General features: G+C 45.0%; 1 protein-coding gene and 1 long non-coding RNA gene across 6 annotated transcripts; one reads left to right on the forward strand and one right to left on the reverse strand.

Moving 5' to 3' along the window:
- The first annotated feature begins 1,541 nt into the window (after positions 1-1,541).
- On the forward strand, positions 1,542-132,964 carry MAF (MAF bZIP transcription factor). Of its 5 annotated transcripts, XR_015716028.1 has the most exons (4): positions 1,542-1,757; positions 17,165-17,241; positions 37,676-37,842; positions 38,695-41,710. XR_015716028.1 is itself a non-coding variant. In XM_087827171.1 (2 exons), exons 1-2 carry the CDS (start codon positions 127,024-127,026, stop codon positions 132,373-132,375), a joined length of 1,233 nt encoding a protein of 410 aa, XP_087683297.1. In that variant the 5' UTR covers positions 126,896-127,023; the 3' UTR covers positions 132,376-132,964. The 5 variants fall into 5 exon arrangements, 2 of the variants coding, with proteins under 2 accessions (XP_087683297.1, XP_016052961.2); XR_015716030.1 differs by lacking the exons at positions 37,676-37,842; positions 38,695-41,710 and adding an exon at positions 132,270-132,321; XR_015716029.1 differs by lacking the exons at positions 37,676-37,842; positions 38,695-41,710 and adding an exon at positions 101,638-101,844.
- On the reverse strand, positions 121,544-124,913 carry LOC107525647 (uncharacterized). The gene is made up of 3 exons (XR_001602081.2): positions 124,541-124,913; positions 121,848-121,914; positions 121,544-121,627 (listed from the first exon to the last, which is right to left on the reverse strand). It is a non-coding gene; the product is annotated as an uncharacterized LOC107525647 (long non-coding RNA).
- Positions 132,965-288,358: the final 155,394 nt, after the last annotated feature.

A 288,358-nucleotide genomic window follows, 5' to 3' on the forward strand; every position in this document is an offset into this window, starting at 1 on the left:
TAGCGATGCACTGATAATCTCTTCACTCAGAGAGTAAAGTCAACACAATCCAGAGAACTAAAAACAAGGCCTCCCTTTTCCAGGAAAGAAGACTCGGATTTGGGGGTTAAACAGATGCACGAATATGTGGGGGCTTTTCTGCCAGGCTCGCTGGACAGTGTATTCAAGGCTTGTCTCCTCCTAGGGGACCCAGCACCGCCTCAACCTCACTCTCACACAGACCAGCGTTTACGGCCACTCCAAACCTCCCAAGTATGTATTTCATAAAAGCAGGACCTGGTTCAAATCCCCTGTAACGTCTCCAAAGGGAAAGAACAGGGTGGATAATCAGGGCTGCGTCTGTGTGTTGTAAATTCCCCAATCCCCTATGCCCTCTCCTGCTAGCACGCACAGGCGCACGCACACACACATAAACACAGCCATAAATATATACACTCCCATTTAATAGACTGGGGATTCAAATTACAGTTACAGTGTCATAAAACTGACTAATCCTCAGGGTGTGTGCAGAAGTCTTTGTGTGTGTGTGTGAGAGAGAGAGAGAGAGAGAAAGAGAGGGAGAGAGAGAGACTTACAAGCCTTCTTTACTTGAGGTCTTAAGTTCCCAAAATATGCATTCTTCTGGGGCATTTTAATAAGCTGTCCTCATAATTGTCCTAGAAGCCTCATACCTGGATGCAGGGCTGGCTAGATAATTTGCAGGCCCAGTGCAACATAAAAACACAGGGCCTCTTCTTCAAAACATATTAGGAATTGCAAAACAGCAACAGCAGAGCAAGAAACCTAGTGTGAGATTTTCTACACGCAAGGCCTGCCCGGTGTGCTTGCGCGGGTCACACTCCAGGAAGCCATCCGGCTAGGCAACTCATAGTGAGCCTGGATCCGTGTCTTGCAGCTTATAGGATATATCACCCCGGGATGTGCTGTGAACGTGGGTGGCATCGTGGAAACCAAGGGGTCTGTAAGATCAGACCAGCCTGGTTTGAATCCTGCTGGACCGCATACTACTAAACAGAGTCACTTTGGACACTTCCATGGGTCATTCTGAATTTCAACTTCCCATCTAGTAAATGGTGACAGGGCGACCCACTTCCCAGAATTACAAGTAATATTAAATGCAATCAGACATCTAAACCCTTGGGGGCCCCCAACAGGTGCTCACACTGCCCTTCCTTTGGGCACAGGTCTGCAAATCTGTTCCAACAAACAAAACACACACATAGGATATTCAAAGTGAAGCCCTTGTCATTGGGGTTTGCAGATGGTCACCGGTTCAGGGGAGAGCGAAGACAAGTTGCAAAGGGAAAGGGGGGAGGGGAGAGAGAAAGAGAAAGAAGAAACACTTAGCAGCGGGAAGTTTGAAGAGCCCCGGCTTTGCTTTCTTGGCAGGGACGGGGAACTTTCTGGCAGCCCGGTTCCCGGAGCCTGCCGGCGGCTCCGCGCCTCCTATTGGTCCGCCCGCCGCTGTTGCTACGCGGACGGACCAATGGTGAGCGAGCGAGGGGCGGCGGGCTCCTCCCCTTCCCCGGCTCCGTTGCGGCTGCAGCGCGCCTCTGCCCGGTTTTTGGGTTTTGTTTTTTTTGTTGTTGTTGTTCTGTTTTGTTTTCCAACGAGGGGCCGGGACGGAGTTGGGGGCGCCGCCTGAGCCGGACCCACACCTCCTGCGCCTCGCCCGAGGCCGGGCGCCTGCGGAGTTGCACCTGTCAGACTAGTTCTCCGCTCCCGGCTCGGCCCCGCTGGCTTTGCACAGCCCGAAGGTACAGGGCGGGGCGCGCGGGCGGCTCTATTAGGATTTCTCCTTCCTGCTCCCTGTGTGCGGTTCAGGTTTTAATAACTCTGTCAACTCGGTGAACTTGGGCGAGAGCACCCGCAGCTTCTCCGGCCTCCGTTCTTCGCCCCTGACCAATAACCAGCCTCTGAGTCACTTGCAAAAGCAGCAGCCCTCCTACCTCCTACACCCCCCAGCCCACAGGCTGGAGCATTTGCATGGAAGAAGCAGGGCCTCCGTTTAGAGCCTGGAAAAGCGCCCAGGAGGGAAAGTTTCTGCGAGACAGAGAAGTGAGATGTATGCGGCATTGGGTACTTTGGATTAATCAAAACTATTGTACATACAGTCACATTGATAATAATATCATCTGCCCTACCAGACACTGTGCTGAGCAATTGCCATGCTGTATTCTATTTCAAGCTTGTTACGCATGGGTAAACCGAGGCACAGAGCAGTGAGTGACATGCTTGCTGCAGGTCTACAGGCAGAAGCAGGACTTGAACCTGAGTATGCCTCTGGCTCCAGAACCCTTGGTTCTCTCCATATCCCTGTGTTGTTGCACAACTCTAAGATAGCCCATGTGTTCGTAGGTCCCCCATCTGTGCACGTGTCTCAGTGGAGTTCATGCCCCCCACCGGGCTGTACCCTGTCCCAGCACAGCTCCCAATGGGCGTGTTTATGACCCCAGGCTTCTCCTAGCCCATCACTAGTTTTAACACTTGCTTGTTATGTGGATCTTCCTTCGGATTCATCTTGTTTACGGCTTCACCACTATGGTGGTCAATATGGCAGCAAAATTAACCCTGTTTATAGGTGGGGACAATTAGGCGCAGAGAAGCGGTGCACCTGGCCCAAAGTCACAGTAGCAGAGTGGCAGACCCAAGATTTGCCTCCTCCCTAGCTAGCTTCCCTGCTCTCCAAGAATGCCCGTTGCCTATACATTATGAATTTAAAACAACAAAATGTAGGGTTTGGGAAGCCCAGAAGCAAAAAAAGAAAGAAAAGTCAGTGAGAAATGAAATGTATTCTACTTTTTGTTTGGAGACTTCCTGAGAAGTGGCCCCTGAGCTGGGAGCAGGGTTGACTGGTAGAGGAGCATCTGCTGGCAAGGCTGGTTTCTACTTGGCAGAGGGCTGCCTACCATCCTAGCCCTTGTTCTGAACCTGGCACCAGAGGGAAGCGTGTCTGTACTCAATCTGCTGTTGCCTAATAGGCTCAGCAGAAAGGCCCCAACTAGCCTTCTCTCTTCGCTTTGCAGAGGACCTGGGCATACGTACATCTTTCATAACAAAGAAGAAGCCTAAGGGATGTTTCTTTTTCTGATGACTTAAAGGAGATGCCTTTGAACTCCATAACCAGTATTACCCAGCTGGTGAGAGTCTTTCTAGCTCCACCCATCCCTAGAGACTCCCTCTGTCCCAGAAAGATAGTACTGTCTCCTTCCTTAAATCCCCCTAGCTTAAAAAGCCTAGCTGAAACCCTGCTTATAATCTTTCACCATAAAGTTTATTTTCTACAACTTTTCTTTAAAACCTATGGAAAAGAAAAATCGGGATTGGAGCAAATCAGATTATTGTTTGTAGAGGCTGATAAAATGAATAGTTGTTGCCTCCAGTGTCTTACTATCTTTTTTAGGCAGCCCTGGCTTTTGAGAATGTTTGCAAAGTAGCTTTCTTCCTGAACACTAACCTAAACCCCTCCTGTTTCAACCTCTACTCCCTGCCAAGCTTTGTCCATTCGGTGAGACACCGACCTACCTGCACAATGCTTTGTCTCTCCTTTCGGTATTCTTTTTAGCCAAGAACCCTGCAAGCTCCTTTCTCTCTTCCACAGTAATTCCCTTGGAGTATGCTCTGCCTCTGTGCTAGACACTGGGTATTCCCCCCACCCCATTGCAATCAAGTGGGAGAAACATTATTACCCAAACCCCATCCAGCTATCAGACTTACTGTTATCCATGTTACAAAGGAGACGTGGATGCATGACATAATCACAGAGCGTGACAAAGGGACTGAAAATCGTTTGGAGCCATCAAAACAGGCTTCATGGATGATGTGATGCTTGAGCTGAGGTTACATGGATGGACATAGTGTTGGGGATGAGAGCCGACAGGAAGAAGAACCAGCATGGGCAAATGTCCTCTGTTGGGTCTGACGTCCACGTGTCCACTGAGTACAATTAGCAGAGACTGCTATAGTTCAATCCACTTTTTATAGATGGGAAGTTACTTTTTATTGAGGCTGGTGAAAATCACCTTCTCCAAAAACCTTGATCTTTCCCCTAAGACAAGAAATTGGGACCATATGTTTAGGCCTGGTCTTGCTAGGTGGGTGTACAGCTCACCAAAGGGATAAAATCAACACATTTTTCACTGCTTCCATAATCAGGGAGTGGGAACATTGGAGCCCTACTGATTTCTGCCTTCTCCCAGTGTAGCTTATATTATTAAGAAATGTTAAACTTTCAGTGTCTGTGAACTGAAGAGTTCAGATTCAAATGCCACCAAGATTTATTACATGCTGAGTAGAAGCCTGGTATTTCCTAAGTATTACCCCTGAGAACCCTTACAACAATTCTGGGAGATAGAACTTTTCAACCCCTTTCTGCAAATGAGAAAATCAAGGCCCAGAAAACCCTTGGATCCTGACTCCAAGTGTGTGTCATGGATGCAGACTACGATAAAGTATTCTTTGACAGCACACAGAATGAATGTTTTATGTCACTGGCTCACAAAAGATCAGGTTTGATTAGTATTTCAGAGCAACTATCTTTTTTTGTTAATTCTTACACAGTGTTTGATCTGGAACACCCCTGATATATCCACCCTCAACTTGAATTTCTTCCCTAATAGGAAATTCACTGCTTTTTGGATGAAGCCAGGTTGAATTTCAGATCTGGATTATCCTAAAAAGCTTTCACCTTCAAGACTTCCAATTGGCCCAAACAGAAAACATTACCTTTTTAGGAAAGATACTGATTCAGTGTTTAAACAAAGGCAGTAGGCATAAACAGAATCAGGTGTAATAACAGCAAAGCTCCTGACTTAGAGGTGGTATCAGCCCTGCACATAAAGGAAGAACCCAGAATAACTTCATAATGAAGATCATAATCTAAGTGTCCAAAAGTCCTTGAGGGCTGTGCTCCCATTGCTCCCTGCAATCTCTCCTATGTTCACAGGAGCCTGAATTATGACATTAATTGAGTCATCCATTCTACTCAGTGGTCTTCCATTGGAAACTCTTCTTGACTTAATACTATCAAAATGAGGCTGTCAGGTTCACCTTTACAGGCTTTAATGCCTGGGTTGGTGATGAAGGGATATGGAGTTGCCATTTTTCAGAGCATCTGGAGTCAGCTTTCCAACTCCAGGCATCCTATATTCTTGTTGCCCTTCCTCTTGGGTGCTTCCCTGATGGACACCAATTAGCTTGCACCTATCATAAATGTCAATCACAGCAGCTTCCTCAAAATCTTTCTTAGTTTGTCCATCTGTCCATCCATCCATCCATCCATCCATCCATCCATCCATCCATCCATCCTTCCACTCATCTATTCAACAACTATTTATTGAGCTCCTACTATGGGAACACTGGGAGGATGTTCACACAGCAGTTCTGTTCCTGCTTTCATGACATTTACAGTCTAGTGGAGGGAAAAAGACAATGTTTAAAGGACCAGTAATGAAATGTCAAGTCCCCATGATTATGCATGATTACATCTCCCCTTCAAAATATTCCCTCTGGCTCCTGGCTCCTGTGAATGGAATGGGAAATGGAGATGAGGACATTGTCTCCGTCAGTTGCTCACACCGCTAACATTTAATCACCCTTCCCTGTTAATTTCCTGTAAGTACTGCTCAGGCCCTGAAAGTGCTGCTGGCTTTTGTTTTTTTAATTCTTTACCAGTTGATGATCTGCCTTTACTCCACTAGAAAGAAAGCTCTGTGAAGGGAGGAACTTTCTCTCAGTTGCTCCCCTCTAAACCCCAGGCACCACAAGAATTCCTGGAAGGAAGTGAGAGCCCTGTCATATTTGTTGGGCCAATGAATTGACTCTTTTTTCAAACCTGAGTGAGGCAGGAATGCTAGAAGCACCCGAGAGAAAGTGAGCAGAAGTTACAAGGGGCAGTTAGAGCCACCTGTGCCTATTGGGAATGTCCATCCCTTGGCTTGTATTATTGTCACTCAAAGAGGCTCCAGCCTGCTCCTTGGGAATCCTTTGGAGATTTGGACAGAAGACTCTTCTTTGTTTTAATAATTTAATTACTGGTTAACAATTAAATCCAAGTTCAGAGATAACGTCTTGAATTTGCAACTGAAGAGCTTTTTTTTTCTTCTTGTTTCTTCTACTCCCTAACCACCCACCCCTCTCTCTTCCGAGAAATTGGTGCCAAACATAAAACCCACATACTTAGCAGTTGGCTGTGGAAGCACATGATGATCTCTCACCTTGAACAAGGAAGGGAGAAATGGAAAACTTGATCCCCAGGTGGCTTTATAGGAACCAAAAAAAAAATAAAAAAAAATGGAGATGCTGGCATTGTCCACTGCTTATAGTATTTTCCTTTTTTAAAACAATCATTATGTTTGTGCTTGCAGCATGCTTGGTAATCACTTCTGACCCTCATTTTCTACATCAGCACAACGTTTTATCCATTTTGAGGAAGCTGCAGTTGAGGTCAAGAGTGGGTGAGGGCCTCTTTCTTGAGTGAGGCACAGCACAGACAGCTCAAGCCCTGATATGGATCGACTCCAGAAGAGCCTTTTTTGTCCTTGCTAATATTTCCTCCAGAAGTTAAATTTCCCACATGACGAATCGCAAAAGGGGATGTCCACATTTGAATGGGTTTTACCCACAAAGAAAGAAGCAGCATCTCCAAGGAAGTAGTTGTCAGGCCTGGAAGGGAGGGCTGTGCTCGGAGTACCAGCATCCACCCCCTCTTCGTGGCATGGCACTAGCAATTAGGGATGTCATCTCTCATCCCCTAATCGCAGACAAGGAGCGGGGCAGTTGGATGTCACTGGAGGAGACAGAAGATGGATAGCCCTGAGAGGTTCCTCTGTCCTATTGACTCAGACACACCCGTCTCGCTGTCTCACTGCCTGTATCACCTTCAATTTGGCCGGATGGACATCATGGGGGAGATTTCGTCTGGACCAGGAATCTTAAAACACTAGCAAAAAGAGCTGGCCCTTGGGAGAAATGAGGACGGGGCCATTAGAAGTTGGGAGCTGGGGCCATTAGAAGTTGGGAGGTGGGGCCATTAGGAAGCAGCCGGGCTCTGTTATGCACGGGGGATTTGTGCTCGATAATGGGAAATGTGAACACAGGTTAGTGCGGTGATTACAGCATCCTGGAGGGGGGCCCTGAGAGGCCAGGAATAGATTAAAACTCATCAAGCAAAGACTGGGGGAAGGGATGAAGGTCACCCCTTCAGATTCTGGGGAAGGTATCCATGTGGTCAGAGACACTGTACTCTACTGTATAGACAGGGAGGGTCCTTTTAGAATGTCACACTGGGGAGTGGCACATACATAGTCCCAGACCTGGGAGAACTGGGCCCTCAAGATGGGGGCAAATGAAATGCAAACCCAGAACAGAACTCTTTATGGAGCTTAGTATACCCTGGGGGATAAGATGGCCGAGTCTCCACCCTGCTTCAGGGACAATTTAGCATCTCCTTCAAGAAAACATTAAAAAACACACACATTTTTGCTAAATATATATATATATATATATATATATGAATGATACCCATGCAAAGATTTATAGGTAAGAATGAGCATCAGTGTCATATTTATATTGGTGAAAAATGGGAAATAATCTAAATGACCAAGGACAGAGGAAATAGCTAAATCAATTGTGCATTCCTACAATGGCACTTAGCAAACCTTTAAATATAAAATCATGTTAATGACATGGGAGAATTATTGTGGCATGTTGAGGGGGGAAAAAAAAGCAGGTTACACTAAGAAAGTGGATAGGATCTGATCCCAATTCAATACACAGAAAAAAGTTTGAAAGAAAATAGGACAGACTTTTAACAGTGGTTATCTCTATGTAATAGGAGTATGGGTGATATTTTATATTCTTTTCACTGTGTTCAGTGGTTTCAAAAGTATGTACACATTAATATGTACGTATATGTATAACTAACGCATAGATTAGTTACTTTCCCCTCTTTATTTTTCTTACCTGGCTTTATTCTGCTGCACGCCAATGTTCACTGTCTGACACCCTACGGATTTAGTTGTTTATTTGCTATGTGTCACTGTCGCTGCGTCCTCTAAAGTACACGCTTCCCGAAGGCAGGGACTGTGCTGTGTTCAGTGCCAAACCCCACTCCCCTCCTCTACCTAACACACAGCCTTAGATAGAACTCAATAAATATTCTCTGCATAAACTGATATGCTCTTTTTATATTCATAAAAATAAATATTATTAAAATATAAAAAGGAGAAATTATAATTGCAGAGAATGTTGCCCCCCCCCCCCCCATTAACAAGCCATAGGAGCCTGTGAAAATAGGCAGATTAACATGCAGAGTCTCTGGCCCCATTGGACTTCTGAGTCACAGTGTCTAAGAATGAATCTGAGAACCTACAGGTTCCAAGGGTCTCCAGGTGATTCTTATGCACATGTAAATTTTAGATCCATTGCATTTCTAAAACAAGTAGAGGAACCTGTAGCCTTTTTTTGGGGGGGTGGGGGGAATGTGTATGTGTCTTTATTGATTTCAGAGAGAGGAAGGGAGAGAGAGAGAGAGAAACATCAATGATGAGAGAGTCATTGATCGGCTGCCTCCTGCACGCCCCCTCCTGGCAATCGAGTCCGCAACCCGGGCATGTGCCCTGATGGGAATTGAACCACGATCTCCTGGATCCTAGGTCGATGCTCAACTGCTGAGCCACACCAGCTGGGCAACCTGCAGCCTTTTTTAAGTCAAGGCCAAAACTTTGCATTCTTCTTCCTCTCCCAATCCATGATTTTCCTTTTGACCAGGGTGACGTCCGAGAGTGTGGCCTTGTGGAAGAATACAGACATTTACCATGTAATATCTAAGCTCCCTCCAAATACTGTCAGTGACAAAGCCTTGACATGCCAAGACTGTCTTGGAGGGCTGTGGTTAACCACTGAATAGTCCTGAATGACCACTTCTCAAAATGGATTCATGCATGTGCCTCTTTAATTTACACAAATGACTTAACGGAAATCTAAATTATAGAAAGAAAAGATCTGTCCCTAATTTTACACCTCCCCACAAATTAATCTTTTCCCCTTTTTCTCCATATTTCTCCCAGCCCTTGAATACTTACATTTTACAAATTCATAATCATTACATTGATATGTTTTCAAGATATAGTTCTTTTAATTCCATGATCAATATCTGTCCCACTTTCCCTTTTCCGCTTTCCCTCCCACACTGTAGAATTTCTTTCTTTGTAATAATTAATTCTTAACCTTTCTGTGAGGCTTCGCAGCTCTAAAAGTATTTTCATGCCCACTATCTTATTAACAGAACCAGATTCATGTATTTAGATGAGAGCTTTGTTCTTTCTTGTGTAAACTATCTCAGCAGGGATTTATCTAGCAAAATGCTTGGGAGCATGGGCTATGTAACTGGAGAGACCCAAGTTCAGTTCCTGCCACTTAATAACAGTGAATCAAGACAAATAATGGAACCTCCCATAGCCTGTTTCTCTTGTCCATACAATGTCGATATAATCACAGTACCTAGTCCGTGAGGATAAAATGAGATAATCACTTATGAAATGCTCGGCACAGCGCTGGTATAGAATAAGGGTTCCACTTGGTGTCAGTTATTGTCATTATCATTGTTATTAAATATATTAGATAAAGGCTTTTAATGACCTAAGTTAGGGGAAGCCAACTCCATTTGACCTAACCCCCAAATCTAACTCAGTCCAACCCACAGTTTTCAACCTAGAATAGAAAAGAGAAAACCATATTTTGGGCAACGCCCTTCACTGTTTCTGTCTAATGGAGAAATTACAATTCTGTATTATTAGATATCTTCTTCTGGGACAGAAAGATAATTTTTGAGATCTCACCCCCCTGAAACCCAAAATACCTATGGTTTATAAATGTTTGGAACCTACTTTTCTTTAGATGGGATATTTTTAGGCTGGAGTGGAGATGGGGATTTGGGGAGGGGGGGGTTCTCATTGCCAAACTCCTCATGGGGAAACAAGTTCTTACAGGACTCAGCAAACTCAGTTGTTTCCAAGAGTTCAGTCTCAGGTAAGCTTTGGACAAGCACCTGAGGCTCTGAGAGGCTTAATTGAAATGAGCCTGAACTTAATGTTTTATGAGGTACGCCCATCGATAACTTTCATGGCCAAGTTTTAGTGGGCCTTGTTGTGACTACCCTCCTGTTGGCACCTTAGAGGCTCAAGTCTTCACTGTGGAAACTTGGTTGGGTTTGACCTCACCAGATCTCCGAGAGCTGTAGACTACTCTTGCACGTCAATGCACACAGCATGAACACACTGCGATCTGCAGCCTCCTTTCATTTCAGCGTGGCAGCCTTTTCTCCTTGGTACAACTTGCTTGAAGTTCCAGAAAAGCCAGACCTCACCTTCCCCTTAGCCAAGTCCTCCAGGCTGGTACCAAATTCTCTCTCACACATAAAGTCTAATGAACAAGAGAACACCTAATCTGAGCACCTTGCCAAGCTCCCATGTGAATTGGGAGGAACACAGAACCTGTCCTGGGAAAGGAGATATAAAGTACCCTGGCTGGATGGAGCACATGGGGAGATCTGAGAGAGAAGCCAATTAGTCTACTGAGATTTGCCATCTCTTTTGGTTTGAACGAGGTCTGCCCACCCAAGTTCAGAATCATCTGAAAACTTTTCCTCAGCTATCCCCCCAACCTCCAGACTGTAAATCCCTCAGGGTCTTCTTTATTTTCTGTTCATATCAAGAATTATTGCACACATATATCAAAAATATTATTAGACAACTCCTACCCTGAAAGCTTGAGTGGAATAATATCTAAGCCTATGTAATTTTTAGAATGCTCTTTGGGATGACGGAAAATGAGCTGAAAAGGCACAAGTCAGATAACAGCCCCACATTTATGTTACCCTTTGGAATGTTCTGGATCAGTCACACCCCAATCAGAAGAGGCAAAGCCAGGGAGCTCGATGGCAAACATTAATATAGGGCACCATATCGTGGAGGTGTTGATGAAAGGCGAATGGGGTATGAGGAAGCAAACATGACATGAGCAATGGCTGAGATCTATCACCAACTAAAAACTGAAATGTCAGAAAGCTGCAATTATTTTAGTGCAAACACCTACATTTTTACACGCGTTATCCCGTGTCATCTCTATACTCCCAATTGCATGTTACTGTAGATACTTTATTTTCATACTGTTAATATCTAGCGCATGTCGTAAAGCCTCCACGGGTGTTTTTGATTCGAAAAAGAAAGCAGCCCAGATCTATCAAGAGCACGTTTTTTAACTAAAAGGAAGGGTGGCTGGAGCATAGGTGGGGGGCAGAGTCCTTCCCTGGGCTGATGTAAGGGTTCCATGAGACATTAGGTTGGACTTTGCCTTGTAAGTGTCAGGCCCAGACAAACACGTGCATTGTCAGTTTTCTTTGTGCTGTGTGTGCCAATAAAACAATCCAACATCTTTTTTTCGGGGTAATGTTGACACATGTCAAAGGCATTAACATTCCTATTGGAATGACTCATTTGGAGGGAATAGTCAAGTCTGAAGGATGAGACAAGGGCAATGGGAGAAGCCTTTTACAAGAGTTTAAGTTCTTAGGACCAGCACGTCCTTCGTGGTATCTGTTTTGAAGAGAGCAGTCGTGGTATTCCTGCTGTCATGTTATTAGATATCGCCGGCGTGGTTGTTGCTGTAATTTGTATGGTGCATTAGCTTCACCAGCTTAGAAGCCTGGTGAGGTCACCGAGCCAGGGAGCGGACATGCGTGGGGCCTCCGCTGCTGGCTGCGTCGCAGGGGCGCTGGCCCGAGCCCTCAGCATCCGCCTGGCCGCTGCTCATCTCCCTTCTCTTGTGCTTCCCCAAGACCTCTGTTCACCCTCCTTGGGCGGGGCTGATCCCACGCTCCGGCTGCCCTCCCTTCCCACGGAGTCTCCTATCTACACAGTTAGAACGTTGCCGTTGTTATTGCTGTTGCTTGTTTTTGCTCTGTTCTCTTTGGGGGAAGATGTGACTGTAGTTTTGGCTGTAAGCGAAATGCAGCAAGACTGTCTCGATGGAAACGGACTGTGGCCCTGCTTAGAGCCGCAGGCCCAGACCCTTCCTCATGACGCCTGCACAGAGCTGCCTGGACGTTTCCCTCTGGGGAAGGACAGCAGGCGTGTCTCGCTCCCCGTGTCCATGCCTCACCACCATGGGACCCAGACCAAGCTTCCGTCTCTGTCCTAGTGCTGACCTCATCCCAGCACGATGGATACTTTCAGTTCACTTCCAAAGCACGCACCCCCGGCCCCATCCTCCCACCCTCGCCCGCTCCTCACCTCAAATAATAGATCGCAAAGCAGTGGTCTGCCGCCCAGACAGTGCTCCAAGCCCGACCACTGAATATTCAAGAGCTTGCCTGCAGCTTATCAACATAACGGTCTCGGCCGGTCTTTGCCCAGGATGGCCATGCACCTGTCCTCATCTGTTTCATACCCTTTAACAAAAATACACTTAGATCAATAAGGACAAGCCATGCTCATCAGCACAGCTCAGACTGAGCTTCAGTGGAAACAAGAAGTACTTCAGCCCCTCAACAAAAATACTAACAATAGAAGCAGAACTACGGCTCAACCAAACATTCCGTTTGAAGTTACCAAATTTTTCTTTCTAAATCTGACTTCAGCTTCCTGGTTCTTCACAAGATTTCCTCAGGAACACTGGTGGTACTTGTTTAATTTATGTACCACTGAAGGGTCCCTCCAGGTAATTTTTCTCAGGCAAGATAATAGTATCCAATGGAGTAGCCATGTATTTATCAGAATAAAATGCTTACAGATTTGAAGTGATAGATTTTCCAGCTTTGATAAATCCCTCAAAGCATTTCAAAGGCAAAGCTTTAGTTCTGACACGAATGACACTATGATTGTTCATGTTTGGTGGCTTTTTCAGCCCATGCGGGTCTTGCTCTGGAGTGAGGCCCCATGGCCATATGCCTTCTCTCCGCTTGGTGCCACCACCCATGTCATCTCCCCAAGTCCCAACCATATGCACGCACATTGCAAGGAAGGCCTCTGCAGGCGAGGATGAACTCAGACCAGTTGTCTTCTCTCTGTTGCTCCAGATCAACATCCTCTGGAACATCCAATTGCCCACGTGAGCAGAAGTTACAAATCAACCTCTCAAGACACTAACATTCCCTCTTGTGCCATTGATATGGCTTTCGAGTGCACTGGGCTTTTCGATGATGTTGCTTTTTTCCCCCAGTTTACAGCATCACCTATTGTTATGGCATCTCTCTCAACAAGAGGTCACAAGGACTTTCCCTTGATCTTCAGTTTCAGCTAATGTGGGGATAACTGTCTACTTCTTGGGAACCACTGCAACCCCATTGAAATCTATACAACTTATATGAGAAGTCAAGCCATCCCAAGGAAATCCCAAGGCAGAGTTTTGAATTCTACCATTAGTACATTCAGGAAGGCAGCCCAGAGCAGACAGCTTCAAACAAACTCCCTCCCTCCCTCCCTCCCTCCCTCTTGATTGACTCAGAAACTCCACTCACTCATTACGTGAGCATTTGGTTACACTTTATTTAAAGTTGGGGAGGGTGCTGGGCATGGCGGGAGCTCGGTGTGTAAGCCCCCACCTTCCTATCTTACTGGTGTTGCCCCTACTTCCAGCCCCTCCCTCTGGCTTATCTCCCCTCCTCTCCTGAGCAGCAATAAACACATTCCCCTCCCTGCCCCCTGCAGAGCCTCGCTGATCCTATCAAGGCCTGTGAAGGCCTCGGCTTATATCCCAAGCACTTGCCAAGGAAGTTTTCTAAATAAATATCTCGTTCTACAGGAAAGTCTGATGAATACATTTTTTTCCGTGTAATTAAACCTAACTACCTAACTGCATTGGATTTAATTGTCCTTATCTTGATTCTCCCTGACATGTGGAGAAAAGTAAACTTTGGCAGAAAATATGGGAGAAAACAAGAAGAGATGAAATCACAAAAGAAATGAAACACATGGGACGGGAAGCGAAGAAGAGAGGGGAGAAAAATAAAGAAGGGAGGAGCCCTTGGCACCAGAGTTTGAGATGTTAACCCTCCTGAACAGTGGTTTAAAAACTTTCCTGTGAGTGGGTGTTCCCGGGAGTGCTGTCAAAGGGTTAGATTTGCGGAGTCTCACCCCCAAAGGCCTTGACCTGTTAAGATCTACGTGACCACACTTTGAACCCTTCTAGAACATGCTTCAGCTTAAGGAAGATGATATAAAGCTAAATGTAGCTAGACTGGGGAGGATTATTGTTATTTTTCTGTTTACCCCTTTATTTGGGCTATGCAGAGGTCATTCTGTCAGCCTGGACATCTCATTTTGGCCTGAGAATCTGAAGTCATCTGATGTGGCACGAATATTGAACACAGCATTACACCATCCTGGTCATTTCCAAATCCAACTTTAGCTTAAACAATGTGCACATTAGCCTTCCCCAGTACCTTTGCAGACAGATACAAAGTCCGGTCATCCAGGACAATGCTGGTCAAATTGCTGGGACATTTGCTGAGCTTCTTTCAAAGAACATGTCAGGAAAGTAATAAAATAATACTTGGAAAATGCCTAGTACTTTGCCTGGAACCAAGTGTTACTCTGATGAAAAGGGCAGTGCTTTGCCTGTTGGAGACAGAATGACCAGCTCCCCACCATGTGTTATCCAAGGTACTTAGTCAATGTCTTAACTATGAAGAATGTGCCTAAAGCATGTGGTGAGCCAAAAGGTGAGGCCCCAAAACAAGGTGACATGGACAGAGCCAACTTTATCTGTTTTAAAGCTGCCATCACAGCTTAAACGCCAGCAACAGAAGATGATGCCCTCGGTCTTATGGTCTTAGCACGTTCGGGATGCTATAACCAAAATACCATAAGTGGGACGACTTAAACAACAAATATTTATTTCTCACAGTTCTGGGGCAAGAAGTCCAAGAGCAAGGAGCCGTTGGGTTTGGTATCTGGTGAATATCCACTTCCTAGTTCGCATACAGCCAGCCGTCTTCTTGCTATGTCCTCATATTGCAGAAAGGGCAAGAGAGCTCTCTGGGGTCTCTTTCACAAGGGCACTAATCCCTTTCATAAGGTCTACACCTCCCAAAGCCCCCACCCCCTAATACCATCACATTGGGGATTAGGTTTCCACATAGAAATTTTAGGGGGACACAAACATTCAGTCCACAGCACCCTTAAAACTCAAAGAACTCGTACGTGGGCTTCAGAACAGGACCGAGAAAAGAAAACCAACCACGGAGGACCTGTATGAAATTAGTTCAATGTACATTGTAGACATCTTCAAGAACCCTCTTCAAGGTGACAGTCCCTGGCCTTCCATCTCACAGTCTGATTCTGATCAGAGCCCCCATTTGATGTATGTTTCACAAATTCTGCTGTCTTGGTTTCCCCATCTTGCTTTCTACTTAGAGATGATGCTACCCCATATTCTTCTACTAATGTACCCATAAAGGAGAAGAATTTGTGCCCCTCAGCCAGAAAACTGCATTCTCTTTTCAGGAAAATCCAAAGAACTCTATAGCACTGTGAAAGGTTTCCCATTGTGCTTTCTTCTCCGCATCTCCATCAAGGTCCCTGCAGGCCAATCGCCTTCATTCCCCAGGAATTAGCCTCATGAGGCCTTCGTGAGGGTCCTCAGCCTCCATTCTCATAGGTATGAAAGAGATGAGAGGCTTTTGCCTTTTTTAATTTAATAAAGGCAGCCGTTGTTTTTCATGTAAAGAAGCTGAGTATTTTGAGGACAACCAGTGACTTCATGAGATCACGCCTGGGTGGACAGTTCTGTAAAGGACCGTGATCCACTCTTGCTCTCCTGATACTGAAAACAAGTTTGGGAAAGAGCTCCTTCACAGAAATCTTGCCAATTCAGAGGCCACTGGGCTGATGACTTCATCATCTTCCATGCAGATATTAACTTTCAAAATATTAAGCAGTAGTATGAGGATACTTACTTTGAGTTCCCTAATTCATTGTATAGACATTGGTAATCACAGGAGGAAACAAAATTACTTCCAGTGTGAACCTAGCGTGGTGTGTTTCAAGCACTGTCTGAGTCATGGGGGTTACATGAAACACATGGCAATAGAATGATGTACTTTTCAGAGGGACAGACCTACTGGGTTGCTCTATAGCTAGTTTATGAATGTAATTTAACCTGTTTCAGCATTTTTGAGGTCGGATTGGGAGGGCTCAAAATCGACATATCCTTATGATATGGACCTTCCCCTTGGCCAAGGACACGGAAAACACACAGCAGTCTCCATAATCATGTTTCACTACCCTCCATACTAGTGGTTGTCTAACGTGACATATCTGCAATGAAAGGGTGATGTCAGTTGATACAATGCCACCAAGGCCAGTTAAACATTGTTCCTCAGGAAATAAGAGCAGGATTCAATCCTGAAAACATTGGTAGTGGTCCAGGGACTGAGTCATTTGGCTCCCTCGAAGCGTCTAAGCTCGCCCGAACATGTCGAGGTGGGCAAGCTCCCTTCACACCATGGAAGCAAGAGAGCAAGAAGCAGGGAAATGTAATTTGAAAATAATGCAGTACTCCAGGGATCAACTATTTCCCTCATGATTTAGATCTACTCTTATTCATGGATATTAACCCCTTGCACCGCAGCTCACCGACTCTGCTGGGTGGGAAAACAAGAGGGGCGCATCTATATTATTTTGACATTCAACACATTTTTAGGTACTTGAATATTCCTTTTTTTCTCCTTTGCTTCTTGCAAAAGAGCTGGGAATTGAAAGATTACATCTAATGTAATTTATGGGCACCTCCCATTTTGATAGAAATACTTGGAATGTAATATAGACTTGTTTTTTAAACAAATGCCTTCATGAAAACCCAAAAAAACGTACCCAAGTGACTCGTATACTCATGTTTGCACAATTGAATTTCATACAAAAGTAAAACTCTCTAGTGGAGAAGAGAGAGACAATAGGGCTGCCCCTTTAGAAGAGAGAAGATAGTTATATTTCTTCATTAGTTTCCTATGCTGCTGTAACAGAATTGGTGTCTTAACACAAATTCATCACCTTCCAGTTCTGTAAATCAGAATTTTGATGGTCTCACTGAGCTAACATCAAAGTGTGAGGGTGGCATTCCTTTGGAAGCCCTCAGTGAGAATCCTTTTTCCTGTCTTTTCTTCCAGGGGCCTGTCCAAGCTTCCAGAGGCCTCCTGCATCCTTTGGCTTGTGGCCCCTTCCCCGATCTTCAAAGCCAGCAATGGTGAGTTGAATTTCCTTACATTACGTCACTCTAATGCCCTGTTCGGCATCTCTCTTCCACTTTTAAAGTCCTTCGTGATTACACTGGGCCTGCCCAGAAAATCCAAGATAATCTCTCTATTTTAAGGTCAACTGATTAGCAACCATCTGCAACATTAAGTCTCGTTTCCCATACAAGATAATACAATCACAGGTCACAGGCATTAGGACATGGACATCTTTGGAGGGCCATTATTTTGCCTACCACAATTTCTAACTTATTCTGTAAAATTTACCAACTAAATTCCAAATGCAAATGAATCTTTTCCCATCTGTTTTTCTACAAAAGAAAAACAACTGAAATAGACTTCCTGCAACAATTACATAAGTGAATGTAGAGTTATAAATTTATAGTAGAAGAAGAAAGGTGTATGTGTGCGCGTGTGTGTTTTTAATGCATTTTGGTTAAGAGCCAAAGATTCTTAACTAAAAATTTGTGGAAAGCACTGCTATAAACAGATGACTATTAAACTTAAATAGTCATCAAGTTAACTTAAATTCAATTTAACTTAAATATTTATTAGGAGTGAAAGCAAACATAAATGTTGAAAACTCAAATCCTTATTTCTCAACTGTCTTCTCATTTTCCCACAATATATTTCTGGCTGTTTGGAGGCAATTTCCTAGATTTTATTAACCGGTAACAGAAGGGGGTTTACAGCTAAATTCATTCCAGAGAATAACTCATTTGTAACACATTGTTGCAGCTTCCAGAGCAAAGAGGTTAAGGGAGAAAAGCATGAACTCGGAAAACTTTGTTGCCAGGGAGCTGAAATAACTTAGATAAAGACGGTTACCCCAAGAGATACACGGGACATGATCCATGAGCAATATGTGGCCTTCCTGTGATACAATTTTTAAATAAACAGAATTTATACATTCAAAAAATATTTATAGGCACCTATTCCAGGCTGAGCATGGTGTTAGGCACTGAGGCACAGTCCTGAAAAGGCAGGCAGGATGCCTTCCCTTGTGAAGTTTATATTCCTATAGAGAGAGCGAACAGAAATGTAGATACTTAACATAATTTGAGAGAGTGTGCAATAGGACATACACGCACAAACGCATATACACCACAGAAGAGATGGCACAGCCTGAATAATTAGGAGAATTTCACAAAGGACTATTTCCAGTGGCATGAGCAGCTTCAAGGTGAACCAAGGAGTTCAGCAGGGAGGACACCACGGAAATCAGTACTCTGGCTCTGTCTCCCCCTGCCTCTGACTACCTGTGTGAACCCCCATGGCTGAATCCGACTTGCGGCCTGACCTCCAGGGACCTCACTACAGCAGTGCGTAAAGACCAACCTTCCTGAGCACAGAAGGGGGTGGAGAAGGATGTAGACTGGACCTAGAGGAGCAAACAAACCTTCCAGCACCTTCTCCTATATAAAAAAGCTTTGCAGTGACGAAACGGGGGGGTGTTTGGGCATAAGATGGGGGCGTTGGGATTTATTTTAGATAGCGTCCAAGGAAGACCTCTCTTGGGGAGGGACATTTGAGCGGTGGCCACATGAGAAGAAGCCACTGATGCACAAAGTAGGGGCAGACCGGTCTTAGAAGTCACGTGCTAGTGCAAAGGGCCTGAGGTAGGAATAAACTTGGTGCGCTGTGAAAGGCAGGTTCAGTGAGGAGAGGAGGCAGGTGGTAGGAGATGGAGTTAGAGAGATAGGTGGTGGCTGCTTCATCAAAAGCCTTATCTTGGGTTGGATTTCCCCAGAAGAAAACCCTGAGATGAGGGTTTGGGTGCAAACAGCTATTTGGAAGGTGATTTCAGGAGGCATGGGAAGGGAAGTGGGAAAGCGAGAAGGGAAGGGAAGGATTCCAGTTCGGGTGATGTTGTTGACCTGACTGCCACACAGGCGAGTGAGGCATGGTCCCCTGGCGCTTCCTGTGGGGGGGCGAAGTGGGCTGCTTATTTATCTGATCCCACCCATGGTTTCTTATGGGCTGCTCCAGGGGGTGTCCCTCTGTGGCTCTTCGGAGAAGAGAGGGTCTTCAGGTGAGGAGTTGGGGGTGCTCGCAGTCGGATACTGCCTGCGGGGGTGTGCTCTGGAGGGGTGCGCTGAGTGGTTGGGGTGGGGCACCCTCAGAGTCTGGTAATGGTCTGAAATCATTTGTATTTTTTCTAACTGTGATGGGAAGCCATCAGAGGTGATAAATTATTCACATTTTATCTCTGACTGGACTGAGTTGTTAGAGAATGGGGGTACAAATGGGTTCTTTTCTAAATTGAGATATAATTCACATACAATAAAAAGTACCCTTTAAAATGTGCTTTTAGTGTATTTTAGTGTATTCACAGAATTGTGCAGCCATCACCACTGATTCTGGTGCATTCTCGTGACCCTGAAAAGAAACCCCTTGCCCGTTAGTAACCATTTCCCAGGAGTGGGTTCGTACATGGTGGTGCAGGAGGCGGATTGAGGATGACCTCAGTGTCCATATCAGAAAATCTCAGTGCAGCTCCGAGTTAAGCACCCTCTTGGATTGCTCGGCCCTGGGCAAGTCGCTTCTCTCCCTGACCTCAGCGTTTTTGGCTCTAAAACAGAGACAGAGGTGCGATGATTCGAGGAGGCCCCCGGCCCGCGCTCGGACGCGTCGTGCGCTGTAACCATCACGTGCCACAGGGACGTGTGGGCTAGTGGATGCTTCTCTCTGGATAGGAAAGGCAAAATGTGACAGCGCAGGCCTGTTACTTGGGACGAATGCAAGAGTCAGAAACAGAAGCAAAACCCGAAGTTGGAAGAACAGTTTTGGTGTCGAGGCAGGAGGTAAAGATGCTGAGAAGGGCCGGTTGGGAGTGTCGTCTGGACCGATGTCTCCCCGTTGCGCCGGGAGAGACCGAGAGAAACGCAGAGGCAGGGACGGGGCCTACCCCGCTGATCCGCATACCACCTTTCCTAGTATTCGCTGGTAACCCTTTCTGCAACGTCCGGAGTGCTTTCATTTCTGAGGGTGGTAATGAGTCTTCTCTCTTTTTCTCTTCTTGGCTAGTCCAGCTAAAGGTACGTCAGTTTTGTTGATCTCTTCAAAGAAATAACGTTTGGTTTCCTTGGTCCGGGTTCATTGGTCATGATTCCTGCTTCTGGCTTGGAGACTTTTACGCTGGTTTCTGTAAGCATCGATGTGCTCTTACTCCGTGTTTTGAAAGTGACAGTTCTCAGAAGGTGAAAGGATTCAGAAAAAAAAAAGTGTATATATATCTCACACCTAGACACAGACAACGGTGTGGTGATAGCCACAGGGAAAAGGGGGTGAGGGTATGTGGAGGTGGGCAAAGGGGATTAAAAGGAGACTGCTTTGGCCGGTGGGTGCTCGATGCAGCGCGCGGCCGATGATGTTTTGTTGAGTCGTACGCCTGAAGCCGACCTATACGGTGCGTTGAACCAATGTCACCCCAATAAATTCCATTTCAAGAAACGTAACTATGATGCTATTATCACATGTCTGAGGCATTTTAATATAAAAACTGCTAGTCCCTTTTAAAAAAGTATGGTTCTCTTTGTGTTTGATGAGTGAATTTGTGCTCGTATTGACTTGCGCAGAAAATCCTCTCCCCCCTCGAGTTAAATAGAGTAGGCTGCATTCTGACAGATGCGGCCTTGGGCTGGTAATAGGGGGAAATTATTGCTAAGAATACCGAAATCTGTCACAATCATTTTAGTGCTTATCTTCTGTGTCAAAACCAAGTTAAGCCAAATATGAATCGCCAAATGTGAGCACTTCCTTTGTTCTCCAGTGCTTTCTCAACCTTTGCCTTCTGCACACAGAAGGCTACATGTGCATATTGTTTTTCCTTATAAGGCCCATCTCATCTCACCCCAGGTCCCCGCAGAAGTCTCTCTGTGTGAGGTGAAGCTAGAAAAGAAATCCTATCAGGTAACTGTAGACATGCTCTCTTCCAGAGCTGAGACTTAATATAGTCTGTTTCCTCCCCTTTCATGGTCTGTCTGCCCTACCATCTAGCCAACTCCTATATATCCTTTAACATCTCTCAGAATAAAAAAAATAAAAAAAATCAAAACCATTAGACTTGTTTTTATCAAAAGAATCATTATGAAGAGCCTGAATTGAGTGGACCTTGATCTGTTCATCAGAAAAGAAAACAACAAAACATGGTCTTATGCAGAAGGCAGGTCAGTCATGCATGAGGGATGGTCCGGGCAAAGGTTTAGTGGCAGGGAAAGATGGACTGAGAGCAGGGCATCACAAGACAGCTGAAGATATAAATTTAAAGTCTAAAATAACCTTTACCTCCCTGCCAGATATACATTCACGTGTGGTGGACATGTGCACAGGCACACATACACACGCAGACACACAGAGGCCTCCCTTTTGGTCCTACAGACACATATCAGTAAATTGGACCTCTAGCCCTTTCTATGAGATTTTCCTCCAATGGAAATGAAAATGAAAGCCACAGGGAAGGACCCGAGCTCTTCGTCTTTGGGGATCCAATGGAGACTCTGTGAACATCCCATGGCAGAGATCAGGGGTGTGATGCTCATTCTGAGCCTTGTGTTAGCAGAAGTGAGCCACGTTTCGTGAATTGGATTGTGTGTCTGTGGATGCATTAGATGGTCTGTACAGACAGGCGCCAACAATTCCTCCCATTCCTGTACACACATGCCACTACTTCTTCTATCAAGAGGAGTCCTCTTCCTTTGAATCTCAGCTGTCCTTCTGCCTTGTATTAACCAACAGAATGCAACAGAGCAATTCTGTGCCTTAATAAGTCTGGAAGCTTCCACTTCCATCCCCGTGGGACCCAGCCATCATGCAAAGAAGATGGCAGTAGACAACTGAAAAATGGGAAACCATGTGGAGAGGAGAGGTTCATTTGGTTTTAAAAGTTTCTTAGGTGGTTTGACCTCTTAAAAACATAGCTTTCATTTTGAAATAAAAGTAGAACAACTGTGTTTGCAAGTGTTAGACAGGAATATGACTGAATGTTGGTTTGTAAAGTCAGATCCGTCTATACATAGATTCCAGAAACATACTTTCAAGACCTGGTTCATGATGTTCTTGAAATGTCTCTTTGTTTTCAGGAAGATGGATGTGATGTTTCTTAGAGAAAAGATGAGTCAGGACTGGGTCAGGGCATCATTTCCTTTGGTCTTGAACACTTCTTGGTATGGGGAGCTCATCAACTGCCAAGGCAGAGTTTATCTTTAGAGATGTCTTGTGTTCTGTAGTCAATGTTCTAGCAGGATTCCAGCAGAGCCACGAAATAAGCCTATGTCTCACCCATGTTCCATTCTCCTCTCACACTAATCACTCCAAAGGAGAGAGTTAAGGGACTAGGCAAAGTTCATTAACTTTCCCAAGCCTCCTGGGTAAATGTCAATTGGGTGTGAAATGGGACTCTAGTGAAAGAGAGAATGAGACCCTCCAGAGCCTGACTCATCCCAACTGAGAAGGATGGGACTTTCGGAGAAGATCCAGGTTCATTGATTCATTGATTCCTATTTATCCAATTCACACTTGGCCATTCATTCATTGTACAAACCTCTATCTATTACCAAACAAGTGCAAGCATTGGGAAATATCTTTAAATGCATTCATTCTAATCTTCATAAAACCCTACAAAGTAAGCATGTTCACCCCCAATTTGCAGACAGATTCAGAAGACACTGTGCCAGCAGTCACCTGTTTAGTCATTGCCAGAGCCAGAAATCTAACAAAGTCTTCGTACATCAAAGATTACGTTCATTACATTTCTCAGATGTAAGTGAGTTGCCATATCCAATTTTCACATCTATTATAATTTACTTAATATTTTAAAAATGTACTCACTCTTTAAATACATTCATTTTAAGAGATGTTGCACAGTTAGTTGAGGAAAACCAACATGACTGGCCACAAATAGAAAGGAGCGGTGGAAATAAAGCCCAGTTGTCTGATTCTGGCCCTTTTCAAAGGCTTAAATGGAAACTCGATTCTCTCTGTTAAAAGGTGAAGCTAGCAAGTGTCACCCAGAGGTATGAGAAATGTACTGATACCAGCTTAAACTTCATCCTGCGGTAATGAGGAAGAATGAATGAGACTTGAAAAGGGCAACAAGTTCTCAACAGGAGTCAGTGTTTTCAAGTGTCATTCTTTGATGTACCATCTAAAACCAGCTCCTCTACCACCTTTGGGTAACACTACTCTGTATGGTATCCCTTCCCTCATGAGTTTCTTTAAAGAAAGTCTTGAAGGAGACAGACAAAAAACAGACAAATACAGTGCAGTGTGAAGAGTATTATGTTATCATGATCTCCAAGTTATTTTGAATAGGTACCCTTATAAATTTCTTGACCATATTCCCCTATATACATTTATATTTCCTTTTTAAAAGAAATATATGTATAATGGTATGCTAATGTTTTATACACATTGTAAAACACAAAAAGGTATGGATTAAAAAAAAAATGTGTTAGTACTTTTCCCCAGTTGCCCAAAAGAAGGCCCCACTTCGCCCTCACATTGGAGACTAGCTTTAGGTGATAGTACAGGGAGCACAAAGACAGGGCACCCAGCCACCCACAGAGAGGAAATGGAGGTTCAGAAAAGGCTCTCAGGAGGGAGTGTCACAAGAAATGATCCTGGTGTCAGCACGGGGGAGAAAATTTAGAGCCAAAAAGGCCAAGCCTAGTAGGCATGCACGCACATTACGTTACACGTTCTGCAGAGAAGAGAGGGGGGAAGTGAAGTGAGAGAAAAGACTGCAGAGGAAAGCCAAGTGGATTCATGAAGGGCCTTATAAGCTAAGCTGAGTTAGAGCCTTGTCCAGGGGGAAGTGGGGAGCCATTGAAGAGTCTTAGCAGGGAGGAATTCAAGCTCCAGAAGAGTCTTTTTCCACTCACATACACATATACATTGGTGTACATACCCGTTGTAACCCCCACACAAACAAGATAAAGAAAAACCAGCCCACCAGATGATTCACTTTGTAGAAATCATTTATTCATTTTTTTAACACATTTATTATGGACCTAATATGTGCCAAGCACCATATACAGATGGAATATTCAGTGGTTCATAAGACAGAGAAATCCAAGTCATCAGGCAGCTTTCAGTCCTGTGGAGGAGATGACTAAAACAAGTGAACAAACGCATTTATTTATAATCTATAATTGTGAAAAGAAATAGTGTGAAATATGAGAGACTAATGGCAGTTAGAATAGCAGTGTCCCGAGATAAGCTTGTCAGGGAAGATCCCTGGAAAGGAGACATGTACACCAAGATATGGACAATATTAAAAAACAACAACAACAAAAACAGCTCTAAAGGAATTAGGGAAGAGTTGCGCAGGCTATGGGAATGTCACAGATGAAGACCATGAGTGTACAAAATCTTGGCATGTTTTGGAAACTAAAACCAACAACAAAGGAGGTCTGGAAAGCTGAGCTAGAGTAACAGTGGAAGGACAGCAAGCAAGATGTGTTTCATTAGATGACAGGGACCTGATGATGCTGGCCTTGTAGGGCAGGTCAGAGAGCACTGAGGAACCAAGTCAGGTGTGTCTGGGAGAGAGGAAGGCCTTGCACATGACATTTTGAAAAGCTCACTCTAGCTGCTGGGAGGCCTGGTGTTTGCTGTAGTTGGTCAATCTCCAGGGAGTTGGCTTGGACTAGAGTGATAGGATAGAGTCAGGCAGCCATTTGAGTAATATTACTGTCACAGCTTGGTGACTATGAGGGTGAAAAGAGTAGAATTTGGGGAGAGACATAGAGACCAACCTCATGATGTCCCAAGGAAAGCCCAAGTGCATAGAATAATAGGGAGATGCTCAGCCTCTGGAAAGTACAGGGGGAACTGTCTCATGTCAAGACAATAGGACTCCTTGCAGCTTCTGGAAGAAGACAAATTTCTCAAATGATCCAGAGTGTCCTCAAGTCCAAATTCAACGGGTGGCCTCTTAACATTTCTATTTGTCTCCAAAAACTTATCCACACCCAATGCTGCCTTCCAAAAGAATACTGAGCTATTAAAAACACTAATGAAATCTGGAAATGTGGTATTGATCAGAGGTGTTTTCTTCTAGTCACCACTGAGCTCTGGAGTGACTCAGGGAGAGCCCGATGCAGACGTGACTAATCTTTCACATCATCACCATCACCCTTGACGATGGTCTGTAGGCCCTCACCAAGAATTTTGGAGAACAAACTAGAAAAGGGGTGGGATGGACTTCAACTGATTACTCAGGCCAGACCACCCCTTGGTAGAAACTGAGAAGAGATTTCTTGTCTGTTCCCATGAAGCTGATCTTCAGCCAGATCTTGCCCCAAAGTTTGTTTCCTTCTGATTTCTTCTGTTGGTCCTAGAATATATAGTGCTTTGAGCTGTCTCAAACAAAGGGAAAGGGAATTGACATGTAGTGATCGAGAAAACACCTGCTACAACCAAGCACCTGAGTTAGCAGCTTTACATGGTTTCTCTCATCAGAGGCTCATAGCAAGGTTTCAATGGGCAGAGTATTCCCTCTGTTTTTATTAACAGAAAAAATGAAGTTTAGTGACGTCAGGAGATTTATCCAAGAGTCTCACAGCTAATAAGTGGTAGGTCCAACTGGATCTCCAGATAACAAAGTCATCTGTGTACCTTTATACAGAACTGCATGTGGCCACCAGCAGTCTACATGGTTATGCATACTGACCATGTGATCCTCACCCTGAGTCACCTGGAGGAGACAGTCAGGAGGTGAAAGACCCAGAGCAACCCCTATAATGAAGGTGCTTCTATTATCAACATAAGTTGAGGCCATCTGGATAGGAAGAGCTGGCACTTGAACTCAGGTCTTCTCTCTGCCCGAGATTGGCCCACATTTGTTCCATTTCATTATATAACTCTGAACGCAGAATCACTTAGAAGATGTTAATTCTAAAGCCAGCACAAATCTCCTTAGTGAAAGTCAGGAATGAGACATAATCAAACAAACATTTTCTATAATGAATGTCACATGGACCCAACTGACTGGCTTCACATACGTTTACATATGTCATCCATGTGTGGGTATTTCAAAGGACAGCTAGTACGGAGTCTTAGAGACCTGTCATGTAATTATGTGTGATCTTCAACACATGGCTTAAGCTTTCTGAGCCTCAGTTTCTTCACTGTTAAAAAGAAGCTAATCACTTCTGCATGAGATAGAGCCATGGAAGTATTTTATAACATCTAGCATGTAGAGGCATTCGGGGACAGTCAAGGACTCTCCTCTTCTCAGTTTCCACCAACAGGTGGTCTGGCCTGAGTAATCAGCTGGAATCCACCCCACCCCTTTTCTAGGTGGCCCCCTAAAATTCTTGGTGAGTGGCCCTACAGACATGGCCTCGTCAAGGTTGATGGTGATGACATGGAAGATTATTCACGTCTGCATTGGTCTCTCTCTGAGTCTCTCCAGAGCCCAGAAGTGACTAGAAGAAAACACCCCTGATCAAAACCACAATGTCAGTCCCTTTCCTCCTTCTGAGGGACCTTGTGTGTGAAAGGAGATAGAAAAGGGAGGTGAAGGAGACAGAAAGGAAGTGGCGTGCGGGATTTTCTTTGTGTTCAAAAGAAAGCTCTTCCTGGAGACACAGCTGTCAAAGAGAATTCCAGAAGAATGCAGGAGAGCCCAGAAGAACCGGGCAATGTGTGTGATGAGAGCGGCATGGCGGAAATCTATCGCAGTGGAAGAAACTCTTGTTAGTGAGATAGCAAGAGGAAAGAGTTGGCTTGCCAATTAAAAAAATGTTTTTGACAGTTCGCATGTGCCTCACCCAGACACACTGGAGACCACACACAACAAGGACACTAGGCTGTCAGGCTAATGAGCATCCCTTCTGGGGCTGGGGGATGAGTCGGACACCCAGACTCTTACGCATTTATTTATCCAGGGTAGAGAGAAATAGAGACATGTAAAGGGAATGCCCCACCCTCTGCTCGGGACAGTTGGCCAACAATCGGCAGAGACAAGATGAGGGGAATGTATCCAAGCGCATTAAGAAAAAAGATATTGCCAGGAGGAAAGAGGGTGAGGTACAGCAGTAACAAACCACCCCCGGGCGCTGCGAAGGAGAAGATGAGGGAGGCAAAGGAGTCAGGGGGCCTCCTGGGGTGTACGGGTTATGCCAGAAGCAGCGCCAAGGAGCTGTTAGAAAAACCTGGGGCGGAACTGTAAATCCTCCAAGAGGCTTCTCTTTCAGGAGAAGTGACAGTGTTAGGGAGCAGAGCTTCTGCTGTTCATGAGGGTGTTCTCAAAGGGAAAGGCTGCTTGGTTCATCTCGTGGACCCTGCTGCCCAGCACAGTGCCTGGTACACAGCAGGAGCTCAAGGAATGTTGAGTGGGTCAGTTCCAGTGGTGGAAGAGCGGTCATCTTGGTTCCCAAGGACCCTGCCCTCCTGGACTGTGAGTGGAGCCCAGACCCTAGCAGCAATGTGGGGTAGAGGGTGCTGAGTGGGGAGACAGAAAGTCCCCAAACAGTCCAGTGATGTGTGCAGGAAGGAGATGCTCAGGGTCCCCAGAGGAGAAGGTGTCACCCCTTTGCCTGGCCCACAGGCACCCAAGCTGCTTGGAGTGCAGGTGTGGGCTCTGTGCTCGGTCAGGAGGGAGATGAACAAGGAGCCCCAAGAGTGGCTGAGCGTTTTCTCTCAGGTGCCTATCTGGGCTCACCATGATTTTAGCCTAAAGATCCAGTCTGATCACAGGCTGGAGTCACGGGGGAAAACAGAGGGCCCATACCGAGTACTCCTTATATGCCAGGCACTGTGCTAAGCCAGTCCTCACAATAGCCAGAAAAGATGTTGTTGTCCTGGGTCTGTGATGAATTAAATGATGATTAGAGGAGATTTCTAACTTGTTCAAGACCACCCAGCTCATCGGTTATGGTCTTTCTGCCTTTAAACCGCTCCCCACAAAGCCACATGGGCATTCAGCCATATTAACACTAATTGTTGGGCTGGAGCTAGTGGTGCTGGTGGTGGTGACGAGGCAGATGACAGGGATCATTTATATAATTTTGTCGCAATAACCCAGACCTATTTATAGGTAAGGAGACTAAGACTCAAAGAATTTAAATAATTCGCCTAAGATCACACAGTTGGTAGATGAATTCTTAAACTGTACCAGGAAGCTCTTTAAAATATACCACCATGCTGGAGTTTGGAGGGTGGGGAGCAATGCCACCTAGTTTGTGGCATTCAGACAAATCATTGTTTATCATGATAACAGGTAACAAGAGCAGTGAAACGATCTATGGCTTTTCTGCTACCACTTTTCAGGGGGCTGTTTGCAGACTTGTTTCTCTTCTTCCAGGGCCTTAGGATCACATCACAGAGAGAAGGAAGGAAAGTCGGACCAGAGAACCGGCTTGGCAAAGAGCGCCAGGGGGCAGGAAGTAAATCTCAGCCATTTAATACCAGTTTTTGTCTCTTATTGATTCGTTTTATTTTCCTTTTTACAGAACAGGAGCGTCCCTGCAGTCTAGCCCATCAGTGGCCTCTAAAGGTTTCTGATTGATCTGTGAAACTATTGTCTCGGGTTGCATTACCCCTCTTGGAGACACCCTCTGCTTCTTGGTCATGTTCTGTATTTAGTTGGCATTGCAAGCATGGTTTCTTTTCTGAGACTAAGGAGCAGACACCTCGGACCCCAGGAAGCAGGTGGATTTGATTTCCTAATGCTTCTGGCACCTGTTTGGGGGCTTCAGGAAGCCTCCAGTTCCAAAGAGTGGTGGGGAATGCTGTCAAAGGAGCGAGGGTCTAGCGAGAACCCGATGACCTCACCCCAAAGGGGGAAAGTAAGAGCGACAACAAGGGCCTCCATTTCTTAAGCACTTTTTGCATGATCCAGCCTCACAATAACCCTGAGAGAGAGCTTAACACGTGAAGAAAATGAGGCTGAGAAATATCTACTTGTTTGTGCGGACACACGCAGCTTTGAATCCTGGTTTCATGAATAACTGCTTGCATGTTAAAAAAAAAAAAAAATTGGCAAAAGTTTCACAGAACTTCAATGTTCTCATCTCCAGGATGAGAATCATGATGGGACACTCTAGAGTTGCTTTAAGGCCCCTATGAGGTAATGCACCTGAGGCCCTTAGTGGAGTGCTCAGCACAGGGGAAGTACCCAGGGAGTATTTGGTGGATGAGGGGAGACCCCCTTCACCTGTTCCCTTATAAGACTGTCTTCTATCGTTAGATGGAAACTTAGTCCATCTTTCTAAAGCTAACACTTCAAATGAAGTCTAGGCTTCAGATGAAGAGAAAATGTATTTGAAAATGGCCAGTGCAATGTCTTCCATGTGGTAGTAGGTGCTCAATAAATATCGGTTAATTCATTTATTCACGCAGCCCTGGCTTCTGGGGAATTGCATGTCTCTCACATCTTCCAAAGTCCTTCTTCCACACCTTCCAGGGGAACCTGCCCCTCACTGTTTATTGACCCTTCTCCAATAGTTCTGTCTGCCGAGCAACTTGAACCTTCATTTCTTACTGCTCACCCTTTGCTTCTTAACTCCTAGAAGCTGCCTTCTGACTTTCCAAAGCTCGGATCTCTCCCAGGTCCCGTTGACCAGCTCATGACTTGAGATTTGTTCTTGTCTTCCTCAGACTCTCCCTGGTTTTTGACAATGCACATTACCCTCTCTCTTCACCAAAATGCTCTCCTCCCTTGGCGCCTCGGTCCTTTCATTATTTCATGCATCTAGTCACTCACTCAGCAGTTCCTGTGGGCCTTCGTGTGCTGTGTGAGGGACCCGAGGTAGGCGTGACTTCTCAAGGAGTGTTCAGACACAGCAGTGGATTCCGGCTCTTTCCTCTCTGTTCCACCCTCAGCTACTGCCCACCCTGATCAATTATTTTAACCCCTGCTCAGATGTCACCTCCTTTTCTACGAAGACACTCTGACCACCCTGTGACAGGGGCAAGTATTTGTTTTTCTCTGTACTGTTTTCATTCCTTTAGCCTACCTCTGTCATTGCCCACATCCCCTTGTTTTGCACCTGATTCTCACTGTGAGCGTCTCGGGGGCGTGAAATAGGCAAGACTCAATAAATATCTGTTGAGTTAAGTGGAATATTTTCAGTAGATTCTTCACTCTTTTGCCTGCTGCCTCTTTCCCTGGCCCATAAATTCAAAGGTGCCTTTAAAACCCCAATTATTATCTATTCATGATCCCCAAGCTTGCTTGTTGATCATAAAACAAGCTTTGAAAGATAATTCCTGTTTATTCTACTAGAATCTTCCAGCATCATCTTGCATGTAACCAAAAAAATTAAACTTGGCTTTCTTTGTCGCCAGAGACCTCCACCCCTTAAGTCAGGACTTCTGTATCGCCTAGCCTGCTGATCTCCTTGACTCCAGCCAGTCGTCTCTTTTGTGAGTTTCTTAGCTAGAGATCTGAAATCAATGAGTCAGCAAGGCCATGCTCTCTCTGCAGGCTCTAGGGGAGACTGTTCCATACTTCTCCCCTAGCTTCTGGTGATGGCAGGTAATCCTCAGTGTTCCTTGGCTGCATCGCTATAGTCTCTGCCCCATCTCCACATGCCCTTCTTCCTCTGTGTGTCTACCTATTCACTGAGCCTACTTATAAGGATCCCAGTCATTGAATTTAGGCACCACCTGAAGCCAGGATGACCTCATCTTAACAAATTATGTCTACAAAGACCCTATTTCCAAATAAGATCATACTCTCAGTTTCTGGGTAGACATGAATTTTTTGGGGGGAACATTATTTAACCAAGTACATTGTTCAGTCCATCTCGTCTAACACCACCAAAATCAGATTCACAGCCACCACTTGGTTATATCTTTCCAAGCCTCAGAAATCTAAAACTACTTTAAAGTTCTTTACTTCCTTCCTCACCATAAGCTGCCTAAGCAGCCCATTTTCAATCATAATACACATTACCTTTATTTTAAGTACTTAAAAAATTGTGACCCCGATTGACTATAAATTCCATGGGACAGAAGTTTAATTTCTCTTCTTTATCCCCATTTCTCAGAATGCCACACAGGTCACGCATAGGTATTCAGTGGCTATCTGTTGAATGAATACGTGGTGAGCTGAACATCAGACTTTGAAGAGTCCTCCATTACCTGTCACTGCACCATCCATCCCAGTCAGCATTTGCTGAGTTAGAATTAGGTGCTCTCAATAAACACTTGTTGGTTGATTGATTGATCCATCAACCAGGTTTCCTGCTCTGAAGCATTTTTAATGTTGGTCCCCAGGAGGCTGCAGTGGGTGCAACAGAGGGGTAAAAGGATGAGCAGTAGAGACACTTGACCAGCATTCCCACCTTAGCACTTCTGGAGCCTGCCCAAGGTTTCCATTTGCCTGAGAACCCACTTCTAGGCCTTCTAAGAGAAATAATAACAACTTTGGAACCACAGACGGTGGGGTCCAAGACACAGAAATAAAGACATATTAAGAGCAGGTAACATGGCTCCTTTTCTGTACAGAAAGACAGAAAGCGTTCCAGAAAGGCAGAAAGCTGACTCTAAATTGGAGAGATGCCCAGTGACTGCACTCTCTCCTGGATCACCCATGGGTCTGTATCAGTGAATAAAATTTGTGAGAGCCACACAGCATGGTCATATACCTTCTAACATACTCTGATTTGTGTAACTTGTACCCATGTCTCTAGAGAAGAAAGGGGTCTACAAACTGGGCGAGATTGCCCCTGGAATGAAGGTAAGATTACTGAAATCTAACCATTCCATGGATTGGCTTAAGTAGCAGAATGTTAGTTGCTAACACACACACACCAGAAATATCTGAAGGGCAGTCATGGGACCAATCATTTTACATGGAATTTTGTCCTAGCTCATCACAACTGTTACCTGCACGTGAGTCAACCCCCACTCCCACCTCCACCCTAAATTGATGTGACCCAAACCAAGGAAGATCAGGCACCTAGTAAGTAAACGCCACATGCATCCACTATTTTATTTTTCTGTGTTTCTTTTTCTTCTCTAAGTGTCCTAAGTCACCCATTCTCTCAGCCCTTATTCCTTTGGGGATTATAGAAGTAAAGCAGGCTTTATTGTGTTTCAGTTCCCTTGTATCTATTTCAATAGAACTGCTAATACCACTCATTTTCAGATTTTGTGTGCTTAATAGATTGGCAATATGAGGTCATGTGTCCAAAAAGATAATTATCATTCTGGGCACTTGATTGAATGGTTTCATTGTCCTCAAAATATATAGAAGGCAAAGGGGCCTTTGTTATGGCTTTACCTGATCAGTGTGTGTGTGTGTGTGTGTGTGTGTACAATTCCTGAAACTTCACATGACTCAATTTGCCATTCCAAAATAACAGAAAGTTAACTTTGCGATGGGGGAAGTGGGATTTTAGTAGCAGATAAATGAGTATTTTCTAGAAATGCAAGCTATGCAAAGGTTGTATTAAATATTATTTGCTTGTTGGATCGGAGTGAGAGTTTATCACATCTGCCTATTAGTTACCCAAATTTTTTAGTTTCCTAAATTCTCAACATTTGCAGTTGGAGGGAGGGGCAGCACCTTCCCATGACTTTCCACAATAAGAACACCAGTTGACAACACTTCTGCGATAGCCTCTTTTCATTCCTGGAGGCAGAGAGAGCCCCAGCTTTGTGCTCTCCCAAAGGATGTGCATCTGAACTGAAGGTGACCAGTCCCATAACTCTTTGAAGACCCAAAAGGATTGACACAAAGATTTCTGGGGAAAAACATCCAGCTTCAGGCTCAAAGCAGGAAACAGCAAATGCCTGGACTAAGTGCAGGGATCATGATTCTGGAGAGAGCAACCATGCATTTCAATTCTTTGTGAGTTGATTACTGCTAAGCCCCATGTGGAGATGCCAAGAGTGACCCCACCTGGGAAGTGTGCCTGGGGCGCACCTCATCTGTACAGCTACCCAGCTTCCCTATTGCTCTGAACTCCCCACTGCTTTTCATCTAACCACACTACACCCAAGACCACAGCGGGCTGGGTTTGGGTCACCATCTCTGGCCAAGCAACTTTTGTTGCCTTTTTGCTTTCTATCTCTTTTTTCAACCTGCAACACCCCCCCCATCCCTCATTACTAGAATGTATCATATAGCGTTAACTTACTCAATAATGCTCAAAGGTTAGTCCAGTCTAATCGAGAGACTGCACGTAGAGACGCATGGCCTTGGGTCTGAATCTCACTACCCCACTTACGAGGTGTGTACATCTGAGTAAGTGATTGACCGCCTCCCCCCCTCCGAACCTCAATGTCCTCATATAGAAACAGAAATAACAGCGCGCACCTCACCCGTGCTGTTGAGATTAAAGGTGCCTATGTCATGAGCCATATTCCAGAAGTGGGGCAAGAAAACCACCTTCTCTAACAGAACTTTTTAATAGTGCGTTTCTATTTCAAACATAATCTAAAGTTAAATTGATAAAGCATACTCTGGGTTATCTGGATGGATCTTTGTAGTTAATAACTGCCACTGCGTCTTCGTGCCAGTGATTGCAAACAAGTTGGTACTGTTTCATTTGATTGCACTAATGAGGAGAAGATGAAGGTGCAGTAAGTTCAAATTCATGGAGAAATGTTCAGTTAGTTCCAGGTAGCTTCACGGTGCCCAGTAACGACGTGGAGCGATGGTGGGGTGCCTGGGCCCTCACGCCGTGTAGGCACCGCCAACTGCAATGCGCCCGCCCGCACGGGGCACTCGGCACCACTTCTATGCAGCAAGTTTTGAACCAGCTTTATAAAAACCATATCATCTGTCCCATTTAATTAAAATCATTAGCCTGAATTTTAAATATGTTGTAGCTCTGTTGGCAGTTAAATTATTAATATGATTTGTTTTATCATTTCATAGAAGCAATAAGCATTAGGAGACTGAAAAGAATTTTATTTTCTAAATGTTGAAATAACATTATACTGAAAAATGTGTCAGGTTTTTTTTGTTTTTGTTTTTTTTTTCTGTACTTTAAATGAATTCTATGCATAACTAAGTTGGAGAAGCATTCTAATGTAGGTGAAATTCATGGTAAAAGGCCCAAAGGAGGTGCCCAGAAAGGCCATTTCCTTGCAGGGGTGTGTGGGATGAGGGTGTGCCTTCAGCATGTTCGAGGATATAAAGAATGGCACAATCATAAATAATCATAAATATATTTATTCATCACTTTCTCTGTGTGCCCATGAACATGCTAAAGATGTTGCATAGATTATCTTTCTAAATATTCGTAAGTGTTTGGAAACATAGAATGCTATCCACTTTAATATGCCACCTTCCTGCCCTCAAGGATTTGACAATCTACTCAGGAAATGGTTCAGGCATATAAGGAATCCCTAGGAGGTTATGAGTGTCAGATGCTAAAGGAAAGGTGCATGTGAGCTCCAAGGAAGGAGGGTTGTCTAGAAGGTTTCATGAAGTGAGGGTCAGCCCTGGATAGGCAGGGTTGGTGCAGTGTGCCATCTGTTCCTCCAAGTTCACTGTCCTCCTTCTGCCCCTTGCTCTGGACCCCTGGGAGGCAACCTTTATAGATGACAGTCACAGCTTCTCTTGGATCTGGCTTCCCTTTCGGATCTGCCCAATGGTTCCATCTTGTTCCGTAGAATCTTGAGAGAAGCTTTCTACTTCTGGAGGTTCTGGAAGTCCGCCAGTGAGTCTCAGGTCAGAGCATCAGTGGGACTGGAGGTTCAGGATGTAGGGTCCAGTCGTGGTCCTTGACAGAGCAGTTTTACAAGAATTTTTATGGGTACCACTTTTAATACGTTTAGTCTCTGTGTTGTAGCTATGGGTGTCCCCTTGGAAATGCAGCTTTCATCTCTTGGGAGTGTAACAGTGCACATTAGCTAGACACTCAAAGATGAGAAAGTATCAAGGTGAAACCAGTCAGAGGAGAAGTCAAGCCAAGATCTTACAAAGGTATGAGGTGGTTATGGGAGGGTAGGAAGAGAGGGGCCTGGCTCTTCATTCCCTGGCCACCCACTTCTTGGTGAGCTGGCTGCTCCCCCTAATATAGACCAAGTTCATTGTCAGGCGGCCCTCTCCTTACAGCTGCCCTGCCTGGTTCTTCCATTGCTTCCCCCCCTTGACCCTTCAAGCTTAAAGGTAATGCATATTCTCAACCCCCATCCCTACCGCTGCTGCTAGGCCTGCGAACCTGTTCTCACCTCGGTGAAAAGTCCCTTTATTAAACCCTCTTATTACCCAGTTTGAGTATGCATCTGCTTCTCCCTAACCTCTGACTGAGATCTGGAAGGTTGGAGACCAGTATAAGGGACTTCACGGGGGGGGGGGGGGGGGGGGGGGCTCTAGGTAGATACAAGGTGTACACTAAGGGGAAAAGGACAGCGAACACTGAATGAAATCATAATTATTAGTGTTAGCATTCGCAAACCTGCTTTGTGCCTCACCAGAAACTGGGATCTTCAGCTCCAAAATTCTTAATCCTGAACATACCATTGCATCGCTTTTCCCGTTTTCCATGGGAGCTAACAGAGCCTCTGCTTAAGTCTAAGGCAGATTGCCTATTAAGTGGCAAGGTCAGAATTCAGCCCAGGTTCTGTCCAACTCTACTTCTCTATGCTTGTTCAAACTTCTGTCAACCTCTCAGTGAGAATAACAGTCTGATGGGGGTGAGATCCTGAACTCAAATAACCAATTCTCCCTGGGGGACACTCAAAAGGAAGAAAAAGTCCTATGCCCACCTACCCGTAGATTTCAGGGTCCTCCCCTCATTTTACCCCTTAGAGGAAGGGCCAATGGAGCCACCCCTTTTGTAGGATGGGCTTTTCTTGAGCTCTTTCCTGCTCCAGAGAACATGCCACCATCTTAGCTAGAATACCCTCTCCACATGCAGCCAGAATCAGACTTCAGAACCCTCTGGGCTCCTCTAAGTTCCCAGCTGTCCGTCCTGTACCTGACTGGTTTGCATGCCTCCAGGTCCAGAACTCTGGCCAACTTTTCTTTCTGGGCTGGGGTCTACCTGCTCCCCAGAGAGCTGAAGCCTACAGAATGAACGTGTGTTAATGTGATTTCCTTGTGGATAAGACCCTGAAAAAGCCTACTGTGGCTATCAGAGAAAATCAGGGCATCAGGCATGTGGGCCTAGCTAAAAATGTGCTGGAAAAGCTGGACATGTGACAAGATTTAAGCAAAGGGAAGATCTTTTGATATCAATAATATTTATTGCATTTTTAAATGTTTTCTTTACATGTTTATTATTAAATTTTTGCAAAAAAAAAAGGAACATTTCAGTGGAGGGGAGAGGAAACACTCACAAACTTACCAAATCAGAATCTGCATTTTAACAAGATCTCCAGGTGCTTGTGGGCATGTAGATTATAAGACTGTACAGGACTCAGTGGTCAGAATGCACCATCTCATTAAGTCCCTTCTAGTTGAAAATCATGCTCTGTCTAGATTTTTATGACTATATAGTCCAATGCAGGAAAATATGCTTTGAGAAATACTTTCACATTCATCTTTGAGCAAATAATAATGACACTTAATATCATTATTGCTATCATTGAATACTAATTATGTGCCAGGCCACGTGTTGAACGCTTTATAAGAATGATCTCACCTCATTCTTATGATGGCGAACAAAGAGGGGCTACTCTGAGATTAGAAGTGATGTTACTGGGCATTTTTTAAATAAAGTATTTCAAAATGATGCTATTTCTACTATGACTGATGGTCATGATGATGGCACTTATTGGGCACTTTCTCTATTCTAGAGACTCTATTACCTGCTTTACATTCAGTTTTTAAATTTAAAGGCAAAGAGACAAGAGTTATTAGTAATCTCCTTAACAACTAAGGTAAACGAGGCTTCAAGGTTACATGTCATGTCCAAGGTCACACATCAAGACTCTAGCAGAATCCCAATCTGGACTTGGGTCTGTCAGATGTCCCTGCTCACACTGTCAACATCACACATGAGCAGGAATGTGCTAATTTGCTTCTAGCTCTTTAGTGTATTCTTGGGGCCTCACCTCCCAGTCACTGCTGGGCTCTTAGGAGGCCCTCCTTCCCCCTGAAGCCTTTGTGTGAGGATAGACAGAGGGGATGCAGGGCACTGCCTCCTCGGCAGGGATGGGCTTAGGGGAACAGAGGATTTTTCCTCCCTAATCACAGCTGTGCACAACAGGGCTGCAGGCATCAGGATCCTCAGACGTTCAGACTCTGGCCGAGAGGCAAACATCCCAGGACTTTACAGGGAACAATGGGCACTGAACTGCAGGTGACCCGACCTGCTAATCGCTGCCTGATTACCAGCTAATCAGTGCCTTGTTTGGGACTGAATCCCAAATCCCTTTGGACTGGGCTGGGCCCTAGGAGGCAGTCACCTGGTTAATGTGCCAGGGGCGAGGCAGGGGGTCATGTGCTCCAGTGAAGAGTGGCCAAAGGCTGCCTTTGGGGAGACAGTCACAAGGTCTGTCTCTCCCCAGCAGGTCCTGGACAGCTACAGCTCTTGTCAACAGCAAGGGAGTGAATAGAGGGAGAAGAATTAAAGGACAACTTATGGAGAAAAAGCTGATCAACCCTTCAAGGCACACAGAAAATAAAAGACGTTTCCCAGAAACTCTCCAGAAGAGGGCTCAGAAATAATCCAGAGGAGGTATAGTAACAACCACCACTAACCCCCTCATGACTATCACCACTGTCACAGCCACCGCCATCACTAGGACTATACCCACCACCACTATTTCTGTTACTGCCACCGTCAGCACCAGCAGCCCCGTTACCATCATTACCACCAACAGGACACCACCACCTCCGTCAGTAATAACATCCCTGCCATCACTCCCCCCATCACACTTCCACCATCATCACCATCACCTCTGTCGCCACCAACAGGATCACCGCTACCTCCATCGTTAGTATTATCATCACTGTCATCGCTCCCGCCATCACCATTACCACCACTGTCACCACCATAACGGTCACTGCTGTTATAGCTAATACTGTCGACACTCCCACCACCACGACAGCCGTCACTGCCACCATTATCGCCATGATCCCACCCTCACCCACACCATGACCACCATTAACATCCCCACACCCCTACCACCACTGTCACTTTCGCCACCTCCGTCACCACCACCTTCATCACCATCACCACCACCGCCAAGAACAACATCACCACTGCTCCTGCCACCATAACACCGCCACCGCAGCTTTCATTGCTACGCCTGCTGCACGCTGCCGTATCCTAAGAAAGCAATTTTGAGTAGCCTTTTAAAAATGCTGGTTTGAGAGGCAGACAAATTTAGTGTCTACTCCATGAAGTACTAGGTGTTTGAGTTTGGACAATTAAAGTGAACGTTGAAACTCAAATGGAAAAATTGAAATAGTAATATAATCAACTCATAGGATTGTGGCTCATACAGGCCATTTGTCACAATGCTTGGCACATAAGAAGCACTCAACAAAAGCTCACCATCACTATTTATCATTGCTTCTGCCCCAGCTTCATTTCAGTACACAGCTTCCTCAGTGGCATCGTTGTTTGAGATGGTTGGGGACAGGACAACTTGTCCTTCACCAGGACTTCATGGGACCCTCTAAACTTCCTGTCAGCCTTTAGAAGCAAGGACCTGGCCACAACTCCACGGGTTGAAGAAAGTTTCAATTTGGAATTAGCCATCGGGGTTGAATCAACATGTACTTTTTAAAAGCCGTGTGACCTTCAGAACTTTTCTAACCTCCCAGAGACCCTCTTTCTTCTGAAAAATGGAGAGTGATAACCTCTTCCTTACAAGATTGTGAGAGGATTACATGAGATATTACAGCAAAAAGCCCTAGATGACCTACAGGGACACAGTAGGCACTCAACACAGTGAGTCACTTGCCCACTATTTTAGCTTTGAGGAAGTAATTATCAGAAAGTGGAAAACTTATGCCTTGTTCTAGACACCGTATTAATGGAGGGATAAAACCATGTCTTCCTCACCCTGGCCAGGTGGTTCAGTTAGTTGGAGTTGCCCCATACACCAAAAGGTTGTGGGTTGATTCCCAGTCAGGGCGCATACCTAGGTTTTGGGTTTGATCCCCGATCGGGGTGCATATGGGAGGCAACTGATTCTCTCTCTCTCTCTTCCTCTCTCTCTCCCCTTCTCTTCCAAAATCAATAAAAACATATCCTCAGCTGAGGATTAAAAATAATAAATAATAATAAAACATGTCTTCCCGAGAGAGCTGACCTCTACACTCTGACCAGTTCTCCGGTGCAATGCTAAGGTCTAATAAAAGGTTACCTTTGCCCGGTTGTTTCTGTTCTAGGAAGCTGTTCAATGTTTCACTATATTTCTCCAAACTCCTTTAAAAACAGTTCGTCAGGTTAGTTCAGATGAATTATTGCTCCTTGGGAGTTTTCCAAACCCTGGATTTCCTTCAGAGAGAGTTGGATTCTGTTTCATTCTTGGAATTCAGCTCCTTGACCCTCTCTGTGACCCCCGATCACAAATACAGTGTAAATAACCTGCTGTCTCCCACACGAAGGAGAACTCCCTGACCTCCTGCCTGCAGAATGGAATCACTCCTCTCGGGCTTGGGGCTTCCCGGAGCAAGAATGTTAGACAGGCTCGTTCATTTCCCTTCTTCCCTTCTACGGCTGTCAGTCGCTAATATTTTGGTAGTGTACATTAATAGAACAGATATGCCCCCAAAATGTTTACATGGTAAAGGAAGAGGGAGAAAAATCTCATTCCATCAATCAAAATTGGTTTCTGCCTACCGTATATGAAATTTACTCCTACCTTGTGAGGCAAAACACAGTGAAAAAACCCTCAGCAGAATTTCCACCCATAATGGTGTAACAGGCTGCACATGGAAGGTCGAGAGAGGCGGTGATGAATTACTGATCCACATAAATAAATAGCTGAGAATTAACTTTGGCAAACCTAGCAGCTGGCGGGGGTCACACTGGACCTCTCCACTAACATCAGGACAGGTGGACCCTCTGCCGGGAATGTGGTTCTTCACGGGTAGGGTTTTCTCCTCGTGAAGGCCCAACTCGGCTTCCAAGTGAGAAAGAAAGGACACAGGAAGGAAAATTAGCTGGCAGACAGTTCCTCCATTCCAGTTCGAATAGTTTCAGATACTACAACCCTGAAACTTTTATCAGCACGGACTGACCCTTCCGATTGCCCCACCTACCTGCTAATAGACTTGAACACGGCCGGCCGCCACATTGTCTCTTCGCCATGTGACCCAACAGTCCTGACTGGTTGCGGCCTTGTTTTGCACCCAGCGCCGTATTTTTGAGAACTTTGAATATTACTAAGTGATAATTCCATCTAATTTCTTCTATGCTGCATGCATAGCATTCCATGATGGCTCCCCAACATCGTACCTCCCCATTTCCTTGGACCCCTTGGTTGCCTCCTTGGTCCAACAACCACCAGCGTCGACTCTATGACGTCCTCTTACAGCCTCTCTCATGGACCCCAGTGAGGATTCTTTGGGCTCTCCCAGAAGTGACACTTGCATCTACTGTAGGTGGATGCTCGATTTTATGAGATTACTCTTTAAGGTGGCTTCTCGGATCGATACTCCCGAGAGCGGTACGTGAGGGATCAAATGTTCCCACATCTCAGGCCAACACTTTGCAATACCCAGCTTTCCCATCCTTGCCAATCTGATGGGTAGAGAGCTGCATCTCATTAGGCTGGATTTGCATTTCTCTGATGACTAATGAGCTTAAACACCTCTTCATATTGCGGCAGCCACGTGGATTTCTACCTCCGGGAGTTGCCTGTCACATCCTTTGCCCCTCTTACTATTGGATTTTATGGTCCTTGTTAACTTACAAGTATCCCTCACGTACCCTAAATTGATTCTAAGTCAGTTTTGGACATTGAAAATATTGTATTTCAATTTGTTACTTTTTTAACTTCATCTTTGCTAGCCTTTATGAATAAGAACTCCTCGAGTTTGGAATAATCAAAGCCGTCCATTTCCCCCCCTTATGGTTTGTGAGTTTGGGTCTTGATGAGAAAATGTGTTCCACCTCCAAGTCATAAAAATGTTCCCCTAAATTTTTTCCTGTTAACCTTCTAATTTTGCCTCTCATTTAACCCCTTACTCATCTGGAGCCCACCTTTGTGTAACATGGGGATATAGATTTTATTGTTTTCCATATGGTGAGTTTCTCAATACCATCCACCAAATAACCTAACCATTCCCCATGATGGATAAGCTGTGTTAACCATATTTCAAGCCCTCGTTTATAAATAGGCCTGTTCTGTTCCTTGTTCTCTGTTCTTGAGCCAGTACCATACTGGTTTTATTATTATAGTTGTGTAGTATGTCAATATTTTGTAGGGTCAGCCCCTCCCCCCGATTCTTCTTTTTCGTGGTCGACCTAGCTCTCTCTGGAACTTCACTCTCCTGTATCCATTTGAGCATAATATTTCTGTGTTTCACAACAATAAATTTAAAAGAAATAAATAAATGCAGCTGGAGTTTTGATTGCAATTGCACTGGACTTGCTATTCATTCTGTAAAGTTTAAACAAAGCAGGGTGTGCATGTGTCTCAGGCACAGAAGCTGAGTGGTGGAGAAGCACTCTCATTGCACTTCGGAGTCAAGATGAAGATGCCACTCCAGTGGAGGACTGTGGCTCTCTCTTGACCTCCACGCCCCAGGGGAGCCCAGGGTGGCAGTCAGTTGGGTTTGGGCAGTGCTGTTAATGCCTGATCCTTTCTTGAGTAATGACTCTGCTCAGGAAACCATGCCTCAAGGCTCAGATTTCCCTCATTTAAGCTTGTGGCTTCTTGGCCTGGAGCCTGTTCCCTTCCCAAAATGTTTGTTAGTGTAGTGGCTTTTTATGGCACTTTATGGAAAAATGAAAGAGGAGGGGGGGAGACGGCTGTATTCTGCAAGCAGCCCGTCTTTCACCTTCTCTTACTGGAACTTGAATCCTCTGCATACCTTGTTAGCAGAAAACTTCAAATATATATTTTTTCCAGGCAAGCTCACAATTGGAATGTTTTTTACCTCTTAACTCAGGCCAGGACAAATGTGGTTCGGGCCCTGAGAAACAGCTTGTTCTTTAGAAGAGCTGTATAGCAGCCTTTGCACAACATTTACAACTGCAGTTATCTGCGTGGGCATCGGAGAGGGCTGGCCTGGTGAGACTCAGAGGGTGGAGGCCACTCTGCCTTTGCAAGGTTGATCCTGGAGGCAATGCTGCTGGGTTCCCTCGGTCCCCTGAGCCCCCCGTCCAGTTTTAAAGTCACGCCTGGGAAGCTCTTGGGTTAGACAGAAGCCTTCCAGGAGGAGGCAGTTTCTCTGCTTCTGGAAAAGGGAGCCAGCAGGCCTAGGATGCAACCTGAAGGGCAGGAAGTCAGAGATGTTGGCCGGAACGCTGACAGAGGAAGAGGGACCAGAACCAGGTCTCCCAGAAATGTCATGTTTTTCTTAGAACCAGGGCCTCTATTACACACAAATTTGAGATTATCTCAGACAATTATCTGAAATTAACTGTGGCTTTCAAATGAAAAACATTTAGGGGAGGATCAGATAAGAAGAAGCCTATTTATAAAACTCGCCAGGGGGAAGGGGGGAGAGTGAAAACGAGAAGGGGAGAGAGCGAGCCGCTGCACAACATGATACCAAATGCACCCCGGGCGCCAGCGGCAGGGCCGGCTTCCTTCCTCCGCCTCTCCACCAACAGAAGGAGGGCTCTGTCCCGCTTGCCTGCTCACCCATGGTGTCTTCGAGAAAATCCCGTTCCAGGGAGGAACGCTGGCTTTCCATCTCATTCTAGATACACGCAGGATCGGGCGACTGTAGTTCAGAACCCCTGCGTTCAACATAGGTCAAAAAGTTTTTCCTAGGGTTTGAAATATTAGCCAGTGATTTCTGGCTCTGAGGCGGTTATTTACAGGCTGGGACTCTTAGAGCAGTTAAGAGAATGGGAAATGAGAACAGGGTAGGATCCAGTTGAAGATCCCATTTGACGGCCATGGGGTGACACAGATGCACAAAGAAAGCGCTCGAGGGCCTCTCCGCTCCGTGCTCTGCACTTTAAAGAGAGCGACTCGCTAAGGAATATACTGCAGTTATTCCCTTTTACAGAAAGGAGATTAAGGCTCAAAGAATTTACTCGGCTAGAAAGAAAATGGGCCCGAATTTGAAGTGAGCCTGAGTGCATAATTCACACTCTTAACTACACACCAGATGACCTCCACAGAACCGTCTTCACCCCTGTTGCACAGGGCCCGACTCCCCTCTGCACACACTGCGTGTGGGCAGCTATTCCAAGGAAGGGACAGGAATCAGCAGTGTGTGTGTGGAGAGGAGGGATGTATTCCAAGCAGAAACTTCTTGAGACCTGATGTATGTTTTTGTCTGCAATTATCATAGCTGCCATTCATACAAGGCATTTTAAAAAATGTTATTTTTCAATTGCAGTTGACATTTAATATTATATTAGTTTTGGGTGTACAGCATAGTGGTTTGATATTTATATAACTTATGAAGTGACCCCCCCCCCCATGAGTCTAGTATCCACCTGGCACCATGCATAGTTATCAAAACATTAGTGACTATATTCCCTATGCTGTATTTTACACCCCTGTGACTATTTTGTAAAGGTCAATTTGTACTCCTTAATTCTTTGACTTTTACCCCCAGCCCCTCAGATCCCCTCTTCCCTGCGCTCATTGCAGTATTGTTTACAATAGCCAAGATATGAAAGCAACCTATGTGTCCATCGCTAGACGAATATATACAGTGGAATATTACTCGGCCCTGAAAAAAGAATGAAAACCTACCAACAAGGCCATTTTACAGATAGAAAACAAACTCAGAAGGAGCAAGCTCCACACTACCAGAAGCTGAATGGGATCTGAACTGTCGAAGTCCCAGGACCATTCACTCCCCATGACACCTCCTTACCACTGAGGCTTGTGGAGTACCAGAGATCTCCAGGGGCTTCAGGCTATGTCTGAATTGTTCCCCCCACCCCGCCCCCACCCCCACCTCCTAGACACAAGATGGCAAAGAACAAATGATCTCAAATGCCAAACACAGCCCAGTGGGAAATATTTAACCCACATACTTCTAGAATTTCTGGCCCCACCTCTGTTCCTTGCCAGAGAGAAATGGCATGAGACGAAGGACAATTTTTATAACCTCCTTCAGCTCTAAACCATGTTTCCTGTGCACTTAGCAGGTCTTAATGGAAACCAAACATTCTCTTAGGCACCTATATTCTTAACGCCCTCAGTCAAGTGCCCACGTGGTTAAGAGAACTGAACCAACAAAAACATTTTTTTAAAAATATTCACAACACAGCATGGAAGTGACCATCGCTAATTCAAAGAGGCAGACATATTTTCTAAAGGTTGCAAAGAGGTGAGCCTTTCACAAGATTCCAGCTCAAGGCCACATTTGCAAAAGCATAATCGTTCGCCTAGCAAGGTTTTGTTTATCTGGCCATTAAAAAAAAAAGTGAAACACCTTTTACTTTCGGAAGAACTATTTTTCCAGCTGTGTAGTCTGAAGAGGGCACAAGAGGCCTGGTTCTTTTTTTTTTTTTTTCCCTCCAGAAGGGGAGCAAAGTTTCTTACACAATTTTGTTAGGGCTAAACTGCACGCAGAGCAGTTTATTTATACTGTTTTATCACACACCTGTTTGGATATGGGCTGTTTTCTGGTATTTAAACAAACCACTTCTTGCCAATTGCTTTATCTGCAGCCTCTCATGCTTTTGCTGCAAATGTTTTTTATTAACTCAGAAAGAAACACCAATCTCTCCATGAACATTATTAAGCGAGGACTAAAATAGCCTAATTGTTACTTACTTCTAGCATGTTATCATTGAAGAACTATATCCCAGGAATCCGTTTAAAATATGGTAAAAGCCATTTCACTGTACTTAAGGGGAGAAAAAAGATAAAGGCTTTTGGTTGAAATCCCTTAATAAAAACATTTTTTAAGCCACCTGCTTATTTTGAGCTAGCGTGTTAGCGAGAAAGAAAAGCATTGCCATTTTAGATTGTAGTTGGCCATGTTACCCACTATGGAAATTTTGGAGTACACAAATAGCAGTCTTAGAATTTGGGTAAAAGACCTAATTTCACTTATATGACCCTCTCTAAATCATTTAAACTCTAGGTACCGCTCTCAGTAAACTGTGAGTCATAATAGCTAACCAGGGATGAGACATTTTAATTCAACCCATGGTTATTGAATAGCTATTATGGGATAAGTCTTGCCCTAGGCCCTGGGGTGCAGAGAGAAATGTGACAAGGCCTCCATTTCCAGGTATCCACAGTTCATAGCCCAGCACACAGTGGGAGTCTATTAAGGAAATTGAGTATTTATGTGTGGATTCATCAATAGCTAAATATAAGCCAAAAACTAAATATGTGGAGTTAAGAACTGAATGTTTATATTAGAAGATTAATTTTATCTTGCAGTTTCAAAACAGGTTGGAATACTAGCTTAACATACTCTATTAGTTATCTATCACTGAGCAACAAATTGCCCCCCAAAATCTAGTGGTTTGAAACAATAAACTTCTATCATCTCGCAGTTTCTGTGGTTAGGAACCCAAGTGTGACTTAACTGGGTGCCTTTGCCTTAAGGTCTCTCATAGGGCTGCAATCAAGGTGTTTGTCAGGGCTGCAATCTCATCTGAAGGTTTAAATGAAGGGAGATCTTTCCAGTTCAATCATACGGTGATTGGCACCACTAAGTCCATCACTGGCTGTTGTACTGAGGGCCTCAGTTCCTTGCTGACTGTTGAGTGGGGTGGGGGCCATTCCCTCAGTTTCTTTCTGTGTGGGCCTCTCCACAGGGCAATACATAAAGTGACAGCTGACTTCCCTTGGAGTGAGTCAGAAGAAAGAGCGAGTACCTTGGCTTGATAAGCTCAAAATAAGCCATAGAAGGGACTTAAGTAAAGGCATAATATTATCATACTTGCATTGTAAAAGATTATTCTGGCTTGAGATCCTAGCATAACTTAAGCATAAGTATCATTATCATTTTTTCCCCTGATTTCCATTGCTATTGCAAACCCAAAGACAAAAATAGTTGAACACACAGGTTCTGGCTGCCTACCCAGTTGGGGAGCATTAACAGAGTTCCTAGATATCTGAATTCAACCCACCAGAGTCTGGGTTCAAGTCCTCAGAACCAGACAGGCAACATCAATAAAGGCACTCCCTTATTTAAGCAATATATTAAAGATACTCCCATGACCACAATTGACTTCTTGGGATGGAGTTCCTAAAAATTGCAGATTGAGGAGATTAATGTGTATAGAGCTGGCTATAGAGATGACTTGATTCCTCCTACATGCTGCTAAAACATTCAAGCCCGCTCTTGCCCTAATCAAATCCAAATATTTTCTTGTGCATCCAAACAAATATATTCCTCAGAGGGAAAAATATGCCTCAGAATGAGACGTACCTACTCAATTCAACTCACTTAATTACTTTGAATCTTGATTTCTTCATCTGCATTATTGGAATAAGATCAATATCCACCTCACAGCATTGTAATGAGGGGAAGATTGTATGTTGCAGTTTGTGAACTCCTTAGCACAGTGCCCACCACAAGTGTTGCTCAAAAATTAGTAGTTTAAAAATATATATGCCTTTATTGGTTAGCTATATAGCTGCATAATAAACAACCACAAAATCTCAATTTTTATTACAAAAAAATATATATATAGTTGTTTGGCTCACAGAATCTGTGGATTGGCTAAAATAGGCTGATCCAGGCTGGGTGTGGAGAATGGCTCTGCTGATCTTGACTAGGCTCATTCACACATCTGGTGATCAGTTGTGGTGTTAGCTGGATCGTGCTCCACGTGTCTCTCATTTTCCTCCTGGGATCAGTGGACTAGTCTGGTCATGGTCTTCTCATGGCAATGTCAAAAACACAAAAGAGCAAAAGAAACACACAAGACATCTTAAGTCCTAGGTTTGAAACTGGTGCACTGTCATTCTATTGGCCAAAGAAAGACACAGGTTTAAACAGAAAGTCAAGGGCAGGGAAGTGTATTCTACTCCTTTAGGGGAAGGAGCTGAAAAGTCACAGGATACAAAGGTAAAAAATCAGAACCATCAATATTATAATATAATAATAATATAATTAATATAATATGATCTGCAAAAACGGATACCTGGTATGGTTGGATTTTTTTTATTTTAAAAAATGTTGATATATTTTACTTATTTACAAAATGAATATTTTTAATGGGGTAGATTCAGCATGTGATTCATGTCTGTGTTCCCCTTTCCAAGACAGTATCTATCACAGTGTCCACTGTATAGTAGGGGTTCCATAAAGGTTCAGTTTAACATAGAGATGACATTATAGAGGAGCTCATCAGAGGAGTGTTTCAATCAGACAAGTATCTATTGAGGGACTGTAGTTACAAGCATATTTGTAGGTCATGGAGAGTCACTGGGAGACAAGGTAAGCTTTGCTCTAAACTTACACAGCTGGTAGATTGGCAGGATAAATAGACCTCGTATCCATTAGCTTTTGCCAGGCTATGCTCTAGGAAAAAACTACCCCCACGTCTCCATGGCTTAAAATAACAGGTTTATTTATCCCTTCATATTGCATGTCATCTATGGTTTGAGGAGGTTCTATTTTGTCTATCTGATTTAAAATAAAAAGCATTGCTTTTATCTATGTTTCTTCTCCAATTGTAGATCTGCGCTGAAAGAGCAGACCCTATCTAGGATATGCTTGTTTGTTATAGAGGGAAGAGTATAGTAGTCAAATTACACAGTGGTTCTTTTTAAAGCTCTGCTGGGATATGACATATATCACTTCCTCTCACATCCTTTGGCCAAAGCAAGTCACATGGCCAGGCTTGACATAAATCGGGTGGGAAAATGTACTGCTCCCATAGGAAGGACCTGCATGCAGATCATGTGCTAATAGGCAAAGATACATGATCCTCTTACAGGGAGAGGAACAAACAATTGGGAACAATAGTAAAATTAAAGTAATTTCAGATGTGACTTCCACTACAAAAGAGAAATATACAGTGCTATGCAAATGACAACAGATGGAAATATGCAGTCTTGCCCCACAAGGTATTAAAAATTGAGTTAGTTGGGCAGATAAGTCACCACCATTAAATTGGGTGCTAGTGAAATGTGTCAGAGATATGTATAGAAATGTGAACATCTTGGGAGTTCAAAGACTGTCTGGTGTCTGTTAGCCAGAAAAGTGAAAGAGATGGAACTTTAGCTTAACTTGAAGGATAAGTAAGGATTATAAGAATAGAGAGAAAGATGGTGACATAAACAAAGGTGGGGACTAGGCGGCAGGAGATCTTGTGCAAGAAAAGTAATTTATGAAGTGGGAGATAAAATATGAATAAGAAAGGCATGGACAGGCTTAGGCCTTGAATGCCGGTCTAAATTTAGAAGAGAGGAAAGTTACAAAGAGCAAGCAGTGTGCTCGAGGACCCTGTTTCTCAAATTGATGTGCACGGACCAGACCTCAGCATCACCTGGGAAAATGTCAGATTCCAGAATCTCAGGCCATTCTCCAGAAATACAGACCTGAAAGCTCCTTTCCACAGGATTTCTGGGTAACCCTGATGCATGTTGTAGTTTGAGAAACACTGCACTAGAACATCACTTTAAATGAATTAACGTAAGGCGAGCGTAAAGACAGAGTGGCCAGTGACGAGTCTTCTGCAGATCCATAGCACGGACCTCTAAGCGTCTTGTTGGTGTTGATGAGAGACATAGAAAGAGGCAAATGTAGTTGATGACAAGTCAACGAGGCGTGGTGCCTGCACGGATGGAGCAGATAATCCACAGACAACCTGGGTGACAACTGAGAATTCTGCTGTCATGATGGAAACAGGAAAGTCAGGGGCAGCTGGCAGGAGAAAAGCGAAGAAAATATGTTTTAGACATACTGAGTCTGAATTTCCAGAATGGCCTAACCGTGGAGATCTCAAATGATGTCATGGAAGAGTGTCTGGGGCAAAAGGCAGTGCCGATGTCATGGGGGTTAGGGAGGCTCGTGGTAGTGTATAATTGTTATGCTGTGTTGGTTCTCATTCCAGAGTCCTTGCCTAGAGCTCGATCTGACATAGAGTCGGTGCTCAGAAAATTCTCATTAAGTACCTGGGAGAGATTTGTATGGCGATGCCAGCTGCAGATCTCAGAAGAGGCCAGTTGCCCAGGATGAAAGCGAATAGCAGCATTGCTTCAGTGCGGACCACCTGCATGCAGGGCGCCTTGGGAGCTCGTTAGAAATGCAGTCTCCGGGACCCCACCCAAGCCCTATAATCCCCACTTTCCAGTGTGGACCCTGAAATAGGAACGTTTACCTAGCTGCCTAAGAGATTCTAAGGCATTCTCAAGTTTGAGGACCAAAATTCTGAAGACAGAGAAATGAAAGAAATGGAGGGTTCAAGATCAAAATCTGGACAGTGCTCAACATTGGGAGACAAGGCATGTGCCACTGAGAAAATGAAGGGAAAACAAAAGTGGGTGAAATTCCCACAATCCATCAGGATTCTCTCAGCATCCAAGTATCTCAGTTTTCCTACAAGAAATCCATAGTTTTGCTCTTTCTATTTCTTGGAGGAAATAATAAGTTTGCTACTGGGTAGAAAAAGCCCTATTTCATTTTTTTTTTCTAGCCCAAAATGAAAGCTTCCCCTATGAAATTTGACTTACATGCACTGATTAAGACCCTAGTGTGGACAAAGACTTGCATGGAGACCAGGGGATATAAGGGTTAGTAAAACACACTCCCCGCCCTTGAAGCACACATTGCCTGGTGTGACCAAGTCACAACAACAACAAAAGTCCATATGCTGAGAAGTTGGTTTGTGCAAGGGTTGTCAGGGCATCAAGGAGGAGCAGAGTAAGCCTCCTCAGGGATTCAGGGAGGGCTTCTCAGAGGTGGTGGCACATGAGAAAAAAGCAGGAACCTGCCAAATGGATAAGGTAGACACAAGACATTCCCGCAAAGACAGGGGTATGGGAAAAAGAACTGAGACACTCTCCCTCCACCGTGGTCCACCTGGGCATCTGCCCGTGGCTGCTGGGCGTGTGAACAAGGACAGGCGGGTGAGAATGGAGAAGAGATCCCAGGTCTGTGGGTGGACCCCAGCTGACCCTGCCTATTCTATGGAGAGCCATCAGGGTGGCACAAGGGCAGGGCCAGAAGGAGAGCTGCCCCTCCCTCTTATGCTGCCTGGGCCTCCAGCCCAGTGCCATGGAGGGCAGCGCCTAGAGAGAGGGAGTGAGCAGAGCAAGTCCCAGCACCCCCGCCCTGTGACTCACCCTTGGCCCTTGGAGCTCTAGCCGTGCCAAGAAACCTGGAGCTGCTACGAGAAGCTGCTGGGAAGCGAGGCCTGGGCCAGGCCAGGGCCCCCTCCACCCCTTCTCCACACAGAGGCTGGTACAGCCAGCAGACAAGTCTGCTAGGGCGCTCAGATGCCATCAGATAGAGGAGAAAGTAAAGACACATGCCAACTGAGGCTCACTGAGGACTGAGATCCACTGCTACAAGATGGGGAAACTGAGTCCTAGTGAAGGAAGGGACCTGCTGAAGCCACATGGTGAGATGAGAGCAGAACACACAGACTCAGGCCTCCCAACATGTAGCCTGGTATTTCATGGAGTCTCCTTCTATCACATGAGAGTAAAGGAGACCAGCTCACTCAAAAATTCAGGCTTCAAGTCCTTTGGGTTGGCTGAATGGTCTAGCCCAGAGGTCAGCAAACTGTGGCTCCTAGGCCAAATCCAGCCGTGGCCATTTCTGTTTTGTTCATAGCTGCCTTCAGGATGCAGTGCTCATTGGAGTCACTGAAACAGAGGCTGGGTGGCTGTGAAGCCTAGAATGTTTACTATATGGCTCTTTAGAGAAAAAAATTGTTGACTCCTGGTCTAGGCTAATCCTGCTCCAATTTCAGCATTAAATTGCTAAGAGACTGATAAAAAATAATCAGCCCATTTGGGGTGGGACCCAGGAATCTAAAGGTTGGTAAGAATCCCAGGGGTTTTGATTTAGGTGGCCTAAGACCACACTTTAAGAGACTTTGGTCACTGTCCATCTTTTTATTTTCAAGATTTGGAGTCCAGGTAGCTGGCTTTCATGCCTGGCTTCCCCTTGTCCACTGTAAACCCAGAAATTGGAGCCCCACGAGGAAGTCTTTAAAGCTTTCTTCTCTGCAGTCCCTGAGGCTCTGCTCAGAGGTCAGGGCAAATAGCCACGTAGATGACAAATTAGCCCACTGAACCCTCTACACATTGATTTAAGTAAAGCAACATTCACTACAAGAATGTGTCCTTCTGAGTTTGCCTAGAAGATAACGTAGCACCATGCAACCCAGCTCAACTATTTAGTGGGTAGGTGACCATATGGCAAGTTGCTCTGTGACTTGCAATGTGACAAGCAATACTTCTGTGCAAGGTTGTGTCAAGATTAAAATTAAATTATGGATATGAAGCCTTTATCAAATCCTTGACAAGTGTAGTATTAATCAAATGGTAGCTATCATTGGAACTATCGTTATTTAATTTTCAGTTTAATTATTAAGGAGATGATGCATATTGTACAAAAATTTAAAGTACTGAAAAGTATAAAAAAGGAGAAAAAGAAATCATCCCTAATCACTTTATCTAGAAGCAACTGATTAGACATTTTGGCAGACTCCTATCCCACTCATATGTTTAAAAGCTTTTCAGATACAAACTATTAAAACTAATAGGAGAGTCCTGCAAAATTGCCAGATTCAAGCCCAATACACACAAATCAATCGTGTTCTTATTGCATGTAATTACAAAAGGTATAAAATTCACATTATTTACAATGGCAACTGAATAATAAATACTTAGCAGGGGAACCTAACAAAAAGGTATAGAACTCTGTGAAAAATAGAAAATACTATCTTAAGTCTTAAAAGAAAATCTCAGAACACAAAGAAACAGATCGTGGTCATGGTGAGCAGATTACAGATGGGCAACTCTTCCTAATTAATCTAAATTCAAGGTAATTCCAATCAATACCCCAAGAAGGACCTTGGGAAGAAGATACCGAAATTTCATGCGGGAGGTGAAAGGGGAGAGAAGAGCCAAGACCATTTTAGAGACGCAGAACAAAGTAAGGGATTTACCAGGTATCAAGGTTTATTACAGCATCTCTAGCAATTGTGGCATTGTGGTAAGAAGGGGGAAATGGGTGATGGAATTGAATAGAGAGTTCCAAGACGGAGCCAAGCATTTAGAGTAACTTGACATAGAATATAATGGGCATAGAAATTGGTGGGGTGGGAGAGGGCTACATAATCAATAGTCGTAGTACAACTGATTTTCCAAGAGAAGATAAATAAATTAGATTCCTTCCTCATTACACACACACACATACACAAAATTCCAGATAGATTAAGACCTAAACCTGAATAGCAAAATTTTTAAAAGTTTAGCAGAATATATTGGAGAGTATCTTTATGCCTTCTGATAAGAAAAGATTTCTTAACCATGACTCAAAAAGCATAATACATAAAGGGAATTATTAGTGAGTTTGGCATAATTGAATTTTGAAAATTATATACAACAAAGACACTGTATATAAAGCTACAAGACTACAGAGAAGTTATTAAACACAAAATAACCATCAAAGGGTTGGTATCCAGAATAGCCTACAATCGATAAGAAAAAGGCAAAGAAGCCAGTGATAAAATGAGCAAATATATGAATAGACGAGCCATAGAGGAGAAAACCCAACAAGCCAATAAGTCAATGAAAAGATGCCCGATCTCACTACTAATAAAGGAAATGCAAGCAAAATGAACACTTAGGTACCATTTCGCACCCGTGAGAGTCTAGACTGGAAAAGGTGAACACTACCAAGTAAGTGCGGACAGAATGCAAAGTAAATTCTCAACCTCTTCCGATCAGAGTTTAAATTTCCCCAATCACTCTGAAGACTAGTTTTGCAAAATCTAGTGAAACTAACATGAGCGTAACTGAGACCCAGAAACTTCACTTCTAGGACTGTGCCCTGGAAAAACCTTTGCAAGTGTGTGCATGATGTGCCGGCACTGGAATGTTTCTGCTATAAACTAGAATGTTCACAGTAGCTAAAGTGGGAAGCCATCCAGATATCCGTCACCAGGAGGATGGTGACTTGTGGCATAGTCATTCAATGAGATGCTCCTCAGAAGATAAAATAAATCCACTAGAAATACGTGCATCGTGCATCGAAAGGAATGAATCTGCCGAACATAATATTCGACGAAAAAAGCAAGTTGCAGAACATTATTGGTTATCTAAAACTTAAAATATAAATATGATACAATTATGTTGTTTATGGAAATTTATATATTTAGTAAAAGCATAAAACCATGAGGCAGAATGATTGTCATCAAATTCAGGGTAATGAGTCCTTTGGCAACAAAGGGAGAGGAATGGAATGGGGCAGATGCTGTGGATTTCAACTGTCTTTCTGACAGTGTATTATTATATAGGGGGGGAAGTAAAAGTGACCGTGGCCAAATAAAAAGTTAAGAGTTAACAAAGTTGATGACTGCATTGGCTGTTACACTATTCTCTCTATTCTATGTACTTGAAATGTCTCATAACATAGCAAATATGTGTATTTTCAAGCATGTGAGAAGTGTCTATTACAATTGTAATTAAAGGAGTAAAACCCAGTTCCCATATGCCAAGTAAAGGTATATTGGAGAGAAATAAAGGTCTAAGAGAGAAATAGTTTCCCAGTGAGGAAACCACTGAATAGGAAAGTAGTTTTTCTTCTTGACTGCCTGATATCTTCTGGAAATTTCTCCTATTAAATGTCAAGCCATGTGTACCAAGTGTCATAGACTGGGGGAACCCAGAGTCACAAATACGGCCCCCTGTCCTCGGCGTCTACTTCCTTCTTCACAGTAAGTGACGCCTACCTATCAAGAGCCGTCACAGGACCTCATTCCGCATGCCCCCCCCCACCACTGCAAATGAACACAAGACAAAAATATTGGGACTGTGATCCGCACACGTAAGATGGCCTTGGGTGTGCTGCAAAGGGATGTGACTTACATTCACTCAAGGTGATTTGCCTCTGACCTTCCTCGAGGCCCAGACAAGGAGAGGAACCTGATCAATCCCAAGCTTTGCAGTTTCCAAAACACAAACACCAAAGAGCTTTTCAGGGAAAGCACAGCAACTTCAAGAGATTACCGTCTGAAAGAAAACTCTCCTCATAATAATTAAAATAATAAAAAAATGAGAAGCAAAGGCATCCACTCCACTCGCAGGTTGGACACTGAGAGCTGAAACTAGCCCAGCATATCCAGAAGTACGGCCTGCATTGCATTATCAGGACACGGCTATCCCATTGTCTACACTCATGGCCTTCACTGTTCGGGAAGACTCTCCCCCAAGCAATGATCGTTCATTGCAGGAGTTTCTGGAAAGACCTACCAACTCTTCCTGCAAAGCCATCAGCAGAGGACTGGTACCCTAAGAATCTTTAAATCCTTCTTTTTCTCCCCCATCTTAGTCTGTTATGTGTGACCCTTACACAATTCTAATCAGGCCCCCACATGAAAAGAACTCCTTACACCAAACTTCCAATTCTCAAAAAATTCTGATCTTGCCTCCTTTCTCCGAGATGCTGCCCAAGCTCTGTCAAGGTGATGGTCTTTCTTACAGAGGTAAGCAATAAACTTGCCTTGGCCTTCTCCACAAGTGGTGTGGTGATACTTGGGGAGCTGGCAAATAGACAATGATTTAATTTTTATTTTTTTTTAATGCAAGAGTGAACACCCTTCTTCCTTTTTGAGGATTGTTGAGAAGTCTTTCCAGCGAAGGAGGAAGCAACCTTGCCATTTGCTCTCAGGATGCTTGGCCACTTCCTAAGCTCTTGCCCAGTTGGGTTCCTGCAAGCTTTCTGGATGCCTGCAGGAAGGTCTGGGCATGTCTGTGAGTCTGCCTTTTCTGGGCATTCTTGCTGAGAATAATCAGGGTAATTATAGACTGTTCCCGCATTGTCCTGACTCTTGGGAGCTCTTTAGCACCAGAGGCGGATAGTCAGAAAGCATTCAACCCAGGCTCCCCCTTACTGAGAAAGAGCTGGAGAAGCCTTCCAACATGCTCTCTCAGCATGCATTTCAGAAGCAGGTGGAGACGGAGGAAGGGGAGGAGCTTCATTGTCAAAGAAGTGTAGGAGTTGCTCCTTTTAAACAAATTGGACATTTAAAAAATATAATTGCAGCATCTCTCAGAGCTTCCATACTGTACCTATGACCCTGGCCATGAATTCACATCACCTGGCAGGACTGGGGTAGGGAAAGAGGGGGAAGCAGGGCATGAAAAATAAACATGCCAATGCCTCACCCCAAGAGATTCTGATTCAACTGGTTTGTTTGGAAAGTTCTTCAAGTGATTCTAATGTGCTGCTATGATGGACTTCATTGCTTTTATGTGCTGATGTGTTTTCAGATGTATACACTTCTTTTCCGTGTATATTTGGCCATATTTATCTGTCCCTAGTGTACCCTAGTAGGACTAGTGTAGCTTTCAGTAGAAAGCACTTAGAATTTGGTTTTTTTCTGGCACAGATTTTTAAAATTTTTTTTAACAGAAAGAGGGCACAGTATTGGTGGTGATATCCAATGCTAGGAAATAAGTGTCTCCCTTGACTTCAAGTCATATTAACAATACCAATAATTGAAAGTCACTGACACAAAGAGTTTGCATTTATTATCTCGTTTAATCATTAAAACATCTCTAAATGCTTGGTGCTCCTATTATTTCCATTTTACAGATGAGAAAACTGAGGCTCAGAGCCCAATGTCACACAGGTCATAACTATCAGAATCAGGACTTGAATTGGATCTGAGTGCCTTTAGTGTCTGAGTTCTACAACCAGTATGCTCTACTGTTTCTATTTTCTAAAATGTGGCCCATACCCCCATCAAATTATTGGTTCTAGGATCCTAGAACCCATCTAGTTGTCCATGAAAGGAGAGGCTTGGCCACTTTCCTGTCTCTGGAGTGAGTTCCACAAAATAGCTGTTCTGAACCTGACTCTGCAGTTCTGTGGAGTTGTTGATTAGCCAATGTCCTTCTTTAGCCTGGTCCCCTCTCCCACTCCACCCCAAGAAGAAAGGATGGTCATTGTGCTCCAAGCTCCTGGAGCCCCCACTATGAAGGCGGCGTGGGGCCACAGAGCCCCGGAACCACTGGCCAGCTGGGCCATGTGGTCGTGGGCAAGGCTCGCACAGGCTGTGCAGTGATTTGCAATCAGTTGCAAGTGATTGTGCATTGTTTCTCTGCCACGGGCAGGAGGAAGCCCTGGCAGGATATCCAGATGCAGCTAATGGAAAGTCACAGCTGACTGTCAGTCACAGGGGCCGGGACAGCCCTCCAGTGCTGCAGCCGAGTCCTCCCCGCTGCAAAGGCCAGGAGCAAAGATTTTTAATGCCACCACCTCACTGTGCCAAGGGAAACTGACCGGGGGGCCCGCCACTTAAGTATTAGATAACTGGGTAAACGGGACCACCAGCCCTCCCAGCCTGGGGCCCCAAATAACCTTCCTAGAAGGACAGCACCCACCCCGGACAGGCGGCCTGGGGAGAGGGCTGGAAGCCAGGGCAGCAAGCCTGGGGCCCCTTTATTTTGCCTGGCTCCCAGGGAAACGGGCTTCTTGGACTCTGTGCATTACCTATGCTGGGCTAGGGAATGAGGCTGAGCGTTTCCCTCACTGTGCTCAGTGAGAGAATCTGTTTAAACTACCTTTCCATGGATCACTTCATTAAGGGCCAACTTGAGCCCTGTTTACCCTTCTGTTGTCAAGGAAAGACAGCTGTTTGCTCAAATTGAGGTCTCCTTCTTCCATGAAGGTCATTACCACCTCCCCAGTAAGAGATAATGGGCTTGAATTTCCCAACTAAACGGGGGCTGAACAAGACTTGACTCTCCTGGTAAAGGCCATCGGTTACCCGGTGTGACCTGGTCCCTAGTCCCCAGCAGCAGTTAATCTGGCCTCCATTTCTATAATTTTCTCACTTCACGAAGGCTATATAAATGGAATCATCTGGTTTGTAACCTTTGGGGGACTGGCTTTTTCACTCCCCATAATTATCTAGTTTCACCCATGAATCGATAGCTCATTCCTTTTTATCGCTGAGTAATATTCCCTGGTATGGATGATGGATGTTCCACCGCCTTTAACCATTCGCATGGGGAAGGGCATCTGGGTCGCTTCCAGTTTGGGGCTATTACTAGTAAAGCTGCCCTGAATATCCATGTACAGGTTTTTGTGTGAAGATACATTTTCATTTTTCTGGGATAAATGTCCAAGAGTATAAGGCTGGGTCATGGGACAATGGCATCTTTAGTTGTATCGAGGTTGCCAGACTGGTTCCCAGAGGGTCTGTGCCATTTCACGTTCCCACCAGCAATGTCTGATGATCCATCTTTCTGCCTCTTTACTGGCACTGAGTGGTGTCCCTGTTTTTTGCTCTGGTCTTTCTGATCAGTGTGTGGAGTATCTCGGGCTGTTAAGTTGCGCTTACCTAGTGGCTCATGATGCTGAACACCTTTTCACGTCTATTTGCTGTTTACATATCCTCACTGGTGAAATCTCTATGCGTGTCTTTTGTCCATTTTCTAATTGGGTGGCTTGTTTTTTGGTTTTATGGGTTTTTTTATTTTTAATGTTGAGTTTTGAGAGTTTTCTACATATTCTAGATACTAAGCTTTTGTTGGATATGCGGCGAAAATCTTCTCTCTCCATCTGTAGCTGGCCATTTTATCTTCTTAATGGGATCTTTCACAGAAAAAGGTTTTCGTTTTGATGAGGTCCAGTTTATTAGTTTTTCATTTTGGAATCAAGTCTAAGATCTCTTTGACTAGGCCTAGAGCCTAAAGATTTTCTCATGTTGTTTTTCTAAAAGTTTTATAGTTTTGTTTTCCATTTGCAACCATGATCCGTTTTAAGTGAATGGGTAAGTCCTATCTTTTACGATTACAAAAGGAAAAAAGTGGCTTAAAATAATGCAACCTGATTTGTAAAAGAAAGCACATGCCTTCTCTTTGACCAATTTCGCTACAGTAGCAATTCACCAGGTGTCTGAGCCAACGGTCTGTGACTGAGATTTCCAAGCTGGGTGCCATGGCAGACTGGTATGGGGAAAGATTTTTTAAAACATGCAATACCTGACTACTTAGTCAGGGCCACTGACCTCTTTCCCCTAGATTGTCAAACAGAAATGTGACAACAGCCAACACAGTAATAGCCATCAGGTGTGAATGAATCACTTTATTTTGGTCAGATTGGCAAGAAATAATATATTTCCTGATGTGCTACAGGATTTTATTAATTCGCTTATGTGTACCATGAGATGAAAAAGTTTGAAAATCTCTGGCCTGTGAGAATATTCTCTCTAGGATTTTTTTTTTTTTAGTCTAAACAAACTTCCAAAACTTCTAGAATATTCTAATCTATGATCAATTCCAAAAAAGAAATCATTTTTAAAAGAATATATTTCTTTCTTGATAATTATGCTTGGCTGGTTTCAGATGGCTCCTGAGAATTAAGTGGACTCCACAATGTCTCCTCTATATTCCAAATAAACAAGACAAAGCCAGAAAGTTTTGTGACAGGATGTGACCCAAGCACTCTAGTCTTTATGGCCTAAAGTCACCTCGCCAGAATGTACCCAAAGGCAAACAGAGAGCATTCTTTAAATATTTCTGTTAAAACAAACAAAAAAATAGCAAGCCTCTATTTTATTTCTTTTATTAAATAGCAAGCACCTAAAAAAGAAATAGTAAATATATGTTCAAATGTTCATTAATGAAAACATGGAAGCATTTGATGGAGTAAAAATATCCTCAAATACCCCAAATCTTGCAAATGAAGAAAGATGGGAGTTGGGTGTAAGTAATCCAGAGGGCTTTCTCTCAATCTCCCTATTCCCCACTTTTTGATTCACTGACACCTTCCTCATTCTTCAACCTCCACCAAAAATAAAAAGTATAAGTTCAAAGAAAATTTAAAAATAAAATATTTTAAAAATATAATTATTTTTCCATGCACTATACTACTCCTGCCTTGGATACATTTCTTCCATTGTCATAACCTTTCTGTCCTGCTGGCCACTGACTTAGCTGGCGCATGCCAGCTGTTCTCATCTGTGCCCTTGGAACCATCTCCTGACGTCTCCAGTCCACCCTACCTCCACTGCCAGAAAACACAGCTCTGACCATGTGATTCCTTTGCTCGAAGATCTTCAATGGCTCCCACTGCCTGCTCATGCAAATACAAACTCCACAATTTAGAATTCAAGGGTAGTCACAAAATCACTCCGATCCAACCTTCCCTGTCTGTTTTTCACCACTAGCCTTGACCCACCGTCACTCTGTCCCACCTGGAGGGGGGACCACTTCCAAGGCTGCCTTGCCATCTGTGTGCTTTTTCCTCAGGTGGACCCTTCAGCAGGGCTGTGGTCATGGGACGTATAGCCATTCATGTCTTCTTTCAAAGCCATCAGAACTCCCCCCCCCCCATAAAATTTTTATTTAGATGGGCTGAGACCTTGAATATGCTAATTCTCTATTCCATGTAGCTAGCTGCTTGCATCGTCTAAGCACTCTCATTGCACTCTTAGTGTAATCCCCCCGATACTGTGAGTTAGTGTGTGCTGGTGATAAATGTTTAACATTGGCTCTCGGGGTGCAGGAGGGAAATAATCTGTGCCTATCTCTGTGTACCTGTATTATTAGAAATGTTGCCAATATAAAGAATAGAAAGCACATTTAAAAATAATAATGAAATATGCAATGTTCTATTTTATACATTCCATATAGCGAACTGATTCTCACAAGATGCTTTTCTTGATGTTTTTGTCAAACGTTTATATCTGTAGCCCCCCTCTGGTTTCAATAGGCTGGTAATGATACTTCCCCATGAATGTCTGTTGATGTTTTTGTTTACATTAAGGAGCAAGGTGAGCGTGAAATGAGATGTGCTGGAACTTTACTTATTTGTGGATGACGTGTGTGACTTCTCTGCTGGCTCAGATAATGGCTTTCAAATATTAGAAGACTGTTTCCTTAAATGTGTGTGCCATTCACGATGTCATAGTTGTAAATGGGGTGTAAGTTTAAGGGTGCTCTGCATTATTAACATTGTTTCTGACTCATTCTTTAGTCTGGAGAATCAAAATAACACCAAACTAAGCCTTGATGTGTGGCGTTTGCTTCTTTCCATGGTGTAAATATTCCCATGGATGATTTCAAAGCTACCAACCTGGTGGCACTGAACACAGAGTTTGGAAGAGATGGATAGTCACAAATCGTTACATAATATTTCTACCATACAGAGATGATGCGTATAAATAGTATAACTGTAAAATAATCAGAAAAGGTCAATTCATTTCAGCAAAGGGAGCAAAGTATTTTAATACAGAAGGAAATTTATCTATATGGGAAAAATGAACTTTTACTCATACCTCACACTGTATACAGAAACCAATCTGAGATGGTTCCTATACCTCAACATAAAAGCGAAAACTCTAAAGCTTCTATAAGAGTAGGAGAACATCTTCACGACGTTTAAATGAGCAAAGGTTTCTTAGAACACAAAAGTACTAACCATAAAGAAACAAATGTACTTCATAAAAATTAAGCACATATGCTCTTCAAAAGACACCTTGAAAAAGTGGATAGACAGGTCACAGGCTCAGGGAAAATCATTGCATTAAATGTATCTGACTTTTGACTCACATTCAAACTATACACTAGAAATCCCTAAATAGATATAGAGCATATGCAAGCATCTATATAACTATATATAAAACCCTAAAGCTCAACATTAAAAAGGTAAATGACACAACTTAAAATACTATGGACAGAAGACTCAAACAAGAACTTAATAAAGAAAAATATCAAGTGGTCAATAAGCATATGAAACAATGTTCAACATTGGTCATCAGGAAAATGCAAATTAAAACTATGAGATAATATTAGACACTCACTGAGATAGCTCAAAGATAAGAGGTTGAAAACACCGTATGTTGATGTGGACCCAGGGCGAGTGAAAAATGGTAGGGTCGATTTGAAAACCAGTATAGCAATATCATCAGGCAAACTTCCACCCACCTCATACCCCAGCAATATCACTCTTAGATGCTTACCCAAGAGAAATGAAAACAGGTAAGCTCACAAAGACCTGTACAAGAATATTTATGGAAACTTTATTAATAATACAAATAGCTACAAGGAGAGCCCAGATGTCCATCAAAACGAAATAGGGAAACAACTTGTGAATCATTCATACAATAGAATACTATATAGTAATGAAAAGTAACAAGCTACTAATACACCCCACAACATCGATGACCTCAAAATCATTAGGCTGAGCAGAAGCCAGACACAAGAGTCCTGCTGTGTTATTCCACTCATTTGAAATATTGAAACAGACAAACTAATCTCTGATTTAAAAAACAGTAAGTCTTAAAGCTTTTTTCTTCTTACCACCAAGAATTCCAGTCAATGCAAAACCCTTAAGAGTGTACACACACACACACACACACACACACACAACCTTCCGACAGATGATACCAAACCTGACTTAGCCTTCTCCTTCACTGAGATGCAGAAATTTGATTTTTTCTCTGCTAGTACAGAATCTTATGTACTCAGGAATACAAACTATAAATCAATACCCACGTCTTAAAGGTGACATTTAAACAACTGTACATCCTGGAGCCTTTCAGGATCTCAGGATCATTTTGTTCCTGTCAACTGTCTAACTTTTTAAATAATGTATGAGCATCCAGCTCCACATCTTGCAATATAGGATGAACCTTCACTTTGTGTGTGTATGTCTAAATTCAAATAGCTGGGCATTCAGTCGCTAACTATTATTTAACACCTACTATGTACTAGGCACTGCACTGTGCAGTGTGAACAGAGTAGTGGGAAGTCACAGCCTAAACCTGGAACTCACATGGGGAGCAGGAGAGAATAGACATCTAATTATGGTTTGCACCAATAATTGTTAAACTTCTATTGTGATGATTGCTATATTAAAAAAAAAAAAAAAGGAGCTGTATAGTGTAGGCTTCTCATGAATGCATTTACCAAAGGTCTTGATCTTGTCTTGGATTGATGGAGTGAGAGTAAATATCAAGGAGTGCTTTCTGGAAGAAGAAGCTTTTGAGCTGAAAACCAAGAATATTCTTGGGGGGGGGGTGCTAATATTTCATGTAGCAGAAGCATTGTGTCAATGGTCCTGATACACAAAGGAACATGTTTTTTTAAGGTGCTGAGAAAAAATTGATCATTGGAGAAAGTAGAAATACGAAGTGAGTCTGGTGAAATTGCCAAGGTCTAAAATTAACAGGGCTCTGTTAAGAATTTTCACTTAATCAATAAAATCAGTAGGAAGCTATTAAAGTGATTTGCATATTGGACAGGTATGTTCACCTGTCTACGGTGTAAAAATAGACTGAGGAGTGTGTGGCCAAGCTGTGGGGAGACCAGCTTTCGGCCAGCACAGGTACACAATAAACAAGTGTCCCTGTTAATTTCCAATGAAAAACATGCTCTTAATTCTGTGGATTATAAAGATACCTTAGATAGCCCTACTTTGAACAATTAGCAAATACAGTTGCTCTGCTTTTTAGACAAAAGACAGAGACCGAAAAGGCTTAAGAGAGGGAGTTAAAGAAAAGTAAGCGGGAGAGGACGTGAGGATGGTCACACAACCTGTAAGAGGCAGAACTTGAACCCAGGTCTCCTTGATGTCAAATGTGATTCTTCATTACTTCTAACCTCTTGCCCTGATTCCCCTTTGCTCAATTCCCATTATGTTCCAGAACCATTTCAGGTTCTTCTTTACTTTGCCATAACTACATAGAACATTAGCTCTAAAGGGGTCTTAGAAATCAGATAGGTCATTCTTCTTATTTATAGGGAAACATGAGACTTACACATATGCTGAAGTACAGAACCCCCAGCCTTCCTGTAAATCACACTACCGTTTATCTCATTCACTCTGTCTATAGGTTTGGAGATTTTGCTTAGTAAAGTCTTACTGAGCCCATGGCCTAGTTGGTGGAGGGGACAGTTCTTAAACACTGGTCGATGAACAGAGTAGTCATCCAAATGAGTCTGAGGAAAGCAGGACCAAATCTAGACACACACAAAAAATCTATTTTGTCTGGTCTCCCCTTCTGCAATGGGAGGAAGAAATGTTACTTAACCTGTATCAAGTGTTGAACATTTTAGGACTTGCAGCTGTACTCATTGCTTAATTATTCACAGATTGCTTAGGGCCAAACACTCTCTACTGGGACAAGGATGATTCCTTGGTTCCCTCCAACTCCAATGCAGACAGGAAAACTTAATCTCACGAACAGCAAAGGAATGACCCCCATTCGGTAGAACAGTGGACTAGTTAGGATTTTCAAAAGGGACATTTGCCTTATTTATACTTCAGATTGTACATCGGTACCTAAAATGATACACCAAGGCCCTCGAAGATATTTGATGATCTAGTCTTGCGTAATTAAATATAATTAATATGTAGCTATCCCAGATTCTGGAATTAACAAATCTCTTGGCAATTCTGGCTGGCAGAAAAGCACCCGCACGGATCCCAACTGGGAACAGTCTCTTCTGGGGAGGAGGGACCCAGATTTGGCCACAGCAAACTTTAAGACTCAAGGGAAATTCTTCACGTTTCCAACACAGGACGTGGGGATTGCCACTGTGGTGAGCAAGGGCATTCTGGAAGCTCGAGTTCTATGGGAATGCTAAGGCCCGATTATTTTAACAGAATCTTTTGCTTTCAGAGATGCAGTCAGTAGTCTCTGAGTGCACCTGGAAAGAAATTTTACCTTCTATTTTATAATTGAACTGATTATTTTTTTATTTTTAAGATAAAGAACATTCACTTTCACAACTCAAGAGGACATCTCTGCAGGCTGCTTTCCCCACATCTCTGTCAATAGCCTCTCCTTTGTGACAAGGAGTAGATATTTAATTTCTGGCCCAACAATGTGTCTTCTCAACCTATGGAGACACAGGAGGCTCTTTCCTCTTCCTGTGGGATTACCACCGTGATTGTTCCCTGACTGTATTCTCCACCGCGGAAAAGCTTGCTCAGAGTCGTGGCTAGGAAACAAAATCCCAGAGGTATTAAAAAAAGAGACAGCGCAATGCAACACGTGGAATTTGGATTAAGCCCTAAAAGGTTCTTAATTCCATCTCCACTGCTTACTGTTTGTGTGACCTTCGACAAGTTAAAAAACTGCTCCGAACCTCAGTTTCTTCATGGATGTAACATGAAGATAAAATGAGATCCCTATGATATAGCCCCTTGCACAGTCCCTGGCAACAAGTCCAATCTCACAATTATGATCTCTTTTTAAAAAATTGACACCAAGCCCATATACCATTTTCTAAATCCAGAAGGGCTCACCTTATTTCCAATGAGACGCTGTGCCAACATAAAAGGAATGATAGCACAGAAGGTTGAGAAAGGTTCTTAACAAAAAAACAAGCGACAACCAACAATAACAAGGGATTTGCCATAATTGTTTCTGAAGATCTTTCCTGAGGAACATGGGGCTCTTGCACAACGGCCAACCATGAATTTGACAAACAGAATGATTGTTTTGGTCTGTGGTAGGTCAGGGAACAACAGTAGACCAGAAGGCCATGGAAGGGATTTAAATTGGGTAAATCTTTCAACCTCTTCTGACAAGTTAAGTGTAGTCGGCCTTGATTGAGACTGCCGATGGTAACTGCTGGATTTCTAAGGACCCCCACACACGTTGACACCTTGTTCCAGTGTGTTTGTTTTGGAAATGGTAATAAGTGTGAATAGAATGAGACTCTCCCTAGATTTTTAAACATAATCACTTGTTGGATTTCACTAAATTGAGGAGTGAGACTATGAAACTAGATAGTGGGGTCATAGGCCATTTTTTTGGTCGCTGCTTTAGGAGGGAGACCAAGGCCAGACTTTTAGCTTAGATATAGCACATTCAAAAGCAAAAACACATGGTGCATGATATACATTTGTATTTATTAGAGCGAATGAGCCTTTTGCCTGATTTTATTTTTCTGGTTTCTGGGCACACCCTCAAAATGCTTGTGATCAACCATCCTTGTTAATGGCATAGGCGGGATCTCTGGGAGGCTTGCATTTCCATTATTTGATGAAAAGGAAGAAAGTATTGTATATGAATTGGTCTGTCTCCCGTGACCCCATGGTATCAAGATGAATAAATGTCATCAAGAAAATCAAGGTCAAACAGGAATGAAAACCCCAGCAGAAAATCTGAAGAGGAAATCCTGCTAATGATAATAGTGACAGTAATAGGGGCAAGAGTCGGACTATTTACTGAGCACATGTGAAGCAGTGTGGTGAGAGCTTTACGTACATTCTCTTTTGTAATTGCCATACAATACAATTGTCTTATAATAATAATAATAATTGTCCTAATTGTTTTCACCGTTTTATATATGTGGATACAAAGACTGAGAAGGGTTAAGTGACTTGTCCTTGAGCACATAGCTGGAAAGTTATGAGGAAGAGATTTGAACTCATGTCTGTAAAGTCTTTTAACTCCTGCATGGGCTTGAGCTAAGGATAAACTGTGTAAGCCATTTGCTCATTCAAGGATTGTTTACTGCATGTTGACCATGTGGCCAGCCCCGAAATAAGTATTGAGGATACAAGACAAATTCAACCAGTGGTGCTCCCTCGAGAAGCCACCCAGAGAGGTCCAGTCCATAAACAAATCATTGTGCAACTATGTGGGAGGTGAAACAAAAGGTGTGGGTCAAGGATGCCCTGGGAACCCAGAGGAGGAAGCTCTTGGCTTGAGTAGAAACACATTCCAGGGGGAGGAACTGGATGAGCAAAATCACAAAGGCAAGAAGGAGTGAGTGAGGTGTGTATGGGGAACGACCAGCAGCTGGTGTGGTGGAGCAGCCTGGGGGGTAGGGAGTGTGGGTGAGGCCAATGGCCTGACCAGGTAGGCCAGGTTAGATCAGGGAGGATTTGTGACCTCAGCTATGGAAGTTTAAGTAATGACTCAAGTTCTAAAACAATCTCTCTGACTCCAAAGCATAAATCAGCCTGGAGGGAGCCAGGATTGGAGACGGGAAGTCTACTTAGGGAAGTACTAGAATAATCCAGGCAACAGAGTAAATTCATAAGGTATTTATGAGGTTGGCCAGCAGAACTTGGGGACTAATTGGGGATTGATTTGATGTGGAAGAAGAAAAGAGGAAGAGCTCAGATAACTGACTATGTGGGACATAGGATAGTCCTAAGACCATCCCATGGAAAAGTAGACTCATTGAAAAAGAATTCACTATTCCTCCCTACAAGCACCTTGATTTCCTGACCACTCCCAGAGTCCCTCTTCTTCATGATTCCCAGAAGGTCCAGAACTTCATGTATTGAGACAAAGGCTTTTCTCTCAACCACTGTGGTTGTTTCACAAGGGATGGTCTGCTATTTAATATCTAGCTCACAGTCAAGCTCTATAGCCAACCACAACCCTAATCCTCAGAGGAATCGGGGTTGTATAGCTACTGTCTCCCACAGAGCCACTTGACTTTTTCCAGCTTCCAGGTTCCATGGTTTATGGACAGTTGAGTCATATCTTTCCAGTATGGGAGGTTTCACCAAAAACTTCCTTTTTAATCAGTTACTTTCATCCTACATGTGTTGAGATTCTGCCTTGTCACTCATGACAACATGTAGAAGTTTTACTTTGGGCTTGCTTACCTGTCCCTACCCATAACAGACTTGCTAGGGTTGACTCCTGACTAGCCTGGAGAGAAGCTTCCTTTAGCATTGGATTTTCTCAGGACTGAGGAGATTTTATGGTTCAAGATCCTGCTCTTTGTAGACCATGAGCCCTCAAAATTTTAGTCCACGGGGCCTTTTCCACTTGCTATCAGGAATGAGAACTGGCTTGGGGAGCATCTCTGACACAGGTGGCCTGAATTTCTAATCAGCACATCCTCACTGTCATCCCCTAGCCCAGCAGCAGCTCAAATAATTTTGCTAAACTCTGCTTGTGATCTCTCATTCTTTGCTTCCCTCCTCCTTAGAGGCAAGTCCAAATTCTGGAAAAGAAGAGCCCCTCTGTGATGTACAGCAGCAGAAAACAGACCATTATCACCAGCTGTGGGGGGGGGGGGGGGGGAACCTAATGGACTACACTCACTCTGCACTGCTAGAGCCTGTAGCTACAGAATCTAGAGAATCAGCACACACACACATGCGCATGCACACACACACACACACACACAGAAAGTGGGGGGAGCACATACTTAACTGTTCAGAAAGAAATAGCTAAGGAGAAAAACAATAACAGCATCAAATGATGGAGAAGATGTGGAGCAACCAAAACTCCCATACATTGTTGATGGGAGTATAAAATGGGAAAAACCACTTTGGAAAACTGTTTAACAGATTTTTCAAAAGTTAAGCACACAAATACCTAACCACCCAGCAATTCTACTCTGAGATATTTATCCAGGAGAAATAAAAACATAAATCTACAAAAAACTCTGTGTAAGAATATTGATAGCAGCATTGCTCATAACAGCCAAACACTGGAAAAAGACCAAATGCCTATCAATAGGAAAATAAATAAATTCTGATATATTCATACAATAAAATATTACTCAGAAAAAAAAAAAATGGGATGAGCTACATATATGCAACAACGTGGATGAACCTTAAAACTAATGTACTGAGTGAAAGAAATCAGACACAAAAGTACATACTGTACAATTGCATTTATGTGAAATTCTAGAATATGCAAAACTAACCTACAGTGATACAAATCAGATCAGTGGTTGCTTCTGGGGAAGAGAATTGACTGGAAAATGGCACATGGGAACTTTTTGTGGTGATGGAAACATTCTATATCTTGGTTGGGGACAGTGAGGTTACACAAGTGTATGTATTTGTCAAAATTGAGTCAACAGTACACTGAAGAGCATTTCACTGTATGCAAATTATACCCCAATTTAAGAAAACCGTATTGAATGCTTTGTTTCTCAAGTCTCAAAGAGAGAAAAAAACTAGACTTAGGAAATCATGTGGTCCCACTCACTGTGTAGGTGGAGAAACTGAGTCCTCAAGAGGAGAAGGGATATGTTCAAGGTCACACACACTTGTGGCTGAGGCAGGACTAGAACTCAATGATCTTAGATATAGGAGAGTTGAGAGCCTCACTGAGTGACCACTTTCCAAGGGAATGCTGAGAGTTACTTCAATTCTGTAGTCCCCTTGCTTTAGTATTATCAATTAATTGTCCGTAGGACCTCGGCCATCCTGGTGTGTGCCTCTGTCCATCCCTGCCCTGCTCCCTACCCCTCCACAACCTCTTCTGATGATACTTCACCAAGGGGGTAATTTCCCAAGGTTTGTCTCCATGAAGACCAGTGCAGAGCTAGGCTAGTGAGAATGAACTTGAATCATCCATTATCTCTGGATATAGGAGGTCTAGTTTTCAGGTCATCCTTAGGCTATTGGAGAGTCCCTAAAAGAGTTTTATCAGCTCTGAGGACAAGTAGAAGAAGCCGTAGAAGCCAGAAATCAGGAAAAATATGCTGGGACCAAATTCAGAAGAAATCCAAGCTGCTACAGAGACTATGGAGAGGTCACTGAGTCAGATAGAAAATGGAGTGCAAAGAAGAATCCACTTAGTTCCTCACATCACCTATACAAACCAGGCTGGGCTGCTTGCTAAACAGCCGTCTAACTTCATAGATTCAGGCTCTCCTGGTGACCTCCATTCCCACTGCTGTTTCTATCCTCTTTGCTTTGACCAGGCATCACTTGGATACCCATGAGGGTGCTGAAGAGGTCAACCAGGTGACAGGTGGTCTCCGGCCCCATCACTTCGAGAAAGGCAGGAGAAGAGCGCCTATTTACCATAGCAGTACCCTGAAACAAAACCTGAACTCTGAATCTTAAGTATACAGGGTGGAAACGCTCCCTGTAGGAAATGGATACATCGCACAGCCACTTAGATGGCGGACTGTGTTCGCAGCTGCTGCTTTGTTCAGCCAGTAAAGCCCTCAGTGGGGTATCCACCCCACCTGCTTCACTGAGGGCATCCTGCCTTATACATCATGGAAATGCAGGCCTTGTGTTCTTACTTGAAGGCTCTCTCTTGGAGAGAGGAAAGCTAGCTACCCGCGATGCAAAACTTTTTGGAAGCTCCAAGGGGCCACCCCTTATTTCAATGCCAGGCACTTAGCAGATGCTGAAAAAAAACATATTGATTGCTTTCTGGAATCAGTGGCATTTCATCTCAGTGTATTCTGGGGGAAGAAACCAACTTAAGCTTTGAAGCTCCGCCAATTTATATTTAAGGGACTGAATTGCCATGCTATACATGAGCTTAGCACATAATTTCTCTAAGCCTCAGCGTGCTCATTTTCTACATGAGAAAAATAAGGATACTTAATTTAAAGCAGGGTCTTTTAGCCTGGAGTCCATGGATCCTTAAGGAGCCCTTAAAATTGAGTGTAACTTTTGATTCATATGTATTTTTATAAAGGAAAGAGTTTTCGATTTCATCAGATTCTTTAACTAGGTCACTGACTTCTTAAGAAAATTGAAAAAGCAACAAGCAGAAATCACGGTGGCCTTAGACTTTTTCATGAAGATGGGGATAACATGTATGAAATTATGAGAATGTGAGAATCCATCGCAGCCAATGTGCAATCCCTAGCTTGGTGGAGTGAGCCTTCTCCGTTTTGTATCAAGCTGTCCCCAAACTTTGTGTGTCTTGTAGCCCTTCAGATAGGCCCTTCTGAGTGACCCATCGTGTTATGGCAGGCAAATCCTTTCCTCTCTTTGGTTTCTTGTCTGTAACATGAAAAGTTGGACTTGGTGTTCACCCAGACCTAGCAGATGTTAATATCCCGACTCTGCAGAACAATACCAACATGGTTGGTTTTGTGCTTCATTTTCCAGAGGGCTAAGAAGGGTGGCTTCTACATTTTACCTCCAAAAATGTCTCACTTGGTGAACAGAGGTCATTTTTGGTGCAAAGACACGTAGGAGTCTGGGAACAGGGTAGGGGGCATTTTCAGGACTGTGCAAGGAACCACGTAGACTGAGGCTTTTGGGCCCCTCCATTAGAAAGAGGTGGTGGGGTCAAGGTAGCAAGGTTTTGGAGGAGCAGAGGTTCAGAATGTGCGTGTGTAAGGAAGGCTCACAACTTCTCTGCTTTCTTCCAGTTGTTCAATTAGCTGAAAAAGGAAACCAAGATAAACACTTGTGATTAGAGGGCAAACCATCAATTTGCATAGATTTAGACAGAAAAGAACCCCTTTGGCTCTCTTCCTCTTTGGCTTGCTTCCAGGCGCTCTTGAAGGGCTCTTGTGAGAAAAGCACACCTCCTGTAGACCCTAGGTCGGGGCAGATCTTCACACTCACGCTCTAGATGGCTTTGGTGTGGGCATCCAGGGGAAAAACACAGAAAATGCAGTCTTCCTGGGTTAGTTTTTATATGGGTACATTAGGTGTCTCCAAGCATACGTGGTGACCACATTGAACAAAATATATTAGACAGGAAATTTTTGCACTGGCTAGGTAAATTGGAGATGCAATCCGCTTTCAGAATGTTGTGAGTCTCCACCCTTTCTGTGAACTGGATACCTTAATATAATCATGTTAGAGGGTGTCCTACTAATGTCTTTCATTATGTTAAAGCAACTTAAATAATTTGTCAACCCCATGAGTTTTCTGGATGCCAGATATCCCTGTGGAGGAAAGGGCTGTGCCAAGTTTTTTGCCATCCAAATGGTCATGGAATGGAATATCCCCTGAAGGGAACTACCCCACCCCAGAGAGCTCCTAGACCCTGGCATGTGGGAAAACCTGGGTCTCTCCATGTTTATGGGGTGAGGGTGTGGGAAGTGCCCCACCTGCTAGTTAGGCTGCCTTAAGTCCCATCCCACACAGGCTTGGTAGCTCCCTAAGAATCCCCATAGGCCAGAGCCCCAAATGTCATTTTGGGGGCACACCCATATGGGCACAGTCTGTACTAGCTCACTAGGCCCTGATTCCATGACCTCATACACTTCTCCAGTTTCTGGTATTTGCCTTGTGCTCTCTGCTAGATTGTGAGGTTTCCTAGGGCAAATCTGGATTAAAATCCACCTTCCTCTGGGAAACTCCCCACACCAATCCCTTGCCCTCCACCGTGGAATGAGCTCTTAACCCCAAGACTCCCTGTGTGGATCTCAAATTCTCTTGCGGTAAATGTCACTCCCTCAGCTGAATTATAACTATTCACACAAACATCTTATCTCTTGTCCTCCTGCTTGTTCATTCCTGAGTTCATTTCTTTCTTATTTTAATTCTTTGCCGCCCTAGCACCTGCATGTTGCCAATTTTTAAATTCATTTGTTCAATCATCATTGACTCATTCATTCAAGATAATGTATTGAGCTTGTCAGCATCTGCCATCATTGAACTCACAGTCTAACCGGTGAGGGAGATAGTAATCAAACTGTCCTTTAAAATAAACAATTTTTAAAAAAGAAAAGGAAAGTTGGAAACTGTAACAAATACCATGGAAGGAGGGTACATGATGCCCTGAGAGGGTAGAATATAGTGATATGACTGAAGCAGGTTAGAGAAAGCTCCCCTGAGGAAAGCAGAAGAGCGAAGAGGAAGCAATTGGGCAAGGAGGAAAAGGAGAGTGTTCCAGGAAGAGAATGGCATGTGCAAAGGGCCTGTGGCAGGAGAAACCATGGGGTCTGCCAGGACTTCAAAGTGTACTAGCATGGCAAGGCCAGAGAGAGTTAGGGGCAGTATGGTGCCAGACAGGCCTGGAGAGGGAGGCAAGGAAAAGCGATTGCCTGCATGATCAACTGAATGAATGACTGGCTGAGTGAACGGATGAGGGAGCGGGTGAGTGAGAACACCTCCTGCCTCTTCACTGGGAATAATGAAAGAGTATTGGCTTGAAAGCCAAGATTGTCAAGTACTGATTGCCTCTCTACCACTAGCTCCTCTGCGATATGGGATAAGTCAGTTGCCCTTTTTAGGCCTCAGTTTTTCATCTGCTCTGATGACAGAGGAGGAGTGGGTCATTACAATGATGTTTTTAATTTTTCCTGTAGGTATATTTATAAAGTTGACTCTAGGAAGTGGTGTGTGCTCCAAGCTTCTACCAGGCTTCACAAAAGCAGATGCCTCCAAGGCCACAATGGCCCATGAACGCATCAAGCCAGCCTGGTGTTAGATAATGGGGGGCGATGTGCTGCCTCGGATCTGCTTTGCACAAAACCATGCCCAGTAAGACAGCACATTCCCACCGGCCTGCAAGTTGCAGGTGGCGGCACACAGGCACTCCACAGTGTCAGTTCAACTAAGGGATCATCTGAGAACAAACTTCTTTGTGCAGAGTCACTTGTGCAAAAATTATCATTACAATAACAATTTAAAGTTAAAAGTCATAAATCATATGAGTAGGAGGGTCTGCCTTCTTTTGTATCGTAGGCCAAAAATACCTTGGCACCCCCCACTTGTCATTCAGCCCTCCTAGATGTGTAGTCTAGGCACATGGCTGACCCTCACTGTAGCTGTGCCGTGGACCATTTCTATTTAGACTCCACTTCCTGTGAGATAAGCCCTGTGTAAAGGACTCTTGAGAGGACTCAGGCTTAGTTTTGTCCCCAGGAGTTTGCAATCTAGTCAGAAAGAGAGATGCGTCTCAATCTACGATATAATACAGCATGTAAAGGCCTTAATCGAGGGTCATTCGTTTGCCCACGCAGTCAACAAGAGATACTGAGTGCCAGCTTTGTGCCAGGCTCTGTTTTAGGTGCTTGTGCATGAGACTGGAGCTTATATTCTAGCGGGGTGCAGAGGAAATAAACTGGATAAATGCATACATGATACAGAGCATTAAATGGTAACATGGAGAACATTTCAGCAGAAGATAAGGGTAGAACAGCTGGGGCAGAAGGTAGCTTGCATTTTTAAATAGGATGACCAGGGCAAGCCTCCCTGAGAGGGTGACATTTCAGCCCACAGATGAAGGAAGCCTGAAGAGAACTGTCTTCTGGAATAGGGAACAGAGAGCGCGAAGGCCGCCTGGCCGGAGGATGCCTTTCATGAGAAACAAGGTTTCCCACCTGCCCGCTGATGCTGGGGGCTAGAATGATTGGAGTTTAAGTCTTAGACTCCCAACCCGGCTTCCGTGGGGCCCCTGACCCATAGACTCTTGGTGTCTCAGATACTTCCTACCCCCCTGCCCAATCAGGGATAGCTCTAACCACCTGTACCGTAAATTAATATAAATATATCCCTGTGAAGACAGAATAGAGGCCCCCCGAAAGATGTCTACATTCTAAACCCAGAACCTTTCAATATGTTATCTTACAGGGCAAAGGGGACTTCGCAGATGTGGTTAAATTAAGGAACTTAATGGGGAGATTATTCTGGTGGGTCCAATGTAATCACAAGGGTCCTTATGAAAAGGAGGCAGGAGGGTCAGAGGCAGACAAAGGAGGCAGAGGTCAGAGCGACGCTATCTTTTAAATAGAATATGATATGTAATGGTTTATGACTTTTTGTTGTTGTTTTTGACCTTCACTTTGAATAGAATCATACAATGCCTCTTAGGACAGGTTGAGGGTAAGGGAAACAGTTCTTTCCAAAAGCTCCAGTGACCAAGGCTTTAGGTGCATGGTCTTGTCAATAGCAAAGAGAACCTTAAAAATAATAAGGAAGGGATTGCACCCTTTGGTCACCAAGAGCTCTTCCAAGCTCACGTCGACGTCAACCCTGACTTCATGCAGCCTCCAAGGAGGCGTGTACCCATGCTTTGGCATGAAGCCAAGAGTCCCAGGGCTGTGGCCACACACCCACTTGTGTAAGTGCACCCCAAAGGGCTTTGGGCCCAACAGCATTACCGGGGACAGCAACACAGTGACATCCCTTTCAGTAACACATCAACTAAATGCTGTTTTTCTTCCAAATGCAGTGGCAGGAATCAGTGAGGCAGTGGCCTTTCCCTGCCCCATGCAAGTTAAAAATATTGTCTGCTTCCTTGCTAACTCCCATCTTAGCCCTGCACATTTAAAAATACACCCGTCAGTGGCTCTGCATTTGAAAATGTATTTTGCATCTGATAATTATGATGCGCTTAAAGGGCGAAATTAGAAAGCACAAAATTAGGCTGGCAGGCTTAATTAGCCCATTCTCTTTTTTCTTTTTTTTTAATGGGTGGGATTTGGGCAACTGTCTGCTCCAGGGGCACAAAGACCCCTAATGGGGTTGGTGGAAATTCACCAGCTCCTCTGTCAACCCAGTCACTCAGCAAGCCGGATGGGGGATTAACTGTGCACCGAGAAATGTGAGACCCACGAAGCAAGAAGATTACACCCTCCTGTCCTAAGAAAACGACGTGAGTGCCATTACAAAGTAATCTTTCAACAGATAATAGAGGGCCTCGCACAGGGCGTCCCAGAAGCCCGATGCAATCACGGTGGCAACGCGGGTTTATATGTAAAGAGATGAACTCCTCGGCTTGATGCCTTTGCCAGGATAATTACCACCCATATCTCCACCTGAAGATCCATTTCCCCTCCAGCCCCGGTCTTGCTAAGGAATCCCCGATTGCCTGCCCTCCTCTGCACCCTGTTGCCGGCCACTGCTCCCAAATCGGAGAGCTACCCGCAGAGGGGCGCCCTGAGCTGGCCAGGGCGGGTTTGGAAACTTCCGAGGGCCTTCCGAGCACCACATGCTGGATCCCCTGCAATTTGATTCCGCGTCCCTGATAAAGTTATCTTGATGGCTGCGCTGAGCTCTCTCGGTGCCCAGACGGGTGGATCTGTCGCCAGCATTCAAGAGGGAGTTTTCTCTTTTCAAGTCACCGTGGCCCTTCACAAGCCTCGACAGGCCGCGGGAAGCTGAGCAGAGGCAGAGGCTAAGTGATCCCAGGTATGAGTCACCCTGATGAATCAGACGTGGCCTGGCTTTTTTTTTTTTTTTTTCAAAGCTGTGGGCTTCTTCCTAACAGAGACTATGTTGTTCTTTTGGCTGCAGCTGGATCTAGAAGCCCTCTGCATGCTGACAAAGCTGGCTCTCCTGGGCTGTGTCCATTCAACAGACCCCAGGATGGGCCACCCCTGCTTGAGGCTGAGTGGAATTTTCTAAAACCATCCATTGGGCAGGCGCAGAGCTATGGAAGGGGTCTGCTCTGGGTCTGAACCTAGACTCCTGAGACCTGGGTGGTGGAGGCAGGACACTTCACCTCTGGAATTTATAGATATGCTGACAAACTTCATTCATTGAAGAGAGTGGTTCTCAACCAGAAGCCACGGTGCCCATGGGAGATGTTGGCACAAATCTGTCACAATAAACACCATCTTTATCACCTGTTGTGTGGCATTTGGAATCACAGAAACATCCTTTGAATTGTGGGCCATCAGTCAAAACTGAGGCATTCACTTTCAACATTTCAAAAGCTTTATGAAGAAGACGTGTATAACCCCAAATTCCATATACAGGGAGATGGGGGCACAGATCAGGGAAACCACGCCCCTGCAATAGTCTTACTGCAGATGTTATAATTTTTTTTAACCTGGTTAACAAGTCTTCATGAGAATTTTTGGCTATTTCTCCCAAAAAGCCAAAACAGAAAGAAAAAGAATAGGTCACTAGAAAGGGTATAAAATATTTTCGTTTCTAAAGCCTGGTAATTGGAATTTCCCCAGCTCTGAGTAGAATTGCTTTACCCACAGTCCAGTAAGATGAGAAAATGGTAGCCTCAGCCAGGGTTGGGGGGGGCGGGGGGTGAAGCATGCAGGAGCTGCACAGAAATGTGAAACCCAGCAGACCCTCAGAAGGGGGAGAAAAGTCAAGAAGGTCTGAGCAGGAATCTCCTGGGCCCTCTCAACTGGCAGTAACACCTCCCCTCTACAGCAAGCAGGCCTCCCTTCCCCCTTGTATTTGCACCACAAAAAGTAGCAGAGATAGTGTTGTGATTGTGACTGAGGAAGCAGAAATACAACCTGGGATAAACAGAGCCCCGGCCATGATCGAGAGATTTCCACACACCAGGCTTTTAGGGTGCTTGGTTTACCATTCAAGGGAACACAGCTGTGAAAAGGGGACACGTGACTGGGAGCCAAGGAGGGGAGAGAAGGGGAGAGGTGAGCAAGGAGGAAGAGGGTTGTGGGCAGACCAGACTATTAAATTGATGTGGAAATAGTTCCCCTTATTTCTCCCTGCGTAAAACAGTTGTCTATTTCAGATGGATCCCCACACACTCCCAGGGCAGCCCTTAAGTGCTGTTTACTGGGTGCACTAATTGCAGTAATGGAACCCACCCCTAGTCTTGCTCAGCTTCAGTCCAGTTTCCCTCATAAGCTTCCTTAGTCACAGCCCTATTTGTGGATCTTTCTCTCAGACCCTAATAATGAGCATAAGTGGGAAATATGTAATTATTCATTTTATTGCTATTGATGCAGCCGATGCTGAGTGGCCAGGGCCTCCCCAGGGTTTTGGACAGCGGGGATGTAGTCCAAGTGTACTGGAGTAAGAATGACCTTCTTTCGGGATGGAATGTGAGGCCCACCATCGCCAGAGAGAGCTTTGCCTACAGAACTTCTGGGAGCTGAGGTTTGAGGTCAAGTTCACATTGTCACAGGAAACTATAGCACTAGTCTCCTGTGGGGCTCATTTTTATCCAAAAATTAGCCCGGCTGGTGTAGCTCAGTAGTTGAGTGTCCACCTAGGAACCAGGAGGTCACAGACAGTTTGATTCCTGGTCAGGGCACATGACCAGGTTGTGGGCTCGATCCCCAGTAGGGGGCAAGCAGGAGGCAGCCGATCGATGGATGATGTTTCTCTCTTATCATGTTTCTATCTCTCTATCCCTCCCCCTCGTTCTCTAAAACTCAATTTAAAAAAAAAAAAAATATTTTCAAAAATTAGTAGCAAGAATAATAGCCCATGATCTTCACTTAAGTAGCTGTCGTGAAATGCACCTATCACTGCATAAAGGTCAAGGTCAACCAGACGTTCAGTGTGCATATCTGTGACCATCAACTTCTTGAGGGTGTATAGTCAGAACTTGCTCATTCATGCTTCTTGTTCAACATCCGTCACCCTCTATGACTCCTGTAGCCCATCAAGTCCCCATCTAGATTCTGTTTCAATGTAAGAACCAGTTTCTCAAAGTCTGAGACGTTGGATCCTTTTTTTCATGGCTGCTGTAACAATTTACCTCAAACTTAATGGCTCAAAACAACACACATTCATCCTCTTATGGTTCTGAAGGTCAGCGTATCAACGTGGGGCTCTCAAGCTATTGGCAGGGCTGCGTTCCTTCTGGAGGTGTTACGAGAGAATCCGTTATCCTGCCTTTTCTAGCTTCCAGAAGCTGCTCACATGCTTTGGCTCTGGGCTCCTTCCTCCATCGTCAAAGCCAGAGTCAAGATCCTTCCCACATCACATCACCCTGACTCTTCTTTTATCTCTTGCACTTTTAAGAACACACATGATTGTACTGGACCCGCACTTATAATCCAGGATAATTTCCCTATCTTAAAATCAGCTAATTAGCAGCAAACTTAAGTCCATTGGCAACCTTAATTCCATACATATTCACAGATTCTGGGGAGTAGGATATGGACATCTTGGGACCATTATTTGCCTGCCGTAGTTCCTCTTCGGATGATCGGTACCTCATCTCTACTTGGTGACTACACAACTAATCTTTTAGGTAACATGCTTCGGAGATCATCTTGGATCCTGGGACTTTCCTCTCAAATATAAAATGCACTAAAACACACACACACATCATCCATCCACCCATCCATCCATCCATCCATCCATCTCAGCCTCATGGGGTGGACCACTACTAGAATTAAAATTCCATGAGCAATACAGCAATTTGGGGCTATATTCTGGGTGCTCAGAATAGCACCTGGTATATGCATTGCAAACACTCAATAAATATTTCTTGAATAAATAAATCAATCAGAAGAATAAGTGCCAATCTAGGAATGGTGTAAAAATTAATGCCTGGACCCTGGAATTGGATACAGGATTCATTTCCTGCCTTGCCACTCAAGAAGTCTATAACTCTCTCAGGGAGCTTCAGCGACCCCGTCTCTAATTTGAGAATACAGTCACTCATCTAGCAGGGCCACTGTGAGGACGAGAGTCTGTTTAGTAGAAGGCCTGGGATGTAATAATGCAGAGGCCAGTGTTGTCTTCCTCACTCTAGAAGTTACCATTTGGACATGAGAACAGACACAGAGGCAAACAAGCGCTTCAGATGTAAGAGGTGCTTTGGGGGAAAGTGTTCACATTCATAGTCGGGAGACAAAATAGGAAATGGCTAGTCCCAGCAGTGGTATCAGGGAGCCTTCCCCGATGTGTCGACACTTGAACTGAATCTGAAACGATGAGTAGGTGTAACACAGATGGGAGTTGGGAGGAGGGGAGACGTATTCCAGGCGAGGGAAGAGCATGAACAAAGCTGCAGAGGCATGGAGCAACCTCGCCATTCAGGGAGCTGTAGCAGTTTTATGGGCTTCAAGCAAAGGCAGCTTTGGGAGGCCCAGGGCATGCCGGGCGGTGGGGCTGGGGGTTGGCATGGAGGAGAGAGAGGAGGGCTTGAGGATGGACAGGCCCTGTGTGCTGTGCTAAGGAGCTCTGATGGCTTGAGATGGCCACGGATAGGTTGGTCAGCAGGATGGTTAGCACAGGCACGTTCTCATTTCCAATTCCATGCTATTCTCTCTCACTCATTTGCACAAACTGACACACACATTCGACACACGTACAATGGTTTTGCAAAAAATACATACACATGGGACATGCACACCCACTGGATGCACGTACAATATACCTCCTGGGATGACAGATGCATTTTGGGCCTGTATCTGTGTGCACACAAGCTCAAGTCCATGCACACACATAGAGGACATATACCCCAAACAAATGTGTCGCTGATCATCTGGCCAAGCAGGCAGGTACACCTGAGGACATACACGGAAGCATGCAAATATACATGTACACACTGGCTGTGCATATACAGGCACACTTGGTCAGGCAACACACACCCAAGGTGCCGAATGCACAGGCACATGAAGAAAGCTCACACTCGCTGTCCGTGGGAACCTGCAGAACATTGCCCAGGCATAGCTTCCCACACACTTACTAAATATGTCCACACTCAGACATATACCCATAATGAACATATACTCACATCATTTAAACACACACACACACACACGCACACATGCCCCTGAGCAGTACACAGAGTCCCCGCATTTCTTTCTGGAATGTGTCTGAGCTCCAAGGCAGCCGTTCGGCCTGAGGAAGACGTGATATTCGCCCAGCCACGGCGGGCAGAGCAGCTCAGGGACCTGCTTTGGGTTACACGGGTTATAGTACCTCTCTCCCCCTCGGTAGGGGCGGTGCAGAAAATCGGCTCTTTAGCATCTTCTGAGCACCCAGCTTCCGTCTCCCTACCAACCCGGCCCCGCTGAAGCCTCCGCAGCCTGTGACAACTGGACGTCATCCAAAAGCATTGCTGGGCCTTTTGCAAGAGTTTCCCGGTGTGCAACTCACTGCCTGGCCCTCCCTTCCAAACTGAGCTGGCAGGGGGCCAGGCCACCCCAGGTTGGGAGGGGTGGGGGGCCCAGAGCCAAGCGCTCCGTGGCTCCCAGCGCTGCGGGGCCCTCATCAGCAGCTCTCCCCGGGGCCCTGTTTGCGTGATGAGCTCAGCCAGCGCTTGAGCTTTGCAGAGAGGAGCCCCACACAACATCTGCTTGGCCTATCTGGGGCCAGTCAAGCACAGCTTCCTCTTCTGCCTGCACTCATCTAGGAATGGGGTTCCAATGAGCTGGAACCTGGTGCTTTCGCCTGAAGTTTTGACAAGTTGTTGTTTCCTGGCAGCAGCCAAGATGGAGCTGTGACCTCCATCTGGGTTAATGAGTAGAAGACGTACCATGCGCCTACCACACTGTCCCCGCTCGCCTGCCCTGCTCCAAGGAGCTAATAAACAAGGTCACGCCTCATATTGGGTGCATGGCCTCCTCCTTGGGGACCGTTTCACGCCCCGGATCAGAGCGAGCCGCAGCAGATGCAGCCCGAGCCCCCACCCTTCCTTAGAGAAGTGGCGATTCCCGCAGCCCAGCAGAGGGGTGTTAAGCATGTAACGCAGACGTTATCCACGGCACCTGCTCCTGGGAGACTTTGTTTAAATTAGTCCAAACCCTGATCTCGCAGATTTTCAAGAATCCGGAGTTGTCCCCACAAGCACTGTGAATTCCCCCAGCAGTTATATCCTCACGTTTCTCCCAACTTCTGGGCTCGTCACAAGCACCTGGATGTGGCTTCAGATTCCACTCTCAGGAAGCTGAACAAGCAGCTCACACTGAAAAGGGATAAGTCCGTGTGTGAGAAAGATTTTGAGTGTGGTGATGTAACTGAAAGATGATCACAAGAAGGGTTACAGCGCAGGGCACGTGGCCGATGGACTTCGGTGCCACACCCGCTCCTCCGTCTGTCTCTTCCCTCCCTCCCTGAGCGACACACAAGCCCGTCACGGTCCCCCTGCTCACATTCGGGCCCCTGAAGACAGTTCCCATCACCCGTGTCCAAGAAGATCTTTTTCAATATTCCTCTCTCCTGAGAGTGGATATCTGCCCTTAAGAAATTTTCACGACAGCTGCCAAGAAAATAAACTACTCCCCTGACATTACAGAAATAAAGCCGTATTCAGGAGAGAAATTCCTTGAACAAAGGTGGATAAACATCAGAAAAATGGACCCTCAAAGTGAGAGTACTTTCAGTATGAGGGAGAAACCTGACAGCTATCCGGCCAAACAAAGCGAGGTTGCGGGATCCGGGTGTCCAGTCTGGCTCCCGCTTCCCCGAGCGATGGTGAGGCAGCTAAAACTTGAGTCGGAAAGAGGCGCCCCTGACTGCGCCCCAGGAGATTTCTGTCCAGCCAGGGTCTGGGCCTTTTTGTTCCAGGCTGACAACAAAGGCCTGTACTCCAAATCCACCCCCACCCCACCCCCAAGTCATTGTGGTTTCTCCAGGCCAAGAGTGGGGAAGGGGGCAGGAGCAGGTTACAGGCCCCCTCTGAAGAGTTGAGTAGGGGCCATTCATACGCAGGAGGGTTTCCTTCAACAAAGTCTTCTTGTTTCCCCAAGAGCCTGGGGACTCTGTGCCAAGACAGAATGACTCACTGCCTTGCCTCGCTCTGGACACACTCAGCCAGGGTCCTTCTCCCCACAGGCCAGGGGAGCAGCTGCCATCCGGCTCCAGGTCGATGAGGGCTCTGCAGAGTGAGCTTAGACAGAAACACAACACAGGGAAGGTTCCACTCCAGAGCCTTTGTGCCTCAGCCCTGGTGCAGGATCCCCTGCCCGTGTTTGCTGACCTCCTTCAAGAGTTCAAACATCATCACTTTAAACACAAGTGTGATCTCCCTCCTCGAGCCCACTCCCCTGGAAATCTCTGAAAGTAGTGACCAACTTTGAATGAAAAAGTGTGGATCCTCCTGCTAGATAGCTTGATAAATATTCTTTTCAATATTTTAGAAGCTTCCAGAAAAACTCTGTCAATGGGAGACATTACTTTCTCCTGGATCAGTCAAGATCAATCATAAACACCAGTAAGATATCTTTATTGATGACAAACTGGATAAAAATTCAACCGGTTGGCCTGATTGAACGTCAGGGTCATTGCCTATGAGATGAAGACTACACTTGTTACTGGCCCCACAGGGTCTGTGGGGATTAAATGAGGAAATGGAAACCACCAAGAGAGGACATGACTCTTGGTCTTGCAAACGCCATCTGATGTCATCTTTCTCATTGGCATCACAGGACTGCCTGAGGGGTTGGTATCTTTACCCCATCTGGAGGAACTGAGGCTTGGAGAGGGTAAGTAGGCCAAGCTCACAGTTAATAAATATCATATTAGCCAATAATTAGGAGGACAGTGCAATAGCAGAAGGTACAAGCTCAGACAACTTAGAGGCCCAAGAACATTTTAGCGGCTTGTAAGTACTTTAGAGGCACATGTATTAATTAGCAATGGGTACGCTAATTATAAAGCTAGTTTAGCTACTCATTAAAAACAGTCTCCATATGTCCTCAACCATATTCGTCTCCAGTAAGTTATTTCCTGAGACAGAAAGTTATCAATCTACAGGTAATCTTGATTGGGTTTTCTCATGTTTCCTCCCAGTAAGGAGAATGGGACTTACCTCCCGTAAGCCATGCATTCTGTTGGGGCTAGAAATGAACTTGGTGACCAAAAGGGGCATGGGGCTTAAGTCTGGGGCAGGTTTATCAACCTCAGCACAGTTGGCATTTGGACCCATATCATCCTTTGTTTGGTGGGAGGGTGGTGGGCGCGGTGGACAACTGCCCTGTGCATTTGAAGGATGGTTTTCAGCAGCCTTGGCCTCAACCCACTGGATGCCAGTGGTAACTCCCTGTTGTGGCAACGAAAAATGTGTTTAAAACATTGCCAAGTGTCCCCTGTGGGCAACATTGCCCCAATCGAGAAACAGTGTACCTGAGAGGAGAGGGTCATTAATAAAACACTGATGGCTGTCCACGCAGGGGGCTCAGATGATCCACCCTGAACGAGATGTTTTGGGGATTTTTTGGTTTGTTTTCATTTTTTGGTAGAGGTGACATCTGAGTGGAGATGCAGGCCCTGCTGGAGCTAGCCAGGAAGAGCCGATTAAAGGGAGAGGGAGATGGGCTTTGAAAGCATAACTCGGAGGCAGAGAGAACAGCATGACCTAAAGTGTGATCGTGATTTGGGGTCTGCCGGGTTGTTCAACATTCGTATCAGAGCTCTGGGTAAAGGTGAAAATCAACATTATTCAGTGTGTCGTTGACACAGTGCAGGGAGAATGGGCAGTGTGTGTATTGGAGAAGGTTTAGTATAGACAAACTAAAATTCTAAAGCAAACTCCTGCATTATGGTTCAAAAAACCCAGCCACTAAAACAGGGAAAACCTGTCTGAAAGGCAAAAGATTTTAGAAGACTTTGGGTATAAGCCAGTGCTTCTCACATTCATTCACATACAAGAATCCCCTGGAAGGCTTGTTAAAGCACAGATCACTGGGTTCCACACCCAAAGTCTGTGAATCAGGAGGTGGTGGGTGGAGTCAGAGAATTTGCATTTCAAACTCGTTCTCAGGTGGTATAGACGCTGCTGGTCCGGGGATTAAACTTTGAGAACCACTGTTCCGAGCCTTAGTTTCCAAATCTGCTCATATCAATGGGGTCGACTTAATAGAAACCTGGCGTCTAGTCGAAGAAGGTGAGAGGCTCGGTGCTCGGACTACAGCTGGCCTGCCAGGAAGAAAGTGAGCTCCGTATTTTAAGGGGATCCTTGGGAACCCTGGAAGGTATCCAAGGAAAAGTGAGGAAACTAGATGATACGAAAAGTGTGTGAAGAAAGTGGGGTGTTTGGCTGAGGAAAGAGAAGTTATGGGAAGAGTCTGGAGCTGCTTCAAATAGCTGAGGGGCTGTACTATGAATAATGATCTTGATTCATGTGTTGTTCCCCACAGTCAACCGCAGTCGTGCAAGATAAGAAATAGGGTGGGAGTGTCAGAGACAGAGGTTTGGGTGCAACTAAAAGTGGGATCTTGTAATAGTTACAGCTCTGGTGCAGCACTGACCAGCACAAAGAGAATGTGAATTATATAATGTATTTTAAAATTATCTAGCAGCCGTAATGTAAAAAGTAAAAGAGAAACAGGTGGAATTCATTGGAATGATTCTTTTTAAATTCAATTTACTGGGTGACATTGACTAATAAAAGTATCTAGGTTTCAAGCGTACAATTCCATAATACATCACCTCACCTGTATATTGCATTGTGTTCACCTCCCAAAGTCAGATCTTTTTTTGTCACCATAGATTGGGCCCCTTTTATTCTTTGCTACCTCCCTCCAGCCCTGAATGATACTTTTTATTTAACCGAATATTTCCAAAATATTCTCACTTTGCATGCAATCAAAATACCATTATTAATGAGATCATTTACATTCCTTTGTTTGTACTAAGTGTCCTAAATCTAGGGTGTGTTCTATACTTACAGCTCATTTCCATTTCCAAACCAGCCAGATATCAAGCGCTCTGTTGCCACATGAGGCTCCTGGTCCCAGGCCGGACAGCTGAGCTCCACTGAATCATGAATTGGTCACCATAAAGTGAATCCTAATTTGAATCAGTTGCTCTGCCCTGTAATGATCTTTCAGATTTAATGACATTCATATCCCACTCATATATTCCTATTTTAAATTAAAATGAACTTGCTATACGTTTTTAAAATATATTTTGAGAATTTCATAACATGCTTTAAGTTGGCAGCCTGGGGCACCCTAAGGAGAGATGGTATCAAGGCTCTTGCTCATAGGTGACAGGAGACTCAATGCAACCTAGCTTAAGAACATACACAAATAACATACTGGCTCACACTCTGAGAAGTCCAGTGGTGACCCTGGCTTCTGGCATGGCTGGATCCAGATATGTTGATAATATAGCTGTGGACCCCAAATTCATCTAGTTCAGGGTTGCCTACATTCTTTGCCTGGATCCCCCAGAGGTAGAAGTATGGCTGCTGGAAACTACAGTCCTAAATTATCCTTACCGCAAGCACTCCCTATAGAATAAGCTTCTCTTTTCAAATAGCTCTAAAAAGTCCTAAATTTGAGGCTTATTGGCTTGGTTGCTCACTGCAGAATCCAGTATTTGTGGAATTTCTATTAGATGAGGGCAGGACCCTATGCACTCAGTCCCATGCGCACTCCAATAGAACAGACTCACAAATCGCAGAGGGAAGGCGGGTGGGCGGTGGGAGGGTTGAGGTTAACCAAAGAGCTTATACACACATATGCATAACCCATGGACACAGACTATAGTGTGGTGAAGGCTGCGGGGGTTGGGGGCCATTAAAAAATGTTAAAGGGAAATAAAGAGTGGGGATGGGGGTGGGATCCCTAGAGGAAAGGGTCATGGTTGACAGACACACATTATTAGATGTTCACCAGAGATGGGCATTCGTGATGGAGGCCAGTGGAACATTTTGGCTGGATTATGAAAATTGCCTTTTGAGAAGGTCCAGTTTCTCTTTACTACGAATGATCTGCTTGAAATTTTATAGATGAAGAGCTCAGTTTAAGACACTCGTCTTGAGGGTGAGGGCCACAGTGTGAGTCTTGCTTTAGTTTTGACCAGTTGACTTTAACAAGTTTTGTCCCCTGTGGCTGAATTTAGGAGACAGATAGAGATCAGAGTGGGGGAGCTTAAAGAATAAGTCCAAGTTTACATATCCCCAGGAAATTTAGAAAAGTGAAACCTGAAGAAACTGGGTTGTAGTCTGTGTTTCTCTTTCCCCCCAGCAAACAATGAGCTTTCAACCAAGATGGCAACTGATCTCACACCAAAGATCTCTGAGGTCAAAGATGTGAAAAATCTTACAGGATTCAAAGTCGAGGACCAAACCAAAGGACCTTTAGGGACACCATATGTTTAGTTATATAAAATACGGTTCTTCATCTCAAACTAAGGTATATTTAGGAGTAACAATAACTAGAAAATATTAGTTACAGTGTGGTGGGGTTTCCCCTTGAGATATCAAATGCTTTGCTTGCTAATTTGTGGGCACATATTCATTCTGCAAGGGCTCCCAAAGCTTTGCCAACTCTTCTCCAAAGAGTTCTCCATGCACTGCCTTCTTCTGTCTCTTTGCTTCAGTCAAGGCCTTGACCTGAGACTCTGAGGCAATGCAGCTTAATGGAGTTAGACTATCCAGGGTTCAAATCTCAGAGCTGCCTTTTCTTAACCTATGTCTAGAAAGATAGCTCTTAAATTTTTCTGGGTCTCAGTTTCTTCATCTATGAAAAATAAAAATTCTGACTTGCTGGGTTGCTTTTAAAAAATACATGAGCTAACATATGTAAATTGCTTGGTGCATAGACACACAATAAACTGTAACATTATAATTACTATCCCAGTGCACTGTGGTTACTTGTTCATAAGTCAGTCTTTCCCATGTGCAGGGACCTCCTCTAGGGCAGGGACTATGTCTTGTTAAACTTTATGTCTCAATCCAGAGTATAAAGATGTACGTGTTTGTTGAAATAATAACATGAATAAATAGATGAATGCATACAGCTGAAGACAGAAAAGTCAGCCCACAGCCAATCTCTAGAGGACTGTGGCTCTAGAACAGTAACATTATACTATACCAAACCTTTTCATTTTCCATTGAATGCTGAACACCATATTGGTCTTAATTACATGAAAGATTTCTGCAGAAACAATGCCCATGGTCTGTGTGGGAAATCTCACGTGATTTGAATTGACTAAGAGCTAAGGGTCTTGAGTTAATTTTCAATGGCTTTCAAATATCACCACATAAACAGTTGTATTAAATATCTTCTTCATCTACCTCCTTCCAACCACAGTGACTAATCAGAGACTAGCAATCAAAATAGCAGTGTTTGTAAACTGAACAGGCCTGGTTGCAAACGAGGCTGTCAGTATCCCAGGTCCTGAAATCTGGAAGATTGAGTCCCGAATTAACCCCCCTCTCCATTCCACACCCTGGTTGGAACTAGAGGAACTGCCTATTATTTTCAACTTGAAAACAGACACACGCTCATCCCATTAAACTCTACCATACAACATTGTTCCGGTGCCTTTAAACCTAAAATTTGGAGTCAGGAAGCGATAAAAGGCAGTGGGCACCAAACTCGTCTCTCAGCCCAGTTGACTCAGAGGTAGCCAGGGAGGGCAAACTCCCATATAAAACATCGTCTCTTATTTGGATTTGCAAACCCCTTCAGTCCATGTAGTTAATCTCGTCCTAACCATATTTTGTAAACACAAAGCCCGGTTCAATGGTCCCAGGGAGACCACATTTCCCAATAATGAGGGAAAGGGCATTTACAGGAAGGTCTGAAACTTTCCCTCAGTAGCCTGCGTTTTTGTAAGTCCCGTATGAAACCTTCATGTGGGCATGACTAATGGATCCACCTAATTAAATTTTTACAGCATTCCAGGGCTGGAGTGTCAAATGTTTGCTTCCAGCTTGTCTCCTTGTAACCCTGTCAAATTAAGTCTCCCATCGCATCCCCTCCCACACACACCTTTTTTAGGGGCTGTCGGCTGCATTCCAGTGTCAGATGAAATCAGAATTCGTTTGATGAGAGTGAAGAAATGGATTGCCAAATAGTTGCTGCAAGCCAGCCCACCTTCACCTCTTTAGAGAGGTTAAGAGGGAGAAAACTGCCAGGTAGGATAGGATTGCAAATGGGAAATTGGAAAAGTCACTTCCAAGGGTGAGAAATCATCACTGCTGTTTATCAGTCCTTCATCCTCCAGAATTCTAGAGTGTGAATTTAGAAACATGGAATACTAATTTTGTAAATGTTCTTAAGTTCAGTAGAGTCTATGGACTTCAGGAGAAAGGGATTTTGCTGAGTGTGATCTTCAAAACGTGCTTTTCTGTTCTTTGGTGTACAATAGGTTTCAGAGGAGTGGTTCACAGAGAGACCCTTTGCCAGTGTCTTTACTGAAAGGTGTGGGTTCATCACAAAACGGGTAGATGTCTTGAGAATGTGTCCAGAGCTGCTCCAAGCACAAAAAGAGGAAACAGAATCTAATTTTAGCATTGAATAAATATCACACTCAAGCCAGGACCCTGCAATGGGCTCCTCCAGTGACGGCACAGAGCAGGTCTGCAGCACCTTCTTGGAAAGGGACTCTGCCTGCTAAGGCAAGCCCCACCAGCATGAACTCCGAGATCCTCGCTCCAGGGCTGTTGGGAAGATCAGATCAGAAGGCCACACAAGGAAGGAGCTGGAAGTTGCAAGTGACAAGCAAGGCATGGAGTAACCGAGGCCACACAGAGATCTGGCCCAGGGAACCAGATCATGGGCACCGAGAAACTTGTTTTCATCCAGCCAGAAGAACCCTGTGCGTGCATAGAGGCTCAACCCTAACCACTCTCTCCCCCCAAAAAAGAGTTCAAGGCGATTCCTCTAGTCTAAGGCCTTCAAGAATCAGTCATAACGGGAATCGTCTGCGTCTTCCACTGTGCCTTTCCCTAACAGCCCATCCCCAATGCGTGCACTCAGAAATACACTTGTACAAACACTCAAATGAGTCCCCCTCCACAAACGTATGCAAACCCACCCTTGCAAACAAACCTTTCTGTGCACAATTTGTGTGTGTGCGTATGGTTTTTGTGTGTATGGCTACACACAAATGCTGAGCATATACACACATATGCATCTCCTCACCTGCTTGCCCACCTATAGTAACACAGAGATGCTCTACCTCAGCTTTTGTTGAGTCTAACAGACCTCCCTTTGAAATATTTTTATTTTTAATTCATCTTAGGCAAATCACTTACCTCTAGCATCTCTGGAAACTATTTTTTCCAAGGGCTCCATTCTAATGTGGGAATCTGCTAACTCCAATAGCAAGTGGTTGACTGGAGTCACAGTGAGGTGAGATTGTCAGAACTTTACGATCAACCACATGGGATTCCTTGGCAGCCAGTTCTTCCTGGCTCCTGATCCTGGGATGAGCTTAGCACCATGTTGGACAAAGAAATAGAGCAGTATGGGAGACGCAGTGGGGCTTTGGAATCCGGTGGCTCTGCAACAGTGTCTTTGGCTGCTATGGCTTTGTGAGCTTGGGCAAGTTATGTGATGTTACTAAGCCTTAAGTTCCTTTTCTACAAGCTAGATGTTTGGAAAGATTAAATGAGACCATGTGTGAAAACACCTAGCCCAGGGTGCTAGGACACCCAGCAATAGAAAGCGATTGATCAATGATTGGCCTGGCAGAGTGCTAGGATCCATAGACTTCAGATTCAGAAAGCTCTTGGTTTAAATCTTGGCTTCTTCTCCTATCGATTGGGAGATTTTGCACAAGTTTCTTAACCTCTCTGAATGTTCAGTTCCTCCTCCGAATAAAAATAAATAACAGCCACACCAAACTCACAGAGCTGTAGGGAGAATTGTGTTAATGTACCATAAGAACTTAGCACACACTAAAGAAGGTAAATGCTAAGAAAGAGATCTCTGGTTTCTTTTCTTCTCTGAAAACAGACTATCCTCTGAAAAAGAAGTGTAAAGGTAGCTATTTCCCCCTTGGGGGAAACTAGAGATAAGAGACTAGATGGAGGCAAGGAATTTGTAGCTGTCAGAGAAGCATTCATTCCCAATAACACAGGTCACCAAATATTTTGGAAAAGTTAATCCCTACTTCCTGTGTCACCTGGGCTGAAGGAAGTCTCCTCTTGCCTGTGGTCTGACTTTGGATCAAAATTCCCAGAAAAGGGAAGGTGTTTTCCTACTTGAGTGGGCGGCAGTTCTTTTTGAAGGGTTTAGCTTTCTTAGGCAGGGAACCGACAGTCTCTTAAATCTGGTGAAATAACTTCAATAGGTCGTTAGACTTAAGAAGGCCTGTAATTCTTAGCTGTGTATCCTTGGGGAAGTGGTTTAATCTCTCTGGTCCCTATTTCTTCATTTTAAAAAAAATAGAGAAGATAATGCCTCCTACACAGGGTTTTCATGTGATTGAATACTTAGTGCCCTATTGAGGGCATAGTTAACTCTTCTGGTAATGGAGAAACAGGGGCTCCATGATGGCCTCTGCCCCTCTTCAGCCTTCTCATTGCTGGGCAGAAAGCCAGCACTGTCTCAAGAGGTGACCCCAGGTATAACTCTGGGTTCCTCTTGGATAGAGGACATATTAGGTGATTGTACCCCAAGTACGGTTGTGAAATGAGGGCCTCAAAAGAACTTATAATTTCCCCAAAAGTTAGAGAATTGCCATCTGACTGAGCAATTCCATTTCTAGATGTCTGCAAGGGAGAACCGAAAACAGGCTTCAAATAAATACTTGTACATGAATATTCGCAGAGCACTACTTGCAATGGCCAAGAGGTGAAAACAACCCCAGTGTCCATCCGTGGATGAATGGATTCACAAAACGTTGCAGTTGGGGTTCAGTTCATACAATGGAATACTATTTAGCCATAAAAAAGGAAGGAAGTACTGCTACAACATGGATGCACTTTGAAAACTTTATGCTAAATGAAAGAGGCCAGACACCGAAGGTCACGTGTAATCCCGTTTATTTGAAATACCCAGAATGGATAAATCTGAGAAGTCAGAAGGCACATTAGTGGTTGCCATGGGGAGGGTGAAGGAGGAATGGAAACGGTTTCCTTTGGTGAGGATGAAAATGTTCTGGAACTACATACATAAGATGGTTGCACCCCATTGCAAATGTTCAAAATGCCACTTTAGAATGGTTACTTCTAGGGTCTGTCCATTTTACCAAAATTTGAAAAGAAAAACAAAACCCTCCCAAGTCAATGTGTGGGCGTCGCGATGCCAGAATGAAGGAAACAGAAGCAGAAGGGAGCAGCGATTGTTGAAACTCTGATTTAAAACGTGCACTTGGAGGGCAGGGCCGCCTCCTAAATCTCTGTAATTAAGACAAAGAAGGCGAGAGTGAGGCGGGGGGGGGGAGCCGCGGCTCAGCAGATGAACAGCAGCCGAAGGAGGCTGCAGCCCGCGGGAGGGTCAGCCGCACGCGTCCTTTCCTGGTGGAGGTGACACGCAAAGTGTGCAAACACCGCCGCTCCGTCCTTTGTCCCCGCGCCGCGGGCCCCCGCCCGCTCTCCGGGCTTGGCATGCTTCCTACTTTCCGAACAGCAGCTGCGCACAGTTAAATAGTAAATCAAACACCCTAAAAAAACCGTTGTTTTAGAACAATGTCTCAGATTTCCCAGAGATTTCATTCCTGTTTTCCTTCCCCCGGACGCCCGGGCCCGGGCCTCAGTGGCAGCAACCTCTTGCAGGTAGCGAGCCTGGGTCCTGTTCCCGGGGTGCCCGAGCGATCCCCATTGGGAAGCGGTCTCCGGGGCAGGATTTACAGGCAGAGAGCACTGCGGCCTGATCCTGTAGGTGGTTAAGAAACATGTTGGCAACAGATGCTCTTGAACAGGAAGGGATTGGGCGGCTAGGGTTTTCTGGGGACATGTGTCCCCGGAGTGAGCCCTAAGTTTCCCAGGCCGGCATCATGGGGGTTTTCCATCCCCCTGGCCCCGCAAGCCATTCCCATTCCGCAGAAAGCATTTGCTAGCAGCCCCCCCAGAGCCAGGCAGGTTCCAGACTCAGTCTGGGGAGGCAGATTCCTAGGGAAAGAGGCAAATGGTTGTGGTGAGGGCTTTTCCAGAAGGGGCAGTGCCAGGCTTCCTGGCAGATCTCACACTCACCCACACATGGGCACACACCTACAAACCCTGGTGGTAGGGGTGCCTCGGCCACCACCTTAAGGCAGGGTTTCTCAGCCTCGACACTGTTGACATTCGAGTCTCAGCATTCTTGGTTGGGGGATTGTTGAAGCTCAGAAAGGTTAGACTGCTCAGCATAGCAACATGTTATTAAATCAGTGTATCGGGTAGTCACTCAGTAAACACTTTGTACCACCTATTGTGTATTGAGCTTTATCGCAGGCACTGCCAGCCAGCAAATACTTATTGAACATCTATAAGATGTCAATACTGTGAACACAAGAGAGAACCGGACACATACCTTCTCACTGTGGGGGAGACGGGAAACAAACAGGTGAGCCGGAGTTTCTCGGCACTGCTGACATTTGGGACTTGGTCATGCTTGGTTGTGGGGCTGCTGAAATGGAGGATCCTTATGAATTTGATTAAATTTAGCTTTAAGCCCTGGCCGGGTGGCTCAGTTGGTTGGAACATCCTCCTGTACACCGAAAGGTTGCAGGTTCGAATCCCGATCCGGGCACGTACGCAGGTTGTAGGTTCGATCTCAGGTTGAGGTGCATACGGGAGGCAACCAATCCATGTTCCTCTCTCACATCAGTGTTTCTCCCTTTCTCTTTCCTTTCCACTCTCTCTAAAAATCAATGAAAACATATCCTTGGGTGGGGATTAAAAAAAATAATAATAATGTAGCTTTAAATGCTAGCACTAGAAATCCTCTTATATATATATCCCTCAGAGACTTCGCCTTTCCCCTGGATAATTAGTCAGGTCCGGAGGACAGTAGCCTGGACCTGACAAGTGATCACAGGTCTAGACCTCTGACAGGCTACAGATAACATCTTGACCTAAGTTATGATTCAGCACCTGAGCCCTAAAGTGGGACGACCCCCTGACTGCTTTCCCACAGGATCAGACAGAGGGACAGCAGAACAGACCTCAGAACTGTCCTCAAGACCTGAAGAAATGATTTATTACCTTTCTTCACCTTAGACCAGTCAGCTCCCAGCACGACCCTGAACCTCTAACCAAGGTGTTTTGTGATTTTGCCCTGTATAATCTGTAGCCCACATGCCATCAGGGAGGTCAGGCTTTTGAGAGTTAGTTTCCTGTTCTCGTGGGAGGCGCCACTCATAATAAACTAGCCAGCGTTTCTCCACTGCAGTTCTCGGTGTCTAGTGTTTGGCTCTGCTGAGGCCAGGTGGACGAACTCTTTCTGTTGGAACTCACTGCCCTGTGCATTGTAGGATGTTTAGCAGAATCTTCAGCCTCTACTGGGTTCTAGCAGCATCTTCCAGTTGTGATAACCAAAAATGCCTCCAGACAATGCCAATTGTTCTGTGTGGGACAAAACCGTCCCCTGTTGAGAACCACTGACATACAGAGAGTTTAAGTAAACAACTTTAAAATGGGATGAGGGGTCTAAGTAGAAGTAGAAGACTGTCTGTCAGGAGAGAAACAGATGTCTTCCAGGGATGACCTCCTGTGGGGAGAAACAGTCAGAGGTAAGAGCTGCCCTGGAGTGTGACAAAGTCAGGCCTGCTGAGACGGAAGGCGCTATATTAATCCATCATTGGACCAGCCAATTTATCTGAAATTACCTTCTAAATTATCAGTGTCCCTCACTAGATAGTAAAGCTATGAGATCAGGGACTTGGTCCCTCTAGGTGACTATAGTATTCCCAGAACCTGGAGCAGTACCAGTCGCCAAATCCTGGTTCTGTAAATGGAAGAATGAATGAATCTGGACAACTTCCTTCTAAAGAGTCCACCATGATCTTTGCCCATCATTTCATCACACTCTCTTATTTCTCCCTCTTTGCCTCTCTGGCCTTTTCTCTCTTCCCATCTGTACCAAAACACACACACACACAATCAAATACACTAATGTTCCTACGAACGGACACACATACTCACAAACACACCAGCAGGAAATTAGAAGTAAAGACCAAAAACATGTCTTTAACTCGGCGTTCTGAGAAAATCAACCATAGCGAGCCCAACAACAGATTCCAGGGACGCAGACTGTACCGAAAATATCAACCAGTCTTTGAGCCTCCTGGCATCTCCTGATTTGTCACAAGTTGAAGCCTTGCTGCCCTCACCACAAGGTCACCAGAAGTTCTGCTTTCAGGCCAGGAAGCTGTGTGACCCTTTGCATTCAGCATAATTCACTTTACCATCACATCTGTAGTGAAAAATAACTTTGAAAGGCCACTCCCTCCTCCCCCACTCTGTGGTCATGAAGCCCATAGAAAGTGGTTCCAGTCTCTTGGCAAAGATTATTAAAGACTGGCAGAGCCAGCAGAGGCGCAGTTCAGAAAACATAATCTTTCATTTACCCAGATAAATATGATACTTGCTACATAAATTTGAGGCCACTTTGTTAAATACTTTATAGGCTGTACTACACCCAAAAGACCGTAACTGCCTTTAGATTGAGGACAATGATTGGGAAAGAGCAAACCAGGCAAATAAATAAATTATATGTATTTATTTATTTTTAACAGGCTTTTCTAGACAGGCCACAAGGCCTTTCTCAGGTAACACACACTTGGCAACCTAAAATAAAAAGTGACCTCTTGCTCGGAAACAACTGAACTCCGGTTCATTTACCTCCTGGGTCGCAGCCGAACGTCTGTCCCTCTGCCATTCTTGGTGAAACACAGGAAGCTCGGCCCCAGTGGCTGCTGGGCTAAATCAAAGCATCCCCGTGTGTGTTTTTTAAAACTCTGCATAGAGGAACTGTTACAAATTATCAGGCAAAGTCTAATCAATGTGTAGAGCCAACCCCCAAACAGTATTTGAGCTGAAGGAGGGACCAAGGCATCCATGGGAACCACGTGCCACCCCACATCGGGGACTGAGGCTAAGAAAGCAGAGTTCAGAATTCTTCCCAAATGCCAGCTGGTCTCCTGTGATTAGGGTTATTATGATGTCTTAGGACTTATAAAGTCTCTGAGGAAACTTCTTAATCTTTACAGGCCCCTTTGCTCTTCTCATTTCCCCCAGATAACATTTATTGAACATTTTCTATGTGTCAGCTTGTTCTAAACACTTTACAAGACCATAATGTTACCTAAAATGCTATGAGCTACTCTCGCCGTGCGTGTTTTACAGATAAATAATTAAGACCCGGGGCGTGGAAGTAAATCCCAAAGTTAACACGGCCATTCAGCGGTGACAGTGGGACTTAAATCCAGGTCGTCTCCCGTCACAGCCCACACTCTTTCCATTACAGCTGCGTGTTTTAGCAGGTGCCAGTGTCCCATGGGGCTCACTCCTCACTCTCACACGGGCCCTCCAGGCGCCTCCGCAGCTTCAGCCCTTGCCCCCGGGACAGTCGCCCCCTAACAATATCAGTTGTACTCCAAGCACCTACCTCAGCTCGGGGGTTTTTGCACCAGCTTACAGCTGCTATTGCATTTGGGCCACACCTTTTCAGGCCACACAACTCACAGTCAGCCTTGTGACATTTGGCTCTGATTTAGGAATGTGAGCCCCTTGAAGGCAGAGGCCAGCCAGAGACATCTTTACCTTCCTGTTGTACTTGGGCTTGGTACCTGGTCCAGGGCAGGCATCCAAGCAAGGGCTGTCCATGGATTGAATGGAGTGAACCAGGGAATAGATGAGTCAGTCTCAGAAACATTCCTTATTAGCTGAGTGATCTTGGTCCAGTATTTCAACCTCTCTATGCCTCAGTTCCTCCAATCACAGAACTGGGATAATAGTTGTGCAATGGTCTTGGATTCTTCAGACCTTGCTATCAATGGGTAGAGGGTGGATGGATGGATAGATGGACGGATGGTTGAGTGGGTAGATGAATATTCCTATTGATGAGCGAGTGAATGAACAGATAAAGAAGTTATTTAATGGTATCACTTTATTATGTAATTAATTTTAAAAAATATTCTTCCATCACTGACTAAAGCTACCATCCATTCACACACTAAATCACGTGACCCAAATACAAATGACCCCTCAGAAAACAATCACATAACAGTAACTTTTGCAGCCCTAGGACTAGCATGAAGCCTCCCTCTGGTCAGTCTTTTTCCCAAACACTCTTTCCAGAAAGAAAAAGAAAGGGAAGGGTTGAAAGCTGAGGGAAGGAAAGGGGAAGGGAGTGGAGGGAAGGGAGAGAAGGGAACAGAACAGAACACACATGCCCTCACACTCCGATAAGTGACTTAGCACTGCACCCTCCTTTTAAAAATGCTGTCACTTCACCTAAGGCTCTACCCTCGCCCGTCACCTCCCCGGGGGCAGTCCACAGGTCTGAGGTCTTGCTTTGCGGAAGGTGGTGAAGACAAGATCTTGAGCTCCCAGTCACTCTGCCTTTAACTTCATCTGTCACCTCGGTAGCACTCGTATGTAAAGGCCTGCTGATGGAGGGGTGCTGAGCAGAAGGAGGGGCCGCTGAAGGTTTCTTCTCTAACTTATTAGAGCCACCCCTTACCTGCCTTGGATTTCTCACCTGTGGCTAAAAGACCTAGCCTGCCCTGAAAACCTAGACCCTCCTGTTGTGACACTCTCCGGGCCCCCAGATTTCTTCAGCCCCTCCCTGGCTCCTCCGTATCAGCTGAGTAATCTCCCCAAGCGTTCTGACACACAGCTGCAAGAGATGAAAACTGTACTGTTGATAGATGAAACTTTGGATAAGATTACATGGTTTTGAATATCTTGATGACATATTTGTCTGAAAAGTCTTTTAGAGGACGGCCTAATATAAATGCACGGAAATGTTTCTAATGACTAGCATTTGTCTACAGACTTCGTTGGAGAAATTAGCATTCATGTGTCTCGGAGATGTCATTTGCATTTGTATGTGGGGACCAACTTTTGAATAATCATTTCTTCCAGCCCAGAAGAGTTAACTATTTACTCTGAACACAGGCTGGTTTCTTTCTCAGGCTATCTGGCTGGGTCTGTGGTGTCCAGAAATAGGTAACGAGGCTCTAGGCATGTATCCCACTGCTCCAGGACCACTGGAACCTCCTAAGTTGTCCTGTGATACCATTTGGACCAGCAAATATTTACTTGGCTTTGCTCCTCCCTGCCTTCATACACCTAGCTGTTGTAATCACCTCCCCTGTCCCAGGAGTTTCTACAAACTCCAGGCCCATGAGATTAAAGCCTGAGACCTATCTGGTCACAAGGAGACTTGGAATTCTCCCCATAATAACACTGATTGCATTAGAAACCCTTGGAAAGCAGCAGCTAGAATACAGGCAGCATGGGTCCCTTTCCCTTAGGCAGTTTCTTAGAGGTCTATTGGCTGAAGGCCAGGGTCATTTTCCTGGTCCAATTTTGCATTAAGTACAAGAAGAAAAGGCCTGGATAAAGTCAAGCAAAGCTAAGTTCTAACAAGACTCTTATCTGTTCTGTGATATCCAGGAAGAAAATTAATCTCTTTAGGCATAATTTTTTTTATCGATAATTTGAGGAGGTAATTCCATCAATTGCCCAGCATTAAGAAGACAGGAGTTGATCTTATATGCAAAATCCCAGGACTTGGCACACAGCCTATATTCAATAAATGTTACTTTCCTGCCCTGGCTCCCCAACATTTCCCAGTGCTGGCTTCAGGATGAAGTTCATTTGGGAGAGTTTTGTGGAGGGTCTTTTTATTTGGGAGTAGCCAGATAGGTATGGGATTCATTCAGTGTGTGAGCTCTGGGTCTCCAGTAAAATTCCTTGGCACCTTTATTCTCTGAGGTTTTACCAGTAGTGTCAGAAGTAACCCTCAGACTGTTCTGCCTGAGTGGCTGACTCTGGAGGCGGAAGGCCCAAGGTCGGGTTTGGCCCGCAGCCCAGCTCTGCTCTGGGACCCAGCACGGTTCGTTTCATAAATGCCCAATAAATGCACTGATGAGAGTTCAGAAATCTTGCCAGCACCATCCTGCCTCCTCCTAGAATGTGGAACAGGAACATTGATAGTCTCCGTTCCAAGAGATAGGTATCTTTCATAATGAGATAGAAGATGAACTCCAGCAGGAACAACAATCGCGACATTTCTGGAGCCCTCACTCCAGGCCAGACTTGGTGTTGAGTGCAAATGGTGCCGCCTGACTCAGACCACAACAGGCCCCCAGCCCTCAGCTGCCACCTCCCATCTCAACAGGCAACTGGGTGCAGGTGGGAGGAGATGGCTTGGAAGGCCTGGGACTGTTCATCAAGGATGCCTACAGCTAGGCATCTCCATCTGCTACTCCTCTCACTCAGTATACCCCTGCTCTGTTTTGTTTTGAAGCATGAGTGGCTCATTTCTCCCAGAAATCTCCCCTGAACCTCTAGAGTTGGGGATGTGTGCCCTGAAACTGGCTGGAGTCAACCTTTCAGAGGCTCCAAGAACTGGAAAATGATGGTAGTCCTACATGTATTTAAATATGAAAACAACCCTGGCTGGGGTAGTTCAGTGGTTCAGCATTGACCCATGAAAAAGGAGGTTAGGGCTCTATTCCTGGTCAGGGCACATGCTCTGGTTTGGGGCTGGATCCCTGATAGGGGGACTGCAGGAGGCAGCCAGTTGATGTTTCGATCTCACATCGATGTTTCTTACCCCCTCCTCTCCCCCCCCCCACTCCTTCTTCTTTCTCTAAAAATCAAATTTTAAAAGTCTTTAAATAAAAAATAAAAACGGAAACAATGTTAGACTGGAAAAGTAGTAAAAAGAGGCTAAAACATTCCCGCAATCATGACTTCGATTTGTGTTTTAAATTGCTGTCAACAGAAATATATTTCCCTGGGGTGCGGAAACAGTTGCTTTGCTGATCCCTTGAGCCTGCGCTCTGGGTGACGCACCTTGGCACAGGCGCTGGGGCCCGTGCTTCCATCTATATCACAGGACATGTTACCCTCCATTGTAATCACAGGCCTGCACCCACCTGAAACCCCCTGGAGGGCAGGCTTTGGTGTTGAGCACAGGGTCTGACACAGAGGTGTTCAGTGAGTGTCTCCGGGATGGTAACAGTGTTCCCTCAATTTGCTGGTGTGTCCCAACCTGAAAATGACTCTCTCTCCCCCGCTCTCTCTCTTTCAATGGTGCTGGCAAGGAGGAAGGGAGGGTTGAAACCTGGTTTGCCCAAATTATTTGACCTGTTTCCATTTTTCGATGAGGCCCAGTGTGAGCACCCCGTCAAGCTCTCTGCTGCCATGTTACTATCTCAGATGATGCTATCTGGTGGCCCACATCTCGTGCCAGAGACAACGCCTGCTCCCAAAGATTCCCAGGCTGTGTCCCACCCTTTTCACATCTGTGGGGGCAGGTTGGGAGAGGCACAGCTGATTGTCCTTGAAGCCTGGAGTTTTCCATTTAACCACTACACCTTGAGAACATTTTTATGTGCCCCTTGCCACTCCAGAAACTCCGTGTTGGCATCCTGGGTGACTATTCTCTGACAAGCAGAACCTCAAGAAGGACCGCAGCATGCCCAGCCACTCCCAACACACATTTCCTAAGCACCAGAAAACTGCGCCTCGTCCTCAGGGCAGGAGCCGCTCAGGAAAATGGCACAGAATGTTCTAGCATCACTTTTCATTGTTATCTTGAAAGAAGCAAATGAGCTATGGATGTGGCCACTGCCACCTTTATTTTGACTGAGTTGATTGATCAACTGGGAAAACACATCGCTAAATAAATACACACACATGTATATACATATATAACTGATATGCATATGGCTTCCCCCTCCCTTTGTCACCAGTCATTTGTTTTAAATATCTACGGACCGTCTGCAAATCACGCAGTTGCAGTTCCTAACTGCACTACCATTGGGAGGAAAAATGCCCCCCCTTCATTCCGCACAGTCCCTTAAGGTAACTTATGTTCTTAGCATTTGGATCCTATGCTTTATTGGTGAGATGGAGACAATGACAAAACTGGCCCTGAGTGTTCATCATCAAAGTGTAACTCTCTGGAGCCCGCCTAGGAGGAAACCTAACCCGTCCCAGAGCTTAGAGCCTGGGCCCGGCCGTGAGAACAGCAGGCAGTGAGCGAGGCGCCGTGGATAAGGCAGAGACCCCCCCCCGAAGGGGCTGAGCCCTACAGGTGAGCCCCATCTGTAAGCGCCCGAGGAAGCTTCTGGAACATTCACGGGTGGGGATAACTGCAACAGCGCAAAAGACTGGGCGTGTGCTCTGAGCCTCTTTTCCCTCATTGGGTTTGGTGTTGGGTGCCCTTCTGTTGTGCACCCCTGCCCCGCCCTCACCTCCACTCTCCAGCTATTTTCTCTCAGCTCTGTGCTCCTGGGTCAGAACTACACAGACGGGTGAATGGATTCCCCAAGCCACCCGATTCCATTTGGGCCAGGCCTATGAGTAATAGTGGAGGTGGAAGGGGGGTTGTCTCCTGCCTCCCACCCTGTGGGGTCACTGTGGGCTGGTTGTGTCCCGTGACTGAAGGTTACAGCTAGAGTCCGGCTGTGCTGTCTACTCAACTGTCTCTCTTTCTCCCCTCGTTTCCTCTCTGGGTGGACCAAATAAATCACTATGAGTGTGCTTCTGCTGGGGTGCTTGGAGGAGGGCCACATGGAGTCCCCCTTATGGTTCTCCATTTCTCCCCTTAGACATAATCAGGGCTCGGTACAGACGATTGTGAATTCAGGAGTGAAAACTCTGGACCCCTGAGTCAAAGCCAAGATGTGCAAAAAGGCAGAGCTACCGTGTGACTTTGGGTCACATACATGTTTCCTTGGGGTCATCTGGCCCTCAAAGGATAGGAAGAATATAGGAAGATGATTTAGACCTGTCACGCAGTTAACCAGTGCGTGTGCTCCTGTTTGGTTAATGTAAGTGTAGGCTCCCCACAAACTGTGACGTGTGCATAGTTTTCTGTTCCTCTGCAGGATCTACCCCAGTGCACCTGAGAGCTTATGAAATGATAGCTGAGCAGCTACTGTTTGCCTTGTGATTTTTGAAGGAAGGCACAAGGCCGTCTTCTGGGGCTGTAAATAGGCAGACAAAGGGTGTCCACTCACATTTAAACTCCTAAACATAGAGAAGGAGTTACTTTGCCTAATTCTGAAATTATATCATAATTCTGCAAAGTCAAATCATATTTAAATAGATAATTCTAAAAGAAATAAACCTAAGGGGAGTGTGTTAGGTGCTAGAAATTGACTGCCTAAATGCCTTTGCTCTTGTCTGTGTCTAATACAGAGGCTGGTAAATCTAAAATAAATTTTTAAAAAATTTTGAAATCACTCTACTCTTGGAGCTAGGAATGGCCGTGCAACTCAGTTCTTGTGAATAAGATGTAAGTATTACAATGGCACCGTCAATTTTCCTTTTTTTTTTCTTTTTTTTTCTTTTTTCTGCTTGAAGTGTAGACATGATGGCTGGAACTTCAGCAGCTACCTTAGGAAGCTGAGGTGACAGTAAGAAGGAAACAACATGAAGATTGTTGAGATGGTGACCTTGATATTACTAAACTTCTGAACTAATGTGATCAACCAACCACTTACAGAATTGTGTGTGTGTGTGTGTGTGTGTGTGTGTGTATGTGAAAGAGAGAGAAAGAGAGAGAGGGGACATTCACCCTTCTTTATTTAATTGCTTATTTCTTTGTTAATTGGTTGTTCTGTTGCTTGCAGCCAAAGGCACTCCTGTTTGATACAGTGAATAAATGTCTCCAAAAAATAACTTGTTTTTCTCCAATAACCCATTTGCTTTGTACATTGAAATCTGTGGACCACAGACTTTCATTTTTAAGTGAGAAGACTCCATCAGGATTAATTTGAACCCAACTGACTCTAACCCTGCCTAATGCCCATAACCTCATTTCACCATCTTCTCAGCACCTCCTGGAGCTCCGTGAGAGCAGATGCCACGTTGACATTTATATTCCCAGACGCTAACACCACAGTTTTTGTCTAACTGGCATTCCATCAAAGCCTGAGGCTGGAAGCAAGGAAACAGGCTTCAGAAGGTCCAAAGAGGACATTAGCAGTAATTATCATTTATGGAGAGATTAATAGAGGCAAAGCATTTTCTAATCACTATCTCAGACACACTTTATCTCTACTAAACAAGTATTTTACCCCCATTTTACAGATGGAAATCCTGAAGCTCAGAGAGTTTTCACAATTTGACCAACATCCTGAGGCTTATGAATGATACAGAGAAAATGTGAACCCTGATCTCCCAGCTCTTGTGTGGATGTCTCCCTGCAAACCGAAAAACTCGGAGTGTAGAAACCACCCAGAGGAGTTGGTTTTTCTCATTTTAGCATCTGAAGATACCGGCAGAGCAGGCCAGGTGCCAACGTGCATTTCAGCAGACTCTGCATTACACCTTCAAAGTGGCGAGTGTTCAATCCATGGAGGCTCAGGGGGGGTGCTTTGGGGCTATTGAGAAAGTGGCTTTCCACTCTCTAATTTGCATGCTGGATGTCTATTGAAAGTTGCTATGGTGATCCGTTTGACCAGAAGTTTCCGCTGAATCATCCCAACACATACATAAAAACATAAATGTGGTTTGAGGACCCAGAGCCTGACAGCCGGGGGAGACGTCTCCCGTTTTCAGTTGTGACTCACTCGTGGTCATGCGTGGGCCCATCTCTGAGGAAAGCGAAAGCTCTGCGGGCAGGTGTCGCTCCCTGGAGAGGTGGGACACATTGAAATTGCCTCTGGGCGACCTGAAGATGGAAGAGCACGTGAGGGCCCGCACCTGGGCAGTGCCCTGCTGCACGGGGTCTGTCCAAAGCTGCTTGGAGACCCCTCAAGGCCCAGGCTGCGCAAGCCCCTGGAGCTGAAGGAAGTGGGAGGAGGGAGAGGGGGTCCTGGGCAGCAGGAGGAAAGCCAGCGCAGGGGCCTGCTGTCCGGTGGCTGCTGTAACCCTGCTCTAGAGGACCTGCTGATGGGACTCGGTGACAAGGGAGCGTGGGACTTGGAGCGGACAGGCTTGGGTTCGAATCTTCCCCTCTCGCTGCAGCACTGGCTGCAGGCCTTGGCGAGTTCCTGAACATTGCCATTGACTTCTCTAGGCACAGACATGCAGGAAAGAATGTCTCGTGTGGCTTTAAAACATTAATGCGCATCACGGAGCCTAACCGAGAGGCACGTGGTACAGCCTCAGTGAGTTTTGCTTTCTTTCTTTCCTCTCTTCAACAGAGAGACCCAGCCAAATGACACCGCTGCTCCTGGCTGTGAACCAGGAGGCTGTACGCAAACAGTTAATTGAACAATGATATAAATCTATATAGATAGATATATAGACACATAAAGATTTAGAGCTTTGGAAGTAAACATTGCTTGGCATTTGATCTTCAGTTGATATATGTACTGTACATGGGCCTGCATATGGGTATCTTTATAGATAAACAAATGTAGATATCTAGGGAAAGAGTCATCTAAGGAGCATTTTTATTTATTTATTTATTTATTTATTTATTTATTTTGCTACTTGGAGACATCTGAGTGAGGCCAATGGATGGGGGGGGTGGGGGTTGTTTGGGTCAGGAATGTGGAAGAATTGTCAAAGGAAAAATATCCAGGGCAGACAGAATGCTGTTTAAGGAAAGATGTAGTTCAAACTGACATGGATTTTTGAAACTGTGTAACCCATTACAGTAGCAAGAGTGTGGAAGGAGAGATTCAACATTTCTAGAAAATACTTTTTCATAGCAAAGCCCTAAAATATTTATACCTTTTAGCCTATGTATGAGCCCGGCTTCTCTAGAGAAAGATTTTATATATATAATCTTTCTGAATAATATATATATCTTATTGAATAATCTTGTCTATATATGTGTGTGTGTGTGTGTGTGTGTGTGTGTGTGTGTGTGTGTATATGGAGATTTATTGTGAGGAACTAGCTCACATGGGTATGGAGGCTGAGAAGTCCCCCTACCTGCTGTCTGCAACCTGGAGACCCAGGAGAGCGGTGGTGTCATTCAGTTGGAGTCCAGAAGCCTGAGGACCCTGGGAACCAATTATGTGCAACCCAGTCTGAGGGTAGAAGATGTTGTCATAGTTCACACATTGAGACAGAAAAGAGAGGGAGCGAATTCCTTCTTCCCTGCCTTTTGTTCTGTCCAGATCCTCAATGGACTTGGTGGGGCCCACTGCATTGGGAGAACCATCTACTTTACTGAGCCCACGAGTCAAATGCTCACCTCATCCAGAATCACCCTCGCAGACACACTCAGAAAGACTGTTTGCTCTGGACACCACAACCAAGGCCTGCTCAAGCTGACAAGTAAAATTAACCATCATAGCCTAGTAACCCCAATTTTTTATATTTATCTTAGAGAAATGATCAGATATTCAGCAATGGTACAAGGATATAGGTTAGAATATGTATATTACTGGAAGAATGGAAAGGATTTTAATGCCCCCAAATAAGCAAAATAATCAATTAAATTATTTTATAATCACATAATTAAATTTTATGTGGCCAATAAAGACATGCTTTCAAAGAGTACTCAATGGCCTGGAAGAGTACCGATGGCATATTACAAAGTAAAAAGTTGGGTACAAAAAGTAGATTCAGTCTGCTCCCAACTCCATTAAAAATATTTTCAGTTATATACTTGCATATTTGTGTATATATCTTTGTGTATTCATTACAGAAGAATAAATTAGAGGAGAACACTCTTAACAACCACTGTTTTTATGTTGTCTGAACTTCACTCTTTCTCCTTTTTGCATTCTCTAAAGTTTCTGTAATGAGCAAAAAATATTATCATAATCAGAAAAAGAAGAGAGAGATAAGATTTACAAAAGTGCTCAGGAAGTCAAGCTTTAGAATTCTGGTCGTTTTTCTTTAGCATAATCTTTCTTTCCAATGCAGTTGGCTCTGCTCCCCAAAAGGTGAGGCCAGCAGCAGCCACAGAGGGTCAGGAAAAGGGGCTTTGATGAGTGGCCTCTGACCCCAAGCACAGGACAGTGAAGAGACAGCCAGGTGGATGCTGCAGGCAGGGATTCGTCGCCACGCTGAATGACAGCTGTCAGAGGACGGCACAGAGGGTGGGGTAGCCTCTGGAAGACTCGGGGCATGTGGCACGTGGCAGTGACTACTGTCACTTTGGACCTTTGGGGGTGCATCTTGGACAGTGAAAAAAGATTAAAAACTAGAAGCTCCCAACATCCTGACCTTAATCTCATCCCAATTTTCTCCCCTTTGATGGCACCTCCATTTCCACGCCCCTCCCCTCTTCTCTGTGGCCCCTTGTCTGTGTTGCCTGCAGGCTCACCTTGCTCTTGGGTCCAGGGCTGCTTCCACTCACACTGGAGTTCTATACGGGACAGCCGCGGTCCCCTCTTCTTCCTAATATTGCATGCCCCTGATTCACAGTGCCAGAGGGCGACGGGGAGAGAGTGAGCATAGTTGCACTCACCCCGGTGATTTCTGAGGCCCCCAGGACTGAAGTTGTGTGGACAGATAGAAAGACATCAGCGCCGCAGTCAGGAGAGCTGGGTTTGCATCTGTCTCCGCCTTCCTTACAAGCTGTGTGGGCTTGAATAGGTATCTTCTCTGAATTTCAGTTTCTTGACCTATATCGAAAAGATAAAAACATACAGCTTACGGGCTTATCATGGGAATGAAATGAGTCTGTTAGCAGCAGTAATGATGAGAGCTGTAATCGTTTTCTGCTGCTGCCTGACGGATACCACAAACTTAGCACTGAAAACAGTACCCACTGCTGTATCACAGTCTGCAGGTTTGAAGTCTGAGTGGGCTCAGTTGGGTTCTCTGCAAAGGGGCCCATCCAAGGTCAAAATCAAGGTGCCATCTGGGCTGAGCTCCTAACTGGAGGCCCTGGGGGAGACTCTGCTTTCCGGCTCATTCAAACTGTTGGCAGAATTAATTTCTCTGTAGCTGTGGGATTGAGGTCCCCATTTTCTTGCTGGCTGTCGGCTGTCGCGGTGGAGTGGGTGGGGACACTCTCAGCTCCTGGAGCACACCTGCATTCCTTGTCACATGCCCCTACACTCCGAAGCCAGCAGCCGCCGCTCAGGCCCTTCTTGTGCCCTGAATCTCCCTGACTTTCCCTCCTGGTGCCAAATGGAGAAGACCCTCCACTTTCAAAGATGAAATTAAAGATGGTGCACGTACGTCGCTCAGAACGGTGCTTGGCATATAGTCGTCGATGATCGACCGAGGGCAACTTTGGGGACAAATACAGCGCACCATACATAGAAGGTTTTAAATAGACTCGCGTGGAAAAAATGAGTGAATAAAAGCATGAATGAATGAGCAAATGGGAGAAACAAAGCACAGCGATGAAGGTAGGAGTCCCTATTTTGGAAGATAGAGGCAACCAGCGGAGGACCTTTCCAGCAGTGAGGGGACTTTCTGATATGAATTCCATCAATCCACGCGAAGTGAGGATTCAGATAATACGGCTACTTACTAAGGTTTCATCCCTCAGCGTGAGAGCGCCTGGGGTGCCCCCTCTGAGCCTGGCTTCTCTGCTCGGAGCACATGCAGCCCCGAGGCCCCAGGAAGTCCTACTAGCATTTAGAACCAAAGGAGGAAACATTTGTGTCTAAGAAGCACTTTCCCCTTAAGCTTCCAGTTGCTCTTGGGATCCTTATGTTCCTCCGACACAGATTCTGCGTTGAGCACCCAGCGACCTTCCCACCAAGGACAGGGGCAAGGGGGCAGAAGCTGGTGGGGTTCTGGCTGGAGGGAAGATGGCCATTATGCCCCCCGGGGCTCAAATGTCTGTAATCTTAATAGTTGTCTGAGCATTATCGAATCATTATGAGCAGCTCTAATTCCTGCAAAACAACCCAGGTACCAAAGAGAAAACTAAAATGAAACCTGGTATCTGGTGGATGCAGGCAAGCACCCCCGGCTTCCAGACCTCCTCCAGAGAGTTTGTATTACTTCCTGGGAATGTTCTAGCATTGAGATTTAATTAAACACTTAATATACATCATGCAGATTTATTAATCCTGCCCAGGGGAAGAAGATGATTCTTGTATTTGGACATCTCCAACTAAAATGATTCGCATATTTGCCGGGGTTACTAATGGGGCCTCAGGTCGCACCCCGCCAAGTTTGAAGGGCGCTGCACGAGCTGGGAAGCATCCTGAATTGGAAAGTCTCAGAGCAATTGTGTTAATTTCTGCTTCTCAGACTCAGGCCTCAGAGGAGGCTGTGGGAGGTGCAAGCTGTTGACATTAGCATGAAGCACTTACAAATGTACCCTTATCATAGGGTCTCTTCCTCTGATCATGTGTCCCCCTTCCTGTTACTATGGCTCTCCTCTAAAGTCCTGATCTTTTGGAAAGGATGAGCCAAGCCCCCAGAAAAATACTTTATAAAAATGACTCCCTAAGGTGTCAAGGTCATGCTACTGGCCTGGCCCAGGATGGCTGGGAATCCCATTAAGTTGATATTGACCAAAATTCTGGAAAAATGAGTAATCTGGTAAATCAAGTATTCTTACTAACTGTAGATTTATCATGAACTCTTTCAGATTCCAACTTTATTGTTAAAATGTCTCCTAAATTCATATGGGCCTTATTTCCTACCTTATTAAAGGGATTTGGGTAAAAATCTTTCTCTGGTGAGTAGGGACTGGAAATACCCTTGGCTATTTTCAGCACCCAATATTCATTAAACAAGACAAGAGCTATAGAACAGTGGTTCTCAACTGGATGTTTCTTTACCCCCACCCCCAATCCCCCACCCCCAAAGGACTTTGGCAATGTCTGGATGTATTTTTGTTTGTTATAACAGAGGAGGTGAGGAGATTGCTGCTGGCGTCCAGTGGGTGGAGACTAGAGATGCATAAATATGTCCTACAACTCACAGGACAGCCTCCACCACAAAGAATTATATAATCCCAAATGTCAGTAATGCTGAGGTTGAGAAACACCCATATAGAGGTAGGAGAGGGTCTGTAGTACAGGTTTTATATTAGGTGATCGCCTAGGAGAGATTCAAAAGAAACAAAAACCTGTTTGATATGAGAATCCAGTGGGGACTCTGCCATCGACCAGCGGTGTGGCCTTGAGCGTGTTACCATATTGAATGCATTGACTTCAGTGTATCGCTCCTTCATTTGGCCAGCTTTGTGAAGAAGGGCATGCTCTAATCCAGGCAGAGGGGACAAAGTGCAGGCTGTGTGCAAGGGCTCGATGCAGGAGAGCCGGTGTCCGAGGAGGGCCAGAGCGACTGGAAGATACTAAGAGGGAGGGAGAAGCAGAGAGGCCCTTCCCGACCGCCTGGGCCGGAGATGGGCGCTGCGGCATCATTCTGGGGTAATGAGCTGCTTCAGGCAGTGCGTAACAAGTACCACGACCCAGCTTATGCTCCAAGTACTCTGTCCTTGCTGTTCACTGTGAAGTTCTAAAGGTGTCCCTTGGATGGTAGGCTTTGCTCCCCGATGCTCTAGTTGGAGGCCTGGCAGGTAGGACGGGAAACTCTGGGGGCAAAGAAAACACTCAAGAGGCCATTGTATGGTCTTAAGGAAAAAAATTTAAAAAGGTGGGAAACAGGCAGTTCCTCAAACAACTAAACATTGTGTTCTCAGATGACCCAGCCATTCTGCTCCTGGATATATACCCAACACAAATGAAAATACATGGCTATACAACAGCTTATATACAGCTGTTCAGAGCAGTACCATTCATACGGTCAAAAGGTGGAGGTGAGTCCGATGTTCATCAACAGACGAATAAACAAACAAAATGTGGTCGATCTATACGGTGGAATATTACCAAGCCATGAAAAAGGAACAAAGTACTGGTTCATGCTACAATATGGATGAAGTGAAATAAGCCAGACATAAAGGACTACATTTTCTATTATTCCATTTATATGAAATGTCCAGAATTGGCAAATCTGTAGACATAGGAAATAAGATTGGTGATTACTGGGAACTGGAGAGAGGGAGAAATGAAGAGTGACTGCTAATGGGTACAGTTTTGGGGAGAGGGGATGAAAATTCTCTGGAATTGAAGAGTGGTGATGGTTGCACAACTTTGTGACTGTATTTAAAAAACATGAAATCATACACTTTAAATGGTTCCATTGTTGATTATCTGAATTATTTCTCAATAAAGTTTTTTTAAAAAAAGGTGATGAACGCACAAAAATGCTTGGGGATAGACTGAGGATGGACTCAAGATGGGACCCACAGACACTGGGGACAGATGTCATGTGAGGGAGGGAAAGAGGGCTGTGAAGGTTGGCTTCCTGGTACCTGAATTGATGTTGCTTCCATGGCATCAGTTCCTTTCGTGGCATCACCTTCACTAACCTCATGATGGTTTTCTCAAAATCTACCTCTTCTTTCTCATCGGCATGTCAAGGGGTAGGGAAGGGCTCTGGGGTAGGAGATTTGCTTTTTTTAGAGAAATCAAAAAACCTGCTTCTTGGTGACCTTTTTCTTCTTCATCGCCAGAAACCTTTGACCCCATGGATGCTGGGGCGCAGGCTCCGGTCAGCAGAGCCTCATGAGTGTGGCAGGTTTTTCATGGAAAGGATGTGGTGCGTTTCAGCGTGGACGGCTTCCCTCCCCGGGTCCTGCTCAGCGCACAGGGAGAGAATGGTGGTGCTTCCTTTACTTAGAAACTTATCTTCGCTTTTCGTACCCCTGCAACTGTGACTTCTGGTAAAGTCAGATGCAGAAAGAACAATGTTTCGTGCTGATGAGAAATGAAGATAGAAAAGACAAAAAAAAAAAAAAGAGACTCACAAACACAGAACACATAACTCATGAACATTAGGTAGCAAGTCCTCAACTCTTATTTATTTATTTTTTTTTGAGGATGCATTTTAATCTGGTTTCAAGGGTAGTGACAAGTAAGGAACACGCTTTTGTCTTCACAGGAGTGTCCAAGCCTGGGGCAGAAGTCACCTTTACTCACGGGATCCTGAGACAAGGAAATTCCCTCTGGCCCCAGGAGCCACCGAGAAGCACACGCTCTTACATTCTTAGCAACATCTAATTTCCGAAGTTATTCACTTTGCGTTTATCCATCCCTTTACCCACATAATAAACCACTTGCTACTGCTCTCATTTGGAGAGATGAACATCAGATGCCAACCCTGCTCCCAAAGAGCTCGAAGGCATCTGCAGAAAAAGACAGATCATAGTCAATGATAAACCCTCTAAGAGAAGTGATATGAAGGTGGGCACATGAAGATGATTAAGGTGGGCATGTTATGAAGATGCAAGTGGTCTTTTGCAGGTGCCCCCATAAAGTATGCTTTGGGGGTATTGGGAAGTAAAATAAGTGACTTGGATCATTATTTCCCTTTCGTATATTCCAACATCATCTGAAGCCTACCCTGGAATTAGACGACCTGGGGTTATTCTCTTGGGCTGCCTCGAGGCTTAGGTTAGACCTCAAGCCCAATCAACCAAAAGCCGTGCGGTTTCGGTGGCTCGGTGCCCTCCGCCAGCCCCCTCGCCGGCCCTGGCTTCCCATCAGGGGAGACGGAGAGGAGGCGGGTTTTGTTTCCCAAGCCTGCGCCTCCTCCCCACACTCGGCGCCCCCACCCTCGCTCTGCGCAGTCATCTTGGCTCCTGGGTGTGGGAGGGTGCTCACCACAGGCTGGTCTGAGCCCAGGCTCCTCACCCCGCAACAACACTCCCCCGCAGCCTTCTCGGTGACTCGGCGCCTGGGGAGGCTCCGGCGCCCAGGCCTCTGCCTTACATGTGCCCTCCTTTCCCAGGCCCCGCGGCCCCCACCTCCTTGGCAGGTGGCCCAACATACTTGACCGACAGTGGGCCTGTGATTCTTTGTCTTCCAGCTTGGGCAAGGCCAGGGTGGGTGCGTCAAGGAAGGGCCCAGGCTGTGGTCTCCCCACCATCCCAGGGCCCCTCCCAACTTCCTGGCTGCTGGCTTAGAGGCCTGGAAGGAGCTGCCAAGCCATCCCATCTCAAAACCCAGCTTGTGACCAGCAAACTGAACACGTCTAATACAGGAGTCACCAAGGGAACAAACAGGGAACCCTGAGGGCTGTGTCATCTTCACGGAGAGACCTTTCCCATGGCTCTCAGTTTCCAGCCCACTTAGAACCTGGCTAATTAGTTTCGTGATCTGCACAACAGTTGGGGGAAAAGGTCACTTTGGTATTTACAATTTTCTTTCTCTGTCTGTCTGAGCCACAGAACTTCCTCCAAGGAATGAGCATTAACCTCTGGTTTTCAGAAGCAAAACAAGCCAAGTCACACATTTCTATGAATTCTCCCCTAGAGCCGATGATTAGTAATAGTAGCAGTAGCCCTATTGATTGGGTGCAGGTGCCAGCCTTCACAGAGCTGGGCTGTAGTGGGGCCTCCCAGAGACATGGGGAGCCCATTTCACACCTAAGTAAACTACATCTCAGCGAGTCTAAAGAAGAGAGGCTACGCAGTCTTGTGGCCAGAGGTCAGGAGAGCCAGGATCTTGTCCTGGCCCTGCCAACCCCACTGTGCCAAAGACCTTTCTTTCCCAGTGGAAATTCCAAAGCATTGTTCAAAACAGTTATTAGCTATAATGATAAAAATACATCTTGGTGGGTAATTTGATTGAAACTGTTTCTACAATGGAGATGATACTCCAGCAGGTATATTGACACCTCCCAGGGCCTCCCAGGGTGAAATCAGATGGAAAGTAGGTACCACTCTGGCTCCCATGTGCCAGGCACTGCGTGGGGACACTGCCACGTGCTTTGAAATGGAAATAGTTTTGAAAAATATGGACACACATATAGATTTGCAGACTTCGAGGACCACAGTTCTGTGGTCCTTTGACATAGCTCCCACATTTTAGAGAGAACAGAAGCTCAGAGAGTCAAAATGACTCTCCCAAACTATCCTGAGCATCCCATTCATCAGGGTTTAAGACAAGATGTAAGTGCCGGCTGCCTTGGAGCAATGAGAAAAGTCCTGTCTCTGAATATGTTGTCAATAATTCCTTAACCTCTTAACATATGTAAAGATATATGGCTGTAACACCTTCATACCAGGGAACTTCAAAACAGCACAGGACCCTGATCCAGCTCCGTCTCTCTTTCTCACACCCCTCCTAGTGTCTCTGGCTCCTGTTCCTGTAACACAGCAACATGGGCACAATTTGAAGTCCTGGATTTATTTTTCTCTGTATTTTTTTCTCTTTCCCTTGCATTGGTTTAATATGCCTTTTTTCTGCCCAACTTCTGGTTGCATAACATAAGAATTTGTGCCAAATGTGTATAGATAAGAATTTTGCAGTAAAGGCACTTGTCGTGAGAGTATATCACTGTATTTGAAGAAATTAAGTGACCAGTCAGTTGTATTTTATTTCTAATAGCTGGAAAATGTCAGCACAGTGCAGAATGATGGGGCGTTCGTCACAGGGCACCCTCTGTTGTTTTAGGTGAGCATCTTGGTTCTTAAACTGAGTTCAAGAAAACATACCTTTAAACCTCCCAGAGGATATTCAGTTCCACCCGAATCAGTTGGCTCTCAGGATAGGGAGCCCAACAAGATGGGCCTATTGACATGGACTTCTATCCGTGAGGTGTGTTTCATCAAAGCGAAGCCTAGTGAAGGCTCCCTGGAGCTGTTAGGAGATATTTTATTCTTCCCCAGTGAAACGGATAATCACAGTGCATTCCATGTGTAGTAGATCCCCCTGGAGGTATGAATAGACACCAGTGAGGAAAAAAAATAATATTCCGTGAGATTTTTCACTTCTGGGAAACCAAAACATAAAATATATTAAGTGCTGGGGAGGGGGCCCATATCCACAACAAAGATTTCCTTTTCTGTTCAGACGCTCAAGTTTATTTCTTGCTTAAAGCAGGAAGAAAATAATAGTGGTTCTTTTTGTCGCCCATGAGCTGTTCTACATATATTCTGAGGGGCTGGTGTTCTTGTTGTGTCTAAGAGGCAAAGATATGTTTGTGCTTAGAAAAAATTGCAAACAAGTTCAAAAAGCTACGGTTGCCTCAATGGCCTTTCACATGTCCCCTGAGGTTCCTAAAAAAGGTTTGCACTCTGGACATAAAAATGGATGGATGGATGGATGGATGGATGGATGGATGGATGGATGGATGGATGGATGGATGGATCAACAGGCAGATGGAATGATCTATGGACAAGTAACAAGATTATTCATCCTTTATCAACCCAATTAGCACAAAGCCTGACATAAACAAGCTTTCCATAAGTGAAAACCTGACACTTAGTGATCTCAATGAGAGGTCACTGCCCTTTCAAGACTTGGGCTTGAAGGGAACGCAGAGTCATCTGACATACTTTTATATTTGTTCATTGATTAAAACCTAGGAATTCAGAAGTCTCACGGGTGTCTACATGCATCGTGAAGTACATAACTAGGTACTTGGTGATACCTTAAAAATCCCTACTCCTCCAAGACGTTTTTCTGAAAGTTCTGCCACTAGCAGGATGAAACCCAAGAGTGGGGGGCTAGGGCCCAATGAAAGGAGACTTTCCTTCTCCCAAACCTGTTGTGAGAGAGTCTCAAGAGGACAAAGCCTAAGACTCTTGCTGGGTACCTCCAACCCCTTGCGCAGGTCACTTGCCCAGCTGGCCTTATATGTCCCCAGGCCTGAATCACCATGAGTTCATAATTTTCAGGTGCATTGAACTCAGTGCCCCCACAGTCATGGAAAGATGTTGGAGGAATCTCTAGAAGTCGAATTCTGCCAGCATATATCTTTAAACCCAGCCTTTCTACCCTGTCACATAGAAAATGGACAGCCTGGCTGGGCGTGGCTCAGCGGTTGACCATCAACCTAGGATCTAGGCAATTGGGGTTTGATTCCCGGGCCAGGGCACATGCCCAGGTTGTGGGCTTGGTCCTCAGTAGGGGGCATGCAGGAGGCAGCCGATCAATGACTCTTTCATTGTTGATGTTTCTCTCTCTCTCCTCTCCTTCCCTCTGTCTGAAATCAATAAAGATATATTAAAAAAAAAAAAAGAAAGAAAATGGACAGCAATCTCATGTTGGTGCCCAAAATGATTCCTTTGGTCCGCTGGTCAACACTCATTCAATTGTTCTGATGCACCAAGCTGGTGGCAGATGCTCTTGGGATGGGTACAAAGATGGGCTGCTGCTTACCAAGGCCTACTATGTGCTATGATAGCATTTCATATAATATATAATATGCTGATATACAGTGCTATATTATATTATAATATAGTGCTATCTTGTTATATTTATATTATATTATATTATATTATATTATATTATATTATATTATATTATATTATATTATATTATATTATATTATATTATATTTATTGTATTATATTATATATTAAATTAATTATATTATACTAAATTACTGTATAGTATAGAATAGTATACCTTGATTTGTCTAATAGTTTCTTGTCTGTCTCCCTCTTACAATAAGTAATAAAGGAAAATGGTCAGGAGTGGGGACTTTGCTACCATGCCAGGATTCATAGCTTGTACCCCTCACCAGCCCAGTGACCTTGGGAAAGCCTCATGACATCTCTGTACCTTTAGCATCCTCCTCAGTCAAATGCAAATAACAGCAACACATATCTCAGAGAACTGTTTGTAAACATCAATGAGTTAAAACTGAGGGCAAGACCTGGGTGAGTAGCATGTAGCATACATGTAGGCTGTTAGTAATGTTATGATTTGAGGGCGGGGGTCCATGGTGCTCAAGGGGGAAGTGGCTCCTCCCTCACACTCAAGAGAGGCTCAGAGAAGTCCCTGGTCCCTGCCCACTCCATTTCCAAGTCTAAGCCTGAGTCAATCAGCATATTCCATCTTTTGTCGTAGAGATCGCTTCAGGCATGGGTGGGTAACCAAATGACCAAGAGCAATTCTACCAACCAAACCATGACTTTGATCTCTCCTGTTGGAGACTCAGGCTGACTCCCCCTGACCTATCCAAGGGACGATTTAGAACTGGAGCTGGTACAACCATCATCCCCCGTAGGGAGTCCTGCTGGAGTCCAATCGGTAAAATATAGGACTGTGGGTGAAAGGAAGCCACATCCAACGACATCACAGGGCTCCTGTCCCCAGCGACGCCTGAAACCAGCTTTTCCCTGCACCTTTTGGCCATGTGAACCAGTACGTTCTCTTTTTGCTGAAGCCAGTCTAGGTAAAAAAATGTTGCGCCTACAACTGAAAGAGGGCTGATTGGCATTCTGCTATTCACTGATGACTGAGACTCAAAGGGCCTACAAAGAACTCCTCAGAGATAGCACAGCAAGTAAGTAGCAGAACCCCTCCTCGAACCCTTCTCTGCCTGACCACGACACAGTGCTTCCCCCCAAAGCCACAGAAGGTCCCAGAAGTCAGGTCAAGCTACAACCTCAGGGGCCCACGAATGAAAGGCGGGAGCCCGAGGGGCCTTCGGGAGGCCGTGGCATTGTAGTAACAGCTACCCTTCATTAAATGCTTATTAGAAGCCAGTCACTTCATGTGCAACCTTGCAGGTGAGCTGTGCCTTGAGCAGGAGCAGGATTTGGGCGTGTGGAAATGGGGGCGGGCCAGCATTCCTATTTTACGATTACTCAATAGTGTCCGTGTGCCTTGGAGCAGCTGTGACTCAAGGGGGGAAAGGGCTGCCTTCGGCGGCGGCAGCTGGTGCTGGAAAAGGAACAGCATACCTTGCTCACCCTGGAATTTAACTGCATCCCTTCTTCCATCCAAAGTTTCAATTGATTTCAACACTTCGGTTCCAGGGCCCACACATCTCAACCAGGTTTTCCACCCAATTCCATCTGGGGAGCATATAGGCCAACCAGTGAGTGAGATAAGCATCCTGGTAATGGAGGGACGGGCCAATGGCACTGGTGAGAGGTGAATGGAAGGATTGTCCTGTTGCAACACAGCAACCAGCCACCCTGCCCCTATCGGAGCCATGTTTTCTGGGACACCTGGCAGCACATTGTGTGTGGGTTAGGCCTTCCAAAAAGAGGTGAGGAATCCAGGCGTGTGTGTAGTCACTTTCATTTAATGGACATTTACTGAGTACCTACGTTGGTTGCAATAGGCAAAGGGGATGGGAGATGAGAGGTGTAGGCCCGGGCTTGAGGCAGGGTAGGTGGGGAGCTGATAGGGTACCTCAAAGACCACATGGCAGTGAGTATAGAGACTGAACGCTCAGCCTGCTTTGGGGTGAGTGGGCACAAGGGCCCTGGTTGGGCTTTGAAGAGGGCATACAATACCGGAAGGGGAGTCAAAATTAGCCAAAGGGTAGGACAGAGGGCAGGGAAGAAGGGGGCAGGTGGAGTTCCAGGGGAGCAAAATCATGCAAAACTCAGGAGAGAGGAAGAAGGTGCACCCAAGGTTTGGGGTAACTGCAACTGTAAGCCAGGAGCATAAACCACAGAAGGAAAGAGATCATCTCCTGAGTCCCTGGTACACACGAGGCCCCACTGATGGAAACTGTGTGCGAACAAAATCGACTCAGACTTGGCACATGCTAATAGATGTCATTCATTTGAGCACTTACCAGGGTGACATGTGCCAAGCGCTTGATGTACGTGCTTGTCGTGATCACCAAAAAAACCCACAAACCTCTTCACCTTTAACTGAGGAGGAAACTGAGGCCCATGTTGGTCAACTGACTTGCCCAGGTCTCACACCCGGGATGGAGCAGGATTCGCACCCTTGTTGGCCTGACGCCAAGGTACAGCATGTCCTGAGTAGGTCTCCTTGCTGACCCTCAGAAATCCACGCTTTACTGTCTCACTGCTCTGCCACCAGAGGCTCTAAATGTTATCAGCCTAAAACCACAGCATTCTCTGGCCTGGGATGCTGGAGGGTTTGGCCCTGCAATTCTGACCCCAAAGATATTCTGACTTACTGTTCTGACCCAGCAGTGCTCTACCACAACGCGGCGTTGTCAGCTTTGTCTGTGTGTCTGGGTGTCTGGTCCGTGTTTACCTACCTATGTTCAACCTCAAAGGGCTGAGAACATTCCCTCCATGCAAACCAGACATTTTTTAACCTCTACAAGCAGTTCAGCCCCTTTGCAGCTTGAAAAAATGAACTGGAGGAGGGTCAGAGGTTGAATTAACAGGCTGCCTTCCAGTGGGCCTGCCTTCCCCACCCCGATCTGCCAGTGCCCACATCACTTGTCCCTGACCAGCAGCTCTTCACAGACCCGGAGTCCAGTCAGTGAGGTTTGCCCGGAGAGTCCCTTCATGCCTGAGAGCCCTGATGTCCCGGGCTGGGCCTGTGGAACCAGTCAGCACCAAGCCTCAGGCAGGACCCAGACCACAGCTGGCAGGTCATAAATAACTCACAGGCTCCTCTCTGCTCGCATCCCCAGGCTTCTCTGATAGGGGGCGAGATGGGAGCCATGAAGGGCAGATTCTGCAAAAGCCTGCACATTTAGGTCCTTTCAGGAGAGTCCAGAGGGAACCAGTTGCAGCTCAAAGGTGGGCTCTGGAAATGCTGAACTCTTTCTATTCAAGAAAACGGCTCAGAGCCTCCTGGCTTCAAAAGTGGCAGGGCAGTTGGCAATCTAAACAAGAAAAAAACCAACAACAACAAGGAAGAAAGAACAGATCTCAGAAACACTTTTATACATAAACAGAGCTCTCCTGCTTAGGTTCTCTAGGTTACATCTATTTTTTATTAGTCTCTGAGGTCCCAACTCTGGACAATTTTGACAAGTCAAAGGTTTACAAAAATCAGAGCGGGTGACACATCAAACCATTAAGTAACCTTCCCTCTCCGACAGAGAACTTTGCCTACACCGTAAGAAAGGAAAGTTATTTTAGAATTGATTAGAAGGATGTGTGTGGGACATCCAGATGGGGTTATTTAGTTTCAAATTACCCCAATTACCAAATAGGCCAATTCAGTTTTTTTACAGCTTTATTGGGGTATAATTGACAAATAGAAATTATATATATTTAAGGGGTACAATTCAATGTTTTGGTATATGTATACCTTGTGAAATGACTACCACAAACTATTTAAAATATCCATTACCTTACATAGTCACTATTGTGTGTGTGTGTGTGTGTGTGTGTGTGTGCACGCCTAAGATCTACCCTCTTAGCAAATTTCAAGTATACAATACAGCAGTAACTATATGTTATAGTCACTGTAACTGTAATAATACAGTAATAACTGTACCTATAGTCACTATGCTATACCATAGACCTCCAGGACTTACTCAACATGCATAACTGAAAGTTTGTACCCTTTGACCAATATCTCCCCAGCTCCTCCATCCCCTAGTCCCTGGTAACCACCATTCTCCTCTCTGCATCTATGAGTGTGACTTTTTTAGATTCCACATATAAGTGAGATCATACTGTATTTGTCTTTCTGTGTCTGGCTTATTTCACTAAGCATGATGTCCTCCAGGTTCACCCGTATTGTCGTGAATGCCCAGATTTCCTTATTTTTTAAGGTTGAATAATATTCCACAGTGTATGTCACACGGCGTCTTCTTTATCCAGTCCCCCGTGGGCAGACACTTAGCTTCTGGTCATTGTGAGTAGTGATGCAATGACTATGGGACTGCAGATATCTCTCCGAGATCCTGGTTTTATTTCCTTTGGGTGTATACCCAGAAGTGGGATTTCTGGATTCTATGGTAGTTCTATTTTTAGTTTTTGAGAAACCTTCCTACTGTTTTCCATAACAGCTGTACCAAATGATATTCTCACCAACACTGTACAAGGGTCCCCTTTTTGCCACATCCTCACCGACGCTTATCTTTTGTCCGTTTGATGACAGCCATGATGACAGGTGTGAAGTGATAGCGCATTGTGGTTTTGATGCATTTCCCTGGTGATTAGAGATGGTATAAGCCCGTTTAATTAAAAATGTCCACCAGGAGACTTGAATAATCTGGTGGGTCATTTTGTGTCATGATTGGGGTTGGGAGGGACAGTCTCTCCTGGGGTGCCATGGGGCCTTGTCCCTTCCGATGCTGTTATCAACAACTCGGGGAAATGGTAGGAAATTCAGAAAAACACCAACCGTTTATGGAGCTCCTCCATGGCCTCCCACCACAGGCACAATCTCTAATCCTGACAATATCCCCTTTTACAGGCGAGGGACCTGCTTTAAAGGAGCTAAGTCATAAAAAGAGTGTATCAGTTTCATTTGCAGCTGGCACAAAGCTGGGAGGCAAATTAAACCTAAATCAATGGCATATTCTAGATCCACAGAAATCCAGACAAGCAGGGAACAGGCTGAGTCTAATGAGATGAAGCCTACTGGGCGTGGTTGTGCGTTTCTGCACTTGGGTTCAAAAACATAAGCACATAAATAGAGGATGGGGGAAATTCGAGAAGAAAAGGCCTGGGGCTGCACATGATGAGTCACCAGTGTTATATGTCTGCAGAGAGGCTGGTGCAATTATGGTCTGCAGGAGCAGCAGACAGACTGCGGCTCCAGGAGGCAGAAGGTGGTGGTTGCTCTGTGATGAGAGGCTCACACCTGGGGATCTGGGTTCAGTTCTAGGATCTGAACACTCCAAGGTGGACAATAGCCAGGTGGGACGATCTGGGAGTCAGCCACCTGGAGGTAGAGGCACTTAAAATCCAGGCATGCCCAGCCAGCGTGGCTCAGTGGTTGAGCATCGACCTGTGATCTGGAAGATCGCAGTTCAATTCCCAGTCAGGGCACATGCCCAAGTTGTGGGCTTGATCCCCAGTAGGGGACGTGTAGGAGGCCTCACTGATGTTTCTATCTCTCTCTCTCCCTCTCCCTCTCCCTTCCTCTCTCTGAAATCAATAAAGATATATATTTTTTAAAAATCAGGCATAAGTAGGAATGCTAAAGGCACTGACCATGTTTAGAATGGGATAGGAAAGGCAGAGAGGAGGTATCATCACATTGGTTGTCTTCTACTCTCCAGGGAACATGAGGGATATAAGGACTCATTGTACATGGCCTATGAGAGTATGAAATCAGGACTCATGTACGGAAGGAGATACGATTTCATACTAAACAGAAAAACACAAAGCTTTGCTGACAACCTCAAGAACTGTGGGGAGATAGATGGACAGGGTGTAAGGTAAAATTGAGAGGTAGTGAGCACCCTGTCACTGGGAGCAATCAAGCACATGCTGCTGGGACCATGCTTGGACTTTTGTAGCTGCTAAGCACTTTGGTTTCTGTGGACTCATTCTTCCATAAACGTTTAATTATACTATATGACTATGTTGGTATAATGACAGATATAACCGATGCTACAATATATTCATTTCTTTTCCTCTAATTTTAAAAGAAATGTAAATGTTTTTCTGGGTCCCAAACAGAATCATGGGTCCTAGGCACGGTATCTGCTGGGCCTAGTAAAATCGACCCTGCGTGCTGTCAACTCACATGCCAGGATGTTGTAAAAAATATTCTCATCATTGTTTGGAAGGAGAGTGTTAAGGTAAGAGCTTTAAACTGCCCCCAGTCTGAGACTCTTTTAGATAAATTCTGCAAATGGAGAGAGGAGCCCCAAATCATGTTTTGAGGTTGTTAAGGTGGATGTGTCGTAGGGAACCCAAGTAAAAGAACTGTGTGTATGAAGTGACTTCATCCTGTAAACTGTATACGCGTGAACCCCAATTATTATAGATGGAGACAACTGTGAGCAGGATTAAAGGACTGGGGTGAAGATGAGAAATATTAGTTCTTTTGTTTGACAGCCTCCTATTTCTGTCTTGTTCAAATGTTTAACAGGCAGCATCTATCACCTTTATAAAATAACTAAATAGAAACATCAGCAAAGGTCTATGCATGTGACTTTAGTTTTTATTGTGAGGAGGGTTGTGTAGCCCAATTCTCTGGCCTCTGTCTGATCGGGAGGGTGTCACTGGGCATATCTGGTGTGTTCAATGAACAGAGCAGCTCCTGAGAAAGCTCAGCAAAACCCATTATGCAACCAAGAGCTAAGATACAAAACAGGGCCACAAGGGGTCCCTTCCCTCAGGCCCCAGGCAAACTCATCCAGAAGCACCCAGATTCAGTAATCCTCTGCATCCACACACTCCTCCTGGTAATCCACACAAGTGTTTAAGTTTGCTCTGTGTTTGCTGAAACTCCAGGTTCCGTTTCCCAGGTGGAATGGCTGCTAAATGCCTCTGGAGCAGGCCCCGCCAATCACCCCATCCCCGGGGTGACCCGAACCTTCAGAGCTGGCACCGCCCACAGCCTGTCCTCTGAGTTATCCTGCATAAAACACGCAGCCAGAATAAACGCCGCCCCAATACCAGGCCCCTCTTCTTACCCCTGCTTTCTTTTTTAATCGGCTCTGATTTCAGCACAATAAAAACCTTTGAAGGGTTGAATGCTTTCGAGACGAATTCCCTCATGGGTGTAGGCTGTGAATTGGATCGAGATGGTTGACGGTGGAGCAGCAGATCACAAGCAGTCTCCGAGGGAAGGGAAAGAGAGCTCGAAGGAGAGGGCTTTGCCCTCAAAAAGGGAGCAAGGCGAAAGGGGCGGCCGTGGGGATCTGTGGGTTAGGCACGGCCGGAGTGGGGACAGAGGCCTCGGCTCTTTGTCTTTCCACCTATTGCCCTAAAGCCAGTAGACGTCCTTGCGTTCAAGTGCTTGGATTGGCACGAAACTATTAATCACCTCCCGTCTGCGGGGCCAGATTGGGTGTCCTTGTCAGGTGATGAACGGGAAGGGAACTGAGCAAATTTTGGGAGACCTGCCCGGGAATTCTCACTTGAGAAAACATCTGGGTTTGTCACATCTCTCGTGCAAAACAGACGAGTGCTGTATTGAATAATGTGTATTGTGCTCTACGGTGGAACTCTGGGGAGACCGAAACAAAGGGCAAACAAACAAAATCAACATAAAAGGAACAGTCCCCAAACTAAGTCATATGACTCACCTGCTACCACGGTCCTTTCGGAAGGTATAGAGGAGAAGTTAGAGGGCTGTTGTTTTTCAGGATCCACAGTCCATGTCGAGACCATGCAGTAATCAATCTAAACACTGGATGCAGAGCCTAGGCCCTTCTTCAGCACTGGCCCCAGCCCACCCTGGGCAGACACCCCCATCTGAGTAACACCCCCTTGAAAGAAACCCACCAAGCTTACTTATCTGTATTTTGCCTCCTTCTCAAGATGACTCTCCCCTCCCCTTGCAGCCTCGTTTCGCCGAAATCAGATGTGAGTTGTTCTCTAACGGCACGGGAACATCAGAATTTATTGTACATATGTTTGCGTTCCACTTAATAAAAAAACCTATATTTTAAGTTAAACTTTGTTAGTAATTCATGAGGTAAGTGACTATTTATGCTAATCAGGCAGAAATATATTCTCAAGCATAATGCATTACATAAATTTGAATGCAAAATGTTCAATTATGAAGTAAATACAGGTAATGCAAATAATAAATTACCTCCAATAAAAATTATAAAAGATGTGTCTTCAAAGGGAGAGCGGCTTTAACTTACAACGGTGAATCGCTTAAAGAGAAAGAAATTAATAAATGCTGAATTACTCTGATGATTATTTAGCACATAATTCACCTATTCATAACGACTCCTAGTAATCAGGCTGCCGTTTCACATTCTCCAATACTATGCAAGGCTGTTTCCTCAGCAATGTTGCCCTTATCAGATTATCTTGTCTGATTCTATTCATTTTCTTCCATGAATCTGCTAACAGTGATTTGTGATTTACTTACCCTGCTAACTAAAGACTGTTAAAAGGATGCATCCTAACGCTAGACCTAAGAACGGCCTATGCCTTACCATTCTTACTTTTCTCAAATCACTGTAGTTGGCTTCACAGTGAAACTGAGTGGACTCTGGTTAGTTCTGTGCTGTAAAATCAGCTCCCGGAGAAACAAACAGGCACTGCACTTGATCCGGTTTGCTCTTTTCAGCTTATCTATGTCTGATTCCAACGTGATATATCTGAGTAGCTGTACCTCACCATCAGGAAAAAATATATATACTTTTTTTTTTTTTAACTCGTAATCATTGCAATTTGGACTCCCACAGGATTTTTCTTCCTTTTGCGTGAAGTTGTTGTGTATGTACTGACATGAAACTACAGTTGTGTTTTGGATGATACGGTTTCGCAATCTTCTGCATGATTCGACTCATGCCCTCCTCCCTCCCAAAACTCTTCTATAAATATTCACAGCTTTCAGAAACTTTAATGCTACTGGTTTGAATTGGTCAATAATGACAAACGCATGGTTTCGAAATTACTCTATATTGTTCTACAGAGATTACTAGCGTATTATATATAGCAAGGGGATATTAAGCAGTGCAAAAACACGGTTCGTATTGTATTTGGATTAGATGGGCTTGGAGACAAGCGAAACAAACAATGTGAGCAAAGAAGTCTAAAGGAATGTGGCCTGCTGTAATTGTACAGAATCAAAAACCTGAATAGTCCTAATTAAAATGAGAGAGCTCAATTGTTGTGAAAGAAACGCCACTAACGGAGAACTGTAAATGTTTAGACACCCCTGTGAATCACTAAATAATAAAGTAAAAAAGACAAAAATGAGAATTTAGTTCTAAGCCTGAGAGTTTACTGCTATACATCTAAAAAAAAATAATAATTCTGATCCTCTCTTTTTTACAAGAGAAAATGGGAGACTGTAAAAGACTCTGCAATAAGAGAAAGAAAAATACCATGCCTTGACAGCAGTGTACAAAAATAAACCATAAAAAAGTACAGATAATAATACATTTAGCTGCCCAAACATGGGCATTTAATCTCTAGAAATGATATATAATTGCAACAATTAGGTGCACGGCCATGAATCTACATCACATGGTCTTCGTCATGAGCGAACTTTGTTTATAAATGTTGTTTATGAATGCAGAAGTTCCAGTGTTCCTGGCCAAAAACACTTTCATGAGAGGCAAGGATCATTTCTTACAGCTTTTAACAAAAATGTGATGCCAAAGGATAAAAAAAAAAAATTATCACAAACCAAAAAAAAAAAATCAATTCTTCCTAACTACATTTAAATGCATGTTGTACATGAAAAACTATGAACTTCAGACATTTGTGGCTAATGATTGAAGGGGAGGAAAAAGCCTAGAAAACTATTGCTATGAACAATGCTAAGTGACATTATATGTTTATGTAGTTTAAGATTTTCCTCTAAATAAATAAGCTACAATCCCTTAACTTCATTACTAGGTAACATACTGTTTGTGAGGTGGAAAGCAAAGGAATTCTGTTAGGTTGCGTAAATATTGACATAACCGTCACTCTTTCTTCTCCAAACTGGTAATAGACATAGTTCATTCCATCCCTACAAAGTATTCCCATAAAACCAAAACTACCCTTATAAACAGCTTCGCTGAAGTAATGATGAAAAGAAAAGGTGCTTTTCTGGAAAATACCAACAGCGCTGCTGGCTTTTGAGGATTATGATGTGCCTACAAACCTTTTTTGGCGGGGGGAGTCTCTCATTACGGACTCCGAGGTCCGCTGAAACTGAAGGCTGCCAGCATCAGAGAAATTAACACAAGTCTAATCTGGTGTCTGAAGCCAGTGAGTGACACCTAAGGTCTCGTTATAAATAGTAAAGTATGCTGCCGGGTGGGTGAGAGCCTGCTAAAGTGCAACGTTCAAGAAGCAGGCTTAATATATGACTAAGTGTCAGAAGTCAGGTTTTCTGAGAATTACTTTTCAGATAAACAACTTTATAGCGCCGCACTTAATCTTACTTACTAGAGACATCTCATTTATCACTGAATTACAAGTAACTTTAATTCTATTGATATTGCCATAAAGCCCTCTGGAAATCCATCCTGGCACTTTTAAAGGGGTTGGGGCCCTGTTACATGGGATCCACTTGCTAAAGTCTCTCAGCCAGAATTATACTCCCAAAGGCTTCTGTGTCCCCTGTCCCCTTCGTGAACAATCAAGGGGGACAGTGGGGGGGGGGAAAATGACTCCCACAGCTGCCCGCACTGTCTTCAGCCCCTTACCTACAAGGTGGGGATCTCCCACTGCGGTCAAAATAACTTTCTGTGCCTCTTTCCACCTCCCACCTTTGGGAAACCAGCTTCTTTTCAAAAGCTCAACAAAACTGGACGCGGATCCATTTCAACTGACCTTTGCCGAAAGGTGGCGCTGTTGAGGTAAAAACCAACTGGGTCCAACAATAGTTTACACTCCTCGCTCCTTTAGCAGCAGGCTTTTCAGATTTTTTTTTTCCCCTTAATGCACCCTCCTAGCGTCTCCCCCTCCCAAAAAGTAAAAAAAAAAATCATAAAAAAAAAAATCATTAACACCAAATGCATTTCATTAATTGGAGGAATCCACAGTCCCAACATCCAAGCCGGCGGGCTGGTCGTCCAAACGCTGGGTCCGCTCGCGCGCTCTTACTTTCCCCCAAAGAGTAAATCTCGGCTTCTCCGACTTGCCTATCGCTTTAAAATCTTAGAAACAAAGTTGCTGGTTCTTTCTCTTTTCTTTCCTTTTTCTTCTTTCTTCTTGCACGAGCTGGAAAAGAATCGATCAAGAAAATTGAACAGTTATTAGCATCTGCCGCGGGGAGGGGGAGAAGCGGCTCCCCCATCCCACCCCACCCCCACGCTGGGTTTCCGGGCTGGTCCGAGAAACGGCGGTTTAAAATTTAACCCTTCGAGGGGAGCTGGGGAAGGCTGGGGTGCTGTTCCCTCCCCCCCCTCGCCGCTCCCCGCCATGATCGAGTATGGAATAATTAGTGAAACGGAAAAGTGCAAAGGGCGCGCGGGACCCTGATAAACAGGGGTCAGATTTCATGGGGGGGTGAGTAAGCCTGTGCATGAGTGTGTGCGTGTGTGACAGAGAGGACACGCGCGCGCGCGCACACACACACACACACACACACACAGAATAGAGGGAATTAATCTCAAAGGTCAAACTGGAGCCGGAGTCGGAAGGCAGAGGGCTGAGCCGGGCGGACCTAACCCCGAGCTTTCTCCGAGGCGACTCGCGTAGGCGCTCGCTGCCCCCAAGGGCACGCGACGCCCGCTCGCAGCCGGTCCCCGCGCGCGCAAGGGCCCCCGAACAACTCGTTTCACCTCCTTTCAAAGAGGGTGCCAAAACGGGCTTTCTCCCGCCGCGGACCCCGCGCCACCCCGGCACGAGCGAGGCAGAGTCGCGCCCCGCGCGCCGTGGGGATCCCTGCGCCTCCGCGCGCGGGCACCGCGAGCGGGACAAAAGAGTTCGGGCCAAGTTGAAGCTCCCGGCACAGCCAGGCTTGGGGGGGAAGGAAGGTCCCCGGGGCAGACACCTGGGTGCCGAAGGTGGAGCGAGGAGGGCAGGCTGCCAGGCTAATTCACAATCCTGAGGACGGAGAGCGGGCAGGGGAGGGCGGTCAGGCCGATGCCCGCCAAGTGGGCGGCGGGACAGCCGGGGCTCGGGACGGCGGGCGCCTCTCGAGCTCCAAAGACAAGCAAACCGTCCCCCCTCTCCTCCCGGGTTCCCGCAGCCCCGGTGGAAAACTCTTTCCTCTCTTGCACCAAACTTTGCACCGGGCTTTGCTCCCTCCCGGGGAGGCGGCGGCGCGGGAAGGGTTAAGCCAGCCCGTCCCAGCTGACAGTCAGCTGATTGGGCCCTGATTGACAGCTCCGAAAAGTTTCCTTGTTTCTATACTATTATGCTAATCGCGGCAGCTCCCGCAGCCTGCCATTGGCCCGGAGTACCAGTCAATTTCCCATCTGGGCCTGACGTCACAAGTGCTATAAAACTCAGCAATTGCTTTAAACTCTTCTTGCTGGATCAGAGGCTTTAAAATCTTTTTTCATCTTCGAGCTGGAGCTCGGGCTGCTCGTCGGCTCGGCCTCCCCCCTTTAGCTCTCCGCCTCGCCTTTCCCCAGGACTTCGCTATTTTGCTTTTTTTTTTTTTTTTTTCAAAAAAGGCAAGAAAGAACTTAAACTCCCCCCTCCCTTTCCTCGAGCCCCGCTGCACCTCCGTCTTGCACTTTGCACGGAGAGCGCGCGCGAGGGAGAGAGAGGAGAGAGAGAGAGGGAAGAAAAAAAAATAAAAAAATAAAAAGAGCCAGGCAGAAGAAGAGGCGAGAAGCATGAAGTGTTAACTCCCCAGTGCCAAGGCCCGCGCCGCCCGGACAGCCGCCCGCCGCGCCTCCAGCCCCGAGCGGCCGCCGCGCGCGCCCCGCCTGCAGCCCGGCCGGCGAGGCGAGCCCTCCTTATGCAAAGCGCGCAGCGGAGCGGCGAGCGGGGGACGCCGCACACCGGGCCGGGCTCCTCCAGCTTCGCCGCCGCCGCAGCCGCCGCAGCCCGCGGAGGACCTTTCCGAGCCTGAAGCCGCCGGCTCGGCGCGCACCGAGGCGAGCAGGCGAGGAGGGGCCGGGGCGAGCGAGCACATTGGCGTGAGCAGTGGGGGAGGGAGGGCGGACGCGGGGGGCGCGGGCAGGGCGGGGGGGGTGTGTGCGCGCTCGGAGGTTTCGGGCCAGCCACCGCCGCGCAAGCTAGAAGCACCCCAGCCCGGCAAGCTGGCTCACCCGCTGGCCACCCAGCACAGCCCGCTGGCCCCTCTCCTGCAGCCCATCTGGCGGAGCGGCGGCGGCGGCGGCGGCGGCGGCAGGAGAATGGCATCAGAACTGGCAATGAGCAACTCCGACCTGCCCACCAGTCCCCTGGCCATGGAATATGTTAATGACTTCGATCTGATGAAGTTTGAAGTGAAAAAGGAACCGGTGGAGACCGACCGCATCATCAGCCAGTGCGGCCGTCTCATCGCCGGGGGCTCGCTGTCCTCCACCCCCATGAGCACGCCGTGCAGCTCGGTGCCCCCTTCCCCCAGCTTCTCGGCGCCCAGCCCGGGCTCGGGCAGCGAGCAGAAGGCGCACCTGGAAGACTACTACTGGATGACCGGCTACCCGCAGCAGCTGAACCCCGAGGCGCTGGGCTTCAGCCCCGAGGACGCGGTCGAGGCGCTCATCAGCAACAGCCACCAGCTCCAGGGCGGCTTCGATGGCTACGCGCGCGGGGCGCAGCAGCTGGCCTCGGCGGCCGGGGCCGGCGCCGGCGCCTCCCTGGGTGGCAGCGGCGAAGAGATGGGCCCCGCCGCCGCCGTGGTGTCCGCCGTGATCGCCGCGGCCGCCGCGCAGAGCGGCGCGGGCCCGCACTACCACCACCACCACCACCACCACGCCGCCGGCCACCACCACCACCCGACGGCCGGCGCGCCGGGCGCCGCGGGCAGCGCGTCCGCCTCGGCCGGCGGCGCGGGCGGCGCGGGCGGCGGGGGCCCGGCTAGCGCTGGGGGCGGCGGCGGCGGAGGTGGCGGCGGCGGCGGCGGCGGCGGGGGCGCGGCGGGGGCGGGGGGCGCCCTGCACCCGCACCACGCCGCCGGCGGCCTGCACTTCGACGACCGGTTCTCCGACGAGCAGCTGGTGACCATGTCGGTGCGCGAGCTGAACCGGCAGCTGCGCGGGGTCAGCAAAGAGGAGGTGATCCGGCTGAAGCAGAAGAGGCGGACCCTGAAAAACCGCGGCTATGCCCAGTCCTGCCGCTTCAAGAGGGTGCAGCAGAGACACGTCCTGGAGTCGGAGAAGAACCAGCTGCTGCAGCAGGTCGACCACCTCAAGCAGGAGATCTCCAGGCTGGTGCGCGAGAGGGACGCGTACAAGGAGAAATACGAGAAGTTGGTGAGCAGCGGCTTCCGAGAAAACGGCTCCAGCAGCGACAACCCGTCCTCTCCCGAGTTTTTCATGTGAGTCTGACTCGCGACCCCAGCTAGCCACCTTGATAAGTGCTCCGCGGGGGTCCGACTCGGGTGTGGGCTTGCTAGACCCCCAGCCATGCTCGCCACCACCTCGCCCCCTCCCCTAAGTTTGCGCCCCCCCTCCAGTGGCCCCAGACACACACAGACCCACACGCACACCCTGCTCCGACTTGCTGGTGGTGGCGGCTCTTTTTAAATTGGGGAGGGAGTGGATGTCTGGCTCATGGATTGCCAACCTGAAATTCTCCATAACTTGGTAGCTTGTTTTTTTGTTTTTGTTGTTTTTTTTTTACGCGCCCCCCCCTCCCCACTTGCACAATGTTCAAAGATCTCAGCAGAGTTCTTCTTCATGTTCACCTTTGAAGCCTGCATCATTTACATATATTTTTTTTCTGTTTCTTCTTCAGTTCATGAGCTGGTGTTCCATTTTCTGTGTGTTTTTATTTTGTTTGGATTTTTTTTTTTTTTTTTAATTTTTGGAGCTTGCCGTGTTGCTCTTTTTTTTTTTTTTTCCAAACCTCCACCCTCACTCCCTCTCCACCCATCTCCTCCGAGATAAAAGAAAGAAAAAGCTAAGTTTTTTTGTTTTTCTCCTTCTGAGTTCTTCATGTGAGATTGAGCTTGCAAAGGAAAAAAAATGTGAAATATTAGAGACTTGCAGCGTGCTGATTTCCATCGGGTTTTTTTTAGCACTGTTATGCTAAAATAGAGGGGGAAAAATATCCTCACGAACCTGCCACAATCAAGCCTGCATCAACCTTCTGGGTGTGACTTGTGAGTTTTGGCCTTATGATGCCAAATCTGAGAGGTTAGTCTGCCATTAAAAAAACAAAACAAAACTCATTCTCATCTCATGCATTATTATGCTTGCTACTTTCTCTTAGCAACAATGAACTATAACTGTTTCAAAGACTTTATGGAAAAGAGACATTATATTAATAAAAAAAAAAAAAGCCTGCATGCTGGACATGTATGGTATAATTATTTTTTCTTTTTTTTCCCTTTTGGCTTGGAAATGGACGTTCGAAGACTTATGGCATGGCATTCATACTTTTGTTTTATTGCCTCATGACTTTTTGAGTTCAGAACGAAAAAGTGCAACCCTAGAGCCTTCTTCCCATGAAAGTTTGCATCTGCTCCAAAACTGCTTTGAGTTACCCAGAACTTCAGCCTCCCATTGTAAATGCACTGAAGGCATTCCTTGTCAAAGATGCCAGAATGGGTTAAACATTTGACATGGCAAACATTAAAGAACTCTTAATGTTTTCTTTTTAGTAAGAATGACACCCCACTTTGGGGACTCAAATTGTGCTGTTGCCGAAAGCAGTCTAAAATTTATTTTTTAAAAAAAGAAATCTGCCCCGTTATTTTTGGTTTGGTTTGTTTTTATTTTATTTTATTTTTTTTTTCTTTTGCTTTTGGTCATTGTCAAAATGTGGAATGCTATGGGTTTCTAGTATATAATTTAATTCTAGTTTTTATAATCTGTTAGCCCAGTTAAAATGTATGCTACAGATAAAGGAATGTTATAGATAAATTTGAAAGAGTTAGGTCTGTTTAGCTGTAGATTTTTTTAAAGATTGATGCACTAAATTGTTTACTGTTGTGATGTTAAGGGGGGTAGAGTTTGCAAGGGGACTGTTTAAAAAGTAGCTTATACAGCATGTGCTTGCAACTTAAATATAAGTTGGGTATGTGTAGTCTTTGCTATACCACTGACTGTATTGAAAACCAAAGTATTAAAAGGGGAAGCACCCCTGTTTATATCTGTAGGGGTATTTTACATTCAAAATGTATGTTTTTGTTTTTTTTTTTCAAAATTAAAGTATTTGGGACTGAATTGCACTAAGATATAACCTGCAAGCATATAATACAAAAAAAATTGCAAAACTGTTTAGAACGCTAATAAAATTTATGCAGTTATAAAAATGGCATTACTGCACAGTTTTAAAATGATGCAGATTTTTTTACAGTTGTATTGTGGTGCAGAACTGGATTTTCTGTAACTTAAAAAAATCCACAGTTTTAAAGGCAATAATCAGTAAATGTTATTTTCAGGGACTGACATCCTGTCTTTAAAAAAAAAAAAAAAAATGAAAAGTAAATCTTACCACAATAAATATAAAAAAATCTTGTCAGTTACTTTTCTTTTACATATTTTGCTGTGCAAAATTGTTTTATATCTTGAGTTACTAACTAACCACGCGTGATGTTCCTATGTGCTTTTCTTTCATTTTCAATTCTGGTTATATCAAGAGAAAGAATAATCTACAATAATAAACTGCATTTTTTTTTTGATTCTGCACTCAGTTTCTTAGTGTACAGTTTAACTGGGCCCAACACCGCATTAGAAGTGTAAAATGCATCCATTTCTCCAGAGGAAGGATTAATGGAGGAGTAGGGAGGCAATAATTCAGGGTGAAACATAGGCAGTTTTTCGAGGTGGGAGGAGGCCAGTTCCTTTTAATAATTCGCAATATTTAATATAAATGTAAATTACAACCTCTCAAATTTTACACCCCCGCCCGCACCCCAAAGTTTTCAGTTTTCAAATGAGTTGCACTCTCAATGCCCTCTGGTGAAAACAAACAAAATTCCCATACAGCAGGGCCTTCTCAGCATTGCCCTGAGCTCCTGACCCAGCAGCGTGCCCATCTAGACTAGGGAAAAAAGCCAGGAAAATTAGGCATGGCAGGGGTGGCTCGGGCATCTATGCATTTAATGGCAAAGATCAACAATGCTTGCTTTGGGGTTTAAAACTGGTTATTTTCCCTTCTTCCCTTACACACCATGATTTTCTTGTTAGCAAGGCCTGACAAGATTTAACATCAACACTTTGGACAAATCAAAGTTGTTTGTGTTTTAACTTTGAAGGTCATTTTTCTTCAATGAGAAAAAGAAAAATCCGCCCTTCTCTTACAGAACTCCAAGTACATATCTGGGTTTAAACTCTGTTATTAAATCATACTTTCCTATAAATATTTAGCGGAGGGCTTCTCCACTGAGACGAGCTGGTAATGATTTCAGATCACCTTCGCTCCTGAAATACACGCCAAAAAATAATGCTGTGGTGGAATAAAGGCTGGGCTTTGATTTATTGACATCTACCCCCCAAAATACCCTGGGTATCATTTGGAAAGTCCTGAGCTACCTTCACTAACAGCACTGACCTATTTTAAAATGACACAAATTCGTGCAACTCTTGGTCAACTTCCCTTAGAGCACTAATAGAGTGTTAGACAAAGCCAACACTGTTTTGAAAACAGAGCCAAACACGATGACTTTTGTTTTATTTCATTTTCCGTTTCTTTTTTTCTTTCCTTTTTTTTTTTTTTAAAAGATAATATTGCAACTCCGACCGAAGGCCTTATTTTGAAGAAAACAGGTTGTGCTTGGCACTGATGAGTTTATCATCTTGTTTTCCTTCCCCCCCTTTTTTTTCACAGACAGCACATACCCTGTACATTCTGACCTTCCTTTCTGTGCCAGTTGTGATAGGGCTCCCAAATCCACATTTAATTTTGCGTAACAAAAGTCTTAATAGTATCCTGACTACGAGATAGGCAGCCTCCCCCCAAAGAAGCAGAAATGAAGATATCACTGATGTAAAAACGCTCAGCATCAGATGACAGATTTTAGGCAAACACATTCTTAACATAAGAGTGACATTCGGGATGGAGTTATTGCAATTATCTCATGAGGAATGCGACTTGGGAGGAAAATACAGTTGGGCAACAATTAAGCATTTTGATAGAACCCTACAAGGCAGCTCAATATAATAAGAAGGCTTTGGCCCCAAGTGTTAGAAGGCAAAGTAGAGGGGTGCTGACAAAAATGAGGTTTTGGTGGCTGGCTTTTAAGAGAGGGTTAGCGCCTAGGGAAAGGCATTTTTAGAAATAATCATTCCTAAAACTTTGAAGTGGAGTGGAGCGGTGAACACAAATACATGCTTTTTTAACAAAGAAATCCTAAATCCTGCCTAAGCGCCCCTATTACAAATAAGTCTCTTAAGTTTAAAAAATCATGTAATGAAATGTAGCTTTCCCTTTACACTTCATTTAAGTCTTTGTCTAAATAGTGTTAAAATTCCTTTCATTCCAATTACAGAACTGAGCCCACTCGCAAGTTGGAGCCATCAGTGGGATACGCCACATTTTGGAAGCCCCAGCAACATGTACTTACCAGTGTATTTCATGAAATGACATTTATGTGAGACCTGTGCATTAAATATATATTGTTGATAGTAGTAGTATTATCTGCAGTGGTAGAATGCAACCTGCCCCTGACTTCTGCTTAGTCTCCTCTTTTAAACAAAGATGTTTGCATTAGAGAAAAAGGCTATTAAATATATAAGCTCCATATTCATTAACCATGCCCCTTGTCTGAGGGTCGTCTGTACAGGCCCCTAGCAAAGCGCACTGGTGCTTCTGGCTTTGAGATGTGCGAAACGGAACAGGTGCAGTTGTTTTCAATCTGCAATAGCAGTTTTAAAAACCCACTGAAATGTAAAAGATAGATCCATATACGTGTATTAGAAGGGAGGTATCCCAAAGGTAACAGCCAGCAGTTGTAAAGCATATGTAGACGTACACGCTCTCAATAGTACTTTTTCACGCTTCATTGTTTCTCTGGCAGATAATTTCACCGAAGAGAAAAAAAAATACTTGACACCCCCCCGCCCCTCCCCGCCCCGAGCAGACGCCATGGGCAGAAGCTTTAGCAGAGCCAGGCTTTCTCGTAGGCCCTGGATAGTTCTGTATTTATCAGTGATGTCGAATGTGTGTTTTCATCAGACACGGCCGTAAATGAAAACAATGTGTGGCAAAATACAAAGTTAAGTTAAATACACACCCTCCGTGTGTGCTTTTTTTTTCTCCTTTCCCTTTTCTGTTGCCAAACAGTCACGAAATCCCTTCCCTTGAATTTCCCTGCTCCTTGCATGTCTCCCTTTTCAAAACCATGCAATAACTTTTTACAACGTATCTGACACATTAATAGAGTGACATCAAATAGGCAGAGATTCCACTTCCTGATCTTGGTGAGGAAACGATGTCTCAATATCTTATTTATTTATCTGTGTCAATGCCATAACCACCTGGGCCCCTTTCAACACCGGCCGCTGCAGGGGGGAATGCTCCGTATTTATAACTGAACGCCGGCTTCTAACGCTCTGATCTTTTCACCCTTGTCCCCTTTCCCCCTGTAGTTTTTATTTCGTAGCATCGATTCTAGATCCTTCCGTTCTTAAACAGGGCCTCCCCTTGCCAAGCCACCAGCTTTCCTGCTAAGCGCAGCGAGCAGAGGGCACATGGTAGCCACCCTCACAAACATGGGGCACAGCTGTCACAGTAGCCGCATTCCTAACATTTCCCTCAACTAAAGAACCGAAGTTGCTGAGACGCACGCAGAGGTCCCCAAGTACAGTATCGGGGAGGCTTTTGTTGCTGTTGGTTTTGTTAAGACCAGCTTACTTCCGTCTCCACACAGGCCGGGCTTTCTAAAAGGCACTCCTCGGGTATTCTAGGCCAATCAATACATTTAAAAGTCGGCTTGCCACACAGGTATCTCTATTTTTTGCCTGTCGGTAGTTAAAGGCTAACTGACATAGGTCGGAACACTAAAGTACATGAGTGACAACCTTCAGCCATTTGATTTCCCTGTCGGTAAAGCACCGAGCCAGGCTCTGGGGCCTCACCCGTATAAACACGCGACAAGGGGGGACAGCAAGGCAGACTCACAGCTTGAGATTGCTGACTTGCAAGGCGATTTTTTTCATTATATATATTTTTAAATAATAATTTTACCCCTTTCTTTGAAGAAAGTCTTCATTTTTTAATTTTTTAATTTTTTTTAGGGAAGCTTTATCTACAGTGATAAGTTATCTTTTTTTTTTTTTTTTTTTTAACACTTCTGATTATTCCTCAGGATGCTGAATGAGTAATTTGGAGTCGGTGCCTTGTGGTTTGGAGGAAAAATAAGAGAAACCCTGAAGTTTGTTTCCACTCTTGGCCCACCCTAAATTTAGAAGCTATCCCAAGTCCAAGGCAGGGCATACCGTAGCCATCAGGGAGGTGGTCCAGGGCCCAGCCATCCACAGCAGCATTTGTTTGTTTGTTTTTGCACTTGTTTGAAAACAGAGCAGAGGCCTTAATCCACCTTCTGATAACACTGCTTTTGTCACTTCGGATATAAATCTTCAAAATCTAGACATCCAACAGCCCCAGAAAAGAGGAATTCTCTCCAAGCCTTGCTCCGCCCCGGCTCCGGAACAAACCCAGCTCTGTCTAACATTTTTTCTCGAGCGGGGGTAGGGGACAGGGTGAGAGGATTTCAGTCTCCCAGGCTGTCTCATGATTGTCGAGGCATAAAGAAGTACAGTCCTGCAACAATGTGGGAACATCTTTACCCTTTAGAGAGGGACAGAACAAAAAACAAAGCAAGTCAAATTGCTGTGCACGAAGGCGGAGCAAAACCCTAGGCTCCTGTTCGTTGCACCATCTGTAGGAGGTGAGAAATGAGGAAAGCAAGAGAGAATGGAGAAGATGACCTCAAAGGCAAGAGTCCCAGGAATAACCCCAGTTGCCAGCCTGAATTTCACTTGCTCACTGGCTAAAGTCAGACCCACAGTTCACACAGGCCAGGTGCAAACAAGGTTCGGCTGCCTACGTCTTTCAAATAGGCTCACATGTGTTTCCTTTTTGAAAACAATTTTAGAGATCAAACCCAAATCCGGGGAAATTGTCGATGTCTTAACTTTGGGGCATTTATAAATATATCAGTCTTCGATTTCTGGGTAGTGATGTTTTGGACTGTTAGACACGCTATACCAATATTTATGTGGTCACCGCAATAGGTTTGATGGCCTCCTGACAGTTTTTATTGTTTAAATTTGAAAGCCTTTTGTCTGTGTGTTTCCCATAAGTTTGCCCAATATAACAAGGCTGAGAAAGAAAGAACACATCAACAGCACAACGAATTCAGATCTTTATATGAACTTGCATCAGAGCTGGATAGTTCTAAGAAACTCACAAGACCCATTTTCCACTTTTCCACTGAGAGGCTAGCATTGGAACATACAGTTCCTTACCCCAAATCATAATCATCTACTGAGCACTTCTCCCCTTCCTCAAAAATAATTCATTTTCTTTTCTGTTCTTTCTGTTAAATAACATTTTTTTTTTTCTATAATTAGGATTTTGGATTGCAAAATCACATCCCTCCCTTCACAGATTCTTGGACCTTTGGTTAGGATTAGAAAGGGGCCTTAATTCATAAAGGGAGGGTGAGGGAGGGGTGTCTGTGGAGATTTGGGAAGGGGAGGGGGAGGAGAGGAAATAGTTCTGTGTTCAGCCCCCACACCCCTTACCCCCATGCAGCCCAGCCCTGGATGTGAGCTGCACACTGGGGATTTGGGTTCAGTTTCTCTATTCTAAATATTCTGATCACCAACCTTGAGCGTTTCCAAGCTAAGATTCCAAAGAGCTGCTTTTCCTGCGGTTGGTTCTTTCGGTTGGGGAATAGGAGAGGTCAGGAAACCATATAGAGCTGGGCAGGAAGGAATGAAAACCATTCTCCTAGGAGACTCCCCAGCAAGGATGCTTGTGGAGGGGACCCTGGGCTGAAGAATCGGGTCAGTGGTACAGATTCCCTTTTGGCACCACAAACTTCCTCTGGTTCTATGTGGCCTCATCCACTTCTGGAGGCCTGTACCAACGGGTTTCTGGCCTTTTTTTGGGGGGGGGGTTATCCCGAAGGAAAGCCAGCTGGCCTGAGATCCCAGCATAATAGGCAATCCCAAAGGAGGCCCAGAGGAGCAGAGAGCAGGGAGATGCTGCTGTGCAGGGATGGAAGTATTACTAAGAAAAGCCCAGCTTGGCTTATGACCCCCATTTGCCAGGGGTCACCTCTAGGTGGTTCCCAGGGCCCCTGCATCCAACCAGGAAGGATCTGTTCATAGGGTGACTGACAATCCCCCGGCCAACCCTGAGATCCCAAGATTCCTAAAAACAATAGTGATGTCCTTAGCTCCCAGGCTTCGGCCCCTTACTGCCTGAACCCTGTTCCACGCCAGTGTTCTCTCTATACTTTTTGGAACCTCTTCTTTCCAAGCCTGGTCACCCAGGGCCAGCAGAGAGACTCAGAAGGCAGTCACTTAAGCTGAGGCCTTGGACCCATTAAGTCATTCCTGCCCCAGGTTCAGTGTAGACAAAGGCCAGGATGGGAAGAAAGGCCTGGGAGCTGCCCTGGGAGAAGAGTGGGCACATGACCTAGAATGTTTAATGCAGGCTGGAGCTTCTAGTGCCAAGGAAGGGTCTTGAAGCCCAGCCCAGAATGAAGGAGATGAAGGCAGGGAGGATGCTGAGGTGCCCTCCCTCCCCCAGTTTCCATTCCACCTATCCCTCCAAACCCTCCTCCCCCCCCCCCCCCCACTCACCAGCTTCCCTATATACTTGCTCCGCTGGGACCATTCGCCCCAGGCATCACTGCCCCAGGCCCTAGTGACTAGGAGGAGCGGGGCCAGGTGTGCTCCTCACCCTGGGGGTTCCTTTGAGGGCTCCCAGGTGCGGAAGGACAGGAGGCAGGACCTTGGGGTGGGTCCCAGCAGCCGCCCGAGGTCAGGGGGTTGTCCCTGAGGGCCAGACGGCAGCCCCAGCACCGCCACTGCGCCAGAGGGGGCGGGCGCAAAGCTGCACCTTCCGCAGATGCCCAAACACCGCCCAGCGCCCCGGCGCGTTGACAATGGCAAACCGCGCGCGCTCAGGACCCCGCACCCCGGCACCCGCGCCCTGAGCAGCGGACTCGGATTTGTATCGGAATTTGGTTTAAATTTTTCAAGAGGACTGCCCTGCCCTGGGGTGGCTCCAAGGGACATCCAAACTAGCCGCTCTGCTGTGCGCCCAGGTGGGCGCATGGAGGGAGGGAGCGGGATTCAGCCCTGGAAAGCTCTGCCCTCCACCTTGGGACCCCCCTACCCTAGAAACCTTCTGCAAATAAGATCGTGGCTCCAGATAACTGGGTTTTTACACTATTAATTTTCCGACCCATTTTCCAGAGCTATCTGGTTAGAGTCTGGGTAAGGGGGAAAAATAGAAGGAAATCCAGAGAGCCTGTTTTAAAACCTTTATAGAAATCTCCCTAGGGCTGGGTGTGTTTTGTGTGTGTGTGTGTGTGTGTGTGTGTGTGTGTTTCCTGTGGTAGTTTGATGCTCATTATAAAGGAAAGCAGGTCAAGCAAACTCTGTCTGAGTTTTGGCAACAGCTCCAGCAGGAGGGTCTTGCTTGCATCCCAGACTTGAACACAGTTGCAGTCAGATCTCAGCCTCTCAGGAACTGCCTGAAGGGCACAAACTTTAAAATGACTAATTCAGAAAGGAGCCCTTCCCCAAGGGGCTTTTGCTTATGGGGACCTTGAGGTTTTTGATCGGCCAGTATTAGTATGGAGGAGACCAGCATGTCTCCTTGTGCCTTCCTAAGTAGATCCCCAGTTTCTTTTCCTTTCTCTCAGGGAAGGGTTCATTCAGGTTCAGATAAACATGTTAAAACTAAACGTTAATGATCTCAGCATCGGAGACACTTTTATACTGTCAGATTATACTAAACTCCTTGTTGATGGAATGGGGGGAAACCCCCCGGTAATCACACTAAGATTAAATCTGTAAAAAATGTTTGACGCTTTCCAGATTCAGGCAGTGACTCCAGCATATTATTTCATCTGCCATTTATCTGTCTATCTATCTTCTGTCGACCTATCATTTATCTATCTATCTCCAGAACCCTTGAAAGTAACATTGTAGAAGGGGAAGCTATTAAAAGATAAATCTGCAGTTCCCACATTACGAAATAAAAATAATCACACAACTGAGTGGATCAGTCTACTGTATGTTTTGGTGGCAGGAGCAGAGCAGAGCCTGAAATGTCAGTCTTAGCACGATCTTCCCATAAAACCTGCGCCCCGCCCGTGAGCACTCCGGGCGGCCCGGGGACCCACGCTGACGGTCGGTCTGTAGCGAGTTGTCAGGGGCCACTGTCCCTTTTATTTCCCTGCGCTGTACAGTTAACGAGACCTTTTAAAATCTTCCTTGGAATATCACTGCACATTCCTATGCTATTAAAAAATATTATATAATCATTAGGTAAATAGATCCAACTGCTGGAGGCTCTGTGCTGGTAGACGCCTGGCTTGGGCTAAACCGTAATGGTCCAGCCCGAAAATCTCTCTCACTGCCATGTGAGACCCCTTTGCCCCCACCTCTCTTCCCCCGTGACTAGCCCCGGGGAAGGCGATGAGAACAGAGAAACCACAATGTCTTTTGGACTCTATTCAGGTGTGCAAACAGAATCTCTCCCCCCCCCCCTTTTTGAAAGAAAATGCCTTGATAACAGGATGGGGTCCCCAGGTAGCCAGAGAGTAGAGGTCATCTTGAGGAAAATGACACCAATGATCTAAAAAGGACATCTACTTTATGAGATTTCAGGCCCAATGCCAAAGATCACATTTAATGAGGCCTGATTCTTTTTCTCCAAAAATAACAGAGACGATCAGTGAGATGGTCAGGAAGGCAAAGGGGCATTTTGCAAAGGCTGTGTTCAATTATTGCTTTGTAATATTTTCTAAAATTGAAAAATGCCTCATAAGTATATGATCTCATGTAAATATTCCTTGCAGAAGCTTAACATATGTTTGCAATGCCCCAAAGGAATTACAAAAATATTCTCTCCGCAAGCTCTTAAGCTTTTAAACTCTATTCACTTGCATTTCTAAAAGAATCTGTTGTTTCTAAAGATTTTTGTAAAAAAAAGTAACCTTATATAGGATTTTTTTTTTTTTAGATTAGCCATTTAAACTCCAATGTAGAATAACTGATATTAATGATATAACCCTTCGAGGTTTTATAACTTCAGCATGTTTCTTATTTCTTTTTCTTTTTGGCATAGAAATAATATATGTGGCAAAAGATTAATGTATCCTGTTACATGAAGAAGAGTGGTTTGTACTGTAAGGTTTTAAAAGCATTTTTAACATGAAATGTGAATGAAGGCTTGTATTTGGGGCTGCTCTGACAGATCCAAGGGTGCAAATGTGTTTATCTGTTCTGATGCATACCCAGAGCATTGAGATAAAGGGCATTTGAAATAGCTAGAGTAATGCTAAGTGAAAATTTAAGTAAAGAACAATTCTATGTCCGGTTGCACATCCGACAGATTTTAGCAGGTGTATGAGTGTAGTGCTTCTGTTCACACCGATTGTAGGGGTAGGTAATCCAAATAAAAGTGGGGGATTAAAGACAAATACTGAATATCCATGTTGGAAAAATATATCAGACCGACATACTAGTTTATCGCAATTCCTGTACACAGATTTTCCTGTAACCATGTTGAATTTTTAAAATTAGATTTTGAATATATTTTGACAGTCTGAACTTGTACAGTGTGACTAACTGTAGGGAGAAATGACAGGTCTGCTTTGTTATTAAACTGCTGTCTGGAAAATATTGGACTCCGTACAGTAAATGATAATTATTTTGCCACTTACATTAGTACAGCTAATAGCAATAAGGGTTTTTTGAACCATAGAAAGCTAACTACTTTGAATTACTGTGCTTTGTTACTCACTGTGAGGCAAAAAGCCTTTTTTTTTTTTTTTTTAAAGCAACCTCATTTTCATATTACTGTTCTAAGCATTCCCTGCTACTAATTTAAACAGAGAGGAAGTTAATAAATAAAAGGGTGGTATCTAAATGGTTCTATTTGTTAAGAGAGCATTTGCAATTAAGGTCAGCGGCACTAGCAGAGTAGACCAGGGCAGGGAAGGAGGAGCGGGGACGTGGGAGGGGACATGCCCGAGGGAAGCATCAGGGAAAGTGGGAGCACTTTGGTTCTCTGAGGGATGGGCAGTCTGTGAGCACTTGAGGGGGGCCCATCAGACACCATTCACACCCTCCCCCACTGGGAGCCCCGAATCACTTAGTCCTCTGAACTGAGGACAGCTTCAAAACGGATCCCGGCGGCCAGGCCAGTGGGTGTCACCATCTCGGCCTCCCTGGGGTGAGAGCCCTGGTCAGAGGAGGTGACCTTGCATGCCACACCATTCCCTTCCATAGAACCCCCCCTTGGCAGGGCCCGGGCCAGGATGCCAAAGCAAGCGGGACTGGATCACTCCCCTCTGGTCTCATTCTGCCCTTTCCGTAGAGAGGGAGGCTGACTTGAACGTAGCGTCCTTGAAACCGTCTGCGTACTTATTAATTACCCTTTGTTTATTTTAATATATTTACTAAATCAGGTACCCAAGGGAATCCTCTACATCAGTGATGTGAGAAATCCTGTTGCCTGAAGTCAAAGAGGTACATCTTGATTTCTGATTTGCATGTGCTTGTCTTAGTGAGTTTTCCACGGAGGGGGAAGGCAAGCGAGCAAGGAATGCTGATCATTCTGCGGGTGTGGAAAGCTCCCTTGTTAGTAGTTTCAGTATTTGGGTTTCACAAGTAGCAGAAACGGTGACACGAGGTGAGGGGAAGTGATGCAATATGTGTGACCAGCATGCTCGTATTTCTGTATTTATTTCATTTCAAAGCTGCGGTGTGCAGAGTAATGAATCCAGTTGGAGTAAATCTCAGATCTTTGGTCTTAACCAGCGCCTGTCTACTGATACTCAAAGGGCTAGCTAGCCCCTCTACCCGAATGTCAGAAAGCCTGGGTGAATCTGTACGGCTCACACCCACACCTGAGCCTGTGAACCTTCCACATCTCCAGTCTCCTAATTCACTCCATATGAACATTTGGAAAATTTAGTGTAATTTCAAAGCATGGCATGTCCCCCCTGGTGCATCCGAATGTGACTTTGGAGATACTCTCTACTCCAACTGTAGGCGGACAGAGAGGGGAGGGGATGGGGGGGAGGCAGAAATCTGATTTTCATCTACTAAAAAAATGAAATTAAGCTTTTTAAATGGGTTGTCAATGCCAAGTATCCCAGTGTGAATGTAATTATGAATCCTCTTTGTTCAGAGAACTAGACCAGCACTCTTACACCAATAATTATTGAGTGTCATCCTGTTACGTATACTTGTTACCTCTTACTGGCCAACGGAAAGTAGTTTGCTTTTTGTATTAAAAATGTTGCTTGCTGAGATTTTTGCATGACGTACAAAGTTTTTGTTTTCTAGAGAAACTGAGGAGAAGGCAAGCGTCACACTGTTAAATTGCAACCCTTGGCAAAGGAGGCATTTTCAGGACCCAGTGAATTTAGACTGTCTCGGAAAACGAAACCCCATTTTTCCCCCCACTATTCAAAAATCATATCTGATTACTCACTTCTCCGCACGCCTATTATGAGAGTCTTTGAATTACTGGATTGTGAATATGTAACATGATTTCTTTCCGAGCCTCAGACAAAATTAACATGCTCTTTAACAGTTCCCATAGGTAGATTTTAACCCGGTGTATGCCTTCGGGATTAATTTGTGTGTCCACGTGCCTGCATGCAGTACCAATACTTAATTCATTTCTTTTGTGTTCCTTCCTTTTATCTTTGTCTTTATCATTGAAATTCGAAAGCCATCTATTAAATATGATGATCTATGTCCACCAGCCCGTTTTGTTACATCCATTTTGAGCAAAGAATTAATGAACTTTTAAGGCAAGGTTCACACTAGCCCTGACCTCCCTGGTAATATTTCATATAAGGTTACTGGTGGGAGAGAAATCAAATTTCAGCTGTGAACATGATTGACAGGTGAGAGCAAGTAAGAGAAAGGCATTTGGCCAGATGGGGAATTTGGGGAAGGAGTATGACAATTCCTCAAAGTTACTCTGGGATATTAGATATTATGAGCTGATATATGGAAAGTTCCAATACTCGATACTCTTGGGAGAGTTACTTAGTTTATTTTTCAGAAAGTCACTTTGGTTAAGGGGTTTCAGTAGTGGAAGTCAAAAATGGGAAACTGCTAGCTCCCTGCTATCAGGGTAATTTCAGCTCCGTATAGCTTCATGGCTTATTTCTGGCAATTTTCTAAGCTAGAATATGAAAATTAAATCACAAGCCTTTTGAGAAGCCATTTAATTACCTTTCATTTAATCTCAAAAACACAGTCTAGGTTATATTGTGGTTCTTGAACATGTTATAAAATTTTTATCTTAAGCGGTATCACACAAAAATTAGATTCTCCATTCTGTAGCACCCCTTGATCCTGACTAATATTTTCCATTAGCTTAACCTATGTAAATCGATCAAAATGCAAAATTTATACTGAAGAAAGATCTAACATGGAGATCAACAGATATTCGATGTAAATTTTTCCGTGGTAGCATCTCTGGGTAAGGTGTGATGTTAGCATTGTTGCTACAGGAACAAGCCATGATATTGCTTGGCCCTAAGACCGAGGGTGGTTTTGGAATTTATCTTAAAGGCTGTCTCTCAGCTTGAAGTATCAGAAGGAGATAACATAGCTACCCATGGTTTGCACCAAGGCTGAATGGAGGCCTTCAAAACCCGTTCTTTCATCTTGGGTGCTGAAACACTAATTCAGAAGGTGGTGATATCAGGACCTTAGCCTGCTCATGTCTAGGCTCTGCCCATTTCAGATGGTCCTGACACTGGCTAAGACCCATCCGGATGCAACCAAGCCTTACAGAGCTGCTTCGGGAAGGGCAGGTGGGATATAGGCACAGGGGAGAGGCCTGTTTGTAGCTTTCCCATCACCTATGGGAGAAGCTGATGGAACTATATTGTATAAACAGCACTTCCTGGGCTCTGAGTACCCATCAATTTTTCTCTCTCTAGTCTTATAGCCAGCAGAGTGGACAAGTTTCTTCCTGATTGTATCTATCCCAATATGAATTCAAACAAATATAAGGAAGGCTTGCTTGTTTTATGAACTGGGATAAAAACAAAAAAATTCCCCATTCCCCCAAACAGTAAAAGTACTCAGAAATCTTGTTTCTATTTTGTAGAACTTGCCTTCCCATGTTGCCCTTAATCACCCAGAGATAAACGCAAGCATGGTTTCCTGATGCCCAGTGTCAATGTGGATGCCTGAGCCCAGCTATTTAATTCAGATGTAACATTAAAGATGTCATAACCTTGTTTCCCTTGCAGAGCCCATCAAAATATTTTAACAGAAATGGTGAATCAGGTGTTCTCATGCAAAGGACATGTGAAAACACAGACTGTAAGTTTGGATTTCTGGCGCCTCTGTTTGAAAAGCTCGGGTGAAAGCAGTGGCCAGTCTTGACTCTGTCTTCACTACAGGCCCCTGGGGTCTCTAAAGACACAGTCTTTAGAGGGAGTCCCCTCCTGTGAGACAGCAAACTGTACGGTGCGCAGATTTGGAGAGAGGACCAGTCGATCCATCACAACTTCATGAGTGTGTCTTAGGCAAATGACATCAGTGTATTTGTTGGCACTGAGAAAATAGGAGGAAATAATTCTGTTTAAAGTGTCTTATTACTGAGACTTACTTAATTGTTTGCTGTTGTTGTTTGTTTAGATGATGCTCCCCCTAACCACCACCACCACACCCCCTTTTCGTGCCAGGCTGTTTTTCTTTCTGTGGGCACCGGCCCACTACTGAGCTGATTTAATCTATTAATTACAGCAGAGCAGGTACAGAGTAACTAGCCTAATGAGGCCATATGCACTCATATTATTTTTAGTCATCTCTAGGATCCTACTGAGGGGACAACTTGAAGAAAGAAAGACACATTATGTGTGTAGGGGGGAAAAGAAGAAGGAACTTTTGCCAAAGTACAGCACTCATTACTTAAAACTAAATGATGCTTCTGTAAAGAGCTTTTGTTTTAAAAGCACACATCCAGTTACCTGCCAAAATCTCAGATTTACTGCTCCCGTTCGCAGATGCCAATGTTGAACTCCTTTCACCTGCCACTTGCTGAGCCTTTCATTTCCTCAATCCAAAAATTACCGTAGAGTTGTTGTTTAGTGTCTACGTTTTTTGGCTTTTCCTGGCACCTAATGAAATTATCAGCAATAAATGAGCTAAGCAGAAGGGCTGGTTTCCTTTTTTTTTAACAATATTTGGAAAACACTGGGACAAGGCTAAGCCAGTGGGAAAATTCGGTACGCCACTCTTTCCAGCACCTACAGGAAATATAATAAAGCTATTAGCACATAAAATTTCAGATGGGAAGTAATACCCGTTGTGGGGGAGGGGGAAGCAGTTTCAGGTGTTGAGTGGGAAAATCAAACTAGTTATGGGAATTACAGGTATTGTCACCCGAGACAACACAGCCACATAGGAGTGACCTTGGGTATAAGCCCCTGGGAGATTTTAACACCTAATTAACCATCGGGGTGCATCCGACTACTTAATCACAGGTGAGGTGAGAATGACAGAAGAGAGGAAGGCACAATGCTGGTTCCTGGTTCGGTTTCTGTTTGCCTTTCCCTCAATAGCATCATCTGACAGTTCTTACACGCAGCTAGTGAGGATTTCTTTTTAGTCACTTGGGTCTATTGAAAAGCACAGCAAGTTCTTTGCCAGCAGGTAGGCAGTGGAGGGCAGAATTACATTGATCTGAAGTTGACATGCAGGTCAGCCCCCTTTAAATTGGGTTCTCCAGACAAAGTTTATTTTCTTCTCCCCTGGCTCCTGCCGGCAGCGGGGTTTGGGGCTGGGGTTTGTAATTATTTAACGGGGTTCTGATACCAGAGTTGATTCCTCCCCCAAAGTCAATCAAAGTAGACCTCTTTTGTTACCGACGGCAGTTCATTAAAGGGCTTGACTCTATATAGCTGTGGTGCGCCTCCCGCTTGTTTATGTTTCTTTAAAAATATGTTTTTACTGATTTTAGAGAGAGGGGGATAGAGAGAGAAACATCGATGTGAAAGAAACATCAATCTGATGGGGAATCGAACTGGGGACCTCTACAGTTCATGGGCCGATGCCCAACCACTGAGACACACCAGCTGGGCTGCTTTTTTATTTTTTAAAATGAGGTTCATTCCTGACATACAGGAGGTGAGGGGAAAGCAGACACAGGGCCTCTTACTGGGCTGAAAAAATTGAATAGGAGAATAGAAGATCCCGTTTACTTTCTGGACTTGCCTTCATTTTCCTGGTCTCTTCAGTGGCGTGATTAGAGTCCTTTCAAAACACCTTCAGGCGCACGCGGGGGGCTGCCGTGTTGGGAACCAGGCGTTGCGCTTGGGAAGGCGGCGCTCCTCTGGGCAGCGAGGGCGGCAGGAGAGAGCAGAGGCTCCCCTACTCAGGCCACTTGCCCTCTCTGGTCCAGCCTCAGAGCTGCTTTCCCCCCCTTGGCTCCCGTGGGCAGCGCATGTCCTGGGGTTCAGAGGCCGTTTCCTTGGCATTGGGTCTCCCCAGGCTCCTTATGTTCCCTTTCTCTTCTCTTGCCTCCTCTTAAAGCCGGGAAGCACTCTCTCCATGGCGCAGGGCACGGGTGTGTTTGGAGGTCGGACCCGGGGTTCCCCCTCGCAGGGAAGGACACGGTGTGTCATGAGGACGGACTCTCCGCAAGTCTCGGGGTGCTGTGCCGCCACAGCCCAGGCCTGAGGGCTCCCAGCTGCCCTCCTCCAGGCAGCCTCCGAGAGTCACCGGGCAATGGAAGCCCCTGGGCATCTTGCTCTTTCCCTGGACTCATCCCCTTCCCACAGGCTCCGTTAGCAGTTTGGGGAGCCTCGTTATTTAGACTGTTACCCCCGTTTGCTCTGATCTTTGCTTACTTAGTAGCATCCTGACCAGAGCCGAGGAAAAAGGACAGAAAGATCAGGGGTCGCAAACAGCAGAAATGGCCTGGCGTGCTGCTGCTAAACCTGCCCATAGGCTTGCAGGCACCTCACGCGCCCGCTCCCGGCTGAGCCGCTGGGCTGCGAGTTGCAGAGCTGGCCCCTGACCCGGGAAGTGAAGCGCGGAATCCGCCGTCCTTCCTGCCCGAGCGCCGAGAGCCGCGGGCTGCACTGGGCAGGCCGGAGCCCGGCGCTCTCACGGTGGCGCGGCGAGAGCGGCCAGTCCAGAGAGGAAAGCAAAAGTAAGGAAGCCTTTTTTTTTAAATGTTTTTTTCTCCTGTTTTATTCGAGCTGGCTGATGTTGGTGATGAAAAGCTTTCCGTCCCCGTTTTGGGGGGAACTGTCAACTTTTAAGGCATTGGGTGGCATGCGGGCCCGGGTCGGGTCGGCGCGGGGGTGCAGTTCCTGCGAGGGGTTTTGTCTGCCTTTACCCAGCCCTTTACAGTGTCCTTCGGAGTCCCCACCCTCACCAGCATCATTGCCCTTTGCAATACAAAGGGCACCTGTCTGAGTTTGCCACGGTTCACTGGTCAAATTTTCACTCCAGGAAGGAGGCCGGAGTGTGGGATTTCATTGTAAATTTGTCAGGAGTTATTTCCAGAGCTCTTGAGGGTGCAGTTATTCTGAGAATGCATCTTTTTACTATTTCTTTATAATTTAATTGGGATCAGGCCACTGTGTGGTTTCAACTTGGAGGTTGTTTTTCCCTCCCTCCCTCCCTCCCTCCCTCCCTCCCTCCCTCCCTCCTTCCCTCCCTCCTTTCCTTCCTTCTTTTTTTTTTCATTTTGCTGCAATCAAGTGACTTGTAATTTATAATCAAAGTTTGGTATCATAAAACTCAACTGTAAACACCAGCTTTGGGGCTGTGCTCATAAAATAAATATTTGGAAAATATCTAGCAATGAGGCCTGTACGGCAGGGGCAATGTCAGCACATATATATCTGTGTATGTGAAGGTGAATATAGAGGTAAGTATTTTTTTCCGGAGACTCTTCGTGCTAGCCTTGAAAAAGCATCCTACGGAGCTGTGACTTCCTCTGAGCCTCCAACCACGAGGATGGCCTGATACGAATGTAAGCACATTTTCTTTAATGAACTTCTAATTTGGTTTTTAAGCCCCACCTGCCATTCACTAACTTACTTTTCAGTTATAGTGTCTTTGCACTAAAGAGCCAACGTGTGCGCGCTGGAATCCTGTGTCTGTAAGCTATAGCGCTCCTTAGGCGGGAAGAGCTTTTTTCTTTCCTCCTAACAAGGAAGCTCATTTAGAAAGAAATCTTTATGTGAAGTGCTTGTCAGTTGGCATTTTTACTGGTTTGCTAACCCAAAGGTAAAATATAAAGCCATGTCTTTTCCTCGCTGGCTTGTTGTTACTAGAAGGGTCCCTCCCTTGTTAGCTTGATAAATAATTTTACTAGGGGGACTCTGCTGTATTTTTATGCTTGCTGTCTATGTTCTGCTTGCTGCAAATAAATTTCTGTACTCAGAGGGCACTAAAACTCCAAACACATGGTATTTTCCCATTTTGCTGCTGGTCGCCTGAAATATTTGTTCTGTCTCGTGTTTTTAATTAATTTTTTAAAGGAGAAAATAATTTGTGATTAATAGCAAACAAAAATTAGTCCTATGTATCTCGGGACTGTTGGGTTGGAACCTGGAAGTCTAGTTTTTTTTGAAAGGCTGCATGTGTCAAACCCAGTCTCGTATTTGTCAAATTGACGACAAGAGTTATTTATTGGGGTGTCTTGAAGTTTTCTCATTATAGATTTCCTTGTCGGTCTTTCCAGCTTTAAATATTAGCCTTAATATGAGAAATGAAGAGGGCTATAGAATTCTATCTAGAAACAAGTCACTATACAATAAAATCTTTATGTTTGAAAAGTGGCACATTGTGTGAAAGTGGAGATGAAATTGATGATAGATATCAATATAAATATTGGCATCCACCTGAGTCGTGGGCATTTAGACTTGGGATTCCTGACTAATGGAAGAGCTTGGTGTGGATCACTGAGGCAAAATGAGTGGTTCTCTGGTACAAACTTAAATGAACACACCCAAAACATTCCATTAAAATAAAATAAAAATTAATGTATTCTATAATTACAAACACAGTGAACATAGCACATAATAGGCATATAATAAAATGTTTAACGAAGGAATGACATTTATGCATTGTGGTAAAGTAAGTGTTCATTTTAAATGAATGCCAGATGATCACATTCATTGAAATACAATTTCTTTTTCAAAGCAGAGAGTCTGCTTGGTATTGGCTAGTTGTTGTTGTTGTTTTTGTGGGGGGGGGGTTACTTGCTTGTTTTTTTCTCGTTAGAGTTTTATTTTCTGAAATTGGAAAATATTTTCACAAAAGTGCCAGAGACATAAATTTGAAACCAGAATGCCAGCACATGTAACCAGTATCAAGGGTATTGGGGAGATTGAGTCAGCAGTTATCTGGAGCTCAGTTTCTGCAAAGATTACAAAAATGAAGAAGGTAAAAGGGGCCCATGCATGAGTTCTCAGATATACACAGAGCTCCAAAGGACAGGACTTAGAGCATTCAGTTTCTTAGGCCTTGAACATAACATTTAATCATTTTTACCATGGATGCAAATACTATTGCTTCCTAAAACATGTATGTATCATATTAAACAATGTATACAGATTTTATTTTCATATCTCACATCTCAGGGGTTTCAGAAATGAGCTAGACTTCAGGCTGATGACTCTCCAACCCTTAAACTCTGCCGTTATAGGGACTATTGAGAATCAGATTTTTAAATATTTAACGAAGAGTTGATATTTAGCCTTTCTTCTGGTCACTCTGGAGCCATACCAGTTGGTTGAGAGTTAGAGGAAACTTTTGCAGTGTTGATGATCCTGTTGTTCCACCCAGCCCTGCCCTTTGGAGGTCATCCAAAGGTAGGCGGTGGTGATGACAGCTACCATTGATGGAGGGTCTCTTGGGAACCAGGACCTCTGATCCTCACAACAAGTAGAGAGGTAGATATCTTAATCTCCTTTATACAGATAAGGAAACTCAGGCACAAAGTAATTAAGATATAATTTGACCCTACAGCGTAGTCATGCCGATATTTCTAGCTAGAGCCCATGACACTCCTGCCCTCCTCAGTTTATTCCCTCCTTCCCAATAAAAAAAGCCCGGTGTTTAACCTCAGCACATGGATTATGAGCTCAGTTACCCTCTCTCCTTGGTTATCGCTTTCTTAGTGGGGTTGAGTGAGGCCTAGAAAAAAATACATTATAATCTAATATCTAGACGATCCAAAGTAGTTGTTCTCATAGTCTTGACCCCAAGGACTCCTTCAGCCTTAAAAACAAATGATTCTATGTTTTGATTTTGGTAGGTAACAGAGCCACCTTTCCCTACTCAAAGATAAAGATTGTCATTTCAAGAGCATTTAAAAAATAATAGATGGCACACTTCCTTAATACTCTGTAATGTGCAATGCACCAGGTGTACAATCCACACTCAGGAAATTGCTGGATAGTGAAGATAAATCAGCATTAAATCACTCCATTGAAAGCCCTTTTTAATAAAAAGTTGTCAGCAAAATCTGTGGTGACATGCAAAAGGATACACAGTTTCTGCATCTGTAAAATAGGGCCAGTTCCTCAAAGGCCTGTGCAAAGGATTAAATACGATAATGTATGTAAAGCACTTGGCGCAGAGTGAACACCCACGGTGCTTGGCCTGGATCAGTATTACGGAGAATAAAGCTTTGACCTTGACACATTGCAATTCTTGGTTTGTTTAAAAACAAAACAAAAAAACTTTATGATGATGACATTGGACTTCTTCCTCTCTGCTTTAAAATAAATGTTGTCAAAATTGGAAGATTAGAAGAATCTAGAATGGTAGTTTATAACAATTATCTACTCTCCCTTGAGAAATACCCCCACCTCTGGAAAAATAAAAAGTTTTTTTAAAGGTGTGCTTGGGGATTCTGTGGTCAAATGATTTAGGAAAATTATGGATTATACAAAATTAAATATTGAATTTCGTTATTGTTCGTCTCAGAAGTTTTAATGCTCATAGGCTTTGTGACCCTCCATGGGGTCGCACAAACAGGGATGGAGTACAATATCTTCCAGACTTATCTGAACATAGAACCTACTTATAATCAACCATCTCATGGAACTAGCATTGCATAGGGCAATTTTGAAAAATGGTTGTTGAAGCATGGAAGTCTGAGTTATTTGATGTAGTACCAAAGGTCCTCTTTACTAATTTCCTCCATGAAACCCATGTTCTGAAAGGTTCGTTTGTAATTCTGTGTTTGTTTTATTAATCAGAGCCCTCCCTCTATAACAGCTTCTGATCGGGCTTCTGGTCACCAAGAGAAATGGTCTAATTCCACTGTTATTTATTCAGTCAGAAGCATTAGAAAACCTTATGAGGGGGTTATCCCATAGGTCTTTATAATAATAAGAATGGCTCGTGGGTGCCATTACTACATTCATGGACTCCCTATTGGATTTCAAGACCCCAGTTTGAAATCCTCTGCTCTAACAGAAAACCCAAGATCACTGTCAAGTTCAGCCTGGCCATTTGTGATTACATGAGCCTGTCGAGGAAATCAGAGGTCTTGTAAGGAATATGCTATTATTATTATTTTTTTAATTTTGGACATAAAAATTCTGCCTTCATGTTTCTGTTAGATTTTTATTAGCATACAGGTATATATTAAGGGCGTGAAATACAAGCCATAGGGTGGGGGCATTTGGAATGGAGGTTCATGCCTCTGTCCCCCTTCCTTGCCTTCTCTTTGCACATCTGCTTCATTCTCCCTGTAGAAGTCAGGCGGGCCTTCTCTGCTTTGGGGTACGTGTGAGCCCCACTCCCACCTCTTGGTGCCCCCCTGCACATCCCCGGCAGAGGCTGGTTAGAGATTCTAAGTTCCAGTTTTCAGAAGCGATAGCTGATTGGCCCACCCTGGTCAGGTATAGTTCTCTCATCCCTGACTAATGGGCCCTGACTAATCCAGTTTTCTGAGAATGGGGTTGGACAGGGCTTGGGAGATGGGCACTTCACAACGTGTGGGAGGGAAACTGGTACCCAAGACTCATGTACACCCCTTTAGGACATAGGCGGGAGTAGAATTAGGGCATGAGCAAGTCTCGGAACCTAGAGGCTGGGTTGTCAACCCTGGAAACACCTGGGAGCTTTTAAAAATGATGCCCCCCCACTCAAAAAAAGATGCCCTGCCCCCAGACCAATTAAACCAGAACCTCTAGGGCTGATGGGGTGCAAACATCAGTATATTTTAAAACGATTCTCAGCAATTCTAATGCACAGTCAGGATTGAGAATTCCTGGTAGGGGAATCCAGGGACACAGTTATCTATGGAGACCCAGAAAGTGAAAAATCCACTGGTGAATTTCCCATATTTTATTGTTACGTCTTACAACTCAGCGTTTTTCAGGTTCAGTTTAAAATTAAAAGGGATGAACAATTGCTTTGTGTTTTTCTTGCTTCATCTGGCCTTCCCAGTCCTCTATTAAAATCAACTCTATTCTTTAGAAGGAGGGCTAAGGCAGTCAGAGAAGACACACAGGGAAAGCGAATTGGAGGTGGTGTCCAGAAGCCTCCGTTTTAGATCTGCCTTGGCCGCTAAGCAGCCATGTGACCTGGGCAGGCCACAGGCCCTGATTACTTTGCTGGGTCTCATTCTTTTCTTTTGGGAAATGGGTCCATTGAGGTAGAATCAGAAATCGCCTGTGAGTCTACACAATCAGCTAGGTGACCAGGTCACCACAGATCCAGCACATGAACCAGGGGAGACAGTGGGGATTTTGAGCTAGCAGAATGACTAATTGTAAACTTGATGGTGTTTTTTTGTTTGTTTTTAATTCTGCATGGAAAATAGAATAATGTATCTAGTTATCAAATTACAAGAACAGATGTATTTCAAATTATTTGCACGAACTTTTGCAGATACCAATGAGATATTTATATTATTTGTCATCATTACCGGCAGGCACCTTTTTAGTGCGTGACTGGGGTTATAGTAGAAACAGGGCCGAGGAAAACGGTGCTGGCTGGAATTAACCAAGATGTTTGATCACGCACTGTCAGACACATTGATCGCCCACTAAAGCACAGCATTGAACCACACAAAAGTGGCCCGCTCCGAAGGCACTCTTCACTCTCCCTTTAAGACAATTACCTTTTAAATCTCTCATCTCCCCTCGGCCTCTAAACTCCGTGAGCGGGGGTTCACACCTCATTTATTTTTGTGTCCGGCACATCCCGTATCGGGGAGCGGTGCACAGCACCTGTGCCTCAGGTCCTGTCTGGAAAGTGGCAGGGTGTCCCCAGGTAAGCAACCAGGTGCACACACAAACAAACAAATGAGAGCCTTGCGAAAGTTTCTTAGAGGACTAGCATGACATCTTTGCAGTCTGTCAAAATTAGAGGTTTTTGTCTTAATCGTCTCCCAGCTTTTCAAAGGGCCCCTGTCCTGACATTTCCTTGACACTTTGGTGAGCGAAGTTTCCTTTCCTGGACAGCTTGTTAAATATAGTCAGCACCAGACCTATTTCTTAATGTCCTCTTGTGGAGAGCTATTGGAAAATAGACCCTTTTTTTTTCTCCGGCTGGTTTAGTGTCAAAGTTATTATGCTTTAGTTTAAGCTTTAATTCAATGAATGCTTATTGTACACCCTGTATAGACTAGAATATGGATTCGATGCGGGGGGAGTCAGAAAAAAATAGGACACGGTTTGTGCTCTCAAGATTTATTACTGACTCAGACAGATAGTTAAAGGAGTGAATGCCGGTTCTGTTTGATGAGTGCTTTCCAGAAGATGGGGTTTGTGAGGTGAACAGGGGGACCACGGTCGTTTTCGTCATTTTGTGAACACCATGTGCGAAAGCAAAAGCTACAAAAAGTTGCCAAAAAAGAAAACTAGTGTTTGTTTGTTTGTTTTTGTTTTTGTTTTTATTTTTAAACCTCGCATAGGGAAGCTCTTCCTTAGCCTGATGCACCACCCAGATGCTACCCAGAAAGGGACTGATAAATTTGGCTCCATGAGCAAACTACGCATAGCAAAAATGCCATGAACAAAATCGAAAGACAGACAATATAGTGGAAAAAATTACAAACCACAAGAGAGTCAAAGACCCAATTCCCTTAATAGGAAGAGCTCTTATAAATCCATTAGAAAGATGATAAACAACCTGATAGGATATGGGCGGAAGAATGGACAAATAACCAATAATCTTATGAAACAATGTTCATCCTGGCTCATCACCAAATAGTAATAATGATAAGAATGATTAATATTTCCTTTGGGCTGAAATGCGGGGCGATGGACAGTCTCATACACTATTGTGAGTCTGTAAATTGGGCAACCACTTAGGGGGCTAATTTTAATAATATCTTATAGCACAGAATATTCACAGACCAAGCATCCTTTTATACACATTTCGTGTTGTGGGATTTTAATTCAGTACAGCAGTCTGGGTATAGCTGGAATAAACAGTTTTGTTTATGGGTGTGAGAGAAGGAAAGATTGTCCTAGACGTGAACCAAGTTGGGCAAACGGGTCACATGGAGAAGAAATGGAAAGGCCAGGCCACAGGGAACATGGAAACAGAAGACAAAAGTCAAATGAGAGGCATGGACTAGGGGGGTTGGTGCCCTGGCAGTTTGCATGTTTGCCTTCCCCGAAGCCATTGCTACCTCGAGTTTGTTTTGACAACTGTGAAAGCATCTAGGTGTTCGTCCACCTCTTGATCAGTTGAATTTGCTCTGTGCTCCCCACCAGATAAAAGACCGGGAGGTGTTAATTGAATTAAGGACAGTATTGTTCATTGAGCCATGGCAGCCGTTCCTCTGTTTCAGCCCTTTGCCATCTCATCTGCATTGTCACAGCCCTAGTGTTAGGGGGAAGCAAGGGAGGGGCATTTTTCAAAGACCTACAGGGGGATTTGTTCACGAGCCTGCCATTAACATCAATCGCAGAGGCAGGCCAGAGATGCCTGGAGTCCCTCCACACACCTCTTTTGAAAACGTCCCCTCTGGTGTTGCTACCAGGCTCCCCTCCGCTGCTACAGGATTTGGGGCCTTTGAAGTTGGTTGTGGAAATCTCACTGCTTTCTTTGACTCTAGCAAATTGCTCCAAAATGCTACAAATGTAAGAAAGACTAAGGGAGCTTTAGTTGCAGCTTAGAGGTAGAATTCCCTTAAGCCAATTGACAGAAAAATGTGTTTCTTCTTTCAGGGTTTAATTTGTGAGTTGTATTTTAAAAATACAGCAATGCAGTTCTAGTTTCCTCTTAGGAAGAGAGAAACGAGAGGGAGTCAGGTGCCAGGTGGTTAGGAGAGGGGTAGATTCTGCAGCTCCACCTCTATGAACTTTCTGCATTCGGGGGGCAGACCCTGACTCAGGGGCAGAGCTGCCTGCAGAGAAATCATGTGAAACAGGTTTTCCAAGGTGAACATTGAAACAGCATTTCCAAGGTGAACTGAGGCAAGTTGTGGGTGCCAAGGCTGGAAACCCTGTAACTTCATGGGACATGACCCCAGGAGAGAACAGAAGGGGGAGATTCCCACTGTTTTGGTCCAGGGGCGGTGGTTACTGATGTGCTTAAAATTTCACCTCAGGAGTTCTCTCATCTAGGGGTAGGTAATTGAGCTTGGGCGCATTTTCTGAAAATTTCCCCAAAGTTACTTATTTTATTCTCGTAACACACTAATATTGTAAAAAGTGAGAAAGAAACCTGGGTTGGTGGAATGACCACTAGAAGCTCCTCAGGCTGCAGTTACCACCTCCATAAATGGAAGGATTTGGCAGAAATCAGAGGTTTTTAAACTCGTTTTGTTTTGTTTTGTTTTGTTTCAGCAGAGGACCCATTGTAAAATGAAAGTCTATGTGGGATCACTATATAAAAGAGAAATGAGAAGCTGCCGAAGGTGGAGCTGGTCTTCCAAGTTCACGTCCCTTCTCTCTTCTCCCTGTACCCCTAGGACTCCATGACCTCTACAGCCAACTTCAAAACATTTTTGGGAATTGTCCTCTTGACAAATGCCAGATCAGATGGTCTTTGATGTAGCAGAAGAACCCCATCCTTCACTGGAAACACTTAGAGGTTCCTCAGGGTGGAGCAGACTGTGCAGACGTCAATGTGAGGCCTTTGTGACTTGGGGAAATTCACCTCCTTCCTATAGATGGGGGTGATAGGACCAGCCTCAGTTGATTTTATACTGGTTAAATGAGAAAGCCGAGGCAGCACCTTAGTGCAATGCCAGTAGGCCCTTCTCATTACTCAGGGGGTAGCAGAAGTGACCATTCATAGCCGTGTCTTTTTTTGCTCAAAAATGTTGAGGATCTTTTTTCTCAGGATTCAAGGGAATCCTATAGTCTAGTTGGCAAAAGTTCACTGCTACCTGTCTCCTGTCTGTTTTTCCCTTTACACCGCACTAGACTGTGATCCAGGGTCCGTATTTCTTGCTCGTTATGATCAGCATTTAGCACAGGGACTCACACAGAGCACACTCCTAGTAGACGTTTACTGGATAGACTCTCGATGGTGTGCTCGAGCCCACTCCTGCAGGCTCACAAGAGCCGGCTGTGTGAATCTCTTCTCAAGTCCATATTCAGGGACTTCACCTTGGTAGCATGAAATAGGCCATAGGGTAGGAATATTTACAGCACAGAATGCAAATGCTATAAAATCAGAGCCCTTCTCCTCCCACCCCTATCCATCAGAGAGCTGGTTGTTAAGCATTTAGCAGCGCACCACTGCTTGAGATGCCCAGATGAAAACATGGAAACTGAACAGAGCAGTATCTAAGTGTTTCAAATGCAGCGCTACTGTTGGGATGGTAAGGACAAAAGGAGCTGAGAAGGGGAGATTGTTGTGGGCCGAAGGCATCAAAGAAGGATCTTAGGGGACAGAGAGGTGATAGGCATGTAGGAAGAAGTGAAAAGCTGTTCCAGGCTATGGGGATCAGGATGCGAAAGGACACAGCCAGGTTAGTAAGGAAATGGCTTTGGAATTTGCAAAGGAAGGTGAGCTCGGCTTCCCCAGAGCTGAGGAGGGGTAGGTGACTAGCAGGACAGTTTTGGAAGGTGACGGTTGGAGGGACAGAATAGATTAGGCAGGACCTTGGAGGATGCTTAGGTGTTGTTAAAAGTTGAATTCCATTTCCACCTGCAGCAATGATTCCTTTACCTTGCAGATATGTCCGACTTAATGCAAAGCTTTAACCTGACAATGGTAGTGGCCTCCTTAACCTCTTGAGCTGGTGCGGAGTCCAACTAAATCGCTTCCAAAATGTTTAGAAATTTAGGTAAATCGATGGAAGAGAGATTAAAAAAAAAAAAAAAAAAGGAACAATGAGAACCGCTGGGCTGTCTGGGGCTGTGGTTTGAGGCTGAGAGCAAAGGGAACTGCTCCACGATTCTTGCTGCTTCTGTCCAAGATTTGGGCTGATGGGTCACAGGAGCAACCTCAGTGGTTTTTAATTTTAATGCTTGGTCTTTGACTGGTGCCTCCTTGAGAACTGGGGTCAGCTCCCTCATGGTCAGCGGTTCTCAACCTCAGCTACCCGTGAGAATCATCTGGAAAGCTTTAAAAATCCCAGTGCCTATGCCCCCGCCCAGATCAATTAATTCAGAATCCTGAGGTGGTACCCCAGCCCCTGTCCTGTTTTCGAAGGTCCCCAGGTGATTGTAGCACTCAGCCAAAGCTAAGACACACTGGTATAAGACACTGGGTATCAGACGTCAGTGAGCATCAGATCGCCTGAAGGATTTGTTAAAACTCTCTGATTGCTAACGCCCATCCCTAGAATTTCCTGTTCAGGCAGTATGGGGGGGAGGGCCTGATAATTTACATTTCTAATGAGTTCCAAGGTGATGCTAGAATGTGCCACAGATAAGAACCGCTGCCCTAAGGTAACTGAAGCAGCATTTGGAAGACAGTCTGATGGAGGAGTCAGGTCGACTGGGTCCCATCCCCAGCCCTGAAGTACTCACCTGCTTGACCTCACCATTTGTTTAAAGCAGTGAATCTTAACCAGGGGTGATATTGCTCCTCAGGGAACATCTGGCAACATCTGGAGACAATTTTGGTTCTCATGACTTGGGGACTGGTTGGTACTGGCATCTAGTGGGTGGAGAGAAAGGGAGGGATGCTGCTAAGCATCCTTTAGTGCAGGACAGACCCCATGATAAAGCATTATCCAGGTCAAAAAGTGAATTGGGCTGAGATTGAGAAACCCTGGATTAAGGTCTCCGAGCTCCTTTTAGCTTCATATATGAAGTGGGAATAGTCATACTTGTTTTTCTAGTACGTAGGCAGGAAGTGCTCAGTAAGCAGTAGTAGTTCTTAACCTCCCAGCTGAGTTTCTGTGAGTTACCGTGTTGTAAACTTGCCTGAGAAACTTGACCCCCATGGACCTGTTTTCTCATCTGTGAAATGGGCACAGTAGTAAGACCAAACTGCTGAAGGGCAGTTGTGAAGATTAAATGCGGGAATGTATGTAAAGCCCCTAGAAGTGCTCAATAATCATTATCTATTATTATTGTTTTCCATTATATCCTTCCACACACCTGATTCTCTCCCTTGCAGAGTCCAAGATGCTGACTTAACTACTTCTCACTTTGCAGGTCTGTGATATAGGTGGGAAGTCAGCCAATTTCTAGTTTCCAGGGTTATGAGGACTCAGGAAAAGCAGCAGGAATAGGGTGACCTCTTAGCATCCCAAGACTCCCAGGCCAGATGGTGCTCCAGGGTGCCCACTGCATGGGGCTGGTCAGAAAACCTGATGTTTAATTTTTGCTTACACATTTCTAGCCTTAGGACAGATCTGCTTTAATGAGAATTTGGTGACATGAAATGTTTAGAAAAACAAAACACTTCTGGTACCCACATTTCATAGGTAGACAGGTTCAAGGCAATGAATGATTTAGGGTGGCTCCACCCCCCCCCCTCAGCCTTCCCCACTTTCCAGATGGAGCAGGAATTTGAACCCAGCTCTGTGAGACTCCATTGCCTGGTTTTTCAACCAGCCTGGGGCTCCTGATGTGAGTTACAACAGGAGTCCAGCAGCGAACCCCAGGGACCCCCAGCAGCCATCCGCAGACACCGGTCTTGCCAACCTCTGCAGAGAGCCTCCTGCTCCCATCTGAACGACAGCCTCAGAGGTAGAATGTCCTTCCTCTAATCTGCACGCAAAATGGATTTTAGCAACTGGATTTTATTGAGAAACCAACTCCCTCTTCCCCACCCCCAGCATCGGAAAACATATTGTCTTCTTCACTGTAGTTCATTTCGCTTTCCGTGGTGATTAATGAATTAAAGATGCAGTGTATTTATTCTTTTGCCTGATTACCATTCTGTAATAAATCTAAGCGCTGGAGTCTGTCGATACAGGAAGGCCAACCTGCCTCTTTGGAAAATAAAGGTTTGTACATTAAGCTAAACTTCCAGCTCTCCAGTGCAGGAGAAAATTCACCTTTAGAGCCTTATAAAAATAACTGGGAAGCTCAAGGAAACACTGGCTGGCAGCTAGAAGACGGCATTACTGTGACAGAAGGCACTTTGCGCACACCTCCCCCGACACAGGAAGGCCGGTTGACCTAGAGATCGGATTTATTTATTGGGCACACTGAATATCAAGCTATTCATGGAAGTGACGGTGGGGAGGAAGGTGACATCCATGAAAACCTGGTCCCAGCCTGTGGGACCTTATTGTCAACTTAAAACGGTGTTCTCTATGAGTTGTACTCATCTCTGGCTGACTGACCATCTTAACATCATTTGACTAGGCAGGTTTGAGTGTGGTTGCTGGTCCTAGGAAGAGCTCCTGGAAGGCAGGAGCTGTGGCTCCCAGGCCACCATGGTGGCTAAGAGCACCGCTGTTCGAGTCAGGCCCTTGCCCAGCCCTGCCTTATCGTGTCCTAGCTGTGTGACCCCAGGCAAATTTGGGTTCCTCGTCAATCCAATGAGGGCTCTCCCCCTGCCCCCAGGACTATAAGGAGGTAGAGTTTGCCCCCAGGACATGTAGCAGGACAGGACGCACATAACAAGAAGTGAACAAAATTAGCTTTGCAATATCAATGGCAAATTCCTTTTCCGTCTTTATTTTTTATTTTTTCAAAAGAAAAAGCAAAAAACAAAACATAAAAAAAAACAACATACTTGGCCAGTGGCTTATATGGTCCCATTTCTCAACTGCCACTGATTGAACATTATATACATATATATTTATATTTTATACATATATAATTCATACTAAGGTAGTAATAAAAAATCAGATCGAATGAATGCCCCTTGTGGCTAAGAGTTGCATTTTAATGGTAGGTGGTCTCTCTTTATATGCATTTTATCCATCCCTGGACAGCTCAAGGATTACCTTCAAGGACTCTATAAAATTCTTTACAAAGGTATTCAAGATTCTGTCCAAGTCCATTTTTTCTGGAAAGAGGGTCCTTGCCTTCATCAGAGCCTCAAGCAATCCAATAGTCAAAGAGTTCGAAAAGGAAACCACAGCTTCTAAAGGCTTTGTGAGACACCCAGGGCTGGGACTGGTAGGACAAGTCAGTGCCCTTCAAACCTTGCCAGGACTATGGATGCAGGCAATCTAGATTCTAGTTCAGGGTTGCCACTAACTAGTGTGGCTCTGTATATCAGTCTTTGACCTTGGTCCCCTCCTCTGGGAAATGGGGGTAATAGGGTACACACTGTGACATGGTCAGAGGGTTAGGTGCCAGCAGGGTGCCAGGCCAGGATCAACACCTCCTTCCCCACTGCCCCGTATATATTTGGTTGGCAAGAGACTTCCATGGTCTTCCCCAATGAAGAGCCTCAGCTCTTTCCTCAGCTGACCATGAACTTGCAGGGCTGGGCAGCAGAAGGGATGGAGACCTTGCAGTGTGGCCCTAACCCCTGGTCAGCTCCACCTCCCCTGACCAGCCCAGGCCCCTCCCACCCCTCTCCCAGTCCTCCCAGTTCCTTCAAAATGCTGACAAGTTGCAGTCTCACTCCAAGTGGGATGTTACTAGGCTCACGGATATATTATTTTTCACTGAGCCATTGCGACCAGTTCATAGCTTCTTCCCCTCACCTGGCTCAGGTTTCCACTATGGCAGCGTGGACCGTATTAGCTCAGAACCGATTCCTCTTCCTCCCCCAAATTCCTCCTTCCTCCTCCCCTGCAACCAGAAAATGAACTTTCTAGGTTACAGATACAAGAAAGAAGTGTTTCAGCAAGGCAGGCATGCTCCCTACAACCAATACTCCTGCCTTCTCTCCAACAAGGCAGAATATTGCAAGAGGTGGAGAGGAGAGAGGCTGCCCTGTAGGACTTTGCATTTAATTATGTAGTGAAAACCTCTTAGTGGGAAGTCCCAGGAGGCCTGAGGGGTGGCAGCTGAGAGGGGGGAGGAATCTGTTGAAAGCAGGGTTTGCTGCATTTGACATGCATCCACCTGGAAGGTTCCCCCTTTCTGCCTTGGAAATACCTGGAATTGTGAACTAGGTTAAGAAGCCTCAACCCCCAGCTAATAGTCTGGGGCTGCCTTTCCCACCATCCCCAGATGGTCACAAATGATTCTGCCCCGAGGAGCCTGGATGACGCTTTTTGAAGGCGAACAATCTCACGGGGAGGAAAAGGCTTTCTCCTTCCCCCTTCCCCACATGGCCAGGTGTGACACCCCTAAATCAGAATCAGGTATGAAATCAGATATGACACCCCGAAGGTCATTCAAGCAGTCAGACCCATGTTACCGTGTGTGTGTGTGTGTGTGTGTTGCTAGCTATTTTACTCATTAAAACATCTAGATCACTGCAGTCTAATAGAAATACAATGGGAGGTACATTTAAAATTTTCAGTTTTCTAGCAGCCACATTTTAAAAAGTAGAAATAAATAGGTGAAATTGATTTTAATATTCTCTTAAACCCAAAATATCAAAATGTGATGATGACAACACATGATCAATATAAAATATATTCATAAGATATTGCACAATTTATTTTTTGCATGTTCCAGGTCTCAAATTCGATGTGTATCTCAGTTCGGATGCTAAATGTTCAATGGTTAATGTGGATTAGAGTCTGACCAAAGCAAAGTCTGAGATGCGCTAACAGAAAAAAATATTTTTTTGCACTGCTTCAGTTTTTAAAAGGAAATTAGTGAGCATCAAATACAACCAAAAATTCAGTTCCTAAGACACACCAGCTACATTCCAAGCGTTCAGAAGGCACGTGAAGTCAGCAGCTATATCACTGGTGGACAGCACACTGAGCTCTAGAGTTTGGGAGTTACCTGGTTGAAAATCACGAACTACCAGTTTGAGATTTAGCTTTGTCTGGTGTCTGGAAAGTCTAGTGCCTTGTCGACCTGGCCCTCACCCTGCGTGTTAGGTCCACCAGAGAGTAAGCTCCAGGTGCCTGTGTAGTATAAACGCCCAGCACAGCACCTGCACATAATTTGTACTTAATAAATATTTGCTGAATGGATGGATGGACAGGACAAGGGACACATGAAGAACTTCCTGCCAGGTAGATGCATGTGAATTTCGAATAGGAGCCTGAAGGGATTTGCGTGTGTGTATTTGGGGGGCGTGTTGTCTAATGAAGGAGGGAGGGCCTATTCTATTTCCTGGACCGGGAGGGGCTGGATCTAGGGGGCAAGCATGAAGGTCTCCTCCACAGAGCCACTCCCTGGGCCTGGGCGGGATGGTATTTCCTCTTCCTCTTATATTTGTTCTTCTAAGAAGCAGGTCTTGGGTTAGGGTCTTAAATAGCACTTTCTGGTGAGTGTGGGGCCTTCTCCAAAGCAGGGAGGCTTAAGAATGAGGGTTGGAGAGAGCTTGAAACTCTCCCAGGTCTGCAAATGGAACAAGGCTGAGAAACATTCTGTAGTATTAACTGGCATCTCTGGTGTAAATAATGTAGAAAAATCTTGCGTACTTTGCTTAGACAATGGTCCTTTAAGCTTTTAAAATAGATTTTTCTTAAGGGCTAAGAGCTGTGTCTCCTACTCCTGGGCCCTGGAACATGGTGAGGGGGTCTACTCAGTCAGTCATTCATCCTTTCATTCACTTATTCATTTGCCTGACACATCACCTATTAAGATACTATTGTGTGAGGCAGTGGAATGCTGAGAATATAGGTGGGAACCAAAGAAACCTGTTCCGTCCATCTGCAGCTTGGCATAGCTGGGCTTTAAACAAACACACTACAATTGTGCTAAGTGCCATGAAGGCTGCGAACCAAGAGCTTGACCAGCCCTGAGCTGGATATTAGATGACATAAGATTTGCATTGGGTGTTTAAGGATGAGAGGACTATGTCTCGAGAAGTTAGGGGAATGAATATGGAAAGGAAAAATGTTTTCCAGGTAGAACAAGGATCATATCAGAAGGCTGAAGACAGGAAGGAGCCGAGAGCCCGCCAGTGAGTGAGTGTGAGCCTGGGGGCAAATGCCTCATGTCAAGGCTAGAGACACTGTTGTATATATTCTTGGCTCCTTTGTACCCAGCTTGGTGCCCAGCACACCACAGGCGCTCAACAAGTATTTTCTGAATAATGACGGCAAATAGTTATCCCGGGAAGCCCTAGCTTTGGGGGCAACTCTTGTCAAGCACCCAGACATACCACCTCCTCTGTTCTCAGCCCGTTGAGTTCCATTCTGAATTGTGTGGATGATTGTTCTAAATTTCTTTGGCTTTGGAGGACATTTTCTGTTCCTTTCTCCAAGACATTGCCCACAGTCACATACATGTTTAGAGAAAAACACACAACATAATTCAGGTTATTTTTTATTCTTAACTGCACAGCCTATGTTTCTGATTTTTTATTAAATTTTCAATACTACGATGGTTCAACTTAATTTAATGGAGGATTGCTTAGGTTTCCCTCCTCTGCTTTCTCATCTCAAATGCTTTTTAGTTCTCTGATTTAACCCACTGGGTCTCCCCAGCAATATGTGACTTACAGAATTTCTGTAAAGGCTAACTTTGGTGACATAGACATAAGGGAGACACATAAAACAAGACTAAGCAAACCAAAACAATGACATAGTGGGAGAACCCTCAAGGACCCCTGTCTGCTTTGCCACATCTGCCCATCGGATATCCAAATTGTAAACTGATGTGATAGAGGAAGGAAGAAATAGTGTGAAATATAGGGCATCAGCATGCTTCATTTCTACTGGCTCCTCCAACTTAAAAATTGAATCGTGTTTAACATCTTAATTAGGGACAGTAATGTGCAATAGTTTTTTGTTTGTTTTTTAATGAACACCTAGTAGTTTACTCTAGAAGTAAATTATAGTCAATTTATCTGTAGTGACAAGTCAGTAGAACATGGGAAGGCTCAAGCTTTTCAATCACCTGGTATTTGTTTCCTGTTTTTACTACTGAATGGAAGGCAGGGCCATGGGTAAGAAGTAAGTGCAGCTCAGAGTGGATGCTGTGACTTCTGAAATCTACCACTTGCCAGCTTCCCCTTTGAAAGACCCAGTGTAACTTTTGCCAGCTGTCATGAACTTAGAATTTGCATAGAGATGCACATTGTTGAAGAGAAAGAATGACAGGGGCCTTTTGGTTCTTGTGAAGTGGATGGTCAGGGTGATTCAAGTGGTAAACCGAGCTACTGTCTGCTTCTAACAGTGGTTCATTCTAATGAGAGTGTTCCGAGGGTGCACACACCATCAGTAGCCGGAATCCAGCGGCCTCTTTGGGCTTTCTTCTTGGTGGTGCGAGCTCGGTTAATAGCTAAGCCCACTCAAACCACGGCCAGTGTCCTCCGGTGCAATGCTTGTGTTTGACAAGTTGCAGTGTGGTTTCAGAAACACCAGTTAGATCAAAGTAAACAGCCCCCAAATACACAGCAGCCAGGAGAGATTGTGAAGACACACCCTGGGCTGGGGTTTTGTGGTGTTTCTGTTGTTTCAGAAGAGAAGTGTATGCGTGCAGCCAAGAATAAACAAATTCTGTAAATAATTGCTTGACTTCAGAGGAAGGAAGCGTGAAGGTTACCTTGTGATCATCTCTGAGAATTTAAAAGCCTCCTAAGGATCAGGAGGGAGCCCCTGTTACAAACATGAGAACCGGGTTACAAATCTGAGAAGTCTTCTCCTACTGACTAAATTAGGTTTTGAGTCTCAGATTTAGGGCCCCATACCATCTGAGTATCTCTTTCGTATGTGCAGTCCAGCTCGTTGGGGTGAATATCCCTCCCCACCCCGTATCCTTGCCACTCACAGAGTACTCAGCATATACCAGGCATTTAATATGCATTAGTTGAATACATGAGAAACTACACAGGACCCTGTCTTTGTAATAATAACTAGCATTACTGACAGATGACCTCTTAATCTTTGCAACACTCTGTAAGTTGGCCACTGTTATGATCCCTCTATTGCAGATGAAGAAACTGAGTCCTAGAAACTCTGACATGCCCAAGTCCACATAAGCAGCCAACTGAGGGGCCAGGGTACAAACTGTAGGCTACAGTCAGTGCCCAGAACCAAAAGTCTTAATTAAATTTATGGTCTGCATTTGGGCTTGAATCTACTGGTGGATCTAGTGCTTCTGCTCACAGCCAGGGTCGTTCTCACTCCCCCTGCACCTGGGGGCCTGGAAAATGCTGTGACAAGATGGTTGGCAAAAAGAAGCTTCAATGCTGACCTTGGCCATTGTCTAATTTTCTCCTCCAAAAATGGAAACTTCGGGAAATTACTTTGGCACAAAAGTCTTTCCTAGCTCTTTCCCAGCAGCCCAAGGACCTATAGAGCTGGCACTAGCAATGGAATTGAACTAAAAAAAAAACCTCACTAGCTGCAGTTGGTTAAATGGAGTGTTGGCCGAAGAGAGCTTGCATGTGTACAGAAACAGCATGGCAGAGAACCTATAGTGGAAAATCCCCCACATAGCTAACACTGCCCCAGGGCAGCACTGTTGTAGTCTCTTCACACATATTAAATTCTTATGACAACCCTAGAGTGTGGTTAAGATTCATCATCCCCATTGTTCAGATGAGCAAATCAAGGCATAGAGATCATATAGCTAATACATGAAGGTGCTGATTGTGCTTGAGATTAAGAATAACAGAAAGGCATTTTCAAAGGCTGCTCAGCTATCTCCTGTTCCTGCTCAGTCCTCACTCCATGACTTCTGCTGTATGTTATTGTTGAGTTGGTCACAAATCACCAACAAATTCCCAGGCTTCAACCTCTTTAAGGCTGAATTCCTCTCAAATGAGATCCCTCAGCTTTCAATCTCCTTCTGAAGGACTTTTCTTATGGGTTCAGGTGGTAATGGCCAGGGACCATAGAAAACAAGAACCCAACATAGTTGTCTATCTAAAATCAGTATGCTGGATAAAATCATGGCAAAGCTTGTAGACACTCAGGGTAGGCTTTGAGCAGGGGCTTGAGCTAAGTGTTAAAGGTGGTATAGGAATTACTGGCTACCCGAAGGGAGAGGAAGACATCCCAGATCGATAGACGCATGAGGTAGTAAAACGCATTGGATATCACTGACCGTGTGCCATGATAAACTCAGCCACAGTAGTGTGCTAAGGCGCAAGATGATTGTCACATCTTCAAGAATTTGGTTAGCTGATGTTTAACAGCCATTATTTAAAATTAAATTATAGAAAATTGTAACTAAATGTATTATAATAAGGGAATTATAATAAGGGAATAAGTAAACAAAACCATACTTCCTAATTATTTTACTACCTTTTACTATTTATGCCCTTGAGGCTATGTATATGTATTGTATCTTTTTGGTAGAAATTCTATATACTGATGTGGTAATGCACGTCTCTTCCCGGCACTGCAGTTAGTCATGTCACATTGGTGGCTTAAAATCAGCCATAGTGGGAGTATTTACACTACAGAAATCGGCAAACACTATAAATCAGGGCTTTCCTCCCCTTGGAGAGCTGGTTGTTAAACACTGACCAGCACACCTGGTCACTTTTCATGTCTTCAGTTTCCTCTTCTGTAAATTGTAGATCCTGGTCTTTACTTCATGGGCTTGTTGAGAGGGTGACATTAGGTGAACTGTGTCCTGCAATTGCACAGCTCCCTGCACATTAGGTAACTGAACAGCACTTTAGCTGGTATGGTGGTTTGGGTCATTAATATTAGCAGTGGTGAGAGCTAAGAAGTGAAGGTCTATTCACTGAGTGAAATAACCAGAGAACCATGGTGTTTTCTGTGTGCCATGCTAGATGCATCTTCAAGGAGGCAGAGAAAAGAACACTGAGGACTTTCCACTTTCCCTTGGGCTTCATTGGAGGTGCTGATGCTGCTAGGAGCAGGGCTGGCACCTGGCAGCTTTGTGCCCAGGCTGACTCCAGCTGTGCCAGTCCACAGGCTCGTGGAAGACGGCAGACTGTGTAGCAGAGATAATATGCTGAGGCATCTCTTTGACAAAGGTGCTTTCTGAGCACACACTGACTCCAAACTGTCTGCCAGAGCCTCTCCCAAAAGGAGGCTTCTGTAGCAGGGTGGCATAAGGTTCCAGGAGCATCGGGATGGGCTCACACTAGCTGCTCCTCTGTCTCTGGCTCTTGGCCAGGGGTTTGGAGGGACCTGGGTCCTTTGGAGGCTATTCAGCCCAGTGCCGGGCAAAGCAGGCTTCTCTTACATTATAGGGAGATGGAGAAAGCCAGCAGTCCCTGGAGCTGCTGGGCCTTGAGGATCGAGTGCCTCCCTCAAAAGAGACCTCTATCTGCTGTCGAGGCAGAGGTTCAGCGTGATAGCTGGCATTCTTTGAGGACCTACTATGTGCAAGGCACCTTGTTTCCTTACTTCACTTAATCCTCCCAAATCTGCCAGGTTGGGGGATGTTGACAACCCATTTTACAGATGGAGAAACTGAAGATCAAAGGTCACATAGGTGGAAATTCAGATCTCATGTTGCCACATCCAAAGCCTCCTTGTTTCTTTAACCTTGATTCATGGAAATGTGGGGCCCTTGTCACATCTTCTATTGCCCCCAAATCTAATTGATGTAGCAGAATGGAGTCTGCCTGATGGGATCTTTGTTTCAAAAGATCCTAGAGACAGCAAGGCCCACATTCTTCCCACTTGGAATTATCAGGGCCAAATTGGGAATTTCATGAAAAGGGGCTTATGCCCCAAGCTCCATTAAGCCCTTACTGCTTTCTTACGTTACCCTAGCGTATGCACTTCTGCCATGAAAATAGCGCAGGCAGGAGTGCAAGAGGCTATGACTGAGAGACGGCCATGCCTAACTTGTTTCACAACCAGAAACAATGCACTGAGCGCCCTTTGCTGCCCTGCCTGGCATTCTGATGGCAAGAAAGAGAAACCTACTTAAGGACCTGTAGTCAGAGAGCAATCCTGAGCGAGCAAATCCTGGTCGGAGGTCCAGCAATTGTAAAGACTTCTCTTCCTTGGGCCACCCCTGTGAATATGAGGTCCCTCGAGAGAGGGGGCGGGGTTGAGGTGCTTGGCAGCACTCTGTGGCTCCCCAGGGTGTGGGTTCTGGAGAGGACCTGTGCGCAACAGGCATGAGTGCACTTCGCCCAGCTGTCCTTGGGGCCACCGTGATCTTCTAAGATGTGCCATGGCCCCTGCCATGGGGAAAACAACCCATGGTGGCCCCATATGCCATGGCTCTGGAGGTGACCTTCAATCTGGAGAGGTACTTCCTGAGCCATCTCTGCCACTCTCCCAGGGTCCTCTGGGTTCCCCTTTCTTTTATAATAATTTGGTTGGGAACCTACATGCAGAAAGAATGCTTATATGTGCCTAAAATGCCAGTAGACTAACCGCAGGAGACTCTTCCTCTGGACACAGCTTAGAGGGTGCAGAATCCTACCATACCCAAGCTGGGAGCATTACGCCCCATGATCGCGGCCATCAAGATGGGCAAGGGCAGGGGGACAACTTCTGAGTGCGGGGTCACTGCAGGCCGTCGTCATTACAAGGAGGAGGGTGACCTGTGTGCTGGGTGCGGCCCCAGTTCAGGCTGCCTGCGTGCGGCGTTGATAGTATTCTGCGAGCTGCTGTCCCGACCCAGGGAGCGTCTGGTGGGCCAGGTGGCGCGCTGTCTCAGAGTGAGGTCTCCAAGGGTTTCTGATGGGAGGCCTCGGCGAGTGATGGCTCATCAGCTGACCCAGTGTCAGGAGAGGAGCCGAGCCCAGCTGGAGAGTGTGGTGAGCCGGGCGTTGATGTCCATCTCTCTCTCCCAACCTATCTCCTTTCCTCTAATTTTTATGCAGGGGTGGAACTCTTGTCCCCTTCTGTCTGTCCCCTTTCCTATCACCCAGAAAATCTTCCTCATCACTTCTCTTTCTCCCCTTTTCTCCCTACTCACCATGTCTTTGGTCATAATTTTGATTAAAGCTAACTTTGATTAATGATCCCCCATCCATTGAGCCAGCATAGTTATCAATCACCACGCAGAGTCCTGGGCTCTGCAGACACAGCGGTGGGCAGCAGAGCCCTGGGCCCCTGTTCTCGGGGAGTGTCAGGGTTTGGGGGAGCAGCATGTTTGTGAGGACAAGTTAGTGTGGCTGCCGTGGAGAGATGGAGGCGAGGCGTCCGTGGTGGAGACAGCTCCCCCAGCCTTGGTTTGTGCTGCCACCAAAGCTGGGCAGAGAGCCTGAGTGTAGGAAGTCAGCTAAGTGCAGGTTATGCTCTTGAGATGGAACCATGCATGAGCTTGCTTGCTTTCCAGCTGCTTCTGGGGTTCTCCTTGATTTTTCAAACCATTACTTTATACGGTGCTGTGATGGAATTGGCATTTTATCCATAGATTCAATGTAGAGAGAGAGGGTAGTGGGCTTCACCCTTCTGTGTTGGTGGAAATCGGGGCTGCCCCGAAGAGGCGACCGTCTTTCCCTTCCTGCCAGGCTTCTCCATGGCACCTTTTCAGATGCTGCAAGATGACCCACATCGGTGTCAGGCTTTGGACAGACAAAATGGAACCAAAGGGGATCATTTTCAGAGGAGTGTCAACCTGAAAGGGAGGTTTCCACACCGGGGAGGTGGCCAGCGTAACTGAAACTGGGCTTCACTGGCCATGCCAAGGGCCAGGCGAAGAATCAGTCCAGTTCAGTCCCTGCTAAAAGCACTCAAGTTCCTTACCTTGAATGTGACATGATGACCCGAAGTTGTAGAGTAACTCAGAGCTCCTCCATGCTTTCCAAGACAATATGCCATGGCTTTTGTATAGTGGAGAAGGCTGTACTGAGGTGTGGTCCAGCCCCAGTCTATAGTGGAGTCCAGCTCTGCCACTGCCAGCTGACCTGGTCTCAGTTTACCCAGCTGCCAATGGGGGGTTCTCTGTAGTGCCATCCCTCTAGAGTTCTTCTGCTCAATGTGCGCTATGCTGGACATACCACTACTGCTCCGTAGATGCCACCGGATGCCCCTCAGATGTCCTTGTTGTTAATCAACATCATCAGCGTCCATTGAAAGAGGTCATGGCAGCTACTCTCCCCTAGCACTGGGCTCAGCACTCTGCAGACATTAGCTCATTTAATCCTTACGGCCACCTTCCAAAGGTAGCCTACTCTTATCTTACTAAGAGTAGGCTAAGTAGAAAAAACTAGGCCAAAGGACTGTTTGTATATGTGTATGTGTTGGGAAGATATTTATTTTCTGAACAATATTGCTTGCTAATGTAGTTGATGAATCAAATCAGCCCAAATCCCACTATCCCAAAGGGACACACACTGGTAACTAGTTAGCAAACATCCTTTTTATCCAAAGAAGTTTAAGGCGCATGGGCAGGAGGGGAGGAGTGAGGCTCTCAGTGTCAGTTCTAGACTTTCCCACTCGGCCATGCTGCAGCCTAACTTCTAGGCTGTGGGCCACCTACCTGAGGCACCAAGCATCCCAGGGTCCCACTGCACTCTCTTGTCATGAGTCCATGAGTTGATGGGCAGGACATGAAGGCACTGGCACCTCTGGAAGTCAATAGAGAAGAGCCAAATGGAAGAGACAGAACAGAAAAGTCCATTAAAATAACAGTGTTTTCCAGAATGACACAACACTGTCTTCAAGGCCATCCAAGTAGCCACACACTAATTAATGGTCCCTGGAGATGCTGGGCTAGAAGCCTTTCTTTTGGGAGTGTTTTATATAAATCCAGAGACTGAAGACTAACCAACCAACACGCTCCCTTACCCACAAGCTGTTTTCACCTTGTTCTACCGTAAGCTTCTTTTTTCTCTTGAATCTGAGATGTGAGTAATTCATTACACAATTGGACTTCGTTGTTGGTTTATGCTGATTCCAATTGCAGAATAAATGACTACCTGGAGTTAAAAAAAAAGAAAAAAAACTAATGAAAATACAGGCATCAATCAAGAACATTTATGAATAAAGACTTTAAACATCCATACTTAGAAATATATATGATATTTAGAAATAGATCTGAAAAGACTTATGTAATGTGTTTTAATCAAATCTTGAAGAGAAATTGGCCAATAAATCAAACCTTGAAAAGAAATTGGCCAATAAATCAAAATTGGAAAGAAAGTGACAGATAAATCAAGTCTAAAAAAGAAAACAGCTACCCTATCAAATCCATGATATGTTTATTAAAGCAACTGATCTCAGCTTCTCATGAACGTGTATCTTTTCTGAGCCCATGTATTAGGAATGTATTTAGGAAACAAGTTACTTTTACTATATATGTTAGCATGTGTGCATGTATGTGTGTGTATGTGTGTGTATAACACACAAATATAATCTGTAAACCAAAACAGTGAGACTAGACTGGGATAGAGGAGACAGAAGACAGAAAGGATCAATTGTAGACAAACACCCAGTACCAGCCTGATTCTTACATGGTTTCTAGGATTTATCTTTGTATGTAAAGCAGCTGCGTTACACTGGCCTTTGGGACATCAGGACATCAGCAACTGAACGGCTTGGGGTCCAAGGCAGATCTGATGGTTCTGAAATGCTCTTTCACAGGGAATCCTGTTATATCAATTCCAGAGGGAGTGATTTTTTGCATCTGTACAGCAACATATAAGATATGGCATTTCATTTGTTTTAAAATTAATTTATTTTTTAGGAGTTTTCCACAAAGGTATTTTTAAGTATATTTTCAAGATCAAGTCTGTGTGTGTGTGTGGTGTGTGTGTGTGTGTTTGGGAGTGAAGGACACTTCAGAGTCACCAGGTCTCTCTTCATTCTTTATCTCATTCCTTCATCCATATTTCAGAAAGTTGCTTTTCAAAGAATAAAAAAAAACCACTTTAGACTAGTACTCACTTCCTACCCAGCCGCGTGTCCCTGTACTTCCCAGCATAGACATGAATTAAATGTTTTTACATCATTGCCCCACAAGTAAACTTGCGGATGTCAAATCATATGTCCCAATAGCTGGGCTTAGAATATTATATTTTATGTATGTAGGCTCCTCCTTAGTTTCCAGTTCATAAATATGTCATAGAAGTGACTTCCAATAATAACAACAGTTGGTCAGTTGTCAGGTTAAGGTCTTTATGGGCAACCGAGGCAGGTACTCTTATTTGTCCCCTTTACAGAGAAGGAAACTGAGGCAGAGGAGCAGTTGCTCAACATAACAACAGCTAGCGAGCAGTAGAGGGAGGATTCGAAGCAGCGTATATTCCTAACAAGATCTTATCCCCCTTCCCACGTTCAACAATATTGACTCCATTTTCTAAACAGGTGACCATGGCGATGCTACCTTGAAGGCCAGCTCCCAACTCCCCATATTACTCTTGACCACATGATATTTCTACCCAAATCCAGCAATAAAGCATGAAAGATAGAGCTCATGGCCAACTTCTTCCAGGGCTTATAAAAATCAGCTAATGTGTCCTTACGGAAAACAAGCCGCTTCTCTTAAGACCATCATGGTCTTAACGTGAAATGGAATAGTTTTAACTTTTAGAAGCTTCCTTAAAGATAGATTCCCCTGCTGGGAACCTTAAAGGCAATTTTTTATCACTTCCTGCATTTTTCAAACATGCCAAAATTTCCTAGCTGTTCTCCTACCCCAGGGCACCCCACTCCATACAGAAACTGGAATAATTTATGGCATAGGACTGGAAAGTTTATTCTCTAAGTGTAGTTTAGGATTAAGTCCATAACATCCCACTCTGAGAAGAAAAAATAATTATCTGGTTGATTTTCTGGCTGCTATATGGCCTTTAAAACCTTATCTTTACAAACTTTTCCCCATATTTTAGTCTAAGATTCTAAGATGGGGGGGTCTTGGCATATGGTTGCTTATGTTGGTACAAGAAGAGAGAACATAGACATTCCTCAGCTGAACACTTGGCATCAAAGCGCGGCCAACCTTGAGGAGTTGACATCCCAGAAGGTGGGGCATTTAGACAGAGGAGCACTTTTCAGTGGCTGTGTTTTCCTCTACTGCTCACTGGAAGCTATGGCAAAGCAGGAAGGGCTGCCATCTGGAGGACATCCAAAAATTGGTTGAGAATCTATTATGTGTCAGACATAAATGCCTTGTTTTACACAACTCTTGTGATCTTAGCATCAAACCTTCAGTGTAGGTACTATTCACATTTTATTTTATTTTTTTAATAGTTTTCAGTTGATTTTTAGAGGAGAGAGAGAGAGAAACATCAATGTGAGAGTGAAACACTGTCCCCTAACTGGGATCCAGCCCGAAAGCTGGGCATGTGCCCTGACCAGGAATCGAACCAGCAACCTTTTGGTGCACGGGACGTCCAACCAACTGAGCCACACCGACCAGGGTGGTACCATTCACATTTTATATTTGAGGAGAGGGAGAATCGACAATGCAACTTGACCGGGGTGATGTTGCTTGCATGTTGCAGGGTCCAAAATTGGACCCTGATTCTCTGTGGCTCCCAAACACATTCTAGCTCCACTCTTGCCTATTTACAAGGTACTGGGGCATAATACTGACAGACACAGACTATGGGCGGGGACTTTGTGTCATGTACTGGGAAGACACAAAGCCTGGGAAGAATCTGCTTTGATTACTGTTGTCACCGTTCATGATGTTATCCCCTGAATAACTTCGTCCAGTGAAATGCAAAACTGACGATGACGCGCTTCTGCTTTTTTAAGAATCTTAATATTTTACACATTTTTATTGCCTGTGTGTTCGTGAGAGAGAGATACAACACAACTGCGTGAGTGTGCGCACAAGCCCAGTGCTGATATGTCTCAGGGTGGCTTCGTTTCTATAATAGGAAAGGTTCTGCCAGCTTATGATATACAGGCCACTCAGAGTCCAAATTATGTGGAAACCAACCACCTGACATTCCTCCCCTGAAGTCCAGCCTGATTTGCTTGTCATGGTCACTGGGATTAACGGAGGCCGGAGCAGTGCTGCGAATTGCTACGGGGTTGAGGTGTGAGGCCCAAAGGGGAAGGAAGTTAATCCCTCCCAACCCAGGAAACCCATTTGACCCATCAGCGCAGGCCCCAGAAAGTCCAAGCTTGCAAGATCATGCCCAGGGCAGCTTTGCCACCGTCATCAGATCTGGCCCCTGTGTACCCAGCACGAGGAGTTCGGGTTGCAGGGGGGGAAGGGCAGTTCCCTCTTTTGCTCACTGCTTCCCTTTGTTATCCGGGGGCCTAGGAGAGCTCTGGGGGTTGGTGGGGGTGGCGTGATTTGGCACCTAGCCATAGGCCTCATCCCTGGAGCCACTGACGCTAGTGGCCTGGGACACACTGGTCTGGAAGCTGGCCTTGACTCTATCTAATACAACAGGCACTTACTCATTAGGTGGCCTGGTCCAAAAATAACATACACCAGGGGGACCTTGGGGACACCAGGTCCAGCTATGAAGAGGCCCCCACAGGCCCAGGAAACCGCTTTCCTGTTTGCATTCCTGGCCACCGGCTTCAGCATCGCGACACTGGCCTGGCTTTTCCACTTCCTCAATGTACTGAGGGCCCATTTGCTGTCCCTCTTCAGCCGCGTTTCTGCACAGGCTTTCCTGGGCCCTGGGCGCGACATGCGCCAATGCTCATGAGTCCGCGGGGGAAACTGTCACCAAAGGACTGCAGTGCTTGGAGTCAGGAGCACTGGGTGAACCAGCTCAGCTCCACATTGTTCCAAAACCCGTCTCAGGCCATCAGGACGCAGGCTAATGCCAGCACCTGGACCTCTTTTAGTAACTGAGCTGAAGGCAGGGGTCCTGGTAGCTCTTCATCCAAACTCTAGCCCTGCCATTCACACGCTGAACGAACACGGGCCGATGACCTCACGGCCCCAAGCCTTGTGTCCCCTCACCCATAGGAGACCCATCTTGTGTGGCAGCATTTTCAGGGGTGGGGTACATCATTTTCAGTGATGTACATAGAGTCCCTCCCAGGACCAGACAAGACTGCTTCACTGGGCAAGGATTTGGATTATGTGCACAAGCACTTTTTGAATAAAATAATTTAATCATCAAACTGCTATAGGATATTTAGGTTACTTCCATTTTTTTCCTACTAGAGATAACACTGTACTGAACATTTTTATACATGAATCGTTGTTGGAATCTCTGATTCTTTAGTATAAATGCTAACAAGTGGAATTATTTGTTAAACTATGATTTTAAAATTCAATATGTAAAATAAAATTACTTTCCAGAATGATTGAACCAGTTTATACGACCATAGACCCTATAGGAGACAGCGAGTTTCACTGTAGCTATCCTGTTAGATCATTGTAGAGAATTTTTTTGATAGTGAAGCAAAATATCTTATTGTTTTCATGCCATATTACATATAATATATACTATATTATATTTATATATAATATGCAATATCTTGTATTTATATCTTTGTTTACTCTTGAGAATTTTTTCTTGTTTTTATATATGGCTGATTTTATTTTTCCTTCTATAAAGTGTCTTTTCTTTTCCTTTTCTCCCCATATTTTTTTCCCCATTTGAAATCATTGTTGCTGTTTTTCTTGTTTATTTCTCATAGCTATTTATATATTGTGTATTAACCCTTTGTCATATTTGTGGCAAAATTTTTCCATGTTTATCCCTTTTAATCATATTATATTTTTATATGTATAATATTTATATTATAGTCAAGCTTAACATTTGCTTTCTTTATTTTTTTGTTCAGAAAGCTTCCCCATCTATATCAGTTAACTCTTTACTCATACTCTCTTCATTTTTATGTTTTTGTTATCTGACATTTAAACCTTCAATTTATCTAGAATTTATTTTGCTATTTGATCTGAGGTACTGACTTGATTTTTTTCATAACTAACTAAGTTTTAACAGTAATTGTCAAAAGAGCCTTCATTTTTCCAGCGGTTTTGATGCATCTTTTTATACTGCTTTAGCTTTATACACACACACACACAGAGAGGGAAAGAGAGAGAAAGAGAAATCTATTTTCAAGGGTATTTTACTCCATTGATTTATTTGATTCTTATAATAGGACAGAACTCTTTTATTATATTTATGACAAATTTTAATGTTTGCTAGAGTTAACATTCTTTGCAATCTTATTTTTCAAAAATTTCTTTGAAATTAAAAAGGAAAAGTAATACCTTTTATTTTTTTACTCTGAGATACAGAATTGAATTCACCTTTTCCAACAGGACAGGCAAGGACTTACATTCTGAATTTCAGATTATTAATTGTAGGCTCAAGTTGTTTTATCTCCTTGGATTCAGTTTACTCATCTGTGCAATGGGGTAAGAGAGTATTCAGTCAGATGATACCCTGAGAAACTACTTCCAGTTTGGAGTTCAGGGCCTAAAATACACAAGGTGTACAATCAATGATGACTGTTATTCTCAGGTTCAGAGGTTTCACATTCCATCTCTGACCTCATCTGGTGGGGTAAAAAAGATGCCAGCTGTCTCCTTGGCACCCAGAGCCCCTGGGTTTGAATTTTGCTGCTTTGACATTTCAAGGTGGCAGATCCCAAGGCATCTGAAGAATTTCTAGGGGACACCTGTTCTCCAGCCCATGTGCCACAAACAACAACCTGTTTTTAGTTGAAAAAACTGGTGGAGCTCAGAGAGCTACAGAACAAAATTCATGCTAGAGTGACATCCTTCTGTGGTTAGGGTTGGTCAGCAACATAAGGACAGTGAGTCTAGCTTTGGAGTCAGACTGGCTGGGCTTGTAGACCACCTCTACTGACCTATAGCGGTGTGAGCTTGGGCATGCTACTTAACCTTTCTAAATGCCAGTGTCCTCGTTATAAAATGGACATTGTAATAGTGCCTTCCTTCTAGAAATTTTGTGACAAGTAAACATGAGCTTGATGGTAAAGCACTCATCAAAATGCCTAGCATAGTAAACACTCAAGGACTGTTAGAGGCTGAGATGATAATGATGTTATCAGGTATCAATGTGTGTTTGGATGCACTTCACTAGTGCAACCTCACACCTGAAAACCAGACGACTCCAACTTTGAAACATCATGTCTAAGTGTGATTCTGTGCCATTTGAAAGCAGATTTGAGCTGAGAAAAGATTCACTAAATGACCCACTTTATCATTCAATAAAATGTGCTGATTTGGTAAGTTGAGAGCTCAGTCTTCCCAGGATCTTATTGCTTTGCAGACATGGTGAGTCTCCTGGTACATGCACATCCATCCATCCACACACACACACACACACACACACACACACACACTCCCCAAGCAAACGCCTGCTTCATGTATCTAATTCTGCACTACACACAGAAGGTCTCCTTCTCAACATCAGCATTAAATATGTGTCTCGTTACTGTTTTTCTTGAGTGGCAGAAATTGGCAGTGAATCCCATGCTCTGAAATTTCATAAACTGCCTGGGCCAAAGTTTTATAAAAGTATATTGCCTACTCAAGGCAGTGTTGATAAGAGCTGCTCTACATAGTCTTGAGTACAGAGCTAGGATCATGATGTCTCATAACTTAAATGGTGCTTCTCTTTATTTCTCTATTCTATTCTGCTCTGTTCTGTTCTATCTGGTAAGTCTTTATTGAGCAACTATTGTCTACCTAACATGTTGAACCAAAGGTGAATTGGACATGACCTTGATTCTGGAAATACTATTGACTGTGTGAAAGAAGCATATAAGCAGATTATGAACACGTAATTATATTCTTTCCTCCATTTATGATCATAATGATCCCCAGTGAGATCTCACACTGGGCTGTAGCTGAACTGAAGAAGTGGGGCTTGATGCTGTCTCCAGTCCTTTATGAATAACACATATTATATGCAAATGTCGGAGAAACATTATTAATACTCACTAATGTTTCCAGCTCTTTTCTTCCTGCACCCAGGGATATTTCCTCATACCTCTTGATGATAGGCATGGTCACATAACTTGATATGGCCAATAAAATATAAGCAGAAATGATTAGTGCCATTTACGGGCAGAAGCATTTAAGAGTTAGGGCAGGATTATCTAAGCTCCTGTCTAATGCTGTGGCAAACCAGGAAGCCACATGTTGAAAAAGTGACGTCAGAAACGGTGGCACTGCCAACAGCCAGTCTCAGAGTAACTACGTGATGTGAAAGGCAAGGGTTACACTTGCCCCTGCAGATTTGCATTAGAAATTTAGTACAAATGAGACATGAACTTCTGATGGTTAAAGTCCCTGGGGCATGTGGGGTTTTGTTAGAGTTACAGAGCCTCTCTTTGAAGCAAGAGTGGAAGTTCATCTAACCCTCCCCGCAAGCTTGTGAAGCAAGTGGTATTTTCGTCATCATCATTGTCATCATCCCCAGAGAATGAGAAAATTAAAAGTGAGGCCTGGAGAGACTAAGAGGCAGCCTCTTGTCCATGGAAGCACTTGGGATCAAATCCTGCATGTACGTTTCCAATCTCCTTTGCTTTCTTCTAGGCTCCCTGTAGACAATACCCTGAAAGGGGGATGACAACTGGTCGCTATGCTAGTCTTTAAGATGGATGCTATTGGCAGTATTCTGTGCATCACAGGTCTTGGAGATAAAGGATACTGCATGTAACCTATCAAAGCCCACATGGATATGGGCATTGAGTTAGTTTTGTGGCATTGCATTCCAGGGCAGCTTTCTGGCACTTTTGCAGAGTGATAAATGGTCACTTAGACCCAGGTGCCCAACTGGCCTGACTCCTTTGTTCACAAGAGCAAATCCACATGGCAATGTGGTAAGATAAAGGGGGACACAGGAAAAGGGTGAATCAGAAGTGTGTATGAAGCCTAACATTTTTTATTTTTTACTAAAAAACAACAACCATTCTGATTCTGCTTTCATTGAGAGAAGTAAAACAAACTGACATGCAACTTTAAAGATTAGGAATAAAATCTCGTGTGTGTGTGTGTGTGTGTGCGCGCGCGTGTGTGTGTTCACCAGCCCAAATCAAGTCCCCTTTCATCACCATTTCCTTCCCCCCCACAGCCTCTTCTACCTCCCCCAGCTCCCCTTTACCTCTAGTAATCACCATACTATTGTCTGTGTCTATGAGTTTCTTTCTTTGTTTTAAAATCTCATTGTCTGTCCCCAAGCTGTAATTCTAAATAGTCAACTTTTGGCCAGTCACCTTCCCAAGTAGATTGTAATTTAAAATATAACTGGAAAGCAAAGCGATCTCCTAAAATTAGCTTGCAAGGATGGTGGTAGTGAGGCTCCAGGTGAGGGGGAGTGGGGGAAGCTGAGGCCCTGTCCCCACCTGGCCTTGTCCCCTTGCCCTCACTCTCTCCCTGCTGTCCGTCACCCAGGGAGGGTGCAGGGGGATCCCGGTGGCCCTGCTCAGTGCGCCGAGTTTAGCAGTCGCTGTTTTGATGGCAGTGGAAGAGGGGGACTGCTATTTCCGAAGGGAGGACACCGCTGGATAAGCCGAGCCCTCGTGAGCTGAGTTAATCACCAGGAGGTCGTGCGGAGGTCACTGGAGCTGCATGCCTGTTGAAATAAAGGTGACAGGAAGTGAGCAATGGATCACTGTTACTTTCCCCTCAGCAGATCTTCGTGTTCTGTTTCTGGAATCCTCACCTCCGGACAAAAGATCAGGTTATGCACTAAGTGAGCGCTGAAGGCTATTGGAACAGATGTCAACTCTTATCCCATCTCTCTCTCAGCTCAGACTAAGGCTTCAGTGCTTGGGAGTGACCACAGTGCCCTCATGATTGGGGCTTAAAGCCGGTCTAATATAAGGAATGTTCAGAGTCCTTAGGTTTACCTGCTGCTTTTGATTCAGTTGCATATGACACAGAGAAGCAGTGGGGTGGCTGGAAGTGCCTCTGACTGGTCTTTTGTATGGATATTAGAGACAGAGAAACAAAATACAAGTCTAAGGCCATTGCTTTACCCTCTTTTAAAAGTATAAGCTTCTCTTCTGTTAATAAAACTGATAGCCCTTTGAGGAACAGATAAATAATTTCTTGGCTGAAGTTCTCGGTCCACGGCTACAGTCTAACTTTGATACAAAGAGGCCAGTGAAGGGAAGATAAATATAGAGAGAAAAGAAAGAAACTAAGACACTAAGTTATCCCAAAGGGCATTCCTGCATTAGTCATCTTATAAAAATTATATGTACCACAGAATATCTATTTTTAGAGTCCAGGAGGTTATGTGAAGCAGTTCAAATGTCGGCAAAGACCCAGAGGCCAGCTCCCAGCGATGATATTGGATATTTGGATATTTGTTTTCTTTATTTTAACTGTGCGAAGCTGGTACTGACCACATGGATATGTTGGCCACTTGGGGACAGCGAGACAAGATTCATGTGCTTCTTCAAAGACATCTGAGGCCCTGAGTGATTCTTTTGTGTTATTTTTGTCCATCTTCTGGGCCTGGGCACTACACACACACACACACACACACACAAGCCTTCATTATACACACTCTCTAAGATCACGCCAGCCGTAGACCTATTTCAGCAGCAGAAAGGATGTCCCCAACTCTCACACAATTGCCATTCAACTTTTATTAGAAGCCTGAAAGAGCGTGAGGAGAAGACGTGTCCATTTCTCCTGATAATCGGATTAGGGTGCTTTATTTCAGCTGTTTCTCACTGGTTAGATCTTGCCTGAGTTTATAGAGTCTAGATAATTTTCTGCCTCTCTCTGGAGTAGAGTACACTGGATTTGGCTACGATAGCAGTTGAGAATCTATTGGATTTAGTGATTTGAGCTGAAATAAATGGCACCTGAAATGCACAAACTTCTTTCCAGATGCACATTGGTTTTGTTTTTCTTTATTCAGTGAACCTCTGAGCCAAGCTGCTTCTCGAGGCTCAACTCTCTTACTTGCTCAAAAGACTTGTCTCACCTTGGCTCGGGGCGGTGCTGTGGCAGACGACCCTGCTGAGCATGGTGGCTGAGCTTCCATTTGTCCATGGCACTCCTCCCTCCTCTCAAACCAGAGTCAGGCCTGTTTCTACCCCACACTCCATCCAAGTACCTGGAGGAATCCAGGGCTGGAGGAGGAGACTGGGAAGCCAAGATGCTCCTCTCGTGCTCTTGGGGTAGATGTAATCGCAAACAAAATCATAAAACATCCAGTTCAATTTGAATTTCAGGTAAAATGACAAATATACTTTTAGTATAAGTAGGTTCCATGCAATATTAGACCCTATTTATGCTAATAATTTTCCATTGTTTATTTGAAATTCAAATTGAACTGGGCATACTACAATTAACCTGCACCCTGTTCCAGGGCATCTTCCTTAGGGGTGTTCCTGTGGGTTCCAGCCTGTCCAAGACCCTGACTTTCAGGGCACACAGCACTGAGAAAACAGGACAGGACACCACACCTCCTAGGTCCCACTGGTGTCTATTTTCTTTTTCTTAAGAGGTCCTAAAGATTCCCTGCCTTAGGACATGACTCCTAGGACTGTGCTAGAGGAAAGGGAAGCAGCAAATGGGGACTATTTCTTCCCAACTTCACTGCCTTCCTCGTATTTAAATGTTTTCAGTTGGGGATTCCTGGAGTTTACCCCAAATGCTCACGCTAGGGTATCATGGTAATATCTCTATAGCAATAGAATTAAAATGTCCCATGTGGGTACCTGCTCTTCATCTAGAGTGTTTGAAGTACATGCTTTACCCAGTAGGCCCACAAAATGCTGAGTGAGGCAGGAATTTTAGGAAAGTAGATTGGGGAGTTGTGACTTCACCCAAAGTCTACAGCTAAGTACTAGTGGCCCAAGTCTTGACAAAGCCTCCTGGTTTCTCTTTCACCAGGCCTGTCCCCACCTACGGCCTCTCCTTAACAGACACAGCATTTGGCTGGTTCTTGAGGGAAATGGCTCAAGGTAATCAATTGCCGTTTCTTCCTTCCCTGGGTCAGCTGTGTTATTATCTCCAGCATATTAAGAGGGAGCCATAACTAATTTTGAAAGGAGGCAATAAACCACAGTTAATCATTAATTTATTTTTATTATTTAGTATTCTTATTATTTAATTTATTTTATCTATAAAAGTACATTAGAGAAAGTTTACAAAATTCACAAAACCATAAAGATTAAAATAACAATCACTCAGTCTTACTCTCAACAATAAAAAAAAAAAAAAGCAAACCCATATTAACATTTTAGCCTTTTTGTATACGTTTATTTTTTTGAGGCATACATAAATGTATGTGTCCATTTATATTTACGTAAATTCCCAGAAACACACTTTATAAAATTCAAAATGTCCTTAAATATTTTATCCTGATTTTTTATTTAGCGTACTTCATATATATTTTCCAAGGGCATTTAAATGTTCTTTGAGAAAATAGGGCTTAAGTGCTCGCCAGTATTCACATCTGTTTCCTATAATGCCCTCGGGGAACTCTGAATTTTAAACAGGCCCTTTAGGGTCCTGGTGTGTGGGACAGTCACATGGAAAAGCTCTGGATGGTTAGAGATGAGTGTCCACCCCCTGGCCCGCTTGAACTGTTCATGAGACCTTAGAAAGCCAGCCAACCATTTGTGTCCCCAAGTGGCCAACGTATTCATGTGGACAGTACCAGTTTTCCCACATAAGAAGTGGGAACGGGCCCTGAGTTCTTCTCAAGTTAGATGAAATGTAAAGATAAACAGGACTTTCAAAGAAAATGTTTTGGGATGTCTTCAAGTTTGGGTATTCCGTAAATGCATAGTGTTACTAACCTGCTTGTTTGGGCCCCACTTCAAGGCCCAACCATTATTCTAGCTCTTTTCTAGAAATTCTTTTGTGACACTCAATGAACATAATCTGCATCATCCCTTGTTGGAAATTAAGTTGAAATAATATTTACTGAGTACTTAGTATTCATACATTCGTATATGCATTTAACCAACATTTAATAAATGTCAACCACCTGCCAGGCACTATGCTAGGCACTTATGACTCTACAGCATGTCCCCCCAAAATATATACACACATGGAATAATTATAAAGGCAGAGTTTATTAAAATACATTTCATTTTCAAAATGTAATAGAATTGACAGACATTGTGTGTATACATTTTTGGGGGACACCCTCTATTTAACCCTTCCCAAAATTCCCTCTGAAATATTACTCTTATTAATGCTTCTTTAAAATTTTTATTTTAAAATAATTGTAGGCTCACAAGAAGTTGCTATAATAATACATAGGTTTTGAATACCCTCTAACTTTCCCTTTGATGACTTCACTCCCCCTTTCCTTTCTTTTTGTGCCCTTTCCTTTCCTTTCCTTTCCTTTCCTTTCCTTTCCTTTCCTTTCCTTTCCTTTCCTTTCCTTTCCTTTCCTTTCCTTTCCTTTCCTTTCCTTTCCTTTCCTTTCCTTTCCTTTCCTTTCCTTTCCTTTCCTTTCCTTTCCTTTCCTTTCCTTTCCTTTCCCTTTCCCTTTCCCTTTCCCTTTCCCCCTTCCTTCCTTCCTTCCTTCCTTCCTTCCTTCCTTCCTTCCTTCCTTCCTTCCTTCCTTCCTTCCTTCCTTCCTTCCTTCCTTCCTTCCTTCCTTCCTTCCTTCCTTCTTTCTTTCTTTTTTTCACAACCAAGACTTCGGATACCTAAGTAGTTTCCTAAATGAAAATGCAGAATAAAATATTTAAGGACATTATTAATTATATAAACTGTGTTTCTATGCATTTACACAAATACAAATGGACACGTGTATTTATGTATGCCTCAAAAAATAGATGCAAAATAAAATATCAAAACATGAATCGGGTTTTCTTGCTAATTTTGAGAGTATGAGAGATTATTTTTACCCTTATGTTTTTCTTTATGTCTTCTTTATGTTTTTAACTTTCTGTTGGCATCCAGCTAGAGAAGGGTGAAAACCAGGCTAAAACTTGGATCCATTTGCATCTAAAGTAAACCCCTTCCTGCTCTGGGCCCAGGGGAAGGTGTTACTGATTAATGAGAGCCTTTGGAATCTTATTCTGGAAGTCGGCATTCCAGTCAGTTATCTGCCTCAGAATGCCACCCATGTCGCGCTGAGTCTAGGGTGGTTTTCTTCTCATTTGGGGAAGAACTTGGGTTGGCTTACTAAGACTATAGGTAGGAACGAAAATAGAAACTCCTGACAGCTTGATTTCCTTTTGCTGGCACCAGGCTCTGTTCCTCTGAGCTGGAGGAGACCTTTGAATATGCAAAGACAGGGAAATCCTGCACCAGGTCATCAAGCACCTCCATGGGCCTGAAGGGAAGGCACATTAATGCAGGCAACCGGCTCTGAGAACTCTCTGAGTTTCTGAGAATCCCTGAGTAGTTAGTGATCATAAATAAAGAAGGCAAAGACAGCCAATTTCACTTTCAGAGTTTTGGATTATTCTGTCAGAAATGCATGTAAGCATATGTATTCAATAATAGCACTAATATAGGAGGAAGCTCTCCACCAGCTTCCCTCTTGCCTCTTTTCTCCCTTCAAATTGATATCTCAAAGCTTTAAGTCAAACTGTGTTTTATTAAGAGAATGGGTTATTTGAGATACGGTTGTGACATTAACCAGGGCCGAGCCCAGCTGTAGTTCTGCCAAGATCTTTCATGCTGAATCTGAATTTCAGTGCAGAGAGAGCCCTGCTTTGCTCAGTTTTGCTTGGCTTGGATGATTTTGCTCAGTTCCTACCCAACTGGCAGCATTTTTGCCAAGAGCAGGATGATTTCCCGGCCACTGGGACAGTGTCTGTTGATGGTGTGGGTGGTTTACAGAAGCTAGATGCATCCAACCGCATGAGCTTGGCTTTCTTCTCCACGAACCGGATTCCAGAAAATCACACCATTGCTGCTGGGACTGCCACAAGAAGGAGCAAAGAGCTCCTGGTACCTTGGCATTGGACATGGCCAAGGAACTGAAGGGGGCAGAGAAAAATTATTGAAATATGAGACCCCTGACAACTTGAACTGAATCCTCGATTTCTTTTTTCTGAAATGGTTGCCTTCTTTTCTGTTGGTCTTGAACCAACATGTAGCTGGTGCCATGTTACTAAGAGCCCTTTCTCAGGACGCTCTCCCGAATCGCCTGATAATATTCTCTCCTTCAGGCTGCTGTGAGAATTCTCACAGATGCCCTCACACAACCTACCTGAGAAGTGGTCTTGATGATTGTGAGATGAAATGGTGGGACCCCCTTCGGGGTCAAAGCACCCCAGATCTCCTGTTCCATGGGATCACCAAACATTGGCATTAGAAAGCAAACCTGGTGGACATTTCATCTCCTTTCTTTTCCCTGGTGGAATCTTGTCCTCTGGGCCTTTAGTAGGAGAAGTTTTTTTAAGATCTTCCAATATGAGATGCCACAAAGCTGAATGACTTCTTTTGTATGAGGAGTTGATTTCTCTTCTTGAGGTTATTTAGATTCCACTTAAGCAAGGTAAGAAGGCCAGCTTAGAGCTATATTTGGAGACAGTGAAGCAGATGAAACCCTATATCACGGAAACCAGGCAGCTCCGATATTTTGTGGGCAATTGAATTTGAGGGGGGAGCTTTGGGGGACCAAGACCAAACTGAGTCTCTCTAGTACAGATCCAAAAATATGGTCTATCCCTGGAAACACGCAAGTTTACTAAACCACAAATGACCCACAGCCATTTCCAACTGAATGGAGCCAGCTTCTCCTCCAGCACTGATGTGTTGGAGTTGGCTCATGCTGGCTCACAAGGGCCTATTGTTAAATTTTCAGAAATTTTGTGAGTCAGTTGTTAGACACAGCCATCATTAAAAAATTAAATCATGCAAACGTACAATCAAATAAATTCTATTTAAAAATGCACTAACAACTCAAAAATTCTCACTTCGGAATTATCTTATTTAGATATTATCTATGTTCTTGTTATGATTTGTATCTATTACACCATATAGTGAGGTGCTACTGCACATTCCTTCCCAACTCCACACTCTGTAGCTTGAAATTAGTCACAGAGGGAGTATTTACATCATAGAAATGAGCAAATGCTACAAGTCAAGTCCCTCCCCCTTTTTATATTTTCACTACTAATCTACAAGACCCATCTCCCAGCACAAGGTGGGGGCAAAAGTAGGTTTACAGTTGTTCAAATGGAAAATAATACAATTAAAAAATAATAATACAAGAATAAGCCATGTGTTTCGCATATGCACAACTCTAAACCTACTTTTGCTACGCCCTGTATTTGAAACCAGCAGCTGGACCTCCAGAACCAGGGAGATGTGTGCTGGGAAAATTGTCTATGGCCATTCATCGGAACGTGCAGTTAGAATGAATCTGCTCACAGCTGAGACAAAAGAGACAAGAAGAAGAATGTTGTTCTCGGGGTTGAATGATGTTAACCCTCACATTATTTCACTTCGTGTTAACTAATGAATTAAGGGTCTTTCATGCTATTTAGCTACTGTCCTAGGGAAGCTTGGCATTTTAAGGCAAAGAAAGTGATTTCCTCATGTATCTCCAAGAATCTTCTTTCCAGGCTTCTAGGACCTTTGACTTACAGGGTATAAAGGTTAGTTATAGCATAATTCTCTAGCATGTTTACCTTTTCCTGGATACACAGCACTCTGCATGAGGCTGCAGTTACCGCTAGGAAAGACCTTCACTCCTGAATATAATGGGTTTGTGACAAATGAATTAAACTTTTCTATAATGTCATTTGTAGATACTATCACTATATAAAAAAATAGCAAACAAAATCTTAGCTGCTTTAAAAACAAGCCATCTTTTTTTTTTTTTTTTCCAGTGAGGGGGACTCATATACACATAATCAAAAACCATTAGCAATGAAAAGTAGCAACCTAAATTGAATGATTAATTTTTCAGCTTTAAAGGGATTTGCCAGTTTACTATGTTGTTTTGTGTGTTGTTGTTTTTGTTCGCTCTCCTGGAATAATTTCATTATGTTTTCTCTTGCTTGCCTTTCAAAATTGATCAAGTTGCTGTCAATATTTGGAAGAGGAATGAAAAGAAAAAAAAATCTAACATACTAAGTCTTTGTTTGAGCCTTCCCAACGGTCTGTCCCGTCTGAGTGCACGGCGTGGACAGAGCTATGTTTTAATTCCTGTTGTCTTGCCAAGTCAGAATGGGATTCTCTGTTCTCAAGGTCTCTGGACTATCACTTTACCCAAAACATCCATCCCGGGTATTGCGGGAGGCAGAGAAGCTCTGCATAGCTATTTATTTTAAGTGCCTGATTAAAATTTCATGAAAACAGGAAGTCAGGGGAAAAGAATAGATTGCAAGAGCGATGAAATCCGGGGCTTTGTAATTTTTAGCTCACAGGGAAGAAAAAAAGTGTTAAATCGTAAGGAAGGTATATTTTCAGAATCGTGCTGTGGCCACTAATGGCATATTTTGTCACTGGCTGGGGAGCTGGTGAACTAAGAATGGGTCCAATTTTTTAAATCTTATTACAAGTTTTGCTCTCATTTAGAAATTGTCACCTTAAAGCAACCTAATGCTGCTCTGCTTAAAGCAAACCTCACGCAGCTATCTCTGTGTGCATGTTCGGCCACATTGTCTTCTATCTAAGCAGATAGAAACGTCGTCCTGACACAGTTGAACAGCACAGAATCTGTCCACCCCATAAGTTGATGTTTCCTAAGAACTTAATCTTATCTAATTCCTGTATCCAATGGGATAAAGAATCTGGAGAAAAGAAAGTAATGACATATTTTTTTTTGCCAGATGATAACCGAATGATTGCTATATTTGGTCAATGGAAAATAATGTTTTTCCAAAGAAGTATCTGTCGACATTTAGCTGTCGAGGAAATCAGCATTTAAAAAAAACCTCAAATGCACCAAAATCCATCATCAGACTAAATCTTTATCTGAAAAACTGGCCGCAAAGTCCAGTCACAGAGGAAGACCTAATCCTTATGAGAGATGGGTCAGAGTGGAGCAAGAAATTGAGCAAGGAGGGGTTGCATGGCCCCCAGCTAATGTAGCAAATTAACCCCCCCTGCAGAGGGTTGAGGCCTTTAGATCGCTTTCCAGGCTTCCCGTTCACCCGTTCAAACTGACTTGAACAGGGATCAGAAGGTTTATCAAGGAGGAAAAGCAACTGAAGATGCTAATGGGTAGTTGGATGCCTTTAAGTCCCTTCAAAAGCTCCACCAATCCCCCAGGGCATGAGTAGAGTAGGCTTGAGTATATCTGGAGAATCCAAGTACCTCTGGGGTAGGTGTATGTGCATTTATCTGCCATGGCTTGGGGCCATTTCATGCTGATGATCACAGGATCATCACACTATATTATTCCAGGATAGAGAAAAAATTATACAAACCACAGTAAACTTTTAAGTCTCCTCAAAGTTGAAAAACCCAGTCATTTAATTCAGGCTGATATTGGCCTTAATGAATTCATTTCCATGGGACTGAGTCAGTCTCTAGGCCTTGCCAGATAAAAATATGCATCATTCAAAGGCTTATTACTTGAACATAGGTAGCATTGGATGAGCTAACTTACCCCCTCTGTACCTCAGTTTCCCCTTCTGTACAATGAGGCTTCTAACATTTGTTGAGCTCAGTGCTTCCACCTCTGTCACCACTGTCTCAAGAACTGGCCTCAATTGCCTTGTAATTCTTTGCTTACCCCTCTGTAAGCTTCACTCTCCGGGCAGCTAGTATGTCTTGCTGGCCAGTCCAGTGTTGTCACTCAGCAATGTGTCTGGCCACAGTGGACATTCAGTATTAAATATGTGTAGAATGGATGAATGCTTAAGGATTGTGTGAGGCTAGAAATAGCAAGGTATGGCAGAGTTCTTTTTTAAGACTTTTAGAGATTCAGCATAACCTCGTTTCCTGTACTGGAAATTGGTCTAGGGCAGAGAAGGGTCCTCTGGTCTCCTTGCCCCAGTGGGGGAAGAATTCACCCTACTCACCCCTGGGGAGCTGCCGCAGAAGGGTGTTCTCACCAGAGCTGTGGGCAGAATTTCTGTCAGAACAACCGTGGCTGGAAGAAGAACAATTAATTCAATGAAATAGGTGCTACTTTGGTTTCGCCACATAGAAAGCCCTGTGCTGCAATTTCATGATAATATGTGATATCAAACAGTGTTGACCAATGGATCAGGAAAAGCACAAGAAGAAATGAAAACCACTGAGATGGCAGGAGAGAAATCTTTGGGGAGTGGCCTTTTTATGATCACTCCAATGCTATCATTCAGAAAACCCTCAAAATTCTTTTTCATTCATTCTGTCTTTCTCCCTGTGCTGGGTAAGATTTTGAAGCTGTTAATAGACACTGTGTCTGTTCTTTGGAATTTGGAAAGCTAAACATGATTCTCCAAGGAAGATGTGCTACTCCAAGTTCTCCAAATGCATGATGTTTATGAAGCAAGTTTCTCCAAGGAGCTTCAAGCATTTAGTCTTAATCAAATTCAGCCTTACAACATTCACTATATTAAATGAGTTTTGCCCAAAGCCCCAGCAAGCAAGTAATCATTGGACCAATCCCAGTGCAAGAGGATTCTTTGATTTAATCACAGCCTTCTCCAGGTTCCCAAAACACTTTGCAGAAACCTTGCTCACAGCATTCACTCTACTTTGCCTTCAGATACATACATCGTGCATGCCTTTGTTCCCCTGGCTTGACTGTAAACTGCCAAAGTGCAGGGACAAAGTCTAGGTGGCCAAGTCATATTCACCCTGTGCCAGGCACAGGAATAGTTACTATATGTCTACGGAGCTGCTTAAGTTCATTCTTTCATTCATTTTGGTAATTATTCCTTCCACCTGTGCATGCAACTGGCGGTGAAGCTACAAACACAGTTCCTTTAGCAGCTCTGGGTAGGGAAATGGGTCTCTGTTTATAAGGTCGTTACTCCTCCATCTAATGAAGTCACTGAGGCACTGTCTTGCCTACATAGGGAGATGCATGCAAAAGAGAAATGTGACCAGTACCACAGAGAAGCTAAGAGCGGGACTGAGGAAATCAAATGACCCTGGAGCAGTGGAGGGTCCATGGCTTTGAAAAGCAACAGGATTTCAATCCAGGCTGGGTGCCGTTGAGCTAGATACTTAACCTCTCTGAGCTTCATAAGCCCCAGGACACTGTCTCTGGCTCACTACACATCTTAGATTCTCTGTCTATGTGCTTCCTGCACCCTGAGGTCTGTCTTCACACAGACCCAATTTCCTTGTGACTACATATTCCATGGCTGTTTCTCCAACCAGAAGCTGAACCCTTTGGAAGCAGTGACTGTATTTAATTCACCTTTATTACCTGGAGCCCAGCACTGTTCCTGGAAAATGGAGATGATAATACTAATCCCTATCACATAGGTTTGTAAGGTAGAGATATATTTATCAGAGTGCTTGATATAGTGTCTTTTTCCACATAGAAAGCATATGAAAAGCTTTTGTAATCATTTATTCAGTAGCTGTCTGAAATGAACAGACCTACTGGAATGGAGGGTCTTATCCCCATTTTACAGCTGGTGTAACTGAGTCTCAGAGACATGAGCCTGTTTGAGTTTCTTCTTCTTGAAAACATGACTGACTGGTGCACAGATTGTGCTGGTGATGGTGAGCGTTTGCAGAGGATGAGGGGGCTGCTTTTTCCCCCAAGAGCCTTAGACTGAGAGGTAGGAGGCTCTGTTCAGAGTGGTTGGGAAACAATTCTGTTCGGAGGCCTTGAGCCCTAGAATTCCGGAGTCCACAACAGGAAGAACCCGGAGATCCTGTAGGAAATGTGTCCCGAGGATTAATGGTGGGCCTAAGTGCTGAGCGAGGACTTTTCCCTTTCCTCATCTGCATTTGGGAGATCTTTACTTTCCCCTTTTAAAGATCAATGTGCTATATTTCTTTTTTCTGAAGGCACATCTATTAAACCAACAGTGGTGGAGCCCAAAGACTAGTCCCCACCATGTAATTAACCCCCTCGAGGTCCCATTAAGATCCAATGATATTTTGTGATTTTATTAACTAAAAGTAAATAGGGCTGGCATCCACCGTGGAGCCTGGGTTTAGAACTCCTGGGCTCTGGAGCACAGGGTGCACTTTAACAGCCTGTGCTCCGTGCCCCCCTGAGCAATGTCCAAGCATTTCCTGTATGTTTTTGCCTTTAATTCACAGTTTTATTGAGTCCTATAGGAAAGTATAATATAATGGTTAGAAGAGAATTCCCTGGGGCCAGGCTCCAGCATTACTAACTGAACAATCTTGGATAAATTACTTACACTCTCTGAGCCTCAGTTTATTCATCTAAAATATGATGACCACCATAACACCTACCTCCTTGGAGTCCGAAAGGGTGAAATAAGATAAGCAGGTGAAATGCTCAGCTGAGTCCCAAGCACATGATCAACACTCTCCAAATAAATATTGTTACTTACTAGCGATGACAACTTCCAGCAGGTAGGTAGACATGGCCCAAGAGAGCCCAAGTGACAGAGTTGGGACTTAGGCCAGATCTGATTGGTGCTCTTTTTGACTCACTTAGCACCAGGAACAATGTTTTTCTTTCAAATTGGCCACTGTTTTTTGAGCACCAATTAGACAGTAAATAAGAGAAGGCATTTATTTCCACGTACCTAGCCAGATTTCCGAAGGCTACGGGCAAGTGCTTGGGAGCCAGAGGGAGAGGGATAGTGTGGGGGAAGGTGGGAAGGGTTGCCAGAGCCCTTTATGTGCCTGGGTCAGCTCCCGGGGATGAAATGGAGCACAGTGTGGCCTCAGTGGACATGGCCAGGAAGCAGGGGCCAGGTACCAAAGGGTCTCTTAAGCCAGGGTGAGAACTCTAGTTTCCCTTCTCAGAAGGATGCAGACCATTGGAGGTCTCGAATCAGGGGTGTGACTTGACCTGAATTATTTGATAAGATTACTCCGGCTGCTAGATGGAGACAATTGGAAGGCATGATTGATGGGCAAGAGGGGAAGTCGGGAGAACAGTTAGCAGGCAATTGCTGTAGGTTTTACCAGTATGTATTCAGTACCCAGAAGAGCCCCACCTTTTTACACTACAGGTACAATCCTTTTGGCTCAAAGTATGAATGCATACATCCCGAATATTTGTTCAAAGCAGTTTTGCCTCCCATAGGCCTCCAGGATGACCTCCTGCCCAGCTCGCCCTGAGCAGACAGGGACCTCTTCCAGCAGGAGAAGACAGTGCGCACTCCCAGGATGGGGGACATACGACCAGCTGGGAGGGCCGAGTCAAGAAGGGTGAAAAGGTCACAGCGGTCTGGGGCTTTAGATTATTTTCCCACCTGGTGACAGGTCATAGGACATGACTGGCTACCTGCACTGTGAACCCAGAGCATCCTGGAGGACACACTGTCATACTGGCCTGTGGGTTAGGACAGGAAGCGAGAACCAGCACAGTTACAGCAGCGCAAACCACAGGCAGGAAACTTGGGTATATGAGAGCAGCGTCGCCTGGCTTGGGGCTTGGCCTGCTGCCGGGTTACAGGCCCTCTTGGTCCCCAAGGGCCTGGGGATTGTTAGTGATAACAAGTGATAAGGAACTGAGTTTTGTATTGCAGCTAATAGGGAAGGAGAGAGGCCAGGGAGCTAAGGCACATTGCTTTAGAGATGACAACTCTCTAGGGTGCCAGAGAAGCCAGCTGGTACACTCGGGCTTGAAGGTAGGAACTGAGGGTTCTTGGGAACAAATCTTCTTAGGAACTTTGGGGGTGAAAGTGCACCATAACATCCAGTTGAGACAAAGCAGGCTGCAGAGCCCAGATACTCTCTACCATGGGCAGAGCGCACCCACTCCAGGAGTTGCAGTAACATGTCCAGCCTCTCTTCAGAGACTGGGATAGTTTTCATCCCATCTCTGGGGATTCCTCTGTCCTTGAATATCCCTGAGGAGGTCACATTGTTGTTTCTAGGTTTCATGAGTTCTGGATAACAGCTCCAGAGATGCCAGTCTGTGCTGTGTGGCCTTAGGCAAGTCACTGACCCTCTGATCTTCCCTATTCTTAATGCGTACAAAGGGGATGATCTTGGTGGCTCTGCCACAGGGAGCTTATGAAGATCAACCCAGATAATAAGCATGAAGAATGTTTAAAGTAGAATATAATTGTTTTTAGTATTAGTTATAGTAGTAATATATTAATATCAATAGACCCTTATTGAGCATCTACTATGTACTAGGTGCTGGGGGTGCCCAGATGTGTGACACATGGATTTTCCACCCCTAACAGCTTATAGTCCTCATGTATATTAATAGAGTTAATAATACTAGCTAAGACTTACAAAGCACCTACTATGTGCCAGGCACCGTTTTCAGTATTCTATGTATATAACTAATTTAATCATCACAATAACCTTATTATGTAAGGTATTATTATTGTTATTATTTTATAGATGAGGAAACTGAGGCACAGAGAGACCAAGTCACTCTCTCAAAGTCAGGCAGCTGGTAAGAGTTGGTGCCAGGATCAAATCCAGGCCAGCTCGCTGTATAACCCATATTCCCAAACCACTGTTCCACATGGTCTATTGAGTAAGAAGCCCTGCTGGTGGTTTTTAGGGTTCCCCATGATAGTTATACAAGATGTGTCTGTCTAAGCTCAAAGCTTAGGTTATTAACCACTTCCCCATACAGCCTTGGGAGCTCACCAATGAGAAGTTCAGGCAGAGATAACTTAACTCCTTGGAGGGAGAGAAGTCATTGACACAATGTCACACAGTCAGCATGAGTCATCTTTCACGCTCATTCAAGCAGAGTCTTGGTGGCAAGTTAATGAAGGGTTCTGACCATCGAGTCAGAACCCAGAGACTGTCCTGGGGAAGGAGAGGGCTTACACCAAAGGAAATAGCCACTGCAAACATGAGATCCGCTGATGAGGGAGCCGGGGAAATAAAATACACTCTCATCCATCCCGTGTCAGCCCCTTTAGTGCCCCCCATTGGCCAAACCCAGCCAGCACCCAGAAGGCAATAGAGTCCCTGGTTGATGGAGGCCACACATGACAGCTCCCCAGGGTACAAAGTGGAGATGGGGTCTGTGGGATTAGACAGAGGATGTCCAGAAGAATGATATAACTCAGGTTCAAACCCAGAGTTTTCTGCCACTTGAGCTGGAATCTTTAATCATTCTATTGGAAGAAAATGGTGGGACTGGCTTAGGAAAATCAAAGCTTTGGGTAGCAAGTTTATGTTATGGTCCAGTTCTCAACTGACAAGTAATTTAGGATGCTCTCCTTTGAAATCATGGGCATATGTAATATTGACACCCATGCTGAGAATACTTTCATGTCATTTTTAGGCAAACCAAGCTCATCTTTGCAAAACTAGTATTCATGGAACCATACCTATAAACCACTCCCTCACCAAAGAAAGAAAGAAAGGAAGGAAGGAAGGAAGGAAGGAAGGAAGGAAGGAAGGAAGGAAGGAAGGAAGGAAGGAAGGAAGGAAGGAAGGAAGGAAGGAAGGAAGGAAGGAAGGAAGAAAGAAAGGAAGGAAGGAAGGAAGGAAGGAAGGAAGGAAGGAAGGAAGGAAGGAAGGAAGGAAGAAAGAAAGAAAGAAAGAAAGAAAGAAAGAAAGAAAGAAAGAAAGAAAGAAAGAAAGAAAAAGAGAGAGAAAGGGAAAGAGAGAGAAAGGGAAAGGAGACAAGAGATCTATTTTTAAAAGAATTGTGCTACACATTTGAATGATAGGTAATGGGAAGTCTGACAAGTTGGGTGGTCCAGGTCCCTTCCCAGCAACACCCTTGTGAATAGACAATGAGGACACATGCTTTTCTTCAATAAGCCTAAAGAGCTTATTTCCCCACGCAATGAAAAGTCCTGCGAATTGGGACAGAAAACTCGACTGTGATTTATCTGAAAACAACTGTTAAACATTTCAAAAATTAAACTTACTCAAATGGAGAGGAAGGAAGGTTAGAATAGATTTTGAGAACAAATATTTAATGCCCCACTTTTTTTGTTGAAGGCTGGGGGGATGTACTTTTTATTGATTCTATTATTTCATTTCATGGGGATTTATTGTGCTTTTACTTGCCTGGAGGTGTATAGTGCTGAAAGAGACTGCGATTTTAACATCCAGGATATGATGCCTGAGACACAGCCTACCCCACGGAGGGAAGAGGTTATGTTGTTGCTTTATTTTATTAACCAGTACATATTGAGTGTGTCCTATACACCAGGTTCTAAGCTAAGCACTTTCTATAGTTTATTTTCCTTAATCCCATCAGCAAGCTCCTGAGGCAGGTGCTATGATTGTCCCCATTTTACAGATGAGGAAGTGAGGCACAGGGAGGTTAATTAACTTGCCCAGGATCCCACACTTGGTAAAAGGAGGAGCTGAGAATCCTACTGAAGCTCTTTGCTTTCAGAACCACTGCCCAGAACCACTTTGCCTGATGGCCCCCTGCATGTCTGCGCTTACCTGCAAAGTGAGTTCTGAAAAGCTCAGTTTAATTGAGCTTCTCCTACATTCCAGGAATGGCCTAGGGAGCCGGTCCATTATCTCTCATCCTCATGACAGCTCCATGAGGTGACTATCTTTGATTATGCTCTGACTGGGGGACTTGGGACTCGGAGAGGTTTTGTGACATTTCTTTGGCCACATAGCTAGTCAGCTGCAGGACTAGGATTCAAAATCATGTTTCCTTGGCTGCAAAAACTGTGTTCCATCTTCGACATGTTACCTCTCAGCTGCTGCTGAAGTGACAAGTCGGTGCCCCAAGCCATAGGGGCCTGATCCATTCTCTGCCCTGGCGTGGTTGGGTGTGAATATGTGAGCTTGCGCACGCATATGCACACATGCGTGCAGTGCTGCTGCTAGTCCTTATAGGCCCCTTTATGCACATTAGGAAAAGGTGAAAGGCACTCCCTGTGGGCAGTAGTCATCACCTCTATGCTGGACACCAGGCCCCCCACCCCCAAATGCTAGAAGTTTACATCTCCCTCCCCACCCCACCCCTGGGAGTGTGCGTGTAAAGGTGGATGCTGTGCAGCCGTGCACCGGGCTCCACATGACCCATCCTAGGAACACACAGCCATTCATTCTCATCAGTTGTGAGAATGAAATCAATACCAGCAAGCCCACATTTTTTCCTGCCACGAAACCTGACTCGGGTGCATCTGTTTCTTTATGATGTTTTTACCATTATTTCCTTCTCATTCAAATATGGATGATCTGGGAGCTGTTAAACAGTTGTTTTCATAAACGGCCCACCCTCGCCCTCCCAGGATCCTCAGAGAGCCTCCCCACCGCCAGTGGAGAGAGGTTCCTTCTCTGCAGAAAGACGGCTTGGATGGTGAACTGGGAATCCAGGTGGGGCCATCACTGCTCCCCAGCAGGACCCCCAGAGATGGCTCTAAGCTGTCTTTTGCCTCAAGAGCCCTTGATCACATCGTCTCTGTGGAATGCAGAGCCCATTGCGCTGCTGGCCCAAGAATGTACCCCCCTACGTCAAAGGTCCCGTGCAGGTGTCCAGAGCTGAAAGGTTTTGTTTTCGTCAGCCAGAGATCAGTACCATGAACTGCTTTGAAAATGGCCTGGAAACTGGCTTGTGAGAGAATGATTGAGACGGGAGGAATCCAAGAGGCTGGGGGCTGTCCTGGGGGTGAGGCTTTGCTTGTTCTTGGTGCCTCCAGCTTGAATTCAAGACTGTAGGAGAAAGATCTGTCTTTCAAGGTAAAAACAGATGTTTTTGTTCAAAAATCTGTGGGATCATGGGATCTGCCTCAACAGATAGTGAGTTCTTTATCACAGGGAATAATAAAAAGTCTCTAATAGGAGGCACTAGAGAATAAATCCATGCGTTGGGTGACAAATTGGAAAGATGATTTCTCAAGTCTATTTCTCCCCTGAGATGAGTTTATAACAGATCAGCCCTCTTATCAAGCATAAATCTATGACTCTTGTATTTGCCGCTGGTAATCAAAGTGGCTCATGTTTACAACACAAGCCAGAAGGATGTTGAGAACTAATGCATGTGAGCTCTGAAGCTGGATGGACCTGGGCTCCAGAGTTGGCTCTGGCATGGGCTGTGTGACCTCGAGCAAGTTTATGGAAGGTCTCTAAGCCTCAGCTTTATCCTTATAAATTGGAACATACCTATCTTATAGGGAGTTTTGCAGATTCAGTGGCCCACTATATGCCAAGTGCGTAGTTCTCAACAGACAACGATGGCAGGTATACACATTTATACATCAGTAAGTGCCAGGCCCAAGCTGTGGTGAACCCCAATAATACACTTTTTCGATATTGCTACACTTACACAGCTCTCCGAATTCTAAATGCATTCTGTCTCCCCCCTTACTTTTGAAAATAACGTGCTTTAAATGCAGTGATGTTTTTATTATCAGTAAGGATGTTAAAATTTTCCTGGGTAGTCTAGCCTTTCTGAAATAAAGACCTGAATTTATTACTATTTATATTCAGATTTTAGACTGTCATATAGCTAACCCATTCTAATCCCCCCCACACACACACAAACACTATTTTTAAAAATGTTTCCTCTGCTCTGTGAATGAAGTGAGGTGTTGGGGGGCATTTTCTTTCCTTTTTTCTTTTTGCAAAGGAAACACCTTTGCAGGTTGGCATGATATTAATAAAAATAATAAAGGAGAAGGTTTGGAGGGAAAAGGTAAATAAGGCAATCCATACATCATCGGGGAGAGACACGGGAGTAAGGCAGAGAAAAATCACCGTCCCGCACTGTGAACTGGGGAATTTTCATGAGTCAGCTCATTTGCTGCTTTCTGGGCTCCCAGCTGCTGCTGCTGTGGGGCTGGCTTCATTCTCTTGGGAAGGCTGGGCCTGGTTGGGGGACCTCTCATAATTAGTTGTGTTTCTTTTCTGCCACGGGTGCTAATAGAGGCATCTCTTCATGGGTAGCAATTTAAAATTCAGAAGAATCCCTCCCTGCCCCAACTGCATGCACGCACACACACCACATGCGAGCAAACACACGTGCACACTTGGAGCAGTGTGGACAGTGGTGACCTTGGGGAGTGGTGACATGCAGGTGTGACTGATTCACAGTGTGCAGGGCCCAGAGCAAAGAACAAAAACGTGGGACCCCTTGTTCAAAACATATGAACAGTTCAGACAGCAGCAGCAAAACATAAAATGCACAGAAAACTTGTAAGTGCGGGTCCTGTACGATTGTATAAGTCCCACACTCAAGAAGCTACCTCCAATTGCCTGTTTAGGTCCCAAGCCTGTGGGTGTGACAGTAAATAGAGCCCAGGTAGTTTTACAAAAAATGGTCCCTTTGATGAGCAGCTACCTCAGAGGTGGGTGAAAATGCAACAGAACCTTCTGTTCTGGACCCAGTAAGTCAGATGGACAAGGTATAGCCGTATCCCAGAGGTGTGGGCAGAAATAGAGGGTGGCCAGTGACAATCAACAAACTCCTGGGAGAGGCCCCACCTTCAGGGATCAATCAAAAAACCTTATTAAAGTCCCAGAAATATACAACTGAACAATTGCAGGACCCCCTAAAATCGTCTCTTCTACCAGAGTCATTTTTCTAATGCAGACACTGAGGCCCTGAGAGAAGGGAAGATACTTCTAGTAAGACTGAGTCTTTATTGCACCCTTAAGCACTTCACATGTATTTAACTCACAACCAACACAGGAAGTAAGCACAGCTGTTACACCCATTTTACAGAAAAAGAAACTGAGGTGCATTCAAGTTCACTAGCTTTCCAAAGATCACATAGCTGGCAAGTAGCAGAGCTGCCTCGTGGACCTGATTCTGGAAACCTCCAAAGCAATGGAGGGTCAGGGCCCTGGTTCCCACTCCCAGCTCAGTGTACACCCCCCCTTTCCTGTAGCTGCCCATCTCCTGCTCGGGGTCCTCTGATGGCCCCTCTCCATCGTGCCACAGAAAAGGAATTGAAAGAAAGAGACTTGTCAGAACCTAAGAAACAAAATAAGCTTAGTCCCTCTGAGGAAGGGAGTGCAGCGATCTGGAAACCAAGGCCTGAAAGAGCACTCATCCCCGGAGAAATCAAGGCTGGGCCACCGCCGGGCCAGGCCCCAGGCCCCAGCCGAGTGAGTTGCACGCTTGGGCCAAGGTAACAGAGGCCTTGGCCAATATCCCCAGGTCTTTCCTGCCCTGCGCTGGCCTAGACCCGGCTGCCTCCAGCCAGGCCCGGGAGGACAGGCGAAGCCTCACCGGCTGGCCTCAGAGCCCAGCAGGCCCTCGCGCTCCGCCCAGCCAGGGCCTCCGCTGCCAACGCGCTTGCCAGCCAAGCTGTGTAAACATTCGCGCTCCTCTGGCAGAGCTGGTGACAGAGAGGGGAGAGACAAGGCTCTCCTCCCGGCCCTGGATGTGGCCTAATGTGCCCTGCTTTGTGCGGACTTCCCTCCCCAGTGCCTCCTCTGCCCTCGTGTCCCTCAGAACCACAGGCCTGGAGGGCTTTTTAAAAGACACGTGCGGTTCAGGGCTCCATTTCCCCTTTGCAAAGCCGTGTCCTATTTTTATTCTGCTGCTGCTTAGAACGCCCAGCGTTTGCTCTCCTGCTACGGCACCTCAGAGATGGTGTCACCAAGTCAGGAAACAGCCAAATGACCTCAGTGATGGGACCCACCTGGGTGTCTGGAGTAGAAGCCCTGAAGGGAACACAAAGACACAACTATGAAGGTTACAGCAGCAGCGATTATGAATTTTAGTTTCCTTTACAAATTTAGAAACAGACCCTTCCCCCCATTTAAAAAGAACGAGATTTGATAAAACTCAACTCCAATATTTTTAAATCATGATAATTAGGTACTGTAGATATATTCGTAACGGAAACAGACAAACCTTGAGAAGAGAAAATGGTTATGAATACTAAATAAAATGGGGCATTTAGCAGTTGTTAATGCAATGACATATGTGTATTTGTTGACTTAACAGATTTCTAAAATAAACCGTTAAGTAGAAAGGCAAAATGCAGACAAGGTCATAAAATATGCTATTTATTTTTAAAAACACTAATGACACATATAAACAGCATGGGTGGATGGATAGATGGGTAGACAGATATTTTATATACTTTCTTGATTAGAGCAGCAGGAGTGTTGACTTGGCTAAGCTCCCTCCAGTTCCTCCTTGAAGGGACCTGGTGAATGGCATCTAGAAGCTTCCTCTGAGTCCTTGCCCCGGCCTTCTTCTGTGGCCCCTCTTCTTAGTCCCATGTTTCGCCTATTTCTCCTACTGGCCCTTGCTGGCTTCAGGCCTCCCCCACATCCCCCTGCTGTCACATCATCCCAGTGCCCCTGGTGGCAGCCCATCCCTTATGGGTGTTGGGCGGGATGGAGGTCTTCAATGGCTGCCCTTCTTGCCAACAGCAGCGTGAGATGTTTGTCACGTGTGCAGACTCTGAGGTTGGGCCGCTCTTGGTTTGAACCCCAAATCCCTCCCCCGGGCCATGAAAAGCCATGGGCACAGCAACCCAAGGACCTTGGCTTCTCTGAGGCTTGGCTCCCTCAACATTTCCAGGAGCCATCCACTTCGGGGGATGCCTGAAAATGCAGTGGGAAGAAAGGACGTAGGCCAGTGCCCAGTTACAGAGGGGACATTCCTTCGCTCCCACCGCCTTTGCTGCCGTTAGTCCAGCTCCAGGCGCTCTTGCTCCCGTCTCTCTTCCTCTTTGCCTTTTTCACTGGGGAATGGATCCCACTGCTACGCCGGAGGCCAGGCCTTCCTTGCGGCCTAGGAAACACTGGCAGATCTTTCTACCTCTCCTTCCCCTCTCATGTCTCCTTCCCCTCCTGTCTCCTCTCCTCCTTCCCTCTCTCTTCTGTCTTTCCTTCTTTCCCGTACCATTTGTTGCTTGTGTTGGGTGTGCTGATGTGTTGTGTCTGCGGTGCCCAAGTTCTCCCATGTCCTGGTAACTGCCTTTGTCCCCTGATGGGATGAATAACTAGCTCTGGCTTCTTTTCTCACCAATGCGTTTGTGCTCTAGTTCCCTGTCCCCAAGGGCAGACTTCATGTCTCTGAGCCCTCCAGGGAGAGCTTGACCCTGGGGATGTAAGGCCCACACCCCAGTGGTCTCAGTTTATGGTCTTGCTGGCTGCCTTGCACACTGAACAGGCCCGGGTGGAAGGTTTGGGCCCCACGGCCAGGGCTGGCTCCCCCTGGGCAGCAGAGCCCTTCAGGCCAGTCTGTCTCTGTCATCTCAGATCCCAGTGTCCTGGGAGTGGCTATTTGTCCTAGCACTATGGTTTTGGACAGGAAGCAAGGGCTTCCGGACCAACTGGTGATCAGAAGACTCTTCCCCTAGGAACAACGGGTCCCTTTTTCTGTGGACTTTTTATAAATTTTAATCTTCCTCCTTTGACAAACTTCCCTCCTCTCCCGTGACTAGGGAGCAAGGACAGACCAGCTCCACAAAATAGATCCACCCTCCAAATAGTCACCTACCCAGTGGAAAAGCACTCGTTATCTTATCCCTGCCTCACTCTGTAGAGAAATGAGAAATATGGGGACAGAGAAGGAGCTATAATCTGAATTTCCAGATTACCTTAAGAAGGGTGGGGGTTTCTCGTTGTCGTTGCTCAGTAAACAAAAATATCAGTGCTATAAGGTGACATTTTGCTAAGTGTCAAGATCTGCCACCTGTTGTCCTCCTACTTGGATTTTTTAGTTTAAAGATGAGTTAGTAAAGTAACTTATCTTTTTGTCAAGATGCATGTTTGAAAATGTAGATGGAAACCATGCTCTTCTCAGGTACCTTTTGGGTTCTGCTTTTCTGAGATGTACACCATGCCGCATGCACTTGCAACTGAGTGGAGACATGGAGGCTAGCTATGGAAACCTCACTCTCGGGGTGTGTGTGTGTGTGTGTGTGTATGTGTGTGAGCGCACACACATTGTCACAGCCTTGAGCCAGGGAGAGGGAGATGTTGTCCCTTCCAAAATCTGGCAAGAAAGTACAGTGAACAGACTCCTCAGCTTAATGCACGGCATTGCCCTGCCCAGTGGCACATTCTATGCTACATTCATTCATCGTCCATTTGTCCATCCATGCATCTATGCATGCATGCATTCATCCATTCATTAATCCATCCTTCATCTATCCATCAATCATCCCTCCCTTCCCCCTTCCTTCCACTCAACTAAGGATTATTGGGCGATTGTTCTGTGCCAGACATTGTGCTCCAGCAGTTATGTGGGGCTCTCAATCCTCACAATAGCTCCACAAGGAAAGGCACTTACCATTTTCCCCAGGTGAGAGAGCAAAGTCTCAAAGAAGTAGCTTGTCCAAGTCATGCAGCTGAAAGAGGCTGAACTGGAATTCAGCCCCCCATTGTCTAACTCCAGAGCCTGAGCTTCTGCTGTTACATCATGCTATCCCAGGAAGCAGGGAGTGACAGAGGGGGCCAGGCGGGTGCCATCAGCTGGAAGGGTGAAGAGGAGAAGGGATGGGATGCCTTATAATAGGCAAATTGGTTCAATTCCGCCTCCTTCAGAAAAGGGTTTCAAATGTCTCCACTTAGGTATATTGAAATTCAGATTACAGCAAGACAGCCACACCCAGGTGGCTTAAACAGGAGGCAAAAAGACACTTCTGGATATCTAATTCTAGGAAACATTCTGATAATATCTAAAATCACATAACTGGAAGAACTTATCCTTTGATGAAATCTTTGAGGACTGGAAAATGTGGGGAGACACTGACTGAGCCCTTGCTGTGTACTATGTAGGTATGTAACATACATGACATGTATGTATAATATGCTATGCATGTTAGAGATAGAAATTATAGACTTGATTATTTCATTTATTTATGAATACTTGGCCTAATTCCATAAGTAGTGTATGGGCTATATCAACAAAACTGTTTAGGAGCTAACAAAAAATAAAAGCAAGAAATGATGTAAATAGTACATTATAAAAGGAAGTCAAGACTAGGGAGTAACTATAGGGCAGTTGCTCTGATTCACCCACACATTTGGCTGTGAGCTTCCTGGTGAACAAAGTGCAAAGGGGAATAGAATCAGTCATGTGATTTTCCTTGTCCAAGAAGAGAAAATAAAGCAGTTTCTCTAAGGGTAGAAATGAAGGACAGTTTACACTCTAGTGGGTAGAGTCAGAGAATCCAGCCACAGTGATACCCACAGGATGGTCAAAACAAGGCAGCCATGGCCATTCCAGTACAGTGTGGAACTGGGTCCTAAATTAAAGAGAAGGTATTTTAAACTGGGGATTTCAGTGACTTACATTCTTCATCTTTGAGAATTTGATTTACTTTAATTTTGCAGTAAACATATTTTATTATCAAATTTTATAAAGCTCTTGGAAAACATAGGCTCTTTTTAATAAAATTTGTAACTCATCTAAATTCTGGTAGCTTTGTGGCTGTGGGGATTTAATGAGGAATTCTAGTTGCTTAGCGTACTTCCTGGCACATTGTAGACACTCAATAAAAATTTGCTGAGTAAATGAATAGCATATAAACAAAGTGGCTGTGGAGAAAAGAGAAACAGAGGATGAATTTAATAAAATATTGGAAATTCTTCAAATTGAGGATTAATTGATTTCTGAACTGGTGTCCTGTCTTTTAAAAAAGTCACCCTTCCCAAAGACTTTAGGCCTTGAATTTCTACCCTCAGGCATTCCTGCAATGCTAGAACTAGAAAATACTAGACTACTGTTTTTCACATATTCACTCAAGTCCTCTGATAAAAGTAGGTAGCTTTTTAATCAACGTTATTGAAGCATAATCATATGCAATAAGATGTGCACAGTTTGAGTGAATGGCTTGATGAATTTTGCTGAGTGGATTACCCCGTGTAACCACCCCCTCAAAGAAGATCTAGAGCGTTTCTAACACCCAAGACCATTTCCTTGGATCTATTTATAATTAAGCCCCGCACTTCTCAGGCAACCAGTAATTGAACTGATGGATTTTTCATCTATTTTTCATGTTAGTCTTTTTTTTAATTGAAGTTATTGGGGTCACATTAGTTAATAAAATTATATAGGTTTCAGGTGAACAATTCTATAACACATCATCTGTATATTGTGTTGTGTTCACCCACGACCCCAAGTCAAGTCTCTTTCCATCATCTTTAATCTCCCCTCTACCGTCTCCTACCTCCCTTTACCCCCCTTTCCCTCTGGTAAGCACCATGCTGTTATCTATGTCTATGAGTTGTTTGTTTGTTTGTTTGTTTATTTGTTTGTTTGGCTTAATCCCTTCATGAGGTTAGGATTTAGATGCAGCCGAGGTTCAAAAGTGTTGACGCTACTCATTAAGTCCAACCCTTTTATTTTATCAGTGGGGAAACTGAAACCAGCAGGCTTGTCCTAGGCTAGTTAAGGGAAGATCCGAGGGAGCCATCCAGGTGTCCTTCCACTGCGTGACCTACCTGAACAGTTCTGGCACTTACTGCTGAGGGAGGGTCTCCCGGGAGAGGAACGGGCGGAGAGAGTAGGTGACATACATTTTATTCAAGTTAAATTTGCAGCGGTGGTGGAAATTATTCTGAATTATCCTCAGAATTATTGAGAAAATGATACCCTTAAATAAATGTTTGAAAGAAATGAGTTTTGTTGGGAATAATACCTAACAGCCACTTCCTTAAAGGTCCAAAGAGAGCAGCAAATTAAGAGATGCCCTTCAAGCAGTTGGGGGAAAGGAAGACACAGTTCCTAATACATGGCTCACCAATCCAATTACAACATTCAAATCAAGGAGAGAGAAACATGGTATCATATATAATGAAAGCTTCCTTTCCCATGGAAAACAGCCCGCTTCTCATTGTCCAGGGCTGAAGGGGACCTCAAAGTCAGCATTTACAGGAGAGGGGCGAATGCCATGTAAATCAAAGTGAAACAATCCAGTGTTTCAGGTGGAAATAAGTGCCGTGGTTTGATGTACTTTTGACATTCAGCATAATTTCAGCATCAACTCTGAAGTTCGGGGCTTGGGGTGTCTCCGTGAGATTTATGTAGTGAGAATTTACCAATCAGGAAAATCTAAGTTAGCCTTTGAATGCACTGTGACCTTATGCAGTTTGGGGTAATATAAAGTCTTCTACTAGATGCATTGTCAATAGAAAATTAGAAATGGCCTGTCTCCATTTGTAGTGGATTGACTAACATCCCCCAAAATCCATGTCCATCCAGAACCTCAGAGTGTAAAGTTATTTAGAAATAGGTTTTTGTGGGTATAATTAGTTAAAATGGGGTCATACTGGATGGGGATGGGCCCTAAAACCAATGAGTGGTATCTCTAAGAAGAGGAGAGATGATACAGACACACACACACACACATAGAAGAGGGATATAATGATGGATACAGATATTGGAGTAATGCAGATAGAAGCCAAGGAACACCAAGAATTGCAGGAGCCACAAGAAGCTGGAAGAGGCAAGGAAGAATCTTTCCCCTGGAACCTTCAGGGGGAGTGTGGCTTTGCTGACATCTTAATTTAGTCCTACAGGCCTCTTAGAACTATGATAGAATAGATTTCTGTTGTTTCAAACCACCCATCAAGGGCACCCCTTATGGTGGCCCCAGTTGACCAATACACTGGTGCTGTGTCAGAACCCTCTTTCTAGAAATAAGAACCATCCATGATCATGATGTAGAAATGCAAGGAATCTGGGCAGTGACTTTTACTAGCAAAGGGACTGAGTTCATGGTATTTTGAGTCAGCATTTGAAATTCTTCCAGATACCCTCTGAGAAGTTCTAGCTATCCTCCCCCTCCAGCAAAGGAGAAGCAGGGGCCTCAGTGAACCCTAAAGCTGCCAGCAGGAAACCAATCTGCATTCTTGCTGATGCTTGTTCAACTTTTATAGTAAAAAGCCGTAGTGAGGCTGACACAGTACACTTCTACCAGAAGATGAGAGAAGATGAGCCCCAGATGGCTTCCCAGGGAGCATGCTCTGAGCACGGGAGAGCTTGAGTGAAGAGCCCCTGGGGTCTCTTTTTTGCCTGGAACCACCCAGACTCTCAAGGAGACCAGTTGGGTTCATAATATCCAACCTAGTGGGAAGAGACAGTGGCTTAGAGCCAAGAGAGAGACATGCTGAGACAAGGGGAGCTCACATGACAAGCAACCACTGGGGTATGACACATAAAGTCTGCCCTCTGCAGAGAGGGGTCTTGTTGAAACTCAATTCTAGGTTACCATAGCCTGGAGGCCTATTGTGCTGAGGTTGGTCTAGCCCAAAAGGGCATATACCATCTAGTAGATAACACTGTTTCATGAAGAAGGTTAATGGTGGTGGCAAATGGAATTGTTCATAGCTCTTAGCCTCTCTTTAATAGGATTGAGCTTCTGTCTCAGTTTCCCCTGATTGCTATAATGAATTAACACAAACTGAGTGGCTTAAAACAATAGTAATTTATTCTCCCACGGTTCAGAAAGCCAGAAGTCTGAAATGTAGGTGTTGACAGGGCTCTGCTCTCTCTGGGGGCCCTAGAGAAGAACTTGTACCTTGTCTCTTCCAACCTCTGGCTGCGATTGGCATTCCTTGGCTTGTGGCTGCATCTCCGTCTTCTCTGTATGCACATTGACTTTTCCTCTGTACCTGTCTTTAAATTCCTTCTCTCTCTTATAAGGATGTATGCGATTACATTTAGGGTTAACCTGGATGATCCAGGATAAATTCCTCTTCTCAAGATGTTAACCCAATCACATCTTTCTCCCTAGAAGGAAATATTCACAGATTCTAGGGATAGAGACATGGGTGTATCTTTTTGGGGAGCCACCATTCAGCCAACGATAGCCTCCATGCTATGTGGTTCTGTACTGCCTCTCATTGTACTAAATGAGGTTATCTTTGAGAGTTCATGCATTTTTGCTCTCTCCTCTCACACTCCTGTCGCTTTGTCAAGAGATGAGTGCGTCCCAGGTAGTGGCTGTTCCTTCATTCTGGAACCAGAATGAGACCCAGGAGAAATAGACCTCACCTGACCCACAGCTTAGAGTAGAGCCAATGGAGCTAAGCCACAACCTAAGGAGCTTACTGTATACTACAGAAACCTAGGGGCTGCTTGTTACTGCAGCAAAAGCTGACTAATGCAAAGGAGACTGCATGTTGGTTATAAGTAGACGCTGTAATACTTCTAGACTTTGAGCATGATGGTCTCCCTGAACTGTCTGACACCTTATCCACCTGGGGAGCGCTTCCTACTTTTCTTCCTTTATAAAGGCTTAAAAAATCTAGGTGGAGGCCTTGCAAGTATATTCCCACAATGCTTTACTCCCACACATGTATTTAGCCCACTAGCGTGTCTGTAGAGTTGAGGACACTGCTGAAGTGTCTCTGTACACCTGAATGAATGCATAAAAATGCAGACCAGTGAATGACAAGAGCAGCCACAACTCCTAAGAGCTGTAAGAATAAAAAAGTAATTTTTCACTGGGCTAGGGTGCATAGTGGTTACTTGCAAGGGTCCTGGAGCTCGATGGCCTGGGTATGAATCTGGATCTTCCACTAAGTAAGAATGGGGACTTGAACTAGCTCCTTAACATCTCTGTTTCTTACCCATATGTGAAACCTCATAGGGCTGGTGTGAATTGAAAATGAGTAAGCACTTGGAACAGGGGCTGGCACCAGGTAAGCACTCTCTCAGCCAGGGCCCCGCGAACTTCAGCCCATGGGCCGAAGCTGGCCCTCTGCCTGTTGTCATATGGCCTGCCAGCTAAGATTGGCTTTTGTATTCTTAAATTGCTGAAAACAAATTTCTTAAAAGGGTAATATTTCAAGACACATGAAAGTTATGTGAAATTCAAAATATAGTGTCCATATATAAAGGTTTATTGGAACACAGCCATGCCCACTTGTGGACATACAGTCTATGGCAGTTTCTAGGCTACAATGGCAGAGGCAAGTAGTTGCGACAGAGACCACATGGCCCACAAGCCTCAAAATTTTTACCACTGATAAAATTTTCTAGCTCTTGATCTCAGCTCTTACAACTTATAGTCTCAGCAAATGTGCCCAAGTCCTGGAGCTCAGAGGCCAGCCAACACTGCCTCCCTGCTTGATCACACTTCAGTCGGCCGGTCTAAGGATGATTTCTGCAAAAATGACCACAGGTTAGCAGTGCTATCGATTTCATCTGGAACAGGGACAGCAGGAAATGGAAATTCACATCTTCTTCATCTCTTCCCCCTTAATTTTTGTCCTCTGTGTGCATCCTTCATTACTCTCAGAATGCTGTGCGTCGGGTCATCAATGAGTAAATAGGAAACAAACATAACAAATAAATAGATGGGAAGAGAGGAACAGGACTCAGGGGTTACATATTCCTGACAAGCTCAGCTTTCTCTGATTTATTGTGAAAATCCGGAGGTTTCCTCTTTTCCGCTTCATTCTCCCTTCCAGGTAATTAATTAATCCATTCAATAACTCATGAACACATAATTATTGAGTACTTATTATATCCCAAGCATCCTAGGTGCTGGGCCTCAAACAGTGAACAGGACAAACCCTCTGGTCTAGACCTCACCAGACTCCTTGGCTCAGGACCGGTGCAGGCCCACACTGGGCCAAGGGGCGAATTAGATAAAGCTACCTCATTCTTCTGGGCAGAATGCATGGCTTAGTACATGTACCAAGCACTGGATATCAACCCAGGTCACTTCTTAAGCCCATGACCTTGTGCAGGGCGCAGCTGACACAACTGTACAAGGCTCCGAGTCTGCTGGGGTCACTAACAGCTAACAGGGAGAAGGGGGACATGGGAGGTGCAGGCGTGGGGGAGATTGAAGAGCATTCAAGGGAGCATCTGACCCAACCTTGGTTGAGCCAAAAGAGGCATCTCAGAGAGGGTACCTGCAGCAGTGAAAGCAGCCATACAATAAGCCTTTTTCTTTCTTTTTCTCCCCCGTTATTGTTTCTTTTAAACATGGGGATTCTGAGGCATAGAGAGTTCAATTTTTCTTTGCCTGTTTCTGAAACTTCCTTTGTAAAAGAGAGAGAGAATTTATGCACCGCCACTTAGGCCTTCTCAATATAGTCACTGGCATTGCATTTTGGTGAAGGCACTAAATGACTTCAGAGAGTTGGGAGACCTGCGAAAGATGTTTTTATTATTATTATTATTCAGAAGCTTTTATTTGATGATATAAATCGTTACACTCACTTAAGTTTCTGCCTCAACCAAGACCAAGAATTACATCTACCAATATTCTTAGGCCCACTGCTGCCACAGAGAACCTTAAATTGTAACTTGCAAGAAAAAGAAATAATCGGAGGAATTTATCATGATTGGAAAAATCTGATTCTGGAAAATCTAAACCCACTTTGCTGTAGGGATGAATTTGCATGTGTGGCAGGCTTACATATTAAAACAACAGTGGATGTCATAGGCAAGACCCGCTTCTCTCTCCACTGGTGTGTTTATTTTCACAGCCCCATTGTTTATTAACTATCCTTGCATTTACGGCATCTCTAGACACTATCCTCCCTTCTTATGTGACCTCCCCCAATTGAAAACTAAGTCCGTATGGAATTCTCAGTCTACACAGAGGAAGGCAAAGGTATGTTATAGTATAACACAGCAAGAAACGGCTCCGTTAATAAAACCCGGGGAATTTCTAGTAACAGCTGTGGTAACAGAAACCAGGGAATCATGCAGGGAGAGGAATCAAGTACAGTAAAAGAATTCAGGTTGTGTCTTTGGAACTCACTCTGTATGACTTTTCTAAGCCTGCTCACTGCACTCGTCAATGCGCAGAAACCCCACCCTACCCAGAAATTAGCTACCTAGAAGCCTTTCTTGAATCCCAGTATTTGTTATGATATCATATGAAACCTTGCCAGAGAACCCTTTTGCACATGCAGTCAAACTCTCATCTGATATTCCCTATTCTTCCTTGCTACATATTTTTTTCTACTAAACCTTATGACTATCTGACATAGCATGTGTATCGGTTAGCTAATGCTGCATAACAGATACCTCAGCACTCAGTGGCTTTAAAAGAGCAACATTGTCACACACTGTTTGTGGATCAGAAACCTGGGTATGGTTTAGCTGGATCCTGTCTCATGGTATCTTACAAGGCTGCAACCAAGGTGTTGGCTAGGACTGTGGTTAACTCAAGACTCAAATGGGGATCTAGTGGGAATCATGGGAGCCATTTTAGAAGCTACATATTAAACCACATATTTTAATTATTTACTTTTATGTCATCTCTATCTGACTAAAATAGAAACTACATAAAAGCAAAGATTTTTTTGGTTTGTTCCTCACTACCTCCATGATGCCAGATATTTGTTTAATGAATGAACCAATGTAGAAACTGCTTTTGCTCCCCAGAGAAGTCTTTTGTGTATCTTATTTATTTTCTTTCTTTAGGGTAAATAAACTTGGAAATATTTTGAGCATCAAAAGTTTGAAATAGCATAAAACCTATTTAGGAAAAAAGGTTTCTTTTAATAGTTGTGAAAGTAAGAACAGTGCCTCTCCAAAGACCTCTATGCTCTAATCTCTGGAACCTGTGACTATGTTACCTAGGATGATGGCAAAAAAGGACTTTGTAGCTGTGATTGAAGTTAGAGATCTTGGGATAAAGAGATTATTTTGGACTATATGGACTAGTCTAAACTCATCACCTGAGTTCTTAAAAAGGTAGAAGCGTTCCTACGGAGGCTCAGAGCGAGATCTGATGACAGAAGAAGGCCCCAAGACGGAAGCTTGAGGATATAATGCCCATGGTTAGTTCTGAGATGTAGGAGGTGATATGTGTGGGAACTGGAGAAAGTCCTCTGGGAGCTGAGAACCACTCTTGCTTACAACCAGTAAGGAAACAGGAACCGCAGAACTATAACCACAGGGAATTTAGTCCTGCCACAACCTGAATGGACAAAACTGACTCTTCCATCAAACCCCCAGAAAGAAACACAGCTTGCTAACACCTCAATTTTAGTTCTCTGAGACTCATATGGACTTCTGACCTCCAGAACTAAAATGTAGTAAATGTATGTTGTTTTCACCCACTAAATGTGTGGTCATTTGTTATGACAGCAATAGAAAAAAAAATACAACTGTTCAACAGCTCTGGGTGTCTGGCTAAGCTAAGCATGATGAAGGCTTTGGAAATAGCAGTGGAGACGTTTAGCATTTGCTGTCACCATTGAAATGACCCAGTGATCATAAGTCTTAGGCCTTTTGAAAGACCCTGACTTTCAGGGAACTCCTGATAGAACCAGGCATTGTGAACCTCAGGAAAGAACGTCCCAGTTTTTATTAATACCCATCCACAAAGGATCAGAGACTTGGGATCAGCTCCTTGCTCCTGATAAGGCTCTGGGGAGGAGCCTTCCCTTGGAACTTGTCTCAGGAAGTTCTGATATCCCGATATCCTCTTTCCAGGGAAACATAAAGAGAGCTTTGCCATGAGAAATACACATTAATGCAGGAGGTATATGTAGGCTGTCCTTAGCTTCCCGCTTTTAAATTTTTGTAAGTAATCTTATGGAAGTACGACTAGTATGCAGCAAAGAACACACATGAATAGATTTTTACAAAGTGAAAATACCCATGTGAGACTCATTGCTTGTTCACACAGCAATAGTTTCTTCCCATTGCTGGATGGCGATTGGGTGGACAGGATGCAGTCTGCTTTGGCCTTTTATGTCGAGGACGTTTCAGTTCTTTCTGTTTGGGGCTATTGTGAATGGTGCTACTGTGGAGTTCTCATGCATGAACACATTTCTCTTGGGTGCAGATACCTGGGATGAGGTGATTCCAGGTTTTGCTAGTTACAAGGAATGCAGGCCTAGGGCTAGATGACATGAAAGACGTGAGTTGTGCGAATACAGGGTCAGGTGTTATCTTTACTTCAAATTCTGATATTTGCTCATTGTGGATTGTTGGACATTAATTTTGATTTTTTGTATTGATTGTAATTTTGATTTTTGGTGCCCCCTTAAATTTTACACCCAGCATGAAGGCCTCACTCTCTTCACCCTACTTCCAGCCCTGAGCAGGTCTAAGAAGCGTAATAGATGCCTCCTTCCTACACTCTCCATGTTTGGTCCCTAAAGGTCCATTGAGGCCGTCTCGGCTTGAACAGTACATTAAACACCCTGTCCTCAAAGCTTATGCCTGTGCCCACACTATTTCATGAGGGCATTTTCTTTTATTTTCAAATGGGCTCTTTTTCTTCACAAAAACCTTTGCAATGTGGTCTGAGATCTGTTGACCTGGGGGAAAATATTTCCAGTTTGACATTTAATTATTTAATTGTGTTGGGGTGGCCAGGCTGGCCTCTCAGGCACCCATTCTCTGTTCTAGACTATGTAAAAAAAATCATAATAGTAATAATAATAATAAAAAAAACAAGGATAGAGGATGGTTGCTGTTTATAAAGGTCTGGCTAGGCGGAGGGGCTGCACTCACAGCCAGATGAGACCCCAGTGCTCCTCGATAAAATTCCCCTTTCCTCCACTTCTTTAACTGGAAGAAATTCTCAATCACCCATTTCCTATCTCTTTAGCCGGCTCTATCCCGGGCTTACGCAAACAGGTATCAGCCTGATAGGATGAGGCTTTCCAGGGCTTGGTTTATTCGGTTTAGGTAAGCAAATCCTCTTAAGAAAAACAGTTCATCAGTCGGCCTAATTTACTCACCCGCAGCAGGACGTTTGTTATTTTGTTCCGTGCGAGTGGCCGGGTGTCCCGGGCAGAGCAGGCTCCCTTGCAGCTGGGAGGCAGGGCAGAGCTGGGCTTGGAAACTGAGGTTCTAAGTGGAATGATGGGATGGATTTCAGGAGGGGTAAATGCGGCTGTGGAATGGGGACCTCAGAATTGCCTGGGACCCGGGGCTGTAAAGCTAGGCCAGTGTTGTGTCCCCTCTAGGAGGAATCTGCACTAAGAATGTAATCGCCCTGTAGGGAAAGGTTTTGTTTGCTTGTTTGTGTGGCTGACCAGGGGCCCCATCCTCATGTCTGTGTGCTGGTTAATTTCTTAAGGCAGCTACTGCTTCCCAGCCACTGGGCTCCCCCAACCACCTCATCAACCTGTGACATGGCCTCATTTGTGCTTCCTCCATGAAGCACAGTGCTGTCAGGCTATGCTTTCATGTCTGGTCCTCACGGTTGCTTTCAGCTGTCAGGTCTGCCCACTAAGCACATATATATCAGCTCTACGTACTATCAAGCTAGTGGGCTCCCAGATCAGCCAGTCTTAAATCTACTCACTAGCCCTCCTCATCTCACCTTCCCATTCTGCTTGTCCTATCTGAATTCGGACTACATGTGGCATGTTCCCATCTGTAAATTCTCATTACCATTTTCTCCGATTTCTAACATGATTTCTCCAACATGCACCCGTGGTTCCCCCCATTATCACCATTGGAACTCCTCATCTATCAGTAATGCGATCAAAATCCTCCATGAAGCACAGTGCTTGTTCCCTCTCCCTCCTTCCCCTTGTCAGAGAGCCCCGAGTGCCAAGCACCGCTGGGGATATGCCAGCCAAGAAGTGGGACCCAGACAGTTAGAAATATCAGAGTCAGATCACCATTTTGTTCTCATTACCAAAGAAATATATACCTGCATATCTTAATGCACATGCCTTAGAAAGTGCAAGTACTTCGTAATCTTCCCCAACCTCTCCAACGGTTGTGCATATGTTCCTCCAAATCTATAATTTATTTATGTATGTGTGTATGTATATGTGTGCATCTGTTTCCATAGCCACTTAACCATACATCTGAGATATCTTTTTATGTCAGTACCTAGAGATCTGTCTCATTCCTTTTAACAGCCGCAGTGAGTTGTACTGTATAATGCACCATAATTTATTTATCCAATTAAAACCAGAGAATCTCAAAACACAGCTAGCGTTTTGAGGCTGAGGAATCCCCTCTCCAGCACCTCTGCGGAATGCTAGCCCAGCCCACACAAGTCCTGGGTTTCCTCGGGCAGAGAAAGTTCTTTATTGCTGCCTCTTGAATGGCTGGCGATTCCATCAGGGCTGAGGGAGATTTCCAGCTGTGCTGACGTCCAAGATATTTGAAAGATGCGCAGCAGTTCCAGTAGATAACCTGTGGAATCACTGCCATGTAGACGTGAGGGCTCCCCGATAGCTCATCCTTGGCCCTTTTATCTCTTCGCTCTACATAACCTCATTTACTTCACTGAGTTTCATATCTGCTCTGGACTTGAAATATAACTGCCAGTCTACCTTCCCACACGCAGGCGTGGACACGAGGACTTAGCGTGGCCCAAGCTGAGTGCCTCTTCCTTCAAGCTCCCCCTCTTCTCCAGCTTTTCTTCCTCATTGGGCCCCCAGGAAACATTGGCTTTCACCCTTGTTGGCTTCTTCCGTCTACCTCATGCTCTGCCTCCCAAGCATTTCTAGGATGCCTGCCCTCCTCTCCAGGCCTATCATGACTTTTCTGATTCTGGCCACTGCAGAGCTTTGGCCACTCTTGCCTCTCTCCAAACCACCCAGGGTCACTGTAAAAAAGCCCTCCTCTGACCACGTCCCACACAGGCGCTCCCATCTGGCTCTCCACCTCCTACAAAGTGAAGCACAGGCGCAGAACGCCTTCCGCACTCTGACCCTGGGCTTCCTGTCCACCCTCACCTGCACGGGTATTTGACACTCAGCTTCTCACCGCCATCCCCTTGGCTATGCCGCCTCTTCTCCCTGGGTCATCCTCTCTACCTCTTTCTTTAAGTCTAAGAAGATAATTTCTTCCTCTAAGGAGCCTCCCCTGATCACCTAGACTGGATTAGGTACTTCGGTTTTGCTCTCCAATGGGACAGCCCCTCACTCAACTATTGACCTCACCTCATGCAGTGAAAACATCCAGATGCACTCTCTGTGGGTTCTCCGATGGGAAGACCCTGCCTCACTCAGCTTTGTATCTTTTTTTCTCTTATTGCAGGAACTGATACATAACATATATTCAGTGTACATGGGATGGATGGATGGATGGATGGATGGATGGATGGATGGATGGAAGGATGGATGGATGGAAGGATGGAAGGATGGAAGGATGGGAGAGTCTGCAGAGCTGCCAATACTACTCTGGTTTTGGGTATCAGTGGAATGGAGCTGGGCAGTTTGAGATAGCTCATCCCTCCCTTTGGTTCACAACACAATGCCCTCTTCTCTGGAAGACCCCTGGGGCAGTAACAAAGTCTGGAAGGAGAGGTGATCTTGTCTTCACCTTGCTTAAGGTACCACACCAGGAGCCCCTCTGACAATGCTTGAGGGAAGACTGGTTCTCCCAAATGCTGAGGAGAAGCTGATAAGTGAAAGGTGGGGGCTGCTGGGAGCGGCTCAAAGGCACTTCAGCCAGAAACAAAGTACAAGTTAACTAACAAATGGCCAAGGTAAATTTTTCCCTTGAAGGCTGGCTCCTTCACTCTCTCTATCTAATATGATAATACTACTAATAAAATAATAATAATAATAATAATAATAATAATAATAGGAGTCTATGATGTAAGGAACACAATCTGTGTTCCAGCCACCATGTTCAACCTATTCCAAGCATTGTCAATGTTATCCTCAGGGTAACCCTAGGAGTTAGTACAATGTAACATATAGCCTCCCATTTATAGGGAGAGTTCTGGGGCCCCTGGAACTTACCGGGGGCCACTCAGGTACTAGCAGGCAGGATCAGGCTCCAACCCCAGGCAGTCTGACCTCAGAGCCTTCTCTCTTGGCTGCACCCCTAGGGGGAGGGGGTGAGAAGGGAGAAAGATCTAATGTTTCTGGATGCCCAGTGTAAGGTTTTGTCTCCAGGCTGGTCTCCTGCAGTCCTCATGGCAGGTTTTCTTTTCTTCACTAACTGGAAAAGAAGGTTGAGAGGTGGTCCCCAGGTGGCTGGGAAGTGTCAGGGCCACATCCTCAGAGCCCAGCTTGCTCTCTGTCTGCTCTTCCAAATGGGCATGGGCAGGATGAACGATCCATGGTGGCAGTGCCAGGCACTCCAGGGTGCTGCTCCTGGGCCTCCAGGGACAGACTTTTAGAGTCTCAAGACTTCTACTTTTCGATGCTTCATGCAAATGATTCTCCTCCTGCTTTGTAACCAAGTTCCTCTCAAATAAATGGATTGACAGGCTGTCTAATTTCCTTGTGTCTTCTCAATCTGAGCGCAGTGAGCACAGGGCCTTATCCTCTACACTGAAAGATCTCATTTAAGATGCAGGCTGGAGAGTTTCATCCATATGCAAAGACGAAAGTAGAGCTATTTACCATCAGGAACAAGGGAGTGGGGCTCTTGGAGCCAGAGGCGATTCCCAGCGACCTGGGGGTGCTCTCAAGTCCCCCAAAGTTCTCTCCAGTGACTAACTTTTCTGAATCTAAAAAACATTAAGTCAATGTAGACAGTAATATTTTTTCTTTGTTCTTTTTTGCATTCCCTTCACATTAATAGTTTGGGTAATAAAAAAAGAATCTCCCCCTCCATACACATCCCCCCGCCAAAGGGTGCATTGAAAATTATTATATCTTTGGAGCAGACTCAAACAGATAAAAGGACTTCTTCTTGCTCTTTTTCTTCATTTTAAAATAACTTCTGCCCAGCCCGGTGTGGCTCAGCGGTTGAGCGTCGACCTAGGATCCAGGCGATCAGGGTTCGATTTCCGGTCAGGGCACATGCCCGGGTTGGGGGCTCAATCCCCAGTCAGGGGTGTGCAGGAGGCAGCCGATCAATAGCTCTATCTCATCATTGATGTTTCTCTCTTTCTCTCTCTCTCTCTCTCTCTCTCCTTTCCTCTCTCTGAAGTCAATAAAGATATATTAAAAAATAATAATAAATTAATAAATAAATAAAATAACTTCTGAGTCACCCCAAACAGGAAAAATGCCTCCTTTCAGTCATTTCAGTTCTTTGTCATTTATTTTTTTATTGAGGTGTACAATGCAGGACATGTACAATTTTAAGTGCAAAATAGCTCAATGAATTTTTGCCTACAGATACACCCCTGTGCCCACCACCCAGATCAAAATGTGGACCATTTCGAGCACCCAGGGAGGGTCTCTCCTGTCTCTTTCCAGTAGGTACCTCTTCTAAGTAACCACTGTTCTGACTTCTATCATCATAGCTCAGTTTTGTCTGATTTGAACTTCATGAAAGTGGCATTACACAGGATGCATTTTTTTTGGTGCTGGCTCATCATTAAACATGTAATTAGCATTGAAAGCTGGTGCTCCATAACCAAATATACAGGGTGTCCCAAAAAATGTATACACACTGTAACAGCTGATAGCTCAATTTGAAAATAAAATGTATTTTAATAGACACTGCCTTTATAATTATTCAAAGTGTATGTACATTTTTGGGTGACACCCTATATAACCACATATAACCAAATAGTCTCCTGGTTAAAAAGTCTTAATGAAAGTATCTGAAACAATGTTTGGAGGAGATTTGGATGTTCTTTGCAAAAGGAAGAGGAACTTTAAGGCTTCTGCCCCCTTCCTCCACTGAAATGAAAATGAATGGATTAATCTACACCAAATTTGGGAAACGTTTAGGATGGACTGCTTAAAACATATTAAGTGGTGTTCTCGAAATCTACTTTGTAGGAGGTTTAGGGGCCCCTCAAAGACTTAGGTGACCCAGGAGCAGCTATAAGCACTGATTTGTGATAAAGCTTGTTTCTCACACAGGCAGCTCTAGCCCACCCAGGATGAGTAGCAATAAGAATTTATTTATTTTAGGGTAGTTAATGATTCTTCTAAATAATGTAGAGGACATCTGGTTGAGAAATTAATTTTAAAAAATATTTCATGCTCTACCTCCATCTTGGAGATTTATAATGTTCATCAGCAATTAGCATATTAAAGGTACTGATAAGTCCTGCTGTCAAGATAGCTATTTAATTTGGTTGAATCAGCATTAGCTAAACATCTTTGTCCACAGAATCCTTTTATTATGGAGAGAACCTTGTTCTATGTCACAGAGCTCATGTTTTCTGTAGTGTAGGTACTGAAAGCCAGCAGAAAGGAAAATCAGACTTTGGGTGGAAGAATTTTATGTTTACATTTTTGTTCTGATAAACATATGGCCTCCATCTGTATTTTCTCAGATTGTCCTGAGGTTTTAAAACATTATTGAAATCATCAAATTGAATATACTATCATAATCAAAACTTTTTTTCTTAGCATGAGTTGGGAATATTCATTTTGAAAAAGTTTATTTTATTCATCTTATGTAAACTACATTTTTCTTATTCTGCAGTTAATTATTTTGAATCACAGGGGACCAAAAATACTTATCTTTCCCATAACTGCACTGCTATCTCAAAAAATCAAGAGAGATGAGCCCAAAATGGAACTAGAGGCCCCTGAGCTGGCAAGGGAAGGTCATGGGTGAAGAGGGAAGTGATAGTTATCAGAGAGTCATGCTAGATTCTGTAATCAGGGTTCATTATCTCCTTTGACCTTTTCTTTTCTCTGTGATGTGTGTTGGAGCAATCAATAAATGCTTCCAAAATTTTCCCCCATTCTCCACAGAGGTCCAGATTTTCTGTCTGCTGGAATCCATAGAGTTTCATCAGTTATCCGATGGACATTTTATTAGTTTTTCAACAAAAGTTATTTCTGCTAACTTGCTAATTCATTCATAAGCTCTCTGCCAGCCTCTGGACATCGTGGACCTTTTTCAGCTCACTCTTGTTTGGCCAGACTGAAGTCTGTGTGCTGCTTTTAGTATATTCAGGCCATTGGAGAGAGGAAAGGTTCGGGAGGGACCTGACGGATCTCACTGCTTAGAGAAGACACATGGCAAGTTGAATGATGCTTTTGAATCATCTGACCTAAAACATTTCAGGAGAGATAAAAATAAGCCTGGTTGTTGCAAAATGTTGTTTTCTTGGATTGTTAGCTTGTGTCATGGACTACATTCAATTAAATTCAATATATAATCAGCACTTCTATCATGTGCTAGATTCTGAGAGGGATTCTCAGATAATCTTGATTCTGAAGGAGTATGCAGTCCATCTATTTTAAAAAGTAATAAATAGTCACAAAATAACAATACGTGGGTGGGATAGATGGAAGGGGCAGTGCTTACTATGTACCTATCACTGTCCTTAGCACTCCTATTATGTTAATTCTTTTACTCCTCAGCACTATGAGGTATGTATTGTTATTGTTTTTGTTTAAATCTGAAGAGACTGAGGCACAGAGAGGTTAACACACTTGCCTAAGGTCACACAGCTAATCAGTGGCAGAGGTGGGGTTTATAGGCTTTGAAGAAAAGATCACCGTTCCTGGAGGAAACTGGCTTTTATTGAGTGTTTACCGTAGACCAGATGCATACTAAATTCTTTCATGTATTATTTGGTTTAATTTTCATAAAAGCTTTTAAGGCGAAGAAGTATTATATCCATTTTTATAGATAATAAATTGAGGCTCAGGAAAGTTGAGTAGCTTGCCCAGAGTCATGGAGCTTAGAAGTGGCAGATCCATGGTTCCAATCCAGGTCTGCCTGATTCTAAATTCTTTTCAATTGCACCATGCCTCTGTTAGGCCAGACCTACAGGTTTTTTTCTCTAGCTAAATGTATTCTCACACACACACACACACACACACACACGCACGCACGCACGCACTCTTCCCCAGACACCAGTGGCTCTATTTACTCTGGTGATGGAATGTTGTCACAAAGGGGCCCATGGTAGTGGCCTCACCCTTTTTCAGAACTTAGCCCAGAGCTGCAGCCACGAGGTCATGTCATCACCGCCTTCCTCCGTGGCTGACACCTGGCCCAGGCTGCCTTGGGGACTGTGCCACAGGGAATTTTCCATGGGAGCCTGTCTCCAGTACCCTTTCTTGAAGTTGAGGGTGGCCCCTTCCCTTCCCACCGGAGCAGGGACCGAGAGCAACGAAAGTGAACCTGACTGACCCTTGATGAGGCCTGGGCCCCAGTGAATGCCCAGTGGATGTGTTTGTGGCCAAAAGGGCTGAGTCACCTCTGAGGTCATTCACAGATATCCTGCTCCCTCCTTTCTCAGCCACTGTGGGCCTGGGTCACTTGAGTGCTCTGGCTCCAGCAGAGGAGAAGAGAGAGGTCATTTGGCAGAGAAAGTAGTTAACAGAGTCACAAGTTCAGAGGAATTGCAAACATGTGCCCTGCCCCTGGCCCATTGCCTAATGAGGAAAGGATTCACCTGGCTCTCAGGGGACCTAGAGTCCCACCCTAGTTCTATTGCTTTCTTGTTATGTGACAGTAGGCAGGACCTTAATCCTCAGTGTCCCCCTTAAACCCTAGTGTCCCCCTGTGGAACAGTGAGGGCTAACAACAAACCCCATAAAAGGAGGCCAGATGGTTAAATGAGATAGGAAACTGCCCAGGGGGATGAACGCCTGGTGCCTCTGGGCTGCTATTTCTTTCCTAATTCTCCTCATCACAGTCTGCTCCCACCTCCTCATTCAAAGCACTTCTTTCACCCCTAGGGCCACTGCCTTGTCACCTGGGGCCAGTCAAGAGAGGGCACAGAAGGGCATGACAGTCATGTCACTCTGCTTGTCTAACAACGTGACGCTACCAGGATGAAGAGCTGGTCCTTCCTCAGGGACCTCAAGCCCTTCCTTCTGCTCTAGTCCCAATTCCTGCTGGGCTCAGCCCCTCTCCCTCTACCCCAGCCCTGCAGTCCTTCTTTGAGTGAAGTGAGCCCTTAACTCCCTCTTCTAGAAGTTTACTTGCATTGCTGTTACCTCTGCTAGAACAGAAAAACACACCAACTTTCATTCTCGCTTGTCACTTCCTCCGAAAAGCCTCATGACCTGGTCACTCCTGTCCATCAGGTACTCTCAGAACCCTGCACACTCCTTTCTCTAAAACCTTCACAGTCATTTAATGCTGCTTCGCCGCCAGTGTGTGCGCTCCCCTGTGAGAGCCGGGACCACAGATCTGCCCCTCCCCTCCTCTCCTCTCTTCCTTTCCCTTCCCAACCCCATCGTATCTCCGTCGCCTCCCACAGTGTTTGTACACACAGGTCCGGATGCACACTTATTGATCTAAGGCAGGAGGAAGGAATGATGCGTGCCCCATGGGGCCTGACATGCACTATGGGAAGTCGACAGCCTGTCCCTTGTACCCCTCACTTGGTCCATAGTGAGAGGCAGCTTGGCCCGGTGGGGTCCTGGCAGCCTGGTGACGTCGTCCGGCAGCCACCACCGGTCCTGGGGAAGGGCCTCCCTGTGCGTGTGCTCGGTGCTGCACTGCCTGCCTCGTGGAAATGAGCCCATGAAGTCTGATGACGCGTGGGAAGGAGCAGGTGGAGACCTAGGTGAGGGACTGGAGACTTCCCCGGCGGACTGGGCTCCCTCTTATCAAGCAGGGAGCTGGCAGGCTGTGCTTTAATCAATTGATAGCATCACTTGGCAGCCAGCAGCCAGCTCAGGTTTTGTAAAAGCCCAGGTCGCTGATTTTCCAGTCTCTTCATCCTCAGAGATTTCAGGTTGGGGCAGAAGGCTGCTGCGAGGCTCCTCCTGGAACACTGGAGAGGAGCCAGAGTTCTGCAGCTCACACTTCCCCTGCAGAGGAAATGGACCCCCAGATATAGGGGGGAAAAGAGAAGAAGGAAAGTGCCAAGAATGTCCCGAGGGAAATGAAACTGTCATATGAATGTGGCCTTCCCTTATTAAGAGAAGAAGCTCTTAGCAACTAGGATGAGTCCAGCTCAAAACTGAAGCCAGTTGGGTCTCTTTAATAAGAATCTTGTCTGTTTGTCCAGGCCTCTGCAGTTAGAAACATTTTTCACATCTCCTTTTCTTTTCATGGCCCTTCAAAGACCCGATCCCATGACCCAGCACTTTCTGCTTTCGTTGTCCATCCTTTGTCTTCAGTGTCTCCAGGTTCCAGGATGACCTTCTGTCTTGTGTCAGAATAACTTTCCCAAAGTCTGAGCAGGTCACACCCTGTTCCAAGGGGGGCACCTTCCTGTGACAGTCCCTCCTGCCCAGATGGGTGCTTCTCAAGGTGTACTCATTCTAGCACCCACCATTCTAGTGGCAGGGCAGGCGTAGGGTTTGGGAGGCAGGAGGAACTAAGACATGTTTATGAATAAATGGACGGATGGATGGATGGAAGGATTGGTGGATAGATGGTTGGATTGATGGGATTGTTAGGGGTGGGAAGATATAAAGAGGCCTGGGTGTGTATGCTGAGATGAGGCGGTATCCACAGGACAGGATATAGTGGTTAAGAGTCAGACTCAACAGTCAGACAAGCAGAGCTTGTGTTCTGATAAATTTGGGCAAATCACTGAGAGTGATCTAAGGCCAGACTTTCTCATCTGCAAAGTGGGATTGTTAGCAGTGCTTTCTCCAGAGGGCAGTTGTGAGGAATGAATGAGATAAACCATGGGACGTGCTTGGTGCCGGGCCTGACATGCAGGAAGTGCTCAGGACTAGGAGTGACGTTTAGGATGCTGAAGCAGAGATAAGCAGTGGAAGAGGTCCTCATGCACAAGAGCGTGCATGTGGGTCTGCATTGCTTTAGTGGCCTCCCCGCCTCTGTGGCTGTGCCGAGGCACTCTGGAAGTGCACTTGTCTTCTGTGTTTGACTTCAGAGCTCTCACCTGGTTTCCCCCGACAACACCCCCACCTCAGGTTGCCTTATCTTGCTAAACACCTTAAATCTCCCCAGGTCAGTTCTTGCTCTCAGCATGATACCTTGCATTTGATGTTACTTATCTTGTTTACATTAGTTAGGGTAGGTTAATTGGGCTAAAAAAAAAAAAATACAATATTTATGCAGACAACATTCAACATTTTAGGAGACAAATTCAACCAGGGTGTGGCTGGGAGGGTGGATCTCCTTCGAGCGGTGTTTCAGGGACTCAGAAGTGTGACTCTCTCATTTTCCTAGATCCCTACTGTCCACTCTATTTAGCTAGCAGTTGGAGAAAGAGAAAGAAATGCATCAAGGGGGAAATGTTTATGGCCCAGGATGGAACTAGCCTCATTTACCTCACCCATATTCTATTGGCCAGGCCAGGTCACATGACCCTGTCTCAACTGCATGGGATGCTGGGAAATGTAGTCCAGCTGTTCTCCCAGAAAGAAAGGGAAATGTGTTTGGTAAACACCTAGTGGCCTCTGTTGAACCTGCTTTCCATGTCCACTCTTGGCTGAGACACAGTACACCGAGCTCACACCTCCAAGCCAGCCTGCTGATTTCAGCTCTGTCCCTGGCCCCTGAGATTCCATCCAATATAGAGCTGCTGTCCCCCAATCCTATGCTCTCCTCACAGGGAAACCTGACAGAATAACTGGATGCCAGGTGTACAAAATAGAGCACATCACCTGGCTTTGGACACCTTTTCTCTCGAATAATGATGTTCATACTCTTGACCCATGGCCTGCAGGAGGAACCTTCTCCCCCTTCCTTTCTCTTTCCTCCCCTGCTTTCTTAATCTGGGTCATGCCAGTTTGTGCCTGGAGTTGGCTTTTTTAATTTTAAAATCCAAACCAATTAAAATGTATTTAGTAAAAGAGTGGGGAAAAAAACGTCTTTCACCTCAGCTGAGAATTGCGCCTGCCCAGTTTCACCTGGAGAAGAATTGAAACCGACAACATGTTACTAATTGGGGAATCTGAGCAGTCCCTTCCGTGTGGCTTGGAGTTTCAACACACTCACTCCAGCGTGTGCATATTCACAAGTTTACCGTATCTGAAATAGAGTTTCTCAGCGGTGGCGTCTCAGACAGACCCAGCAATGCAGTCATTTGGGGACAGGCCAAGGATTCTATTAATCTTGTACTCTACAGAGTTCGACCCAAGGGAGTTAGTTTGGGCTTCCATGGAAGCCTCCAATTGTAGGGATGTTAATGTCCTTTTTCACCAGCAGCCATCCCCCTAATCACTTTGCCCATCAAAACCATGCAAGAAGTAGTGTAGGACTGTGGGCATTTGAGCCATAAAGACCTGGTTCAAATCCCAGCCCCATCACTCATTAGCCCTGCGATTTGAGCCAATTGACAATTTCTCTGACCACCAGTTTTCTCATCTCTAAAATGGGCTCAACAATGCCAGCAGACAACAAATGAAATCATTGGTATGAAGTACCAGCACAGACCTTACCACAGAGTAGTGTTTTTCCTTCCTTTATTTCCTGTGAAGGAAACAGGAAATCCTGCCTAGGGTGTAGGGTAGAGTGAGAGCTCAAGCAGCACAGTGGTCAACACAACCAACGGTCTCCCTCTCCGGTTCAGGTGAGCTGTCTGGGCTCCAGGGAGAGAGGCTGAGGACTCCTGCTGATCTCTTGCAAGTGCAGCAGTTATTGACATCTGCAGTGATGGCCCCTCCCTGACAAATTCCATTCAAGTAGGTACCACAGAAAGGAGCTGGAGAGCCAAGGCAGGTCTTAAAACTGATGCTCATTCAAACATTTGAAATAAACGATTCATTGATTCCTGCAACTTGTACATATCCAGCACATACATAACCATACACAGTTATTCCTGGTTCTATGGAGCCCTCATGGGGACAGTAGGTTGGTATGTTGGGACAGAACACAGGTATGCTGCCATGGCACCCTAGGATGGTACACAGGTGTACTGGGATGGAACACTGACACTGTGCACTGGTATACTGATAGGACATAGGTACACTGGAATCGTGCAGTTAGATGGTGCACTGAGATGTGACATTGGTACATGGGGGTGATACACATGTGTGCTGGGTGGTACACAGAGATGAAACACAGGGCCACTAGGATGGACCATTGGGATGGTATATGGCATGGTACACAGGTATGTTTGGATGGTACACTGGGATGTTACACAGGCACGCTGGGAGGTATACATAGATGTTACATGGAGATAGTACACGGAGATGGCACATGGGTATGCGGGGAGAGTGCACAGATGGTGCATTGTAAGATTCTGTACATAAAGATGCCAAATGGACTCTGGAAAGGGTCCTACTAGTGCCACTTCTAAAACTCACCCCACTGCTTGTCATGTGGCTGATAATGTTGGTTTTGTGTTTCCCTGATGGAACCTTGTAGCTGGGTACAGTGCAGGCTTTGGAAACAAACTGCCTCGTGTCAAGTTCTGTCCCACCACTCTTGGCAATGTGAGCCTGAGAAGGTTCCTAAGCCCCCTAGGCTTTGGCTCACTCTCTCATCTGTAAAAGAGGGAAATAAAAAACCTTCTTGTAGACTCGTAAAGTACAAATGCTGTAATAAGTGAAAAGCACGTAGTAAGTCCTCTCTCAACGTTGGCTGTGGCTATTGCTGGCCACTCCGTCAGTGGTGCGGGAGTGAGGTGGACAGGGCCTGAATGTTTCGATGCACAACGTTTGAAATGTGAGCGCTACCCCTCAGCCACTCTGAGGCCTTGGGCAGGTGATTCTCCAAGCTTTAGTCTTCTTGTCTGTAAAGCGAGGTTAATAATGGCTACCTCTGAGTATTTGTTCATTTGTTTTAATAAATCATTTCATACCACAATGGATTTCAGGCAAAATGTAAAAATTCACACAAGTGAGGTGCAAATAAATAAAGAGTTCAAGGTGAAAGGAAAGCCAGAGTAGAATAAAATAATAGGTCAGTCATCGGAATGCTAGGGAGCTGAGCGCACATAAAGTGACCCGCCGTGCTTGGCATGCTGTAGGAGCTCAATAAATGCTTGGACCCCTCCTTGTATAAACACGAGGCTTTCAAGGAAGTTTTCTTATGCTGGAAGAGCATAGATGGCAAATGACATTTCCAACCAAGAGAGCCAGGTTCACAGAAGCTGGGCACATTCCTACCATGTGAATCCGATGGCCTCGGCTACAGAACAGCCATAGGGAGTTCCGGGTCCAGCAAATCACATCCGAATGTCATCTGTGCCCACCCCGAGCCCGCGCTCCTGGGTCCCGTGGCTCTCAAAGTGGCATCTTTCAGCTACAACGCACAACAGAGGCCCTGGTGGTCATTAAAATGACCCTGCGGCACCTTCTTCCCGAGAAGAGTGTGGTTGACAGCTCTGGCCATCGCCAAGTTCAAATTAAAGTAATTACAGGAGCTCCATCTCCGAGCTCTTTCAGCCTTTGCTGGCGCGCTCATTCCCTTCTTGCCCCGCAGTGCTCTGGGAACTTCTGTTGGCCTTGTCAGAAATGCTTGATGTGCTTGAGGTGGGGATGATCACCTGTGACAGGTCTGAGTTCACTTGACCTTTTGGAGAAAGAAGCCCAGAAAAGACCTTCAAGATGGCCATGGACAGTCACGTGAATCTCTCTGTCAGCCGTTCTCAGGCCTGCACATATGAGCACGTATAGGGAATCGCATTTTTTTTTTTTTTTTTTTACATTCCAGTGATGGAGACACCAAGCACGGAGATGACAGTCTTCGTTGCCTAAGGTTAGACAGGAAATCGGTGACAGGAGCCCTCTGCCACGTGACTCCACATCCACTCACTCACTGTCATCTTGTCATCCTTCTCACCACAGTGGTATCCCTCCTCTCGTCTAACACTGTCATGCACTTTGAATACCCAAGTCCTCCTGTTTTACCCTCAAACTATTCTAGGAGTTTTGAAGATGAAAAAACTGAGGGTCAGAGAGGACAAGTAAATTTGCTAAGACAGCGCAAGAAAAGAGTCGAGTTGGGACAAAAATCGATGTTCATTCTCTTAGACACTGCTCTGTGCTGTCTCAAATGCCCACCCACACTTTATTTAATTGTTTTCTTTTAACTTTCCATTATGGAAAATTTCAAACGTACACAAAGTAAGCATAGTGTTGCATTAGTTGCCTATTGCTATGTAATAAGTCATCACAAACGTAGCAGCTGAAAACAACTCCCATTTATTATCTCAGTTTCCGTGGGTCAGGAGTCTGGGCATGGCTTATTTGGGTCTCCTGCTCAGGGTCTCCCAAGACCATAGTCAAGGGGTGGGGGTGGGGGGTCTCATCTGAAGTCGGAGGCCCTTTTCCAAGTTTGTGTGATTGTTGGAGGAATTCATTTCCTTCCAGCTGTAGAGCTCATGGAGGAATTTTTTTTTTTTTTTCTTCAAGGCCAGCAAGAGGGAGACTGTGCTGCTTTGAGGCCCAGCTCAGGGCAAACTTGAATCAACTTCCAAGGGCTCACCTGATTAGGCCTGGCCCTCCTGGGATTATGTCCCTCTTGATTAACTCAGTCAAACTGATTAGAAACCTTAGTTACATCTGCAAAACCCCTTTGCCTTTGCCCATAGTGTGACATAATCATAGGATCCACATCCCACTATATTTACAGGCCCCACCCCCGCTCAATGGGAGGGGACTATACATTGTGGATCATCTTAGAATTCTGCCTACAACTATAACCCTCACGGACTCATCACTCAGCTTTTATAATGAACATTCTGCCATTCTTGTTTCATTCCCCACCCCCGCTTAAGCATTATTCATTTTTACAATTTCTTAGGAAAAACTCAGATACATTGCAATGCACACATCTTACCTGTACAGTTTTGACAAAGGGATGCACCCCCACATAACCCACCCACTTATAACAACTTAGAATATTTCCATCACCCCAGAAAGTTCCTTCCTAGTCAGACACACTTATGTATATTTTTTAATTAAAAAAAAAAGCTGATAGTTATTACAAGATACTTAATATCATACCCAATAGTATGTAGGCAATCGAGAAATGTGAACTTTCTTCCAATTCTTTTAACTTGAAGTCCAAGTTCTTCATGAGATGCCCCAAAGGCAAAGAGAGGGGACACAGCTGAGCTGCACATGGCCTTGGGGAGGAGACTTCAGAAATGCTTTGGTCAGGATGCCTGGTGAGGCCATGATGTACACCCCTTTATCTTGGGGGTAGACAGCCTTACCATTAGGTTACCATGATCAGCTGTGCTACCAGCATGGTGTCTAGGAACCATGGTGGATGCTTTCATCTCCGTTGCACTGGTCCACACATTTCTAATCGCTAGGGCCTGTGTTAGATTTAGACCACGGCCAATCACACCCCTTTGCTTTCAGATCTCTCCCGATACTGCGACATGCTCTGAACACATCTCCGGCTAGGGCTGGGGAGGAATCTTACCCTCGAATTCCCAATGTTGGGTGGGCCCTTCTTGCCTCCAAAAGCACGTCTGGGTTATAGCTGTGCTCAGGGCTTTCCTCCCTCACCAGCAAAACAATAAATAACAAGAGATAGTGTGGCATCTGGAGGAAAAAAGGGATGTGGAATCAGACAGACAAACTGCGACTTTGCCATTCGGGCCAATTTCTTTTAACATCTGAGCCCCTCTCTCTGTCTGTCTCTACTCAACTTCATTGTTGCTTTTTCTCCTGCTGAAAACACAATGCTTGGCAGAAAGCGCCTGAGAAGCCCTAGTCCCTTCCCTTTGCCTGTGAATTTAGCTCTTCCTTTCGCTCCTTCGTCTGTCCAGCCAGCCACTCTCTCACCACCTAATATATATGTGAGGAATGGAAACACATGGATTAATCAAATGTAATTTGTGCCTTTATCAGGGGAAATGGGCATTTTTCTAAATACCAATAGTGTGAGCCAGGCGGGGTCATTTCCCCCAAAGAAGTAAAGAACACAATGCATTAAGGTTTCCAGTGGGATTACCTTCCCCACCATCTGGAGAGGCTCAGATGCGGGGTTAGCCACTGATCTCGAACTTAGAGCCCACAAATAATTCTAGCCCATTACGCCCCCACTTCCTTCCTTCCCCTTCTTATTTCCTCCTCTCTCCTGCTCTCTCCTTCAAGGAGATACTCCATCCGGCTTCCTCTGTGCTGTTCCCTTCCTTTTGTTCATTCCCCCATCCTTATAGCCATGGGGATGCTCATCTCTACTAACTACACTCTCTGTGTTGCTTCCTCCCTGCCCAATGCTTTGTGAACCGTAATCCAAGCTCCCCGGGGTCTGTAGATGACATGAGCAGGACCCCACGAAGAGCAACGCTGGTGATTTCTCATTTAATTCTTTCAAAGATTTGATTTTTTTAAATTTAAAACTCAAAAATGCCATTAAACCCTTGCCCAGATCAGCTGTATCTTTAAGTGTAAAATCCATTTTAGTCCGCAGAGCTTGTGATACGGTTAAGTAGTTACTTTTATTGTCTGTCTGGGCATGGTTTTTAACTGCAGGTGGAGAATTGATCGATAATGTCATAAAGACACGCTCACCCCATGCCCTTTCCCCGAGCCCAAGCTCGGGGGAGTGGCTCAGGTCTGTATGCCCTGAATTGTGCAGGGTTTAGGAGGCCATCGGATGCATTCTCTCTGCTTGTTATGTTTTCTGACATTGTTTGGCAAAAAGGCTATGTGTTCTTTCTACTGTTTCCCCAACTCTTTGTAAAGGTAAATATCCACTGACCATTTGCACCACTTCAGGAGCCCGAGGGGATACGACTGGGTCCTCCCTATTGTAAGAGGCCTGCTCTGACTCCATCTCTCCAGCTCTAACCCTGGGGGGTAAGGAGGAGTCAAGTTCAAGGAACAATCATCATCATGTTAAATGTCCCTGTTGCCCTCCTCGGATTTGGGCATCCTGGGACTGCTCCTGTGTTCATTCATCTTGTTGACATGTAGATATCCAGGGATTGCAAAGAGAAATGAGGCCTCCTTCCCTGTCCCGAGAAGAAAGTTAAAGAGAAGAAATGAGGCCCATAAGTGTTTTTCCCCAAGATGTGACAGTGCGGTGCTGCCCTCTCTGAGTGAGGGGTGTGCACAACTAGACGGGCGTGAAGGAATGCATGCATAACTGTCTTACGTTTAAGCTTTTACATGTGTATAGTGGGAGATATAACCAATGTCCTGGTGATCCCATAAACCTGGAGTGAGGGTTCAACATGGCAACATGGGTAGAACTGTCTGAAAGTCTTTGTTTAGTGAGTCACAGTATTCTCAACCCTCTGTGCGTGACCCAGGGTGTTTTGAATATTTGGAGTTGAGAATTCTGCCAAACCCTTTGCGATGTCCTTGCATCTTTTAGGATCTGTAAGATGAGGAGAAAGAGAAAGTTTGTAGATTGATAGACAGAGAAGCTCTGCTGTGAAACCTAGAAAGACATCCCTTCTATCTCACCACCCTACCCTGTTACCTCCTCCCTCAGCAGAAAGAGAAAGATCAGCAGGAAGGCAGGCCAGTAAAAAGGTATGAAACTGTGGACCTATAAAATGGCACACGTCAGGCAAGTTGTTCAACAAACATCTAGAAGAATAACAGTGATGATGAGGGTGAAGATGGGTGGCATTAATAAACACAGTCATGATGGTGTTGGCCACCATTTATTGGCCACCTAGTATCTTTCAGACATTAAGTAACATACTTCATCCATCCATCCATCATCCATCCATCCATCCATCCATCCATCCATCCATCCATCCATCCATCCATCCATCCATCTTTCCACTCGCCCACCCAGTTTCTTTTATCTATCTATCATCTATCTATCTATCTATCTATCTATCTATCTATCTATCTATCTATCTACCTATCTATCATCTATCTATCTATATCTATCTCTATCTATCTATCTATCTTTCTATCTATCTATCTATCTATCTATCTATCTATCTATCTATCTATCTATCTATCTATCTATCATGTATTTCTATCTATCTATCTTATCTATCTATCATCTATCATCTATCTATCTATCTATCTATCTATCTATCTATCTATCTATCATCTATCTATCTGAAGTCCTCATGGCAACCTCATGAGGCAGATATTTATCTGCGTATTACAGATGATGTATCTGACACAGCTGGTAGCAAACCTGGGGGAAACCCTGGTCTTTGTGTTTCCAATTTCTTGTCCTTTCTCAGTAAACTAAACAACTTGAGTGTCTCTCACTGTGTTGGGCTCTCAGGATACGAGCATGAATAAGAGACAGTGGTGCATGGTGGCAAAGAGCACAAGTTCTGGAGTCAGACAGATACGTGCCACTCATTTATCGCTTTCCGTCCATTCACCCATCTGTGCACCCATGGATCTACCCATCCATTTTAAAATTATATACAGGGTGGGGAAAAAGTAGGTTTACAGTTGTTCATATGGAAAATAATACAATAATTAATAAATAATAATCCAAGAATAAACTATTTTGAGTACTCACAACAGTAAACCTACTTCTGCCCCACCCTGTATTGAGTGCCTTCTATGGGCCAAGCGCCATATTGGACAATAAAATCCTGGCTCCCCATCCTATGATACATTAAACAAATCTTCTAACCTCTTTAATCATCTAACCTCAGTTGAAAAATGGGGAGAGTACTAATGCCTATACCATTGGGTTGTTATGAGAAATAAAATACACTTAACATCGTATCTGGCAAGAGCGAATTAACAAATGTTAGCTGTTATTGTTGTCAGTAATAGTATTTGTATTGCATGGGAAGACATGGACCCTGCCCTCTGGGAGCTCACAGTGAGGGCTGAGGCCACCCCTCTGCTTCCCTGGCACTTTCTCTAGCCCCAGTGGAGTGGGACCCCCTTGCTGCCTGCGCCTGCTGTAGTCCTGGTCCCTGGTCCCTGGTCCCTCTGAGCTCTGGGCGCCCAGTACCGTGGCTTACCCTGCACCCGCTGACCAGCTCTGCCAGGAAAGGGCAGATAGGCGTCCCTGCTGGCAAGGGTCCAACCAGGCCAAGTGTTGGGGTTCAGAGGACAAAGGAAAGGGACATTTCAAGGAAGTTCCTACTTCCTTAGAACCAGTGTTCCTATCTCCTAGGCTCACATGATATATTGGGACATCCTTCACGTTCCAACTGTAAGCATGTTCCAGAAAATGGCCAGTGTTGGCCGGTCATGTGATGCCTGTCTTTACAAATTGACTGGCGTTGCCCGAGAGGCTGGGGTGGGGGAATGGGGGGGAGGAAGGAGCAGACTCCACATTTGTGAGCAGGGCAGATGTCCTATATTTGTATCATGCGCTTTTTGAAATCTAAGCTAACTTGTATCTGTATAATGGGAATAATATGACCCCAATTAGGAGGGGCCTTGTGAGTCTATATAAAACCCTGGATTTAAAAGTGCCTGCCTCTGACCATTTTTTTATGCTGTAACTTATTTCAGCTTCATATCGTTCAGTGAAGTGGGCAATGTTATTATCCCCATATATAGGAAGGAAAGTGAACCTAAGAGAGGTAACTTTATTCACTTAAGACCACACAACTAATAAATAGGTGAGAGAACCAGATCTTCAAGCCCAGATCTGTCTGAATCCTGAGCTACGTTCTATGTTCTGCTGCTCTGTTCTTAACCAATCACCATTTCTTTAGCATAAGGGTCACCACATCTTGTCTGTAAAGGGACAGATAATAAATATTTTCAGGTTTGTGGTTCAGATGGTGTCTCTTGCAACCACTCAGCACCTCCTTCATAGCATAAAAGCAGCCATAGACAACAGATGAGCTAGTGAGCATGGCTGTGTTCCAATAAAACTTTATTTACAAAAACAGACAGTGGGCCAGGTTGGGCTTGCAGGGAGGTAGCCTGCTGACCTCTGCTACAGAGGCAAGGCCTGGGTATCTTGGTCACACCATGAAGGGAGTTAAGGAATATGTGAGGACAGCCTTTAGCCTCTGCAGAACATCTGCTTGTCACTACGGTGACACTCTTCCTATAGATGACAGCTATTAAAAAGGAAGTGGGAGCCTGTGATTGATTGAAGGCAGTCGAAGAAAGTAGGAGGATTCACTACAAGAGATCTCCATTTGAAGGGTCTCCTCTCTGTAGTCTCTCTGACCAAGGACAAGAATAGCCTGTGTGATTTGCAATGCTCCCCAGAGCACTTGCTTCTCTGGTTTCTTTTCTGCCCCTGGATAATCTTGTCCTCAGCCACCCCTTTCCCCTATCCCAAAGAATTTGGACATCTTCAGGCATGGGGGCCGCATTACCACTGTCTGCACCTCCCGGTGCACTCGGCCTGCACCTCAGTGCCAGCGCCCCAGGTCTGCCCAGGGTGAGCCGGGGCTGTGCAAACTAAGGATACTTTTGCCTTGAGGCTGGAGCATTCTGGGCCTGTTCCAGACCTGTTTCTGGGACAGCAGGTGCAGCCGATCACTGACACCAAAATACATTCTCAAAGCGAGGGCAGACAGGCCAGCCAGAACAGGTCTCCCGCCCTCTGAGGACTCAGCTTCCTCCAGAGGACACATTTGCAGCGAGGACACCCTGAGTGCTAATCCTCTCACCCAGGAGATCGAAGCGTGGGTCAGCATTTTAGCCGAGGGCTGGACTCCGGCAGGGGCATCCCCCCCAGCTGTCTGGCCAGCCCAGGGCAGCAGTAAATCACGCAGGAGAAGGCATTCCTTGGATGCCAGGGCTGCTGGGGACTCCGTGGGTGTCATAAATCAGGAGCTCACCCCATTTTACCTGTTTCTTCCATGCAGCCCGGGAAGGAAAGGGGTAGAGAATAAATTCAGCCAGACCTGGGCATCAATGGCGCCTGTCTCTTTGGCAACTTATTACCTGAGATTTATGCGTGACGCAGACATGTCTGCTCGGTGACACATTCTAATTTAATTAAATTTCTGTTGAATTAATGTCTGATCAATCAATAATGTTAATGTTTTTGCAATTTGGAGATTAAAGTATGGTCAAGCCACGGCAACCTCCAGCATCATCCGCTCACTTTAGAAGGTTCTTTTGGAGAAGGTTTCCCTGCCTGCCTGCCTGCCTGCCTGCCTGCCTATCTCCCCCTTTCTCTTCCTTCCATATTTAAAGGTTTGTTAATTTATTTATTTTTAAATTTTGGTTTATTGATTTGAGAGAAACATTAATTTGTTGGTCCACTTATTTATGCATTCATTGATTGATTCTTGTATGTGCCTTGACCAGGATGGAACCCCAAATCTTGGTGCATCAGGACCAGGTGCTAATCAACTGAGCTACCTGGCCAGGGCTTCCTATTTAAATGTTTTAAGTGCCTAGGAGGTGGAGACTTAACAAGATGGAAATACTGCTCAGAGCAGTGGTTTGCAAACCTGAGTGTGCATCAGAATCCCCTGAGGGGCTTGTGGGGCCACTGATCCCCAGGCCCCCACTCCCAGAGTTTCTGATCTGGTAGGTCTGGGAGGTGGCCCAAGAACCTGCATTTCTAACAGAGCCCAGGGAAGGCTTCTGCTACTGGTCCAGGGACACCACTCTGAGAACCACTGGCTTAGAAGTTAAGGGGTCAAGCTCTGGAATCACCTGGGTTCAGGTCCCACTTACAAGCTGTGTGGCTTCAGGCAAGTAACTTCACCTTTCTATGCCTCAGTGTCCTCACCCATGAAATGGGGATAATAACTGAGTCTAATTCATAAGATTGCTGTGAGCAGTAAATGAGATTCTGTAGCACCTAGAAAACACCCCGCACAGTGCCTAGTGCACAATGAACACACAACACTTGTTCCCTTTTTTTGGTAAGGGAGAGGAAAGCAGAGATGTTCCTCCCTGCTTGGAGCTCCTACCTGGAGGGTTTTTCAAGTGTGAGGATGATATTATGAGCAAAGCAATGAGAGGCTCTGACAGGGATATCTAACCTAATCAGGGAGCCAGAGAGAGCCCCCAATAAAATGGAGCTGGGATTTGAAGGAGGTGGTAGGAGATGACAGGGGATTAATGAGTCTGGGGGTCTGTCATCCTTGTAGGCCATTTTAATGGGTGTGTCCATTGATATAGTAAAGAGCTTGACTATACAATATCAAGATAGAACCTTGAGATAGAATCTTTCTCAAGGAAAGGTTGAAATAGAACCTTTTATAGCTCCCACTTTGTGGGAAAGAAAATTGAAGATCAGAGAGATCAAGTAAGTTGGCCAGGGCCACACAGCTAGTGATAGTGGAAGTGAAAAACAAAGATCAGTCTGATGAAAATAATAATAATAATAATAATAATAATAATAATAATAATAAATGTTTTCAGGTTTTTAATATCTGTTCTGCCATCAGTTCTTCATCCAGATAGTTAATTAAAACAAAACATTTGAAATGTTAGGCCTCCATGGAATGATTGCTAAAGACCTTCTCCATGGTGGCTATAAATACATTAATCAACATCTTTAGGACTTGAGTGGTTTTCCAGCTACAAATTCACCTCAAATTACTATCAACTAGGCCACACATGACCTAGCTTACATTTTGTCTTGTACCTTTTAAGCCGTTTCTACACAATTTCCTTGAACTCCCATTCTAAGAGCCCTTTATAAAATTCCTTGATCTTACTCAAGCCGTAGAGGCAACTAGATCCCATGGCTGACTATCCTGCAGTACTTACTGCTGTTAGTACCAGTTCTTGAATTGGCTGGACATCAGGGTCAGGGGCTAGCCTACTTTTGGGAATCCATCCTGACCCTTTCAGGAACCATGCACATTTTCCTATGACCCACCATGCAGCTACTCCCTACCCCTTGTGGTAGTATTTGGTGATGCCATGTCCCCTGCAGAGACAAACTTATTTAGCACAAAATTTTCAAAGTGTCTGCCTTGGGCTGAGCCCACTCTGCAGGAAGGTGTTCTGCGGGTCTGCATGGTGTTTTGAGAAAAATTCTGAATTCCTTGTCAGCATTTACAAATCTGGGCAATTCAAGTGTAACATCACTCAAGGTCTGGTTTGTCTTGAAAAATATAAAGATGGGACAGCCCCGTTCCGCATCGGCTGCGGTCCCCAGCACCCTGCTCCCTGTGTCCTCTCCTTAGCTCCATGGGCCACCCCCACTTCGCTCTTGTGCTTTCCCTGCCCCATGCCAGGAGTCATGTGAGTCATTACTCCGGTGTGTGCACCCACCCTCTGTTCCTACTCCAAAACCAATGCTTAATTCATTGGTAACATCGTGTGCTTGATTCTTTCCAGCTTCAGACCCTGTTCCTCAGGGGAGAAGGTGGAAGCAAAATAAAAGAGGACTTCTGCTTTCACGCTGTCATCTGTTGAATTGCATCATCTGCTCCCGATCCCTCCCTTTCCCTTCTAGCTCCAAACATAGCTCCGAAGGCCCGTTTTATCGCCCTTAGCATTTTTTGCAAGTCTAAGCTCTTTCCAGGGTTTTGTCTCCTAACACTCTTCTTACAGAAGCAGTGTCAGTTCGTATTTGTTTTAGGGCGGGATGGTGCATGGGAGAACAACATGCCTGCAAAAACAACCAGGTCAGAGATGCAGCCCCGTTTCCACGTTAGCAGTGGGATCTGCTCCGTCAAGAAAAAAATCATAATGTAGTTTAGAGAAAAGTTTTCATAAACACGTGTTAAGAAACTTTCAAAATAAGAAGGTTTTGAGAAATGCATATGTTTACATGTCCACGGCCAGCCTGGGAGGCAAATGTGCCCACCAATCCTATGACCCACCATGGGCCTGTTAGTCCAGAGGGGACTGACTTGCCCGAGAGACCATAGGCCAAAGTCAGTCCTAATCCGAACCTTACAAACATGCTCAGCTCCGCTTTGCGTAACGCACAGGCCCAGTGAGTATGTTGGTGCGGTTGCTGGATAGTGCCGATGTTCTCAGCAACGCACATTTGGCACAATTCATACAGGACATCGAGTTTTCAAATCTGATTGTCCTTGGATGTTAATGAGATCTGCTCCCGCTGTCTTAAAACGGGGCAGAAGGAAGCCTTTCGGGGTGTCAAGATAACTTGGCATTTCACAAGAGCAGCAAGAGTGATCTTATTAAAATGTAAATCTGATGGTATCATTACCTTGCTTAAACCACTCCGTGTCTTCTAGTGCCTCTAGGTTGAAGCCCAGCTTCTTACCAGCGCCCTGGGCCCCATGTGAACTGGCCTGCCTTCTTCTCTGAGCCCATTGCTGGCCAGTTCTAACTCGCTCTTTCTTTTCCAGCTACAGGGATCTGCTTTCTGTTCCTTAAACCAGACAAACTTCCCATCTCTGGTCTTTGCATTTGCTGTTCCTCCTGCCTTAGATGGTTTTCTTCCCCAACTTTATGGGGCTGCCATTCTTATCGCACTGAAAACGCCCACCGACTAAAATAGTCATTCCCTTGAATGGGCCTTCTCTCAGCTCCCTGATTATAACAGCCCTCCCCTCTGCCACTCTCTAATCTCTTACCCTGATTTATGTGTCTTCATAACACTAAGCAATAGCCCAAAATATGGATTTCTATTTTACTTGCTTATTACCTACTTCTCCCGTAAGAACAGAAACTTAATAGAGGCAAGTTATTGGTTTATCTTGTTAACGTCTATCCCTAGTACCTAAAACTGGGCCTGGCATTGAGTAGGTGCTCAATAAACATTTGGTATAGGTTTGAGGGCAAGAAAGCATGGATGACTAGAGGAAATGAATTGCTAGTGTGTCTGGAGTAGACAAAATCTGCTTTGTGCTGGGGTGTGTATAAGCATAGGTCCCAGTACATACATGTGTGTACAGGTATGGGTGTGTATGTACATGTACACTCTTTCAGCTTAATTTTAAACTTTCCAAAGTGTTTTATTTTTTAGCTTCATTGGAGTGTAATTAGCAAATAAAAGTTATATATACTTAAAGTGTAAAACTTGATGTGATGATTTGATATATGTATACACTATGAAATTATGGCCACGACCAGACCAGTTAACACACCCATCACCTCAGATAGTTGCCTTTCTGTGTGTGTGGTGAGAACACTTAAGATCTACCGTCTTAGCAAATTTCAAGTACATGATACAGTTTTGTTCATTATAGTCACTGTGCTGTACATAGATCTCTTTCCTCCCACTTCATGACTTCAAGTAAGTTATTCACCCTGTTAGGTTGGATCACAGTTTCTTCATCTGAAAATGGGAATAATAAAATTGTCTCCCTCAGAGAATTGTTGGGAGAATGAAATATGTTCAGAGGATCAATAAATATTTGCTATTGTTGCTATTATTATTGTTATTATTTTCCCAAAACTGAATGAATGAGCCAGGGAATTTGTGTGGGGATGAGTTGCTGCTAGGCCTGGATTGACAGGGGAAAGATGGGATAAGTGGAGAGAACCAGAGCCTCCATTTCAGGTGCAGCTCGGGAGGCCTGAGGTCTCGTGGAAGGGGTAACAGGTACCTTCTCATATACTACAGCAACAAATAGGGCTTCAGTCCTTCAGTCTTTCAACTTCTCAATACTTCTCAATACAGCTAGAAAAAAAATACCCCAAAACATGTTAGGACTGGTTTTGCTAAAAAGAAATCATAGATCACCCAGTACATGGGTGAAAGGAGGTAGAACACCGGACAAAGGAGGAAGGGACTTGTTTACTTAAGGATCATTTCCATTTTTCTGGACTATTTTCAGACTAACCACAGGGACACAAGTGTTCTCTCTCCTTTCCCCAAATAGAAACCACATGGACATAAGTGCCCTCTCCCCTTTACCCAAATAGTACCTATGGCATAGACTGCTATACACACTCACCAAATCCTAGCTCTCTTCTTCCTGGGCACATAGCAGACTATGTTTCCAAGCATCCTTTGAGTTAAATTTGCCATATGACCATGCCCAGGTCAATGGGAAAAAGGGAGAGGTGGTAAAGATCCTTTCTGACCTGGCATCAAAAGGAAAGCCTCCCACGCATTCCTCCATGACCTCTCTGTCCCATCCATTGGAAAAACTGAGATGGTTCCAAGGACCTGGAGGATTATGCGGCCGCAAGATGGAAGGAGCCTAGGTCCCCAATCCTTCCTTTGGAGGAGAGTGGCCCAAGGGACACAACTGACCAGAAAGCCTACATTGAACTATCATTTGAGCAAGAAATAAACTTCATTGTATTAAGCCACTGAAATTTGGGGGCTGTTTGTTATAGCAACTAACATACGCTAACTAAATATACCACCCTTAAGAAAGTATCATCTGCATGCTCTATCACAAATATCCTATAGGCATCTATATTCTAAGAATGAACAAATGACATTTAAAATAAACAAGACATACATCAACTCAAAAGCTTATACAGGCTACTGAAGTCATTAGTATTGTGCCTTTTTTCTAGATAAAGAATCAGAGTTCCCTGAAATTCACAAATATATGTTGGAGCCGATTTTTGGCACCAATTCCACACTTTCTGCTCTATGCCTCTAAAGTGTGTGAAGTAATAGGAGTCTAGGGAGACTTAGGCTACAGCAAATTTGGAGAGCTGAAGAAAACAGAAAAAAAAGGGAAAACTATTTTATATATTTTAAAATCACTTGTTTGAATATTAGCAATCAAGAAATGGAAAATGTTGTGGGGGAAGGATATTCATAATAAAAGTAAAAACTTTGAAATATCTTGGGATAAAGTCAAAAAGAAATGTGAGGTTTAAAAATAAGGCTTATATACTATTTCCAGGGCCTGGATGGGGTGGTTCTCATGACATCAACACTAAGCCAATTGAGACTTGACTTTCAGGGGAATTTCGCTCAAGATCCAAATGAATTTTTTAATGGCAGGTTGACTCCAAAGATCATATAAAAGAAGTAATATGCAGAAGAGCCAATATTGTTTTTAAAAGCTAATTGGTAGGGATAAAGAAAAGATTACTAGCTTACTCTATTGGATACAAGCATATTTTCCTTAATATGTTGCAGAAATAGCCAAATAAAGTAATGAAACTGAGTATAGAGTTCTGAATCTGGGCAAGTTATATATGAGAGTTTAGTATATTATGAAAGTAGGATTTCAAAGTAGGGGATAAAAGATGGATTATTTAATACATAACATTAGAATAATTGCTTATTCATATTTTCCTTAGTTTTCTACATGGCTTTTGCAGGAAAAACACATGAGATATTTAAAATCTTCATGGAAAATATTCCAAAGCATAATGTTAGAAAAAGTGAGAGAATTGACTGATAAGTTTGGTTACCACATACTGTAAAAAGTTGTATTGTAAAAAAAATGCAAAGTTTAAAATATTAATGATAAACTCAGAAAAATATTTACAACACTCTTGCTAATCAAAGGGCTAATGTCCACCATATAGAAAAATCTATATTAGGCAATAATAAGAAGATAAAATCCATATAAAAATGGATAAAAAGTATATATAATGATCCACTTGGAGGCTAACATGGCAAAAAAGCATAAATGTTTTAAATGCGCCTACCCTCTGACCCAGCAATATGTTTCCTTGATTGTTAAAGATATAACCCCTCCAGTGTGCAAAAATACATGTATGAGGATGTTCTTTGTAACATTGGTTAAAAGGTTGAGAACAAGCAAAAAAGCTTTTTAAGTGAGTCATAGGAAGTGACTTTTCCTTTCAGGTGTTAAAATACACTATGAAGCTTAAGATAGAGAAAAAGTATGTTATTGATGGAGGACTAGCACGAGACAATCCATAACTAGTATTTGATATGTGATAAAACTCTCCCTGGGAACATAGCCCCACAAGAACAGTGTTTTTAATGTTGTTTTTTCCTGCAGCAGCCCTAGCGCGTGGAACTATGCCTGGCACATAGTAGGTGGGAGGGACTGGAAGCATATCTGTGAAAATGATATGGGGGACCCTGCAGATTTTTTTTGTTTTATTTTTTGTGTTCCTTTCATCATCTATGTACACCATCGCGGTTCCGAGAATGAGCTCTCATGTCAGACAAAACTGTATTTGAGCCCTGGCCCTGCCTCCGGTGGACTGATCTTAGTCTCCTACCCTGAGCATTTGAAATAAGAATAGTTTCTGCCTTACTGTGTAATGGAGGGAATGGAGATTGTGCGCACAAAGCACTTAGTAAGTGGTAACCGCTGGGTACCATGTTCCATACTCATTTTCTTCCCTGTAAAGCTGGGGAAGAAAAAAGAAAAATTATATATGTTTAAGTAAAAAAAAAAAAAAAAGATACATCTTTTCCTGCATCTCTCCACAAACTCCCCAGAGTGAGATGTCCCCCCAGGGAAAAAACATTTCTCAGTGAATCTACCTAAGACAGCGCCCGAGCAAGGAGACAACTAACCTCCGCCCTTTGACCTTTGGCTAACACTCAAGGTCACACATTATCCTCCATGGCATTTTTAACCAAGACTCTGAAACTAATATAATGACGATCTAAGAACATAAACCAAACATAACCCCCAATCATTTTCATCACTGTCCTTTTTATTAAAAAGGCAATTCATGCTTATTGTTGAATTTTTGGATAACGCAGAAATGCATGGAGAGGAGAATTCCCCCTCCACCTTCTTGAGCTGGCCATGATTGGTATTGTGGTCAATGAAATTACTGGTATTGTGGTCAATGAAATTAAGTCAAATTGGCATCTGTTTTGTAAGCTTTTTTCCCCTAGTCTTTGTAAGCTGTGAATATTTTCCTCTGTCCTTAAATGATCTGAAACACATAAGAACACGCTCCCTCGTCAAATGAAGACACTCAGCCCGGAGCCTCTGAGGGCAAAGTGGGCCCTGTCATTGGCAAAGCCGCCTTCAGCCGGCAATAGAGAGCGACAGGATTCACTCGTACTTGTTCTACGCAAAGATGCCCAGACAGACGCGCATCCCCACGACGGCAGGACAAAGGAAAGGAAAGGAAGGCACTCACGATTCTGTCGCCCCATCTAACCTGACAGCTGACTGAGAGGTTGTAGTGAGAGAAATAAGATGTGAGTCGGGAGCTCTTTCTTGTTGCACTAAAGGCACACCACACACACACACACACACACACACACACACACACAATTACATACACCAAAATGTTAGTGCTATTCTCCAGATGATGGAATAATGGGCAATTTTTATTTTCTTCTTTTCGATCATCCATATTTTTAAAAATTTTCTCTAATGAGCCATCAGAGGAAGCGTCAGAATGATTGTGGGTTTCTTTAAAATGATGGGAAGATTGGCCAGTCAACATTTCGGAGTGACGGGGTAACAAGGCCGCTCTGGGGGGCGGGCACCACCCTCTTCCCCGCGCAGTGGGCGGGAGCACTGGATGATGCCAGCCCTGATTTCCACTTGCGGTGGCCTCTCAGGCCCTTGTGAAAGACACCGTGACCTCCGCGGGGTGCCCTGATCACCCTGGGTGCCTGTCCCATCACTACATATTAAGCTTCCTCCTCACTGAGGACAGAATGTCGAGAATAAACTAACTGCTCCTGTAATGTGCCGTGCCATCCCCAAGTCCCCCAGCCCATGTCGCCCACTTTTGTGGGAAGTACATACAAATGTATACGTACACATATATAATTTATTGGACGGCTGGCTCATCAAGTATATTGGTTTTCGTAACTCCACTATTGTCAGCATATTTCAGATTGGATTTGCTGCTGACATGGTTGAATGAAAACATACTGACATGTTTCGATATTGCACTTGACATTTTTAGTATTATTATTAGTCGTTTCATTCCATGTAGTATCATTGTCCGAATAGGATCGTGCTCAAAAAAAATTCAAGCGCTACTCAATTATGGAGAGGTGCCTGGCTTTTGGGTGCTATCCTTTACATGGCCCACGGAGCTGGGAGGGAAGCGGCGTCAAACCAAGGTGCAAATTGCAGGTGACACTTGTTGCACAGAAATTTCCTGCAGAACTCATTTGGAAATTAATTCAGGGAGAGATCTTTTCTTGAAAAGAATGGCTCCTTTCAACCTCATTCTAATCAAGAGAGAGTACTCATGATTCTAAGCAGGTTTTCTCTCCTACAGCCATGACCACCATATCCATCAATTCTTGATAAATCCGCAAGGTTATGTTTGACCCAAATTTCCTACAAGCCCTCAGAGAATTACCCAGGCAAATACATAAGCTCTAAGTTCATGTGTATGTGTGTGTGTTTGTATTTTCTAAACAAGGCTTTGTAGAAAGAAAGAAAATATATTTATTCTTCTATGCTGCAAAAGACCGACATTTATTTGCATATCAGTAGAATCGTTCTTATTAAAAGTTTAATTTTTAACTAAATGTCTCATAAAGAACAGGAGGCTCCAGGAATAGGCCACCACCCATTGAGAGGTAGAACTTGAGTTATTTCCTTGTTTCTGGGGAGCTGGCTGCTAGGGTGTGAAGAACTGAATAGGGACATTCTAAGGTCATGGTGTAGAAGGTCTTTGCTCAGCAAAGGGGACTCCTGTCATCTGTTACTTACCATCAGGTTGTAATGAATAGCTTTCTCATGGGCTCTGGGTCCAAACAGACATAAACCTCTCCTTGGTCAATGATTTATTATTTTGCTTTGAACAATTATATAATTTCTAAGAACCTCAGTGTCTTCATCTGTAAAGTGGGCACAAATAATAGAAATTAAATCTCAGAGTTCTTGTGAAAATTAAGTGAGACAATTCATACAACACTTTTCTCAGTCTGGTAGTTGGCATGTTATACAATCTTAATACATTTTGGCTATACTAATTATAATGCATTATTATGACTTAATGCTGTGATTACCACTATTGGTAATCAGAGAAATTAACCTTTAATAAAAAGCTAGCAGTTTAACATTTCCAGTATGAATTCATTGTATTTTTTTTTCTATATTTGAATAAGAAGTACAGCCTTTCAGAAGGGGATATCTGTTTTATTCTCAGAACCTGCCAAAGTAGGTCTCCAATAAATGTGGGTTGAAATAATGAATGAGGATAGCAGCGATCTTCCTACTGGTGCTTTTCAATTCACCCTCAAGGTAGCTACCTAATTCACTTGTGAGTGACCTGTCCAGAAAATGTTCCTGCAAGAAGAAGCTTGGGTTAAGGGATACAGCAAATCAATTATTTTCCTCTCTCTCAGTCTCCTAATAAACCAGCCTCTCCCAGTTTCTTTTCTAGCTATTCTGTTTTCTATTACATAGAATACTTAGGTGATGTGCCAATAAGTAGTGTATGAATACTTAATGAAGGTGGAATGAATTATAAATGGCATGGAATTTATCTACATTGCTTCCTTGCTGATGGCAGAATGGTGCTTTATCTTCTATCAAGACATATAGGAGTCAGTAGGTGAGAAAGTATCCTGGTTGATAAATGTAAAAATTGTTACCGGATGCCATCTTAAGTTACATGGAACCCAATACCATGTGACAGAGAGGAAAAGGCTTGACCAGGAAACATGGTGAATATGATGCTGGCTGGAGAGAGATCGAGGTGGTCCCTAAGGGTACAGTTACTGCTAGAGTAGAGAACTAGAAATAGAGTCAGACAAAGGCTTAGGTGAGCGTGTTAGGTACCACTTACTCATTGTGATCGAGTACCAGTTGACAGAGGTCCAAAAGAGGCCTCTAGTATTTTTATTTCAAGGGGAAGCTATTGAATGATGTTATCTAAAAAAGGGATTCTATATCATTTCTTCATCTCAAAGTCACCCATCAACAGCTAGCTCCATAAATACAGTGAAGTCTCATTAGGAAAGATAATAGATAAACCCCCATATCTCAAAGCCTTGATGCGAAAATTTATTTCTTGCTCACATGAAATGTGTCTCTCCTGAGTTGCTCTCCTCCAAGTGTTGATTAGGAGGCCCAGGTTCTTTCCATCTTGTGGCTCTGCCATCTTTATTATGTGCTTCCCAAGTGCACCCAGGAGGTTATCTCCATGTCAGCCAAATGGAGGAGGCATTAGCAAAGGGGTTTTTATGTGGGGTGCTTTAACTCTGTCCACATCCCTTAGTGCAGAACTTAGGCACATGACTATGTTCACTCCAAAGGCAGCTGAAAGGTGTAGTCTAGCTGCCCAGGTAGAGGAAGCAGCAGATATAATCAGCTAGCAGTGTCTGCCACATTCTCAAGTCTCCAAAAAAATATGTTCTTAGAAAATGATAGAGTAAATATTACTGCAGAAATGTCATTTTGTAAACTGTTTACAAACTTTTTTTTTTAAAGAAATGCATTTTAGGATCTTGTGTTTGCATGCAAACAGTGGAAATTCCAGTTATAAATTATCTTCATTTGTGGTAATAGTTCATCAATTTTTTCATGTTCATATAGAATTCAGTTTAAATGGAATATGTCACTAAGCCACCAATCTAATATATGAATCATCACTGAAAATTTAGACAATACAACAATGATAAAGAAAATATTTAGACTCACTCATCATTTAACCTGTGATAACAGCTGTTTTATATTCATCTAGCCCTTTTCCTCCACGCAGCTATCTATTACTTCAGGGGTGAGAAAACTTTTCCAGTAAAAGGTCAGGTAGTACATATTTTAGGCTTTGTAGGCCATGCAGTGTCTATAGCAACTACTCAGCTCTGCTGTGGCAGCACAAACCCAGCCCCAGACCACATGTAAACAGATGGATGTGGCTGTGTTCCAATAAGACTTTATTTACAAAAGCAGGAGGGAGACTGGGTTTGGCCTGAGGGCCAAAGCTTACCAACCCCTGTAGCATATGATGGATGTGAACTTATGTACGCAAAGCACGGAGAGGCCTGCACACGTGTAGTGCTCAGTAAATATTAATATGCTCTACTTAGCTTGAAATGCATACAGTGGTTTGACTTCTAAGCACTTAAAGCTCAATGGAGACAAGTTTAGATAGGCAGAGCAGAAGTCTAGAAGCATCGGCCTTAAACATTGAAAGAAATTTATAAGCTAGGGGCTTGGGGGAAGGGGATAGTTTTGCTTATTTATTTATTTATTTATTTATTTATTTATTTTTTCCTATGTTGTCTAGATATTTTTCCCCAATGAGCATATTTTACTATTGTAATAAAAAGATACTTTAAATCTATATCTTTCCAACGTTTTGCTGACTCAGAGAAGAATGTTACATTTGAAGCCTGAGCATGTGACTCATTTGCATTTTTCAACAACCAGCTGCAGTTAAGCTTCAGGATCATAGCCCGAACCACAAAATAACATTGAGAAGAGTTTTGACACAGCCTGAAATGCTTCGAGGAAGGCAAGGTCTCGACTTCCTCTTTTGATGATTTAGCTGACAGGGACAGTGATAAAGGGGAAGAGGAATGGCCTTTAAGGATCTTTCCCCCCCCTCCCTTGGCAAGGCCCCTCCTAGCACCCCTATCACATCACTGAGTGATCTCAGGCCCCTGTGGATGGGCAGGGTCCATATGCCGGCGCACAGTAGGCACTTATAAATGCTTCTCTGCATGCATTACCTATTTTCCTTACCCGGTGACTAGCGAGGTTCTTGACAGATACTACACATTCATTAAACACACACTAGATTTAATTGGATGGATGCAGCAAACTAAAGGTGGCAGATCGCATTTTATTTACAGGCAAAGTCGCCTTATGCCTTTTGGAGTCGATGTGCTTTTCCTCCTAGAATTGCAATAAAGAGACACATTCAGTGAGACTTCAGGACTGTTGCTGTGATAGGTGAGATTACCTTGTGTTGGGTGATATGATTAACCTAAATTAACCCCAGACAGCATCCCCAGAACATTATCATGAAGAAAAGAGATATCAGAGTCTATTGTCTGCTCTGGTGATCAGCAGACTTTTTCATCAAGCTTCCTTCTCATTTATTGTGTGCTGCCTGGTGCTTTTCCAAAACAGAGAAATGTAAAAACTTTAAATGCGGCTGCATTTCTTCTTCTGATTTAAGTTTTTATTAGCTCCTGGTTTCTCTCTTAATTTCTCCATGGACTGCACCTCTGATTACCGTCCATCTACCCAGATGTCAGTCAAATATCACACTTTCTTTGTAAAATAGGACTAAAACAGCTGGACAAAATCATATAGCGTTGCAAAACCCACATTTTAATGCAACAGCTTTGTTTCGACTTCAGGACAATTGTAGAAACCATTAGATAATATCTTCTTTAGGGATTCAGCATGTTCTCCACTAGATTATTATCAGCCCAGGAAAAAAAAAAAGTCTCATTATTTGAATCAGTTTACAGCAACTCATGAATTAGAAGCTCACACCCGAAGGAGTATTTTCAGCTTAATGGAAACAATTTATCTAACACTTCGAATTCTTTACGAGAGCCTACATTGATAGATGGACATTTCTCCAATGCAGGTACATTTTATGATAGCCTCTTTCGTGCAAGTTAGCATCTGTTAGAAAGTAAAACCAATAAAAGGCAGTTTCCACCTAATAAGGGAACACTGCAAATGACCTAAAACTCCCAATTTTTAAAATTGTGCTAAAATTACATTAATGAGAATGCAAGTAGACATATTTGCTTTTAGCTGACACTTCACTGGTCTGTCTGGGTTTCCCCCAATGAGATGACATGTAGATCTTAGGGGGAGAGCTGATGGTAATGAAGAGTCACACTCTCAGCATTGATTGCTTAAGAATAAGGGGATTCTGTGGAAACAGGGACATGCGTTTCTCTCAAGGTTTTCAGAATTGTTTAAGAGAAGAGCAATTGTTTAAGATGTGGTTATGAATCTTGAACTATCTGAAAAGAGATACATGCCTGCCTTAAAACAGAAAGTCAAAATCTCATTAAAAAGTCGAAAGCCCTTAAGCTTACGTGGTCACTGCTAAAATTTTCTGGGGGAAGGATCAGGGAATGGGGTTAAAATATAATGTTGAACCTTCTCTACAAAGTTATTTGGGGAATCAGAGTCTATTCTTTCTGGGTAAATAATAGCCCCTTAGTGCCAGAAGGGAGCTCAGAATTCGTCTGGTCTAAGTACCTCTATTTTACAGATGGAGACACTGAGTCCCAGGAAAAGAAAATAACTTCTCAGAGGTCACAGTGGATTGCTCACTCTATGCATGGGTGGGAGTCCAGGTCTGCCTCTGCCCTGGGCTAGGTAAGCCCCGGCTGCAGCGTTCGTGGCTTGCACATAGTGATGTGTGAGTGAAGAGGTGATATTTTAACTCCCCTAGAATGAGAACAGGTAGGAAGTAGAACTCAGAAAGTTGAGTGGAATTACTTTCCAAGACAGGGCAGCATCTTTGAGCCGATGGAAGTCTGGCTGAGAAAGTAACAGGGAGGAGTCATGGTATCTCAGGGATGTCTGGGGGCAATCTGCCCCAGGGGGTTATGTCTTCGGGAGGTTGGGTGCTCAGCGAGGTGGGTCACGGATGTGCTTGAGAGTCAGCTGACATGCAGGGAATACAGGCTGTCCGTCGCAGCTCCTGCCTTGCAGCAGCGGGAGGTCTGAGAGGCAGGCAGGTGTGGGTTCAATTCCCCACTCTGCCACTTGTCAGCTATATGTCTTGAGCAAGACCCGAACCTTCCCCTTTTCTGTGATTCTGAGCAAGTTAATTGTCCTCCCAAAGCCTCACTGTACCTCTGGCAAAAATATGGAGAAATTAGCCTCTACCTCAGAACATCGTTTTGGGGGTTATGTGACCACATATTGCTCAGTAAATGCCTGTTTCCATGACTTCACTCCATGTTAGACAAATATGGTTTGTTTGCTTTGTTCAAAATAAAATTCTTATAATGTCCTGAATTAACTATTCCTTTTTTTTTTTTTTTTATTGAGTAGAAAAGCTGACACTGTTATGATATGGTGTTTAGGTCACCTTGTTTGACCCTCTAGAATTTTCAGATTGGATTATGCATGAAGCTGTGTTGGATTTGAAAATAGAAATCCCATCCAGGTTAGGCAAATCCTTGCTGTCCAAGCAGCCAATTCCGCGGTGCCTCTGCTCACGAGACCCCTGAGTCCTATTTGCAGTCCAGCTGCAGGTGGCTTGGACACTGTTGCAACCTGAGTGTTTTCAAGGGGAGAGAAATCCTTGTTATGGGAGCTTCTCTTGTCTCTGGCAGCCATTCTGTTTGCCCTGCTGCTCACGGTGTCTACCTCTAGAACAGGTCACAGCTGTCATTTATTTCTTCCCTATTTTTGAAGCTGTGTTTTTCTTTCAAAATAAAAGCTACTCATTAAAAAAAAAAAAAAAAAAAAAGTGGCATAATCTCATTCACAGTTTCACCAAAGACAACCAGTGTTGTCATTTTGTGTGTTTCCATTGCATATTTTTGTTTGTGTGCAGGGACCACACTGCAAACATCATTTTGAATATACCCAGTTTACAATGTTGAGCATTTTCTCCACATTGCTGAAAACTCTTCCTAAACCAATCCCCATTTCTTAAAGGTGGCATTCAGAGCCACTGAGAAGTGCCTTCCCTCCCACCCTTGAATTGATAACAGGGTTTTAACTATTACAAAACGTGTCCCAAGCCTTATCTCTTTGGCCATCATAACACTCTCAGTTAGGCATGGATGGATATGTAATTCATCACCCAAAGAGGGTCACTTCTAGAGGTGAAAGGGTGCTATTAATAATCTCACCAGGACAACAGGTGTAACTGGGGCTGTCCCGGGCAAACGGAGACGTGGGCGCTCCAGTTAGGCAAGACAAGGGCAAACGAGGTTACTAATGAAGAAACACAGAGGTAAGTTGCTGTTCAAAGACATGTACTAGTGACTGGCTGCGCTGATCTTCCAACCCAAGACTTCAGGCTCCTGATCTAGTGTTCTAGAAACCATACCCCAGCGCCTCTCTCCATGACCTGCACCACTTTGTAAATACCCTGGAGAGACACACACCCTCGTATTTATGAAACTGAGATAAAGTTACGTCTCTCTCCCTCTTTCCATTTTTTTTTTTCTTTCATTCTTTTGCTTTTTCATTGACCTGTAAGCCAGGTTTCTGACATACGGTGAGGAGGCATTGTCTGAAGAGAGGCTTACTGTGGGGGATTAAATGCCCCTTTAATAAGAGTCAGTGCCTGATGTATTGTTTTTATTAAGGATGGTCTGCTCAAGAGAACGGTCTGGTGTACTTACATTAGTGTCTTATAATGCTAAACACTGGTTTGAAATAGCATCCATAATAACATCCACAATCAAAACATTTAGGAGTAATTATAACAATAAAAGAGCCTAAGGAAACCGGAATATTTCAAAACCACCCCCTGGATCACACAGGGATGAGGGAAGAGACCAGAATGCTGGCCCTTCTCTGCCAGTTAGTCCACAGAGGCCATTCTGCACCCTTTCCCCTCTGTGCTCCTCTGGCTCTATTGAGGGATATTCTGCTCTGGGGCCTGTGGGTGAGCAAAGGGACGCCTGTGTATTGGGCGTGGGTTGGAGTTTGGGTTCTGGACTTAGCTTTCTAAGGGTAGCGAATCCCAGCTCAGTTGCCTACTAGCTCCGTCTTTGGACATGCTACATTTCCCAAGCTTTGGTGTCTTCATTCACACACAAACACACACACAAATTTTTTAAAGTCAATGGGAAAGCAAACATAATTACCACAAGTAATTACCATTTCTTTTTTGGGGTGAGAACATTTAAGATCCACTCTCAACAACTTTCAAGTACATAATATAGTATTGTTAACTATTGTGTGAGGTGATGGAGGAGTTAGCTAATGCTCCGGTGCTAATCATTTCCCAATATGTAAGTGCATCAGATCAACACATTGCACTCCTTAAACCCACACAATGTTATAGGCCAATTATGCCTCGGTTGAGCTGGAAAATAGAAAGAAAGACAGTGCTTCTCACAGGAACTTGCACATAAAAAGCAGATCCATATGTGTTTTGGGCATGTTGTTTTTATCATCATTACTAATTTTTGCCAGAAACTGAACTGCCCTCCCTCACGCAGACAGACACCAGCCATCGTGTTTCTGGCGGTTGTTTTTAAGATTACCCCAAATGTCAGCTCTCTTGGACCCTGCGGCACAAGGAGCAGGTGTGATTCATCAATGAAATCAATCTGGGATTTCCAATGGACTCTGAGACGAGTTGCTATGATAAGCAAAGGTTACATGAGCAGGGCAACGACCTGCCAAAGTCCCTCCCGGTGGCGTTCCGTGACTTCTCGGAGGAGCCCTGTCCGAGCAGCAGTGTCGGGCTTCGGTGTCCGGGCCATGAGGCTCTGTCTCCGAGTTCCCAGGGATACACTGAGCAGGTTGACGTCCTCCCCAAACTGGCTGGAGTCTTCCCACAAGGACCTCCTGACCTTGGGTAAATAATACGTGCCTCCTCCTATGTGTCAGGCACTTTGCCCCTGTACTGGCTTGTGCAATTCTCAGTACAGCACTTAAGATGAACTCAAGTATCCCTCCTCTCACCCTTTCTTAAACCCAAGGAAACTGAGGCTCAGTGAAAGAACTCGCCCAAGGTTATACCATTCGTAAGCAGAAAGCCAGCCTTTGAAATTGTATCAGTCTGATTGCAAAATCCACAGTATTTTTCTTTGATATTTTATTTTATTATTTTTTCCATCACCATTTATCCCCTCTATAATCATTTTTATTATCAAAGGAATATATGTACATTATAAAAATTTTGAAAGTAGAGTGACAATATAAAGAAAAAGTAAAAATTATCCATATGCCTAGACTTAGTCAGTATTTTCACTTTTCTATAAATCTTATTGTTTTTCCCATAGGGCTGTGTGTGTGTGTGTGTGTGTGTGATAGTGATAATAAAGAAGAATCTTACCATAAAACAAAATTTAATTCTGCTTTTTAAATTTAATATTCTATCTTGAATCTTTCCCATATCATTAACCATTGTTAAATAGCCTTCACACATAATGGTTTACAGTTCATATAATATTCTCTCTCATACACACGTGTGCGTGTGTATATACATGTCATAGTTAATTAATCCTTAGACATTGTGCTTGTTTCTAGTTTTTTTCAATCATAAGTAACACTTAGATGGACATCCCTGATTTTAATAAAAAGTCCATAGCAACAGGTGTTCCTACCTTTTCTCGAGTGTCTTCCATGTGTGTACCATGTTACCTACATGGTTTAATTTAATCCTCATGATGACCCTATGAGATAGGTGTTATTCTTAGTACCATTTTACTGATGTAAAAGCAGAGGCTTAACAGGGCGAAATACATCATCCAGACAGACACAGACAACTTACGACAGAGGAAGGGTCAAATGCAAGACTTGCAGAAGGTCAAGCCTGTGTTCTGTGCCATGTGGCCGGCCATCAAGCCCTGTTTGCTTCTGATATTAGCCTGCTAGGATTCGTTCCTAGAAGGGGAGTGGCTGGGTACACGAACAGGCGTTGCTCTCCAGTTTTTGTTATTGGTGACTAAATTGACCTCCATAAAACACACTCTCCCTTTAGCAATATGATAAGAGGCTTACTCCTCAGCAAAGGGCCACTACCCACTGGGAAGTCCAGGCTCAAGCCACCCAAGCTGCTGCCCCCAGACTCACTCAGAAAGGCCCCTGGACAGCAGTGGAGCTGTCAGGTGCTTCCTAGCCAGTGAACTGGTTGGCCCAGGAGTGGCAGATGATGGGGACAGAAGTCCAATCAAAGCACCCGTGTTTGGCAGGGGTTGGGATGGATGGGGGTTGAGCCTTTCAAGCCTTCTCGCCAAAGAAGTCCACCATCTCTGATGTTGGAGCGAAGGTCTCTGTTTAAGGGTTTTCCTAGCAGGGAACAAACTGACTTCCTCCATGTCATCTTCAACACCAAGGAGAAAGACAGGAGACCACCCATCATTTTTGCTTCTTAGTCCTGGTAGCCTCGCATCACAAACATCTTGGCTTGAAAAGTGAGCTCAGCAAAATGATCTTGCGCTTGTCTCCTCTGTAGCCCAATTAGACTCTGCCCTTCATCACCGCTCGGCATTCTCCAAAGATAAGGACTTTATGAGGCCCCCTCCCAGTCCACACAGGCGCTGCAGGCCGGAGAGCCAGTGCCGTAAGCGCATTGATGTGGGCTCAGCCTCTGCTCCCTCACCATCTGATTTCCCTCTGCCGCAGGGCCGGCCCCCCAGCATCCAGTAAGTGCGGTTTTCCCTTTGGGGAAGCAGCCTGTGCCCTCTCTGCCCCCTTAGTATTTGCCACTCCCGTTGGTGTTTCCAAAGCCTCTCTCAACCACATCAGCTATTGGGAAATGGGATTTCTACATAAAATAGTATTCTCTGGACCCAGCTCTTTACGGAGTTCTTTTGAAATCCTTGCTTGGATTTTTTCATCACTTCCCAAATTATTTCAGGGATTATGTAATTTGCTAATAACTTGGACATCTTTCTCATCAAAACTCCCTCAACCCCTGCATTAGTTTCCTCGGGCTGCCGGGAGAGATCAGCACACGCTTGGTAGCTTAATACGCCAGAAGCATATTCTTTTACAATTCCGGAGGCTAAGTCTGAATTGAAAGCATGGGCAAGGCTCGCTCATGTTCCTTGGCTTGTGGCTGTCCCCCAGTTTCTACTTCCATCTTCATGTCGCTTTCTTCTCTGTGCCTCTCTGTGTACATACCGCCTTCTTCTTTCTCTTATAAGGACATCAGCCATTGGATTGAGGGCCCACCCTAAGTTACCTATGCAAAGATACTATTTTCAAGTAAGGTTACATCCTGAGGCTCCTAGTAAGCAAGAATTTGGGGGGACACTATTCAACCCACTACAAACTCCAATATCTTCCTTCATAATGTGGAAGCAGATAAATAATGGTCTTTCCTCTCCTTTTCCAGGCTATACTTTCATGGTTGAACATCATAGATAGATACAGGAACTCTTGAGCCCAACAAGGGGTCTTAAAGATTATTCTAGTCTGGAGCTGTCTGGTGGAACTTTCTGCAATGATAGAAATGTTTTATATCTATGCCATTCAGCACAGAAGCCACTAGCCACAGATGGCTATTTAACACTTAAAACTTAGCTAATGTTTACCCTGGGCGGGTAGCTCAGTTGGTTAGAGATTCATTCCAATATGCCAAGGTTTTGCGTTCAATCCCTGGTCAAGGCACATACAGGAATCAACCAATGAATACATAAATGCATGGAACGACTAGGTGATGTTTCTCTCTCTCTCTCCCTTCCTTTCTCTCTCTCCCCCCACTTTCTCTCTCTCTAAGAAAAAAATCAATTAAAAAAGTGAAATGTGGCTAATGTTACTAAATTATTCATTTTAATTAATTACATTTGCATTTAAGTGACTACCAGTGGCAAGTCACTACCACATTGGATAGCACGGGCCTGTTCCAACCCTCCATCTTAAAGCTAACCAGGGGCCCAGACCGAGTTCATGGTCTGCACGTGGACTCTTATGGATAGTGGTAGAACTAATTCTCTTATACTAAATGGATAAGCAAACTCTGGCCCATTTGACAATTCTGGCCTGCTGCCTTTTTGTGGATGACCGGTGAGTTTAGAATACTTTTCCATTGCTAAAGGATTGAAAAGAATTTTTAAAAAACATGATAATTTTTCATGACCTGTGAAAATTGTATGGCATTCAAAATTGGGTGTCCATAAATAAAGCTGTATTAGAACATATCTACACCCGTTTGGCCACCTATTGTCCGTGGCTGCTTTCACATGACAATGGCTGAGTTGAGGATCTGTCACAGCAAGTGTATGAGCCACAAAATCTGGTCCCTTCCAGGAAGAGTCTGTGACTCCTGCTTTAAAGCAATGATTTTTAAACTTTTACTTCCCACATTTAAGGGAGAACAGACAGTTTGGGAGAGAGAGAACACATTCCCCGTAACTTCCCAGCATAGGGGAAGTGTTTCACAACACTTAGAAATTAGATATGAATGCCAGAAGTAAGACAAATCCACTCTCTAGTTTGGGCTGGGTACGTCGAAAGTCTTGTGTGCAATGGAGTAAGCATTTCACACTTTTTTTTTCCAAGCTGGAGAATGTAAAGCAACCAGGTAGTAATCTGTGCTCCCGCCCTTGGCCACAGACATTGTAAAGGTGCCATAGTTACAGGAGGGAATAGATCCTGCATATGGTACCCATGAGTGACCCCACCCATGTAGAAACACAGGTTTTCATTAACCTGCCTCCCAAACTGTGAAGGGGTGGTAGCACATTGCAATTCAGAATCACCATAGTTTAAGACTGTGTCAGTAACCAGCATTGATGGAGGGCTGCAGAGGACATGTCCTGGCTGGGGCTTATGCACAACTCTCTCCTTTTTCTGCATATCCCTTCTTTCTCACTCTCGAGAGCAGGCCAAAATGCAAATGAGCCAGCTGATAGTGTCAGAGGGTAAGCATACAATCTCCTTTAAATTAATGTGTTAACAATAAAACAGCAACCAATTCTAAAGCTTCCGAGTTTTAATGGCTATAATTAGAAATGATTGAGATTGGGTTGCCCTGGGTATGGACCTGTCTTGGTTGGGCATCTCCTGTGGGTCTACTGTGTGCTTCGCTCACCTTTCAGCTCTGCGGATGAGGCCCATGCTCGCATCACCCTACTCCGGTGAAGCATGTGCAGGACCCAAGGCTGCAAACCTGGGCAGGGAGGGCTCCCTTTGCTGGCATTCCCCCCTTATCATTCTTAGAAACATGCCGTCTATTGCTTCCTTCCTACATCCAGGTGGTAGCCTTGCAATTCGAGGGAAAGGAGAACTTGAACGGTGTCCAAAGGGAAGGAATGTTGCAATTAGGGAAGTGGAAGATAGAACTGAGCTGAAGGAATCTGGTTTTGACTGTGCCCGTCTGTTCCCAGACTGTAAACAGGGACCTCAGCAAAGTACCAGGGCCCAGAAGATCTCTCCAAAAAACAAACCAAAACGAGGGGAAACAAAACAAAACAAACAAAACGTGAAGTCCATAAGGCATGGGTTTTGTTGCATTTTATGTCCTGTAATTAATATTTCACCAGCTGCCTTTTTGGGTTCTCAAAAGACCTGTCTAGGCCATTTTCATCCCAGGACTGCTGGGGGCCACTCCCACACTGGAGTTCATGCTGGTTCCTCCAGCACTTGCCCTGTTTGCTTTGTCATCTGCTGTCCTCTCCTTGCAGTCTATGTGACATGGGCCTTTCTCTATGTGACAGTCTATGGGTTTGCACCTTTGGACCAATTGGAGCAGAGTAGGCTGTTCATTAAGCGGAACACTGCTTGTGAAACTCAGTTGTCTTATCCAGACCATGAAAAGAGTAATAAATAGTACCTACTCCACACTACTGTAGGGACAGCCAAATAGGTGGATTTGTGGTATGTTCCTAGCACAATGCCCAGTGCATAGGGGTGTTTAACAAATGCTTATTCTTGATTAATGAAGGAACGGATGAATGAAGGCCAGGCAGGCCCGCAGGCGAGGAGCCCTAGATTAGGGTATGCAGGCTACCCGCCTCTGCCTTTCAGGTTTGGGGAGGCACAGTAGCATCTTAGAAACAGGATGGGTTTTAGAGGCAGATAGGCCTGAGGTCAAACCTAATCCCGGCTCTTTTAGCTTCTTTACGAATCTCTGGATGCTCCAGCTGTGTCCCAGCTGTGTAACAGGGAAGGTAATAGCGCCTGCTTTCTGCCATGGTCCCAAGGATGAAACGTGAATGTACACAGATTGTAACACAAGGTGTGCCCATTGTGTGTGGTCAGTTAATAGCAGCTGCTAGAATTACTATTGCTAGTATTATTTTTTCCTTAGCACTTTTTACTTTTTATGAGCATCACATTGCCTCCAGGGAGGTGGGCAGGTATTACCAAGGGCGCAGTGCGGGACGATGCAGAGAAAAGACGGCCTGGGGTTCGGATTCCCAGCCCCACTTCCTCTCCGTGCAGACTTAGGAGCCTGCTTTGCCCTCCCCAAGGTCTTCCCCATTGCTTCCTCTGTAAAAGGGGAGACACAGTGCTGTCTGCGGGGTTCCAGGGAAGCTCGAGCGCGGAATGTCCACGAGACCACATTTGCAGGCAAGCGCTCAGTAAAGGCCACGTCCCACGGCCAGGTCCTTACATAATCCCCGCAGCCTCCTCGGGGCTGCTATCTCCTTGGCAGAGAAGCCCGGCGCTGCCTCTTACCCACATGCCCCAGTTAATATTTCAAGCGTCCTGAGTTTCTAATTGTGGAGAAGCCTAAGAGCCACCTAATCCGCCCGCGTATTAACTGCTCTGCCTCCGAATGGGCGCCCCTGGCCCAGGCTGACGCTCGCCCAGTTAATCATGACGGGCTCCACTCCTCCCGCCAAGTGCAAGAACCACATAATCTGCGGGGCAGAAATAACTCCCCTAATTAGAAATGCCTGAGGGAACCCCCTACCAAGGGCCTCGCAGCCGGGCATGTGGGCACCGCCGGCCCCCCCAGCGCCACAGGCCTCTGCAGCTTTCTAAAGCCCATTCGGACCTGGCGTCTCTAAGAGACGGGCTCTCCAAGGGATGGCATTCCAGCCCCAGAAATGCGCTCAGCAGAGGCCCGGCGTCCTGGTGCCCGGGGCCGACTCCTGTCTCCAGGGACAGGCCTCCTGGGAGCCCAGGCACAGCCCCTGCCAGGCGGAAACCTGCGTGCCCTGTGCTGGCCTCTGGGGAAGGGGGAAGGCCCTGCCCCTCAGCCTGCGGGGCCCCCTCCCTCCCAGCCAAGGCAGAAGTTTCTATTATGAGGGGGAAAAGGAAGTGCTATGATTGAGCAACATCGCTCGCCAGCCTGCATTTCTCTCAACAACTGCTGTGGACGAGGGGCCCGTGCTTTGGAAGTTTCCGGAAAGTAATGCGGGGTTTTCAGAAGGCAGGGGTCCAGGCCAGCCACCTCCTCTGAGGTTAAGCTGGGTCACCCAGCTCTAGGGCCTGCAGCTCTGTGGGGTGTACTCTCCTCCTTAGATGTCAAACGGGCCAAGGCAGGCCTCGCTGGGTGGCTGTGAGGGTGGGTGTGCGGTGCCTGGCTCTTGGTAGATATTCCATCATGCCTGTCTCCTCCATAAAGTGTGACACGAGGTCACATAGGTCCAGCTTTACAGGGAGTTAGAGACTTCGCCGAAGCATTTTGAGTGGGGTATGTGGCTGAGTCCAGCATCCCCCTATAATCCCCAATAGACCACACAGTAGTTTTGCACCCTGAGGTCCCCCTGTACCTATGAGGTAGGTCTTAACACTTCCATTTGACAGGAGGGGTCCTAGCTCTTGGATGACATGTGAACTGCTCTGCTAGCGAGGAGCAGCCAGGATGCCAATGCAAGCCAGTAGGACACCCAGGTCCCACTCTCCCCTTACAGCATGCTCTCTTTCTCATTCCTGCATATAAAATATGCACATGTCCACAGACATGCATGGACGCACACAAACATGAGTGCATGTGCACACATGCACACAAACACACACACAGAACCGTCTCCCATTCTAAGTCCCTGTCACACACATTCTGGGTGGCCAGATGCGGAAGTTACTAAGAGTTCAGGGGCCCATATGACCATGTCGTGTCTGTTTAAACAACTTCTGAAAACAGCCTCCCGTGTTACTCTAAAGTGCAGGATTTCTGAACAAATAGTCAGATCTCTCATTTTCAGACACATATCAGCCCTTTGGAGAAGAGGCACCTCAAGCAGCAAAGCTATCCCTGTGCAATAAGGTCGCTTTACTAAAAACAGTTAAACTCCACCTCCCATAACCCTCTTTCAGCTCCGTCACTGAACGTGTGTGTGCAAATTCTCAAGGGGCACGTGGCACTGCATGCCAGGCAGAATCCTGGGAACACCAAGGGGACAGCCCAGCCGATGTGTCCAGGGGGGCTCAAGTCTTCTTGGGGGCAGATGGTCAGGTGAACCAACGCGTGCAATGTGTGGCATATGCTAAGGAAGAGGTTAGCACAGGGGGTTGCCTTTTAAATACCCTCACAACTGACAAATGTTTCCAAAGCGAATTTGATTTTGAGAAACCCAGAAAAGTGAGTTATACTCAAGTCTAGAACAAGGTGGGAAATAATCCCTTGGTGTAAAAGTTACACTGGAGTGAGAGGTAAAGCAATGGAAGCACTCCCCCGTGTAATCAGCGTACCAGGTCCCAACAGGTCCCTGCCATGTTATTGGAAGAGTGTTTACATGCGGGCCTGACATACAACAGGTGCTTTAGAAATGTCCAAACGGACCTGTGTTAAAAATAATCTCATTTTCTTGTAAGCTTTGCTCTTTCATAAAGTGAATCATGAGCTTCACACACCTCAGTCCCCCAAGCAGATACCCAGAATCACAGGGCTTCCTCTCTCTTCACACACCCCTCTCATCTAATAAACACTCCCTAGAGCAGGTCCCCTCCCTTGAACCCAAGACCAGACTTTCCTCACTTGCGATGGTGGGCTGCTCTCGAGCCACTGCAGAACGTGCCTTTGTTCATTCTCAGCCATTTGAGCCACAAAGTGCTGAGCTCGTTCATTGCACTGAAAAATGACCATGGACATGCACAAGACAGACAGACATCTGTCAACCACATGATTTGAGGGAGATGGTCTTCTGATTAAAATTCTAAAACTGGTATACACCTGGCATGGGGGCTTGAAGGATGAATTTTGGAAAAAAAATAGTAGCGCCCTTAGAGGTAGACCAGTCAGAAAAACTGCTGCTGGCTAGCTGTGTGACCCTAAGCAGACTGTTCGCCTTCCTGAGTCTGTTTCCTCCTGGGAAAATGGATGGAAGTAGAGCCCCTATGTCGTGTTGTGGCCCTAAGGAGTGAGCGGGTGGATGTGTGTGAAGTTTTAGGTACTCGGGAAAAGCTCAGTGACTAGAGACTTTAAAAGAGACTTCTCTATTTAACTGAATCTGTTTGATCACAGAAAGTGTGTGTTTTCCTAAGCATGAGGCGTTGCCCTTGAATTTGGGAATCATTGAGGTGTTTAATCCATCATTATAATTTAGAGAAAGATTCTAAAGAAGAAAGTGTGTGTATGGGTATGAGAGTGTATGTGTGAACTTGTGTGTGTGCATGTGCATGAGTGTGTGTGTGTGTGTGTGTGCGTGTGTAAGCGGAGCCTTAGCAAGACAGGCAGCGTGTATTAAGGCACGCCTGTCTGGGACAGGTGGAGTCTTTGTCAGCTCCGTTCACCGCTCCATGCTCTGCTGGAGCCCAGCACTGAGAGCTCCCATCAGATAAGCAGCCGGATCTGGGCCTGAGAGCAATCCCATCAGCAGTTGCAGACCATTAACAAGTCTTAGCCTCACGGGAAACCATTCCATCACGCTACTGAAGCATCCCGTACCTGGCCCTGGATTTCTCTTTGGATTCTAGTCCCTGAAAGCTAGGCTCACGGAGGAGGGATAGCAGGACGGTCCTGAAACCTGCGCCTGTAATTTATGGAAAGGAAAGGAAGAAACTAACCTCTGTGGGTGTTCTATTTTTTTTTCCTTATACACTTTTAAAATGTAACATTTATTTTATATCTTATGACATAATTTTAATAGGAAATACAATATTTATGAACTAGGTTATCTATTAAAACTCTATTTCATTCATTAAAATTATCTCTTACCTATCTACATATTAAATATATATTATATATTAAAAAATGTATTCTTTTATAAGTATAATATATAATATAACAAAATATAGCATATTATATCATATAAAACATAATACACAAATTTAACAACTGGCTCTTGTAAGCCAGCATGAGCCAGGGTAGTAGTGAACTGGGACTTGCTTGTTACTGGTTCTGAAGAGCCAATTGTTAAATTTTCAGGTATTTTGCAAGCCAGTTGACTTCACATTGATGATCTGAAGTTAGCCATGGTAAGGATTTACACCACAGATATTAGCAAATATTACAAATTAAATCTTCCCTCTCTCAGTGAGCTAATTGTTAGCATTTATAAGCATATCACTGTGTGTGTGTGAGTGTGTATGTGTGTGTGTGTGTAAGCTTTGTTGAGCCTTAATTGTGTTAATTACTACACATACATTTTATTATTTTATTTAACCTTCACTGCAATCTTTTAACATTGGCATTTCCTCTTTTTGAAATCTTGGGCAAGTCACTCTATCTTGCAGGGCCCACTGTGCCTTTGCAGATTATCTATTGCACAACTAGGCCTTAGTTCTGTCACCTACACAATGGGGTTACTGTCACTACAGCACAGCCTTGCTCTAAGGAAGCTAATGGATTAGGACACCAAAGCCAAATACTTGGTGGTGGGGCTGTGGCAAACTGGGGCCATGTGTTCTACCTAAAGGAGTAGCTGTAGCCCATCAGAGCAGTGGGAATGCAGGGGGCCAGTGAGGCTAGGTCTTCCTGATTTATTAAAAAAGAAGAAAAAAAATCTAAATTTAAAAAAATGTAAAATTTTTCAGTTTTTAAAACACTGTGAGCCTAACTCCCAGCCTTGCATTAGATTTCATGTATGACTCCAAAATCCAGGGGACCACACAGGGGTATGTTAATGATGGTCTGTAAGTGGAGAAGTATAATGAGTTGAAGCATTTCCTCTGGGCTTCACATAGTAGGTCCTTTCCCATCATAGTTTTTCCTTAAGGGACTTAGATTTCCCTCTTATGCGCTTTTTTTTAGACATGCTAGAAAAGTGTCATTTCCCCTATGGGTCTGGCATATCATCACCACCAAGAAGCTCAGAGCTACATTCTGAGCAGAGGAAACAGTTGAGCTGCAAATGTGACTCTGAGCTTCCTGCTGGCCAGAGCAGAAAGAAAAACACAATCAGTCATGTAGTTTTCATTACCCAGGAAGGTAAAACTGCACCAACCCCATCCTTCAACTAACCTTCTCATTAGATTTATAGTTTTTCTGGTTGTACTATTTTTATTGGTTGTACTGTCTTACTTTATGTGTTTTCCTTAATCTACTTCAAATCCTCTGTGGAAAGAGAAGAGTATAAATAACTGCAGTCACCCTTTGGCAATGGAGGACTGTTGGCGTTGACCATTCTTGAACCATTGCCAGGGGTCTATGACCTGTCAGGATGTGTAGCTTTGCTGAGGCCCAGATTTGGGTTCCATGATGTTCTGTCGGCTTCAGGAACATGAAAGAGGAACTCTCTTACCTGAGTTGTTAGTTTGCTTGGGCTACCGTAACAAAGGACTACAGACTTGGTGTCGTAAGAGACAGAAATTTGCCCAGCCGGTGTGGTTGAGCATCGCTTCATGCACCAGGAGGTCACCAGTTTGATTCCCGGTAAGGGCACATGCCCCGGTTGTGGGCTCCATCCCCAGCAGGAGGTGTCTTATCGATGTTTCTCTCTCATTGATGTTTCTATCTCTCTTTCCCTTTCCTTTCCTCTCTCTGAAATCAATAAAAATATATATATATTTTTAAAAACAGAGACAGAAATTTATTGCCTCTTTTTCCCCCCTTTTTATAAGGACACCAGTCATACTGGATGAGGAGCCTACCCCTTGCTAGTATGACCACATCTTCACTAATTACACTTGTAATGACCTTATTTCCAAATAAGGTCCCATTCTGAGGTACTCAGAGTTAGGACTTCAACACAGGAGTCTTGGGGGTGAGATGACACACTTCAACTCATGACGCCGGGTAGGAGAGCGAAGCCCTGCTCAGCACCAGCCCGCCCTGTGGCCCTCTCTGAGGAACCCCTCACCCAGAACGCATGCTCCTCTGTGAAGAAAGGCCCTGATCTTGTCAACAGCCACTGCTAGCAATGCTAATGAAATAGTTAGATCAGCAACAGTGGTGCCTCAAGTCAGAAAATATAGGTGAGAACACACTAGGGAGGAGAGACACACATAGCTATGGATTTGGGTGAAGGTCCCTAACGATGACGTGTTAGAGGCACTATCAATAAAATCACCCTTTGAGTGTGAACGACCTGAGACCCAGAAAGATGGAATGATTTGCCCAACATTACCTATGAGCAGAGGACCCAGGAATATTTAAATATTTCATAAGAAGATGTATAATGTATGCATTTATACTCAAGATCTACTTTGTGCTCAGTGCACAAATGAAGAAAGTGACGTGCAGAGACGTTAAATAACTTGTCTCATGTTTCTTGGCTGGTACGTGGCGCAGGTGGGTGTAAATCCGGGCTGCTGGCTCCATAGCCCTTGCTCTTGAATGGTGACCCTTGGCCTGTGTATTAGCATTCGGGACAGCTTACCGCCATGCCCCTTCCCTTCGCCAGGAGCCTGGGCTACTCTGCACGGTTCAGTAGGTTGTGCACCACGGAGCTGCTCGGCTGAGGGGCCAAGTGAGGATGCAAATCCACCCTGCACGCCAATCACCGAGCTGTGTGCCCTGGCAGGTGGGGCGGGGTGTCTCCCTTTGCCTTGAGGCCAGGGCACCTGTTCTAATTCAAATAAAGGTGCTACGTGGGCCAGTTGCAGCCCTGCATGGTCCCAAGATATAAAAAAACAGAACACCCTGCTGAACTATTTACCTACTTGGATTCAGGTTACTTTGTTTAGGGCTAGTAAAAAGGAGGGACATCTACCCCTTATCCCAATGTCCCCTGTAAGAACTTCCCACTGCCCCAACCTACTCGCATACACACTTAAAATCCAAAGTGTTGCTGCCTTCCTACAATGCTTGGCAGTGGAGCAGAAGGATGGTGGATGGCACAGCCTCCCGGGAGCCCTCTGGGCCTGGCAGGGAGACAGGTGCCAGGGAAATGGAAGTCAGGAGCAGCAGAAAGGAATGTGGGTGTCCATCCAGCAGCATCTTCCCGTCTCCCCGATGGAAGGGCTCCGAATGTCTGTTGTCTTAAAAAGCTGTAAGTGAGAGAAAGAGCAACCTGAGGGTTTGATGGAAAATGGGGGGAGGGAGGAAAGAGAGCCAAGGCCAAGGCAAGTGGGCAAAGCAAAGCTATGCGTTTGGAAGCGAGACAGCGGCTCCGGGCCACGCTTAGCATGATGAAGCAGGGCTGTGCTTACTTGTTGAACCAGAAGCACCGAGCAGAGCCAGCTGGAGGGGCAAGCGGGGGCTCTTCGTGCAGACAGCACCCTCTCCCCTGTCGGGCCCACTTTGAAAATTGCTTTCTTCCTGCCAACTCATCCAAACATTAGGATCTTCCAAGCTTGGCATTGGGCAGGGCGGAGCAAAGCTGGGAGCTGCGAGCCAACCTTCCTTCTGACCATCATCAGGCCTGGCCTCTCGCTCTCCCGTTCAACAGACATTTCTGAAAATGTGCTCCATGCCCGGCAGAGGGGCCATCTGGAAACAGAGTTGCTCTAGGTGAGGACAGGGTGAGCGAGACAGGCCAGGAATGAGGGGGCACCAGAGCCCTGGGAGGAAACAGCAATGTTGAGCGCAGGTCCAGATCAGGGAACTGTGACTTCTAGAGAAAATGTCCAGTTTGGGTTTGTCCAAGAGGGGAGGTGTTGACTCCAGTGGCTGGTTGTCTCACGGAGACCAGCTCAGCCCAGGGCAAGGGAACAGACCCAGTCCCTCCACTGAGGATTGCAAGCTGGCTTCAGAAAGGGAGCAGGCTCTGTGTGCTGAATATAGCTCCAGCTTATTTCGTAGTAAATTATTCAGATGCTAATTGCATTGTAAACAAAGCCGCTACCTTTCTTTCCTTTCCAATTATCGTCATAAAATGTGTGGGTGCAGGGAACGGGGAGCCAAAGTGGGAAACTGGGTTGAGGCTGCCCTGTTTGGCTTCCAGAGCGAAGGGCCCGTGGTGGACGCCTGGCCCGGAATCGGGGTGAGGCCGGAGGACTGGTCTCCAGCCCAGAGCTCCATAGTGGAAGATGTTGGTGGGTCATGCCACCCAGCCTGTGTTCCTTCCTTTTCTCCTCTCTTTCCCACTCCCAGCAAACTGTTTAGATTCCTCCAGCAAGAGCTGCAAATTATGGTGACACCCTTCCTGGGGGGGCTGTGCCGGAGACAAAAGTGTTTGAATGTTGCATGGACCACAGTATCAGGCGGATGCTGGAGAGCATAGGCCGGATCAGCTGTCTGGATAGAATTTCAGCACCAGACACAGAGGGAACCAAGGGGTGATGGTTTTCCCTTCTCCCCACCCCCTTCAAACATCTCTGTTAACTGGTACATAAGAGTAGATGCTTGCAGACCTCGGTAAGGAGCTCAGGGCGCAAGGGACAAGAAGCTCAAATTGGCTGCCCACAAGCGGGGTCTGAATTTGCCATGTGCATCGAATCCACTTAAACTTTAAAGAGCCAGCCTGCTCCCCACTCTCTCCGCTGCTTCCTTTGGAAATGACTGCAGTCCTAATTAAAAGCAAATTGCTAATCTCGTGGCATCAAGCAAGGGCGGTGCTTCTCAGAGGGGAGGCCTCCTGCCAAGGGACAGAAAAAGCCAAGCAGATGAGGCAGAGAGAGGACAAGGGGGTGCAGGAAAGATTGTGGGCACTGTCATCTCCCTCGGTCCCCTATTTTGTGTCCGCAGCACCAGCCTGTTCTTTCTTTAGCAGCAGGTATCAGAGGAGAGGGCAGGAGATTTGTGTCGACTCATTACAGAATAATCTAAACTTGCCCAGAGATGGGCCAGTCCAGCGTGAGGCTCAGAGAGTTTCTTAATTCTGGGAGATGATGTTCCTGAGTAAGGCCCCGAGATAACCCTCCGGAGAATGTGCCAAGGAAAAACATCTGAATGTTGCTGCTCCCGACTTAATTAGCTCCAATAGGCATTTAAAGATATCGCGTTGTTTATAGCACATCTTAGCCTTGTTCTTGCTGAGTGATGGACTTGAAATGAACTATTTCCAGAGCGACTTATTCATGCATTCCATGGAACCTCCATTTCCCTGTCCATCACCAGAGATGTTCTAATGGCAGCTGTTTCATCCCGGCCTCTGGTGACCCCAGGACAGATCCCCCTCCCATGATCTTTGGGGAGGAAGCAGCACCCCCCCCCCATTCTCCCAAGCTAACAATTAAAGGGAAAATGCCACTTTGAGGACTCCAAGGCAGCATTGGGACACAGTGATCCATGTAAAATTTGTCCTTGACACAGCTGAGTATTGAGCTGGTCGTCAGCTAGAGATGGCCGCAGACAGGTCTAACCATTTGTGTGTGCTCCCCATCCCCTGGGGGTGAGGTCTCTGGGACTGATCCACTATCTCTGGTGATTTATACCATCTCCAGGCTTGGGGGGCGACCAGGAAATCCCCCACCCCAAGCCTTTGGATGTAGGTGGAGGAGACAAAGGTACTTGAGGGACACTTCATCTATTTCATTCAGAGCTCTATTTTTTTTAGCATCAGTCAAACCTCTTGGAAACTGCTTTACAACAGAAAAGCTGAGGCAGGTTGGGAGCTGTGAGAGATCAGGGCAGCCCTTCCTTCAGCCACATTGCACTCATTTATTCCTTTTATACCTATTAATCATCCGGAGGCTCCAGCCACTGTGGACCAAGTCCTCGAGGCACAGAAATGAATAAAATCTGATTCCTGCCCACGAGGAGGTCATGGTCTAATGGAAAGCTAGCTAGATAAATAAACAGAGCAATTACACCCAAGTTTAATAGGCGCTGGAACGGAGAGTTGGGAGGGGAGCGCAGAGGCCGGCCGGGAGCTGTCAGGAAAGGCTTCCTGAGCAAGCAGATCCCAAAAGGAGAGGCAGAGAAGCAGCGGGTGGAGGGGAAGAAATGGAGAGAGAGAGAGGAGGGAGAGGTTTCAGAGGGCCTTCAGACAGGGCCTTCAAGGTGGGGGAAGGAGCATGCCTCACTGTGTAACCTGAGAAAGAGATGGCCTGCCCAAAGGGTTGTGTCCTGCCAGCTCTCCAAACACAGTCCCAAATCACCGAGCTGACATCATCAGCTTGAAATAAATAAGCAAATGAATGAAAAAAAAAAAATGAATTGACAACAACAGAATCATTTGCTCAAAGGACCAGGTAGACACAGCTGATTAATGGTGCTGTTCAAGCCCAGCTGAAGCATCAGCAGCTGTTCGGGGCAGCCCAGGCCATAGGAAGTGGGCAATCGAAGTGCGCCCAGGCACAGCTGGATGAGACGGCCTGCGGGCGGAGCTAAGTGCTCTGCACAGGCTGTTTGCAAACACAGGTTTGGACTTGCACTGAGAATCATTGATTGTAGCGCTCCTTCAGGTCGTCCATTCGTGTTTAGTTTTTCTCTTTTAGAACCATCAATGGTAGTTGAAATGTGTAACAGCATATAATTTCCTAGGGATCTTCTACCCATTCCTCTGAATGGTCCCCATCCCAAATTAGGAGTGACCCTGGCTGGGTAGCTCAGTTGGTTAGAGCACAGTGCCAGTACTCCAAGGTTGTGTGTTCGATCCCCAGTCAGGGCACATACAGGAATGATCCAATGAATGCATAAATAAGTGGAACAGCAAATCAGTGCTTCTCTCTCTCTCTCTCTGAGCTCTCTAAAATCAATCAATAAAAAAAATTAGAGGCCGTGAGAGCAATACTCTGGACTTTTGGTACCAATGACATAATATAGATTAGCTGGCTTGAGCAGAAAACAAGGTAATTTAGTGGTTCATGCAAATCACCAATCTAGGTATATGTGGGCTTCAGATGTGGTTTGATCCAGGAGCACAAGTGATGTCATCAGGACTGTTTTCCGGCATCTCTCTGCAATGCCTGTTTTTTGTGTCAGCTTCATTTTAGGACTTCATTCTAGTCTCTAAGTATTGGCTTTGGCAGCTCCAAGCTCATATGATCCTTCCTGCTAGCAGACCCTATAGGGAAAAAGCATAATTTGTATGAACGCTCCATCTAAATTGATGGGTTCACTTTGCCTAGATTAACCTAGGTCACATGTCCTCTGTGAACCAATCCCTGGGACCATGAGGATGGACTAACAGCTGATTGGCTAGGCTAGTTTGGGGGACTTACCCTCAAACCCCCCCTCACATTGGCTAGGGGCATTGAGTGTTAGAATTGGTCAATCCTGGGTCACATGTTTTGTTCTGGAGCTAGAAGCAGGGTCTCACCTGGGAATGCATGTGGGGTGGGGCTGGATCCGGAGGAAAATTTTTAGTAAGATTCCAAAAGTCTAAGGCACAGGAGGTGGGGTCATGTAAAACCATAAATATCCATACGTACTTTCAAAGGTTTTATTAGTCATATTAAACAAGGTAAAACCAAACAGGTGGAATTCATTATAATAATATACATTATTTAACTCAATCTATCCAAAATATTATCATTTCACCATGTAATCAATATAAAAATTATGAATCAGATATATATTTTTTTCATATGAAGTCTTCAAGATTCAGTGTGTATTTTATATATGTATGGTACCTTCCCTGTTGGATATAAAATTTTATCAGAAACCCTTGATCTTTATTTAGATTTCATACTATTTACAGTTGAAAAAGCAGATTCACCTATCCAAGTTATTCTAAACATACTTAAAAGTTTGCCAATAACCGAATTAAGTATTAGTATTTAACTTTAAATTAATTATTAAATTAAATTTAGACAATTCAGTTCCTCAGTGGCACTTGTTACATTTCATGTGCTCAATAGCCACCTGTGGCTAGTGGCTGTCACACTGGATAGCACAGGGCTAGAAGGTAGCAAGTACCAAGAAATATCTCTAAGTATCCTATCTAGAAGAACACTCTAGAAGAGGGAATGAAAACTGGAACCACTATGGAAAGCCGTATGGAGGTTCCTCAAAAAATTAAAACTAGGACTACCATAGGACCTGGCAGTTCCTCTTCTGGGTACTTATCCAAAGAAAACAAACACTAACTGGAAAAGATACATGTGCCCTCCTGTTCATTGCAGGATTATTGACAACAGCCAAGGCATGGAAACTACTCAAGTGCCCATCGATGGGTGAAAGGGTAAAAAAAAATTGGTGTACATATACAATGGAATATTACTTGGCCATAAAAAGGAGGAAATCTTGCCATTTTTGACAACATGGATGGACCTTGAGGGCATTATGATAAGTGAAATAAGTTGGACAGAGGAAAGCAAACATCGTATGATTTCACTTAACTGTGGAATCTAAACAGCAGACACAAAAAAAACCAAGGAGGGGGAAACACCCGAGCTAATGAGTACAGAGAGGAAATTGGTGGGTGTGGAGTGGGTGAAATGGGTGAAGGGAGTCAAAGGGTATAAATTTTCAGTTACAAAATGAATAAGCCATGAGGACATCATGTACAGCATCATGACTACAGTTAGCAACACTGTATTGCGTACTTGAAAGTAGCTAAGAGATGGACCTTGAAAGTTCTCATCATAAGAAAAGTTCATAACTATGTGTGGTGATGGATGTTAACTGGACTTACTGTGATCGTTTCACAATATATACAAACTGAATCATCATGTTGCAGCCTGAAACTAATATATAATGTTATGTCAGTTACACCTCAATTTTAAAAAAGCAAAACTCTAAAAATGTAGAAGCATCTAGTAGTATCTAGAAGTATCCGGAAGGTAGGGCGGTAACTGAGCACAGTGCTTGGTACATGGAAAGAACTCAGTGAGTACTTCATGTGGAAGGACTGAGTTGGATTTTAGTGCTGCTTCTGGCATTTACTGGCTGTGTGGCACGAAGCAAGTCGTTTCACCTTTCCCCGCCTCCCTTTTCTTCTCTGTTAAATGGGAATAATCTTTACTCTGCAACTTCTTTATAAGAAAGTTTACGCTCCTAGAGCAGATACATCTCCTTGATTAGGTGCTCAGAATAGTAGCTATTACTAATGGGACTTGAATCTTCTGCAACCTCTTTCCAGTGCCCTCCTTCACCATCCCTCAAGCGGCTGAATGTCTTTTCCAGCTCAGAGACAAAACAAAAAGATGAATTACTCTGTGAAATAAGATTTCAAAGTCCAGGATAAATGTAAGGAATCACCTGGTCTTTCCACTTCTCTTTTGGCTGAAGAACAGCAAAAGCTTTTCAACAAATCACCTACTTTACATTCAGTTGGTGGGGGAAGTCTTCACAAGTGGCTCTTCTCCTGGGCAAGGGGCGAGGGCCAATCGTTTTGCACAGGCTATGTGCTGGACCCCGTCCTAGCTACATGACACTCCTCTCTGACTCAGTCCTTTCGGTCTTGCAGGATGTAGGAATTATTTTTCCAGTTTTACAGAGAAAACAAACTTTGGCGTGAGGACTTCATGCAGCAGGGCCCAACTGTGGGAGAACTGGACTCACGGATTTCACAACTGCAGTGAAATCAGGAAGATCATTAAGATTCAGAGTTGAGCCTGCCCGGAGTGGCTCAGCAGTTGAGTGTCGGCCTAGGATCCAGGAGATCGCAGTTCGATTCCCAGTCAGGGCACATGCCCGGGTTGCGGGCTCGACCCCCAGTCAGGGGCGTGCAGGAGGCAGTCGATCAATGACTCTCTCATCACTGATGTTTCTCTCTCTCTCCCTCTCCCTTCCTCTCTCTGAAATCAATAAAAATATATTAAAAAAAAGAAGATTCAGAGTTGATGGTCCATATATAAATTGACTTTTTTTCTTATTAGTGGTGGCCAGTAACTAACAAGTGTTTTGGTTATTAACTGATTTTCAGGGTCACTAGGTTTAAATTTTTTTTCTTTCTTAATGCTCATTCGAGGACATGCTGAGAGAGAGGAAGGGTGGGGAAGAAAGAGAGAGATCTATTGGTTGCCCTTTGAACATGCCCCGACCAGGGACTGAGCTGACAACCCTTCAGGGCGCAGGAAGATGTTCTGCCCACTGAGCCCCTCCAGCTGGGCGCCAGGTTTGAAATTTGAGTGAGAAAAGACAAAGAGCCCTGTCCCATTCCACCAACCAGCTCCCACCCTGCGGCCGAGAGGCCGAGAGGGACCTTCTGCTCCAAAGGCTCGGTTTGCTAAGGCGTGGCTGGGACGTTCATTGTGTTCTCTACTTTTGTGGGTCTCCTTCTCCAAACTGTGTAGTAAGATCTTTTTTTACCCAGGGAGGCCAAACTCCAGATAGTGTTAAGCCCACAGGAATTTCATTTTAAAAATAAAAAGAGACCTCATAGACTTATGTGCAAAGACATAGCCACAAGAGTATTCATCACAACACTGTCCATAATGGTAAATTAAGAAAACAGATGGGAATGTCTGATGAGAGGAGATTATATAAATAAACGTGGGTGCACTTGTCAGATGGGGTGTTATAATATCATTAAACTGATATTATAAAAGAATCATTGATAGGATGACAAATATCTGTCATCTTCGGGTAAACATGGGAAAAGCAGGTGACCAAAAACACGTGTAGAGTGTGTTTCAATTCTATTAGAAGTCGCCTTTGTATAAGCAAAGAGGGAGCATGAAGGTGTAGAGTGAAGCATTGGAAGTTTAGTTCAGGGCAATGGCAGATCATGAGTGAATTTTATTTTCCCCTTTGTGTGTTCTTATTTCTAAATAAAAATATATGGCTATTAGGACTTGGAGAGGAACGTGTGTATTTTATTTCGAAGGGTGTCGCTCAACAGACTGGCTATAGCGTGAATGTTCTGATTTTTGAAAGGTGCGTGTGTCTGTGTGATCAGTAGGAGCCGAGTGGCAGCTGCCCCCGCACACGCAGCTCCAGTGGCCCTCACCCCACCCCTGGGAGTGGGCGGGCCCAAGGCTCATGTCTCCATTAGGTACAGCAGACTCAGCACCTAGAACTCAGGACACTTTCAGGAGCCCACAAAAATGCTTTAATTTCTTTTAAAATCAGAATGATTGAGATAATCCAGCCTGGGTCATAGTCATCTTTATACCAACACAGTCACAAAATATACTTTTTTTCAAATTATTTTATTTTTTCTATTATTTTATTTATTTTTTAATTACAGTTACTATTCATTATTAAATTAGTTTCAGGTGTACAGCAGACTGGTTAGACATTTATACGATTGAAGAAGTAATCCTCAGATAAGTCTAGTACCTACCTGGCCCCACCCATAATTATTACAATATTATTGTCTGTGTTCCCTGTGCTGTACTTTACATCCCTGTAACTATTTTGTAATTATCAATTTGTTCTTCTTAATCCCTTCACCTTTTTCACCCAGTTCCCCAATCCCCTTCCATTCTGGCAACCATCAGTTTGTTCTCTGTATCTATGAATCTGTTTCTGTTTGTTCATTTTTATTTTATTTTAGATTCCACATCCAAAACACTAATTTGCAATGACATATGCATCCCTATGTTCATTGCAGCATTATTTACAATAGTCAAGATATGGAAGCAACCTAAGTGTCCACCAATAGCCAACTAGGTAAAGAAAGTGTGATACATATGTACAATGGAATATTACTTGGCCATAAAAAAGACTGAACTCTTACCATTTGCAACAATGTGGCTGGACCTGAGGGTATTATGGGAAATAAGTCAGACAGAGAAAGATCAATGCCATATGATTTCACATACTTTTTACTTTTTATTTTCTTAAATTGCAGGATATATCATGAAAGCAGAAGTGCCCAGGGCCTACAGAAACCATAGTCTCACCCTGGGTGAGATTAGTCCATTACTGAGAAAGAAACCCAGATTTAGGTTACAAAACTTTGTTTAAACTGTCACATGGGAGAATCTGCATCCTAGCTATGATCTGTTGACTCTACCATGCTGTCTTATTTCTGCTTTCTAGCATTAACTTTTAAAAGCATTCTTTTTCCATGTCTCAGTAGAGCTCCATTATTACTATTTTATTTTCCTTAAGAGGAACAGAGCATTACATATCTTGCCCCTTTCCTTTCATAGCCGACCTTGCAACCAGGTAATTATTCTGCACGAGCCCTGCCTTGACCACCATGAAGCTTGTGTAAATTATAAATACTTAACAGCACGTATTGATGTCTTGTCTGCACCTCTTAGCAGAGAAAGTAATAGTCTTAATGGGCAAATGCCTATGAAATCAGAAATAAGTCTTCATTTATGATTGCGTCGCAGCAGGCTAATGAATCTCCTTCGTGCTAGCAGCTGCATGAGGGAATCAGATTAGTTTTCTTTCCATTTTAGTAGCAGACTCAAGAACCTGAAGACATGCCTGCTTTAAAACATCTGTCTATCCATTCAACTTCTGATTGAGTAGGAATGAAAGAATATGAAAATGAAGTGTAGAAAGACTGGAGTGGGAAATAAGAACTCAGTACAGCCAGATTGCTGGTTCCTAGGAGTTGCTGCATTTTGATTCCTGGGACGTGGCATCGTTCAAGAGTCAGAATATTTTTTTCTGTAAAAGGCTGGCTAGTAAATGTATTAGGTTTTGTGGGACTTAGAGACTCTATTGCAACTGCTTCTCTCTGACATTGTAGAAGGAAAGCAGCCATTGACATTACATAAACAAATGAGTGAACGTGGCTGTGTTTCCATAAAACTTTATTTACAAAAAACAGTTGGCAGGCTCGATATGACTCATGAGCTGTCGTAAGCCAACCCCTGGTGGTAGTTCTGCCACTCATGGTCCAGATAATTCCATGTACTGGACACACACGAGTCATAATGTTTGATTTGCCCAAACTCTCACCACAGCCTCCAAAGCTTTAGTGGTGGTGTCCTGGCTTCCCCTCAGAAACCATATCTCGTACCCCTTGGACACGCCAACCTTCTTTCTGCTCCCCAGACAAACCCAAGTTCATTCCTACTTCAGCAGTGATGTCCTTGCTGCTCCGGACCCCTGTCATAGGCTCACCAGATTTAGCAAACCAAGTACAGGACATCTTATGCAACATTTGGGACGTACTTTCGCTAAAAAAGTGTTGTTTTGAAAATAAAATTGAACTGGATGTCCTGCATTTTATTTTTCAACCCTACCCTAAAACACTCTTCCTCCTCTGCCTGCCTGCTACTTATTTTTCAGTGTAAATGCCAGCTCCTCACAGTGCCCTTTGCTGTGTCTTAAACAGACCACCCTGTGTAGGTGGTCTCCCCTCCCCGGTCCTTGATCACTCTCGCCGTCTTATGTTCTCCGCATCTGAAATCATCTTGTTTGTTTAGTTGACGAGTGTCTGTCCCTCCAGGAGGGCAGGGACCGCACCTCTTGTGTTTCCTATTATATCCTAGTGACTAGGACAATCTCTGGCACATAATAGGTCCTCCATAAACACTTATTGATTAAGCACATGAACAAATGCTTGAATGACTCTTAAATCATATCCATCCGAAAGCTCAACATGCTGGAAAGTGATGGAAATATGAATAAAAAACTAACACTGACTGAGTCCCAAAATGTATCTACCAGGCGTGCGCCGGCTGCTTAATCTCCCCTACACCCCAAAGCCCAGGAAGAACGTCATATTCTCAGTCAAAGGAGGAGCAGGCAGAGGCTCATGGGGTCTATTTAACGGGCTCAAGGTCTCAGGAGCAGTAAGCCGTCGAGGCAGGAACCAAGCCAGGGCTGCCTTTGAACTCAAGACTCTAGAGTTTCCAGGACCCCTCGAAGAGTCTCTTAGATATCAAACGTGTGCCTGTTTTCTTTCAATCTCGCTCCTTTGGAACACTAATAGAAATAGAAGGGAAACAAAAAACCTGGCCCCGTGGAAAGGGAAGGCCACTCACTTCGGCTTCATTGACAAAAGCACTTCTTCTTTTAAGCAAACTCTCAGCAGCTACAAAACATGCTGAGTAAGGCTTCAAAATGAGTGGTCACGAAAACAAAACACAGCAGAACACAGCAATGTAAAGGCCAGGGCCTGCCTTTTCCTGGAGAACTCTCTGTCCTCAGCATATGGACACAGTTAATTTTACTTTTTTCCATGCTGCCATTCAGAGGTCACTTTGCTACATTCCCTAGCTTTCCCTTTTCTCCAGCGTGGGCCGGAATGTCTCATTTCCCTTCAGAGGTTTGCGTCTTCCCATCTGGAAACGCCTAGAAGCCCTGCGTTCCGATCAAATCCTTTCCTTGCGTGGGGAGGGTGTTTAGGCCCGTTGCCACTGTGTTCAGAAGCGTGACTGTGTTCACACCTTTTCATTGCCGGCTGCTGTTGCCCAAAGTGGGTGCCCTGTCCCCCGGGGGCCTCGTGCCCACAAAATCACATATAAAGTGACACACACTTTGTTCTCCATCTGAAAACACTGATATACATCTATAAACTGCACAGCTGAAGGATCAATCTTATTGATTTTCTTTTTTCCAAGTGCCTCTGTCAGAATGAACACAAAGTATTATCCAGTCTCCCAAATCCACAGGCGTGCGATTGGATTACCACAGTTCTGCGGGCGCCGGTGAGGCCAGTTTTACATTATTTTTTTCTAAATTTTTTTTTTTCTTGAAGAGTTGTTTAGTGGGCTAAAAAAATATGTATCACATGTTACATTCTAAAAAATTCTTTGAATTCACTGGTTAATCCAGGGCTATCTTTTGAAAGTGTAAATGGAAAATTTTTTTTTTTTTTTTTGCAGAGGTTTAAAATGCTTTGGGTTGTGAACAAGGGAAGGAAACAAAGCTTGCAAACTAGGACTGGTGGTCAATCGGTTCGTGGACAATGGCGAGGATGTAAGGGCAGTGTTAGTGCAATGGTCATTCGCAGGCTGCTCACCTTCTGAGCAGGTATTTGAAGCTGGTTTCTTCCTTTTATAATTTTTTTAAATGTTTTTATTGATTTTAGAGAGAGGAAGGGAGAGGGAGTGAGAGAAACATCAATGATGAGAGTCATTGATCGGCTGCCTCCTGCACGCCCCCTACTGGGGATGGATCCTGCAACCCGGGCATGTGCCCTGACGGGGAATCAAACCGTGACCTCCTGGTTCGTGGGTCGACACGCAACCACTGAGCCACACCAGCAGGGCAAAGCTGGTTTCTTCTTGACAGGGAGGTGGGCCCCATCTCGATTTCTCTCTGAATTGTACTATCGGCCCTGACAATCTCCCTGGCACCAGAAATACACTTTAATGGGGCTGTTCTGATGGCGTCTATTTGTTGCTTTAAAGAGAAGGTGTCAGATGCAGCTCTTGCGTGGCAGCCCTGGAAGATGGGGAATGGGGAATACTGGTCCAGAAAGAGCCCCGGGCTCAGTGTGTCCGCCTCTGGCGTCCGAATGGGCTCATCAGGAAGCCCCTCTGCATCCGTCTGAACGCATTGGCGCTGAGGAGGCCCTCTCCCTGGCTGATGCCGAGGAGTCACTGCTCCCCGAAAGCAGGATGCTTCTGGCCACCCAGTTCCATTTCCTCTTGCGCGCTGCTCGCTCGCCCTGGGCGCATTTGTGCTGATGCTAATGTAAGGGAAAGGTGAACTATTGTGACACCGAAATCTGAAGGCCCGTTCCAAGGAAGTGTCGAGTTCTGTTATTTCCTTCCCTTCGGCCTCCTGGAATCCTCCCCTCCGGGAGGCGGCCGGGAGCCAGAAGTGCTGTGTTTGACCAGGGCTAATATTAAACATCTGAGCGGAGCGGGGCCCTCACCTCCCCAGCACACCTTGGCCCCGGCAGGAGCGCGCCTTCTCCTGAGGGGGGACATTAATTCCGAGCTCGGTCCGCATTTAGACTCGTGCATTTCCTGTGCAAACACGGCTGACATTTATGAAATCTAATTTAATAAATGTCTATGATATAGCGCTCATTAACATACCGCAAAATAGCTCCAGAGTAGCCCATTTTAATCAAATAAATTGTTGCTGCCGTTACCACAGGCTGTTCCTTTATTAAGAGGGAGGCGGCACTGCCCAGCTGGGGCCGGGTATGTTTGGGGCTCCGGGCTGGGACCCCGCGGCTCTGCCCGGCGATAGCGTCAGGGGCCTGCACCTCTCCCTGTTTGCTCCGGAGATGAGAAGATGAAAAATTGCTGATCATATATCATCTCCATAAATCTTACGGACAATAAGTCATAAAGCCTTGTGTCCTTACATATGGTAGGCGCCTGGGGATCATGTTGCCATATGTGAGCAGCAGCCTCTGGAAAAAAAAAAAAAAAAAGAAATTCTGTCGCCTATGAGAAACTTCTAGAACCGTTTTCCGTGCCTACAGTGAGCAGGCCACTTGCTCGTCCCCACCTCCCTGGGTTTTATTGTTTTCCCTTCCCCTCACCCCCTCACCACGGGGCTGCCTTCTTTTCGTTCCAAATACCATGGGAAGAATTCCCAGCGCGCTAATTAGGAAATTTGGTGGTTTGCTGAATTCCCTTTCTGTCTGCCACACAGAATGAGTGAGCAGTCACCCCCAGCCAACAGGAGGTGCAGGTATTCAGGGCTTTTGTGTGGGAGAACAGGGCCTCCTGTCTTCTGGGGGGCTGCTCCCAGCTGACAGTGAGGTCCCCGCCCGCAAACTGCCCCCAGCTCATCAGAAATGCCTATTTCTTTTAAAAACTCAACCCATTTTCATATCTATCAGCTAAATTAAAGGAGACAGGAGAAGATGGTCTCCCAAGCTCAGCCGGCCTGGAGCCGGTGTTCTGGAGATACAATGAGATAGAATCACCCAGCTTCGGGCTGGCAAAGAAAACCATCCACTGTTTCTTGTCTTAGCCCAGTTGCATGCTTGAGGTGTGGACAAGTGGAAATGTGGAGAGTATTTTCTCTTTTTTAGCGAAATTCCTTGATTATCTGTTGCCTCTCGCAGGGACCAGGGAAAGTAGAGAGAACGTACCCACTGGGAGGCACGGTCTGCTCAGGGGATCTCTCCGTGTGAGGCCTAAGCAGAAGACCCCTGTAATGCAACGTGTCCAGGAATTCCCATTTCCTGGCTAAAACACGTAGAAAGTCATGTTCCACGGGGTCCGTGTGGTGCTCTTCTGCACTTGGCATCTTATCTGGACCTGAGAGGGGACACTCCTTTCCTGAGATATTTTATCCATAAGTCACAAACAAAACCGAGCTCCTGATATTTGGTCAACAAGAGAAAACACTTGGAAAGGCAGGCAGGAAGTTAGGGGCCATGTGGGGAGGGGATGGATGGCCACGCTGCTTACCGAAAGGGAAGTTGGCCTGGCAGGCCCAGGGGGGCTGCAGACACCCAAACTCCTGCTCCCCCACCCTTCTTTCCTTAGTCATCCTCTGTCCCCTGACGCCTTGGACGAAGTCCACTTAAGGATCATCTATTTCCCAACCCAGAATAATACAACACATCTAATGGCATGCCTTGGACCTTCGCCTCCCTCTGGGAACTTGCTAGGAGAGGGAGAGAAAGCACCCCCCCACCACCACCCAAACTGGGTGGGGGATGAGGCTGGCAGGAGCCTTTTGATATTTGGCATCAAGTATGGGACAGACTGACTTTGTGCTATTCTGATGCTAATTATTTTACCAGTGATATTTGATTGTTTCTATAAAAGGTTTATGCAATTTCACCACAGGCTTTTTAAAGACCTCAAGATGCAAGAAAGAAATGCACCCAGAGTCCATTAAAGAATTAGGTTCTATTAATGCTCCAGTCTGCTGAAAGGGAGGGCCAGAGGCACCTCCTCGGCCTGAGAAGAGAACGGGAATGGCTCACCTCTCACTCGGTAACTTTGGCTGAAAGAGCTGAGAAAAAGCATCCTTTCGATCTGGGAGTCTGGCTCTTAACAAGCATTGGAAATTTTGAAGTTTTGAAAAGAATGTATTTGCCTGGATTCCATTTTTCTAACTTGGAAATGAAGCCGGTGTGGAAGTGGGAATAATTATGATAGCTGTACCATCACTATCATACTTCGCGAGTGGAGAGCTCGCTGCTGTTTTCAGTCCTCCAAACACAATATAAAAAGCTTCATTATTTCTCCTTTATCCATCAAGAAACAGTCACGAAACAATAAAGTGGCTTCCCCAACTTTATAAAGAGAGGAAGCGGCAAAAACATCCAGGCTGCCTGATGCTTTCAGACCCTTGGTGCCTTCAAATGCTCCCCTCCTTTCTTACCCTGGTGCAAGACCCAGCCCTGGGGACAGATGTGGAAATCTGGAGCGCCGGCTTCCTAGGGACAATGTCTGAGTCACTTCTCTCTTGGTTCCACTTTCTTCATATATAAGATTGGAGGAGGGACGGGGCATGCCTGCCTAGATGATATTTAAAACTGTCAGCTTAAAAAATATATAATTCTTTGAGAGTCGCAAGAGATTCCTGATTTCTTTTTTCTTTTTTTTTTTTTTTGCAACTTAACTATAAACCACTTCCTTTTTTATTTTTCGGAATGCCTTGTATCACCCTGAAGAGAAACAGAAGCAGTCATATTTTGAAGAGTTTACAGAAACAAAGTGTGTTTATCATACTATTCATCTGTCACCCTGTTACGTTGATACTGAGCCTGACTCACAGTCACTGCCCAATAACTCATGGGTAAATGAATGAGCGGGGAGACTTAACCCAGGTCCCTTGAATCCCCCAGAAGCCCTGCAGAATGCAGCCGAAGCAGAGCCAGCTCTGAGAGCCCTCCGCCCCGGGCTCCGGGAGCTCAGCTCAGCCGTCTCCGGGTGGTGTCCCTGTCTATAATTATTAGCAGTGAGTAATCGCGCTGCTCCCATCCTGGGCAGCTAGTGGCAGCTCAGGGGCACACACAGCAGCTGTGACCAGCCTTGAGCTGGGTACATCCCCTCTGTCAGTGCTGCCGGGAGGAAGACAGGTGCTGTGCTCTGCGTACCCAGACACATGGCACTTTGCTGAAAGGAGGCAGGGCAGGCCTCCCCCGTGGGGGATGCTGGTGGGAAGCTCAGATGTTTATAGGGAGTGGCATTCCAAGGGCTGTAATATGATGCTTAAAGAATTCAAGGGTGTGGCCCATGAGGGAAAGGGAAGCTAACATTTGTTCCTGGGTCTGTGACTTTAGAGATGTCCTTGCTTTATAGATGAGGAAACTGAGTCTCAAGGATGTCAAGTAACTAGATCCAAGGCATGCTGCTAGATAGGAGAGCGTCCAGAAATCACATCCAGGTCTAACTGACTCCACAGCCCTTGTTCTTTCTAATACCAACCATGCAGAAATGAGGGAGTGGATGCCTTGAGCAGGGAGAGCAGGGTTATCAGAGGCCTGGAGGCTACTGGGGCTTCTGACACAAGCTGCTTTGTAGCTGCAGAAGGAAAAGTGAGCCAGGGTTTGAATGCTGACCATGTTGAGCTGGGCCCCACTCGGCCACAAACTGAACTGTTTCTAATTTAAGGAGACTGTTTCCCCAGCGCACAGCTCTGTTCCTGGACAGCAGAGAAGTTTCTTAATAACTCAAATCCTGAACAACCCAATAATTTACCTCCCTGCTCAGCCCCCTTTCTTTCTTCTCCTCCAAGAATTTGTTGAGTTTCTGTCTTGTGCCAGACACGGTGCTAAGTGCTAAAAGAGCTCACGGCTAATGGCAGTCCTGTCCTGCCCCCATGGGTCTCACTGTTGCCTTGAGCTCATTCATTTCAGGGGGGTCCATGGTAGAGCTGCTCACCAAGATTTCTGTTTCACCCCTCCATCTGGACACACAGGCCCTTGAGGTTAGGCGTAGATACTTGACTGACTTTGTCCAAGGAAATGTGATGGGAATTAAGCATGTCAATTACAGGTGGAAGCAATCAAAACGGGGTGTGGAGCCCTAGCAGGCTTGGCTCAGTGGTTAGAGCGTCGGCCAGCAGACTGAAGGGTTTCAGGTTCGATTCCGGTCAAAGGCACGTACCTTGGTTGACAGCTCGATCCCCGGCCCCAGTCGGGGTGCGTGCAGGAGGCAACCAATCCAAGTGCCTCTCTTCCATTGATCGGTGTTTCCCTGTCTCTCTTTCTCTCCCTTCCACTCTCTCTGAAAAGCAATGGAAAAAATATCCTAGGGTGAAGATTAAAAAAGTAAAATAGAAGAAGCAGCGGTGTGGAATTCTTTGAGCTCTCTCTTCCCTTGCCTCAATGATAGCAGACGCCCTGCTGGAATGGAGGTGGCATGAGCTCTGAACAGTTTAAATGCTAAGATAACAACACAGGGACAACCGTGCAAAGGAATCCCTGTTCCCACAGTGGGCATTATGTGCATGCTCATCTTTTTCGTTTTAAGTGGCTAAGATTTAGAGGTTACTTGCTATTGCAACATAACTTAGTCTCTCTTAATTAATACAGCTGCATTTTGATCGTGGTTTTCAACCCCCTCCTTCCTTATGGCTTCTCTTTTAGCAGCACCTTCTCATGGAGAGCTTGTCTTTCCCACTAGGCTTTGAGCTCCTTGAGAGCAGGGGTCATGTCTCATTTACTTCTGTATCCCTCATACTTGGTTCAGGGTCAAGCAAATGTTGGCCGCCCAGCGAGTGAATGACAGAATGAGTGAAATGAATGTCTACAACCACAGAGTTGGCAAAGGCAACGCTAACCTATGGCATTGACCTGAGTGGAAAAGAAAGGGTGGACTTCTGAGCTCAGACAGAGGAGGGATTTGTCCAGCTGGTAACTGGTGGGGTCAGGATTTGAACTCAGATGTGTCTGACTCCAAGGACCGTCGTCTTTCCATTCCAAACACATCCACGGGCCTCCCCTTGATTGGGTCTTCATTTTCTGAGCTTTCCATGCTTCACTCCCAACAGCTACCCTTCCACAGAGAGAATTAACAATTGCCGCTTAGGGAAGATTGCGGGGCAAGCCATTACTGAGAAGAACTAATATTATTTGAGTATTTTCTAGATTCCAGGCACCTGGTCCCACAGTGGACTTTATCTATGTTGCTACATTGAAGTGTCATGATAACCCTTTGAAGTCGGTCCCATTCTTATCCCTGGGTTAAAGAAAGGAAAATGTGGCTCAGAGAGGTGAAGTAACTGGATCAAAGCCACAGAGCTCATAAGTAGCAGGGCTGAGACTTGGGCCCAAGTGTGACTCCGTAATGCAGGGTCTTGACAACTATTTTGTGTTACATCTTATTGGAGGGAGCTTGTGAGTGTTTGTGTGTGTGTGTGTGTGTGTGTGCATATGTGTGTGTGTGTGAGAGAGAGAGAGAGAGAGAGAGAGAAAGAGAAAACTTTTTTGGTGGGGGGGGCGCTGGTGATGATACAGGAATATCTTTTTTTTACTTGTTATTTATCCAAGTTTGTCACTTGTGTTTTTAAAGGAAGCTGTAAGGACTTCCTGCTTTAACTCTCACAGATGCTGGTCCTGATAATTCCCATATTTACATACCTACAGGGCAAGGGAAGGTCCATGAGCTGCTGACTCTTGTGGGATTTCAGGACAAGGACTGATGGATCACCTCCTCCCCTGTTATCTCTTGTCCAGCCTCCCAGAACTCACAGGGCATGGATGGGGGAGGGTCATCTCTCCTCTGTCCTTTAATATGGCCATTAAGCCCTGCACAAGCCCTGCGCTGAGTACTTTCATACCTCTTTTCTTATTTGATCCTAACAACTCCCTGACCCTATGGGGACTATTGTTCCTATTTTGCAGCTAAGGAAACCAAGGCTTAGTTTAGAGCATTGATTCTCAACTGGGGGTAATTATCACAACTTGAGGGATGGGAGGACCATGCAATGGCCAAGACGATAGAGGCCAAGAATGCTATTCAGCATCCTACATTACACAGGACAGCCCCCACAGCAAAGAGTTACCCAGCCCAAATGTCAATAGTGCCCAGGGGGAGAAACTTTGACTTAGATACTTTGTGGAGCATTCAAGCAATAGGGCTGGAATTAAAGCCACATCTGCCAATGCCAATTGTCTCTCACGATGGAGAAAAAATGGATACAAGGCTCATAAAGTCAACAGAGCCCTTCTCCAACATCTCCACATGGTTGCTACGACTTGCTCACATTTAGCGCCACTTTGACCATTCCCCCGATGTGTCAGCTGACCCCTTATTTGACAGCATGTGTATCTCACCTTTGTGGACTTGTATTCTTTGCACCAGCATCCCTGAAGCCTCATCTTTTTATCAAGCTTGATTTCTGAGTTACCTCAGATCACAGGCCCCTGAATGTGAAGGCCTGGCTCATTCATCTGAGGCTGTAAGATACGTTTCACTCGTTCAGGAAATGCTTACTCTGCTCCACCTCTGCTGGGTGCTAAATATGCACCAGGGAAAATCAAAGTGTAACATAGAGTGAATTATTATAATAGTCATAGCATCAACTACAACCACTAGCATTTACTAAACTTTTCATGCCATCGAAGTATCACCTCTTATAACCCTCTGTTGACCCATGTTTTATTATGGGCGCATGGGAACACAGAAAGCAGTCTCCTAGGCTACCCAGAGGTTGAAGAAAATGACTTAGAGGTGACAGGGCCTGAGGGGAGACTTGGAAGAGAAAGTGCATTAACAGGCAGAAAGATCAGCATGAAAAAAAGCCTGGGGGAACCCAACTCATAGTGGGTCTAGAAAATTCCAAGAAGTAATTTAGCAAATAAAGATCACATTTGAGGTTGATCAGATGTCTGGATCACATAGATAAATCTGGCTGTATGACTCAACTCAGTTTGTAGATAGTCTTCATCACTCAGGGCCAAAGGGTCTCCAGGTTGACTTCCATGAAAAGAAAACCAGTCAGGCGCCTGCAGAGTTCTCACTTTCCCCTGCCCTAGCAAGAATTTCCAGAACTTTCTCCAAGCTCATTGTCAAGCCTCTTTGAATGACTCTGACGCTAATTATCAAAAAGAAGAGGCACAGGATATGGACACTAGGGAACCAGCTCAAGTTATTTGTAATAACACAAGAATTACAAATATTTAGACTAATCACCAGGTCCAAGTTTGAAGGGATATGATACAGCAAACCAAATTAATTAACCAATGGAGGTTATTTACTGAGCACCTACTCTCCTCTTGAACAGATGGGAGAGAGTTTCATGATAATGGTGAGATACAAACCACCAGGACTTTGAGGTCTGGTGGGAAAACTGCAAAGCAAATAAAGCCAAGAATATAGTGGGAAATGGCCTAACAGTGACTGTGGAGTGGAAACCACAATTGGAAAGGGGAAGAATTGATATATAGACGTGAAACCAATGCAGCCTTCTGGAGAAGGCAGGATTCAGGCTGAACCTTGGAGGACAGGAAGGACAGGGGAAGTAAGCTAATGAGGGCCTCTCATTTAGCAGCAGGTACAGGTCCCTAAGACCAATACTTAAGGACAAGTCAAGAGATTCTAAATTCAGGTCAGGTCCAGGCTCCCTAGGACATCATGTAATGTCCCTCATTGTCTAGTCTCATCCTCCCTGCAAAAAATCATCCCTGGCCTCCCTGCCTCCACTTCACACCCAAACCTCAGCCCGATATAAATTACCTCCAATCTATTGTCAGATTATGGTTTCAAGCTTTTGTCCATGCTCATTACTCTGTTAGATGTTCTTCTCTTCCTCTACAAAATGAACTACTCTATCCTTATATGATCAGCTTAAATGCCACCACCTCCGAGGAGCCTTCCTGATTCCCTATGCTCTTCCCTCTCTGCTCTATTTTATGTCACAGTAGCTACACATTAACAGTTGTCATAACTCACCCCCTCAATGAAATGCAAGCAGCTCCTTGAGATCAGGAATCTGTCTAACTTTATATTTCCTTCCACTTTTGTACCTAGCAGAGGGCGTGGCTCATACTGACAGCATAGTAATTACTTGTTGGCTGTATGGGTGAATTGAACTAGGAATTGAATACCTTTTGCAATGAGCTGACTTACAGAGGCTTGGGGTGCGTTTAGAGTTGTTCTGTCCAGTATGGTCACCACTAGTCACACGGGGCTATTTCACTTTACATTAATTACAATGAAATAAAATTTAAAATGCAGTTTCTGTCACACTAGCCACATTTCAAGGTCTCAATAGCCCTATGTGGCTAGTGGCTATGGTATTGGCTAGCTCAGACACAGAGCACTCTCACCCTGGCCGGAAGTTCCACGGGACAACGTCGGTCTTTCCTTTAGAGACTAGGGAATGGCCTCTTATGCCTGTTCTCCTGCCCCCTCTGTTTGTACCCTCTGCAAGATTTGCTGCAGCCAACTCTTTGAGCAGCTGAATATCACTCTGTATAATGCCAAGAGCTGCAGAGGAATTAGGCTAGCTGGGGTTTGCTTAGGGTGATGATTGCACCATGTAAATCAAATCACTCCTCCTGGGTGGGCTTTGAGCCTGCAGAGAGAGCCCAGCAGCTGTGGTGTTAGGACACGGGGTACCTGTCATGGGAGACGCTAGAGTCAAACTATAGAGCAAGCTGAACTCAGCGCCAGTGGACAGCGCGAGGTTCGGAGACACCTGGCAGGTGTGGAACACAGATGTCTCGCAGATTTTAATTGAAAATGTTCTGAGTGGGCAGAATAAGGACAGATATTTGAGAGGTTTTTTTTTTTTGTATATGTTTTTTGGGGGAAAGACACCCGGCTTCTTCCTTTTCGCGTGATCACTTGGTTCACCAGTTCAGTTAAGGGCATTTACTGAACCTCAGGATCAGTGGATTTCAAGTATTATTTTATTCTCTTTGAAGTGGGCCCCTGGAATTCAAGTCCAATGTATAAAGTAAATAAAAAGAGTTGCTCCCCAGATTGAAAGCAGGGAGGGGGATCTGGACCCCGTTGTTTGGTCTTTCCTCCAGTGCCATCAAAGGGCACAACTCCAGGGGGCGCTATTCACAGGGTAGTCTAGGTGGCGACCCCCCCTGGCCCTGCCCTCCAGTGGGTGGACACACACACGGGCCTATCTGCAATCCTGATGTTAAAACAAAACATAAAATATGCATATTTTCACACAATCCTAACTTTACAAGAAACATAGAATATGCATCCTTCTGCAATTATAATAAAAATATGCATATTTCTGCAACTCTTTTTAATTTGCAAAGTGCTTTTGACCTCATTAGATTGTCCCAATAAAGGCTGGAAGGAAGCCTTTGGGCTCAGAGACTCTTGGTTCTCTCTGTACCCCTGGCACCTAGGTTAGCTTCTGACACACAGTAGGCATTTAATGTGTTGTTGGAGGAAGGAGGGTAGAAGGAAGCATCTAGGGACACAGGGAGGGAGGGAGGGAGTGAAAAAGAGGAGAAATGAACCAAGGGAGGGAGGAAGGTTACGATATATTACGAATAAGTTCCAGTTTGCAGAGGAAGAAACTGAAATGCAATGATTTTAAGTGACCTGATTTAAAAGTCAACAAGTTAATGGTGGAGCCACCACAGTGCAACCTCAACTGTTCTTTCCCTAAAGCCCAGGCTTTAAACCTTTACTCCGCCCAGCCTCCCACTCTATGTTTTCAGGTAAAAAGCCTATTCTTTGAACGTAATTACCCATTCTTTTATGGCCCCAGCTTTTTAATGTGTAAAACTGTAGAAGGTTTATCTCCCTCTGAGAAGGAATTCCGCCCCCCCAGGATCCTCGATCTATCCCCCTGCCCCTGAAGGAACCCACCCCTCTCCTTGTCTGTCAGAGGCAAATTGGAAGCCTGCAGAAGGGGTGCAAATTAAATGTGGATCAGCCAGCATAAGAAAAACCAAGGCTGCATGAAAGGAGCCCGCCAGCAACCGCTCTTCCTGGGGCAGCTGAGCGGGATCGGGACATAGGGGGTGTTCTTATGCTTGTTTCATTTTTATAATGAAGCTATCTGTCTGGAGTTGGGGGGAAAAATTCTTTGACATGGGGGGAAAAATGAGTGATAGGATGTGTTTCTGAGATTACCGGTGGGACTTCCTAACGCGGGCTGAGCTGTTGTTAATGGGTCGTGCTATGGCCATGATGTTAGGAATAATTAAACCGTGAGTTCAGCTAAATCCCAATTGCAGGAACACGACTACATGACTTCACCCTGCCCTCGACACACACACACACACACACACACACACACACACACACATGCACACACACACGCATGCACACACGCACAGAAACTTTCAAATGGCTTGTAACAGAACAAAGCACAGTTTTTACTATCACAAAATCTTTATGGATCGCCATCCTTGAGGTGAAGTTATATCCTTTATGGTCACATTTTGGTAGTTTCCTTAAATTATTGAAGGCATTTCATAGGGCCTGCATGCTTGGAACAGAGCTAGGAAAGAGGCCCCTGTCCCCCGTCTGGAGGTGGGTTAATGATGGTGCGCCTCGCGCAATGCGTCCAGGACACAGAGGTTAATAAAACCCGTAGCTCTTCTTCATGGGTGCCAGGGGATGGTTAATGTTGAAGACTGTGCAGGACCTCGGCTTAATGTTCCATATGAAGGATGGCGCTGCCAGACGACACCCTCCCTGGTGCCAACCTTGCATATTAGTACATGCTGGAAATGGGCTGAGCGAATGGGAAAGTTAGGTGCTTCTCTCCTAGCTGGGTGGGATGGGCTCACCGCCTCATCTCTCGGCTGCTCCAGAAGTCAGCTGCCTCCGTCTGCCGAGAATCCTGGACGAAGAGTTGAGTCCGTCCCTTGCTGGCTCTGGGGTGTCCAGAGCTGATGTCCCTCTGTCCTCTGCCCAGTGAAGGGTATGACTGCCTTTTGCCTCTTGGGTTATCTGTATATCATAAGGTCTGGGGGACTGGACGGGAATGCATCTGTTTTGTGGTTACAAACACAGTCATGGGATACTAGAGTCACATCTATGTCAACTTTATTCTGTGCACCTTGGGCAAGAAACCTGACCACTCTGTCTTGGTTTGGCTTCTACCGGAAACAGATCCTGAGATGAGAATTTGAAGGCAAGTAGTTTATTTGTGAGGTGATCACAGGCAGCAACAGGGAAGGGAAGGATGCCATGAACTGCGCATCACCTAGCAAGTTACCACTGTGGGCAACTGGAGGTAACCCTACTGGGGACCTCTGGGAGGCAGCGGGAGACACGTGCCTCAGAATCTTCCCACCTGAGGGGCAAGGGAGCTGGAGCATAGATACACCATCCCAGTCACTGGCTGAGGGCCGCTCCAGCGGCTTCTGTCCTGGGGTTCCCCTGGGCAGAGTGGGCTCCCACAACCAGTGACGCTGGTGGTTGGAAGTATGGATGGTGTGACCTGAAATGGTAATACCTGGGAGGAAACGAGAGGGACAGAATCTGCCACCTGAAGTCCCAGTTCCTCCCTTCCGCAAAGAAAAGAAGCCTGCACTCCCTACCTCCTAACATTGTCATGAGGATCAGATGACATAAAACGAGAACCCAAGAAACATTAGTGAGGATCCTTGCTAACCCGGAGGAGGAGAACATTTATAGCAATTAGGGTCATAAATTGGACCTGGGTGAATTGCCCACATATAAGGTTTTCTTCAGGACCCAGAGATTTTGGTGTTTTGGAAAACACATTTTACTGTATGTTTGGCATTAAAGGGATAAATGGTGTAGGTCAAAGAATTTGCTTTTCCTGCCTGAGACAAGAAAACAAGGGAAGGGGCGACTTCTGTGAGCCATGTTTGCATGAAGAACAAAAGGAGTCCACGGGCACTGTCATCCAGGAGAGAGCCAGTGAATGAGAGTCAGTTTGTTGTGGCTCCAAGTGGCTGGCCAGAGGTGCCTCCTTTCTTAGATCATCTGACTGCAGCTTCTGCAGTGCAGTGGGCCAGTGGAGTTTCTTCATTAGAGGGTGTAGCAATAGCCCTGCGGACATGCCCAGAGCCTCTCGCTTAGAGTTCGCCGGAATGCGGGTGGACACGCCAAAGGGCATTTAACTCAGGACAGGCCCTCCGTTCCTCAGCCTTTGCCTCTCCCCGCAGGGCCCCAGGGTACATTCCCTGGAGGGCCCATGGGTCCTTAGATGACAAGGGCTCGCAGCTTTGACTGGGATGCAGACACACTGCTGTGTTTGGAAGTGTCGGGGACCTCTGTGTCCACAGTGTCACTCACATTCAGAGGGGCCTCTAGAAAAGGCAGAGAGCACTCAGCGCCTCCCAGTGCCGGGACGCGGCGGCCCGTGTTGTATCTGCACGTAGGGTTACGTGTGAACCGACAGCATCCACAATCTATAGACGCCGCGACGTAAGTCCAGGTCACGTGAGGAAAGAAATGAATGAAAGAATGAATGTGTAGGGAGGTGAGAGAGAAGGGCAGGGCCGCTCTGAATGTGCATAAACGGGTTTGGGGATTTTGCAGCTTCCGTAACTGCCACCCCTCAGCTGTGCTAAAAGCCAGGACGCCAAGCTGACACGTTCATGTACATCTGAGGTTTACCTTTTTGGTTTTGAAAATTCCGTTCTTGCCTGCTGTCATCCACTGGGGAGATGTCCCCAGTCTTACTCACAGTTCAATAAATAGTGCTCAGGCTGCTAAAAAAAAAAAAAGAGAGAGAGAGAAGGGGGCGGGAGGGAGAGATCACCGCCCTTCTCATCTCAGTGAGCGTCACTGGCTGACTCGGTGGCATCCCAAGCTGCAAGCGCAGCGCCGGTCTGGGGGCTCTGAGCACAGAATGGCCCCTTCCCCGTGCAAACTTCCGCCGGCTCTTAAAGAGGAAAAGTCTTTTAAAACAAAAACCCAGACTCTAAAATGCATTTGGCGAGCCCTGATGAATCAGACATCTTCAGCCGTGGGGTTTAACAAATAATGAAAAGAGATCCTAGTGGAAAGCGCTTCAAACAAGTTCAAGTGTTTCTAGAAGTGCCGGGGGTGGGGCAGGAGGGTTCCCCACTGCAAGGGTGGAAGTGAGTTTACTTCATCATTACCCTCCACTTTGCCCAGACTCTGACTTTTCCAGGCGAGAAGCACCATAGAATGAAAACTCAGGTCTCTTGCTCTCCAGGAGTCCAAGCCACAAAGAAAGACATCTGAAAAATTCGTCTGACGCCCCCTACCAGGGTCCCAAACCTCTGATTTCCATGGTGACATTTGGTCTCTAACACAGTCTCCCGTTTATTGTTTTCTCCAGAGATCTATACCAAGTGCCTATTCTCTGTTAGGGCCTATTCTCTGCAAGTGGCCCTGTCCCCGAAATTTCACAGTCCTTACAGGAGATCAAGTGAATGATCTCAATATGCTATGGCTCTTTCGAGAGCCCGGAGGCCAGTGGAGACCTAATCTGGCCCTGCAGGTCAGGCAGGGCTCCCCGAGAGCCTGGAATCCAGGCTAAAGCAGCAGCCAGGGTGGCAACGCTGGGGCGTGCGTGACCAGAAAGGGTGTTCCTGGCATTGGGCCCATGCAGAGGTTGGGGGTGAGAGAGTCTGGCTCACGGCCGGGCCCACCCCACTCCCTGGACGGTAGTGCTACCCTGGTGGTCAGCCTGTAAGCCAGATACCA

Source organism: Miniopterus natalensis, chromosome 18 (genome assembly GCF_054644295.1).
Source record: "Miniopterus natalensis isolate mMinNat1 chromosome 18, mMinNat1.hap1, whole genome shotgun sequence".
Classification (NCBI taxonomy): Eukaryota; Metazoa; Chordata; class Mammalia; order Chiroptera; family Miniopteridae; genus Miniopterus; species Miniopterus natalensis.

Excerpts from the sequence above, each read along its gene's own strand:
- MAF (XM_087827171.1), top strand. The coding sequence starts at position 127,024 with ATGGCATCAGAACTGGCAATGAGCAACTCCGACCTGCCCACCAGTCCC. Across the intron at positions 128,151-132,269 it reads TCCTCTCCCGAGTTTTTCAT|AACTGAGCCCACTCGCAAGT; the intron begins GTGAGTCTGACT and ends TTCCAATTACAG.